This window comes from Macaca nemestrina, chromosome 9 (assembly GCF_043159975.1).
Source record: "Macaca nemestrina isolate mMacNem1 chromosome 9, mMacNem.hap1, whole genome shotgun sequence".
Taxonomy (NCBI): Eukaryota; Metazoa; Chordata; class Mammalia; order Primates; family Cercopithecidae; genus Macaca; species Macaca nemestrina.
In genome coordinates, this window is record NC_092133.1 from 84,376,300 (window position 1) to 84,664,019 (window position 287,720).

The 287,720-nt window shown below is 48.3% G+C and overlaps 4 protein-coding genes, 2 long non-coding RNA genes and 2 pseudogenes across 18 annotated transcripts; 5 read left to right on the top strand and 3 right to left on the bottom strand.

Moving 5' to 3' along the window:
• The first annotated feature begins 17,194 nt into the window (after window positions 1-17,194).
• On the top strand, window positions 17,195-19,332 carry LOC105486679 (adenosylhomocysteinase-like; annotated as a pseudogene).
• A 12,771-nt stretch (window positions 19,333-32,103) lies between these two features.
• On the bottom strand, window positions 32,104-84,892 carry LOC105486680 (ANTXR like). The gene is given in 19 exon segments (XM_011749693.3): window positions 32,104-32,812; window positions 56,007-56,087; window positions 57,646-57,813; window positions 58,818-58,856; window positions 60,112-60,201; window positions 61,903-61,981; window positions 62,516-62,585; window positions 66,594-66,692; window positions 71,360-71,420; window positions 71,511-71,554; window positions 71,557-71,578; window positions 71,939-72,007; window positions 72,085-72,161; window positions 73,161-73,194; window positions 73,325-73,406; window positions 75,419-75,490; window positions 76,931-77,002; window positions 81,810-83,948; window positions 84,519-84,892. Coding segments are annotated over 18 exon segments (1,887 nt in total). The 5' UTR covers window positions 82,052-83,948; window positions 84,519-84,892; the 3' UTR covers window positions 32,104-32,326.
• A 40-nt stretch (window positions 84,893-84,932) lies between these two features.
• Window positions 84,933-169,644, top strand: LOC105486681 (anthrax toxin receptor-like). 11 transcript variants are annotated; one of them, XR_011607885.1, is made up of 9 exons: window positions 84,933-85,056; window positions 86,540-94,848; window positions 102,493-102,582; window positions 103,861-103,894; window positions 105,420-105,453; window positions 106,731-106,810; window positions 112,564-112,662; window positions 121,730-121,808; window positions 154,704-155,004. XR_011607885.1 is itself a non-coding variant. In XM_071069895.1 (7 exons), the coding sequence occupies exons 4-7, from the start codon at window positions 105,432-105,434 to the stop codon at window positions 169,090-169,092; spliced, it is 327 nt and encodes a 108-aa protein (XP_070925996.1). In that variant the 5' UTR covers window positions 90,413-94,848; window positions 102,493-102,582; window positions 103,861-103,894; window positions 105,420-105,431; the 3' UTR covers window positions 169,093-169,644. The 11 variants fall into 11 exon arrangements, 2 of the variants coding, with proteins under 2 accessions (XP_070925996.1, XP_070925997.1); XR_011607887.1 differs by having other exon boundaries at window positions 84,976-85,056; window positions 93,786-94,848; XR_011607888.1 differs by lacking the exon at window positions 84,933-85,056 and having other exon boundaries at window positions 90,413-93,882; window positions 94,752-94,848.
• On the bottom strand, window positions 164,646-165,938 carry LOC105486715 (adenosylhomocysteinase pseudogene; annotated as a pseudogene).
• Window positions 169,645-201,471: 31,827 nt separating the features above from the next.
• On the top strand, window positions 201,472-208,798 carry LOC105486678 (uncharacterized). Of its 2 annotated transcripts, XR_011607895.1 has the most exons (4): window positions 201,472-202,691; window positions 203,394-203,741; window positions 207,141-208,431; window positions 208,624-208,798. It is a non-coding gene; the product is annotated as an uncharacterized lncRNA (long non-coding RNA). The 2 variants fall into 2 exon arrangements; XR_011607894.1 differs by having other exon boundaries at window positions 201,472-203,741.
• Window positions 208,799-220,169: 11,371 nt separating this feature from the next.
• On the top strand, window positions 220,170-222,711 carry LOC105486677 (uncharacterized). Its single transcript, XR_011607468.1, has 3 exons — window positions 220,170-220,241; window positions 221,567-221,695; window positions 222,641-222,711. It is a non-coding gene; the product is annotated as an uncharacterized lncRNA (long non-coding RNA).
• Window positions 222,712-241,167: 18,456 nt separating this feature from the next.
• Window positions 241,168-262,198, top strand: LOC105486676 (zinc finger protein 488). Of its 2 annotated transcripts, XM_011749692.3 has the most exons (3): window positions 241,173-241,306; window positions 244,680-244,862; window positions 255,818-262,198. In XM_011749692.3, exon 3 carries the CDS (start codon window positions 255,978-255,980, stop codon window positions 256,944-256,946), a length of 969 nt encoding a protein of 322 aa, XP_011747994.1. In that variant the 5' UTR covers window positions 241,173-241,306; window positions 244,680-244,862; window positions 255,818-255,977; the 3' UTR covers window positions 256,947-262,198. The 2 variants fall into 2 exon arrangements, with proteins under 2 accessions (XP_011747993.1, XP_011747994.1); XM_011749691.3 differs by lacking the exon at window positions 244,680-244,862 and having other exon boundaries at window positions 241,168-241,306.
• Window positions 262,199-267,222: 5,024 nt separating this feature from the next.
• LOC105486675 (retinol binding protein 3) lies at window positions 267,223-276,791 on the bottom strand. Its single transcript, XM_011749690.3, has 4 exons — window positions 273,617-276,791; window positions 271,608-271,798; window positions 269,238-269,380; window positions 267,223-267,666 (listed from the first exon to the last, which is right to left on the bottom strand). The coding sequence occupies exons 1-4, from the start codon at window positions 276,668-276,670 to the stop codon at window positions 267,311-267,313; spliced, it is 3,744 nt and encodes a 1,247-aa protein (XP_011747992.2). The 5' UTR covers window positions 276,671-276,791; the 3' UTR covers window positions 267,223-267,310.
• Window positions 276,792-287,720: the final 10,929 nt, after the last annotated feature.

The following is a 287,720-nucleotide window of genomic DNA, read 5'->3' on the forward strand; positions in this document are numbered from 1 at the left end:
CTCCATCTTGTTCACCTTCCTCCATCTTGTCCCTTTTCCTTCACCCAAACATAAACAAGTGCCTGAAGGCAGCTTGCTGGTTAAAGGTCATCACCATTCTCTTAATCTCAAGTACCCAGGGACACGTACATGGCCAAAGGTTGCAGGGACCTCTGCCTAGGAAAGCTAGGTATTGTCAAAGGTTTCTCCCCATGTGATAGTCTGAAATAGGGCCTCGTGGGAGGAGAAGGACCTGATCGTCCCCCAACCCGACACCCGTGAAGGGTCTGTGCTGAGGAGACTAGTACAAGAAGAAAGAAGACCTTTTGGTGGATGTTGGCAGTTAAGGTAGAGAAAAGCATTTGTCTTCTGCCCGTCCCTGGGCAATGGAACATCTCGGTGTGAGACCCAATTGTATGCTTTGTTTACTGAGAAAGGAGAAAAACCGCCTTAGGGCAAAAGGTGGGACTTGCTGAAACAATGCTGCTAAAAGGTTTATGGAGATGTTTGCATATGCATATCAAGGCACAGCATTTTCCTTTGAACTTATTCATGTCACAGAGATCTTTATCCATATGTCTTACTGCTAATTTTCTCCCTACAATGATCCTATTGTCTTGCCACTCCCTTATCTTTAAGTTGGTAAAGATAATTATCAATAAATACTAAGGGAACTCAGAGACCGGTGCCAGCGTGGGTCCTCTGTATGCTGAGCGCCGGTCCCCTGGGCCTTCTTTTTCTTTCTCTATACTTTGTCTCTGTGTCTCATTTCTTTTCTCAAGTCTCTGGTTCCACCTAACGAGAAACTCCCACAGGTGTGGAGGGGTAGGCCACCCTTTCATACAAGAATTTCATTAATAGCAGAATAGACCAAGTAGAAGAAAGTATCTCAGGGGTTGAAGACTGGCTTTCTGAAAGAAGACAGGCAGACAAGAAAGAAGAAAATAAAATACAAAGGAAGGAACAAAACCTCTGAGAAATATGGGATTATGTAAAGAGACCAGATCTATGACTCATTGGTGTCCCTGAAAGAGATGGAGAGCGTATAAGCAACTTGGGAGATATATTCCAGGATATCATTTATGAGAACTTCCCTGACCTAGCTAGAGAGACTGACATTCAAATTCAGGAAATGCAGAGAACCCTAGTAAGATACTTCACAAGAAGATCATTCCCCAGACACAAACTCATTAGATTCTCCAAGGTAAAAATGAAAAAAAAAAAAAGTTAAAGGCAGCTAGAGAGAAAGGTCAGGTCACCTACAAAAGGAACCCCGTCAGGCTAACGGTAGACCTTTCAGTAGAACCTCTACAAGCCAGGGGAGATGGGCAGCCTATCTTCAACATTATTAATAAAAAGAAATTCCCACAAAGAATTTCATATCCAGCCAAATTAAGGTGCATAAGTGAAGGAAGAATAAGATCCTTTCAGACAAGCAAATGCTGAGAGAATTTGTTATGACAAGACCTGCCTTACAAAAGCTCCTGAAGAAAGCACTAAATGTGAAAGGGAAAGATCATACCAGCCACTATAAAAACATACTGAAGTACGCAGACCAGTGATAGTACAAAGCAACCACACAAACAAGACTGCATAATAACCAGCTAACATCATGATGACAAGAAAAAATTCCACACATATCAATACTAACCTTGAATGTAAATGGCTAAATGCCCCAATTAAAAGGCACAGCATGGCAATCTGGATAAAGAATTAAGACTCATTGGTATGCTTTCTTCAAGAGACTCATCTCACATGCAATTATACTCATAGGATCAAAATAAAGGGATGGAGAAAAATCTACCAAGCAAATGGAAAACAAAAAAAAATCAGGGGTTGCAATCCTAACTTCAGACAAAGCAAACTTTACAAACCAACAAAGATCAAAAAAAACACAAAGAAGGGCATTACATAATGGTAAAGTGTTCAATTCAACAAGAAAACTTAACTATTCTAAATATTAATATTTATGCACCCAAAACAGGAGCACCCAGATTCATAAAGCAAGTTCTTAGAGACCTTTAAAGAGACTTAGACTCCCACACAATAGTAGTGGGAGATTTTCACATCTCACTGACAGTATTAGATAGATCACTGGGGCAGAAAATTAACAATGATTTTCAGGACTTGAACTCAGCACTGGATCAAATGGGCTTGATAGACATCTACAGAACTCTCCTCACAGAAATAACAGAATATACATTCTCATCACCACATGGCACATACTCCAAAATTGGTCACAGAATCATACACAAAACAGTCCTCAGCAAATGCAAAAGAACTGAAATCATAACAACCAACGTCTCAGCCCATAGTGCAATCAAATTAGAAATCAAGACTAAGAAATTCACTCAAAATCATACGATTACATGGAAATTGAATAACCTGCTCCTAAATGACATTTGGAACAATAATGAACTTAAGGCCAAAATTAAGAAGTTCTTTGAAACTAATGAGAAAAAAGATACAACATACCAGAATCTTTGGGACACAACCAAGGCGGTATTAAGATGGAAATTTACAGCACTAAATACCCACATCAAAAAGTTAGAAATATCTCAATTTAGCAACCTAACATCACAACTAAAATAACAAAAGAACCAAGAGAAAACCAGCCCCAAAGCCAGCAGAAGACAATAAATAACCAAAATCAGAACTGAACTGAAGGAGATTGAAACAGAAAAGTACTTGAAAGATCAATGAATCCAGGAATTGGTTTTTTGAAAAAAATCAATAAAATAGAAAAACTGCTAGCTAGACTAATAAGAGAGAAAATCCATATAAACACAATCAGAAATGATGGAGGATATATTACCACTGACTCCAAAGAAATACAAATAAACATCAGAGAATATTATGAATACCCCTATGCACACACAAGAAAATCTAGAAGAAATGTATAAATTCCTGGACACATACATCCTCCCAAGACCGAGCCAGGAAAAAATTGAATCCCTGAATGACCAATAATGAATGAGCTCTGAAACTGAATCAGTAATAAATAGCCTAACAAAAAAAAAAAAAAAAAAAAAAAAAAGCCCAAGACTGGACAGATTCACAGCTGAATTTTACCAGATGTACAAAGAAGAGCTAGTACCATTCCTGCTGAAACTGTCCAAAAAATTGAGGAGACGGGACTCCTTCTCCTTCATAACTCATTCTGTGATGGCAGCATCATCCTGATACCAAAACCTGGCAGAGACACAACAAAGAAAGGAAACTTCAGGCAAATATCCTTGGTGAACATTGATGCAAAAATTCTCAACGAAACACAGCAAACTGAATCCAGCAGCACATCAAAAAGCTTATCCATCACAGTTAAGTAGGCTTTATCCCTGGGATGCAAGGTTGGTTCAACATATACAAATCAATAAATGTGATTTGTCACATAAAGAGAACTAAAGACAAAAACCACATGATTATCTCAATAGATGCAGAAAAGGCTTTTGATAAAAATCAACATCCATTCATGTTAAAAATTCTCAGTAAACTAGGTATTGAAGGAACATACCTCAAAATAATAGGAGCCATGTACGACAAACCCACAGCCAACATCATACTGAATGGGCAAAAGCTGGAAGCATTCCTGTTGAAAACTGGCACAGTCAAGCATGCCCTCTCTCACCAATTCTATTCAACAAAATATTGGAAGTGTTGGCCAGAGAAATCAAGTAAGAGAAAGAAAGAAAGGGCATAGAAATCCAACAAGAGGAAGTCAAACTATTCCTGTTGGCAGATCATCCTGTATCTGCAAAACCCCATAGTCTTGGCCCAAAAGCTCTTTAAGCTGATACGTTCAGCAGGCTCAGGATACAAAATCAATGTACAAAAATCACTAACATTCCTATACACCAACAACAGTGAAGCCAAGAGCCAAATCAGGAATGCAATTCCATTCACAATTGCCACAAAAGAATAAAATACCTAGGAATACGGTTAACGAGGGAAGTGAAAGATCTCTATAAGGAGAGCTACCAAACACTGCTCTAAGAAATCAGAGATGACACAAAAAATGGAAAAAATTCCATGCTCAAGGATAGGAAGAATCAATATTGTTAAAATGGTCATACTGCCCAAAGTAATTATAACTTTGATGCTATTCTTATTAAACTACCCATGACATTCTTCACAGAACTAGAAAAAAATTATCTTAAAATTCACATATAACAAAAACAAGAGCTTGAATAAACAAGGTAATCCTAAGCAAAAGCAATAAAGCTGGAGGTATTATGCTACCCTACTTCGAGCTATACTACAAGACTCCAGTACCTAAAACAGTATGGTACTGGTACAAAAACAGACACCAGTGAAACAGAATAGAGAGCCCAGAAATAAGGCCACATACCTACAACTATCTGATCTTTGGCAAAGCTGACAAAGACAAGCAATGGAGAAAGAACTCCCTATTCAATAACTGGTACCGGGATAACTGGCTAGCCATATGCAGGAGACTGAAGCTGAACCCTTTCTTCATACCATATACAAAAATTAACTCAAGATGTATTAAAGACTTGGCCTGATGCAGTGGCTCATGCCTGTAATCCCAGCACTTTGGGAGGCCCAAGCAGGCAGATCACCTGAAGTCAGGAGTTCAAGATCAGCTTGAGAAACATGGTGAAACCCCAGTCTCTACTAAAAATACAAAAATTAGCTAGGCATGGTGGTGCACATCTGTAGTCCCAGCTACTTGGGAGGCTGGGGCAGGAGAAACAGTTGAACCTAGGAGGCAGAGGTGGCAGTGAGCTGAGACTGAGCCACTGCTCTCCAGCCTGGGTGACAGAGTGAGACTCCGTTAAAAAAAAAAAAAGAGAGAGAAAGAAAAAAAGAAAAAGGGGTGGATTAAAGACTTAAATGTAAAAGCTCTGGAAGATGGCTGGGGATGGTGGCTCATGCCTGTAATCCCAGCAATTTGGGAGGCCAAGGCAGGTGGATCACCTGAGGTCAGGATTTCAAGACCAGCCTGGCCAACATGGTGAAACCGAATCTCTACTAAAAATACAAAAAATTAGCCAGGCATGGTGGCGGGTGCCTGTAATCCCAGTTATTCAGGAGGCTGGGGCAGGAGAATCACTTGAACTCAGGAGGCAGAGGTTGCAGTGAGCCCAGGTCGCACCACTGCACTCCAGCCTGGGTGATGGAACAAAACTCTGTCTCAAAAAAACAAACAAAAACCAAAAAACCCCTGGAAGACAACCTAGGCAATACCACTCTGGACATAGGAATGAGCCAAGATTTTATGACAAAGACACCAAAAGCAATTGCAACAAAAGCAAAAATTGACAAATGAGACCTAATTAAACTAAGAATTTCTGAACAGTGAAAAAAATCTATCAATAGAATAAACAGAAAACAACAGAACAGGAGAAAATTTTTGCAAACTATCCATCCAACAAAGGTCTAATATCTAGCATCTATAAGGAATGTACACAAATTTACAAGAAAAAAATAATCCCATTAAAAAGTAAGCAAAGGACACAAACAGACACTTTTCAAAAGAAGATATAGGTGATGGTTAATATTCAGTGTCAACTTAATTGGATTGAAGGATGCAAAGTATTTTTCCTGGGTGTATCTGTGAGGATGTTGCCAAAGGAGATTAACACTTGAGTCAGTGGACTGGGAGAGGCAGACCCACCCTCAATCTGGGTGGGCACCATCTAAATAGCTGCCAGCATGGCAAGAATAAAACAGGCAGAAGAACGTGGAAGGATTTAACTTGCTGAGTCTTCCAGCCTTCATGTTTCTCCCATACTAGATGCTTCCTGCCCTCGAACATCAGACTCCAAGTTCTTCAGCTTTTGGACTCTTGGACTTACATCAGTGTTATGCCAGTGTCTCTCAGGCCTTTGGACACTGCAGACTGAAGGCTGTGCTATGAGGTTCCCTACTTTTGAGGTTTTGGGACTCGGACTGATTCTCCACTGCCTTCCTTGCTCCTCAGCTTGCTGACAGCCTATCGTGGGACTTCACCTTGTAATCGTGTGATTCAATTCTCCTAAAACCTCCCTTTCATATATACATATATCCTGTTAGTTCTGTCCCTCTAGAGTACCCTAATACAACATACATGTGGCCAACAAGTATGTAAGAAAAGGGTCAACATCCTTGATCATTAGAGAAATGCAAATCAAAACCACAATGAGATGCCATCTCACACCAATCAGAATGGCTATTACGAAAAATAACAGATGAAGAAAAAATAACAGATGCTGACGAGGTTGTGGAGAAAAGCGAACACTTATGCACCAGGTTTTTTGTTTGTTTGTTTGTTTGTTTGAGACTCAGTCTTGTTCTGTCACCCAGGTCGGGGTGTAGTGGCACAATCTCGGCTCACTGCCACCTCTGCCTCCCTTGTTTAAGCAATTCTTTTGCCCCAGCCTACCTAGTAGCTGGGATTACAGGTGTCTGCCACCATGTTTGTGTTTTTAGTAGAGACTGGGTTTTGCCACATTGGCCAGGCTGGTCTTGACCTTGGTAACTCCTGACCTCAGTGATCTGCCTGCCCCGGTCTTCCAAAGTGCTGGGATTACAGGTGTGAACCACTGTGCCCAGCCAGGAAAACTTAACACACTGTTGATGGGAGTGTAAATTAGTTCATCGCAACCTTTTTGGCACTAGGGACCAGTTTCATGGAAGACAATTTTTTCATGGACCAGAGGTGTAGGGGAGATGGTTTTGGATGATTCAAGGACATTACATTTATGTATTTATTTATATTATTATTATTTTTTGAGGCAAAATCTAACTCTTGTCACCCAGGCTGGTGTGCAGTGGTGTGATCTAGGCTCGCTGCAATCTCTGCCTCCCAGGTTCAAGCAATTCTCCTGCCTCAACCTCTCAAGTAACTAGGATTACAGGCACACGCCACCACACCTGGCTAAGTTTTGTCTTTTTAGTAGAGATAGGGTTTCACTATGTTGGCCAGGCTGGTCTCAAACTCCTGACCTCAGGTGATCCACCTGCCTCTGCCTCCCAAAGTGCTAGAATTATGAGTGTGAGCAACTGCGCCAAGAGCAGGCACATTACATTTATTGTGCCCTTTATTTCTATTATTATTACATTGTAATATATAATAATTATACACCTCACCATAATGAAGAATCAGTGGGAGCCCTGAGCTTGTTTTCCTGCAACTAGATGGTCCCATCTGGGAATGATGGGAGACAGTGACAGATGCACACACTGCAGGGGAAGTGCATTAGATCATCAGGCATCAGATTCTCATAAGGAGCATGCAACCTAGACCTCTCACACGTTCAGTTCATGATAAGGTTGGTGCTCCTATGAGAATCTAATGCCACCATTGATCTGACAGCAGGCAAAGCTTAGGCAGTAATGCGAGTGATGGGGAATAGCTGTAAATACGGATGAAGCTTCGCTTGCTTGCTCACTGCTCCTACTGCTGTGTGGCCCAGTTCCTCACCAGGTCATGGACCTAGTCCATGGCCCATGGGGTTGGGGACCCCTGATCTAATGTAACAACTCTGGAAATCAGATTCTATACCCCCTATTTGTTGTTGCTGTTGTTGCTGCTGTTTGTTATTGTTGTCCAGTGTTTAATGAGCTTTCTGAAATAATTTTGTAGTCTGGGGCTACTCTTCAACACTCAGCCAGGCACTTTACATCTCTGCCTTAGCCTTCACTTCCTGCTTGCCCAGAGCCTCAAGGTCAGTCAGAGGTGAGAGCTTTGAGCCTTTCCAGGTCTTTACTGAACATGTACACAGCCCTACACTTGGGAGTAGCCTCACAGATTCCCAGGAATCATTCAGTTGGAATTTTCAGAGCTCTTATGGACATCTCATTCTCCTGTTTTTCTTTTAAAGCTTTTTGGTTAGCCTATTGTCTGCCCAAAATGTTATGTACAACCTCATACAGGCACCAACTTGAATAAAGGCCTTCAAATGTTTTTGACAAATGCCCTCAAGGAAAAGGCTTTTGCGTTAAGTGAGCTCTTAGAACAAATAAAGACATCCTGGCAGTGGGATGTTTCTGAAAACCACCAGCCAATTCAAATGACAGTTCTCTGGGAATGAGGCTTTGAAGGAAATCCAGCCCCGTTCTGTCTTTCCAGTGGTTGCTGGGCTATTGGTCTTCACTGTAATTATGGGCTGTTAATTTTCAAAGCTGCAGTGGAGCCAGTGAGGAGGGGATGAGAATAGAATAGGGCAAGTTAAAAATACCATATGACTTGCTGTACTTAATGAGATTTTTCAATTTGTTTGTTTGTGTGTGTTTATGTATATACACACATACACATACACACACACACAGTGAATGGAAAATAAATCTTGGGGCCCCAAAATCACTAAGCTAAAGGGAAAAGTCAAGCTGGGACCTGCTTAGGGCAAACCTGCCTCCCATTCTATTCAAAGTCATCCCTCTGTTCACTGAGATAAATGCATATCTGATTGCCTCCTTTGCAAAGGCTAATCAGAAACTCAGAAGAATGCAACCATTTGTCTCTCACCTACCTGTGACCTGGAAGCCTTCTGGCTGCTTGAGCTGTCTGACCTTTCTTGACAGAACCAATGTATATCTTATATATATAGATTGATGTCTCATGTCTCCCTAAAATGTATAAAACCAAGCTGTGCCCTGACTACCTTGGGCACATGTCATCAGGACCTCCTGAGGCTGTGTCACAGGTGTGCATCCTCAATCTTGGCAAAATAAGCTTTCCAAATTAAACAAGACCTTTCTCAGATATTCAGGGCTCACATTTTGGCAACCATGAAGAGATTCTGGGCAGAGGCATCCCTGACCTTTGACAAATCTCCTATCAGTGCTCGGTACCAGCTTGAACTATCTTTACGGCTCAAACCAATAGGACAATTTGCTGAGGCCTGGAGGCACCCCCTCCAATCACTGATCTTCCAAAATTTGATCAAGATCTAAAGTTTATTTTGCTGTACAACTCCTTTTGTTGGAGTTTTACTAGCTTCCAACACAAGAAAGGCAAGTTTTTCCTGCTGTGATGACGATGAAATGCAGGTAACTCCTTTATGGAGTTTGACCTTGCTTCCAATGGGGAAGACAAATTTGAGTTTTTTCCTGCTTCTAGGATGGTAGAGAGCGGCCTTCAGCCTGAGACCCATCCCTTACCTAAGGATGGGTAACTGAATTGGAGTTTGTATTGGCTAAAGTTAACAACCAGTTGGTTGTAATTTCTCTTTACCATTAGAGCACTCAGTAGTTGGATAAGTTGTACCATATTTGTTTTGCTTAATTGTTTTTGTTGTTGTTTGTTTGTTTCTGTTTTTGTTGTTGTTTCAGTCTTTTTCCCATTGGGATTGATCAGCTCTATCCGACTCCATCAAATCCAAAGGAAACTTCCAAATTATGGGGAACAAGACCTCTGAAGTGGCTAAATTCCCACACTGTGGTGGGGGACAAAAATGGCCAACAACAGGAAAAAAAAAAAACAAAAAAAAAAACAGGAGAGATTTTTTATTTTGATTACTTAAGGGGCTTTATTTACATATCAAGGCCACCTTTTTGCTAGCCAGGCCAAACTGAAAGGGCAATGGCTGTCACCCCACACTGCAGTTCCATAGCTAAGGGCTCTGGCTTCTTTTTTTCCACCAGGACAGCTTGGGTGTGGTTGCTAAACTAAGCCATTTCTGGTTTGATACTTGATACCTCTGAAATAGCAGCAATTTGTTCTAGCTGAATTATGGTAATGAGATTTAAAAATATTTTTTAAAAGGAGCTCAATGATTGAAAGCTTAACTAAAAGCTAACATCCAAGATGTGTGCGTGTGTGTTTGTGCATGTGTGTGTGTATGTGTGTGTGTTTGTGCATGTGTATGTGCATGTGTGTGTGCATGTGTGTGTGTGCATATGTGTGTGTGTATGTGTGTGCATGTGTGTGTGTGTGTTTGTATTGAAAAGGCCTTCACATTTTTTCTTTTTCTCCTGGGACCTTGTCTTTCTCTTTTTTTTTTAGCTAAAGATTTTTTTCTCAGTTGACTGAATTCTGTTTTTTTCATTTACTTCTGCTGTCTCTCCTTTCTTTTGCACCCTCTGCTGCATGAGGGACCTACAATATTATAGTTTATAATAGCCTGACTTTCCTTCAAGAAAGCGGAGAAGGTGCCAGACTCCCTTTTGGGGAGAAACCTGTTTTTCCTTATGAAACCCCAAGAGTGTAAGCAGACAAGTTCATCTCAGCTCTTACGCTGCTTGCTTTTGTATTGTGTTACCTGACTTATTGACTAAAAGAGTTATTGCACCAAAGGCTTTTTCAAGGAAGAGTGTAGTTTAGACATTAGAAGTGTCTTCGTTTAAAAAAACTTTTTAAGTACACTGTGAAAGCATCACATGGTCTAGCCTCATAATAATTCTCCCTTTTTGGAGACCCAGGATTCAGTGTGGGCTCTGCCCGGAGCTCAGAGATCTAGTCAAAAGATAGGTAGTTCCTATATAAATAAAACTGGTCTCCTCATATAATCCTATGATAGATTTCTCTCTTTTTTTTCCTGAGACAGAGTTTTTGTTCTTGTTGCCCAGGCTGGAGTGCAGTGGTGCGATCTCGGCTCACTGTAACCTCTGCCTCCCGGGTTCAAGTGATTCTCCTGCCTTAGTCTCTCGAGCAGTTGGGACTACAGGCACCCACCACCACGCCTGGCTAATTTTTGTATTTTTAGTAGAGACAGGTTTTCACCATATTGGGCAGGATGGTCTTGATCTCCTGACCTCATGATCCACCTGCCTCGGCCTCCCAAAGTGCTGGGATTACAGACCTGAGCCACTGTGCCTGGCTATCCTATGATAGATTTCTATAATTTTTGTTTGATTTGGCATACCACCTTTTTTTTTCCTATCTATAATTTTTGTTTGATTTGGCATACCACCTTTTTTTTTTTTTTTTTTTTTTTTGAGGCAGAGACTCTCTGTCACCCAGCCTGGAGTGCAGTGATATAATCTCGGCTCACTGAAACCTCTGCCTCCCAGGTTCAAGCAATTCTCCCACCTCAGCCTCCCAAGCAGCCGGAATTACAGGCATGTGCAACCACACCTGGCTAACTTTTGTATTTTTAGTAGAAACAGTTTTTCACCATGTTGGCCAGGCTGTTCTCAAACTTCTGACCTCAGGTGATCCACCCACCTTGACCTCCCAAAGTCCTGGGATTATAGGCCTGAGCCACTGCACCTGGCATGGTAAGTGGTTTTACTGCATGTGACTAATTTACGTGCAACTAGTCATGCAAGTTCAGTAACCCAAGGCGGTCTATACCCTGTTCAACAAGAACCATCTACTGATGACACTTCTGGAAGTCTGGGCAATGTCAACTTGCTGTAAGAGTTCCCAAATGCTCTCAATTATCATGTGATAACAAAGTTTTCAAACCAGTAAATTTTGATTAGCCCTTTACTAGGAATAATCTTGAATAAGCTAGTACTGCCCTCCACAACCACAATTAAAAAAATCAGTGTTGGTTTTCTGTTAAATTCAAGCATCATGTAAATATGTAATGTCGAAAATGAGTATTTCCCATATTCCCATAGAATCACAAAGATGATCACTGGTAATATGCTTGCTACATATATTTTACCAGGTTTTTTCTATTCTTTTTTTTTTTTTTTTTTTTTTTTTGAGACAGAGTCTCACTCTGTCACCCAGTCTAAAGTCCAGTGGCACGATCTTGGCTCATTGCATCCTCTGCCTCCCGGGTTTAAGCAATTCTCCCATCTCAGCCTCCCAAGTAGCTGGAATTACGGGGGCCTACCACCACGCCCATCCAGCTAATTTTTTTGTATTTTCAGTAGAGATGAGGTTTCACCAAGTTGACCAAGCTAGTTTCAAACTCCTGACCTCTGGTGATTCACCCACCTCTGTTGATCCGCCCAAAATGCTGTGATTACAAGCATGAGCCACCATGCCTGGCCATTTTTTTGTATTCTTATACAATTATATGCTTGCTTTATAAAAATGAACTTATTCTACACACACACACATATATATATATAAAATTTTATATATATATATAAAATTATATATATATATAAAAAATCACATTATTAGGACATGTTCCCAAATGACAGTATAACATTTTCATCATTCTTTTTAAAAATTTTTTTCCTGAGACAGCATCTTGCTCCTTTGCCCAGGCTGGAGTACAGTGGCCTAATGACAGATTACTGCAGCCTCAAGCTCCTGGGTTCAAGGGATCCTCCCATCCCGGCCTCCTGAGTAGCCCAGCTAAGTTTAAAAAATGCTTTTTGGCCTGGCACGGTGGCTCATGCCTGTAATCTCAGCACTTTGGAAGGCCGAGGCAGGCAGATCACTTAGGGTCAGGAGTTTGAGACCATCCTGGTCAACATGGTGAAACCTCGTCTCTACTAAAAATGCAAAAATTAGCTGGGCATGGTGGCAGGTGCCTGTAATCCCAGTTACTCGAGAGTCTGAAGCAGGAGAATCGCTTGAGCCCAGGAGGCGGAGGGTGCAGTGAATCGAGATCATGCCACTGCACTCCAGCCTGGGTGACAGAGAAAGACCCTGTCTCAAACATATATAAATAAATAAATAATTATATATGTGTGTGTGTGTGTGTGTGTGTGTGTGTGTGTGTGTGTATATAGGAGAGATAGGTGATAGGTCTCACTATGCTGCCCAGGCTGATTTTGAACTCTTGGACTCAAGCAATCCTCCTATCTCAGCTTCCCAAAGTGCTAGGATTACAGGTGTGAGCCACCATGCACAGACATTTTCATCATTCTTTTTTTTTGAGACGAAGTTTTGCTTTTGTTGCCCAGGCTGGAGTGCAATGTCACGATCCCGGCTCACTGCAACATCCGCCTCCCAGGTTCAGGTGACTCTCCTGCCTCAGCTGGGATTACAGGCATGAGCCACCAAGACCAGCTAATTTTGTATTTTTAGAGGACATGGGGTTTCTCCCCTGCTTTTACTAGACCTTGATCACATCAAAAAGATTGTGTCTCTTCCATTTATTGTGTACACAGTTGACACAATGGGGAACTCAGCAAAGGACGCAGAGTGACAGCAGCCTCCCTTCACTGGAATAGTCATGTCTAGACACCTCTTAACCTCTCCTGAGAAGTAAGGATGGGTTTGGTGTATGAGAATAAGAAACAGAGGATCCAGGGTTGAGACAATTTGCCCAAAACACCTCTTGTGGGAAGCACAGTTGCGACCCCCCAGGTCTCTTGGGCTTGCGGATTCCTGCTCTCCCGTGGGCCCCCAGGAGACGTTGGCTGCCAAGAGAAGGAGGAATCCTCCTGGGCAGAGGTTAACTTTTGCCACTCCAGGATTTGCCCACCCTGGGGTCCTGCCAGAAATGTTTCCCCAGTACCACCCTCCCCATGCCACCTCCTGACCGGCTGTCTCCTTCCCACCGTTCAGCAAACACATCCTACCTCCAGGACCAGCCCCTTCATCTCAGGAAGGCTCCCATGGGACTCCCAGAACCCCCCATGGCTCCTGGAGCCCTGAGGGAATAACACCCTGGGTGGGCAGTGATTTGTTTTCCCATCCAGTGCAACCTTGGAGGTAATAGACAAAAACGTCCTGTGATGCGAAGCACTTGTTGTCCTGACCCCCGGTCCAGTGCCCTTCATTCTAAGCACATAGCATCCCCAGGCTGTTCCTGGAGGTGTGGGTTGGTAAGAATAAGCTGGACCAGCTGGGCCAGGGGAGGCAGCCGTGCCCGGGGCACATAGCCACTGCCCAGAGCTGCCCCCAGAGCTGGGAGCCGTGCTGCTCATGGCGCTGTGAGACGTCCTGCTCATGGCGCTGTGAGACGCCCTCCAGAGAGGAAGATGGAAGCTGTCTCCGTGCCCCGGGACTGATGAAGGGCCCATTCCAGGCCTTTGCGCACCCAGGCTCGCTACCCTTCTGGGAGCCCTGTCTTGTGGGCCAGGACCAAGGCGCCCTCACTGGTGACATTCTCAGAAGCTCAGCCACTCCCCACACATGTGCACATAGAGGCGTGCCCACACCAAGCCACGTGTGGGTGTCTGGGGACCATGAGTATGGGGGAGGAGTTGGGTCCCTTCCAGAAAAGTCTGGCCAAAGTCCAGTTATGAAGGTGAGCTGAGATGGGCTCCCTCAAAGGAGCCACAGTGTGGGGAGCCCCTGGCAGAGCCCAGAGAGGAATGCCAGCCCCGAGACTGAGACATGATCCAGGGAGTGCTGCCAAGAGCGGTAGACACAGCCGCTGAGGCCCACAGGGCACAGTGAGGCTGTGGGAGAGGGTGGCCCCTCTGTGGCCATTTCCCCGCCTGTGCTCACATCCCCTCCTCAGGCCTGTCTTACTAGCTCTTGCAGCCCATGACCCACATCTTTTCTGAATCTCTTTACTCTCCTGGCTACTGGGATCCCCAGTGCCCCTCACCATTCCTTCTGATCTCCCCTCTGCCTCCCGGAACTGTTCCCCAGGACTCTCTCCTGGGCCAGCCCTTCCTCCCCCTCCACATCAGCGGTTCCAAACCCTGGATGCCTTTGGGATCAGCTGGGTGCCCTTTAAATCCTTCCAGCCCAGAGCCCTGAGCCCCAAGTCACCCCTGCCTGCTCCTGTGGGACCCCTTGGATCAGCCAACCATTTTATCATCATCCATCACATCCCCTGTCACCAAGGGCCTCTGTCATGTTCTGTTGTCCCCATACCCACCCTGGCACCCCTCACCCACCAACCTGTGCCCACCTCCTGCCTTGAGCCTGTTTCCCCTCCTGAGTGGTGTTTCCTCACTCCAGGTGGGCACTGGGGCAGCTGGCAGACCTGGCTGTGAGCTTCTGTTCCCTCCAGAGGGATCCTCCCTTCCAGATTACCTAGTCAAGCTTGACCCCATGGTGTCACCGAGACAGGCCAGAAGAGGGTGATGAAGCCACCAGTGCCCCAAGCCCCACTGAGCTGCAGCAGCTCTGGAGCCAGAGACAGCCTGGGAGACTGAGCACTGAGCGCTGGGTCCCCATGGAGAAATCGTCATAACTTTCCTTTCATCCCACTCTTGAGGGCCCTGGGGGGACACAGGGCACAAGGAGGGTGGCGGAAGAGGCGTGTGCCTGGGTGCTTGGCACCTAGCCAGGGTTCATTTCTGTGGGTTCCCAAGATCCCCAGCCACATGTCGCACTCCTGCCTCACGAAGTGACAGGTACTCCCTGTTCTGGACCCTGAGCTGAGTGTCAGATGCTGACCATAGAGACCCCGGCTATGGGGAGCACAGACTATCAACACAGTCCTGTGAACACAGAGAGAAGAGTACAGGAGGATGCTGTTTGGAGCACACAGGGTGTGGTGTAGTCTAGTTTGGGACCTGGGTGTTGGAGGAGGCTGCTGTGAAGAAGGAACCTTCCACTGGGTCCTGGATAATCACAAGTGTCGCAGGAGTTCGCCATGTGGAGGTTGGGGTGGGGGCATGGAGCTGGACATGGGAGGAAGTGAAAGTGAGGTAAACTTGAGAGCACTTCTGCACTGACAGAGTGAGTGCACGGGACAGGGTGAGTGTGCACTGGAATGGAGCATGGGTGCAAGGGGCAAAGCATGTGTGCACAGGAGGGGGCATGTGTGCACGAGGGTGGAGTGTGTGCACAAGGATGCTGTAGTGTACATGAGGATGGAGTATGTGCAGAAGGATGAAGCATGCACACGCAGGGCCAGGGCATATGTGCATGGGGTGTGTGCCTGTTCCTCCTAAGTAGTGGGCACCAGTTGATTCCTCAATGAATAAATGTCAGCCAGAAGGAGAAGGGATGCACCTACAGGCTCATAGCAGGAGAAGCATAGTGCATTGGTGAGCGTGTTTCCACAGGGGACAAGGAGGGTGGTGGAAGAGGCGTGTGGGTGGGGTGCTGGGTACCTAGCCAGGCTGTATTCTGGTAAGTGAGCCCAAAGGGTCTGAGATCAGCCTGAGCACGTTGAGGAGGTGTCGACGGGTGTGCAGAGAAAGGCATGATCCAATGCAGGCCCTAGAATCCCACAGCTGTGCACAGCTGGTATGGACGTGGGAGACCAGGGAAAGAATGAGGAGAGGATGGGATCGGCTTCTGCTCGGCAACGGTGTGGATGGAGGGATGCTCTCCTCAGAAAAGGCCAGTGGGCCAGTGTTGGCATGCTGAGTCTTTTCTCTGTGCTGGTTGCTGGCAGCACTCTGCCAGGGTCCCACCCTTCCTCCTCAGCGTCTGAGCTTTGCTCATAAAGGGCAGGCTCTGTGACCTTTCTCTGAGGAATGCCCTGGGGATCCAGGAGCCCAGGCAGTGCCTGGAGACTACATCCCCCACTGCCCAGCTCAAAGACTGGAGAGCACCGGCGTGGTCTCATTGCCCCTGCCTCGGCTGAACAGATGCCGGGGCCTCACTGTGTGACTTCCTGGGCCCCACTGGCTCCCTGTCCTCCTTCCCTTGATCCTCCCTGGCCTCCTAAGAGCATTTCCTGAGGGGATGATGGCAGGCATCCTCATCTCTGCATCTGGACCACTGGACCTCAGACATCTTAGGGAGCTGTTAAGTAGGCAATTGGAGAGGAACTTCTGGGACTCAAGAAGAGGATGGGGGTGGAGCCATGGCCTCGGGCACCATCCCATGGGTAATAGTGAAGCCATAGATGTGCCTGAGAGCTGCCCAGAGAGAAGCCAAGGCCATCCAAGGCAGAGAGCAGATACTCAGAGAACCAGGGTAGCGCCCTGCTGGGAAAGGCAGGGCCAGGGGTTTGCAGACACAGTAGAGCGAAGGCTACGTCCGACCAGTGGCTGATAAGATTCACAGACAGGGGCCACTTGGGGCCACTTTGGTCCACTGCAGGGTGTGGAGGGTGCTGGGGGTCAGCGGGTTGCCCTGGAGGATAGGAGGGAGGCAAACAGCTCCTGTGGGCAACAGGGCGGGGGTTGGGGACAGGGGCGGTGGCTGTACTGGAAGGGGTGAGGGCCAGGGGACAAGGAGGGAGCGCTCTGGGAGTCCTGGAGAGGAAAGTGTGAAGACACAGGAGAAAGAGGGAAAGGAGACCAGGCAGGAAAGAAGGGGGGCGGGGCGTGGGAGCCAGGGGCTGACTGGAGACTTGACTTCCGACTTCCGTTTGGAAGGGAAACGAAGGCGAAGGCCGTCTGTGTCAGGGTACTCAGAGGAAAGGTCAGGGAACCAGGGCATGTGGGAGAAGAGTGGGCTTCCTCCCACTGTCGGGGGGAGGGTGTCTGTTTAGCTGGAGGTGAGATTCTAGGTCGGGTGTGGGGGAGGTGGTGAGGGTGGAGGCTGGGAGATTAGATTTAGTCATTGTGGTACAAAACGGAAGTTAAGCTACAGAAGCTGTCCAGCGGGAGTATCAGCCAGAGGCTTTGAGCAACCCAGTGCTCCAGAGCAGGTAAAGTGAAGGCTTCCCTGGTCTCTGACATGAACTTGTTCTGACTCCCCTTGTACACGCCCAGGAATGCGTCCTGCCTTGTCCACAGGGGAAGGCCTCCACCCTGCTCAGCCTGCCTGGCAGAAATGTCCCGCAGCCCTCCTGGAGCCTCAGCCCCCTGAATGTGCCCCACAGCAGACAGCTATCAGATTCCTCCACCGGTGTTCGCTCTGTGGCTGGGCAAGTCAGCCAATTTAAACTGTATATGTGTGCGTGTGTTTGCCTGTGTGTCAATGTGCATGTGTGTGCGTATTATGTATGTTTGTGTGTTTGCCAGTGTATGTTTGTGTGTTTGTGTTTGCATGTGTTTGTGTGTGTGTGTGAGCGTGCACGTGTCAGCTCTGCCATCCTTCCTTCAACCTCTGGCTGCTGTGGATGGTGGAGTGAGCTGAGGATGGTGGGGTGAGCTGAGGACGGTGGAGTGAGCTGAGCATGGTGGAGTGAGCTGAGGACGGTGGAGTGAGCTGAGGACGGTGGAGTGAGCTGAGGACGGTGGGGTGAGCTGAGGACGGTGGGGTGAGCTGAGGACGGTGGGGTGAGCTGAGGCTGGTGGGGTGAGCTGAGGCTGGTGGGGTGAGCTGAGGATGGTGGAGTGAGCTGAGGATGGTGGAGTGAGCTGAGGATGGTGGAGTGAGCTGAGGATGGTGGGGTGAGCTGAGGATGGTCAATGGGATCCTGAAGGTGCCTGCCATCAATGACAATGACTCCATCACCAAGAGCGAGTTCGACAAGCTCTATGGCTGCTGGGAGTCCCTCATAGATGGCATCAAGTGGGCCACAGAGGTGATGATTGCCGGCAAGGTAGCAGAGGTAGCAGGCTATAGCAATGTGGGCAAGGGCTGTGCCCAGGCCTCGTGGGGTTTTGGGGTCCACATCATCATCACCAAGATTGGCCCCATCAATGCACTGCAGGCTGCCATGGAGGGCTACGAGGCGACCACCATGGACGAAGCCTGTCAGGAGGGCAACATCTTTATCACCACTGCAGGCTATGTCAACATCGTCCTTGGCCAGCACTTTGAACAGGTGAAGGATGATGCCATCATGTGTAACACTGGACGCTTTGATGTGGAGATCGATGTCAAGTGGCTCAGCGAGAACACTTGGAGAAGGTGACTATCAAGCACCAGGTGACCAGGTACTCGCTGAAGAATGGGCGCCACACCATCCTGCTGGCTGAAGGTCAGCTGGTCAGCCTAGGTTGTGCCATGGGCCACCCTGGCTTTGTGACGAGTGACTCCTTCATCAACTAGGTGACTGCACAGATTGAGCTGTGAACCCACCCAGAGAAGTACCCCATTGGGGTTCACGTCCTGCCCAAGAAGCTGGATGAGGCAGTGGCTGAAGCCCACCTGGGCAAGCTGAACATGAAACTGACTGAGAAGCAGGCCCAGTACCTGGGGAATCTCCTCTGATGGCCCCTTCAAGGCTGATCATTACCGCTACTGAGAGCCAGGCCTGAGTTTCATCTTCCAGCTGCCGTTCTTGCCCAGGCCCTGCCTCTCCTTCTTAAGAGGAAATAGCACCGACTTTGTGATTGGTTGGTCAGCATCCCCCACCGACTCCCCAGGGCTTGTCATTCAGTTTTTGGCTTCTGCTGCACCCCTCATACTATTCCAAGTGTGTCCGGGGAACTGAGAGGCCCCTCCTCAAGCCCTGGTCATGGCAGAGGTATGAGGGAGACAGCCACAGGGAACCGTGAGCTCAGTGGTCTTGGAACTGCTCATTAAGTCAGTCCTTCCTTAGCCTGGATGTCAGCAGTGAAGTCACAAAGCCCATGTACTTTACCATCTAGGCCTTCCCCTGGTCTGTGGACTTACACTGTGTGCTTGGTTTACAGGTTCAGTGGTTCCTCAGCCCCTGACAGAAGGAGCTGTACTGAAGGGCAAGGAGGAACAGTTTCAATTTTCCTGAGAGCTTGGCTTAGTGCTGGGCCTTCTCTTAAACCTCATAACAATGAGGTTGGTACTTTCAGTCCCTGTTTCACAGGGATTAGAATACACTCTTAAGGGACAACTGAGAAAGAACAGGGAAGTGACCGCCAGAGGTTGAGAGGGGCCAGAAAAGCATAAAGGCAGGCACAGATCGGCCACCACTTTGTAACAAGAGGATTCCTATCACAACCCTGGGTCAAAAAGAGAATAATTTGGCTTATAATATTTATAATGTTAAAAGAAAGCAAGAAGGTAGGTTAATAAAAATCTCAATGCCATTAAAAAAAAAAGAAAGAAACAGAGAGGGAGGACACAAAACAGAATGAATGTTTCAATAGATACCTGACCGGGTATGCAAATTACCCAGCACGGCACAGGCAGAAACACTAGGCAGTGCTTGAGACACAGAGTTCCCTTCTGCCCCTCTGTCTCCCTCTACATGCTGGGCCTACTCAGGGAATCCTGGTGAGACATGGAGTTCCCTTCTGCCACGCTGTCTCCCTCTACATGCTGGGCCTACTCAGGGAATCCTGGTGTTCACAAAAAGGGTCAGGGGAACTGCATGAAGACCACAGCTTTGTGTAGGCCCACAAGCTTCAACACAGGCTTATGGATGTGTGGTTGTGTATGTGTGCATGCAGAGGAATCCTGCAGCCACGCCTGGTGGGAGTCTAGGGGAGGCTCCTGGCTCCAAAGAGCCCAAGCCACTAGCCCAGGCTTGGAGACCTGAGCTGAGGGATTGGAGGGAGGGGCTGAGCAGCAAGCTCAGGAATAGCCCAGGCCAGCCAGGAGGACAGTCCACCCAACCAGCAGTGGTGAGGGAGCCTCGCCCCAGCCCAGAGCTGGGTCCACTGGCCAGCCAGGTGGAGGGGTTCCTTCAGGCTCCAGTGATGACCTGGCAGGAGGCTGGGGACATGCTCTAGGCTGTGAGCCTCTGTGAGAGGTGGGTGGATACTTCCCCCATATCCCCACTCCTGGCTGCAGGTTCCACACTTATGGACAGGAACCGTAGACCTCTGCAGAGTGCCCAGTACACCTCTGCAGACAGCTGCTCTGCATTGACTCCTGGTTCTTCCACTTAAAAGTTGTGGGATGTTAAGCAAGTTGCTTTACACTCTCAGACCTGTAGTTTCCTAATCTATCCAATGTGAAGAAAGCAAGCCAAGCTCACAAAATGTTAGTGAGTCTAAAACAATTCACCCGTGGCGATCAGCGCACATCCCCAAGGAGCATAAAACAAAGTTGACAAAACTCCCCAGTGTTCTGATGTGACGTCCCCACCTCCTAGGACCAAGGGTCTAGCACAGAGTAGACGCTTAGGATGTATCAAGGCCCCTTTGAACTCTGGGAGTTCTGGCTGTGCCCACTTTAATGATAAATGATCAGAGTGCTGCACTAAGGCAGCTTCACCGTGAAGCAGCCGTCTGGGAGGGCCTGGTGGTTCAGCTCCCGACTGAGGAAGGGGGCAACCTGGGGAAGTGCGCAGGGCTCTGGGCTAGAGTCAGAGGACTCAGCTGCTAAAGCCCAGCCCAGCCCTCCTACACTTTCCTACACTTCAACCCACCTGATGCCTCCTCTCACGGAGGCTCGAGCCCCTGGTGGTGGGTGCGGGGTGGGGGATCTAAGGGCTCACCTTGTCGCTAGGCAATCCCTGTCCCAATCACCTCCATGCCTCTTTGCTAGGGCTTGTGGGTTGACAGTTGGAGTTTCAGGACCTCAGGAAAGGTGCCTTAAAATACACTTTCCTGCAAATGAATAGCCATTTATTTTCCCATTGATTGGAGATGTTCGCTGTAGCACATCCTATGTGGTTCTGGTTCCTGCCTTTATTCTCTCCCTCACTGTGGTGCTCCCCAGAGGACTCCCTAACAAAATAAACCTTCTACATGTACATTTTCCTCTCCAGTCTGTTTCTAAGCCTCTGTAAGAGGTTCAGCTAATACAGGTGTGCAGACCAGGTGTGCACATTTGCCTCCAAAAGTCCCACCAGGGTCTTGCCATCAAGGGAGCCTTCCCTAGTAGGCTGGGGAAACCAGTAAGAGAGCTAAAGCTCCAGGGTCCTTGCCCTCAGTGATTGGCACCCTAGCAGGGACTGGGCACTGTCCACAAATCTATCCCCAACTCTTTCTTCAATGCACAGCTACTAAATTGTAGCCTCCCCTGCAGCTCAGCAGGCTGTGTCTGAGCTCATGGCAGTGGCAGGTGCACATGCCTGTCACCCAGCCTAGCCCTGCTGCTTCTGTCTGGCTGACTAGAAGCTGATCTCAAAAGAATGCTCTTGCCTGGCAGAGCTTCCCCTTCATATTGAGGTCCCTGAATGACCAATGGAGGCCTGCAGTGCCCCTGGAGGCCTGGACCTTCTCTGTGCCATCCCAGGGGTGAGAAGTGCCCTGGCTTCGTGTGAGCTTTGTTGTTCCATGTGGGGCTACTCATAGCCTCACCTGCTCTGGCTCATTCCAGCTCTACAGGGGTGCTTTACGTGACATCCATTGGACTCTCAGAAATGTGTGTTCTTATAGTTCTGGTCTAAAATAAGGAATAAAAGTTGCCTACCGTGTTCCCTTTTGTGCACTTCTGTTTTGGGCAGCTCTGATGTGAGACTTGTTTTCTAAAAGTATCCTGCTCCTCCGGAGGAGGAGGCAGTGGAATAAAGAAAGCCTAGGCTAGAAGCAGCTAGTGGGTGCCTCTCAGGCATCAAAAGAGTTAGTAAATACCAGCACTTCAAAGGGATCCTCTAAGAGAGCACGCTGAAATTCACCAGAAACGTGATGAGAATCACAGACAGCAGAGGAGAGGGAAGCCTGTCGAGCTGGGAACCCCAAGGAGCCACAAAGGGCTCCGTAACACAGGGAAGAGGTGAGCGAGTGAGAGAACCCTGAAATTTCACACCTCCACCATGGACCTTTGCAATCCTAGCCACAGGGAGCCCCATCATCGCCCCCAGGCCTCCAGATGAACACAGGGAGCCTGCTGGAGATGGTGCAGAGGCACTGTTCAAGCCTACATGGATCCCACAGGCTTTTCATCCCTGATCTGCCTGGTGCAGCCACTGCTGCCCGCCATGGAGGGGAACTGGGCACTTTCATGTGCCCCAAAGACAGATATTGCAGCTGTGGTAAGGAGGAGTGGGTAGACGATGCTCTGCATGGCTTCCCTCTGCTGCTCCTCTCTGCCAAACGGGACTTGCCTGCTTTGGTGACAGGCTGCCAGTGCCACCGCCCACCCCTGCCTGAGCATGACAGCCACAGCTCAGTGTTCCTCTGAGAGCCCAACCCCCAGAGGCTGCCCATTAACCCTTTCCACCACAGGCTTGCCTCTGCTGCCCCAGGCCAGGGAGGGAGCAGGAAGTTCAGGTACCTTCCTGAGCTCCTAACAGCAAAATCCAGCTTTGGGAGAGAAGTGCGAGTGGGCCATGAGCCCAACAACTGCCATTGCTCATTGCCCCAGCTGAAGGGTCCTGCCTTCCTGAGTGAAAAGTGCACAGCACAGCCACCCTGCTACGCCTGAAGATTGCAGCTGTGACCTGGAGCCCTGGGGAATGCCCAGCCCCCACAGTCCTGTGATCTGTTCTCAGGCTCCAGGGGACCAGCCCACCCCTCCCTATCACAGCCAGCACCTGAACTCTGGGCTGATTGGATCCTGGTCCAGTCACATCAGGACTCCTACATGCCATCTAGTGGGTCACTGAGACGTGTGGGAGTTTGGGAATTACCTAGCCCAGTCCAACATCGCTGGCACCTGACTCCTCCTTGGGCCTGAGTTTGGGCCCACCCAAGCAGCCAACACCACCATGATGACTCCCACCCACATGGCTGATAGGCAGAGCCGTTCCCCGTCTCCCCATGAGGCAGCGGCATTACCACATGGAGAACATCACCACATTGGAGAACAGGCGTGCCATACAACTGCCTGCATTGGGCTGAATGAAGAATTTACACCCTGAAGCCACTCCTGCGGAGAGGCACACAGGACAGGCATTTTTCATGTCTCTCAGCCACACTGTGGCCTGGAGATAGACCACAGTGTGCATCTGTACTGAGAAACACCAGCCCCAGAACAGGGGTGTGATAGGGAAGCTGATTGCGTTCCTGCCTATCTAGGACATGGAGCCAGTGCAGCCCCCTCATCCCACCACAGAGACCTCTATGCATTTCATCAGGAGCTCCCCCAGACACCCCCATCAGGGCTGGTGCTTGTGCTTATCACTAGGGGGTGTTTGTGGGAAAGCCAGGGGGTCCAGCTCTGTCCAGCTGCATCCTCTCTTCCACTCCCCCAAGCCATTCTGAACAGGAAGCTCAGGGCACCTGACATTCCGCTGTCCAGCTTGTCACCTGAAACTATAGAGAGCACCTCAGTGAACAAAGATGAAGTACACACCCATGGACATATGCCACAGCCAGCTCTTATTTGTAAGTACCACCTACTGACCTGCAGGTTGAACTGCACAGCCCAGTAAAAGAAGTGTACAAGGCTGCAGGAGAAAAGCCAAAGCCCCTACCAACATATTCTACAGTGACACCCTCAAGGGGAGGGGGGATAACAGAGAAAATATCACACATAAATGAAAATACATTAAAAAATAAGAAGTGTCAAGTCCTCCAGATGAGAAGTAACCAGTGTAAAAATTCTGGCACCATGAAAGATCGAATGTTGTGACAACATCAAATAATCACACTAGCTCTCTAGCAATAAGCTCCAACTGAAATGAAAACTAAAATATTACAGATAAAGAATTAGAAGTATGGATTTCAGGGAAGGTCAACGAAAGCCAAAAGAAAGTTGAAAACTAACACAAAGAAACCATGAAAACAAACCAGGAAATTAAGGAAGAGATAAATACCTTTAAAAAACGCAACAGAACTTCTGGAAATAAAAAATACCCTTAAAGAATTTCAAAATACAGTTAAAAACTTTAACAATCCAAGTAGAAGAAAAAATTTTCAGATCTTGAAGACTGATCTTTTGAATTAACACAGTCAGACAAAAATAAAGAAAAAAGCTTTAAAAAAAACAAAGAAATATGAGATTATGTAAAATCACCAAACCTACAATTTATAGACATTCCTGAGACAGAAGAAGAAAGAGTAAGCAAACTGGAAAACATCCAGGGGAATAATTCAGGGAAATTTCCTTAATCTTGCTAGAGAGGTAGACTTCAAGATATAAGAAACTCAGAATACACCTACAAGATATTGTAGAAGATGGACATCATGAAGATATACAGTTATCAGACTATCCAAGGTCCGCAATAAGAAAAAAATCTTAAATGCAGCTAGACAAAATGATCAAATTACCTATAAAAGAAAACCCATTAGACTAACAGCAGACTTCTCAGCAGAAACCCTACAAATTGGAAGAAACTGGGGGCCTATTTTTAGCCTCCTGAAGGGAAAAACTGCCAGCCAATAATTTCATATCTCACCATACTAAGTTTCACAAATGTAGGAGAAATAAAGTGTTTCCCAGACAAACAGGTGCTAAGAGAATTTGTCACCACTAGATTGGTCCTACCAGAAATGTTCAAAGGAATTCAAAACGTGGAAATTAAAGGGCACTACTCACCATCATGGAAGGATACATAAGTACAAAGCTCACAGATCCTATAAAGCAATTACAAATTTGAAACTCCAGAAGAACTAGCTGACAACATTATAACGTGATTCACATATCAATATTAAGCTTGAATGTAAATGGCCTAAATCAGGGGTCCCCAATCCCCAGGCCATAGACTGATACCCATCCTTGGCCTGTTAGGAATTCGGCCACACAGCAGGAGTTGAGCAGTGGGCATGCAAGCATTATCGCCTGAGCTCTGCCTCCTGTCAGATCAATGGCAATATCAGATTCTCAAAGGAGTGTGAACCCTATTGTGAACTGCACATGCAAGGGATCTAGGTGGCATGCCCCTTATGAGAATCTAATGCCTGATGATCTGAGGTCAATCAGTTTCATCCTGAAACCATTCCCTGCTACCATCTGTGAAAAAATTGTCTTTCGTGAAACTGGTCCCTGATGCCGAAAAGGTTGGGGACTGCTGGCCTAAATGATCTACTTAAAAGATCAGAGAGGCAAGTTGGATATAAAGACCCAACCACTGGCTGCATACAAGAGACCAATCTACTGGCTAAAGTCAATTTCAGATTCAAAGTAAAATGGTGAAAAAGATATATTGTGCAAATAGAAAACAAAAGTAAGCAGGAGTAGCCATTCTCATATTGGATAACACAGACTTTAAACCAACAACATTTAAAAAGACAAAAATACCATTATATAATTATAAAGCATTCAATACAACACTATTTTACTAAATATATATGCACCCAACAATGGTGCATTCAGATTCATAAAGCAAATAGTGTCAGACCTAAGAAAACAGATTGATAGCAATATGATGATAGTGGGGGACTTCAATATCCCAATGACATCACTGGACAGACCGAGGTAGAAAATAACAAAGAAACTCTGGACTTAAACTGGACTACAGACCAAATGGACCTAAAAACATTTATAGAGCATTCTACCAACAACCACAGAATATACATTCTTTTCACCTGCACACGACATATTCTCCAAAATTGACCATATCCTTTCCTTGGCCATAATGCAAAGCTCAATAAAATAAAATAAAAACTGAAATAATATCAAGTGTCTTCTCAAACCACTGTGGAATGAAATTAGAAATCAATACCAAGAGGAACACTCAAAACTGCAAAAGTACATGGAAACTAAACAACTTCCTCCTGAATGACTCTTGGGTAAACAATGAAATTAAGGCAGGAATAAAAAAATTATTTGAAATGAATGAAAATAGAGACATAAAATACCAAGACGTCTGGGAAACAGCAAAAGCAGTATTAAGAGTAAAGCTTATAGCACTAAATCCCTACATGAAAAAGACAGAAATATTTCAAATTAACAACCTAACATCACAGTTGAAGGAACTAGAAAAAACATAACAAACCAAACTCAAAACTAGGAGAAGAAAGGAAATAACGAAGAGCAGAACTAAATGGGATTGATTCCATAAAAAGATACAAAGGATCAATAAAACAAAAAGTTGTTTCATTGAGGGGATAAACAAAATTGACAGACTGCTAGCTAGAGTAAACAAGAAAAAACAAGAGAAGATTCAAATAAGCACAATCAGAAATGACAAAGGTGACATTATAAATGATGCTGCAGAAATATTGTAAGTCATTAGAGACTACTATGAACACCTCTATGCACACAAACTAGAAAACCCAGAGGAAATTGATAAATTCCTGGAAACATAAACTCTCCCAAGATTGAACCAGGAAGAAATAGAAATCCTGAACTGACCAATAATGAGTAAGAAAATTGAATTAGTAATAAGAAACTTTCCAAAACACACACACACAAAATGTCCCAGGACCAGATAAATTCACAGCTTTGTACATCTACCAGATGTACAAAGAAGAGCTAGTATCAATCTTACTTAAATTATTCCAAAATAATGATGAGGATCCAGTATCATCCTGATACCAAAATCAGGCAAGGACACAACAAAAAATAAAACCACAGGCCAATATGAATGTACATTCAAAAATGTATGAATGTACATTCAAAACTTGTCAAAAATACTAGTAAAACAAATCCAGCAGTACATCAAAAAGATTCATCACAGTCAAGTAGGCTTTATTCCAGGGATGCAAAGATGGTTAAAGACAGCAAATTAAGAAACATGATTCACCACATAAACAGAACTAAAACAAAAATCATATGATCATCTCAATAGATGCAGAAGAAGCATTCAATAAAATTCAACATCCTTTCATGATAAAAATCCCCAATAAACTAGACATCAAAAGAACATACCTCAAAATAATAGGAGCCATATAAGACAAACCCATAGCCAACATCATACTGAATGAGGAAAAGTTAAAAGCATTCTCCTTAAGATCTGAAACAAGACAAGAATGTCCACTCTTGCCAGTCCTATTTGACATAGTATTGGAAGTCCTGGCTAGAGCAATCAGGTAAGAGAAAGAAATAGAAGGTATCCAAATTGGAAAGGAGGAAGTCAAATTATCTCTGCTGATGACATGATTGTATACCTAGAAAACCCTAAAGACTCTTCCAATAGACTCCTAGACTTGATAAACAACTTTGGTAAAGTTTCATCAGATAAAAACCAATGTACAAAGATCAGTAGCATTTGTATACACCAATAACATGGAAGCTGAGAATCAAATCAAGAACTCAATCTCATCTACAATAGCCACACTAAAAAAAATTACCTACTAGGAATACATTTAATGAAGGATGTGAAAGATCCCTACAAGGGTAACTATGAAACACTGATGAAAGAAACCATAGATGATACAAATGGAAAAACATCTCATGCTCATGGATTGGAATAATCGATATTGTTAAAATGACCATATTCCCTAAAGCAATCTACAGATATGACACAATTCCTGTCAAATTTTCAACATCATTATTCACAGAACTAGAAAAAAAAATTCTAAAGTTTATATGAAACAAAATAAAGCCTAACTAGCTAAAGTAATTGTAAGAGAAAAAAAAAAAAAATCCAGAGGCATCATATTGCCTGACTTCAAACTATACTACAAGGCTGTAGTAACTAAAACAGCATGGTACTAGTACAAAAAATGGATATGTAGATCAATGGAACAGAATAGAGAGCCCCAAAATTAAGCTACATACCTACAATTAGTAGATGTTTGACAAAGTTAACAAAAATAAACAGTGGGGAAAGAACAGACACCCTATTCAATAAATGGTGCTGGAAACATTGGCTAGCCACATGCAGAAGAATGAAACTGGACTCCTATCTCATTATAAATAAAAATTAATTCAAGATGGATTAAAACAAGACCTGAAACTATAAAAATCCTAGAAAAAAACCTAGGAAAAGCATGGATATCAGCCTAGGAAAATAATTTATGACAAAGACCCCAAAAGCAAATGCAACAAAAACAAAAATAGGCAAATGGAACTTAATTAAACTGGAAAGCTTCTGCACAGCTAAAGAAATGATCAACAGAGTAAACAGACAATTTACAGAATGGGAGAAAATATTTGCAAATTATGCTTCCAACAAAGAACAAATATCCAGAATATATAAGGAAATCAAACAACTAAACAGAAAAAACAAGCAACCTTATTAAAAATTGAGCAAAGGATATGAACAGACATTTCTCAAAAGAAGAAATATAAGCAGCAAACACGTGAAAAAATTCTAAACATTGCTAATTATCAGATAAATGCAAATTAGTACCACATTGAAATATCATTTTACACCAGTCAGAATGGCTATTTTTTTTTTTTTTTTTTTGAGACTGAGTCTGGCTCTGTCGCCCAGGCTGGAGTGCAGTGGCCGGATCTCAGCTCACTGCAAGCTCCACCTCCCGGGTTTACGCCATTCTCCTGCCTCAGCCTCCAGAGTAGCTGGGACCACAGGCGCCCGCCACTTCGCCCGGCTAGTTTTTTGTATTTTTTAGTAGAGATGGGGTTTCACCGTGTTAGCCAGGATGGTCTCGATCTCCTGACCTCGTGATCCGCCCGTCTCGGCCTCCCAAAGTGCTGGGATTACAGACTTGAGCCACCGCGCCCGGCTGGAATGGCTATTTTTAAAAAGTCAAAAAACAACAGATGTTGTTGTGGATGTAGACAAAAGGAAACGTTCATATACTGATGGTGGAAATGTAAATTGGTTCAACATCTATGAAAATCAGCATGGGGATTTCTCAAAGAACTAAAAATAGAACTACCGTATGATTCAGTAGTCCAACTACTAGGTATCTATCCAAAGGAAAAGAAATCCTTATATAAAAAAGACACCTGTACTAGTATGTTTATCTCAGTAGTATTCACAATAGCAAAGTCATGGAACCAATGGTCGACCAGATAAATAAAATGTGGTATATATACACTATGAAATACTATGCATCCATAAAAAATGAAATCATGTTCTTTGCAGCAACGTGATGGAGGTGGAGGCCATTATCCTAAGTGAACTAACTCAGAAACAGAAAATCAAATACTGCACGTTCTCACTTATAAGTGGGAACTAAACAATGGGTACACATAGACATACGGATGGAAATAAGAGATGCTGTGGACTCCAAAAGGGGAGAGGGTGGGAGGGGGATGAGGGTTGAAAGACTACCTATTGGAAACAACATTCAGTATCTGGGTGATTGGTACACTAGAAGCCCAATCTCCACCAGTACACAATACACCCATGTAACGATCATGCACATGTACCCCCTGAATCTAAAATTTAAAAAGGCAGCCCAGCTGCAACTCAGCCCACCTGCATGATCAAGGGCTGTGTCCCTTTTCTCCCTTCACTAGGGTGAGGAGCCCCTGACTGATGCCAAACCTGGGGGGTCAACTCAGCCGGAGAGGAGGAGGCAGGGCAGGAGTGGCCCATGGAAGCATGGCTGGCAAAGTTCCCTCTGCCTGCCCCTACTGTCACTGTTCAACACAGAAAGCCTGGGAGGGTCCCTGTGGGTGGCCAGAGTGGAGGGGCCCTCCCCTCTGATGTATTCTGAGCTCACCTTCTTAACATATGACTTCCTCCCTTGAGGGATGAGGAAGGATGACAGGCCCTAGCTTGAGTTCACATTGGCTAAACTCCAAAGGCTCTCAATCCCCATTAACAAACAGTTATGTTGATTTCACCAGGATCACATAAAGCTCTTCATGAAATTGCACATACATTTCTTCCTACGGGGTCTCAGAGTTGCAGGGATGGGAAGCAACATCTTTATGTTTCCACGTGGGTAACACAGAAGAAATAAAGTCTCTCTACACTTTCATGTTATTTAAACTCCCTTTCTGCCTAATGAAACCTTTCCCACACTTTTCCTGGTGTCATGAGTACAGTGAACATTTTCTCCCTTAGTGTTGAGAGATACACAGTCCCAGGCACCTTGTAAAGTTACTTTGGCTGTTCTGGGCACATTTGTATATGGCTGTAGGCATTAGGCAGCTGGGCCAGGCAGTCTAGCGCCAGAGGGTGTACTGTCCAGCTGGCTGTCCCTTCTCACACCTGCAAGGGCATGCATCCTACCTCTCTGGACCGTGTCTCATTGTGCTGCACACAGGCCATGCACCTGCTCACCAGGTACCAGGTGCCCTTATCATAAATATCTCCACCTATCTTAGCAATGAGGTGGGAACGCTCAATTCTTTGTGAAAATCTCTGTATTTACAGGACCAGAGGTGTTTTGTTTTGTGAAAGAAAAACTCTCTAAAAAACAAAGCAAGACAAAAAATTGATGAAGCCAGGCCTCCCATTGCAGGAAGAATGCTGAGAAGTGAAGTGTGGAGGGGCAGCATATTCTAGAGTACCCACAGTTGTTCAGGGAATGAGCCTCCAAATGGGGAGAAACCAAATGACTGGGTCCCGTCCACTCCCAGGGGCTCTAGCACCCTCTTCCATTTCCTCAACATTGACCTGGCTTATTTCTCTGGACGCCTTGTGCAGGGCGTTGTGCGCCTGGAAAAGCCTCTCATAGCCAGCTTGGGAGACAGATCTGCAGACACAGAGGGGAGGGGCTGGGGAAGGGTGGGAGAGACTTGCTTCCCAACATGGCAGCTGGCAGGACCCAGATGCAGACTCCAGGCTGCGGCAGGACAGGAGGGTGCAAGACGGAGAAGGGGGACAAGAAAGAGTAACTCCTCGGGATGATGGCACTGAAGGTCAAAGTCATGCGACCTAGAGAAAGCCCCCAAAGCCCTACACACATAAGCAAGCCATTGCGTTGAAGCCTAAAAACAAACAAACAAACAAACAAACATGGGAGGGGGGACAGCGTGGTTATCACTGTCAAATTAGTCAATACTGTTTAAAATCCAAACCTGGTATATTTTTAAGTTGTACTTGTCTTTCAGAATTTCTATGGAAAAGCACAAATATTTCATTCCAGTAGATGGGGGAGATGGAGAGCTGTTTATTTACTCTCAAAGATGGATTAGGGATGACTGGAAAACGTCAGCCCTAACCCCCCAGGGGGTCCCCTTCTGACGTGCTCAGGAGCCCCATGTGGGGTGCCCATGGCCTGTGTGGGTGGCACCTTGGGCAGTCATGCAGCCACCATGTGCACAGGGTGGGCGGTAGGACACTGCCTGTTGACACTTATCTCTGTTGGGGCTGTGGTTTCTTCTATGGGGACAAATGATTAAGGAGGGAAGTTTATCTTTTCTAGTGAAATGAGGAGGATTACCTGAAATTTGCCTGGTCTTGGGGATGGTATGGGGTATCTGGGAAGATAATTAGCATTTCCAGAAAGGGCCTCACTGCCTTCTGGGAAACATTCAGAATTTGAGTAGCCAAAAAATGGAAACCAGGGACAAGAAGATGAGGAGTACAGGAAATGAGATATGCAAGTATTTGTCCTTTCAAAAAGCTAGGGAGGGGCCAGGTGTGGTGGCTCACGTCTGTAATCCCAAAGCTTTGGGAGGCCGAGGTGGGTGGATCACCTGAGGTCAGGAGTTTGAGACCAGCCTGACCAACATGGTGATACCCCATTTCTACTAAAAATACAAAAATTAGCCAGGCGTAGTGGCAGGCTCCTGTGATCCCAACTACTCGGGAAACTGAGGCAGGAGGAGAATCACTTGAACCTGGGAGGCGGAAGTTGCAATGAGTTGAGATCACACCATTGCACTTAGCCTGGGTGACAGAGTGAGACTCTGTTTCAAACAACAACAACAAAGAGAAAAAAAAAAAGCTAGGGAGGGAGACACAGTATTGAATTCATATTTCAAGACTTTTTGGACTTTTTAAATGGAGAATTTGGCCTAAGGCCTCATGTGTCCTAGCTGTTGATGATAGATGAAGTCGGGGATGTTGGGAGTGGAATGCATCTATGCCTGGCATCCCCACGGCACCAGGGCGCTGTGTTGTGGCAGGTGGAGTATAAATCCAGGTCACTCGTAGGACAAGCTCCCTGGTGACAAACGCAATCAATTTTGATCAGCAAGAATTCAACTCCTTTGACCATAAGAAAAGACTCAATGTGTATGTCCAGTTCAGCAACAAAAACCTGTTAATCTTGGGTATTTGGCGCATTAGAAGTTGGGCTCCGAGGGAGGGAGGGACAGAGGGGGTTCTGCAGTGTGCCTGAGCAGTGGGGACAACAGCGGCAGGATCCTGGAGGGAGGCCTTGAGCACCTAGCAGGGAGGAGGTGGCACCTGGAGGAGCAGGTGACGGGGAGGCACTGCCGGCCAGGTTGAAGGCAGCTCTTTGGACTGCACAGAGTCTGTGCTTGGGAAAAGTACTCCGGGCTGTGTCTCAGGCAGATCCTAGGGCTGCAGGGAGCCTGTTTGAGGGCAAGGCACTCCCTGCTGTGTTGGTTGTGTCTCAGGCACATCCTTGGGCTGCAGGGAGCCTGTTTGAGGGCGAGGCACTCCGGGCTGTGTCTCAGGCACATCTTTGGGCGGCAGGGAGCCTGTGGTAGGGAAAGGGACTCCTGGCTGTGTGGAAAGCAGATCCTTGGGCAGCATGGAGCCTGTGCGTATTGGGACTGTGCAAGGGCTAAGCTGAGGTACCTCCCCTGTAGGGAAGAGAAGAGAGAGAAGTTCACCATAATGGCATTGGAATTGTGCTCAGAAGGCTGTGGTTGCCTGGCTCAAGGGGTGAAGCCAGGACCCATCGGGACCTACACGGAGGGCCTTGATGAGCTCCTCCTCTCTCCCCTAGGTGCTGTCTCCAGCCTGGACTCCTCCTTCCAGACTTGGCTCTAGCGTTAAAAGTCCCCTCTGCCTCTCCAGGCAGCCCTGGGTCTCTGACTCTGGACTCCCTCAGCCCTTGGTTGAAATTGTTTGCTTCCCCCTGGCAGCTAGGAGGAGGGTTACCCAGTTACCTCTGTGCCCCAGCATGGCCTGGAAGGCTCTAGTGAGCATGTGGAAGGGATGAGCGCTCACCACAGCCCTCAAGGCTGGTTCCAGGGTCCCTTGGGTGCGTGATGAGCTGAGAAGGCAGCAGCTCCACGGTTCCCTTGGTTTGGAAAGAGGATGATCCAGACCCGTAGGAATAGCTAATTCTGTCTTGCAGAAGCAGCTGCTTTGCTTTCATCCTGGGCACACACCAGTGCAGCCAACCCACCACCCACACAGCTGCAAGCCACACAGAGATTGTCTTTGGGTTCGTCTGCGATGCCTGTCTCTCTGCTGGCTTCTTAGGCCAACGATCGGGGCAAGCCTGTCTGAAGACTTGATCTGGGCCTTTCTAAAAAGCCCTCAGGGTTACTCTAAGTAAGGTCAAAGGGACTGGGGTTCAATCTAGCCTCCGACCTCAGGCAAGTCACTCAACCTCTTGGGAATGGCTTTCCTATCTCTCAAATGGGCCCAGCAATACCAAACACGGATTGGTCACCCCAAGTCCATTCTTCCTGTCTTCCTTACTAACGAGACCTGATTTTGTTAAGAGAGGCAATGTGCACAACAAACCACCATGGCACATATTTACCTATGTAACAAACCTGCACATCTGCACATGTATTCCAGAACTTAAAATTAAAAAAAACAAAAACAAAAAAAGAGAGAGAGGCAAGGTGCTCAGCTGTAAAATGACCTTTTCCCAGTCTCCCTTGCTGAGCAATGTGGCCACGTGAATGCATTCTGGCAATGGAGTATAAACAGGAATTGTTGGGCATTGCTTTAAAGAAGGCTGCTTTCCCTTTTTCCTTCTTCTTCCTGCCTGGAGTATGAGTGTGATGCCTGGAGCTCCAGAAACCATCTTGTAAGCACGAAAACAAATTGAAAGCCTGGCCTTTTCAAGGAGAATTGTTAGGTTTCCCCAAAGCTGTTCTCTTGGGGCTTAGCAGGCAGGCAATGAGATTACAGTCTTTCTCAGAGCCCCTCAGCTCTCCCATTTCTCAATTTGTATAGGCTGTCCTCTGTTTCTGGAATGTTCTTCCTAATGTTGTCTGCCCAGTGAACTGCCGCTCCCCTTTTCAGACTCAGCTCCCGAGTGGCCTCCTCCAGGAAGCTCCTTATCCTTGCTCCCAGCTAAAGTGACCACCCTGCTTGGTCTTTCTGGTCATGTGCTGGCAGAAGGCTGAGCCCGTTGTGGGAATCGCCCTGTCCCTCTAGATGTGCCTGTCCCTGCTCTGCATGCATGAGGACTGTAACTGCATCCCCTTCCGCATCTGTGGCTGAAAGGCTGCAGCAGGCTCCCAGGATGTCGGTGGGCATATGCCACTTCGCCTTGACCTCCCCATCTGTGATGTGGCGCTGATGATACCCACAGACCACGGCAGGAGCAGCAGCCCATCAACGCTTGTGGCTTCCCTGGCGTGGGGCCTGCTCAGCTCCTTCTCCACTCAAGGCCACCCTTCCCAGGCTGTCTGGAATCCCAGGGGTCCCCTGCCAGGCCAGTCTCAGCCTAATGGTCCCCAGGAAACCCTCCATTCCGCACAGGTATTCCCCAGAGCGTGCAGACTTTGAGCTTGCTTGAACCTGTCATTCATGCATAAAGCCTCCCCTTGGGCATGTGAGTGACAAGTGCCTCAAATGCTGGATTCCCTTATGGAGACGGTCCCTCTCTTACTGAGAGGGGCCCTTCTCCCCTCTAGGCCCCATCCTGGGACCTGCCCTCTCCTGCCCCTGCCCTCCTAATCCCCATCCAGGATGATGCTCACTTTCCTCTTGTGCCCCCTCAGACCCTGTCCTGAGCCACCTGTGTCTGCAGCTGCCTGTCCACCCTCCTCCATGCCTGATTGGGCTCCTGCCACCTGTTCAGGGATTCAGGCTTCCTTCTTAGTACAGTCCAAGTGTGTCAGCCTGCTCTCCCTGGCTCCGCCCATCCCCAAATCTAGTCCTCCCAGGACCATCTTCCCTCCCAGCTCACATCCTCCAGAGATGCTCTGCACTGCTGGCAGGATCCAGTCCCTCCACCCAGCCTGCATGCCAGACCTTCCCCTGCCAGGCTCTTGGGGTCTCCACACCCTGCCTTCAGGCAATCAAATCCCAGCTACTAGAAGAGCTGGCTGTGCCCTGGCACCCTCCCTCGCTTCTCTGCCTTGAGGGCTCTGCTCCTTACCTCTCCATGTTGCACATCTAAGCCCAGCCATCCTGAGCCTCAGCCTCAGCTCTGATGCTGCCTCTGACAAGCTGCCTTCCTTGAAGGGGAGCACTCTGGTCCCAAAGCCCCAGAGCACTAGAGCTGAGTCTCTTTCTCTTTCTCCAGCTTCTCTCTCTCCTTGCAGCACAGAGTTGGGGTCCCTTCACATAACAGCACCCTCACCCTGCCTGCCCCAGGTCACACACAAAGCTCAAGGCCGAACCCAGAGCAAGAGCGACCAGAGAGTCTATGGGCTTGGCCCAGACCTCCGCCTGGAGGCACACAGATGATTTCTCCACCTTTCCTTGGGGCTCAGGAAGGTTCAGCACTGTATTGCACCCACCACTGCCCTCCTGCCCACAAGCCGACTGATCTCAGAGCATAGGTCACTTCATCAGTGCTGGGCCATAGTCCAGGCCTCACAGAGGTGGCTTTGTCATGGGGGCTCAAAACCCCACCTCACTCCTCCTGGGCACCACGCACACTATACGGCCCAGGCAAGATCTTGGCATCTGCTCAGTGCTCTCCTCTGTCCACTCAGGCCTCAGCCCCAACCATTTTTCCTCTGAGCAATCCCTGGGGGCAGCCAAGGCCATTGTGCTCACACCCTCTTCTGGCATGGTTAGAAGGCATGGCGGAACCAGAAAGGATAATGCCACTCCCAGAAGGAGGTGGCCCCTCCTCCTGGCACTGCCCACCCAGCCTGGGGGACCTGTGATGATGTTGTGAGGGGCTGCCTCTGTTCATCTTTGTGGGAGGGGGAAGTGCCAGCTATGGGGTTCCAGGGGCCTGCTAACTGCTGTCCACTCGTTTCTCCCTGCCTTCCATCAACCCTGACACCAGCGCTGGGTGAGGGCAGGGGTGAGTCACCCTGCCCAGCCCCTGTTCCTTCCTTTTATTCATCTCTACTCACAGCTATTCCTTCTTTTTATCCATCTCTACTCACAGATTGTGAGTCCACTAACATTTTTAATAAGTTACCCTTTTACCATGAAGATGAAACAAAACAAAACAAAACAAAACACCCAGATGCTTACAAAGAAAGACCTTCTGATTAGCCAGGTCTTCCTGCGATAAACACCTTTACTCCATGGCCTAAAACTGAGCTTCGAGCCACTGTAAAGGGCTTCCCTGACCCAAGGATGAAGCCTCAAGGGTTTACTGAGGAATTTAGAATGGCTCCCTGACCTTAGCCAATTTATTCACATAATATTGGGGCCTGGAGAAGCTAAGAAATGGATGGCAGCAGCAGAATGGGGTGGACCTGAGGAGGATATTAAAGACCCCCGAAAACCCCTGCATGAGAAGGGTAAAATGAGCTAGAAAAAATGCTGAAAACATTTTACATTCAGGTCCTAAGATCATTCCAGAAAAGATTGACTGGTGCATCATCCAACCCTGCAGACCAAAGCAGGAGGAACCAGTTTCAGATTACAGAACTTGTTAGAAGCACTGTTTCTGAAACATTTTATGCTCAAAATATAGCACAGAGTATTTCCTTCAGGGACTGGAATGGCATTAACTGCTGTATTTACAAATGAACTCCGTCCTGAACTTGGCAGTTCAATTAAAACACATAAGCCAGGATGGAAAGTTACAGACATGACTGAATTGGTGGCCTTAGCTGAACATTTTGAGACTCTAGAGCAAGAAAAAACCCAAAAGGCTAACGATCTTATGCCTCTCCAATTACAACAGTTACAGGGGCCAAGACCAAAGGGTCCTTCCCATTTTTATTTTAAATCACAAGCAAGAGGTCCAGAATAAGGAATTCCTTATCCCAAGGTGGATGACTTAATCGCAAACACCCAGGACACTGAGAAAGGAGATGGTTGACTTTTGTCTCAGTCCACCACCAAGCCTTCTCCCTTTAGGCTGAACTGGTTCACCACTAGAGGGGACCCAAGAGATTTTAATGCTCAGGATAATAAAAATAGACAAGGCTCAGGGATTCTCTGGTAAACTGCTCCCCAAAATACCTTTAAATAAACATAGAAAAACAAGACTTAAGCTGGGAATCCTGTGCAATGCTGGTGTATACCAGGGTCGCCTTATCCAGCATAAACCCTACTTTAATAAGCCAACGAATCTCTTGGAGTGAAAAGATCATCTCTGTGGTGAGCGTTTCAAATCAAGTTCAAGAGGCTTCTGTATCTGAACCCGTCTAATCAACTTGGGGCTATTTGCAGGAAAATGTACCTTTCTACTATGTAATACTGATCCAGTAAACTTGCCAGGGCAGGACTTTCAAAGTTGAAAGGGCACATACAATTCTCCTCAGAGGGAGAAGCAATCGTAGAGATTCCTGAGTCTCCTGAACCAGAACGGTTGTGCTCTCTACAGACAGATCGATAAGATCAAAACTCAGGCCCATAACGAAACACCTTTCTAAAACCCCGGAATATTTATGGGTCTCTACCTCAAATGATAAAGAATTAAAAGTGTGGAGTCTATAAAGGTCCAAACTGGTCATTCTAAGTCTTTCCTTAAATTACTCCAATATACACTAAAACCTAATGACATTAAAGGGCTCTCACAATTGCAGGAGACTTAACTAAGCTAGGATTTAGAGTTCCACGTATCAGTCTTTGTTAACACTTCCATCCTTCCAGTTAAAAAACCAAATGAATGAGATTGAAGATTTGTTCAAGATCTATAGCTAATTAATACAATTATAATACCAAGATTTCCCATAGTCCCAAATTTGAATACTTTATTATCTAATGTACCCACTGATTTAAAGTGGTTCATGGTAACAGACCTCCACTCAACCTTCTTTAGCATTCCAGTTCATAAAGAGAGTCAACATTTATTTGCTTTCACTAGGAAAAATCAGCAGTACACCCGGCCTTTTCTATTTTTCCCAGGCATTGCCTCAGTACTTAATAACCCTACAGTCTTCTGGACATTCTACTGTTACTCAGTATGTAGATGACCTTTTATGCTCTCCCGCTCAACAGTGCTCTGAAATTGACTCAATTTACCTTTTATAGCAACTCACACATAAAGGTCACAAGGCCTTGATGGAAAAACTTCAATTTTCAAGAGAAAAAGTTCACTATTTGGGACATGACTTGACTGCTGAAGGGATTTCCCTCTCGCCTGGGAGAATTAAAAACTATTCAACATTTTCCTCGGCCTGGAACCGAAAGACATTTAAGAGGTTTTCTTGTACTCACAGGACATTGAGGATCCTGGGTTCCAAATTTTCCCTGAATCGCCTCACCATTGTTTTAGCTCACTAGAAATGCAGTATGGGAATCTTTACCTTGGAAAGACAGTCCAGGCTTTTAACCATGAAATTGGCCTTATGACAGCCTCCGGCTTCAGGACTTCCAGACTACGCTAAACCTTTTACCTTGGTTGTTCATGAACACAACAATCAGGTACTGGAAGTTCCTACTCAAGAACACGGGGGAAACATAGGCCCACTGCATATTCCAGCCTGCAGTTAGACCCAGTAGTTAGGGCATATTCAAATCATTTAAAAGCAGTAGTAGCAGCAGCCAAGTTGGAAGCTTCATCTGAGCTGGTTTTAGGGAATGAACTCAATTCACAAGTTCAACATACTGTGAAAAGTCTATTAAATTTCAACAAAACACAACATTTTTCAGCAAGCCAGCTAACATCTTATGAAATTCTTCCTCCTATCTTCTAATCTCCATCTAAAATGCTGCAACCTACTTAACCCTGCTATTGTATTAACTCCACCTGACTCTGGTGATGACCACATTGTGTAAGTGCAGTATTGGAAGTAGTGGCCTCTTGTGTTGATTTACGAGACAGTACGTTAGCTAATCCTGAGTTATTATTTCTTTTGTTCATAGGTCCTATGCCAAAAACTCAAAAGAAAATATCAGGCAGGATATGCCATTACCACCCAAAATGAGCTAATAGAGGAGGGAACTCTTCCTCAACTGAAGTCAGCTCAACCCACAGGCTTTTTGCTCTCACCCAAGTCTGTCCTACAGCTAAGGACAAATCAGTAAATATTTAGACAAATAGAAGACATACTTTTGGAGTAGTACACAATTTTGGCATGTTATGGAAACAACAAGGGTTTCTTACTTCTACTGGGATCCCCATTAAAAAAACGGACTTCAAGTAGATAAACTCCTTTCTGCTACCTGGTTACCATCAGAGATTGCCATTATTAAGATTGAAGCTCATACCTGTAAAACTGAACCTGAATATAAAAGGGGGCCGGGCGCGGTGGCTCACGCCTGTAATCCCAGCACTTTGGGAGGCCGAGGCGGGCGGATCACAAGGTCAGGAGATCGAGACCACGGTGAAACCCCGTCTCTACTAAAAATACAAAAAATTAGCCGGGCGCGGTTGTGGGCGCCTGTAGTCCCAGCTACTCGGGAGGCTGAGGCAGGAGAATGGCGTGAACCCGGGAGGCGGAGCTTGCAGTGAGCCGAGATCGCGCCACTGCACTCCAGCCTGGGCGACAGAGCAAGACTCCGTCTCAAAAAAAAAAAAAAAAAAAAAAAAAAGAATATAAAAGGGATGCTCTTGAAGATATGTATGCCAAATCAGCTAGTGCTGAAACTGTTAGGATATACAATTTAAATTAACTCTGTAAGATTGATCCAAGTCAATTCCCTCATGATGACCTACTCAATAAACACTGCAGTGCACTTGATTTGGAAAAATAAATTTGGTATCTAAAGGATATAAATTCAATGTTAAGCATAGACTCACAGAGGGCTCAGCTGGCTGCTTGGCCCTTCCTGAGTCTTGGAAGCTTCTATTATTAAAAGCTCTGCATTCCACAGCTCGTCCTGGAACAGAATCCACGTTACAAAGAAATATTGGTGGGATGACTGTTCCAGAATTGCTAAAATGGTTTATAATCAATGTTTGGTTTGTCAAACTCATAATCCTGGGAAAACAATAAAAACTTCAGGTAGTATATTTTCACCACTTGATGGGAAAGTTTTTTTTTTTTTTTTTTTTTTTGAGACAGAGTCTCACTCTGTCACCCAGGCTGGAGTGCAGTGGCACGATCTTGGCTCACTGCAACCTCTGCCTCCCAGGTTCAAGTGATTCTCCTGCCTCAGCCTCCCAAGTAGCTGGGATTACAGGCACATGCCATCACACCTGGCTAATTTTTTATATTTTTAATAGAGATGGGGTTTCACCATATTGGCCAGGCTGGTCTCAAACTCTTGACCTTGTGATCTGCCTGCCTTTTGAACACTTACAGATGGACTTCATTCAGTTGCCAACCTCAACAGGGTATCAGTATGTCCTTGTAGTAGTTTGTATGTTTTCTGGTTAAGTAAAGGCTTTCCCATGTGGGAAAGCTGATGCAATGACAATAGACAAGAAACTATCAGAAAATGTGTTTCCTTCTGGCGACTCACCGGAGAAATCTCCAGCAATAAGGAAACTCATTTTACTGGGCAAATTATAAAGCACTTAAATAAGATATTATGGACATGATGGCACTATCATTGTCCTTAGCCCTCTGTCTTCTGGAAAAGTTAAAAGAACAAATGACATCTTAAAACTCAAATTGACAAAGTTAACTGAGTCAATTGGGTTGCCTTAGCCAAAGGTACTGTCATTGGCTTTGATGATATTCAGATATGCTCCTACTGGAAAACATAAGTTGATACCTTATGAAATAGTCACTGGAAGGCATATGCCCCTAGGAATAGAACCGCATGCCTCTCCCACTCTCCTAAACTCTGATATGCCTGAAGTTGGAAGGCTTTAATGCATTATGTCAAAGTGTATTCTCACTATGTAAAGGAAGCTTTTTATGGTGCACTAACTGAGGATAATCAAACTCTTCATGGTCTGGAATCTGTAGCTTGGGTCTTCTGGAAATGACGTCAGAGGAAAATTGCTTTGAACCTCATTGGAAGGGACCATACCAAGTCCTTGTCACCACCCACACTGCAGTGAGGCTTCAGGGACTTGGACCTCGGGTCCACATTTCACAACTCAGAAAGGCCCCTTCAAACTCTTGGGACTGTATATCTCTTGGAGACTTTAAGTTAAACCTGATGAGAGAAATTTCTCCCCAGAAGCAGACAACATCCTAGAAATGGACAACTTTTCAAAGATTATAAATTAAGATTTCTCTGACATCATGGAAACCTTAAGCTTTTGTCTTTCCCCCTCATTTCCTGCTGTCCTAATCCTTTACTTTTCTCTACAAGAAAATTCATGGGACCATAATCAGTGGATGGCTTTAGCTCAAGCTTCTGCTCTAGCATAAAACCCGAGTAATTGGGTTTGTGGGCTAAAACCAAAAAAATGAAGAAACAATTCCATTAATACCAGTGTCACTCTATGTTCCCAAAGAGAATCACCCTGAAACTCCAAAGGAAGAGTGGAAAGTTATCCTTGATACACTAAACATCACTGCTACTTGCTTTTCTGCACTTGCTAGAAACAACACTCTAACATTTCCAACTACTAATGATTGTTACCAAATATAGAAAATCTATTCAAGTGATACCTGCAAAAGGTATATTTGGCTTCCAGGCACTAGTCCCTCAAGACCTGGGAATTACCTGTGTGGGTACAAATAATTACTTGTATAATGTCACCAGATTAAATTCAGTAGGGTACTTTTTAAAAACTAAATGTGGTTATATACCTTTACAACTATTATAAGGGAAGTACAAAAAAGCAAACTTCCTTTTATGCAGACTAATGGGAAAACAATTTTTTTTGAGACAAAGTCTCCCTCTGTACCCCATGCTGGAGTGCAGTGGCATGATCTTGGTTCACTACAACCTGTGCCTTCTGGGTTCAAGCAATTCTCATGCCTCAGTCTCCCAAGAACCTGGAATTACAGGCATGTGCCACCACACCCAGCTAATTTTTGGATTTTTGGTAGAGATGGGGTTTTGCCATGTTGGCCAGGCTGGTCTTGAACTCCTGGCCTCAAGCAATCTGCCCACCTCGGCCTCCCAAAGTGCTGGGATTACAGGAGTGAGCCACCATGCCGGGCCATGGGTGAACAAATTTAACAAACCCTTGCTCAAAGACAACTAAATGGCCCACTCTTCCAACCCCTAAGGGCCTATATTGAGTCAGCAGAGAATCTGCTTATTCCATTCTGCTGAACCCCTGGGAGGTCTGCCTGGCTATAAAATTTAAGAATTTCCCCAATTTAATGATTAGCTCTAAATTTCATACAGTGGGTTCCCCACTACCAGCAAGAATGAGGCCCCAGGAAACCAACTGAAATCTTTCCTCAGTAGAAACTATCTCCTCTTTGTCTGTTTCAAAGTTGGTGCTAACTTCAGTTATTGACTGTTTTTGCTTCTGATCACAGGAGCTATCATGGGAAATTCCGTGGCAAAGTATTTGAAAGGCAGGAGTTAGTCATATCAAATAGCCAGATGTGAACCATGGGTAAAAGTCATACTCCAAAAGAGAGATGATGACACATGCATTCACATGGAACATCATGCAGCTTCAGATCTCCTTTTTGCTACAGTTGAAGGCTTGTGTTCGGTACTGAACACAAGTGAATGTTGTACCTATCTCTCCTCTGATCTTGTTACTACAGAAAGTTTAATTTACAAGGTGGCTGGTATTACTGTTTTCTTAGACTCTACCACCAAATACATTAAGAAAATCTCTCAAGAGAAATGAGCACATAATGTGTTCATGGGAGCAACTGACAGTTGATTTGCAGGCATCCTAAATGGTGGATGACAAACTTGGGTTTTCTAATCTTTATATTTATTCTAGTGACGTTCCAGGCTACCATGCTTGTGTTACCAGGCTAACAACAAAGTTGAATGCCTCTATAAATCAGGCCATTTTACAGTGAATTATGGCCTGTACACCCTGAACAAAGACTATGACCAATCGACTGAAATACTGTTGAGATGCCTGTACTGCCTGAACCGTGACTTGATTGATTTGGGACAGTTTGCTTCATAAGAAATATTGTTAAGGAGTTCACTTTGGTCTTTGGATATCATCCTCTTTGTAGTCATCCTAATAGTCTCTGTGGTCCACTCCACCCTCTGAAACTTTCTATGTTTTGTATGCAACCATCCATTGAGCATAAGTGGTCTCACTTCCACTAAGTCAGCAACAGCAGACAAAAGTATTGAACTGGCATGATGTTGTGACTTGTGAATTCCATGCTGAGATCAAATAACTCATTTATGATGGTGACAGAGAGTGGCATCAATGCCCAAAGTTTTGGTCAACCTCTCCAAATTGAGAGGCCTCTCAAAAGAGTGAAATTGTTAAATGAAACTAAAATTTGGCCTGAGAAAGCCTCCATACTCCCATATTTGAGTTCTCACATATGAACACAACCTAACTCAGTACCTAAAAACTGAAAACCCAACTGTGGAGTGTGCTTCTATAACAGGAGCTGAGCCTCGACCATTCACAGCAGCCACACTTCAGCCACTCACAGCAGCCAACTGTTCAAATGAGGAGGACACACAGAGCTGTCGCCAGTTCCGCTGTTTCCGTACCTCAGTTCCGTTTTCTCTACGCTGTTTTGCCTTCTCTGTTCAGAAATCTTATTTGACCCTGTGGTAGCCCTGGAACCTCTCTGAGTCCGTCCTGACTCTGGGGGCTGCCCTATTTGGAATCATGTTTTGTTTTTTTCTGCTCAACTAAACTCTGTTGCATTTAATTTGTCTGACGTTTTTCTTTTGACATATGTCAAACAATCCTTAAACACCCGTAAGTGCACTTGAGCTCACCTGCATACACACTGTCAGTACCAGGGGCTACTACCACAGTCACACACTCTATTTATTCCAGGGAGTGTATGCGCGATTCGGGTCCATTATTTTATCAGCCTCTTGTTTTTCATTATTTTTGTTTTGTTTGGTGTTTTGAGACGGAGTCTTGCTCTGTTGCCCAGGCTGAAGTGCAGTGGCGCAGTCTCAGCTCACTGCAACCTCTGCCTCCTGGGTTCACGCCATTCTCCTGCCTCAGCCTCCCGAGTAGCTGGGCCTATAGGTGCCCGCCACCACATCTGGCTAATTTTTTGTATTCTTTAGTAGAGATGGGATTTCACTGTGTTAGCCAGGATGATCTCGATCTCCTGACCTCGTAATCCGCCTGCCTCCACCTCCTAAAGTGCTGGGATTACAGGCATGAGCCACTGCGTCCAGCCGTTTTTCATCATTTTAATTTTTGGAGCTTAATGTTTAACATTGGATAAGGCAAATCTTCTCTCACTGCTTTTCTGTATTAAAAATTCCTTAATGATTCTTGACTGTCTTTTTTTTTCAAGTGAACTTGCCATTTTGATAAAATTCCCTAAAAATGTTTCATTACAATTTTCACTAAAATAACATATTAAGCTCATGAAATCCTCTGGGGAAAGTTGACATTGTGCTCTAGATTTTTATATTTTCAAATTTGTCTTGTACCAATAAGTAAAGTTTTATGGTTTCTTTTCATCATGGTCAGCACATTTGTGTTACACTTACACATAGGTATTACATTTTTTGTGGCTGTTGTAAAGAGAAAGGAATCTTTCATGTTTATTTCCACCTCCTTTGTTTCTACTTATTTATTGCAAAACATTCCAGTAAAAACTTAACCACAATAATTCCAGACCTAGTGTTTACCCACTGCTGAGGGATCCCCTTGATTTCCTCCGGAGCAGGACCCAGGGCACTAACACTGAGGCCACCTCCTCTCCTCTGCCCCAGCCTATCCCAGGAGATACAGGGAGCGCTAAGGTATGGGTCTGTACTTGCACTGATGGAGAGGAGCAGGGTTGGGTGCCTCACAGTAGAGGAGACCTCCAGGTAGCTGCCCCCTGAATCCGTGGGGTAAGTGTAAGGCGATGAGGAGGTTCCTGGAGTTTGAGAGGGTCTCCTTCCTCACTGCCTCTCTACTGATTGCAGATATCTAAGCCAGCAACTGATCACTTCTCACATCAGCTCAACCACTCTAAGGTGAAGGGACATTTCCTGAAGTGATTGGCAAACAATTAGAAACCTTAATTGCCAGTGCTTTGGAGTTTTGGCTCAATCTTTGGATTTCCTGATTATGTTACAGAAGTGTGTGTGTGTGTGTCTGTGTGTGTGGGTGTGTGTGTGTGTGTGTTGGGGTGGAGGGGTGGAGGGGTGGTGCTGAGGAGTCGAAGGAAAGCTTGCTATAATTGCAATACCAAAGTTATGATCTGAAACTTTCCCAAAAAGTGCTGGCTTCAAGAACGACTGCAAGCTGGGATTCCTGGACAGTTGGAGGCCACAGCCAGCCTGGCTTTGCCACGCCTGTCCCTTGGTCTAGCACCCTCCATGGGTACATGATCAGGAGGAGAACTCAGAAGCTCCATGGTCATGAATGGATCCTAAGGCCCGTCTGCATTAAGCTCCAATTGTTACCCAGAACAACTCTCCCAGCAAACGTGAGCACGAATTTAGAAGGAGGTCTGCAGGTGACAGTGTGAAATCAAGATAATAATATTCACAAGGGGCGGAGCAAGATGGCCGAATAGGAGCAGCTCCAGTCTCCAACTCCCAGCGTGAGCGACACAGAAGACCGGTGATTTCTGCATTTTCAACTGAGGTACTGGGTTCATCTCACTGGGGAGTGCCGGACGATCGGTGCTGGTCAGCTGCTACAGCCCGACCAGCGAGAGCTGAAGCAGGGCGAGGCATCGCCTCACCTGGGAAGCGCAAGGGGGAAGGGAATCCCTTTTCCTAGCCAGGTGAACTGAGATACACAACACCTGGAAAATCAGGTAACTCCCACCCCAATACTGTGCTTTAAGCAAACAGGCACACCAGGAGATCATATCCCACACCTGGCCGGGAGGGTCCCACACCCACGGAGCCTCCCTCATTGCTAGCACAGCAGTCTGTGATCTACCGGCAAGGCAGCAGCGAGGCTGGGGGAGGGGCGCCCGCCATTGCTGAGGCTTAAGTAGGTAAACAAAGCTGCTGGGAAGCTCGAACTGGGTGGAGCTCACAGCAGCTCAAGGAAACCTGCCTGTCTCTGTAGACTCCACCTCTGGGGACAGGGCACAGTAAACAATAACAAAAACAGCAGAAACCTCTGCAGACGCAAACGACTCTGTCTGACAGCTTTGAAGAGAGCAGTGGATCTCCCAACACGGAGGTTGAGATCTGAGAAGGGACAGACTCCCTGCTCAAGTGGGTCCCTGACCCCTGAGTAGCCTAACTGGGAGATATCCCCCACTAGGGGCAGTCTGACACCCCACACCTCACAGGGTGGAGTACACCCCTGAGAGGAAGCTTCCAAAGCAAGAATCAGACAGGTACACTCACTGTTCAGAAATATTCTATCTTCTGCAGCCTCTGCTGCTGATACCCAGGCAAACAGGGTCTGGAGTGGACCTCAAGCAATCTCCAACAGACCTACAGCTGAGGGTCCTGACTGTTAGAAGGAAAACTATCAAACAGGAAGGGCACCTACACCAAAACCCCATCAGTACATCACCATCATCAAAGACCAGAGGCAGATAAAACCACAAAGATGGGGAAAAAGCAGGGCAGAAAAGCTGGAAATTCAAAAAATAAGAGTGCATTTCCCCCGAGATGCGATGAGCACAGCTCATCGCCAGCAACGGATCAAAGCTGGATGGAGAATGACTTTGATGAGATGAGAGAAGAAGGCTTCAGTCCATCAAATTTCTCAGAGCTAAAGGAGGAATTACGTACCCAGCACAAAGAAACTAAAAATCTTGAAAAAAAAGTGGAAGAATTGATGGCTAGAGTAATTAATGCAGAGAAGGTCCTAAACGAAATGAAAGAGATGAAAACCATGACACGAGAAATACGTGACAAATGCACAAGCTTCAGTAACCGACTCGATCAACTGGAAGAAAGAGTATCAGCGATTGAGGATCAAATGAATGAAATGAAGCGAGAAGAGAAACCAAAAGAAAAAAGAAGAAAAAGAAATGAACAAAGCCTGCAAGAAGTATGGGATTATGTAAAAAGACCAAATCTACATCTGATTGGGGTGCCTGAAAGTGAGGGGGAAGATGGAACCAAGTTGGAAAACACTCTTCAGGATATCATCCAGGAGAACTTCCCCAACCTAGTAGGGCAGGCCAACATTCAAATCCAGGAAATACAGAGAACGCCACAAAGATACTCCTCGAGAAGAGCAACTCCAAGACACATAATTGCCAGATTCACCAAAGTTGAAATGAAGGAAAAAATCTTAAGGGCAGCCAGAGAGAAAGGTCGGGTTACCCACAAAGGGAAGCCCATCAGACTAACAGCAGATCTCTCGGCAGAAACTCTCCAAGCCAGAAGAGAGTGGGGGCCAATATTCAACATTCTTAAAGAAAAGAATTTTAAACCCAGAATTTCATATCCAGCCAAACTAAGTTTCATAAGTGAAGGAGAAATAAAATCCTTTACAGATAAGCAAATGCTTAGAGATTTTGCCACCACTAGGCCTGCCTTACAAGAGACCCTGAAGGAAGCACTAAACATGGAAAGGAACAACCGGTACCAGCCATTGCAAAAACATGCCAAAATGTAAAGACCATCGAGGCTAGGAAGAAACTGCATCAACTAACGAGCAAAATAACCAGTTAATATCATAATGGCAGGATCAAGTTCACACATAACAATATTAACCTTAAATGTAAATGGACTAAATGCTCCAATTAAAAGACACAGACTGGCAAACTGGATAAAGAGTCAAGACCCATCAGTCTGCTGTATTCAGGAGACCCATCTCACACGCAGAGACATACATAGGCTCAAAATAAAGGGATGGAGGAAGATTTACCAAGCAAATGGAGAACCAAAAAAAACGGGGGTTGCAATACTAGTCTCTGATAAAACAGACTTTAAACCATCAAAGATCAAAAGAGACAAAGAAGGCCGTTACATAATGGTAAAGGGATCAATTCAACAGGAAGAGCTAACTATCCTAAATATATATGCACCCAATACAGGAGCACCCAGATTCATAAAGCAAGTCCTTAGAGACTTACAAAGAGACTTAGACTCCCATACAATAATAATGGGAGACTTCAACACTCCACTGTCAACATTAGACAGATCAACGAGACAGAAAGTTAACAAGGATATCCAGGAATTGAACTCATCTCTGCAGCAGGCAGACGTAATAGACATCTATAGAACTCTCCACCCCAAATCAACAGAATATACATTCTTCTCAGCACCACATCATACTTACTCCAAAATTGACCACGTAATTGGAAGTAAAGCACTCCTCAGCAAATGTACAAGAACAGAAATTATAACAAACTGTCTCTCAGACCACAGTGCAATCAAACTAGAACTCAGGACTAAGAAACTCAATCAAAACCGCTCAACTACATGGAAACTGAACAACCTGCTCCTGAATGACTACTGGGTACATAACGAAATGAAGGCAGAAATAAAGATGTTCTTTGAAACCAATGAGAACAAAGATACAACATACCAGAATCTCTGAGACACATTTAAAGCAGTGTGTAGAGGGAAATTTATAGCACTAAATGCCCACAAGAGAAAGCAGGAAAGATCTAAAATTGACACTCTAACATCGCAATTAAAAGGACTAGAGAAGCAAGAGCAAACACATTCGAAAGCTAGCAGAAGGCAAGAAATAACTAAGATCAGAGCAGAACTGAAGGAGATAGAGACACAAAAAACCCTCCAAAAAATCAATGAATCCAGGAGTTGGTTTTTTGAAAAGATCAACAAAATTGACAGACCACTAGCAAGACTAATAAAGAAGAAAAGAGAGAAGAATCAAATCGACGCAATTAAAAATGATAAGGGGATATCACCACCGACCCCACAGAAATACAAACTACCATCAGAGAATACTATAAACACCTCTACGCAAATAAACTGGAAAATCTAGAAGAAATAGATAATTTCCTGGACACTTACACTCTTCCAAGACTAAATCAGGAAGAAGTTGAATCCCTGAATAGACCAATAGCAGGCTCTGAAATTGAGGCAATAATTAATAGCCTACCAACCAAAAAAAGTCCAGGACCAGATGGATTCACAGCTGAATTCTACCAGAGGTACAAGGAGGAGTTGGTACCATTCCTTCTGAAACTATTCCAATCCATAGAAAAAGAGGGAATCCTCCCTAACTCATTTTATGAGGCCAACATCATCCTGATACCAAAGCCTGGCAGAGACACAACAAAAAAAGAGAATTTTAGACCAATATCCCTGATGAACATTGATGCAAAAATCCTCAATAAAATACTGGAAAACCGGATTCAGCAACACATCAAAAAGCTTATCCACCATGATCAAGTGGGCTTCATCCCTGGGATGCAAGGCTGGTTCAACATTCGCAAATCAATAAACATAATCCAGCATATAAACAGAACCAAAGACAAGAACCACATGATTATCTCAATAGATGCAGAAAAGGCTTTTGACAAAATTCAACAGCCCTTCATGCTAAAAACGCTCAATAAATTCGGTATTGATGGAACGTACCTCAAAATAATAAGAGCTATTTATGACAAACCCACAGCCAATATCATACTGAACGGGCAAAAACTGGAAAAATTCCCTTTGAAAACTGGCACAAGACAGGGATGCCCTCTCTCACCACTCCTATTCAACATAGTGTTGGAAGTTCTGGCTAGGGCAATTAGGCAAGAGAAAGAAATCAAGGGCATTCAGTGAGGAAAAGAAGAAGTCAAATTGTCCCTGTTTGCAGATGACATGATTGTATATTTAGAAAACCCCATTCTCTCAGCCCAAAATCTCCTTAAGCTGATAAGCAACTTCAGCAAAGTCTCAGGATACAAAATTAATGTGCAAAAATCACAAGCATTCTTATACACCAGTATCAGACAAACAGAGAGCCAAATCAGGAATGAACTTCCATTCACAATTGCTTCAAAGAGAATCAAATACCTAGGAATCCAACTTACAAGGGATGTAAAGGACCTCTTCAAGGAGAACTACAAACCACTGCTCAGTGAAATAAAAGAGGACACAAACAAATGGAAGAACATACCATGCTCATGGATAGGAAGAATCAATATCGTGAAAATGGCCATACTGCCCAAGGTAATTTATAGATTCAATGCCATCCCCATCAAGCTACCAATGAGTTTCTTCACAGAATTGGAAAAAACTGCTTTAAAGTTCATATGGAACCAAAAAAGAGCCCGCATCTCCAAGACAATCCTAAGTCAAAAGAACAAAGCTGGAGGCATCACGCTACCTGACTTCAAACTATACTACAAGGCTACAGTAACCAAAACAGCATGGTACTGGTACCAAAACAGAGATATAGACCAATGGAACAAAACAGAGTCCTCAGAAATAATGCCACACATCTACGGCCATCTGATCTTTGACAAACCTGAGAGAAACAAGAAATGGGGAAAGGATTCCCTATTTAATGAATGGTGCTGGGAAAATTGGCTAGCCATAAGTAGAAAGCTGAAACTGGATCCTTTCCTTACTCCTTATACGAAAATTAATTCAAGATGGATTAGAGACTTAAATGTTAGACCTAATACCATAAAAATCCTAGAGGAAAACCTAGGTAGTACCATTCAGGACATAGGCATGGGCAAAGACTTCATGTCTAAAACACCAAAAGCAACGGCAGCAAAAGCCAAAATTGACAAATGGGATCTCATTAAACTAAAGAGCTTCTGCACAGCAAAAGAAACTACCATCAGAGTGAACAGGCAACCTACAGAATGGGAGAAAATTTTTGCAATCTACTCATCTGACAAAGGGCTAATATCCAGAACCTACAAAGAACTCAAACAAATTTACAAGAAAAAAACAAACAACCCATCAAAAAGTGGGCAAAGGATATGAACAGACATTTCTCAAAAGAAGACATTCATACAGCCAACAGACACATGAAAAAATGCTCATCATCACTGGCCATCAGAGAAATGCAAATCAAAACCACAATGAGATACCATCTCACACCAGTTAGAATGGCGATCATTAAAAAGTCAGGAAACAACAGGTGCTGGAGAGGATGTGGAGAAATAGGAACGCTTTTACACTGTTGGTGGGATTGTAAACTAGTTCAACCATTATGGAAAACAGTATGGCGATTCCTCAAGGATCTAGAACTAGATATACCATATGACCCAGCCATCCCATTACTGGGTATATACCCAAAGGATTATAAATTATGCTGCTATAAAGACACATGCACACGTATGTTTATTGCGGCACTATTCACAATAGCAAAGACTTGGAATCAACCCAAATGTCCATCAGTGACAGATTGGATTAAGAAAATGTGGCACATATACACCATGGAATACTATGCAGCCATAAAAAAGGATGAGTTTGTGTCCTTTGTAGGGACATGGATGCAGCTGGAAACCATCATTCTTAGCAAACTATCACAAGAACAGAAAACCAAACACCGCATGTTCTCACTCATAGGTGGGAACTGAACAATGAGATCACTTGGACTCAGGAAGGGGAACATCACACACCGGGGCCTATCATGGGGAGTGGGGAGGGGGGAGGGATTGCACTGGGAGTTATACTTGATGTAAATGACGAGTTGATGGGTGCTGACGAGTTGATTGGTGCAGCACACCAACATGGCACAAGTATACATATGTAACAAACCTGCACGTTATGCACATGTACCCTAGAACTTAAAGTATAATAATAATAAATTAAAAAAAATAAAAATAAAAATAAATGTACTAGGAAAACTGGAAAAAAAAATATTCACAAATGTATCTTGTGTAAATTTCAGTGAATCCTCATTAGAAGCTGTCGATAGTTTCTTGGAAATCATGACTTCCAGTGAAACAGGGTACAAGAAAACCAACTGGATCATAGATTAATTGATACTAGAAATTTAAGGTCCTGTGGCATATATCTAGTCATGAAGACATCACCAAACTTCTAAATAAAAACCAAAATGCTTCTAATATTAATCATTGACAGAAATGTGAGCTATACATACCCTTAAGAAAAGTTAATAAAAGCAAATAACATAATTATATACTCAGTTATTCTAGCTTAGGGTTGCAGGAGGCTGGAGCCTGTCCCATCAGCTCAGGGTGCAAGGTGGGAACTAACCCTGGACAGGATGTCATATCCTTGCACGTGCACTCACACACTCACACACTCACACTGAGCCCATAGAGACAGGTCAGTCCACCTGATGTGCACATCTGTGGGATGTAAGCAGAAACTGAAGTACCCAGAAAAATTCCCTGCAGCCATGGGAACCACATGCAAACTCCACACAGACATTGACGTCAGCCGGGAATGGATTTTTTTCTCATCAGCATCATCATTTCTCACTCAGTGTTCAGATGACGTTGAATGAAATGTTATTTGAGGACCTGCTGTGTGACATTTTACACTGAAGGGAGATGCACTTGCAGGTGTTTCCACAGATCACTCTGACAGCAGGACATGGGGTGGAACCTGACTCAGACATGAGCCTCCCCTCGGGTCAGTTCATAGCCCGGCTCTACCACTCAACGATCCTGCCATGTTGAGCCTATCACTAAACATCAGAGCCTCGGTGTCCACAGCTGTGAAATGCAGACAGTCGTGACTACCTTGCAGGACAGAGAGGTGGCCATGCACACAGTAAGGACCTGGAGCCAGGCTGTTGGATGCTGGTCCTATTGCTTCCTGGCTGTGTGACCCTGGGTAGGTTACCTAACTTTGTAGGGCTTCTAGCTTCCTCCCTACAATAGAGTTATGACATATGTTAGTTTGTGGAATATACTTGCAACAGTGTCTGGCCCACCTTAAGATTGGGTATGAATGGCAGCTATGAGTCCTCTGGGTATTGTGAGAATGAAATGAGATCCGGTTTCTAAAGGGCTTCCTGCTGTGGCGCGCACATGAATTAAACTCAATGGAAAGGCTGTTATATCATTGTGGGCACTACGTTTGGTGACAGAGGGTAAGGTTTCACATTATTAGCGTGACTTTCCTGATGGATCTAGCAATACTGTTTCCCATTAACATAATGAGCATCTACAGGATAAGGTGAAGGAGGATCGTCAGCATGGATGGGAGGTAGAGTTTGACTCAAGAGCCTCAGAGTCTTGCTGCTGCATTTTGTATGAGTGTGTAGTGGGGATGGCCTGGAAGAGGACACTATCAAAAAATTTATTCAGAGAACTTGAAGGTGGTGGAGCAGGGAGACACACTCAATTTAAAACAAAAATTGAAAGTAAACAAGACTGACTGCTTTTGCCACAAAAATGTTGAGGTTTTTGGTAAACCAAGCCTTCGAGAATTTCCTGCATTATCATGTGCTGAAATGCAAAAATGTTTGGGTTTGCCGAAACCAGCAACTAAACAAGGTTTTAAAAGGCAGCAGCTCCTCTAAATTCGACAACACACTCCAGTTGAACAGACTCATCAATGTCCCGAGCTCATCACACCCTCAGGTCAGCCCACAATGCCAAGTCAGGAAGAGGAGTTTGGAAACAGCCTCCCCACAAGGCCGGGGCATGGACGGAGAAAGAGGCATGCACTGGTTCTCTCAGGATCCGCCACACTGCTGAGGGCCTGAGTGAGTCTCTGTCTGAGGGGAGATCCTGGAAGAGGGGTGCGCAGCACACAGGTGGCCTCTTCACTCTGCCGTGAAGGGACAGACAGCCTACGCCTGTCCTGGGCAGGACGTCTCACCGATGCCTCCACAGCCCCGCAGTTGCAGTTGGGCTGCCTGGCTGGGGCCGAGTTGCCCTCCCAAGTCTGGTCTCCAGTGGTTTCTCCCTGAGATGCACTCTCTCTCCTCCAGCCTCAGGGCTCCTTCTCACTCAGGGACCCCCTGGCTCAGGCAGGAAGGTCACATTCCCAGTGTCTCCAAGCAGGAAGCTGCTGAGCTCGGCAGCAGCCTGGCTGGAGTCTGGCTCTGTACACTCAGGACTAGACTTACAGGCCGACCCTGTGGCTCTGAAACGGGCTGCAGGTCTCAGGGGGACGCATCCTCTTTAGTGCATGACTCACGTTAGACCCTGGGGCCAGCACACCGAAGGCTTAAAGAGGAGAACCGGGAACTCCTGCCAGATTGTCTGAATTCTTGGGTACCCGACAGAAATCTTGCAAGACACTCAGTTGGGTGTTCAGGACTACAGTTGGGAAGGACAAGGTCGAATTAGGTTGTGGCAGAGAAGCTAGAAGGAGCCCAGGTCCACAAGGCATAGCTATGGGCTTCCCTGGGTTAGGGACAGATATGGGGTTGGTTTCTGATAGTGCTGGAGGCAGCCACTTACTATCTGGGTGGCCTTAGGCAACTCTCTGGGCCACTCTGGGCCTCTATTTTGCCATTAGTAAAACAGGGATTGTCTCTCCTTTTCCAAGAATTGCAAGGTGGATGTCACACGATGACAGTGGCAGCCTGGCAGAGCCCTGAGCAGTGGTTAAGTGCCCTCTGTGATGCAATTACTCTGCCCCCCACCACCCCACCCCCAAACCTTAGCTTCAAAGAGCTGCCCTCGGGAATGAGACAATTTCAGAGACGCGCTCCATCCCCTGTGTCACCACACTGGACAGTAAGGCCATTTCTGGCCCTTTCCCATGCCCACCCTCCCATCTCTTGCCTTCCCTCTGCTTGAGGTGCCTGTTTTCACACTCAGCCATCAAGCTCTATCCCTCCCACCTAAGTGTCTCACCTGTTCAGTGCATAAGGCTGGACTAGTGCTGTGTGACTGGAACTGGACTGTGGCAATGTGGAGAGGCCTCATGGGACCTCGGATGGAAAATGGGCTTCTGTGCAAGCATGGCTGAGATTGAGAGCCCTGTGCAGAGGCACAGAGCCGGGAGCCCAGTGGCTGGAGGAGCCCTGCATGCCTCTGACACCGGCGATGCCCTGCCAGGTGTCAGCACGCTTCCCGGGGGCTCCCAGCCCGTTTCTCATTAGCAGTGTCCAGAGGCTTGTAGCCTGCAAGGCCTTCTCAGTGCGCAGCCACCTGGCCACTGAGAGCCTGTGCTGGCCTGATGCAGGAGGTCTGGCCAGTGCAGGTCCCTCTCTAAACCCTGGGGATGAGATCATCTTCCGGGTGCAAAGGGCCGGACTGTGGAGGCACAGGCAGATGAGCCCCAGGCCGAGCCAGGAGCAGGGCTCGCCAGGGCCCCGGGGCCTGAGCAGAGAAACCCCTTGGTGCTGATCCAAAGGAGAGCAGTGCAGAGTAAGGGCAGGAGCCAGGCCCAGTGCACATCCAGCCCTATCACTCGTGGGCTTTAGGAGCAGGGACATACCACTTAATCTCTCAGCACTTCCGTCCCCTTCAGTAAACTGGATAATAATAGCACGTAGGTACAGTTACTAGGAGAATGAAAACAGTGAAAGCATGGCCTAGGCTAGGAAATGGCCCATGGGAGGACTCTGTACATTACTGAGGCCTCATTAATAATTAATAGTCCTCATTCATAATAAGTTACAAAGAGAAAATCTTGACAATATTTTCCTCCCCATGGCCCCAAGGCAATGACCCAAGGAAGGAATCCTTATTGCCTGTTAGAACTAGTCAGTGTTGCCCAACAACCCTGTCAGCCATCCTAGCCAGCACTCCTGGCCCCAGGTGACGAACAAAGGAAGTGCTTGGGTCCCATGTCCAGAAACTGGCTGGGATGCCCACGGGCACCGTTTCTGTGTATCTTGTGCTGTCCTCTTTGGCAGACACCTGATATGGCTCTCTGAGCCACAATCCCAGAGGACAGCAGTCAGGGGAAAAGCAGTGGCCTTTTGTCCATCAAGTGTGTCCCTGCACCCCTGCTCACCTGGTCCCTGCGCTGACACCACATCCATGGCACCTGGTGGCAGCTTGGGTGAGAGAGGTCACGGAAGATATCCAGATTGCCCTGAAAAGCAAAGTGGCCACGAGGAAGCCATGCAGCTGGACACTACCTCCAGAAGGCATCAGGACTCCCCAGCCCCCCATGATCTGTCCCCAGGAACACACCCAGACAAAGCTTCCATCTCCCCTTGGGGAGGGGCCTGGCAGCCTTGTGTGTTGGGGACATGGTCACTGTGGCCACAGAGAGTTTTGGAATCTAGAACAAAACAGTATTTTGGTGAAGGAAGAGAAAACAACAGGGGCAGATTCAGACAAAAAGTCCAAAGGCAGGAGGAGCCTGTGGTTCCGAGCAGAGGTCCTGAAGGAGAGCATGAGTTGGGTACGGGGCCTGGGCAGGAGCTCATGGAAGGGAGGAGTCTTGCTGCTGGGGGCACACAGGGGAAGGCAGGTGAGAGGACCATGCCCTGCTCAGGGAGTAGGTACCTGACACCAGGAAAGAGAGAAGAGGAAGGCAGAGAAAAAACAGGCCAGAAAGCAGCCCAGGACCCATAGTGGGCAGCCCCTTGGCCACTTGGCACTGTAGTCAGGCCTTTCTGGGCCCTGGTGGGGATGGGATGAGGGCTGTGAGTTGCAAGGCAGTGACTTCCTCTCCCTGGAGGCTGTGTTTCGGCTTCTCTGTGCCCCACTCTCCGGGGAGAGACAGGCCTGGCTTCCCCAGATACCCACTGAGGCGGCAGAGGAGCCTGACACTCCCAAGAGGAAGCAAGAGATCCGACCACAGACAGAGCCAGGACCAAGGGGGAGAGGGGCAGACCAGGCGGGAACTCTGGGGTCCTTCTCCCTCAACACCAGCCACCCAGGCGCCCTCTCTACCCCTGTGCAGGGCCCCTGCTGCTGCCTGGCTGGGTTCCCCTCAGCAAGATGGGCCTGTACCTGCCCGGGAAGGAGGTTTCCTCAGGGAGACTGGTTGTCGTGTTGGCTCCGGGGCTCGAGCTCCTGCACAGGTGTCTTGTGAGGGCGCTTTCGGGTCTCCACCTCCTCCCCTCCCTGCAGTGCCTGTCAGCCCATCTCAGCAGGCGACAAGCCCACTCAGGGAGAGCTTTTCCTCACTGCCTGAAGATCCTGCTGCCCAGGCTGGCAGTTGCCTTTGGCATCCTTGCAGTGTTCGTGGTGGTGAGAACATGTGTCAGGACTGGTCATTTCTATTTTTTTTTTCTGATCTACATGACCTTTTGTGACTCAGGTTGCTTGACCCATGCACCTGCAGGCAGGTGGTTTAAAGCCAAGGCCACTGCCAGAGCTGAGGCACCCCTGTGGGAACCAGGGACTGGTCAGACATCAAAAGTTGCCACTGTACAGAAACATGGATCCTTCTAGAGAGGGAGTTCAATGTGTGGGGACAGACCTGGTCGTGCAGGGGACAGGAGCCCTCATATATGCCTGCCACTGGGGCGTGAAGGTGAGGTGGGCATCTGGTTGCTCTTGACATCAAGTGACCAAAGTCCGGCCCCCATAGAGCCTGCCTTCCTCCAGGGCCCAGGCTTCTGCAGTGGGACCCAGCTGCCCCCTCCTCCTGCAGTCCCAGCCTGGGTCACAGCCCCTCTCCACTGTGCCCTTCTCACCTCTGTCCCTCTCATCCCGCACACTCCTTGGCATGCACAGCAACAAACAATCACGGTGGGGCAGGTGTTTACAGGAGCTGGGGGCGGAGGTGAGGGCGGAGGTGGTGGAGGCAGAGGCGGTGGTGGTGATGGTGGTGGTGGAGGTGGTGGTTTCTCCTGCTCTGGCTCCTAAAAAAAGAAAAACTGTCTGCTGATAGGGCTGGCGGGGCACAGTGCTGGCCACTCGCAGATGTGTGTCTGGGGAATGAAAGGACCAGAGAGAAACCCACACCACAGGGGAGGGTCCTTCACATGAGAAACACGCAAACTCCTCCTAGTTGGCAGACAATGTTCTTCTTGTAAATGCCAACAACTTCGACTCTGTCCCCTTGGTTCTCCTGTGGCCGCCCTTGTTGAAAGAGGTCTGCTCTGGGGTCTGTGCAATGGTCCCAGCATTTGCAGGTGACTGTCCGAATCCATCTGGCTGCAGATGCAGCCTCCCCGAGCCCACTCTGCAGCACCGCAGAGGCCACCCTTGGCCAGGGAGGTCTGTTCCCACCCTATCCCAGGCCCAGGGCCTCCTGCCTCAATTACTTATCACTGCCCATGGGCCCTGGGGTGGGTCCCTGACCCAGGTGAGCCACAACCTGCTTCCGGACTCCTGGCCCCTATGCTCACTGGGCTGGTGTCCCTCCCAGCTTGGTGCCCGCCAGGACTCCCCCATCCCTCAGCCCTGCAGTCCTGAGAGGCTAACTCCAGGCACCCCTTGTCCCTGCCAGGAGACACGGATCCAGAGAGGCCAAACAGAGCCACAGCCGCCTCTAGAGCCTGGGGACAGGGCCAGGTCCCTGAAACGCAGGGCTCCTTTTCCAGAGTGCCTCCATCCTTAGCATCTTACAAAAGGTCCTTGGGGCATTAACAGAAGAGACCCATTCATTCATCACAGTTGCTGAAACTGGCCCAGGCTGTGAATTGGTGACAAGGCTCATGTTAAGGGGTGCAGGGAGCGGGAAGGGTGTGCTGGGGACATCACTGTGAGTTCCCCATCTTCTCAGGCTCCACTCTGCTCCTCTGTCACCTTCTTCTCTGCCCAGGCAGGTGGAGGTCATGGGGCGCATGCTTCATGGCACTCTTGGTGAAGGTCGGTGGGCTCCTTGGGATGTGACGATATCGAGACCAAAACTGTGACTTACCTTTTCTGGCTTCTGCACAGGTGGTGGCTCCTTGACAGTCTAGAATGTTCAAAAGAGACAAACCCAAGCTGGATGGGGGTGGGCGGGCTCTGCCTTGGTCCTGCACATAGCTGGGACCCTGGTCTGGAGCACCAGGAGAGAGCACTGCCTTTGGGGTGTCACTCTGGCCACACTGAGCCTGTGAAGTTGTACCCGGCAGGCTCCTCTTCCCGGGCCTCAGCCTCCAACCTTACCCAAGGGGAACTCCGTACCGCCACTGTGGGGTTCCTAGGGGTCAGCCGGGCCGGGAACCAGATCCCTAGAGAGGCCCAGCCCCTACAAGTGTCCTTCTCTGCCCACAGCCACATGGAGAAGAGAGTGCCCGCCCTACTTCCCTTCCTCAGGGAGAGCCTGTCTGTCCCCAGGAGCCCTCCCTGACTTCCCAGCCTCATGGTGGAGTTCCTGGCTTCCTCCCCTTGTGGCTCCCTATGCAGACATGAGCCCTGCATGTTCCCTGGGCTGAGCTCTGTCCTCTCCTCCCTTTGCTCTGTCCTCTGCAGCTCTCGGAGCTGGGTCCGTCCACTCCAGCTCCCAGCACCCCTTCCATCCTCCCTGCCCCAGGCTCCATCTCTGCTTCTGGGTCCTGCTCTGCCTTACAGGGAGCCCTTCCCACTCCTGTGGGGTGGACATTTCACCTTCAGCCCTGACAGGACAGGACTGTGAGCTGCCTGTGGGGAACGGTGGCTGCTTCATTTCTGTCCCTTCCCAGCCCAGCATGGGGCCCAGGGGAAGCTGCAGCTCAGTAAAGACAGATGAAGGAATGGGGAAGGCACCAGACATGTGCCAAGATCCATGCCGGTTCCTCAAGGCACAGACAGCTGGGAGTTACAGCACCGTCCTCCATTTGGGCCATCAGGACTTCATGGGGGACCCTCTCTTCCTCCCTCCACACAGAGGCCACCTCCTGGCCCTGTCCATCTGAGGCTTCCAGAAGTCCAGATTGTTGAGGTAGCCCTGGTTTCAGGGATTCTGGGGTCACTTCTCTCTAGGAGCCAGGGCAGGCCTTAGCCCCACGTCCAGGGCATCCCAGGCCAGCTCTCTGTGGCCAGACCAGGGCAGGAGACACTGCAGAAGCCCAGGCTTGCTAGGCTCTGGGAACGTGTAGACAGGTCTGCCACTCCCTGGGCTCACGTGATGAGCTGGGAGCTGAGGGAAACTTCCCACAGGTGGGATCACGGGGCAGTCACATGTTAGAGTCCCTCAGAGGGCGGGCCTGTGCTTGGGCCCCAAGGCTGGGCAGGCAGGGAGCACTTGCCTTCTTGCGGCACAGCCGCCAGAGACAACACAGCAGCAGTGGAAGAAGCAGCAGAGGCAGCAAAAAATAGAGCCAGTTGCTGAAAATGCCCTGGTGGAGAAAGAGAGCACCATGAACCATGCCTAAGGGATAGAGGAATGCCAGGCCTGGGAGGGCCTGGGTGGCCTCTTCCCGGTGCCCACCACTTGGCAGCCATCTGCCCACTCCTTGCTGTCCCTAGCTGGCCCCACATCTGGGCACCACAGTGCGGCCAGCGGCCAGGGCTGGGCCCCAGAGAGCTACAGACCCTCTCTCTGGCCCTGCTGAAAGTCTTTGCCCCAGAGCCCTGACAAGAAAGTCCTGGAAGCTTCTGTGGTCTGATGAACCCTCACTGCACACCTCACCTGCAGCATAGGTTCTGTGAGGACCACAAAATCTACTGGTACAAAGACGGGTGAGGGTGGAGGTGCAGGCACAGAAGCAGGGGCAGGGGACCCAGGTCCCTCCCCAACAGTCTCTCTCCCCACTTCCAGGCTCTGCACCGTGGGCACATCCACGCACCGCTCTGAGCCTCAGCCTCCACACCTGTGCAGAGGGAATGAGCCGCCCTCCCTGGGGGCACTTGTGAGGTTTAGAGAGCTCAGACAAAGTCCTGGCTCAGAACCAGGGCCACACGGGGTGTAAGCAACGGGAACACTTCTCTGGGTGTTCTTCACAATAAAGGAACCTCGGGCTGCATCGTGGGAACGCAGGCTGCTCAGGCCTTCCCCAGATCCAGAGCTCTACTTAAGAGAAGGCTGGGGGGGGGAGGGAGGGGAGTGGAGAGAAGGGGAGGGAAGGGGAAGGGAGGAGAGAGGAGGGGAGGGGAGGGGAGGAGAGGGGGCCTGTGCTGGGAACCCAGCTGTCTGAAGGAGAGGAACCACTGAAGCTGAGCATGAAGGCCACTGGCGAGGTGGGAGCCCCTGGGCTGCTCTTGATGTGCCTGTCACAGTCGGGCCATCAGTGAGTAGATTCCTGATGGGGAATGCATGCATTCAGCCTGCAGATCCATGCGTGGATGTGCAGGGACAGGCAAGGGGAGACCCAGAGGGAGGGCTCTCAACACTGGTGTGTCCTCACAAGTGAGACAGGATACAAGGCGGTGGAGTGGGCTCTGGCCTCTCGCCCGTCCCTCCAGCACATCCTCCTGCCTATGCTGCCCTGGGCCAAGCTGCCCAAAGACACGGAGCTCTGAGGAGCAGGCACCTGGGGCACAGCACCTCCATTCCCAGGGGCTTCTTGGAGCTGAGCCCAGGTCCCAGTGCCTGAGAGCCTTCCCTTCAGCAGTAGGAAGGGACATACTGCAGGGCTTGTCGAGGGAGCAGAGAGGGACATCTCAGGGGCCTGAGCAAGGAGGAGAGGCAGAAAGGGGCCTGAAGGCATCTGGGAAATGACAGCAAGCGACCACCAGGCAGGCTTGGGGGCCAGGGTCATGAGCAGGTTCAGGACCAGATCAGCAGCTGGGGCACCAGTTCAGCGGCACACACACACCCTGACGGCAGTGTGTGGAATCCTTCAGAGCTCCTGGGCCTGAGGTCCTGGCCTAGAGGTGCTGGACTCTGGCTCCTGGCAGACAGCCTCCCAGCCTCACCCACCTGCACCATCTGGAAGCCTGGTTGGAGCAGCCTCAGGTGCCTGCTGCACACACTACTTTCTGGGACTGACTGCCTGGGAACTGCCTGCCCTTTCTGTCCTCCCCAGGGTATATCTCCTTCTAGTGCAGAGGCTCTGGACAGTCCTCATACGTGTTTGCAACCCCATCCTGGTACTCACACATGTGCTGCTGGTGACGCTGACATTGCTCTTGAAGAATGTTTTGCCGTTGTTCAAGCTGACTTCAATAAAGTACTCCCTAAAGCACAGAAAACACGGATGGCGAGACCCAGCCCGGAGAGATGCAGTTCTTGCCCTTGGCCAGTGGACAGCATGGGTCATGAGAGGTCATTCCCCAAACACTTGCAGGTCAACTCAGCAATGATGACCAAAGGGTAAGCGGGTCAGGCAGTGAGGGGCCCTGCATGGGGTCTCATGCCATTGTGACCTTGTCCTAAATGACCAGGGACCACTGCTTGGTGTCACCATCCCGGCTCTTCTGTATTTACAGAGTCTGTTGGCTTAACTCTGAGAAGCAACCTGGAGCAAAGGTACCATTCCTCGGGCAATCATCTCCTGCACCCTGCCCTCCTCACAGACCCTAGAACACTGCAGATCCCCGACTACCTTGGGGGTCACCAACAAGGGATGTCGGGAGGAGGCTGCTCTTTGCCCAGCCACAGACATGGGCTGCCCCAGCAAGGGGTGGCATCCACATTCTGTACACCTCACGGTGACCAACCCTGACTCCCTGGCCTCTTGCCCTCTAGGGCCTCCTGCCAGGGGCACCTACTCTCCAGGTTTTTCTAGTTTTGGCCCAGGGCAATTCATGGAATGACTGTCGATACTGGTTGGCTTTTCATCTAAAAGAAAATGACATGAGAAGAATGTCAATGCACCTGTCTGTCCACTGTTCCTCCCCATGTGTGTCCTCAGCATGCAGAGCTGACCCTGTGGCCCAGGACCGGCATGTGGGCTCTGCCTTCCTATTGCATAGATCCCTGCAAGCACCCGCCACACCCAGGCCCTGTGCAGCACTCTGCTGTGTAACAGGAACAGGCAGGCAGAGCCCCTGCTCTCAAGGACTCGCCTTTAGGGACTGCATGGGACACAGAAAACAAAATAAAAAACAGGACAAAACAGATGACAGACAGTGCAACGTGCTGTGATGTCCACCAGAGGGAAGGGACAGCTACTTCATTATGCCTGACTTCTCCTATCTTGTAGAGCCATAATTTCTGGTCTAGAAGAGCATGAAATGATGCAAGGCCAGGGATTTGCTTCAAAATACTCTGTGATAAGGGTACCAAGGAAAGCAGGTGGGGGCAGGTTAAGAATGATTGAAAGTAGGTGATGGCTTCTTCAAGTTCATGGTACAATTCTTGCTACTTTGTATAGTGTTGTAAACTTCCATGAAAAGTAAATTATCTCTGAAGAGGTGACAATCCAGCCGAGATTTAAAAGATGAGGAGCCAGCCAGGCAAAGATCCCAGACAAGGGTGCTTGGGGCTGAGAGACTGGCCTGTGCCAATGCTCCGGGCAGTGACTCACTGACCTTGTCAAGGAGGGAAAGAGGTGACCCAGGACAGGGGGCAGGGCCTCATGGGCCCTAGAAAGGGGTTGGGGTTTTATTTCTTGTGCAGTGAATCTGTCCAGGTTGGGCAGATCCAGGATATATTTTGCACATGGAGGCAACAGGACTTGCTGGTGGGATGGATATAAAGAGGAAGCTCAGAGTAGTTGAAGATGACATTTGAGAGTTTGACCAGAACAACCAGGTGGTTGTTCATGTTGCAGGGCAGGAAACACCATTTACCAGGATAGGGAAGCCTGAGGAGGGGATTGGGGTTTTTTTTGTTAAGTGTGTAATTTTGTTTTCCAATTTTTGTTTATTTATGTATTTATTTATTCATTTTTGTGGGAGCATGGTGGGCTCAGGAGAGTTCGGTAATGTGTAGTCACGGAACCATCTGACTCCTGAGCCCACGCCCTCTTCACACCTCCTGAACTGTGGGGGAGGGCATGGGCCCTGCTGCATCTGCCTGCTGGCCTTGCTCCTGCTCTCTACCCACTGGGCTCGGCTCCCAGGACCCCAGCTTCCCAGGGCCCATCAACTGCATGGCCAACCTAGGACTGGCAGAACCCATGGTATTGACCTTTTTGCCAAGGATGATTTCAAAACAATTATGGCATCCTCCTCATTTTCCTTTAAAAACCATTCTCTGTTTTTTTTTTTTTTTTTTTTTTTTTTTCACCTCTCTAAATAGGTACATAGTTTACTCTGGTATGTGTTTTCCATTGCAATGTCCTGTTCCCGAATAAATAGCATTTCTGTTTAGAGACACTCTCTCTGTTTGTTATTTAGGTTGTCAAAAATTGCATCCAGGCGCTTCCAGAAGCCAGAACCAGGCTCTGCCCCTGCTTCCCCACAGGGACAGATGCAGGACAGAGGGAAGTCTCTCCCTGACCTGCACCTCCAGGCTGGCATCAGTCGCCAGGGAAGGCACGCTGCCGTCTAGTGGGGGGTGCAGGGGAGGCGTGTTCAGTGGTGGCCAACACTCCAGGGACATTTTCAGGGGATATCTTCCTAATAGTGAAAATAGGTTTAAAGGTTGTTCTCAATTATTTTTAAAAATAAGCTTCTTTTTACTCCTGGACAAGCCATCAACCAGGAGCAGAATGGCCATCTACACAGGTGCCCAGAGCTGTGGCAGGGGATCCCCGCCGCGAGACGTCAGTGCTGGCCTGTGTATGGAGAGGTAGACGGTAACCTCCAGGGTGGGAAGCCAGTGCAGCCACAGGCCCACAGAGGAGGCAGCTGAATGCCCTTCATGGAGGTAGGCTGGGTACCCCCTTTCCCAGCAGCTGCCATCACAGGGAGGCAGAAGGCCCTGACAGGGCAGGCAGATCGCCTGGGTCTGCTTTCCTGCCCTGCAACATGAACTGTATGGCCCTGGGCAGTCTCTTCCATCATGCTTCTCTCTAGTTCTCCATCCATATGGGAAAGTTGTCAAAACTAAAATGAAGTCATTTGTACTAAAAAATAAAATAAAATCCATGACAAACAGGGCTAAGAAAGGCTACAAAGAGAGGGTTTTATGCCTATATGCCTGGTAATAAAAATATCACAAATGACTTTGCAAAAACCACAACCTTGCACAAAAGCCATTGCAAACTTAACACAAAAAATACTTCCACAGGAACATGTGCCCAAGAACTGCCTGTCCAGCCTTGGACTAGTGTCACCCCTGCTATTAATCTGTTTAGACAAGGGTAATGATCTCAAAACAATTCCCTAATCCTCATTTCTCCTTTAAAAGCCTTTGTCTTCTGTTACCTCCCCGATTATGCACATTACTATGGCATACATATTCCCAGTGCCGGGCACTGTTCCTGAATAAGTACTGTTTTCTTTTAGAGAGAAACTCTCTGTTGTTCTGGTTGACACATACAAAGGAATTTCTGTCCGGCTGCTTTGAGGATTCAGGGAGATACTGTGCGTAAGGCATGTGGCACAATATCTGACATAAGTGCGCAATAAGCGTTAGCTTTCCTTAGAAAGGGGCTGCTCAGTTCCTAAGACACTCCTGAGAAAGCATAACCCAGTGAAAACCGAATTTCCTGAGACCATCCACACAATGCTGATGAGTGAGAACATGGGGATGACAGGCCCAGCCCTTCCTATGTACTCATGGAAAGGAGGAAAATGGCCAAGAAGCCTCTTGGGGGAAGAGAAGTCATCCTGGGATTAGCACATGGCCCTGGAATTAGATGTCAGTGAACATACTATCATCAGATCAAATGAATGTATCAAAGGGCCACCTGGGAAGATCAAGGAGGATGCAAAAATCCAACTGTACCCCAGTCACTCAGTGGGGAAGAGCACACCCCCCTCCCCAGCACCCAGGGCACAGCGTCTGCCTGGACTCTGCACTTCCTCAGGCCACTCCACCATCACAGAGGTCCCCTGATGCCTAACTATTGTCAAATAACAGGAGATTTTTAAAAATGCTATAGCCCTTCCATGAACCAACTGCTCTACACCTGTGATTTTGCTTAGCTAAATGCAACTGTGGTTGACCATCTGTAATATGAAAATCCACACCCAAAATGCTTCAAAATCTGACATTTCTTGAGCACCAACATGATGTTCAAAAGAAATGCTCTTTAGAGAATTTCAGATTTCAAATTTGCGGTTTGGGATGCTGAAACATAAGCATAATGCACACATTCCAAAACCTCAAAAAATTTAAAAACTAAAATATTTGTGGTCCCAAGCATCTCAGTTAAAGAATACACAACCAGCACCATATTGGCTCCATGTTAAACTGAGAAAATAGAGGCTCAGAGTAGAACACTCATCTGGTCAAGGTGACATAGGCAACGTTTGCCTGAGCCAGGATTCCAGGGCCCAGGCCTACAGGCTGGCATCCTCCCTCAATGCAAGGTAAACACACCCCTCTGGGCAAGCTACTGGTGCATCTGGCCAGCCAGGCTCAGACCTCCGGGGCTGCCACCATTTCCCAGGAGTAGCCTTGTGGGCTTCGGGTCCTGGGCTCTTAAGGGAAGGGGAAACTGAGGCTAAGATGGGCAGATGCAGCTGTGATGGCAGAACCAGTCCTAAACCCAGCCTCACTGAGGGGGAAGCCCTGATCTGAGATGCTGTTTTGGGATTTGTTACTTCCCCACTTGGCAGATGAAAGGAGGGGTGGCCAGGCTTCCCAGTGCCTCCTTCCACTTGTCCTCATGGCCTCTAACCCCACCGGGTCCAAGGGAATGGTTGGCAAGGGCTGGGAGGCTTGGCTGGCTGTGGGGAAAGGCAGTATTGTATGGGAAATACGTGACTCAGAGGCACCGAGGAGATAACTCACCAACGATAGTGCTTTCATTGAAGATAAATCTGCAAATAACTTCATCCTGTTTCTTTAGATTCTGAAAGCCATTTCCATGAACAACCACATGGTAGGGTTCTGCAAGGACAACGCTCAAAAGTCTGAGTGAGGAAGGGTAGGGGGCTGCCTCCCCTCTGACCTCCCTGTTCCTGGAGATCCTCCCCCAAAACTGAATTCCCAGAGGCTGCTGTAAGGAAAGAGCTGCGTCTGAACCAACATCTATGTGTCCACTGGGTCAAATCTTCACCTGGTGTCACTGAGGGTCCAGGAGGAGGCGTCTGGGCCTTGAACACTCAAGGGCCCTCTCCCTACCATTCCTGAACCAACACGCTCAGGAAAGGCCTTGGTCCCGGCACAGGTAGGCTCAGAGAGCTATTCCTGCCCTGAAATTTGTGGTGCTCCCTTGGGCCCCAAGTGCGCAGGCCGTGCACTCAGCCAGGCCCTCCCTGATGTAAGGTGTAAGCGGAGCCATAATGCTGCCTGAAGACACTATGTCTCACGCACCCAGCTGGGCATCCAGGCCTCCTTCAGGGCTGCTGAACACTTGGGGTCTCTCCTCCCTGTCTTTCTGTGTGCCTGTGGCAGGCAGGACACCCACAGTGACAGGGCCAGGACTCGGGTGTGGCAGGCAAGCCACCTAGGACCCTGCTCAGGGGAATCCATCACAGAAGCCCTGTTTTAGCTGTGATTCCAGAGACCTACAGGTGATTCCTCATCTCCTGCTCTTCCTGAACTGGTAAGGACCACAGGGCACCCACCCTGAGGCTCAGGGAGTGTGTCCTTCCACCACTGTGGCTACTGCCATCAGCCAAAGACCACAGGGGACACATGCAGGTGAGGGCTGGCCCCAGGAGCCAGCCAAGGTTCCCGCAGGTCTGAAGCTGCCAAGGGCATTGGCCTCCACCCCTGCCTCCTGACCCAGGCCCCGTGCATTCCAATCCCTGCTGATGCCTGGGATGCCCCCGGTTCATGCACCCAAGGAAAGCTTCCTGTGAACCCTGCTTCCTGCCTTCCTGCAGCGTCACAGCTTCAAGGCAGGCTGTGGGTGAAGCTGGCCTGCTGACATGCTTTCTGAGGCTTTCAGAATGGGAGCCTGCAGTTGAAAGCCTGAACATTTCCCAGAAATATCTAGATTTCTAGCTTTCTTGGAAAATGGGAAATGCAGGCCTCAGTGGGTTTGTGTTTCTCCATGTGAGCTCCTGGCTGGGACCTAGGGAACCATGCTCCTCAGGTAAGGAGCTCTGAGGCCTGCCTCACTTCAAGGCCCTCAACGCTGACTGCTGACATCAGCTGGCTGAGCCTGGCCTACTCTTCCTGCTTAAGGTGCCAGCCCGGCCCTTGTAGGCACCCACATGATGCATACTATGCTGCCCTTGGAAGAGCCTGGGCCTGGTGGGGGCACTGAGGCTGTGAGAGACAGCAGGAAATGCCAATTTGGTGCCCTGTTCTTAGAAACTAGATACGGGCCCCCGCAGGGCAAGCATGGGGTTCTCTCCCACCGCTAAGGCTGACAGCAGCTGCTTCCAAATCTGATGCTGCCAGATACTCTCAATGTCTTCCCAACTCAGGCTTCCAAAAAGCCCTGGCCAGCCGGACACTGGGCTCAGTGTGTGCCTGGGAGGGAGCAACTGGGCCTGTGGCCTGCACCCCTTTGTCAGCCCAACTTGGCCACTCTTAGCAGGACTGAGGGCTGCCCCAAAGCTCCATGGACGGGGTAGTTGCAAATTACATCCTGGGCTGCGTTAAGACTATGTATTCTATGTATTGCAAGCAAGCATTCTTTTTTCAAGGTGGATGGATAAAAAGAGAGAGAAAGAGAGAAAGGAACGTGGCCAAACATTCATTGTAAAGTCCCAATGGTGGTTGTAGGTGTGTTTGTGTTCATTGCACAATCCTTTCCACTCACCTATAGGTTTGAAAATTTCAACAACAAAAGGGTGGAAGAAAACCAAAGAACTAAATAAGAAAATTATGCTTAGACATAGACAACCAGAAGTCACGATACATCCTGGGTGACAAGTGACTGGTGAGAGGGACAGACCAAGCCCTTGGGCTTCAGGGAGTCAGAGGGCTGGTCATCAGGGAAGGCTTCCAGGATGAGGTGCCCTTTGAACAGGGCTGTGAGAGGCAGGTGGGCTCGGCCCTTCAAGTTGAGGCAGGGCTTGCAGAGTGCCTATGCCCCACCTGGTCCCACCTCTGCACAGGACGCCCAGAACAGGTAGTGGCCCCTGGAGGGCCTGGGGTTCCTGCTAAGAGCCTCAGACACCTGCCAGGCTGGAGAGGGAGGTGCCTGTCAAAATCCTCCAGCCATGTGTAGGGGATGGGCTCAGGATTGGCCTGGAGCAGTGAGGCCACCAGAGGCCTCTCCCAGGCTATGAGGCCGAGGGCTAAACAGGGGAGTCTGGGCTGCGTGCCTTCCTCCCTGGACTCCTTCCTGGGCTCCCTGGAGCCCTCCTGGCTTCTTGGTGGCAGCCTGCTGACAGGGCTCATTCTGATGCATTTGGGTTTCAGGCTCCTGCCTTGGCCTTTCCCTGCTGTGACTGTCACCCTCCATGTGGGGCAGCTTTGCCCAAGTTGGCCAACAGCTGACAGTTCGGGGCTATGACTGCCAGGCCACACGGGCAGAGGCAGAGGGCCGAGCTGGTGGGCAGAGGGCACCTGTCACCTCAACTCTGCTGCCTCCAGGGAGGAGTGACGACTCACATCCTCACCTGGGGTTGACAGGGCTGCTCAGATGCCACAGCCTGTGCATGTCCAGGGAACATCATCAGAGGAGCACAGCTGTCACAACTGCTGCACGGCTGAGCGACTTTAAACCAGGAGCAGCAGAAAGAGACCCCAAGGGGGAAGGGAGCTTTCTCTACTCATCCCTCCCCTCAGCTCTGCATGGGGGAGAGGCAGGCTCGGAGACAGAGCCCAGGACCAGTCATGGAAATGTCAGCCCAGCTCCTGTTTCAGGAACCTACCAGCTCCCAGCCCTGTGCCAGTCCCTGCACAGCCCAGTGCCTTGGGACTCACGACAGACCTCATAGCATCCTTTCTGTTCATGGGAGGCACCTCACTGACAAAGGGCAATTTGCTCCTGGTCGTGTGCCCATAGAGACCAGAGCTCAGACATGGACGGTGTGTCTGTCCCCACAGCCTACTGCCGGGGCACCCTGCAGTGAGGAACAGGAAGGCCAGAGCCCAGCTGCTGGAGGGCCTGGTGGTCTTGTGAAGGGCCTCGTGCTGTCCCCATGGAGGGAGGACACCCAGGGCTCCCTTCATCTCCAGCCGCCGCAGTTGTGCAGCTGCCGGCCATGCAGAGCCCCAGCCTGCACAGAAAGATCTCAGCACAGACAGAGGCATCACAGAGGCCCTCACAGGGCTGTCACCACCATGCTGGGAGCCCGGCTGGCAACAGGGCATCCTCACTACATCCCAGACAGCATGGACAGGCACTGGGATTGATCCTGTGGGATTGAGGTGAGCCAAGGGTGTTTGGGTATATGTGTAGATGCCTTTGTCGGGCTATGGAGGTTTCCTTCTGCTTACAGGGTGCATTGGGATGTTGACTCCCCCACTTCTTGTTCTTCATCCCCTGAGATAACTGCTTGGTTCCTGTTTCCCATTTTGCTGATGTGGTAAATTACACAGATATTTCAGCTCCTGCACCTACCTGGCCTTCCTGGGAGGAGCCCTGGCTGCTCCTGGCCTGTGGTCTGGGTTACCTGCGGCTCCATGCCATTTGCTGGTGTTTCCCTGAGAGCTTCTCACACATGTCTTTTCTTGCTTTAAACTTATTGTTGTGAGGTAACAGCACACTAATTGTGCACAGGTACTCACATCCCCACCGCTGCATATTCCCCCCACACCAATAGACACTCACGTTCACACGCATGTCGGCTATACATCCACACCCACCCACCCATGCACACTACACCACAAACACACTCAACCCACCCCATACCACACACATCACACCACACACCACACACCCGAAGCACACACACCCACACACCACACACACATAAATAGCAAACACACATACACCAGAAATACCAAAGACACACCACACATCCCATACACACACCACACATATCAGCAACACACTCCCAACTCCCCATATGACACAAACACACACTGGACTCCACATACCTGCATACCAGACAGCCTTCCCACACACCAGCAGCCTTCCACACACCAGGCAACCTTCCCACACACTCCCACAAGACCCCCACTCATGCCACACACACACACTGCACATACACCACACACACATGCATATATGCCCCCTACATACACTCACACCCCCACATACACTCACACCCCCACATACATATTACACAGCACCTCAGCTCCCACACAACATACACCCCACAATACAACACACACAGATGCATCACTCATGCATACCCCACTCACCACACTCACAGCACATCTACACACCCCACACAATCACACACATTTCCACAACACACAGACCACGTATTACCCTCTCCCGCAGACTTCACACACATCAAGCCTCCCACAGCACACCTTCCCACACATACTACACACACTGCACCCACACAAACTACACACACACACCACACACACCAAACACACACACACACCACATACACACACCACACTCACACTCCCCACACACATCCTCCCCCACACACATCCTCCCCCACACATACCAAGCAAATGCACACACTGCATACACGATTGCACTCATGCACACCACCCTGTGGCTACCGCGGGGCCTCCTCAGCTCTCACCTCCTACACACACAGTGGGAGGCTCCACCGATGTCACGTCAAGACAGACCTTTGACGTGAGCTGGAACACAGGAGGGGTGGGGCAGGGCAGGGAGAGTGAGCTTCGGGCCACAGGAGCCAGGCCCCCAGCCCCTCACCTCCGCCCACTCACAGCATCAACGGTGTCTCTCATGGCCTTGAAGCCATTCTCCGCTCCGGGCTGTCTGCAATTGCTGTTATCTACGGAGAGCAGAGCTAGCTTGGATCCCCGCCAGGAAGTGAGGATGCAGCAGACTCCAGGCCCAGGGGACAGTGTCTTGCCCCCATGCTTTGGGGGCAGCAGAATGTCAGGCTCTGAATGTTGCAGGCTTCTCCAGCCAGCAGCCCACTCTTGGGGAGCGGGGAGCTCTTCCACCCTCCCCTCTGGCATGGTGGGATTTGTACAACACGCTGTCAATCACTTCTCCAGTGGCCATGGGTTGGCCCATCTCACTTGGGGCAGCTTAGACAACCGTCCTCAGGGTGGCCCTGGGAAAGCCACCTGGGACGCCTTTCCCCACTAGGCTCGAAAGAGGCGCCTGGTCACCTGTTTGGAATTACCTGGTCCAGCTTATAATCAGCCACACCCACGGTGTAAACGTTGGCCCCCAGTTTCCGAGCTTTTTGAGCCTAAGGGAAAGAAGGCATTGAGTATTAGTCATCAAAATTCATGGAGCAAAATGCTGGTAAGTATGAACTAGACTCACTTCTCTGAGAGTGTCCTGAAATGCACGTGCCACCAGTTTTCCATCAGTCATAGCAATAATCATGCTGGGAACCTTGTCTGTAGAAGAAGCAAAGAGTGGCCTGCTCAGCAAAGGCACCAGGAGTGACCTCCAGAAGCTCCGGAGCCCCTGCAGGTGGCTGGGCCCACAGCACTGCCCACTCCAGGGCATGGCCAGGTGCCCCCACCTCATCCTCCAGAGGAGAGGCTGCCAAGACCGAAGCACCTGCCACCCAGAAACCCCCTAGAGTAAGGGAGGTCTCAGCCCAGCACCCATTCTACAGAGGAGGGGCTGAAAGGGGCACAGTCTTTCCCACCAGGCTGCCTGAACCCTCACCCACTAGCAGCCTGCACCACCTCTGCCTGAGGGCAGCTCCAGCCAGGACTCAACAACCACAGGCCTGTCCCACGGGCAGGAGGAGGAGCTGCTGGGCCCTCCTGTAACAGACAGGCTCAGGGAGGCTCCCAGGGGGCTGGGTCTTGCTGTGAGCAGAGCCTGCAGGCAGTCCTGCCAGCATCTCTGGGCCCAGGAGTTCAGGACTCCAGGTCAGTGGCACCTGGGCAGGGGACCCCACAGCCACCTCAATGCCTTTCCTCACCAGCCCTGCCTTTTCCTGACAAGAGCTGCAGTGACACGTTGGGGAGGGGAGTTGGGGGCCCCGGACAGCCTTCTGTACCACATGAGACAGGTCAGGGAACGCAAGTCACTCGGAGGGGAGACATAGAAGGGAGCAGGAAGACTAAGGTGCATGCAAGGGGGCAAACCCCTCGGCTCTTCCCTTTTCCTTTTCACACAGCCCAGCTGGAGGGCAAGCACCTCAGGGTTATGAGCACCAGGGGTGCACACACAGGGTCCCACACAGTTCTCAGAACTCCATGGGGCGGGGGCTTACTATGCTCACTGCACCAGGGAGGGACCTGGAGCTCAGAGAGGGTGAGCAACTTGCTCCAAGATGCAGGGCAGGGGTGGTCTTGCAGAATCTGCACACAGAGCTCTCTGAGGCTCTTGCCCAGCTCTGTTCCTCCTATGGGACCACCATGGGGACGGCAGGTGCTTACTTCCGGAGTTGAACGTTTCAATCTGTTGAATTGCCTTCAAGAAAATGAAGAAATATTGAGCCTGGACAGTGAGATGATCCCACTGATGCTCTAAGATTTTGTAGGTTAGAGTTAGGGTTAGAGTTAGGGTTAGAGTTAGAGTTAGGAGATCAAGGGGTCTATACCTTTCTAAATCCCGCCTGCATGAATGTGTGTCCGTCAGGTACAATTTTCCGAAGCTGGTCAAGACTATTTTTTATTCTATTCCTGAAAAAATTTAAAAAGGTGGTTGACCTGGAAAGACACTGACTGTTAAAAATCAGCTCCCAAGCTCTCTGGGAGCCACTGTTCTTTGTGCAAGGCCTCCCGGACGAAGGAGGGGGCCAGGCAAGGGCTTTGTCCTGCTCATTCCTCATCGTGGTTTTGACCAGAGATTTCAAGCCCTTCTGAGCTCATCGCAGTTACAGAAAATGCAGGCCTGGGGAACTTCACCAGGGCCCTGCTTGGACCATCTCTGGTGACAGTGGGAACTTCCAGAGTTCCCATGGATGAGCAACTGTGAGTCAGAAACTGCACTGGGGCCGACATTCCTAACCCAAACCCTAACCCTAACCCTAACCCTGAACCGGGGATGGGCAACTGAGAGTCTGCCACTGAAAATGGGGCTGACATTCCTAACTCTAACTCTAACTCTAACTCTAACTCTAACTCTAACTCTAACTCTAACTCTAACCCTAGCCCTAGCCCTAGTCCTGAACCAGGGATGGGCAACTGAGAGTCAGTCACTGACAATGGGGTTGACATTCCTAACTCTAACTCTAATCCAAACCCTAACCCTAACAAGGACTCTCTTGTGTTGGGCACTCCATCCTTTGACAGGTAGGGCTGCATTTGGGAAAAGTCATCCTGCCAAACCCCCAGCCCTACACCCAGCCCCAACGGCCCCAGACCCCTGACCCTCACTCAGTTTACTGCTCTATCTTTACCCTGACACAGGAAGTACCAAATCTGCTTAGTTAGACTGCCTGGCCTCCTTGACTTTCTGTGCCCCTGAAACAAAAAGACCAAAGGCTGGAGAGGCAGCCCCGATGGCTGTGCATGCAGGGACTGAACACTGATCTGCCGGCTGGCTGGGGGATGTGGCCTGTCAGCTGCTGTTAAAACAGACAGAATGGGCTGGGGCAGCCAGGACTGGCTCTGGTGGCAGGGACTTAGGGTCAGGCTAATCCAATGTGACAGGCTGAGCCTGCACAGCAAGGCTGGGCAGAGCATGGACCCCGAAGGATGGCTTCCCACTGTGGGCAGAGCATCCCTGCCATGGCCGGAGCTCTAAGAGCCGAGCCCTGCCCTGCCCAGCCCAGGAGGGGAGGAGGCCAGGCCCATCCATACCCAGAAGAGACCACAGCCTGGCCTTTCTCTGGCCATGCCCAAACCCCGCTCCCTGTCTGGGTCACCCACCACAGTCCTCCCCCATAGACTTGCTTTTTACCACCTCACACCCACTCCAGTCTCTCTGACAAACCCACAGCGCAGGACACACAAACTCAAGCTCCCCTACCCTGTATTCCCTCGAAGCTGCAAGTGGGGCCAGTCCCCCATTCAGTCCTCAGTGTCCTCACCTCTCTTCTGTACTTCACCTCCCCTGGGCCCAGTTCCAGGCATGTGCATTGGAAGGGCCCTCAGCTCCCACCAAACAGGAACTCTGCAGTGCCCCCTGCTGGGCCTGGGCTCCAGCCGTCTGAGCTTGTTCCTCCTGCCTCCCTCCATTTTCCCAGCCTGCCCTGGATCTCAGAACCCCACCCAGGGACTCCCCAGTCTGGGCCTGCCAGCATCCCTGCACTAAAGCCCCATGACTCCCACCACCAGCTCTGACCCTGTCTCCCTCCCGCACTGGCCAGGGCAGGGGGAACAGGCGCAGAGCAGCCGCCTGCACAGGTGTGTGTTCACAGGACACCCCCACCCCTCCGCCAGCCCCTGCACCCTGGGAATCCTCACAGCCACCTTTCAGGGAAGGAGGCAGGGCAGAGAGAGGGCAGGGGAGCGTGAAGTGGGGGAGGCTGAGAACTGGAGCACAGGGGCCTGCAGGTAACCTTGCAGCCATGGGTAGGAGGGTGCAGGGGAGCCGGGGCTAAGGTCAGGTGGGTACTGTGAGTTGCCCTGACCGGCCTGCCCTGGGTGCTGTCAGGCTCCCAACCAAGGTCTCCGGGAGCCCCTCAGTTCCCTGGAGCTCCCTCTGGCCAAGCTCACCAGACCCCTTGGGGGATCCAAGCAGCACTCACTTGTCTGAGGTGAGTGGCAAGACAGTCTGGCCGTCTGTGGAGTAGGTGATGAAGCACATCCGAATATCTGAGCTGTGAAGGAATCATGTGCTGGTGAGAAGCCAGAGGCACTGGCTCAGAAGCCAGGGTGGTGAGGCCAATTCCGCACCTCCCGCCCCAACCCTTCCGCTTTGGAGTCCCTTGCTGGACACAAGGAGGTGAGATAAATGTAGTGAAGGACCCTGAGGCCTGTGGAGACAAGGGCTCCATAGAAGAGAGAGTCAAGATGGCAACTCACTGCATCCCCACACTCCCAACACCCCAAAGACACTTGCACACACACACATGCACACACAGGCACACACACAAATGCACATACAGGCACACACACAGGCACACACACCACACACACACACCACACACACCACACACACACGCACACACTTACACACACATGCACCCACACACATGCACCCACACATGCACACATTCACATGAACACACACACACAAGGCACCCACACACAGGCACATGCACACACACACAGACACATATACCTTATAATGAACAGGCAGGGAGATGCACACACAGCCCTCCCAGCTGGCCTCCCTTCTACTGGAAAATTCTTTGCCTCTTCACCCCATTCCCTCCTCCCCCTCCTCTCCCTCATTTCTCCTTCATTTCAGAGGAGTGACTCCCTATTGGCAGCCATGCACACGGCCTCCCTTTCCTCTCTCTGACCCTCCTTCCTGCTGGCTGACCCTCAGTAGCCCTCAGTGACAGTGCTGTCATATGTCCCCAGCGGAGCTCCTAACGGCTCCTGCCCTATTGCCCATTCATTTTACCCACAGTCATCAGACTTTTCTTCCTTAAGTGCCATCTTGATCACGCCACTCCTCTGCTCAAGAGCCTTCTCTGGCTCTCCATGGCTCACAGCAGGAAATCTCAGCTCCTTGGCCTGGCACAATGAGCCCCTGTGGCTTTGGCCTCAAGCTGACCTGCCCAGTCCTCTCCCAGCCCTCCGTGAGCTAACCTCATTCCCAGCCAAGCAAGACCACTCACTCCACCACAGGTCCCTGTCTTTTCCATCCTACAAGACCCAGTTCAAAGACCCACATCCTTGGAAGCCACTGTTGACTTTGTCCTTAGGAGTTCCTGCTTTTTCCTTCAACCTTCCAGGTGAGTTCTTTGTCCCCTACTTGAGCCCTCAGCACTGTGTAACCCGGGGTTCCAGGACTGAGTCACTGGTTTCCCTGTCTATTGTCCCTTCCCAGCGTGTGATGTCCCCAAGGGCAAACTGCCTCTCCTGCAATATGCCCGGGCTCACAGGCAGGAGCCAGCCAAGTCTGCTGAGACCCGATGGAACCAGTGAGCGCTGGCCTCATTCCTGCTTCAGAATGCCACCTTGTGCTCTGTGTCCCCCACTGAGGGACTCCCACGCCCACCCCATCTGATGGGATGTGCCCTCTTCCTGCCTTCCAGAGGAAAAGCTCTCTGCAGCTCAGGGGAGGCTGCCATGTGGGAGATCTGTACTTTTGGAACCTCGCCACTGTTTCCTCCACCCACATATAAAGGTCAATCCAGTTGTTGTTCACGCTGCCAGACCTAAAACAAAAGGAGACAGGAGACGTGGGTCAGGCATCTGTCAGGTGGGCAAGTGTCTGCCCCACCCCCAGCCTCCCAGCAGGCTCTTAACAAGCTCGCCTGACCTCAGCACAGCTGAGGCTGGGGTACACCCCTCAGTGGCCACTGGATCATCCGAGGTCCTGAGTTTCACCAGTTGAGTGGTCAGCATAAGGTGACCACCCAGCCCCATCTGCCTGGGACTGAAAATCTTCCTGGGATGTGGGGCTTTTGCTGGCCATCCAGGTGGCTGATGAGGTTAGGTGGGGCACTGTGTAGAGTGGAAATGGGAGAGAATGTATTGGTTGGAAAAGGCCCCAATGAACAATCCAAATATGGAAAATCAACCAAAAAAGTTTCATGTACGAGAGCATCAAACAGAACAGAATACTTAAGAATAAATTTAAACAAGGAAGCAAAAGAAATGTATACTGAAAACTGTAAAACATTGCTGAAAGAATTTAAAGACACAATAAATGGATAGATATTGCATGCTTATGAATCAGAAGGTAATCTGTATCAAAATCTCTACAGCATTTTTTTGCAGAAATAAAAAATTTGCACTAAATTACATATGGAATTTCAAGGGACATTAGTCATATAACAAAAGAAATCTGAGAAAGAAGAACAAAATTGAGGATACACATTTCCTGATTTCAGAATTTATTACAAAGCTACAGTAATCAAACTGTTATGGCACTGACATAAGGACTGACATGTAGAGCAATGAACAGAATAGAGAGCTCAGAAATAACCTGTCATGTCTGTGGTCAAATGATTTCCAACCAGTGTGCTAAGAACACTCAATGTGGGAAAGAACAGTAGTTTCAAAAAATGGTGCAGGGAAAATTGGATGTCTACATGCAAAAGAATGAAGTTGGACCCTTCTATAAACCATTACAGAAATTAATTCAAAATGAGTCAAAGACCTAAATGTAAAGGCTAAAACTTTTAAACTCTTAGTAGAAAACATAACTTTTATGACATTAGATTTGGGGATTTTTTTGGATATGGCACCAAAAACACAGGCAACTAAATTAAAAATAGAAAAGTCGAGAGTGTATCCAGATTAAAAATTTTGTGCATCAAAGACGCTACCAAGGGAGTGAAAAGATAACCTGCAGAATGGAAGGAAATATTTGCAACTCATATACCTGATAAGGGATTAATATCCAGAATATACAAAGAACTCCTACAACAACAACGAAAAAGAAACAACAAAAAAATGCAACAACAAAAAAATGGGCAAAGAATTTGAACAGACATTTCCTCAAAGAAGATATGCAGATGGCCAATAAGCACATGAAAAGATGCTCCACACCACTAGTCACTAGGGAAATGCCAGTGAAAGCGGCGAGGAGATACAACTTCACACCCATTGGGTGGCTATTATCAAAAACCAAAAAATAACAAATGTTGGACTTTTGTTGGTGGGAAAGAAAAATGGTACAATCCCTGTGGGAAATAGCTTGGCATTTCCTCAGAAAGCTAAACATAGAATTACCACAGGATCCATCAATTCCATGCCCAGGTATATACCAAAAAGAAGTGAGAGCGGGGACTCAAAGAGATACGGGTACACCGGTGTTCATAGCAGCATTATTCACAATAGCCAAATGGCAGAAGCAACCCAAGTGTCCATCAACAGATGAAAAGATAAACAGGCCGGGTGCGGTGGCTCACGCTTGTAATCCCAGTGCTTTGGAAGGCCGAGGCGGGGGGATCACAAGGTCAGGAGTTCAAGACCAGCCTGTCCAATATGGTGAAATCCTGTCTCTACTAAAAACTACAAAAATTAGCCTGGCCTGGTGGCACGCCTCTGTAGTCCCAGCTACTCAGGAGGCTGAGGCAGGAAGAATCGCTTGAAACCGGGAGGCAGAGGTCGCAGTGAGACAAGATTGCGCCACTGAACTCCAGTCTGGCAGCAGAATGAGACTACAACTCAAAAAAAAAAAAAAGCCGGGCGCGGTGGCTCACGCCTGTAATCCCAGCACTTTGGGAGGCCGAGGCGGGCGGATCACAAGGTCAGGAGATCGAGACCACGGTGAAACCACGTCTCTACTAAAAATACAAAAAATTAGCCGGGCGCGGTGGCGGGCGCCTGTAGTCCCAGCTACTCAGGAGGCTGAGGCAGGAGAATGGCGTAAACCCAGGAGGCGGAGCTTGCAGTGAGCCGAGATCGCGCCACTGCACTCCAGCCTGGGCGACAGAGCGAGACTCCGTCTCAAAAAAAAAAAAAAAAAAAAAAAAAAAAGATAAACAAAATGTGGTACATATACATACAGAGAAATATTATTCAGCCATAAAAGGGATGAAATTCTGATGGATGCTACAACATGGAATAACCTCGAAAACATTATGTTAAGTGAAAAAGGTCAGACAGAAAAGGCCAAATATTATATGGTTGTATAATTATATTGTGTGACTCCACTTACATGAGGTACCTACAATAGGCAAACTCATAGATAGAGAAAATACACTAAAGGTCACTAGGGCTTGGGGAAAGGGAGGAATGGGGAGTTATTGTTCAATGGGAATAGAGGTGTTTTGGGTTTTGGTGTGGATGGGGTTTGAGACAGGGTCTCACTCTGTCACCCAGGTTGGAGTGCAGTGGTGTGATCTTGACACACTGCAGTCTTGACCTCCCAGGCTCAAGCAATCCTCCTGCCTCAGCTCAGCCTGAGTAGCTGGGAGTAGAGGCACACATCACCATGCCTGGCTAATTTTTATATGTTTTGTATAGACAGGATTTTGCATGTTTCCCAGGCTGATCTTGAACTCCTAGACTCAAGCAATCCTCTCACCTTGACTCCCAAATTGCTGGGATTACAGGAGTGAGCTACTGCTCCCGGCTGAGAATAGGGTTTCAATAAGCAATGATGAAACATTTCTGGAGATGGATGGTGGTGGCTGCACAACGCTGTGAATGTACTTAATGCCGCTGAATTGCACACTTAAAAATGGTAAATTTTTGTTATGTATGTTTTCCCACAATTAAAAAAATTACTCAAAAAAATACAATAGGTCACTTCCACTTAGAGGCCTAAAAGGTCACCTGGCCAAGAATAGAAGCACATGGGAGGCTGATTCATTTTCTTCCAGCTCAATCCAATGAATGAACCAATGAATAAGGAGTCTCATGAATAAGCTGGACATGAATGACCAAAGAGCCTCCCTGCAGGCAGTAGATGTTGTTCTGCCAGGAGGACTACTGCAAGACTCTCAGGGTCCCGCCCAGCTGCATGGTCTTTGGATGGGCTTTGGAGTCACACAATCCAGAGTTTCAATTCAGCGCCGTGGATGCCTATCTGGAGGCTGTGGTGGGCCATTTCCTGGCTATGGCCTGCCTCATTGCCTCCTCCTTACAATGGGGCAATACCCTTTACCCCTAGCCTTGTTAGGAAGAATCATTAAGGTTGCTTTTGTCTGCTCCCTTTACATCCATTCTAGGCACTCCCTCTGCATTCCCCCTCATCCAGTCTGTCTGGGATTGCATCAGGGCCTCTGCATTTCCTATGAGCTTCCAGCCTGTGACTCTGCCTTTCCTGGCAGGTCCCTTCATCCCCATCCTCTGTCATTGCCTCTGACCTGCAAATTCTCCCTTCATCCTCATCACACTTGGCAAGGTGAAAATGAAGATACCCTTTTTACAGATGGGAGACACAAAGGCACAGAATGACGAAGCAACTCACCCAAGACTATGGGCTAGTGAGTGGAGTCTGCCTGTCTCCAGAACGGAGTTGCTCCTTCCCCAAGAGTAGCAGAGCAGTTACAAACCATAGGAATTGGTGGGCTGGGGTGTACGTCCCCTAAGCATCAGTATCTGGGGGAATGAGAAAATTCAGAGGAACTTCAACCTGCGATGCTGGAAAGAGTGCGGCACAGGAAGCCGGAGTCTTGTCACACCAGCTGTCTCTGGATGCTTCCCCAACCTCCAAGAGCTGCCCTTGTCCAGGAACCAGATAGAAAAATACCTGCACTACTCACAGCCCAGGATTGTGGTGAGGTGCCAGGAGTGCAGGGAAAGGGCTTTGGAGACCAGAAAGCGCTTGGTCTCCTGAAGACTGCACCACTGCTGCTACTGAATAAGCACAGAGAGTATTCCCACCTAGCAGGAGGAGTGGGAAAGGGAACCAAGGCAATCTCTCCAAAGCTGAACATTGCCTCTTTCCTTCCTGGTGAGCCAGAAGGTGCCTAATACACAGTCCACTTTCCCCAGGGCCACCCTGAAACAGACCCAACTGTTCCTGAAAGTGCAGGAACTATCACGTGGCTCTCCAAGTTGTAGAAGAAGCACTTAGAAGCAGCCAACCAAAGGCCTTCTCTAAGCAGTGACATTAGAATGACCAACACAGGCAACAAAGCAATCTCTCTGGGGCCCAGTAAAATAGAAGTTATTTGCATGAAAAACAAACAAGCAAAACAACACAAAACCCCCAAACATCCACAGTGCGCTTCTGAGAACTGCTGAGAAGCAGGTCCGAGCAGTCAGCTGTTGCAGCAGCCTGAGGATGAGGATGCTGACCCAGCTGATGGGGGGAGAGGGGATCATCCAGAACCCCTTTGGTGACTTATTTCCTCATCCAGGAGATGAAGCATCAGGGAAAAGACAGCCATGGCATTCTTTGTGCCTCAGAAAATCAGGAGGCCTAGGTCTGGTCTGACCAAAGGGCTGGCCCTGCTTCTGTGACGGAAGCTTGCATCTCTTTGAGTGGCGTCCTGTCCCTAGTGAAAAAGAGGTGGTGGCTCCTGAGGGTGACCCAGAGCCAGAGCTGGAAGGGACACTCACTTGTCCAAGATGAAGTAGAGGTCAAATGAGCCCTGGCATCTGTGACCTGCTTGCCCCTGGCGCAAGTGCTGCCTCCATCCTGGGCCATGGCGGTGGTGGGCCCTCCTGGAGCCCAGGGCCAGGCGTTGAAACATTCTCCAGCCAGGTCCATGGTACCGAAGGCTTCCTGCTCTAAAAAGCGGTGGAGGAAGCAGCAGCAGGAAGAGCAGGAAGCAGGGCCCCCAGCGGCCATGGCTCCTCATTATCTGGCCGTCCCTGTGACCCCACCTCACTCTTGGGTGCCTGTGCCAGGGCCCAGATAGGCTGAGCACAGGCCACCTCTGGCCACCTTCTCTGGCGCCTCCCCTTATGCCCAAGGGCCACACCCTTCCTCCTGCCCTTTCACCAGTGCACACTGCGGCCCTTCACCAGGTACCTCCCCAGATCGCAGGAACTAGGGTCAGCAGCTGGCTCTGGGAGACTTGCCTCCAGCTACCTGCCTGGCCCTTCCCCTACCCTGGGGACAGAATTCCTTTATGGTTGACAGGAAGGTTGACATGGTGACTTTGTGACCTGCAGCTCTTCCCAATATCCTGCATATTGACACCACCAGAGGGGAGGCACAGGACCTTTGGAGGGGCTACAAGAGGAAGCCTCCATTTCCCTTATAACAGCCCTCACAGTGTCCCTTAAAACCACTAGACCCTGCCATTTGTTCACTGGAAGAGTTAGCCCAGGTGACAGGTGAGGACATTGCTGTGGGTGAGGAGGTCAAGGACTGGGAGGCCAGAGTGTTGGCAATGGGAGGTTATTTGTATGACACTTAAGTCCCCCAGGAGATGGCAGATCTGGAAGAAGATGGAAACGGCGGTGTTGCCAGAGTCCTTGTGAGTGAGGGACATTCCAGTTCTCTACTGCTGTGTACCAGACCACCTACATTTAGAGACACACAACAGGCGCATTTTATTACGCTCACAGGTTCTGAGGATCAGGCACTCAGGGCAGAGTAGGGAGGGCTTCCTTATGTCTGGGGCCCCAGATGGGAAGGCTTGAGCAGCCCGCATGACTTGAAGGATTGGGCACTGGAATTATCTGGAGGCTGCTCCACTCACAAGTGTGGCTCCTGGGCAGGAGGGCTCAAAAGCTGGGCTCAGCTGGAACTGTGAATGGAGACCCTGCATGTAACCTCCCCGTGTGACCTGGGCTTCTTCCCAGCATGGCAGCTTCAGGATGCTTGGGCTTTTACAGGTGGCCCAGAGTTCCAAGAGTGTTTTCAGTGAGCACGGCAGAAATTGTAGAACTTGTTATAACCTCACTTTGGAAGTCACACAGTGTCACTTCCACTGTACTCTATTGGTCCAAGCAGTCACAGCTGCCAAGAGTCAATGGGAGGAACACAGGCCCCCTCTCTAGGGCAGGAGTGTGGACGAGTTCACATCCCAGTGTCAAAACTGCAGTAGGGGCTAGGCGTGGTGGCTCACGCCTATAATCCCAGCACTTTGGGAGGCCAAGGCAGGCGGATCACCTGAGGTTGGGCGTTCGAGACCAGCCTGGCCAACATGGGGAAACCCTGTCTCTACTAAAAATCCAAAAATTAGCCAGGCATGGTGGTGCGTGCCTGTAATCCCAGCTACTAGGGAGGCTGAGGCAGGAGAATCGCTTGAACCTGGGAGGCAGAGGTTGCGGTGAGCCAAGATCACGCCATTGCACTCCAGCCTGGGCAACAAGAGCAAAACTCTGTCTCAAAAAACAAAAAACAAACCAACAAAAAAACAAAAAACTGTACAACCAATGCTTTGAGTGTGTGGAAAAACGTGGGCACTGATGAATGAGATTCAAACAGACTCAGAAAAGTTAGACTGTGACTGTTAGAAACACCTTAATTGGCTGGGCGCGGTGGCCCAAGCCTGTAATCCCAGCACTTTGGGAGGCCCAGGCGGGCAGATCATGAGGTTAGGAGATCTAGACCATACTGGCTAACACGGTGAAACCCCGTCTCTACTAAAAATACAAAAAAATTAGCGAGCATGGTGGCGGGCGCCTGTAGTCCCAGCTACTCAGGAGGCTGCGGCAGGAGAATGGCCCCCGGGGAGGCGGTGCTTGCAGTGAGCCGAGATTGCGCTGCTGCACTCCAGCCTGGGCGACAGAGCGAAACTCCGTCTGAAAAAATAAATGAATAAATAAAATAAAATAAGAAACATCTTAATTTTATTTTGTATGCACAAGAGTGATATACGATTAAAAATCCTTCTCTAATGAATCTAAAACATATCCTTCAATATGTGTAACATACAAATTACCAGTGATAAAAAGTATTGGGTTAGTTTGGTTTTTTGTTATTTGATTTTTTTGTTTTGGAATTGTATTTAATATAACGGAGTATCTTAAATAAGGGGCATTTCGGAATGAATGAAGCCTGGTATGTTTCCTTCAAAAGCGTATTTGAGCTATCTTGCTTCATATTCCTCTTGACAGTTGATATTAGCATACTTTAACATTTTTGCCTGGTGGTTAGTCATCTCCTTGTGATTTACTTTTTTATTTTTATTTTTTGTAGAGACAGGGTCTTGCTATGTTTCCCAGACTAGTCTCCAACTCCTGGCCTCAAGGGATCCTCTGGCCTTGGACTCCCAAACGCTGAGATGAGAGGTGTGAGCCACCCTCACTACTCTCTTTGTGGTCTTAATTTGCGATTTCCTAATTACTAATGGGAACTGGTCACCTACTCACTTGATTTTGGTCGTTCATGGTTCCTCTTTGAAGTGCCTAATGACGGCTTTAGATGTCTTGGCTTTAGATGTCTTTGCTTTAGGTGTTTTTCTCTTTCACATTGATTCAGTAACAGTCTTCATATATTCTGGATATTAATCCTTTATCACTCGCTGCAAATATCTTCTTTTACGGTGTGGCTTGATTTTTTCACTCCATTTATTGTTTTTTAAACAACGCCTAAATTCTTAATTTTAAGGCACTTGAACTGTCATTTTCTACCCTGGGCCCCTCCCACCGTACTCCGGGAACAGCTAACTTCCCAAACACCTCTACGTTCTGGGGTCGCCGAGCCCGCCTTCCTGCGGGTCACAGCTGGGGCCTGGGAAGCGAAGGCCGCGGGTGCTCCTGGGAAGAGCTGAGCGTTTCGGATGCGGGGGAGGTGCCGCTAGCGGGGCCGCCAGGCCTCTCTTGTTGCCCAGGCTGGAGTGCAATGGCGCGTCTCGGCTCACCGCAACCTCTGCCTCCCGGGTTCAAGCGATTCTCCCGCCTCAGTGAGGTAAGGAGGGCCGGCAGGCCGCGGGGGTCCACGGCGCTGAGGGAGCCGCAGGCACCGGGCGCAGCCCTCGCCTATCGCTGAGGTCCGGCAGGCCCAGGAGCCAGAGGTCCGGGCGCCCAGGGTCAGAGGGCGGCAGCGAGAGCGGGCACCGCTTCCAAAGGACGCCCTCGCCCTCCTGCAGGGCCGGTCCTGGTCCGAGCCAGCTGGGGGCGGCTCCAGGGAGCTGAGCCGGGGTAGGGCCGGGCCGCCCGGCAGATCAGCAGGGAGCTTGCTCCTGGGTTGCGGTTACTCTGGCCCGCGGCGCCCCACCCGCCGGGGCCGCCCAACTGCAAGCCCCGCCCCGAAGGCGGGTGCAGCCAGGAAGGCGGGGCTTGGTGTCCTCAGGGCGCTGGCGCCAAGTTCAGAGCAGCGCGCTGGGCTGGGCGGTGGGGGCGGCGTCTGCACCTCCTCCCTGTGCGCCGCCTGAGAGCCCGGGAGAGACGCGCGCTCAGGTCGGCCAAGACTGAGAGCAAGCGGGCGCAGGCAGCGGGCCCCATCTCACTTCCACGAAGGGCAGCGTTCTTGAGTCCTGCCTTTGACGGCGGCGGGGCGTGTTCTTCCCTTCCCTCTGTCAGCTTCCTCCAGCTCTCTCCCATGTCCTCTCTGAATTCCATTGCTGCCCCTGTCCCTTGCCTCTCTGCTTCTTGTCTCCTTGTCCTCTCCTGTTTCTCTCTCATCTCTCCCTTTTTCTCGTGTCTGCTTTATTGGCTATTTCCCTGTCCTCCTTTGTCCTTTTTCCCTCTGTCTCTCTTTCAGCCTCTCCCCTCACGCCCACTTCCACTCTCTCTATAGGCTTCCTTCTCTTTTGCAAGACAAAATTCTTCTTAGGTTTTTCCCCTAAGGTGACTTCTTGGCCATAATTGTTTGCATCCCTTCCCTCCCCCCACCGCCAATCCCTCTCTCTGTTCATCTTGTAGTGCCCCATTATTCTCATCCAGGGCTTGTGCTAGGTGCTGGCATCATCAGCCAGATCCTTTCTCCAATAGATTATATCCAAAGATCTGCACATGTAACCCGTTCAGTGCCTTTCCTGGGAAAAAATACATAGATGATCAAATTATGAATCTCTGAATTTTCAGGGTCACCTGAAAGAAAATACCTGGTTTTAGATACAAGACAATTGAATCCTTTTCTTGACATTTTGCCTTTACTCACAGAGGTACAGACGGCACAGCAGGAAGCTAAGCCTTGCAAAAGCTTTTAGGGGACATTGCCACCCACACCTTCTGTGCAATGCCAGGTGCAGGGGAGGGAAGGGACAGGATACAGACCTGGGTTATGGGAAGACGGTGGAAGGCCAGGGCTTTGCACTTGAAATCTTTGGGTGAGACTGACTGGAAATGAGAAATAAACAGTAAATTTCTAAAATATGTAGTTGCTTTGCCTCCTTAGAAATAATGGAACCTGATGTGGTGGTGTATTGTGATCTTTAATGATATTCCAGCTTTTGACCAGCTTCTGTGGAACATCTCTACCCTGCCCTGCAGACTACCCTGTGACTGCTGGAAGTCCAGGCCCTTTGTTGCATGGAGAGGATGCAAACCACGTGCTGCAGCTCCCATGCCCTTTCTGAGCAGATTCCTCAGAGGGGGTGCCTCATATCAGAGATGAATTTCAGCCACTGTCTCCCAAAGAGGCAGATACAGAAACGTCACTCCTCTCAATGACCCTGAACAAAGCACTCAACCTCTCTGAGCCTCAGCTTTCCATCTGTAAAATGGGCTCTGGCTAAATTGTCTCTCCAGTCCATCCCAGACCTACACATGTACGACTAGTTGGATGAAGCCAGTTCTCCCTCTTTCTTCAAGAAAAACTGGTCTGCTTGAAGCCCCATTGCTGAGCTTCCATGAGCTCCCACAGAGAGACATACACACTCACACACATACACTCACACATACAGTCACATATACAGACACACACACAGTGACACACATGCACTCACACATACAGACACGTATACATATACTCAGAGACACATAAACTCACCCGCACACACACAAATTTACACACATATGCATATACATTCACACACATGCAATCACACATACACAAATACACACATGCACTCCCTTACACAGGCTTGCAAACTCATGCTCACTCTTTTTCTCACACACACACACACACACACACACGCACACACATCTCCCCAGTATAGCTAGTATTGTTCCTAGGTACAGCAGCCTGCCTGTGTCATCCTTCTGGTTCTGCTGCACCCGGTACCACCTCTGCAGGCGCCCCGCTGGGCTGTCTTCATGGCTGAGACAAAGTTTGCCAACCACAGCCATGCCGCCCTGAACAGGAGAACTGTCCAGCATGCCCAGAGTTAGGATGTGACAACCCTCTTCTCAGCACTAAAAATGGGGACACAAGGTGTCACAGCAGGACAGAACATTTGCTGTCAGGATGCTTCACCGTATAACATTAAGACTTAACATTTTTTGACTACGTAAGTGTCTACACGACAGATGCTCCTACAGCTTATTTTATTTAATTTTCACAACCACATGAGGTCTTGATCCAAGTGAATTTATCTTCAACCTGACAAATGTCATCCTGATAAACTCAGGGCAGCATCCCAGCTTTTAGAGACCATAGTGGATTTGGTCACTGCCAACTGCTGATTTAGATACCCCACCCAGCTTCACACTCCAATGCTAACATCCAGATCTGAGTAAGAAGAATGAGGAGGAGGAGGAGAGAGCAAAGGAGAAGACGAATATGTAATGATGAGAAAGCGAGGGAAGATGAAAAAAGGAAGGGGAGACATAATAATAGCAACGAGGAAGAAAAGGAGGAGAGAAAATGAGGAACTATCTGGGGACCTTTCATCCCACCCAGGACCCGCGAGGGTCACTGCTGTTGCTGCATCAGCACCATATGGAGTAAGGTCAGAGAGGCCAGGGCACAGGATGTCCTCCAGAACCCCAACAGAACAAGGGCCAGATCAAAGTCCCTCAAGGTGGAAAATGACATGAGTCTGGCTTCCCCTCATGTCCGTCTCTCCCTTGCCTACAGACTCACAGCCTTCCGCTTACTCTAGGATCATTCCCAGGGTCAACATCAGATTTGAGTCTCACCCACCTCCAGGCTTCATCCCCAATGCCTCTCCCACAGCACCTCAGATCTCATTCCAGGTCACACCATGCCCTGGCCAGGGCGTTCTCTGGGTCAGGGCCCTGAGCACACACAGCAGCCCAGCGCTGCCTGGCTCCTGCTTTCCTCCAGGGACCCGCCTGCGCCCTTTGCACCTGCAGATCCTCCTCTGTCCAGACCACTGTGGGCACAGTGCAGCTGCACCTTCCTCCCCTTCAAAGACACCAGCTGCCCTAGACGGCGATGGATCTATGAAGCCCTTGTTCTCCTTGCTCTGAACATGATATGAAAAGATGCTTTGTGGTTGTCAGCTCTCCTCATTAGGCTCAGCTCATGCCTGGGCTCTTGCCCCCTGACACTCTTTACTGACCCTCGTCACTCTGTCATTGTGAGTGTCCTGGGAAGGGCTCCTCTTGGCTCTCGTCCCTCTGACCTCAGCAAGACCTCCCTCTGAACCACACAGACATCTCTCATTACCACCCCACATCCTTCCTACTTGGAAGAACCAGATTAATTCCAGGTCTCCCCCACTGCTTTGAGAGCCCCCAGATCACAGGAAATCAAGTGATGATCTTTGAAACTTTCTGAAACTGAGCTCCCCAAGTCTACAGGGGATCTAACCATGCCTCGCCTTCTCCACCAACACAGAGCACACCTCCCCAAGGCTCCCAACCCACATGGGCCACAAATCGGGGTCCGCTATTACCCAACTCAGCAGGTGTTGCAGCCTGGGAGATGAAGTCTCACCAGCCCCACCATGTTAAAAGCTTGTGGTTCTTGGTTTATCACCCATCCCCTGGGCCCTGACTGCGTACTGATCATTCACTCATCTGGGAACCACTGGCCACATTCTCCCACATTATACCTTAACCAGGTTGTTCCAGGTAACCGAGACTCCAATCCAGCTCTGCTGTATCCAACCTGTGACCTTGGGCAAAGTGTGGATCATCGCCATGCCTCTGCTGTCTCACCTGTAAAGAGGGTCACCTTGGCTCTCTCTTCACTGGATTGTTGGAAAGATTAGATTGATTAGTATAGTCAAAGTGCTAAGGAGCCTGGCTCAGTAAATGTTAGGGGGATCAGTTCTTATCACACTGAGTGCAAAGGGATAGAGTCTACTCCATGGAGGCTTTCCCATCACTCCTGAGCTCTCAGGGACCAGTGACCAACAATGTTTAATGAATGACCAAATGGCCTGGGCATTTTTCTTCTTCCCGCTCCAACTACAGAAGAAAGAACTCTTGGCAAACAGCTGGATAACCTCTTTTTCCTGAGATGTCTGAAGGCACCCGCCCCAAGCCAACTGGCCAGCCTCCAGCTGTTCTGAGCTGCAGGTCAGGCACCAGATCTTATTCAAAGACGCCATATACCCCCGACCCCCCACCGAGTGCTTTGCTGCATCTACCTTTCTCTTCAGCTAAAACAAGAGCAGAGAATACCTCCTGTCTTCCAATCCTTTGGTGTCCCCAGTCTCTGGAGAAGCTTCCCAGACTCTTTTGGAAGATTCCAGAGGACAATCATCTATGGGTCTCTTCTGCCTATGGATTATAAGGTCCTGGGGTTTCCTAAGAAAGGGAATACACCTGTTATCCTCCTGGCTCTGGCATATTGAAGAAACTAAACACTGAAGGTGATCCAGGCTTTTCCAGAGGCTGGCTGGTGGTGCTGGGGAGATGAGCACTTCCTGGCCAGCCCCTGTAGGCTCTGTGGCCAGCTATGCCTGGACCCTTCTAGCAGCAATGCTTGCTGTATTCCAGCAAAGCCAAGTGCAGGAGTCCCAGGATAAGGCAGCCCCCAGTCCTGCAGTGAGGGCGGCCCTAGTACAACACAGCTTGGCCACATGGACCCTCATAGGGGTGGATGCGATCCCATCACCCACTCAGATGCCCAAGACTGTGCAGAAGCAGGGCCAGTGAAAGCAGAAGGCAGATCCGGTGCTTCAAGGGGCCCTGCTGTGCGGATTGAGAGTCTGCCATGTACATGGCTGAAGATGGCCAGGACACAGAACAGGGAGCAACAGCAAGTACTCATTGCCTATGGCCCAACAACGCCAACAGGCAATGAGTTGTGCAGTGTGGAGTGATATATCAGACATAATATGTGCTGAGGCTGAAGCAACATGGAAGTCACATAATGGGACTGAGTTAGCCCTCGGTGCTCTGCCTCCAGGGCATAACTTGTGTTCTAAGTCAGCCCTGCAACTCGCTACCTGCCTGACCTCAGGCAACCACTCTAGGCCTCCATCTCCTGATAAGTAAAACAGGAACGGTGATCTTCACTTCAGGGGCTCACTGACAGGACTCAGCAGGGCTCTGCGCATGCCAGGCAGCAAGAGCACAGGAACAGCAGCTATCTTCCTAATACAACTAGAGAATAAAGGTGGAGCCCAAGATGGTGGTCCCAATTCCACTGGCAGCCTTCAAGGAAAAAGTCCGTGATTTTACTTCAGTTACACCTTCCGACCTTCCCAGGTTCCTACGATAGCATCACCCTAGGATAAAAGTACTGAAGCCCAAGACTTAACCTTGTAGTTTAAAAAAAAAAAAAAAAAAAGATGTGATTAAATCTTTACCAAATGTGCCACCCACTGAATTTCTGAAAAGAAATCTGCTAAGCCAAGCAGATACGATGATTAAAATTATTTGAAAAGTATACCCCTTTCCCTAAAATTTTGATATGTTGGAGGTCAGCGATTAGATGATTTAAAAGGGAATTTAACTCTTTATTCCAGAAAAAGTCTCATAAATCAAAGTTCCATGCACAGACCTATGATTTTGTCCAACACTCTTTGATCTAAAGTGAGCAAATTCTTTCATTAAACACACTTTAATCTACTTCCATAATATTTAATCTCTGTTCATTTCTGTGTGATTTCTCTATGACCATATTTCCTTTTCTGCATCAACTGAAAAGTTAAATTAGCTCAACGATCACAATAAACTCCATCATCAGGTTAAATTATTTCTAAGAATCCCAACTTCAAGCTTTAGCTGGTTATTAACAAGATACACACACACACACACACACACATATACACACACATAAATATATGTATGGTATGTGTTTGAATATACAGACACATATATCATAAAAACTCATTAAAAATGAAACCACATCTCTCTGACAAGATTACATTTTTTAACAAGCAGCAGCAAAAAATGCCTTGATGTATAATTCTTCTCTTTTATCCCTCATAAATGAATCTGACTTGGTTTTCTAGATTTTTTTCATTTAGTATGCATCTAAGACAAGTTTTCATATTAATGTAAAATATTTTTATCTTGGTCCTCCTGATGTACACAAAAACATTAATTTCTTTTTTTTTTTTTTTTTTTTTTTTTTGAGACAGAGTCTCGCTGTGTCTCCCAGGTTGGAGTGCAGTGGCGTGATCTCGGCTCACTGCAAGCTCCGCCTCCCGGGTTCACGCCATTCTCCCGCCTCAGCCTCCCAAGTAGCTGAGACTACAGGCGCCCGCCACCACGCCCGGCTAGTTTTTTGTATTTTTAGTAGAGACGGGGTTTCACCATGTTAGCCAGGATAGTCTCGATCTCCTGACCTCGTGATCCACCCGCCTCGGCCTCCCAAAGTGCTGGGATTACAGGCTTGAGCCACCGCGCCCGGCCAAAAAACATTAATTTCAAATGCCAAAATTATTGTTATAAAATGTCTAATGTCTCTCTCAGGAGTAATTAGGTAACTTCATTTCTGTACATCAGTGACATTGGCAACTACATATTTTAGAAATTTACTGTTATTTTCTTATTTCCAGGCTCCCTCAAATGTTTCAGGTTGAAAGCCCTGGACTCCCACTGTCTTGCCACAACCCAGCTCTGTATCCTGTCCTCTCCCTCCCCTGCACCTGGCATTGCACAGAAGGTGTGAGTCTCCTTTAAATGCTTCTGCAAGGCTTAGCTTACTCCTGCGATGTCTGTGCCTATTAGTGAAAGGCAAAAGGTCAAGGAAAGAATGCAATCAAGCTGTGACTCTAAAACCAGATGTTTTCTTTCGGGTAACTCTGAAAAGTCAGAGATTTATAATTTGATCATCTGTGTATTTTCCCCCTGAACAAGTTACATGTCCAGATCTTTGGATATAATCTATTGGAGAAAGGATCTGGGTCTGATGCATGGTTCTTACCCTAGCAGCAAGCCCAAGAAGATAATGGAGCAGCATGTCATGAACGGAGGGATGGGTGGATGAAGAGAAACGCAGCCCAACATGTCTCCCTAGAAGAAAAAATAAATCAAAAGGAGAATTCTTGCTTGCAAAAAATGAGCGTTGGATAGGGAGAATGAAAGAGAGAGTGAGGGGGAGAGAGAGGGAAGAGACAAGACAAGGAAATAGCCAATAAAGCAGACACAAGAAAAAGGGAGAGATGAGAGGAGAAAGAAACGGGATGGGACAAGGAGACAAGAGGTAGAAAGGCAGGGGACAGGAACAGGAATAGGACTCAGAGAGGACCTGGGAGAATGCGGGAGGAAGCTGGCGACAGAGGGAAGGGAAGGACCCCACAGTCAAGGTCAGGACTCAAGGGCGCTACCCTGGGGAAAGGCAGGGGAAATGAGATGGACCCCGCTGACCGCTCCCGCTTGCTCCAGGTCTTGGCCCACCTGAGGGCGCTTCTCTCCCAGGCTGTCAGGCGGCGCGCAGGGAGGGAGATGCCTACGCGGCCGCCACCGCCAAGGGCCCAGCTCGCGGCTCTGAACTTGGCGCCAGAGCCCTGAGGGCACCAGGCCCCGCCTTCCTGGCTGCACACTCCTTCCGGGCAGGGCTTGTGGGTGGGTGGCCCCGGCGCGGGAGGGTGCTGCAGGCCAGAGAACCCGCAACCCGGGAGAATGCCTCTGATCAGCTAGGCAGCCCAGCCCTCCCCGGGCTCAGCTCCGCGGACCGCCCTCTGCTGGCTCTGACTGGACCGGGCGCCGGCGCCTGCGGGAGGGCGAGGGCGTCCTTTGAAGGCGGCTCCAGCTCTCGCTGCCGCCCTCTGGCTCTAGGCTCCCCGACCTCTCACTCCTGGGCCAGGGGGGCCGCGGCGACGCGCCCCGTGTCTGTGGCTCCCTCTTCGCCGAGGACCCCCGTGGCCTCCCGGCCCTCCCTTCCCGCGCGACCTGGAGGCCCCGCGAGCGGCACCTCCCCAGCGCCCAAGTAGCCCAGCTCCTCCGGGAGCGTCCTGACGCCTCTGCTTCCCTGGCCCCTGCTGTGACCGCTCAGCACTTTGCCAGGAAGGGGGGCTCTGCGACCCTTAGAACATAGAGATGTCGGGGGACTTAACTGCCCCTGGAGGGTGGGAGGGGGCCAGGGCAGAAGGGCATGGTCTGGACGGAATGACCGTGGGTGGGTGGAGACTGCGCTGGGAGTTGGAGGACCTGGGGTTTCCCCTGCAGTGGGGCGTGAGGGTAGATGGGGTAGAGTCTCAGGTAATTGCAGTTCTTGGTGCTGTTGCAGGCAAGTGTGCATGGGTTACCTTGCTTGAGCCCAGGGTGCAAAGCAGCTTCGTTTGGAGAAGGGAGAATTCTTGAAGTTCTGAAAGGGAAACCACCCCGAGTCCCTGCTCCCTCATTCATTAATTCCGTCACTCAGTGGGTGTTCTGACGTCGTAGGGGTGAGTGGGTGCGCGGAGATACCGTGAGGAAGCGCCAAGTTTCTCTCCGAGGCTTTGGAGGGTCTGTTGCAAAGATGAGATCCTCAAGAACAAAGGTAAGTCTGAGGAGGGGGAAGTTGGGTTCAGAACATACATCGAAACCTTAGAGATGGTCCTGTTACAGGAAAGGGGTCCCCATCTAAACCCCAAGAGAGGGTTCTTGAATCTTACACAAAAAATAATTCAGGGTGAGTCTGCAGTGCAAAGCAAAAGCAAGTTTATTAAGAAAGTAAAAGCTACTCCATAGAGTGGGACGTTCCTGAAAGCAAAAGGTGGAAAGCCCCCATCCTAGGTATAATGCTTGTGTAGGTGGGTAGATGTGCTCTGCAAAAGAGTTTGTGATAAAGGATTAATTTTCTTAATTACTATATTTTGCAAGAATCAATATTATCTTTAAAGCAAAATTAGGAATGCCTTTGTTCTCCAGATATTGGGATATCTGGACACTCCCAAGTCTGGATCTGTTTAGTAAACTTTGTTAATTTGTTCCCTTAACTGTGAACATCTAGAGGCTAGGAATGCCTAGCTTTCTGAGAATGCAGCCCAGCAAGTCCCAGACTCATTTTCCTAGCCCTCACTCAAAATGGAGTCACTCTGGTTTGACTACCTCTGACAGTGCTAAAGCAAAACTTTACTTTTATGGAAGAGATAACATTGAGGAATAGAGAGAGACATCAAATCCGAAATGCAGAACATCAAAGACAAATTAAACAATTTGAAAGTCACCAAGCTCAAAACACAGATTTCCCAGGAAAGACTGGCAGTGAAACAGATGATAAAGTTGCCACGGCCACCAGTGATATGTCCTTGGGTGTCTCAAAAATAGAATTCTGTATCTATCTGGAATACAAAGTGTGAGCACAAAATGAAGGTATTGTCAGATGTGCAGAGTGTGAGTTTCTAACCTGTACAACCTTGATGAAAGGAGCAAGAATGTATATTTCAGAAAGAAGGAAACAACTTGGAAGAGTGGAGTTCAAGAAACGATGGTGAGCAAAGAAGCTGGGAACACGCTGATTAAGGTGAGTGGCTAGATACGGAAAATAATGACCATCACCAATATGGGGAGTTTTCTGAAAATAAAAGGAAAGAATAATTTCAGAGTGGAGACCAGTTTCAGGAAAGTTTATCCAAGCAGCTGGGGAGACCTTGAGCCATCTGAGGAGTCTGAGATTTCCTAGGCATGGGCCTACCTTCATATCCCTGCTGGCCTCTGGCTGGAAGAAGCCTGTGAGGGGTGTGGTCTTTCTGTGAATGTGGTGGTCCACTGATAGAGAGTGGATTTCCAAAACACTCCCTTCCCCCAGTCATACTCCCCAGAGTCAGAGATCTGATTGGTGCAGTTTTGTGCTCCCCACAATGTACTCAACTTGCCATTTAAAGTCAGAATTTGTCTGCTAAAATCCAATCCAGCACCGTGGCTTATGCCTGTAATCCCATAGCTCTGGGAGGCAGATGTGGGAGGATTGCTTGAGGCCAGTCTTTGCAACATAGCAAGAACCTTTCTCTCAAAAACAAACAAGCAAACAAACAAAACAAAACAGAAAAACAAAAAAACCACAGAAAACAAAATTAGTCGGGTGTGGTGGCGCACACTATACCTACTTACCAGACTATGGGAGGCAGGAGGATCACTTGAGCCTAGAAGTTCCAGGTTATAGTGAGCTATGAGTGCACCACTGCACTCTAGCTTGGGCAACAGAGTGAGACCCTGACTCTTAAACAGAAATTGGCTGGGCACTGTGGGATCATGCCTGTAATCCCAGGACTTTGGGAGGCCAAGGTAGGCGGATCATTCGAGGTCAAGAGTTCGAGACCAGCCTAGCCAACATGGTGAATCCCTGTCTCCACCAAAAAAAAAAAAAAATACAGAAACCGGATGTGTTGGTGCACACCTGTAGTCCCAGGTACTTGGGAGGCTGAGGCACGAGAATGTCTTGAACCCAGGAGGCGGAGGTTGCAGTAACCCAAGATCGCACCACTGCGCTCCAGCCCGGGCAACAGAGTGAAACCATGTCTCAACAACAACAACAACAGCAACAGCAACAACAACAACAAAAACAAAAACAAAACTAGCTATATATTTTCAAAAAGAGACATATCTAATACATAAGGACATTAAAAAGTTTAACATAAAAGGATGGGAAAAGATACAGAGATATGGTCGGGATGCTGGGGAAACCAAAAGGAAGTGGGAGTCTTCAGCACAGAGAAAGCGTGACCAGGGTTTGAGAGGATCAGTTCCCAATCAGCTGCGTTTTACAGACAGCCGTAACAATTCTAAACTTGCATGTGCCTAATAAAATAAAACAAAAAACATAAACTATAAGGAGAAATTGTGAAACCCACTATGCATTTGAGAAATTTCAACACGCATGTGTCGAGTAGACACAATGTTTCTAAAAATTTAGAAGATTTGAACAACACAATTAATAAACTTGGTTTTAATGGTCTTCTAAAGAATCCTCCCCCAAATCATGTATTGAAACAAATCTCAATAAAATTCAAAGAAATAGTGTCATACAGACCATGTTCTCTGATTATAATGTGATTAGGTTGGAAATCAATGACAAAAAGAATTTTTTAAAACCACATAAAATTGGAAGTTGAAAATGGAATGTATCAAAGTAGAAATCAACACTGAAATTAAAATATTAAAATCAACTTATAATAAAATATTACATATGAAAACTTATGAGATTCAGTGAAAGAGAAACTTAGAGGGAAATTTGAGGCCTATTAGGTTTATTTTGCAGCAAAGAGGGGTGAAAATAAAGAGCTAATAATCCAAATGAAAATACGAGAAAAAGAGTAGCAAAATGAACCCAAAGAAAGTGAAAGGTAGAGAATATTAAGTAAATAACTATAAATAGAAAACAAAAATACAATAGAGAGTAATAACAAAGCTAAAGGTTATTTGAAAGCTTTGCTAACATAGACAATACTCTAGTGAAATTGATCAGAAAACAAGACAGTGCTTCCTATCCTTTTTTGTTTTTCATTGTAATCTCCCCATCCTGGGAAATGTTTTAGGCTTTATTTTTCTTAATAACCTCTCCCCACTAACGCCCAAGAAATTTTGATTCCACATATATACTAGATTGCCCTTTATGTACTGTATACATATCTGTGCTTTATATTTTAGAAGAGTAAGACCCACCCAAGGCTAATTTTCACTCCTTTAGGAACAATATCCTCCCTGCTTGGAATGCCTAGAAAAAGAGAAGGCACAACTAAGCAATAATAGGAATTAAAAGGATGTATCTGTAGATAGAGCAGAAATATAAGAATTAAACATTCTGAACAATCTTATAACAAGGCATACTAATAAATGTTCAAATTCCTAGAAAAATATGTCATATGAATTGGCAGAAATAGAAACACTAAATAAGTGTTAGGGCTGGGCATGATGGCTCATGGCTGTAATCCCAGAACTTTGGGATCCAAGGTGGGCTTATCACTTGAGGTCAGGAGTTTAAGACCAGCCTGGACAACATAGTGAAACCCTGTCTCTACTAAAAATACAAAAATTAACCAGGCCTGGTGGTGTGCCCCTGTAATCTCAGCTACTCTGGGGGCTGAGGCAGGAGAATCTCTTGAGCCTGGGAAGCAGAGGTTGTAGTGAGCCAGCATCATGCCACTGCACTCCAATCTGGGCGACAAAGTGAGTCTCCATCTCAAAAATAATAATAATAACAATAAAATACATAGATGTTAGTCTGCTCTGGATGTCATAAGAAAATACCACAGGCTGGGGGGCCTAAACAATAAAAATTTATTTACTACCAATCCTGGAGGCTGAAAGTATGGTCAAGGTGCCACCAGGATTGGTCTCTGGTGAGACTCCTCTTCTTGGCTTGCAAATAGAGACCTTCTCATGGAGTTTTCACATGGCCTTTGTTCTGTGCATGCTTGAAGAGAAAACTCTGGTGTCTCTTTCTCTTCTTGTAAGTACATCAGTCCTATTTGATTAAGGCCTTACTCTTATGACCTCATTTAACCTTAATTACCTCCTTAAGGCCCCTATGTCCTAATACAGTCACATCAACTGGTTAGGGCTTCAACATACACATTTTGGGGGAGACCGAATTCATAACATCCAGGAAGTATTAAATTATATCATTTAAAAGTCTTCCCAAAAGAAAACACAAGGATGATATCATATCAGATATTCAAAGAGCAGATTATATTTATCATGTTCGAAGTCTTTCCTAGGAGAAAGAGCTAACCTCCAGGTGCATTTTATGTCTCCTATGACCTAATACCAAAAACAGATAAGGACAGCACAGAAATCGGAAAGTATGGACCCATCTCTCTCATGATCATAAATAAACAAAAAGTTCTAAATTATGACTAAACTCTAGCATGTTTTAAAATATCATGGCCAAGTGAGGTTTATTTATAACATTTTAAAATTGGTTTTGCATGCATTAATGTATCTAAACATACTAAATTCAGATTGCTGGACAGAAACACATGTTCATCACAAAATACCAGAAAAAGCATTTAGATAAAATTCAACACTTGTTTGTGACTTGTAGCAAACCAAGATTAGTAGAGAAACTTTCTAATCTGATAAAGAATTTCTACCAAAAGCTTTCAATGAATATCATTGTTAATTGTGATGTTAGAAACATTCTATTTAAAATCAAGAGTGCCTCCATCACTAGTCAACATTGGATTGGAGAACTAGTCAGCACAATGCTTATTCTTTTTTTAAAAAAAATTATATTTTACAAGAAATCAAAATGAATCTACAGATAAATTCATAGAAGACAGTTTAGCAAGGTGGGTCAATATATAAACATGTAAGTACATTTCTGTATATGATACACAGTTTAAAAACTTTTAAATTATCATTTACAATAGTAGTAAAATGTAGCGTATTTTGGGAATGCACTGGACCAATGAGGTCAAGATCTTTGTAGGGGAATTTATATGAAAGGCATTGGAAGAGACCTGTGTAAACGGACATGTGCCATGTGTCATATTCACTGATAGGACAACTCTTACTGCAGACCTGTTTCTTCCAAATGAATCCATACATTTAATGTTATTGTAATCAAACATTAAGAAGTTTTTGGGAGAGAGGAGGCTTGATGAGCTGATTCTAAAATTTATGTCAAAGAGCAAATAGCCAACAATTACCAGAAGTAAAAATGGTGGATGATTGACCGTATTGTGTGAAGACTTGCTGTAGAACTTTGTGTATGTGTCAGATGAGTCTAGGTTATCTTCTGGTTACCCCCTTCCCTCTCCCCATTTAATCATCTGAAAGGCACAAACTATATTTCTCATGTGTATATGTCATTCTCCCATGTATCCACGCCACGTTCCCAAGGGAACGCTGCACATCCTAGTTGCTCAGGCACCAGGCTGTTGGGGCCACCTGAGTCATACCTAGACTCTTAAACATTTTCTGTCCAGAAGTGGCACACATTACTTCTGTTAACTTTCCACTGGTCAATCAAAACCTGCCACGAACATGGCAGGGAGCACAGTACTTCCCTTAAATGGAAAGGGACAGTGATGGATGGTAATACAGTCTTCCCCCACATAGTCATTAAGATAGTGTGGTATGGATGCTGTCAATACAAGTCAATAGATAAAGAGGTTGGCAGTCTGGCCAACATGGAGAAACCTAGTCTGTAATAAAAATACAAAAATTAGCCAGGCACAGTGTGTATGTGAAGAACTGTGTGTATGTGTTAGATGAGTCTAGGTTATCTTCCGGTTACCCCCTTCCCTCTCCCCATTTAATCATCTGAAAAGCACAAACTATATTTCTCATGTGTATATATCATTCTCCCACGTATCCATCCCAGGTTCCCAAGGGAACACTGCACATCCTAGTGCCTATAATCCCAGCTACTTGGGACACTGAGGCATTATAATCACTTGAACCTGGGAAGCAGAGGTTGCAGTGAGCTGAGATGGTGCCACTGCACTACACAGCCTGGGCAACAGAGAGAGACTCCATCTCAAAATAAATTAATAAAAACAGATTCAAATATATATGGAACTTGAAACACAAGTAGTGACAAGATCAATGGGGAAAAAATAGAATTGTTGGGACAATTTGTTATCTACATGGCAAAAAATGAAATCAAATATCTGGCACAAATCACACTTATAAATTAATTCTAGGTAGAATCAAGACTTCAATGTGAAAGGCAAATCTTTAAAACTTGTAAAATAAAATGTATTTCACCTGTAACAGGGAAGAAATTCTTAAGATTCAAAATAGAGCAAATCTTAAAGTTTAAGAAAATGACAAGCACTTTGGGAGGCCGAGGTGGGTTGATCACGAGGTCAGGAGTTCAAGACAAGCCTGGCCAAGATGGTAAACCCCATCTCTACTAAAAATACAAAAATTAGCTGGGCTTGTAATTCCAGTTACTTGGGAGTCTGAGGCAGAGAATTGCTTGAACCTGGGAGGCAGAGGTTGCAGTAAGCTGAGATCACACCACTGCACTCTAGCCTGGGCAGCAGAGTGAGACTCTGTCTCAAAACAAAACAAAGCAAACAAACAAACAAGCAACCCACCACCACCACCACCACCAACAACAACAAAAAAAAAACAAAAGAAAAAGAAAATGACAAACAACTGGATTAAAATGAACAGCTTTTGCTTTACTAAGAGACAACAAATAGAGTGAAAAAACAAGCCACACCATGCAAGAAGATATTTGCAACAATTGATAAAGGATTAGTATTCAGAATTTAAAGAATGTGAATGAATCAATAGGCAAAAGACAAACACCCAAATCAAGAATGGACACACAGGCATGAGTGGGCACTTCGCAAAGGAGGGAACATGAATCACCCAAAATCATGTGAACAGATGAACAACCCTTTAGTAATTAGGAAACTGCAAATTAAGACAATACTTTTGTCTATTGATTAGACATCAAAAAATAATTAGAAATAAAAAATCTAAAATATGGCACTACGAAGAGTCATGAAGGATGTGAAGCAAGAAAACCTAATATGCTTTCGGAGGAATTACACCAACTTTACCCATTTTAAAATACCACTTATTTAAAATAATCCATTATTTTAAACACCACTCCAAAGCAAGACAAAACCCCCCAAAGTCCACTAACCCAGAGCTTTTTATCACTTGTAATTTTTTTTTTTTTTTTTTTTTTTGAGGAAGAGTCTCACTCAGGAATGCTGGCATGCAATGATGCAATCTCGCAATCTACAGCCTCCGCCTTCCAGATTCAAGTGATTCTTCTGCCTCAGCCTCCTGAGTAGTTGAGACTACAGATGTGCACCACCACGCCTGGCTAATTTTTGTATTTTTAGTAGAGATGGGTTTCACCATGCTGGCCAGGCAGCTCTCAAAATCCTGACCTCAAGTCATCTGCTGGCCTCAGCCTCCCAAGTGCTGAGATTACAGGCATGAGCCACCCTGCTTGGCTGTCACTTGTAATTTTTGTGTTAAATATGTTGAAAGATCTATTTTAGACTTATTGAAGAAGAATTTTAAATCATATATCACTTCTGCATACAAAAATGAAGAAAATAAAATTAAGGTGTTTCTATCACAGTCTAACTTTTCTGAGTCCAACTTGAATCCCATCATCAGTGTCCACATTTTTCCACACACTAATGTCTCTGCCATTCAAAGCATTGGTCATATAGCAGTTTTGACACTGGGATGTGAACTCGTCCACACTCCTGCCCTAGAGAGGGGGCCTGTGTTCCTCCCACTGACTCTGGGCAGCTGTGACTGCTTGGACCAATAGAGTACAGTGGAAGTGACACTGTGTGACTTCCAAAGTGATATCATAAAAGGCTCTACAATTACTGCCTTGCTCACTGGAAATACTCACTCTTGGAACTCTGGGCCATCTGTAAAAGCCCAAGTATCCTGAAGCTGCCATGCTGGGAGGAAGCCCAGGTCACACGGAGAGGCTCCATGCAGGGTCTCCATTCACAGTTCCAGCTGAGCCCAGCTTTTGAGCCCTCCTGCCCAGGAGCCACACTTGTGAGTGGAGCAGCCTTCAGATAATTCTAATGCCCAATCCTTCAAGTCTTGTCGGGCTGCTCAAGCCTTCCCATCTGGGGCCCCAGACATGAGGAAGCCCTCCCTACTCTGCCCTGAGTGCCTGATCCTCAGAACCTGTGAGCGTAATAAAATGGGCCTGTTCCGTGTCCCTAAATGAGGGGGGTCTGGTGCACAGCAGTAAAGAACCAGAATGCCCCTCATTCACAAAGACTCTGGCAACACTGCAGTTTCCATCTCCTTCCAGATCGGCTATCCCCTGGGAGACTTCAGTGTCACACAAATGACCTCTCACTGCCAACACTCTGACCTCCCAGTCCTTGACCTCCTCACCCACAGCAATGTCCTCACCTAAGTCACCTGGGCTAACTCTTCCAGTGAACAAACGGCAGGGTCTGGGAGTTTTAAGGGACACTGCGAGGGCTGTTATAAGGTAAATGGAGGCTTCCTCTTGTAGCCCCTCCAAAGGTCCTGTGCCTCCCCCTAGCGTTGTCATCATGCAGGATATTGGGAAGAGCAGCAGGTCACAAAGTCACCGTGTCAGGCCTCCTGTCAATCATAACAGGGAATTCATAACAGAGTTGGGGTGGGAGGTGGGGAATTGGCATCATTCGCTCCAGCTTCTGAGCCGGTGCCTCCGGCTTTTCACCAGCACTTGATTCCGTCTCAGACCAAATATGCGGATGTCCTTTGTCACCTACTCCATGGACTGTGACACCGTCTTGCTGCTCACCTCAGACAAGTGAGTGCTGCTTTGAGCCCCAAAGGGAGGCCTGATGAGCTGAGCCAGAGGGAGCTCCAGGGAGCTGAGGGATCCCTGGAGACCTTGATTGGGAGCCTGACAGCACACAGGGCAGGCCGGACAGGGCAACTCACAGTACCCACCCTGACCTTAGCCCTGGCTCCCCTGCATCCTTCTACCCATGGCTGCAAGGTTACCTGCAGGCCCCTGTGCTCCAGTTCTCGGCCTCCCCCACTTCACACTCCCCTGCCCTCTCTCTGCCCTGCCTCCTTCTCTGGGAGGTGGCTGTGAGGATTCCCAGGGTGCAGGGGCTGGCGGAGGGGTGGGGGCGTCCTGTGAACACACACCTGTGCGGGCTGCTGCTCTGTGCCTGTTCCCCCTGCCCTGGCCAGTGCGGGAGGGAGACAGGGTCAGAGCCGGTGGTGAGATTCCTGGGGCTTTAGTGCAGGGATGCTGGCAGGACCAGACAGGGGAGTCCCTGAGTGGGGTTCTGAGCTCCAGGCCAGGCTGGGAAACTGGAGAGAGGTAGGAGGAGCAAGCTCAGGTGGCTTGAGGTGGCCTAGCAAGGTGCCCAGGCCCAGCAGGGGGCACTGCAGACTTCCTGTTTGGCGGGAGGTGAGGGCACTTCCAATGCACATGCCCAGAACTTGGCCCAGATAAGGTGAAGCACAGGAGAGGTGAGGACACTGAGGACTGGATGGGGGCCTGGACTACACTTGCAGCTTCGAGGGAATACAGGGTGGGCTGCCACATCTTGAGCTGGGGGGAGGCTTGGATCTGTGTGCCCTGCGCTGTGGGTTTGGCAGAGAGACTGGAGTGGGTGTGAGGTGGTAAAAAGCAAGTCTATTGGGGAGGACTGTGGCAGATGACCCAGACGGGGAGCAGGGTTTGGGCATGGCCAGAGGAAGGCCAGGGCATGGCCTTTTCTGGGTATGGATGGGCCTGGCCTCCTCCCCTCCTGGGTTGGGCAGGGCAGGGCTCTCAGAGCTCTGGCCATGGCAGGGACTCTGCCCGGAGTGGGAAGCCATCCTTCAGGGTCCATGCTCTGCCCAGCCTTGCTGTGCAGGCTCAGCCTGTCACATTGGATTAGCCTGACCCTAAGTCCCTGGCCCGTCCCAGTCCTGCCACCAGAGCCAGTCCTGGCTGCCCTAGCCCATTCTGTCTGTTTTAACAGCAGCTGACAGGCCACATCCCCCAGCCAGTCTGCAGATCAGTGTTCAGTCCCTGCATGCACAGCCATCGGGGCTGCCTCTCCAGCGTTTGGTCTTCTTGTTTCAGGGGCACAGAAAGTCAAGGAGGCCAGGCAATCTAAGTAAGTAGATTTGGTATTTCCTGTAGCAGGGTAAAGACAGAGCAGGAAACTGAGTCAGGGTCAGGGGTCTGGGGCTGTCGGGTCTGGGTGTAGGGCTGGGGGCTTAGCAGGATGACTTTTCCCAAATGCAGCCCTACCTGTTAAAGGATGGAGTGCCCAACACAAGAGAGTCCTTCTTGGGTTAGGGTTTGGATTAGAGTAAGAGTTAGAGTTAGGAATGTCAACCCCATTGTCAGTGACTGACTCTCAGTTGCCCATCCCTGGTTCAGGGCTAGGGCTAGGGTTAGGGTTAGGGTTAGGGTTAGGATTAGGATTAGGGTTAGAGTTAGAGTTAGAGTTAGAGTTAGAGTTAGAGTTAGAGTTAGAGTTAGAGTTAGAGTTAGGAATGTCAACCTCATTGTCAGTGGCTGACTCTCAGTTGCCCATCCCTGGTTCAGGGCTAGGGTTAGGGTTAGGGTTAGGGTGAGAGTTAGAGTTAGAGTTAGGAATGTCAACCCCATTGTCAGTGGCTGACTCTCAGTTGCCAATCTTTGGTTCAGGGTTAGGGTTAGGGTTTGGGTTAGAGTTAGAGTTACGAATGTCAGCCCCATTGTCAGTTGCCCTCAGTTGACCATCCCTGGTTCAGGGTTAGGGTTAAGGTTAGAGTTAGGAATGTCAACCCTATTGTTGGGCGCTAACTCTCAATTGCCCATCCTCCTTCAGGGTTAGGGTTAGGGTTAGGAATGTCAGCCCCATTGCAGTTCCTGACTCACATTTGCTCATCCATGGGAAGCTCCCACTTTCACCAAAGATGGTCTAAGCGGGGCCCTAGTGAGATTCCTCAGGCCTGCATTCTCTAGAACTGGGATGAGATCAGAAGTCCTGAAATCTATGGTCAACATCACAATGAGGAATGAGCAGGACAGAGCCCTTGCTTGGCCCCTTCTCCATCCAGGAGGCTTTGCATGGTGAACAGTGTCTCCCGGAGACCTTGGGAACTTTTTTTTTTTTTTTGAAACGGAGTCTCACTGTGTCACCCAGGCTGGAGTGCAGTGGCGCGATCTTGGCTCACTGCAAGCTCTGCCTCTCAGGTTCACGCCATTCTCAGCCTCCTGAGTAGCTGGGATTACAGGTGCCCGCCACCACACCCGGCTGATTTTTTGTATTTTTAGTAGAGACGGGGTTTCACCATGTTAGCCGGATGGTCTCGATCTCCTGACCTCGTGATCCGCCCTCCTCGGCCTCCCAAAGTGCTGGGATTACAGGCCTGAGCCACCGCGCCCGGCCAGGGAGCTAATTTTTAACAGTCCATGTGTTTCCATGTCAACCACCTTTTTGGAGTTTTTTTCAGGAAGAAAATAAAAGAGAGTCTCGACCAACTTCAGAAAATGGTGCCTGAAGGACACACATCCATGCAGGCAGGATTTAGAAATGTATACACCCCTTGAGCTCTAAGAATCGATTCTAGTTTACAAGGTCTTAGAGTATCCATGTCCAGGTTCGCTATTTCACTGTCCAAGTTCGCTATTTCTTCATTTTCTTGCAGGCAATTCGGCAGATGGAAAATTTCAACTCCACATGTAAGCACCTGGGGAAACAGAGCTGGGCGAGAGCCTCAGAGAGCTCTGTGTGCAGATTCTGCAAGGCCACCCCTGCCCTGCCTCTTGGAGCAAGTTACTCACCTGCTCTGAGCTCCAGGTCCCTCCCTGGTGCAGTGAGCATAGTAAGCCCCCGCCCCATGGAGTTCCGAGAACTGTGTGGGATCCTGCGTGTGCACCCCTGGTGCTCATAACCCTGAGGTGCTTGCCCTCCAGCTGGGCTGTGTGAAAAGGAAAAGGGAAGAGCCAAGGGGTTTGCCCCCTTGCACGCACCTTAGTCTTCCTCCTCCCTTCCTCGTTTCCCCTCTGAGTGACTTGCATTCCCTGAATGTGTCTCATGCAGAAGGCTGTCCACAGCCGCCGACTCCCCTCCCCACTGTGTGGCTGCAGCTCTTGTCAGGAAAAGGCAGGGCTGGTGGGGAAAGGCATTGAGGTGGCCGTGGGGTCCCCTGCCCAGGTGCCACTGACCTGGATTCCTGTATTCCTGGGCCCACAGATACCGGCAGGGCTGCCCACAGGCTCTGCCCACAGGAGAGCCCGGCTGCTCCTCCCCCTGCCTGTGCCACAGGCCTGTGCTCGTGGAGTCCTGGCTGGAGCTGCCCTCAGGCAGAGGTGGTGCTGCTGCTAGTGGGTGAGAGTTCGGGCAGCCTGGTGAGAAGGGGTCTGCCCATCTCAGCTCCTCCTTTTTAAATGGGTGCTGGGCTGAGACCTTCCTCACTCTAGGGGTCTCTGGATAGCAGGTGCTTGGCTCTTGGCAGCCTCTCCCTTGGAGGATGAGGCGGGGGCACCTGGCCATGCCCTGGAGTGATCAGTGCTGTGGGCCTGGCGGCCCACAGGGGTCCTGGAGTATTGGGGTGATCAAACCCAGCACCAGATCATGGGAGTGATGAAGTCTGGCGGAGTCAAAGGAATGAGAAAAAGACAGTTTGAGAGAGAAAGTGGGATCAGGGGGCCATCATGAGTGTGGAGGCTGCAAAGGCCCCCGGCTCTGGGAGCCCATGCTATTTATTGGTGCTCAAACAAAGAAACAGGGGGTGAGGATGCAGAGGTTGAAAAGAAACAATGTATCAAGTGAATGAGAAACATATAGCTGCTTGAGATAATGGGAGTGCTAGAAGCAAGGAGCCAGCAAGTCTAGCAGACATGCAAGCCCTGCCTTAGCTTCTCTCCCAACACTCAGCTTTTCTCCCAACACCAGAGCTTTTGGAGGTCACTTCTAGGGCCTTTGCTGAGCAGGCCACTCCTTGCTTCTCCTGCAGACAACAAGGTTTCCAGCATGATTATTGCTATGACCGATGGAACAATGATGAAACATCCATTTTTGGACACTCTCAAAGAAGTGAGTTCAGTTCGTATTTATCAGCATTTTGCTCCTTGTATTTTGGTAATTAATTCTGAATGCCTTCTTTCCCTTAAGCTGAAAGGACTTGGAACCTGGGGGCCACTATTTATACCCTGGGTGTGGCTGATTATAGGAAAGACCTGATAATTCCAAACAGCTTAACCAGGTACCAATATGGAGCCTTGTGGTCAGGTTAGGGTTAGAGTAGGGAAGGGCGTCTCAGGTGGCTTTCCCAGGGCCACCCTAAGAAGGGTCATCTAATCTGCCTCAAGTGAGTTGGGCCAACCCATGACTACTGCAGAAATGACAGCATGTCGTATAAATCCCACCACACCAGAGGGGAGGGCGGAAGAGCTCCCCCCACACTCCCTGAGAGTGGGCTGCTGGCTGGAGAAGGCTGTGGCTCTCAGAGCCTGGCATTCTGCTGCCCCCAAAGCATGGGGGCAGGACACTGTCCCCTGGGCCAGGGGTCTGCTGCATCCTCACCCCTGGGCTGGGGATCCAGCTCTGCTTTCTGTAGATAACAGCAATTGCAGATAGCCCTGACCATGTGTTTGCAGTGGAGAATGGCTTCAAGGCCCTGAGAAGCAACTGTTGATACTGTGAGTGGGTGGAGGTGAGGGGCTAGGGGCCTGGCTTCTGTGACCGGAATCTCACTCTCCCTGCCCTGTCCCACCCCTACTCATGTGTTCCAGCTCACATCAAAGACCTGTCTTGAAGCTATGTTGGTGGAGCCTTCCTCTGTGTGTGTAGGAGGTGAGGGTTGCGGAGGCCCTGTGGTAGCCAAACGGTGGTGTGCGTGAGTGCATGCATGTATGGAGTGTGCGTTTGTTTGGTATGTGTTGGGGACGATGTGTGTGGGGAGTGTGTGAGTGTGGTGTGTGTATGTGGTGTGAGTGTGTTTGGTGTGTGTATGTAGTTTGTGTGGGTGCAGTGTGTGTAGTGTGTGTGGGAAGGTGTGCTGTGGGAAGCTTGATGTGTGTGAAGTCTGCGGGGGAGGGTAATATGTGGTCTGTGTGTTGTGTAAATGTGTGTGTGATCTGTGTGTGGGGTGTGTATATGGGCTGTGAGTATAGTATGTGGGGGGTGTGCATGAGTGACACATCTGTGTGTGTTGTGTTATGGGTGTATGTGGTGTGGGAGCTGAGGAGGTATGTGTTGTGTGTGTGTGGGGGTGTGAGTGTGTGTACGGGGCATATATGTATGTGTGTGTGGTGTATGTGAGGAGTGTGTGGCGTAAGTTGGGGTGCTATGGAAGTGTGTGGGAAGGGTACCTGGTGCGTGGTGTCTAGTGTGTGAGTTTGTTGTGTGGAGGAGTCGGGAGTGTACTGCTTGTGTGTGTGGTGTGTGTGCATGGGATGTGTGCTGTGTGTTTGCTGTTTGTGGTGTATGTGTGTTTACTATTTATGTGTGTCTGTGGTGTGGGTATGTACAGTAGGACTAGAGTGTTTGGATGTGTTGTGTGTGTCATACGTGGGTGTCTACATGGGTATATCTTGTGTGTGTGGCATGAGGGGAAGGAAATGGTGTGATGGCATGTGTGTATACTTTGTGTGTGCATTCAGTGGGTGGTGGGTGTGTGTGCCGTGGCTGTGTGTGTATGGTATGGGATGTGTAGGTGTGTGCTTGGTATTTTTGGTGTATACGTGTTTGCTGTTTATGTTGTGTGTGTGGGGTGTGCTGGGTGTGTGTTAGGAGAGTGGGGAGTGTGTGGTGCGTGTATGATGTGTGATGTGTGTGTTGTGTGTATGAGATGTGTGGTGTGTCTTTGGTATTTTTGGTGTACGTGTGTTTGCTATTTATGTGTGTGTGTGGTGTGTGGGTGTGTGTGCTTTGGGTGTGTGGTGTGTGGTGTGATGTGTGTGGTATGGGGTGGGTTGAGTGTGTTTGTGGTGCAGTGTGCATGGGTGGGTGGGTGTGGATGTATAGCCTACATGGGTGTGAATGTGAGTGTTGGTGTGGGGGGAATATGCGGGCGTGGGAGTGTGAGTACCTGTGCACAATTAGTGTGTTGTTACCTCACAACAATAAGTTTAACTCTAAAGCAAGAAAAGACATGTGTGAGAAGCTCTCAGGGAAACACCAGCAAATGGCATGGAGCAGCAGGTAACCCAGACCACAGGCCAGGAGCAGCCACGGCTCCTCTCAGGAAGGCCAGGCAGGTGCAGAAGGTGAAATATCTGTGAAATTTACCACATCAACAAAAGGGGAAACAGGAACCAAGAGGTTATTTCAGGGGATGAAGAACAAGAAGTGGGGGCGTCAATATGCCACATCACCCTGTAAGCAGAAGGAAACCTCCATAGCCCGACAAAGGCGTCCCAACACCCTCGGCTCACTTCAATTCCACAGGAAAAATCCCAGCATCTGTCCCTACTGTCTGGAATGTGGCAAGGGTGAGTCCCGGCATGGGTGGTGACAGCCTCGTGTGGTCCTCTGTGATGACCCCTGTCTGTCCCGACCTCCGCCTGTGCGTGCTGGGACTCTGCCTGGCCGGCATTTACGCAACTGCGGCTGCTGGAGAGGAAGGGAGCCTTGGTTGTCCTCCATCCATGGGGACGGCATGAGGCTGGGTGCTGCTGGCCCCAGAGCAGCAGCTGGGCTCTGGCCTCCTGGTTCCTAACTGCAGTGTGCCCTGGCAGTAGGCTGTGGGAATAGACACACTGTCCATGTCTGCGTTCTGCTCTCCATGGGCACACGACCAGGAGCAAATTGTCCAATGTCAGCCAGCTCCAGAGGTGCCTCCCATGAACAGAAAGGACGCTGTCAGGCCTGTCGTGAGTCCCAAGGTACTGGGCTGTGCGGGGACTGGCACAGGGCTGGGAGCTGGTGGGACCCAGGAACAGGAGCTGGGCTGACACTTCCATGATTGGTCCTGGGCTGTGGCCCCTACTCGCCGCTCCCTGATGCAGAGTTGAGGGTGGGGGTGGAGTAGAGAGCTCCCTTCCCCCTCCGGGTCTCTCTGCTGCTCCTGATTTAAAGCTGCTCAGCCATTCAGCCAGTGTGACAGCTGTGCTCCTCTGATGATGTCCCCTGGACATGCACAGGCTGTGGCATCTGAGCAGCCCTGTCAACCCCAGGTGAGGATGTGAGTCGTCACTCCTCCCTGGAGGCAGCAGAGTTGAGGTGACAGGTGCCCTCTGCCCACCAGCTCGGCCCTCTGCCTCTGCCCATGTGGCCTGGCAGTCATAGCCCCGAACTGTCAGCTGTTGGCCAACTTGGGCAAAGCTGCCCCACATGGAGGGTGACAGTCACAGCAGGGAAAGGCCAAGGCAGGAGCCTGAAACCCAAATGCATCAGAATGAGCCCTGTCAGCAGGCTGCCGCCGAGAAGCCAGGAGGGCTCCAGGGAGCCCAGGAAGGAGTCCAGGGAGGGAGGCACGCAGCCCAGACTCACCACCCCCATTTAGCCCTGGGCCTCATATCCAGCCTGGGAGAGGCCTCTGCTGGCCTCACTGCTCCAGGCCATTCCTGAGCCCATCCCCCACACATGCTGGAGGGTTTTGGCAGGCACCTCCCTTCCAAGCCAGGCAGGTATCTGAGGCTCTTAGCAGGACCCCCAGGCTGTCCAGCAGCCACTCCCTATCCTGGATGCCCTGTGCAGAGGTGGGACCAGGTGGAACATAGGCACTCTGCAAACCCTGCCTCACCTTGAAGGGCCGAGTCCACCTTCCTTTGCAGCCCTGCTCATAGGGCACCTCCTCCTGGAAGCCTTCCCTGATGACCAGCCCCTCTGACTCCCTGCAGCTAAGGGCTTGGTCTGTGCCTCTCATCAGTCACTTGTCACCCAGGATGTATCATGAGTTCTGGTTGTCTATGTCCAAGTATAATTTTCTTCTTTAGTTCTTTGGTTTTCTTCCACCCTTTATTGTTGAAATTTTCAAACCTATAGGTGAGTGGAAAGGATTGTGCAATGAACACAAACACACCTCTGTCCACCACTGGGATTTTACACTGAATGTTCGCCCATGCTCCTTTATCTCTCCCTCTCTCTCTCTTCATCCATCCACCTTGCAATACATAGAATACATGTTTGCAATGTATGTATGTTTGCAATACATAGAATACATAGCCCTAGCACAGCCTAGAATGTAATTTGCAACCACCCCGACTGAAGCTTTGGGGCAGCCCTCAGTCCTGCTCAGGGTGGCCGAGTTGGGCTAACCAAGGGGCACAGGCTGACCAAGGGGCTGACGAAGGGCCCAGTTGCTCCCTCCCGGGCACACACTGAGCCCAGGTCCGGCTGGCCAGGGCCCTTTGGACATCTGAGCGAGGAAGATATTGAAAATGCTACCTGATGGCATGAGCTTTGGAAGCAGCTGCTGTCAGTCTTAGTGGTGGGAGAGGACCCGATACTTGCCCTGAGGCGGGGCCAGGTCTGCTTGCTCAGCACAGGGCACCAAGCTGGCCTTTCCTGCTCTCTCACAGCCTCAGTGCCCCCACCAGGCCCAGGGTCTTCCGAGGACAGCATAGTATCCATCAAGTGGGTGCCCACAAGGGCTGGGCTGGCACCTTGAGCGGGAAGAGCAGGCCAGGCCTAGCTGGCTGATGTCAGCAGTCAGTGTGTGGGTCTTTGGAGTGAGGCAGGCCTCGGAGCTCCTCATCTGAGGAGCATGGTTCCCTAGGTCCCAGCCAGGAGCTGACATGGAGAAACACAAACCCACTGAGGCCTGCATTTCCCATTTTCCAAGAAAGCTAGAAATCTAGATATTTAGGGGAAATGTTCAGGCTTTTAACTGTGGGCCCCCATTTTTGAAAGTACTTGAAAGCATCAGAAAGCATGTCAGCAGGCCAGCTTCACCCACAGCCCGCCTTGAAGGTGTGACACTGCAGGAAGGCAAGAAGCAGGGTTCACAGGAAGCTTTCCTTGGGTGCATGGACCAGGGGCACCCCAGGCATCCACAGGGATTGGAATGAGCGGGGCCTAGGCCAGGAGGCAGGCGTGGAGGCCAATGCCCTTGGCAGCTTCAGACCTGCGGGAACCCCAGCTGGTTCCTGGGGCCAGCCCCCCCGTCCTGTGTCCCCTGTGGTATTTGTCTCAGGGTGGGAGTCACAATGGTGGAAGGACACACTTCCTGAACCTCAGGGTGGGTGCCCTGTGGTCCTTGCTGGGTCAGGAAGAGCAGGAGGTGAGGAATCACCTGTAGGTCTCTGGAATAGCAGCTAAAACTGGGCCTCTGTGATAGATTCCCCTGAGCAGTCCTGGCCCTGCCCCTGCCCCTGTGGGTGTCCTCCCTGCCACAGGCGCACAGAAAGACAGGGAGGAGAGACCCCGAGTGTTCAGCAGCCCTGAAGGAGGCATCTAGGCTTGGGCACCCAGCTGAGTCATGAGACATGGTGTCTTCAGGCAGCATTATGGCTCCACTTACACCTTACATCAGGGAGGGCCTGGCTGAGTGCATGGCCAGTACCCCTGGGGCTTGAGGGAGCACTACAGATTTCAGGGCAGGAATAGCACTTTGAGCCTGCACCGTGCAGGGACCAAGGCCTTTCCTGAGCGTGTTGGTTCAGGGATGGTAGGGAGAGAGTCCTTGAGTGTGCTCAAGGCCCAGCTGCCTCCTCCTGGACCCTCAGTGACACCAGATGAAGATTTGACCCAGTGGACACATAGATGTTGGTCAAACACTGCTCCTTCCTTACAGGAGCCTCTGCAAATTCAGTTTTGGAGGAGGATCTCCAGGATCAGGGAGGTCAGAGGGGAGGCAGCCCTCCACTCTTCCACACTCAGACTTTTGAATGTTGTCCTTGCAGATCCTACCATGTGGTTATTCATGGAAATGGCTTTCAGACTCTAAAGAAACAAGACGAAGTTATTTGCAGATTTATCTTCAAACGAAAGCACTATCATTGGTAAGTTGTCTCCTCGGTGCCTCTGAGTCACGTATTTCCCATACAATACTGCCTTTCCCCACAGCCAGCCAAGCCTCCCAGCCCTTGCCAGCTGTTCCCTGTGGACCCTGTGGGGTTAGAGGCCATGAGGACAAGTGGAAGGAGGTACTGGGAAGCCCGGCCACCCCTCCCTTCATCTGCCAAGTGGGGAAGTAACAAATCCCAAAACAGCATCTCAGATCAGGGCTTCCCCCTCAGTGAGGCTGGGTTTAGGACTGGTTCTGCCATCACAGCTGCATCTGCCCACCTTAGCCTCAGTTTCCCCTTCCCTTGAGAGCCCAGGACCCGAAGCCCACAAGGCTACTCCTGGGAAATGGTGGCAGCCCCGGAGGTCTGAGCCTGGCTGGCCAGGTGCACCAGTAGCTTGCCCAGAGGGGTGTGTTTACCTTGCATTGAGGGAGGATGCCAGCCTGTAGGCCTGGGCCCTGGAATCCTGGCTCAGGCACACATTGCCTGTGTCACCTTGACCAGATGAGTGTTCTACTCTGAGCCTCTATTTTCTCAGTTTAACATGGAGCCATATGGTGCTGCTTGTGTGTTCTTTAACCAAAATGCTTGGGACCACAAATATTTTAGTTTTTAGATTTTTTTTACGTTTTGGAATGTGTGCATTATGCTTATGTTTCAGCATCCCTAATCCTAAAATTTGAAATCTGAAATTCTCTGAGCATTTCTTTTGAACACCATGTTGGTGCTCAAAAAGTTTCAGATTTTGAAGCATTTTGGGTGTGGATTTTCATATTACAGATGGTCAGCCACAGTTGCACTTAGCTAAGCAAATTCACATGTGTAGAGCAGTTGGTTCGTGGAAGGGCTATAGCATTTTTTAAAAATCTCCTATTATTTGGCTATAGGCATCAGAGGACCTCTGTGATGGTGGAGTGGCCTGAGGAAGTGCAGAGTCCAGGCAGACGCTGTGCCCTGGGTGCTGGGGAGGGGCGTGTGCTCTTCCCCACTGAGCGCCTGGGGTGCAGTTGGATTTTTGCATCCTCCTTGATCTTCCCAGGTGGCCCCTTGATACATTCATTTGATGTGATGATAGTATGTTCACTGACATCTAATTCTAGGGCCATGTGCTAATCCCAGGATGACTTCTCTTCCCCCAAGAGGCTTCTTGGCCATTTTCCTCCTTTCCATGAGTACATAAGAAGGGCTGGGCCTGTCATCCCCACATTCCCACTCATCAGCATTTTGTGGATGGTCTCAGGAAATTCGGTTTTCACTGGGTTATACTTTCCAGGAGTGTCTTAGGAACTGAGCAGCCCCTTTCTAAGGAAAGGTAACGCTTATTGAGCACTTACATCAGATATTGTGCCAAGTGCCTTACGCACAGTATTTCCCTGAATCCTCAAAGCAGCCTAACAGAAATTCCTTTGTATGTGTCAACCTAAATAACAGACAGACAAGGGCTCTTTACAAGAAAATGATGTTCATCTGAGAATGGGCATCACAGTGGGAATGCGCATGCCATAGGAAACTACATGCATATTCAGTAAAGGTAGATTTGACAGGAGATGTGAGGAGGATTACATAATTATTTGAGTTAATTCTTCTTGGCTACTAAGGTCAATAATAATAGAGGTGACCCCAATGTGAGGTTGCATGGGCAGTTGCTGGGCAGATGTCCTGGCAGAAGTATTTTTTGTGTAGGTTTGCAATGGTCTTTGTACAATGTTGTAGTTTTTACAGATTTGTGGTAGTTTTTGTTATCAGGTATACAAGCTTGTGAATCTTCTCTTCATAAACTTCCCCAATTCAGCTTGCCAGGATTTTTTGTTGTTGTTTTTTAACATGTTAATTCTATTTTGATTCTGACAACTTTCACAGTTTCTACCTTTTGATCAAGATCTTTCTGCAAATGCCCCGCAAATCAATCATTCTGTAATCAGGTTTTGACTGTCCCTGGATAATGAGATGGGCCTGTCCTGGTTGCAGGTCTTGGTCCATTTTGGAGGGGGCAACTGGTAACTAGGAATAAGTGTCAAACCCTTTTAGTCGCATTTGACCTTTCAAGGATGTTTGAAAGGAGTGACTCTCAAGTTAAGTCTATCTTGAGTCCATTATTAAGTTCAATTTTGTGGGTTCCACAGTCTTGCTATTATCTCAAAATGATGGGCTAGCATTATGGTTACAAGTTGTACTTCTGCAAAAATTTAGCAAGTAGCATATAGAAAGTTTAAAAATGGAAAATATGGTTTGCATAATAGTTTTGATCCATGAACCTAGACTTAAAGACAACTGTATTCGTTTGTTCTCATGCTCCTAACAAAGACATACTTGAGCCTGGGTAAGTTATGAAGGAAGGAGGTTTAATTGACTCATAGTGTCACTTGGCTGGGGAGGTCTCACAATGACGCTGGAAGAGCAAGAGACATCTTACATGGTGGTAGGCAAGACAGAATGAGAGCCAAACCAAAGGAGAAACCCCTTATAAAACCATCAGCTCTCCTAAGACTTCTTCACTACCACAAAAACAGCATGGGAGAAACCGCCCCCATGATTCAATTATCTCCCACCGGGTCCTTCCCATAACAAGTGGGAATTGTGGGAACTACAATTCAAGATGAGATTTGGGTAGGGACACAGCCAAACCACATCAGTAACCCATCGAATGAATCAAATGACCATAAGGAATTAGGTGAGATCTGTTTTAACCATGTGGCCTGTTTTCTTACTTTGTGTATATTGGTATTGACTTTCCCAGCGGAATTTATCCAGGTATGGCATGTAGTATCAGCAATAGTACAGACATTTGCTTATTTAACCAATGTATACCAAAAGATCTCTTAGGTCAGGTTCTGGCAAGTTACAAGCAAAAGGTACTAACTGTGAAATTTCAATTACTCCATTATCTTGCCAAGTGAGCAAGGTAGCCTTAAGGAGCGTAAGAGTCTCATTATACTATGGAGTCTTTGCCAATGTCTTGAAAAAAAGCTGTCTACAGTATGCAAAGGTCAACTTCTCATCCTGATTTGCAGTTTGTCTCTGGTCATGGCATCAAATGGTTTGGTAAACTTTTTATGTGGTCCATACATCAGGCACAAGGCTGGTTTCTTAAAATTCATCTAGTTTCAGCTTATAGGGCTTTTGGAACAGAACAGTTCTCCATTCATAGTAATTCCATGGAAGAAGGTTGGATTGGAGGAACATAGAATAATTCGGGATGTGGTCTAGCTACAGACAGATAACAAGAACTTGGACAACAACTGAGTGCAAATGCTTTTTGAGTAGAATCCAAAAAACTTAGAATAGCCGTGGTTAAAAATCTGATAAAAGTTCACAATCGACAAGAAAATTTAGTTGTTTCCATTACCTGCAGGAATTTAAGATATCAACCATAATCATGACTGATAGCATCATATCACAAGTATCGGACTTATAAATTTCATATAATGTTTAGAATACTCACATCAATAACATAGCCATATAAGTAAAACTTTAAAGAAGTTTTAACATAACAACCCAAATTATGACTGATAGTATATTAGATTTTGTTATATAATTTTTAGAACATTCCTATCAATAGCCTACCCACAAATGTGACTAAAAGAAGATGTAGCCTCACTTCTCATTTGACAATCCTCGTCATATAATTTGCCAAATAAGCCTAATCATTTAATATCTCTATAAATTAAAAGATATCTTCTTTGATATTCTCCAGGGGCCCAACTAGAAAATCTCAAAGTTAATTGCAGTTCAAAAAGACTTAATTTAGAATTTTGATCCAAGAGAAGCCCACCAAAAATGTCAAGAGATTCAAAGCCCTAGATCAAAATAGAATCATAGGTCACTGTTAAATAATAGTCATTCATTTAACTCGAGTGATTATCAGGAAACTTCAAAAGCAATACAGAAAGTTACAAAGATTTTAAAACCTTAACCTGTTCAAAGCTCAGTTTTCTTAAGTAATCGAAAATTTAATAAAGACAACACAGAAAATTATCTTGGTAAAATATAAATATATAAACTGTTTGTCTTTTAGGTCAATTACCAAAAGGTAAAAAAAGAAATCTCCTGCAATGTAATTGCTTCTTCTCATGGGAAGCCCGTTCAGTATGGAAACTGAACCTGATGAAAGGGTGCTGAAATTCAATTAGAGATAAAATAATATATCCAAGGGTTATGAGTGTACACTCATAGAAGAGTATAAACAAGAAGACTAGTACCTTGAGCAGAGGAATACAGAGCTCTTAGATAAAGTAAAAACGCGTGAAGTTTCTTGGTAGCATGGAACAATTCACACATATCAAGAAAAGCCAAGAATACGTAATCTAGTTATATTGGAGGAAAACATTGCTTTTCTTGGCCTTCAAGATAAACATTATAGTGCCAGGCCATAAAAACCGAGTTAGAACTGGAGGAAAATGTTAGAGCAGCTGATGAAAAAGTTGGAGAAGAGAGTTATCACCTCAGCCAACCAAAAAGCTGCAACTTTTCGAAGGAAGAGAGTAGGAGCGCTGCAGGCTATGGTGTATGGCCTGCAAACCATGTGCAGTGGGACGCAGCAGAAACTGAACTTCTGAAATAAGAATCTGAGGAAGACCCTACCTTAATAAATAAAATTACCATTCTTCATGAAAAAGATTACATTCCTTACCTGAAACTGGGGAAATTAAATGGATCTCAGGAAAAAATGTGCCAGAAATAGAAACTGACTGCAGTTTAGAAGATGGCTGTTAAAGAAAACAGAAGTCAGAATTAAAGATCACAACCTCTTGCAATGTTACTAATAGCAAATCAATATTTCAAGAAAACTTTGGTATTCTAACATAGAAGACCAATTTTTTAGTTTAGTATTACTGTATTTTTAATACCAGAGCTCAATCTTTATGAAGACTTATACATAATTTTATTCTGATTATTACCAAGTCAATTACATGCAAAAATTTTTTCATCAATTTACCTGCCATGAATATTTTTGTTTTTATTGCATTTGGTTTTGGGTTCTTGGTCATGAAGTCTTTGCCTAAACCAGTATCTAGAAGGGTTTTTCTGATGTTATCTGCTAGAATTTTTACAGTTTCAGGTCTTAGATTTAAGTCTTTGACTCATCTTGAGTTGATTTTTGTATAAGGTGAGAGATGAGGATCCAGTTTTATTCTTCCACATGGTGGCTTGCCAGTTATCCTAGCACCATTTGTTGAATAGGTTGTCCTTTCCCCACTTTATGCTTTCGTTTGCTTTGTCAAAGATCAGATGGCTATATGTAAGTATTCATGTTTATTTCTGGATTCTCTATTCTGTTCCATTGGTCTATGTGCCTACTTTTATACCAGTACCATGCTATTTTGATGACTATAGCCATGTGTATAGTTTGAAGTTGGGTAATGTGATGCCTCCAGATTTGTTCTTTTTCCTTAGTCTTGCTTTGGCTATGTGGGCTTTTTAGGTTCCGTATGAATTACAGACACACGGAACCAAACCGAAATCATTGTTCACAGGGATTTTAACCCAGGTGTGCAGATCAAACAAATATTTAATTAGGCATGCAGAACTAAAAGTGAATTTGCCAGAAAAGACATGCCTCACAAACAAATGTAAATTATGTAGAAACAAGGGTGCTCAAATCAGAAAAACATTTGTCATTATACCAGAAAGAATTTACCAGAAAAGACAAAAAATTGTTATTTCAGGAGGGATGTAAGGTCTTTGACTTATCCAAATCAGATGCTGAATGAAGTCAAGAGCTTCTACCCAAAAGTAGGAGGCTCAGCCTGAAAGAAGACCCTCCAGGACAGAAAAGGCAAGCACAGAAACAGAGAGCTCCAGGGGCTCAAGTGAGGACTGCACACCAGTTCCAAGAATGGCTGATTTCTTCCAATAGTGGTCCTACTCCAGGTCCTACGTCTGGACACCATTTATGTCAACCTGAACAACAGAGTTTCTCTCTAAAAGAAAACAGTATTTATTCAGGAATAGTGCCTGGCACTAGGAATATGTGTGCCATGGTAATGTGCATAATCAGGGAGGTAACAGAAGACAAAGGCTTTTAAAGGAGAAATGAGGATTAGGGAATTGTTTTGAGAGCATTACCCTTGTCTAAACAGACCAATAGCAAGGGTGACACTAGTCCAAGGCTGGACAGGTAGTTCTTGGGAACATGTTCCTGTGGAAGTATTTTTTGTGTTAAGTTTGCAATGGCTTTTGTGCAAGGTTGTGGTTTTTGCAAAGTCTTTTGTGATAGTTTTTGCTACCAGACATATAGGCATAAAAACCCTCTATTTGCAGCCTTTCTTAGCCCTGTTTGTCATGGACTTTAATTTTTTTTTTTTAAACACAAATGACTCCATTTTTAGTTCTGACAACGTTCCTGTATGGATGGAGAACTAGAGAGAAGCATGATGGAAGAGCCTGCCCAGGGCCATACAGTTCATGTTGCAGCTCAGGAAAGCAGACCCAGGAGATCTGCCTGCCCTGTCAGGGCCTTCTGCCTCCCTGTGATGGCAGCTGCTGGGAAAGGGGGTACCCAGCCTACCTCCATGAAGGGCATTCAGCTGCCTCCTCTGTGGGCCTGTGGCTGCACTGGCTTCCCAGACTGGAGGTTACCGTCTACCTCTCCATACACAGGCCAGCACTGACGTCTCGCAGCGGGGAGCCCTTGCCACAGCTCTGGGCACCTGTGTAGATGGCCATGCTGCTCCTGGTTGATGGCTTGTCCAGGAGTAAAAAGCTTGTTTTTAAAAATAATTGAGAACAACCTTTAAACCTATTTTCACTATTAGGAAGATATCCCCTGAAAATGTCCCTGGAGTGTTGGCCACCACTGAACACGCCTCCCCTGCACCCCCCACTAGATGGCAGCGTGCCTTCCCTGGCCACTGATGCCAGCCTGGAGGTGCAGGTCAGGGAGAGACTTCCCTCTGTCCTGCGTCTGTCCCTGTGGGGAAGCAGGGGCAGAGCCTGGTTCTGGCTTCTGGGAAGCACCTGGATACGATTTTTGTCAACCAAAATAACAAACAGTGTCTCTAAACAGAAATGCTCTTTATTCAGGAACAGGGCATGGAAAACACATGCCAGAGTAAACTATGTGCATATTTAGGGAGGTGAAAAAAAAACAGAGAAAGGTTTTTAAAGGAAAATGAGGAGGATGCCATAATTGTTTTGAAATCATCCTTGGCAAAAAGGTCAATACCATGGGTTCTGCCAGTCCTAGGTTGCCAGGCAGTTGCTGAGCCCTGGGAAGCCGAGGTCCTGGCAGCCAAACCCAGTGGGTAGAGAGGTGGATCAAGGCCAGCAGGCAGATGCCCACGCCCTCCCCCACAGTTCAGGAGGCTTGAAAAGGGTGTGGGCTCAGGAGTGAGAAGGTTCCATGTCTACACGTTACTGAACTCTCCTGAGTCCACCACGCTCCCACAAAAATGAATAAGTAAATATATAAATAAATAAACATTGGGAAAGAAAATTACAGACTTAAAACAAACAAACAAAACCAGTCCCCTCTTCAGGCTTCCCCCTTTTGGTAAATGGTGTCACTGTCCAGCCGGTTGTTCTGGTCAAACACTCAAATGTCATCTTTGACTCCTCCGAGCTTCCTCTTCACCTCCATCCCACCAGCAAGTCCTGTTGCCTCCATGTGCAAAATATATCCTGGATCTGCCCAACCTGGACAGATTCACTGCACAAGAAATAAAACCCCAACCCCTTCCCAGGGCCCAGGAGGCCCTGCCCCCTGTCCTGGGTCACCTCTTTCCCTCCTTGACAAGGTCAGCGAGTCACTGCCCAGAGCATTGGCACAGGCCACTCTCTCAGCCCCAAGCACCCTTGCCTGGGATCTTTGCCTGGCTGGCTCCTCATCTTTTAAATCTCAGCTGGATTGTCACCTCTTCAGAGAGAATTTATTTTTCATGGAAGTTTACAACACTATACAAAGTAGCAAGAATTGTGCCATGAACTTGAAGAAGCCATCACCTACTTTCAATCATTCTTAACCTGCCCCCACCTGCTTTCCTTGGTACCCTTACCACAGAGTATTTTGAAGCAAATCCCTGGTCTTGCATCATTTCATGATCCTCTAGACCAGAAATTGTGGCTCTACAAGATAGGAGAAGTCACGCATAATGAAGTGACTGTCCCTTCCCCTCTGGTCCCCTCACGTCCTCTGGTCATGGACATCACAGCACGTTGCACTCTTTATCATCTGTTTTGTCCTGTTTACTTTATTTTATTTTTTTACAATTTTGTTTTCTGTGTCCCATGCAATCTCTAAATGTGAGTCCCTTGAGAGCAGGGACTCTGCCTGCCTGTTCCTGTTACACAGCAGAGCACTGCACAGGGCCTGGGTGTGGTGGGTACTCACAGGGGTCTCTGTAAGAGGAAGGCAGAGCCCAGATGCTGGTCCTGGGCCACAGGGTCAGCTCTGCATGCTGAGGACAGGCATGGGGAGAGACAGTGGTCAGATGTGTGCATCGACATTCTTCCCATGTCATTTCCTTTTAAATGAACATCCAATTAGTATGGACAAGACTTCCAAAACTTGCCCTGGACCAAAGAGAGAAAAACCTGGCAGGAGGCCCTATAGGATAGGAGGCCAGGGAGTCGGGGTTGGGCACAGTGAGGTATACACAATGTGGATGCCCCCCCCCGCCCCCCGCTGGGGCTGCACGTGTCTGACACTGGGCTAAGGGCACTTTCCCCACCTTTTATCATTGGTGGCCCCAAAGGTATTCAGGGATCTGCAGTGTTCTAGGGTCTGTGAGGAGGGCAGGATGCAGGAGATAATTGCCCGAGGAATGGTACCTTTGCTCCAGGTTGCCTCTCAGAGTTAAGCCAACAGACTCTGTAAATACAGAAGAGCCAGGATGGTGACACCAAGCAGTGGTCCCTGGTCATTTAGGACACGGTCACAATGGCATGAGACCCCATGCAGGGCCCCTCACTGCCTGACCCGCTTACCCTTTGGTCATCATTGCTGAGTTGAACTGCAAGTGTTTGGGGAATGACCTCTCATGACCCATGCTGTCCACTGGCCAAGGGCAAGAACTGCATCTCTCCGGGCTGGGTCTCGCCATCTGCGTTTTCTGTGCTTTAGGGAGTACTTTATTGAAGTCAGCTTGAACAACGGCAAAACATTCTTCAAGAGCAATGTCAGCGTCACCAGCAGCACATGTGTGAGTACCAGGATGGGGCTGCAAACACGTATGAGGACTGTCCAGAGTCTCTGCACTAGAAGGAGATATACCCTGGGGAGGACAGAAAGGGCAGGCAGTTCCCAGGCAGTCCCAGAAAGCAGTGTGTGCAGCAGGCACCTGAGGCTGCTCCAACCAGGCTTCCAGATGGTGCAGGTGGGTGAAGCTAGGAGGCTGTCTGCCAGGAGCCAGAGTCCAGCACCTCCTGGGTGTCCAGCTTCTCCACATGGACCTCCCAGGCCCAGGAGTTCTGGAGGATTCCACACACTGCTGTCAGGGTGTGTGTGTGCTACTGAACTGGTGCCCCAGCTGCTGATCTGGTCCTAAACCCACTCATGACCCTGGCCCCCGAGCCTGCCTGGTTGTAACCTGCTGTCATTGCCCAGATGCCTTGAACCTTTCTGCCTCTGCTCCTTGCTTGAGTCCCTGAGATGTCCCTCTCCGCTCCCTCGCTGAGTTCTGCATTTCGTCCCCTCCTGTTGGATGAAGGGGAGGCTCTAGGGCACTGGGACCTGGGCTCAGCTCCAAGAGGCCCCTGGGAATGGAGATGCTGTATCCTAAGAGTCTGCCCTTCAGAGCTCCACATCTTTGGGCAGCTTGGCCCAGGGCCACATAGGCAGGAGGATGTGCTGGAGGGACGCGTGGGAGGCCTGAGCCCACTCCACTGCCTTGTACCCAGTCTTATATGTGAGGACTCACCAGTGTTGACATTCCTCCCTCTGGGTCTCCCCTTGCCTGTCCCTGCATATCCACGCATGGATTAGCAGGCTGAACACACACATTCCCCATCAGGAATCCACCCACTAAAGGCTCCACGGTGACAGGCATATCAGGAGCAGCCCTGGGGCTCCAGCCTCACCAGCGGCCTTCATGCTCAGCCTCAGTGGTTCCTCTCCTTCAGCCAGCTGGGTTCTCAGCACAGGCCCCCCTCTCCTCCTCTCCCCTTCCCTCCCTGCCCTCCCCTGCCCTCCCCATCTTTCTCTCTAAACAGAGCTCTGGGTTTGGGGAAGGCCTGGGCAGCTTGTATTCGCATGGATGTCGCCCAAGTTCCCTTCATTGTGAAGAACACCCAGAGAAGAGTTCCTGTTGCTTACACCCCATGTGGCCTGGTTCTGAGCCAGGACTTTGTCTGAGCTCTCTAAACCTCACAAGTGCCCCCAGGGAGGGAGGCCCATTCTCTTCACAGAGGTGTGGAGGCTGAGGCTCAGAGCGGTGTGTGGATGTGCCCACGGTGCAGAGCCTGGAAGTGGGGATATAGGCTGTTGGGGATGGACCTGGGTTTCCTGTCCTTGCTCCTGCACCTGCACCTCTCTTGGCCACAGCACCCCCACCCTTGCCCATCATTGTACCTGGAGATTTTGGGGTCCTCCCAGAAGCCTTGTGCTGCAGGCAAGGTGTGCAGTGAGGGGGGGTTTGTCAGACAGTGTGAGCTTCCAGGACTTTCTTGACAGGGCTCTTGGGCAGAGACTTTCAGCGGGTCCAGAGGAGGGGTTTGTAGTTCCCTTGGGAGCATCCCTTATCCCCAACCCCACTATTGTGCCTTGAGGTGGGACCACCTGTAGAGAAGGGGGAGTGGGCAGATGGGCCCCCAATTGGTGGGCACCAGGATGAGGCTACCCAGGCCCTCCCAGGCCTGGCATTCCTCTGTCCCTTAGACGTGGTTCATGGTGCTGTCTTTCTCCACCAGGGCATTTTTCACAACTGGCTCTATTTTGTGCCACCCCTGCTGCTTGCACCACTGCTACTGTGTTGTGTCTGTTGGCTGTGCTGCAAGAAGGCAAGTGATTTTTCCCCACCCAGCCCTGGGGCCCAGGTACAGGCCCGTCCTCTGAGGGACTCTAACATGTGACTGCCCCATGATCCAGCCTGTGGGAAGTTTCCCTCAGCTCCTGGCTCATCACATGAGCCCAGGGAATGGCAGACCTGTCCACACATTCCCAGAGCCTAGCAAGCCTGGGCTTCTGCAGGACCTCCTGCCCCGGGCTGGCCACATAGAGCTGGCCTGGGATGCCGTGGACAAGGGGGTGAGGCCTGCCCTGGCTCCTAAAGAAAAGTGACCCCAGAACCCCTGAAACCAGGGCTGCCTCAACAATCGGGACTTCTGGAAGCCTCAGATGGACAAGGGCCAGGAGGCAGCCTCTGTGTGAAGGGAGGAAGAGAGGGTCCCCCCTGAGGTCCTGATGGCCCAAATGGAGGATGGTGCTGTAACTCCCAGCTGTCTGTGACTTGGGAAACCAGCATGGATCTCGGTACATGTCTGGTGCCTTCCCCATTCCTTCATCTGTCTTTACTGAGCTCCAGCTTCCCCTGGGCCCCATGCTGGGCTGGGGAGGGACAGAAATGAAGCTCCCCACGGGCAGCTCACAGTCCTGGTTTGTCGGGGCTGAGAGTGAAATGTCAACCCCACAGAAGTGGGAAGGGCCCCCTATAAGGCAGAGCAGGAGACAAAAGCAGAGATGGAGCCCAGGGCAGGGAGAGTGTCAGGGGCGCTGGGAGCTGGGGCAGAAAAAGCCAGCCCAGAGAGCTGCAGACAGAGGACAGAGCAGAGGGAGGAGAGGACACAGCTCAGCCCCGTCCCCAGGCTCCAGATGCGGATGTGGCTCCGTTTGGCTTCTCTGGATCCCTGTCTCCTGGCAGGGATGAGGGGTTGGCTGGGGTTAGCTTCTAGGGACTGCAGGGCTGAGGGGTGAAGGAGTCCTGGCGGGCACCAAGCTGGGAGGGACACCAGCCCAGTGAACACAGGGACCAGGAGTCTGGGAGCAGGCTGTGGCTCACCTGGGCTGGGGACCCACCCCAGGGGCCATATGCAGTGGTGAGTAACTGAGGCAGGAGGCCCTGGGCCTGAGACAGGGTGGGAACAGGCCTCCCTGGTCAAGGATGGCCTCTGCGGTGCTATGTAGTGGGCCCAGGGTGGCTGCATCTGCAACCAGGTGGATGCAGACAGTCATCTGCAAATGCTGGAACCATTGCACAGCCCCCAGGACAGGCTTCCTCCAACAAGGCTGGCCTCGGGAGAACCAAGGCGACTGGGACGAAGTTGTTAGTATTTAGGGGAAGAGGCATGTCTGCAAACCAGGAAGTTTGCGTGTTTCTTACGTGAAGGACGGTCCCCTGTGGTGTGGGCTCCTCACTAGTCCTTTCACTTCCCAGACACACATCTGGGAGTGGCCAGCACTATGCCCGGTGCTGAGGCAATGACACCATACCCTTGCTCTTAAGAGTTGTCTGAAAAGTCAGCAAACCATTGTTGTTGTTTTTTTTTTTTTGGTGCTAGAGCAGGAGATACCACCATTTCCACCACCACAACTTCCGCATCCACTGCCTCCGCCCCCGGCTCCTGTAAACACCTGCCCCACTGTGATTGTTGCTGTGGGTGTCAAGGAGTGTGCGGGATGAGAGGGGTAGAGGTGAGAAGCACAGTGGAGAGGGGCTGCAATCCCCAGGCTAGGACTATGGGAGGAGGAGCAGCTGGGTCCCACTGCAGAGACCAGGCCCTTCCTGGAGGAAGGCAGAATCTATGGAGGATGGACTTTGGTCACCTGGTGCCCAGAGAAACCAGAGGTCCACCTCATGCTAGTGCCCCAGTGGCAGGCATATGTGAGGGATCCTGTCCCCTGCACTACCAGGTCTGTCCCCACACATTGAACTCCCTCCCTAGAAGGATCCGTTTCTGTACAGTGGCAGCTTTTGATGTCTGACTGGTTCCTGGTTCCCACAGGGGTACCTCAGCTCTGGCAGTGGCCTCGGCTTTAAACCACCTGTCTGCAGGTGCATGGGTCAAGCAACCTGAGTCACAAAAGGTCATGTAGATCAGAAAAAAAAAAATAGAATTGACCAGTCCTGACACGCATTCTCACCACAACAAACACTGCAAGGATGCCAGGGGCACCTGCCAGCCCAGGCAGCAGGATCTTCAGGCAGTGAGAAAAAGCTGTCCCTGAGTGGGCTTGTCGCCTGCTGAGATGGGCTGACAGGCACTGCAGGGAGGGGAGGAGGTGGAGACCCAAAAGCGCCCTCACAAGACACCTGTGCAGGAGCTCGAGCCCCGGAGCCAACACAACAACCACTCTCCCTGAGGAAACCTCCTTCCCGGGCAGGTACAGGCCCATCTTGCTGAGGGGAACCCAGCCAGGCAGCAGCAGGGGCCCTGCACAGGGGTAGAGAGGGCGCCTGGGTGGCTGGTGTTGAGGGAGAAGGACCCCAGAGTTCCTGCCTGGTCTGCCCCTCTCCCCCTTGGTCCTGGCTCTGTCTGTGGTCAGATCTCTTGCTTCCTCCTGGGAGTGTCAGGTTCCTCTGCAGCCTCAGTGGGTATCTGGGGAAGCCAGGCCTGTCTCTCCCCAGAGTGTGGGGCACAGAGAAGCCGAAACACAGCCTCTAGGGGCAGGAGGTCACCTGCCAGCGGCCTGCACTGCCTTGCAATGCACAGCCCTCATCCCATCCCCACCAGGGCCCAGAAAGGCCTGACTGCAGCAACCAGTGGCCAAGGGGCTGCCCGCCGTGGGTCCTGGGCTGCTTTCTGGCCTGTTTTTCTCTGCCTTCCTCTTCTCTCTTCCCTGGGGTCAGGTACCTACCCCCTGAGCAGGGCATGGTCTTCTCACCTGCCTTCCCCTTGTGTGACCCAGCAGCAAGGCTCCTCCTCCCTCCTGCCCAGGCCCCCATGCTGGGCCCCCAGGCCTAACTCATGCTCCCCTTCAGGACCTCTGCTTGGAACCACAGGCTCCTCCCACCTTTAGACTTTTCCTATGTATCTGCCCCTGGCTTTTCTTCTTTCTACAACCAAAGTACTTTTTGGTCCAGATTCCAAAACTCTCTGTGGCCACAGTGACCACGTCTCCAACATGCAACCCTGCCAGGCCCCTCCTCCAGGGGGAAATGGGAGCTTTCTCTGGGTGTGTTCCTTGGAACAGAGCCATGGAGGGCTGGGGAGTCCTGAGAAGGCATCCAGGCTGCATGGCTTCATCGTGGCCACGCTGCTTTTCAGGGCAATCTGGATACCTTTTGTGACCTCTTTCACCCAAGCTGCCGCCAGGTGCCATGGATGTGGTGTCAGCACAGGGCCCAGGTGAGCCAGGCCTGTCTCTCGCCTTTTAAAACCTTGTTTAGTTGCTGGTTTCGGCAAACCCAAACATTTTTGCATTTCAGCACATGATAATGCAGGAAATTCTCAAAGGCTTAGTTTACCAAAAACCTCAACATTTTTGTGGCAAAAGCAGTCAGTCTTGTTTACTTTCAATTTTTGTTTTAAATTGAGTGTGTCTCCCTGCTCCATCACCTTCAGTTCCCTGAATAAATTTTTTGATAGTGTCTTCTTCCAGGCCATCCCCACTACACACTCATACAAAATGCAGCAGCAAGACTCTGAGGCTCTTGAGTCAAACTCTACCTCCCATCCATGCTGACGATCCTCCTTCACCTTATCCTGTGGATGCTCATTATGTTAATGGAAACAGTATTGCTGGATCCATCAGGAAAGTCAGGCTAATAACGTGAAACCTTACCCTCTGTCACCAAATGTAGTGCCCACAATGATATAACAGCCTCTCCAGTGAGTTTAATTCGTGTGTGCACCACAGCAGGAAGCCCTTTAGAAATTGGATCTCATTTCATTCTCACAACACCCAGGAAGGCTCATAGCTGCCATTCATATAGACCTTAAGGTGCGCAGACACTGTTGCAAGTACATTCCACAAACTAACATATGTCATAACTCTATTGCGGGGAGGAAGCTAGAAGCCCTACAAAGTTAGGTAACCTACCCAGGGTCACACAACCAGGAAGCAATAGGACAAGCATCCAACAGCCTGGCTCCAGGTCCTTATTGTGTTCATGGCCACCTCTCTGTCCTGCAAGGCAGTCACTACTGTCTGCATTTCACAGCTGTGGACACCGAGGCTCTGATGTTTAGTGATAGGCTCAACATGGCAGGATCGTTGAGTGGTAGAGCCGGGCTATGAACTGACCCGAGGGGAGGCTCATGTCTGAGTCAGGTTCCACCCCATGTCCTGCTGTCAGAGTGATCTATGGAAACACCTGCAAGTGCATCTCCCTTCAGTGCAAAATGTCACACAGCAGGTCCTCAAATAACGTTTCATTCAACGTCTTCTGAATACTGAGTGAGAAATGATGATGCTGATTAGAAAAAAATCCATTCCTGGCTAAGGTCACTGCCTGTGTGGAGTTGGCGTGTGAAAAATGACATTGGTATTTTGTTAGTAATTGCATCGAATCTGCAGATGGCTTTGGGTAGTACAATCATTTTAGTAATATTAACTTGTCCAATTTGTGTAAATGGGATGTCTTTCCATTTGTTTGTGTCCTCTTCAATTTCTTTCATCAGTGTTTTGTAGTTTTCCTTATTGAAATCTTTCACCTCCTTGGATAAATTTATTTCTAGTTGTTTTTTTTTTGTAGTTATTGTTTTTTTTCTTTTAATTTATTTATTATTATTATACTTTAAGTTGTAGGGTACATGTGCATAACGTGCAGGTTTGTTACATATGTATACTTGTGCCATGTTGCTGTGCTGCACCCATCAACTCGTCATTTACATCAGGTATAACTCCCAATGCAATCCCTCCCCCGTCCCCCCTCCCCATGATAGGCCCCGGTGTGTGATGTTCCCCTTCCTGAGTCCGAGTGATCTCATTGTTCAGTTCCCACCTATGAGTGAGAACATGCGGTGTTTGGTTTTCTGTTCTTGTGATAGTTTGCTAAGAATGATGGATTCCAGCTGCATCCAAGTCCCTACAAAGGACTCAAACTCATCCTTTTTTATGGCTGCATAGTATTCCATGGTGTATATGTGCCACATTTTCTTAATCCAATCTGTCACTGATGGACATTTGGGTTGATTCCAAGTCTTTGCTATTGTGAATAGTGCCGCAATAAACATACGTGTGCATGTGTCTTTATAGCAGCATAATTTATAATCCTCTGGGTATATACCCAGTAATGGGATGGCTGGGTCATATGGTACATCTAGTTCTAGATCCTTGAGGAATCGCCATACTGTTTTCCATAATGGTTGAACTAGTTTACAATCCCACCAACAGTGTAAAAGTGTTCCTATTTCTCCACATCCTCTCCAGCACCTGTTGTTTCCTGACTTTTTAATGATTGCCATTCTAACTGGTGTGAGATGGTATCTCATTGTGGTTTTGATTTGCATTTCTCTGATGGCCAGTGATGATGAGCATTTTTTCATGTGTCTGTTGGCTGTATGAATGTCTTCTTTTGAGAAATGTCTGTTCATATCCTTTGCCCACTTTTTGATGGGGTTGTTTGTTTTTTTCTTGTAAATTTGTTTGAGTTCTTTGTAGGTTCTGGATATTAGCCCTTTGTCAGATGAGTAGATTGCAAAAATTTTCTCCCATTCTGTAGGTTGCCTGTTCACTCTGATAGTAGTGTCTTTTGCTGTGCAGAAGCTCTTTAGTTTAATGAGATCCCATTTGTCAATTTTGGCTTTTGCTGCCGTTGCTTTTGGTGTTTTAGACATGAAATCTTTGCCCATGCCTATGTCCTGAATGGTACTACCTAGGTTTTCCTCTAGGATTTTTATGGTATTAGGTCTAACATTTAAGTCTCTAATCCATCTTGAATTAATTTTCGTATAAGGAGTAAGGAAAGGATCCAGTTTCAGCTTTCTACTTATGGCTAGCCAATTTTCCCAGCACCATTTATTAAATAGGGAATCCTTTCCCCATTTCTTGTTTCTCTCAGGTTTGTCAAAGATCAGATGGCTGTAGATGTGTGGTATTATTTCTGAGGACTCTGTTCTGTTCCATTGGTCTATATCTCTGTTTTGGTACCAGTACCATGCTGTTTTGGTTACTGTTGCCTTGTAGTATAGTTTGAAGTCAGGTAGCGTGATGCCTCCAGCTTTGTTCTTTTGACTTAGGATTGTCTTGGAGATGCGGGCTCTTTTTTGGTTCCATATGAACTTTAAAGCAGTTTTTTCCAATTCTGTGAAGAAACTCATTGGTAGCTTGATGGGGATGGCATTGAATCTATAAATTACCTTGGGCAGTATGGCCATTTTCACGATATTGATTCTTCCTATCCATGAGCATGGTATGTTCTTCCATTTGTTTGTGTCCTCTTTTATTTCACTGAGCAGTGGTTTGTAGTTCTCCTTGAAGAGGTCCTTTACATCCCTTGTAAGTTGGATTCCTAGGTATTTTATTCTCTTTGAAGCAATTGTGAATGGAAAGTTCATTCCTGATTTGGCTCTCTGTTTGTCTGTTACTGGTGTATAAGAATGCTTGTGATTTTTGCACATTAATTTTGTATCCTGAGACTTTGCTGAAGTTGCTTATCAGCTTAAGGAGATTTTGGGCTGAGACAATGGGGTTTTCTAAATATACAATCATGTCATCTGCAAACAGGGACAATTTGACTTCTTCTTTTCCTAACTGAATACCCTTGATTTCTTTCTCTTGCCTGATTGCCCTAGCCAGAACTTCCAACACTATGTTGAATAGGAGTGGTGAGAGAGGGCATCCCTGTCTTGTGCCAGTTTTCAAAGGGAATTTTTCCAGTTTTTGCCCATTCAATATGATATTGGCTGTGGGTTTGTCATAAATAGCTCTTATTATTTTGAGGTACGTTCCATCAATACCGAATTTATTGAGCGTTTTTAGCATGAAGGGCTGTTGAATTTTGTCAAAAGCCTTTTCTGCATCTATTGAGATAATCATGTGGTTCTTGTCTTTGGTTCTGTTTATATGCTGGATTATGTTTATTGATTTGCGAATGTTGAACCAGCCTTGCATCCCAGGGATGAAGCCCACTTGATCATGGTGGATAAGCTTTTTGATGTGTTGCTGAATCCGGTTTGCCAGTATTTTATTGAGGATTTTTGCATCGATGTTCATCAGGGATATTGGTCTAAAATTCTCTTTTTTTGTTGTGTCCTTGCCAGGCTTTGGTATCAGGATGATGTTGGCCTCATAAAATGAGTTAGGGAGGATTCCCTCTTTTTCTATTGATTGGAATAGTTTCAGAAGGAATGGTACCAACTCCTCCTTGTACCTCTGGTAGAATTCAGCTGTGAATCCATCTGGTCCTGGACTTTTTTTGGTTGGTAGGCTATTAATTGTTGCCTCAATTTCAGAGCCTGCTATTGGTCTATTCAGGGATTCAACTTCTTCCTGGTTTAGTCTTGGAAGAGTGTAAGTGTCCAGGAAATTATCCATTTCTTCTAGGTTTTCCAGTTTATTTGCGTAGAGGTGTTTATAGTATTCTCTGATGGTAGTTTGTATTTCTGTGGGGTTGGTGGTGATATCCCCTTTATCATTTTTAATTGCGTCGATTTGATTCTTCTCTCTTTTCTTCTTTATTAGTCTGGCTAGTGGTCTGTCAATTTTGTTGATCTTTTCAAAAAACCAACTCCTGGATTCATTGATTTTTTGGAGGGTTTTTTGTGTCTCTATCTCCTTCAGTTCTGCTCTGATCTTAGTTATTTCTTGCCTTCTGCTAGCTTTCCAATGTGTTTGCTCTTGCTTCTCTAGTTCTTTTAATTGCGATATTAGAGTGTCAATTTTAGATCTTTCCTGCTTTCTCTTGTGGGCATTTAGCGCTATAAATTTCCCTCTACACACTGCTTTAAATGTGTCCCAGAGATTCTGGTATGTTGTATCTTTGTTCTCATTGGTTTCAAAGAACATCTTTATTTCTGCCTTCATTTCGTTATGTACCCAGTAGTCATTCAGGAGCAGGTTGTTCAGTTTCCATGTAGTTGAGCGGTTTTGATTGAGTTTCTTAGTCCTGAGTTCTAGTTTGATTGCACTGTGGTCTGAGAGACAGTTTGTTATAATTTCTGTTCTTGTACATTTGCTGAGGAGTGCTTTACTTCCAATTACATGGTCAATTTTGGAGTAAGTATGATGTGGTGTTGAGAAGAATGTATATTCTGTTGATTTGGGGTGGAGAGTTCTATAGATGTCTATTAGGTCTGCTTGCTGCAGAGATGAGTTCAATTCCTGGATATCCTTGTTAACTTTCTGTCTCGTTGATCTGTCTAATGTTGACAGTGGAGTGTTGAAGTCTCCCATTATTATTGTATGGGAGTCTAAGTCTCTTTGTAAGTCTCTAAGGACTTGCTTGATGAATCTGGGTGCTCCTGTATTGGGTGCATATATATTTAGGATAGTTAGCTCTTCCTGTTGAATTGATCCCTTTACCATTATGTAATGGCCTTCTTTGTCTCTTTTGATCTTTGATGGTTTAAAGTCTGTTTTATCAGAGACTAGTATTGCAACCCCTGCTTTTTTTTGTTCTCCATTTGCTTGGTAAATCTTCCTCCATCCCTTTATTTTGAGCCTATGTATGTCTCTGCGTGTGAGATGGGTCTCCTGAATACAGCAGACTGATGGGTCTTGACTCTTTATCCAGTTTGCCAGTCTGTGTCTTTTAATTGGAGCATTTAGTCCATTTCATTTAAGGTTAATATTGTTATGTGTGAACTTGATCCTGCCATTATGATATTAACTGGTTATTTTGCTCGTTAGTTGATGCAGTTTCTTCCTAGCCTCGATGGTCTTTACATTTTGGCATGTTTTTGCAATGGCTGGTACCGGTTGTTTCTTTCCATGTTTAGTGCTTCCTTCAGGGTCTCTTGTAAGGCAGGCCTAGTGGTGACAAAATCTCTAAGCATTTGCTTATCTGTAAAGGATTTTATTTCTCCTTCACTTATGAAACTTAGTTTGGCTGGATATGAAATTCTGGGTTTAAAATTCTTTTCTTTAAGAATGTTGAATATTGGCCCCCACTCTCTTCTGGCTTGTAGAGTTTCTGCTGAGAGATCTGCTGTTAGTCTGATGGGCTTCCCTTTGTGGGTAACCCGACCTTTCTCTCTGGCTGCCCTTAAGATTTTTTCCTTCATTTCAACTTTGGTGAATCTGGCAATTATGTGTCTTGGAGTTGCTCTTCTCGAGGAGTATCTTTGTGGCATTCTCTGTATTTCCTGGATTTGAATGTTGGCCTGCCCTACTAGGTTGGGGAAGTTCTCCTGGATGATATCCTGAAGAGTGTTTTCCAACTTGGTTCCATTTTCCCCCTCACTTTCAGGCACCCCAATCAGATGTAGATTTGGTCTTTTTACATAATCCCATACTTCTTGCAGGCTTTGTTCATTTCTTTTTCTTCTTTTTTCTTTTGGTTTCTCTTCTCGCTTCATTTCATTCATTTGATCCTCAATCGCTGATACTCTTTCTTCCAGTTGATCGAGTCGGTTACTGAAGCTTGTGCATTTGTCACGTATTTCTCGTGTCATGGTTTTCATCTCTTTCATTTCGTTTAGGACCTTCTCTGCATTAATCACTCTAGCCATCAATTCTTCCACTTTTTTTTCAAGATTTTTAGTTTCTTTGCGCTGGGTACGTAATTCCTCCTTTAGCTCTGAGAAATTTGATGGACTGAAGCCTTCTTCTCTCATCTCGTCGAAGTCATTCTCCGTCCAGCTTTGATCCGTTGCTGGCGATGAGCTGCGCTCCTTTGCCGGGGGAGATGCGCTCTTATTTTTTGAATTTCCAGCTTTTCTGCCCTGCTTTTTCCCCATCTTTGTGGTTTTATCTGCCTCTGGTCTTTGATGATGGTGACGTACTGTGGGTTTCCTTCCTGTTTGTTATTTCCTTCTAACAGTCAGGACCCTCAGCTGTAGGTCTGTTGGAGATTGCTTGAGGTCCACTCCAGACCCTGTTTGCCTGGGTATCAGCAACAGAGGCTGCAGAAGATAGAATATTTCTGAACAGCGAGTGTACCTGTCTGATTCTTGCTTTGGAAGCTTCCTCTCAGGGGTGTACTCCTCCCTGTGAGGTGTGGGGTGTCAGACTGCCCCTAGTGGGGGATGTCTCCCAGTTAGGCTACTCAGGGGTCAGGGACCCACTTGAGCAGGGAGTCTGTCCCTTCTCAGATCTCAACCTCCGTGTTGGGAGATCCACTGCTCTCTTCAAAGCTGTCAGACAGAGTCGTTTGCGTCTGCAGAGGTGTCTGCTGCATTTGTTTAGTTTACTGTGCCCTGTCCCCAGAGGTGGAGTCTACAGATACAGGCAGGTTTCCTTGAGCTGCTGTGAGCTCCACCCAGTTCAAGCTTCCCAGCAGCTTTGTTTACCTACTTAAGCCTCAGCAATGGCGGGTGCCCCTCCCCCAGCCTCGCTGCTGCTTTGCCGGTAGATCACAGACTGCTGCGCTAGCAATGAGGGAGGCTCCGTGAGTGTGGGACCCTCCCGGCCAGGTGTGGGATATGATCTCCTGGTGTGTCTGTTTGCTTAAAGCGCAGTATTGGGGTGGGAGTTACCCGATTTTCCAGGTGTTGTGTGTCTCAGTTCCCCTGGCTAGGAAAAGGGACTCCCTTCCCCCTTGCGCTTCCCAGGTGAGGCAATGCCTCGCCCTGCTTCAGCTCTCGCTGGTCGGGCTGCAGCAGCTGACCAGCACCGATCGTCCGGCACTCCCCAGTGAGATGAACCCAGTACCTCAGTTGAAAATGCAGAAATCACCGGTCTTCTGTGTCGCTCACACTGGGAGTTGGAGACTGGAGCTGCTCCTATTCGGCCATCTTGCTCCGCCCCCTACCTGTAGTTATTGTTAATGGGATTGCCTTCTTGATTTCTTTTCCAGCTCTGTTATTATTGGTGCTACTGAATTTTGTATGTTTATTTGATAATTTTTTACAATGATAATAGAGATGAGTGTCTCACTATGTTGTCCAGGCTGGTCTTGAAATCCTGGGCTCAAGCAATCCTTCCACCAAAATGCTGGGATTACCTATGTGAGTCTCTGCACCCAGCCTATATGTTGATTTTGTATCCTGAAACTTTACTGAATTTGTTTGTCAGATCTAGAAGTTTTTTGGTGGAGTCTTTAGGTTTTTCTAAGTATAAAATCATGTCATTTGCCAAGAAGGAAAATTTGACTTCCTCTTTTCCAGTTTGGGTGCCTTTTATTTCTTTCACTTGCCTGATTGCTGTGGCTAAGATATTCAGTACTATTTTGAATAGGAGGGGTGGAAGTGGGCATCCCCGCCTTGTTCCACTTCTTAGAGGGAAAGCTTTCAGCTTTTCCCCATTTCATGTGATGTTAGCTGTGAGTTTGTCATATGAGGCCTTTATTATATTGAGGTATATTCCTTCTATGCCTAATTTGTTAAGAGTTTTTGTCATCTTATGCCCAGACCCTCTGTTCCCCAAAGAAGACCACCAGAGTCCAGAGTCAAAGCCAAGCGGCAAGGATCTTTACGACAAGTTCTAACTTGGTCCCTCCATTACACAGCATACAAGAGGGCCCCGAACAATGCGAGTGTTTGCTTTTTATAGCCCGAAAGTTACAGGGGAACAAAGGAATTCTTTTGGTTCCCGCGCTTTCAGTAAAACTTTGAACGGCTGCCTCCTTATCGGAGACTTTTCCAGGTGGTGTTTGTACTGGGCTCAGGAAGTTTGAGAGATATATGGCGATATGTGGTGGGATGGGAGGATGGGATGTGTTTGTACTGGGCTCAGGAAGTTTGAGAGATATGTGGCGATATGTGGTGGGATGGGAGGATGGGATGTGTTTGTACTGGGCTCAGGAAGTTTGAGAGATATATGGCGATATGTGGTGGGATGGGAGGATGGGATGTGTTTGTATTGGGCTTGTTTGTTTTGAGCCCGGGGCTGAGGAATGTGCCCGGCTCCTCTCATTCCCCCCTTCTTTTCAGGTATCTCTAGAGCCAATCTTGGGTCTTACAAGTCTGATTCTGTTTCAGCGTCTACAGGTTGGTATTGGGCTCTGAGGACCATGAGTTGTACAGTGTCAAATCTTTCTCTAACGAACCGCAAAATTCTGTTAACAACACAAGGTCCTACGGTAAGCAGAAATAGAAGACTCAGCAGGGGTCCAAGGAAGGGGGCTAACAGAGAAAACATAGATGAGTTCCACCATTGGTCTGCAGCTGAAGCAAACTGCCATGTTCTTACTTCTGTGCTTAACTTGCGTAACTGTTGGACCCGGTCCTCCACAAGTCCTGATTCATTTATGTAGAAACAACAGTCTTCCTTTAGGAACATACACGTACCCCCTTTTTCAGCAGTGAGTAGGTCTAAGGCCCTCCGGTTCTGCAAGGTTACCTGTGCTAGGGACGTGAGCTGCCGCTGGAGGGAGGCAAGGGACTCAGCTGACTCCTCCATAGCAATGGCAAATTGTTGGTACAGCTTGTTACTTTCTATGAGGGTGTGACCTAAGGCTCCCCCCGCCAGTCCGGCTGCCATGAAGGATGCGGTGAGGGAGATTCCTGCAATGAGGAGGAGAAATATGGCTCGTGCAGGTCTCGGTCTAGGGACTGGGTGAATAACAGCACTAGTCCAGTTACCGGTATACTCTAGGAACTCTCTGGCAGTAAGTAGAGTCAACCGGGGAACTAATGTGACAGGAAGACACAGTAGGTTGGTAACAGGGGCTTGATAGGTTTTTAGATAATGTTCCATTACACCAGAAGAATATGCCTGACGGAGCCCTTAAGGTGATATTAGGGGGCATTGCAGTGATGCTGCAGAGGCTGGAATTAGTTTCTGAGAAACAGTAGGGAAACTTTTCTTGACTGGGGTTTAGGTATAGTGGCACGTTAGGGATAGGGGCATATGAGGGGTTTCGGTGGTTGTTAGCTTGGGCAGAGGTAGAGGATCCCCACGGCAGGGGGACAGCGGTTAGCGGTGGACGCCCTAGAGTGGCACACAGAAAGCCGCCAGACAGGCTGTGAAGTCCTGTAAGGTTAGCAAGTTCTAATCCTTCTTGCAATAATTTTAACCAGGAAAAAGGACGTAAATCTTATGTCAGGCAGTTTTCTTGTCACTGGATATTTCCATGGACCAGGGGCCGTACCTGCACTAGACCCCGCCACAGATAGAGGTGACTGCTAGGCCATGTGGAGGCGGAGGAGTAGTATACAGCCCCGTGTTGAGGCGTGGTCCAGCGGGAGTTCCAGGGGTCTCTAACTATCCATGTATATGAAAGGTCTCCATCTCGTCTACGATGGAAGGGCCATCTGGGATCTATCTGTTCTTTTCCACCCCACCATTGGTATTTATGGACGATACAATAGTTATAAGGGCAGCCGGCACTTTGGTGCCACCAATAGTGCTTACAATTGTATTGAGTCTGATCATACTCGAAGCATATCATTGGTGCCACTGGTTTGGCTATTGGGAAATTGGTAAAATTTAGTAAAATTGGGCTATTGCACCCTGAGGAGGGGCAATCTGCACTGGCCACTAATTTCCCGGGCTTATGAGGTTGCCCAGGGTGGGTTTGGTTTTCATAAAGCCAGAATCTCCAGACAAAGGGATTAGGAGCTGGCTTTATGTTTTCCCCAGTGGCCACTAGGGCGACCAACGTTAGAGTCAGACTACCTAACTGCATGTTTGCAGTGAGCTATGCTGTCAGCGCAGGGTGAGTTTTAAGGGGTTGTGCTTAGCTCTGTCCACAGTCCACGTGTCCGGTGCTTCAGCCACCGCCATGATTGGTCCCAGGAGGTCGGAGGTTGGGTCCACCAGCTTGACGTGGGTGTAGTGGATCCACGACGCGATGCCTTCTACCTTTAGGGCAGTGGGTGTGGTTAGGAGTACCTGGAGTGGTCCTTTCCACCTGGGTTCTAGGGTCTCTTGTCGGTGTCGCTTGACCAGGACCCAGTCTCCTGGCTGGTATGGATGGGGTGTCGGCGGGGGACTGGTCTCATATAGTTCCTTCAGCTTGGGCCAGATTTCTTGATGAATTTTCTGCAAGGCTTGTAGGGAAAATAAGAGTTCAGAGACATTTTCTGTTTCAGACTTGAGCAGATCATCTTTTAGGCTGGGAACTAGGGGTGGGGGTCTACCATACATGATTTCATAAGGGGTAAGGCCCAGTCTGTAAGGGGTATTACGGGCCCGGAACAGAGCGTAGGGGAGAAGGACTACCCAATTAGCGCCAGTCTCCATAGTCAATTTAGTTAAGGTCTCTTTTAAGGTCCGATTCATCCTTTCTACCTGTCCTGAACTCTGGGGCCTGTAAGCGCAATGGAGTTTCCAATTTGCCCCAAGGATGGAAGCCAAATCCTGACTTACCTTAGCGACGAAAGCGGGCCCATTATCTGACCCTATCTGGACGGGGAAGCCATACCTGGGAAGGATATCTTCCAGAATTTTCTTTGCTACGACCTGAGCAGTTTCTCTTTTGGTTGGGAATGCTTCCGTCCACCCTGAAAAAGTATCTACAAAGACAAGTAAGTACCGGTACCCGTACTTTCCTGGCTTTATTTCAGTAAAATCTACTTCCCAGTAGATACCGGGCCTGGTTCCCCTGAGCCTTGTTCCTGTTGCAGCTTGAGATTGAGGGTATGCGTTGTTAAGCTGGCAGACTTTGCAACTTGTCACGATACTGCTGGCCGTCTCAGCTATATGTCTGATTTTGAGCCTGGAGCGTCTGATCAGGTCTATCATCCGCCGGGCCCCCAGGTGGGTGGTTCGGTGGATGTGTTCTAACACCTGTTGTCCTAATTTTTCTGGTAGGATGGTTTGGTCATTAGTATCAGTCCACCACCCATTCTGGACTTGTTTCAGGGGAAGTTTGTCAATCCACTGGAGATCTTGTTCTGAATATTCAGGGAAATTTGGCAAGTCCCGGGGGCCCGGGTCAGGGAGCTGGAGTGTAAGGAGTTGGCTGGGAGCCTTTGCCACATTCCTTGCAGTTTGGTCTGCCAGAAAGTTGCCTTGAGCAGTTGGAGTAGTTGGTTTCTGATGCCCTGGGCAATGCACAATGGCTAACTTTTCTGGCCTCCATAGGGCTGTTAGCAGGGCTAGGATCTCTTGCTTGTTTTTTATCTCTTTTCCTTCAGCCGTCAGTAACCCTCGCTCCCTGTAAATGGCCCCATGTATATGCGCCGTTGCAAAAGCATATCGGCTGTCTGTATATACTGTCAGCTTCTTCCCCGCCCCTAAGGTAAGAGCTTGGGTGAGCGCAATCAGTTCGGCCTTCTGGGCCGATGTCCCCGGGGGCAGGGGTTCCGCCCAGATTACCTCAGTCTCTGAAGTCACTGCCGCTCCAGCGTATCTCTGGCCTTGATGCATGAAGCTGCTCCCATCAGTGAACCAGACGAGGTCGGCATCAGGAAGTGGGCGGTCCTGCAGGTCTTCTCGAACTCCGTGCACCTGAGCTAGTATCTCGGTGCAGTCATGGAGTGGGGCGTCCAGGTCCGGGTTGGGCAGCAGCGAGGCAGGGTTTAAGGTCGTTGGGGGCAGGAAAGTTATCCTGAGAGGATTTAGTAGTAGTCCTTGGTAGTGGGTGAGCCGGGCGTTACTCATCCATCGATTAGGTGGCTGTTTGAGTACACCTTCGATGGCATGTGGAGTAACGACCCGCAATTCTTGTCCCATGACAAGTTTATCAGCATCTTGCACCATCAGAGCCGTGGCCGCAATCATTCGGAGACAAGGGGGCCACCCGGCAGCCACTGAGTCTAACTTATTTGACAGGTAGGCAACTGGCCTCCGCCAGGGGCCTAAGTTCTGAGTTATTACCGCCTTGGCGACACCCGTATTCTCGTCCACATATAGGTGGAAGGGCTTGGTAACATCAGGTAGGCCCAGTGCAGGCGCAGAGAGTAAGGCGGTTTTAATCTGTTGGAAAGCCGACTCGGCTTCGTCTGTCCAATTAAATGGCTGCTGCCCCCGTGTTGCCTGATACAAGGGTTTAGCCAGTTCTGCGAACCCAGGTATCCATAGTCTGCAAAATCCCGCTGACCCCAGGAATTCCCTCACTTGTCGGGTGGATTGTGGCCTGGGGATCTGCAGAACAATTTGTTTCCGGGCGTCTGTTAACCAGCACTGCCCTTCTTTAAGCAGGTACCCTAGATATGTTACCTCTGGCTTACAGATTTGAGCTTTCTTTGCCGAGGCTCAGTAGCCCAGATTCCCCAGAGCTTGTAAGAGACCCTTGGTCCCTTGGGTGCAAGCTTCTTGGGTCTCAGCAGCAATTAGGAGGTCATCAACATACTGTAGTAAAGTTATTTCAGGGTGTTTGCATCGGTATTCACCCAGGTCTTCATGGAGGGCCTCATCGAACAGGGTAGGAGAGTTTTTAAATCCCTGCGGCAGCCCGGTCCATGTCAATTGGCCACTTATGCCCCTATCAGGGTCATTCCACTTGAAGGCGAAGAGCTTTTGGCTCTGAGGGGCTAAAGGCAAACTGAAGAAAGCATCTTTCAAATCTAAAACAGTGTACCATTGATGTTTAGGGTTTAAGGTACTCAGGAGGGTATACGGGTTAGGCACAGTTGGATGTATGTCCACAACCCTCTTATTGATTTCTCTTAAGTCTTGTACAGGTCTGTATTCTCCACTATTAGGTTTTCGTACCGGCAACAATGGAGTATTCCAGGGCGAGTGACATGGGCGAAGGACCCCTTGGTCAAGGAGCCGGCGGATATGCGGGGCAATTCCTTTCTTGGCCTCTAGGGGCATCGGGTATTGGCGTACCCGCACGGGGTCTGTCCCAGGCTTAAGTTCAACAAACAAGGCAGGATGGTGTTTTGCTAGTCCTAAGCCCCCCGTTTCCGCCCAAGCTTCTGGATATTGCTGGAGCCAGGTTGCTATGTCCTGGTCAGGGGCCGCTCGCTCCTGGTGGAGCCGGTACTCATCTTCTAGGGTTATAGTCAGGACGGACACGGGCCGATTGTGGGAGTTGGTAACGACCGGCCCTTCAGGGAGGAAATGGATCTGTGCTCCCATTTTAGTTAGCAGGTCTCTCCCTAATAGGGGAAGGGGCTCTCAGGGATGACCAGGAAAGAATGGGTTACATTCTTGGCTCCGAGGTTTACTGTCCTTTGTGTTGTCCATGGGTATTTTTTAACTCCTGTGGCCCCTTGTACCCACGAGGACTTGGAGGACAATTTCCCATTAGTTTTAACTAAGACTGAGTGCTGTGCTCCTGTATCGACCAAGAACTGGACTGGGGACCCCTCCACTTGCAAAGTTACCCTAGGTTTGGGGAGGGGATCCGAACCCCGTCTTCCCTAGTCTTCATCTTGAGTGACTAGTACGGGTGTAGACCTAGGGGTTCCCTGTCCTCGTTGTTTCTTTTTGGGGCAGTCTCTTACCCAGTGGCCAGCCTCCTTGCAGTAGGCACATTGGCCTTTTCTCAGGTTATCATGCCTTGGGGGCCGCCTAGGTTGGGTGTACTCTAGCTGTAGATGCTCTTTCTGTACCACTGCTGCCAGGACCTTGGTCATTTTTTCAGTGACCTTAAATTGCCTTTCCTCTGGAGTATCTCTGTTATTGTAAACCCGCTGGGCTATCTGAAGGAGGTCTTGAATCCACTTTCCTTCCAAGTCTTCTAATTTCTGGAGTTTTTTTTTAATATCTGGGGCTGCCTGATTTACGAAAGACATTACAACAGCTGCCTGACTTCCTGGAGCCTCTGGATCTATGGGGGTGTACTGTCTAAAAGCTTCCATTAATCTTTCTAAGTAGGTGGCTGGGCTCTCTGTCTTTCTCTGCAGAATAGAATATACTTTAGCCAAATTAGTGGGCTTGCGAGCAGCTGCCCGGAGACCTGCCATTAGAGTCTGGCGATAAAGGTGTAGCCGTCCCCTACCTTCTGCCGTGTTGTAGTTCCACGCTGGCCTGGTCAGAGGAAAGGTCGCGTTTATGAGGTCGGGGTTGGCAGTCGGTTGACCGTCGTCCCCCGGGACCAGCTTTCTAGCTTCTACCTGTATTCTCTCTCGCTCTTCCGTGGTAAACAAGATTCAGAGGAGCTGCTGGCAATCATCCCAAGTGGGCTGGTAGGTGAACATGACACTATCCAGTAAAACCAGTAAATCTTTGGGGTTGTCTGAAAACCGAGCACTCTGAGTCTTCCAGTTATACAGATCACTGGTGGAGAATGGCCAGTACTGGAGCCTGGGGATTCCTGTGTCATCTGGGGGTCCTATTTCCCGAAGGGGTAAAGCCACCATGGAGTCAGGCGACTGGGGGGGGCTAGCCTGCGAAGTGCACCCTCGCGTCCGCCCCGCTGGCCCTTCAAAGTTACCTTCCCTGTCAGTGGGCCCGTGTGTGCCGGCCGCCTCCCCTCCGCCTGCTCCCTCCCGCAACTCAGTCCGGGGGGTCAGGGCCTGGGGCCTGGAGGGGTACGGAGGGGGTTCTGTGAACAGTGGGTCCCCGCTATCAGGTAGAACAGGATGGGGGGGGCAGTTGGTTGCTTGGATTTTAGTGGTCGAGCAACCAGTGTCTTACAGGGTTCAGAGGCTAATTGGAAAGGGGACAGCCAAGGAGGCGGGTTCTCAACAAGGTCCTGCCATATGAGGATATATGGGATTTGATCTAAGTGGCCCGCACGCCCAGGTAGGAAAATCTTGGACTTTACCCTAGTGATGACCGCAAGTCGGAAGGTCCCTTCGGGTGGCCACCCTACATCAAAGGCAGGCCATTCAGAGCGACACAGAGTAATTAGCTTTCCTTTCCTGATTTCCATACCAAGATCATGGCCCCTTGCTCTTACTTCTTTGAAATTATTTGTAAAGAGAGATAGAGGGGTGCTCTGGGTATTACCCATCCTGTAATAATTTGTAGTCCCTTCCTGTAAAGGAATGTGGGTTTGAATCCCTGCAAAGAAAATCTGATCTGACTTATTAATGATATTTAGTCGCGATCATGCTCCGACAGCCCAGATCAGAGACAGTTACTGCCCAAACCGCAAACGCGCTCGGGGCAGTTCAGATCAGAGACAGCTACTGCCCAAACCCCAAACTGGCGGTCGGGGCAGTTCAGATCAGAAACAGCTACTGCCCAAACCCCAAACCGGCAGTCGGGGCAGTTCAGATCAGAGACAGCTACTGCCCAAACCCCAAACCGGCGGTCGGGGCAGTTCAGATCAGAAACAGCTACTGCCCAAACCCCAAACCGGCAGTCGGGGCAGTTCAGATCGTAAGCTAGATCAGACGAGCGCCAGGGGACGTCTCCCACCGGTCTCCACTGGCCGTCCTATAGCGCGTCTGCCAGGACTGTGCCAGCTCCAGTTTCAGACCTCGCGAGTCACAGATTCAGATTCAGAACAGACACAGACAGACAAACGGAGACGAGCCGGCTCACCTATCAGTAGATCGATCCTAGTAGATCCGTTGACCAGGGGTCTGGTGGGCTTGGGGGAATCCCGGACGAGCCCCCAGATGTTATGCCCAGACCCTCTGTTCCCCAAAGAAGACCACCAGAGTCCAGAGTCAAAGCCAAGCGGCAAGGATCTTTACAACAAGTTCGAACTTGGTCTCTCCATTACACAGCATACAAGAGGGCCCCGAACAATGCGAGTGTTTGCTTTTTATAGCCGAAAGTTACAGGGGAACAAAGGAATTCTTTTGGTTCCCGCGCTTTCAGTAAAACTTTGAACGGCTGCCTCCTTATCGGAGACTTTTCCAGGTGGTGTTTGTACTGGGCTCAGGAAGTTTGAGAGATATATGGCGATATGTGGTGGGATGGGAGGATGGGATGTGTTTGTACTGGGCTCAGGAAGTTTGAGAGATATGTGGCGATATGTGGTGGGATGGGAGGATGGGATGTGTTTGTACTGGGCTCAGGAAGTTTGAGAGATATATGGCGATATGTGGTGGGATGGGAGGATGGGATGTGTTTGTATTGGGCTTGTTTGTTTTGAGCCCGGGGCTGAGGAATGTGCCCGGCTCCTCTCAGTCAAAAAGCATTTTTTTGGGTTTTATCAAATGCTTTTTCAGCATCTATTGAGATGATCATATGGTTTTTATCCTTCATTCTGTTGATGTGATATATCATGTTTATCGATTCGTGTATGTTAAATCATCCTTGCATCCCCAGAGTAAATCCCACTTGATCATGGCAGGATTATCTTTTTGATGTGCTGTTTCATTCAATTTGCTAGCATTTTGTTGAGGATATTTTGTGTCTGTGTTCATCAGGGTTATTGGCTTGTAGTTTTCCTTTTTTGGTGCATTCTTGTTTCGTTTTGGTATCAGGATAATGCCTCATTCTATGAGGTCTCTTCTATTTTTTTAGAATAACTTGAGGAGAATTTGCATTAGTTCTTCAAAAGTTTGGTAGAATTTGGCAGTGAAGCCATACAGTCCTGGGCTTTTTTTTGTTGGTAGATTTTTACATTATTGATTCAATCTTGTTACTCCTTATTGGTCCGTTCAGGTTTTCTGATTCTTCTTGTTTCAACCTTGGTAGGTTGTAAGTGTGCAGGAATTTATCCATTTTCTATAGGTTTTCCAGTTTTTTGGCAAATAGTTGTTCACAATAGTTTTTGATGTGTTTTGTATTTCTGTACTATTAGTTATTGTGTCTCCTTTTTCATTTCTGATTTCGTTTATTTGGGTCTTATCTCTTTTTTTCTTGGGTAGTCTAACTAGCAGTTTATCCACTTTATCTTTCCAAAAAACCAACTTCACCTTTCATTGATTCTTTGTATTTTTAGCCAATTTCGTTTAGTTCTACTCTGATCTGATTTTCATTGTTTCTTTCCTTACACTAATTTTGGGTTTGGTTTGTTCTTGCTTTTCTAATTCCTTGAGGTGCATCATTAGATTGCTTACTTGAAATGTTTCTACTTCTTTGATGTAGGCCTTTTTTGCTATAAACTTCTCTCTTAGCATTGCTTTTGCTGTATACCATATGTTTGGGTATGTTGTGTTTCCATTTTCATTTACTTCAAGAAATGTTTTGATTTCCTTTTTAATTTCCTCATTGTGTTCAGAATAACATCAATTCATTTCCTTGTACTTGTACATTTTCCAAGTTCCTCTTGTTATTGATTTCTAGCTTTGTTCCATGATGGTCTGAGAAGATATTTGGTATGATTTTGATATTTTTAAAATTTGTTGAGACTTGTTTTGTGACCTGATTTATGGTCTATCTTGGATGATGTTCTATTTGCTGATTAGAAGAACATGTATTCTGAAGTTGTTGGAAGAAATGTTCTGTAGATGTCTCCTAGGTCCATTTGTTCTAAGCTGTAGCTTAAATTTATTTTTTCCTTGTTGGTTTTCTTTCTAGATGACGTGTCTAATGCTGAGAGTGAAGTGTTGAAGTCCCCAACAACTACTGTATTGAAGTATATTAGGTTTAATAATATTTGTATTATGTATATGGGGGCTCCGGTGTTGGGTGCATATATATTTAAAATTGTATTTTCTTGCTGAATTGATCCCTTTATCATTATATAGCATGACCTTCTTTGTCACTTTGTAATGCTTTTGTCTTAAAGTCTGTTTTATCTGATATAATTATAGCTACTTCTGCTCACTTTTGGTTTCTATTTGTGTGATATATCTTTTTTCATTCCTTTCCTTTTAGTCTATATGTGTTTACATGTGAAGTGAGTTTCTTGTAGGCAGCATATAGTTGGGGTATTTTCAAACTTCCTTCAGCCAGACTTTATCTTTTAAGTGGAAAATTTAATCCATTTACATTCAAGGTTATTATTGATATGTGAAGACTTATTTCTGTCATTTTGTTAAATTTTTTTCTGATTGTTTTGTATATTTTTCCTTCCTTTCTCTCATAGTTTATCATTGTGTTGTGGTAGTTTTCTATAGTGGTAACATTTGAGTTCTTTTTGTTATTTCTGTGTTAGCTCTAACAGCAAGTTTTAGACTTTTGTATGTTTTCATGATGGTAGATATCATTCGTTCATTTCCAGGCATAGGACTCCCTCTGGTCTAGTGATGATGAATAAACATTTATTTCACATTTTTTAATAAAGAATAATGTTGTTAGGGATAGTATTATTGGCTGACAGGTTTTTCCCCCCCTTTTAGCACTTTAGATGTATTATGCCATTCTCTCCTGGCCTATACGGTTACTGCTAAGAAATTGTTAGTCTGATCTGACTTCCCATACATGTGACCAGAGCTTTTTCCTTTCTCTTGCTCTTTTTAGAATTCTGTTTGACTTTTGACAGTTTACTATAATGTGCTGTAAAATAGACCTTTTGAGGTTTTAATTAGTTGTGAATTTCTAAACTTCCTGTATCTGAATGTTAAATCTCTTACCAAATTTGGGAAGTTTTCAGCTACTATTTTGTTAATTAGGTTTTCTATACCTTTGGCATCTTCACCTTTTGGAACACCCTAAATTTCTGTTTTTGGTTGTTTTATAGTGTCCCATATGTTATGTAGGTTTAGTTCATTTTTTAAAATTCTTTTATGTGAGTGGGGCATGGGGAGGGGGGCTCTGGCTGGGTTATTTCAAAAGGCCTGCCTTCAAGTTCTGAGACGCTTTCTTCTTTTTGTTCCACTCTACTGTGGAAGCTCTTGAATAAATTTTTATTTTATGCATTGAATTCTTCACTTTAAGGATTTCTGTTTGATTCTTTTTTCTATTATATCTATTTCTCTGGTGAATTTTTTATTCATATCTGTCAGGCCTCTGAGCCCAAACCAAGCCATCGCATCCCCTGTGACTTGCAGGAATACACCCAGATGGCCTGAAGTAACCTAAGAATCACAAAAGAAGTGAAAATGCCCTGCCCCCACCTTAACTGATGACATGCCACCACAAAAGAGGTGAAAATGGCAGGTTCTTGCCTTAACTGATGACATTCCTCCACAAAAGAAGTGAAAATGGCCGATCCTTGCCTTAAGTGATGACGTTATCTTGTGAAATTCCTTTTCCTGGCTCATTCTGGCTCAAAAACCTCCCCCACTGAGCACTTTGCGACCCCCACTCCTGCGCGCCAGAGAACAAACCCCCTTTAACTGTAATTTTCCTTTATCTACTCAAATCCTATAAAATGGCCCCACCCTTATCTCCCTTCGCTGACTCTCTTTTCGGACTCAGCCCGCCTTGCACCCAGGTGATTAAAAAGCTTTACTGCTCACACAGAGTCTGTTTGGTGGTCTCTTCACATGGACGCGCATGACAATATCCTCAGTTGATTTCTAACGTTTTATATTTGTTTATATCCTCTTGTATCTTACTGAGCTTTTATAATATCATTTTAAAAAATTATTTTCCCCACATTTCATACTTTTTTTCCAGTGGAATTTGTTGCTAAAGAATTATTGTAATCTTTTGAAAGTGCCATATTTCCTTGTTTAGTCATGTTTCTTATGTTTTACATTGATATCTGCACATCTTTTGTAACAGTTGCTTCTTCGTATATTTTGGATTGGCTTTTTCCTGAAGATGTATATATGGTTTTTATTGGGTCAGAAACTTTAGCTTTGCTTCTGAGTGTGTGAAGCAATGTAGTCTCTCTATGATTTCTTCAACTCTAAGCAGCATCAGTGGTGTGTGATTTCCCCAGTGGCTCAGGCTGTGGTTGTTGGTGGAGGCTGTGGTGATGTTTTGCTGGGGTTGGGGATGTTAGGTGGGTGTGCCCTCAAACCCTGATGGTGGTGAGGAAAGAGAGAGACCCTCTCATACTGTTTTATATTGTTTTATGCTCGGTAGCTGTTTTAAGAAAAAAACAAGGAAGTAAAACCAAAGACAGGCAGCCCGGCGCCAGGCCCAAAACCAGGCCTGGGCCTGCCTGGCCTAAACCCAGTAGTTAAAAATCAACTCATAACTTAGAAACCGATATTATTCATAGATTCCAGGCATTGTATAAGAGAACGTAGTGAAACTCCCTGCCCTGTTCTGTTTCTCTCTGACCACCGGTGCATGCAGCCCCTGTCATGTACCCCCTGCTTGCTCAAATCAATCATGACACTTTCATGTGAAATCTTTAGTGTCGTGAGCCCTTAAAAGGGACAGAAATTATGCACTCAGAGAGCTCAGATTTTAAGGCAGTAGCTTGCTGATGTTCCCAGGTGAATAAAGCCCTTCCTTCTATAACTCGGTGTCTGAGAGGTTTTGTCTGCGGCTCGTCCTGCTACAGTGGCAGTGGCAGGGTAAGTTTACCTGTCCTTGGGACCCCAGGTAGTGTACACAGGCACTAGTGTCAGCAGGTAGAAATGGGCAGTTCTCAGGCCTCCATGTGGCTGGCTTGGGTGCTGACAGTCATAGTGGTAGGCCTGGCTGGGGCAGGTCCTTCCCTTGGCAGCATGTGTGGAGCGAGTGTTGACAATAGCAATAACACAGCAACCCTAAGGCTCTAAAGGAACACACGTCAGTGTTAGTGATGGCTGGGTAGGTCAGTTCCCTAAACCCAAAGTGGTACATGCAAATGGATGCTGGCTATGGTGGTAGTGGTAGGCTGGGTGGGTCCGTCATCAGGCCCCTAGGAGGAGTACATAGAGGCGAGCAATGGTGAACAGAGTGGGGGCAATCCCTAGGCCCCCAGGCAGTGTGCTTGGGCACTGAGGTAAGCAGTGTCAGGGTGGGTGGGAGTATCCTCAGGCCCCCCAGTGGAACACTCAGGTGATGGCTGTGGTTGGCAAAATGGAGGGATCCTCAGGCCCGCTGGCAGAGTGCTCAAGTGACTGTGGCAGTGGCAGCAGTGGGCCAGGGGAAACTGTCCTCAGGGTATGTGCAAATGGCTGGGCCATTATGGGCAGGTTGCTTACAGTGGCTCCAGCCATAAGTAGGAGTTCTTAGGCTCTGGGTAGTGTGAGATTTGGCCGCCAGCTGGGGTGGCAGCAGCAGTGGTAGCAGCAGCAACAGAGAAAACCAGTAGTAAGGGGCATGCAAGTATGCAGTGGTTCTGCTGCTGAAAAGGGCAAAGTCACTGTCAAGTGGCATGTGCTTTGGCCCCAGTGACGGCAATAACAGATGCAGTGAGCAGCAGCAGACCCTGCCCTCAAGGCATGTGCATGGCAGTCTTACTGCTGGGGTGGGAACAAGGTTGCTGTCCATGATAACTGCCCCAGGTAGACAGTTTTCAAGCTCTAAGCAACCCACACCTTGGCTCCTTTTTCTCTGAGGGCAGCTTCTCAGCACACTGGGGAGGCAGCCTCCCTATTGTGCTGCACTGTCCATTCCCCAAGATGCAGTACACTGTGTGTGCTAGACTGCTGGGGAGGCTCTGCTGGGTCCAGTTGGCATTGCACTACTGAAGCCCTACAGGTGAACACAGGGAGATGTCAGTGGAGCTCTAGGGATGTGGAAATGCAGGGGCTGTTGGTTTCCAGGGCAGGATGCAGTCTGGTGGTGGCTGGGCTCTCCAAATGGCAGAAAGCTACAGTTGCCCAGGACCTGGGGGGTGGGACCCACATGAGCTCCCACTGAAGCAATGCTGTTTGATAGTCTCTAGGCATCTTCCTACGCTAGTCTCAGGGTCTAGAGGGTTGAGGGATTTTCCTTTGGCTATGGTTACAAAATCCATGGTCAGAATGTCAACCACTGTGGATCTCTCACTTACCTTTTTGTTGCACTAAGGAGCCACTCTGCGTTCCCAGCCAAACCCAGCCAAGCTTGCTGCCTCACTATCTTCCATTTTCATGCCTCATATGTTTCCCATCATTTTTCTATTGAATTTCAGCATTCACTCTTAGATGTTCTTCTTGAAGTGTGATTACTTGCTGTTTTTATTTCTCTTTGTGGAGGAGGTGAGTTCTTGATGCCTCTAGTCAGTCATCTTGAAGCCTCTCCAGTCTTTTGCAGTTTTACTTTTTATCTTCTGACACCAAATCTGTTAAAAGAAAAATTTAAACAGATTAAATTTAACAGAGTTTAACTGATCAAGAAAAAAATGTGAATCAGGCAACATCAGAATCAGAAAAGATTCAGAGAGCGTCTGTGGCTACCATATGGTCAGATATGATGTATGGTCAGAAAAAGAAATGACATACAGAAAATGAAAGTGAACTACAAACATCTGGATTAGTTACACCTTGGCATTTGCCTTATTTGTACATGGTTTGAACAATTGGCTCCCTATGAGTGGCTGAAGCACGGCTGCTGTGATTGGCTAAGACTCAGCTATTGTGACGGAAGCCGACTTCTCAGTTAGGGTTTCAGTTTGTTAGGTTGCAGTTCATGTGTGAGAACTCAAGTATGCGATTACAGAAGTTTTCTTAGATCAAATTTAGTTTGATTTAACACAAATGTTTTTGTAAACTTTGGCAAGCTATTGGGGAAAAGCTAAGATAAAAGCCATATTTCACGATACACTAAAATATATACAAAATAATTTAAATGTATAAGAGAGATATATATGTATACGTATATAATTACCAATAATAACTAGAATAAAGATAAGTTTGATTTCATTATCCATGAATTCTTATTCTAGAGGTCTAGGTAAGCATAAAAGCAGTGGAAAATTTTTATTTTTTTCTTAATTTTAAGACCAGCTTTGTCACAAGGAAAAAATGTTCAAAGGAAAATATTCCCAGATTTATTCATATTCATTAATTCAGCAAAAATGTATTCCACAGCAGGTGCTGGGAAGACAAAATGAACCAGACGAAGAATGTCTCACTTTCATGGCAGGGTTTGCATTTTCTTAGGGAGAGTCGGATGGTGACAGAAACTGTCCAGAGGATTAAAAGTCATTAATGTGTCAACAAATGCCTGGTTGGCCAGAGAAGACTCTCTTGGGAGAAAAGGAGAGGAAGAGGGAGGGAGTGACAGTTAAACTGAGAAAAAATGATAAGAAGTCAGTGGAGTAAAAATCTGGGGGATTCCTTTCAAGTAGAAGACACAGCCAGTGTGAATATTTTGGGGCAGCTTGGAGTTGGTGAACCAAAGGTAGGAAATCAAATATTGTCCTTGTCAATCTGTTCATGATGACAGTCAGTGTCACATGGATGCAGGGTGTGGAAGACAGACACGTCCCAGCCCTGCAGGTCAGTGTTGACAGGAGTATATTTTCCACAAGTAGCCGTTGTCTTGCATCTGGGTTCACAGATACAGGGCTCTCTGTTGAATAAATGAATGAGTATTTCTAGTGAGACACGGTCCTGTGAATATACTTTTGGTTGTTTCTCAGCTTCACAAGGAAACACTTCAGATCTGACATGTATGAACAGGAACCTGTTTTGGGCATAACTGTAGAGAAGTGAGAAGCCCCTTTGGTATTTTCAAGGGTGACCATAGAAGAACATGGCTCAACCAAGTTGAGTGGTTTAGCTTCTCCAACTTTCACCTTTCTTGTCTCAAAAATAAGGATAAAATGAAATGCATACATAAAGAATGCTAGGCTATGCTATGGCAAGGCCAAGGGAATGGCAAGGCTAAGGGAATGGCAAGGTGAGCCTGTATAGCCAGATCCAGTCCAGGCCTGTCTGCCAGTGGTCTGCACCTGGTGGCAGTTGCCCACTGCAGCATCAGCATGAATGTGGACGGTTCTGGCTCATCAGCTGTCCAGGACACCAGGAGAGCACCAGCACATCTAAGAACCTCCGGTGCAATTGCATGCCAGACTCCTTTTAGTGCTTGACAGGGAGAATACTGGGAGGGGAACCTACCCTTTGTCCCTCATCCTGTTGTGGAGAAGAGGTGGCCTGCTGTGTCCCCACCTTGCCTCACCCTCTCTCCTCACATCCGGAAAGATGTCCACCTTAGCCCCCAACCCAGGAGAAGCATGGATCACCCATTATTTGTGTCTCAGTGTTTCTGCAGGGCTTTACTCTGAGAAGTGAAGAATAGGTGCGTAAAGCGCCTAGCATAGAAAAAGAAAGAGGAGCTCTGGAAATAAAGAAAGAGAAACATTAAGGAGGAGAAAGGAAGATAATACGGGGTCTGATGTTGGAATGTCCCTGGGAGGACTTCTGTCTTGCCTAGGGACCCAGCACTTGTGTCAAAATTGAGGGAAGGCAGGGAGAAATGAGTGGCTGGCAGTCAGCAGGCCCCTGGTGCCCTGGAGCCTCATAGCTGGCACCTCCTCCTCCCACAAAAACGAGCACAGGCAGCCCCTCACAATGCCACCACAGATCCCCCAGGCTGGGTTGGCAGTGCCAGGAGGAGGGTCCGTCTCCTTCTGGGAGTGGCATTATCCTTTCTGGTTCCCACCATGCCTCCTAACCATGCCAGAAGAGGGTGTGAACACAATGGCCCTGCTGCACACAGGGATTGCTTAGAGGCAAGAAGGTTGAAGCTGAGGCCTGAGTGGACAGAGGAGAGCACTGACCAGCAGGTGAGATCTTGCCTGGGCCTTATAGTCTGGGTGGTGCCAGGAGGAGTGAGGTGGGGCTTTGAGCCCCCCTGACAGAGCCACCTCTGAGGCCAGGACTGTGGCCCAGACGTCCTGATGAAGTGTCCTGTGTCCTGAGTCCAGTTGGCCTGTAGTCAGGGGGTAGTGGTGGGTGGAATACGGTGCTGAGACTTCTTGGGCCCAAAGGAGAAGTGGAAAGAAATTGTCCCTGTGCCTCCAGGCTGAGGTCTGGGCCAAGTCCATGGAGTCTCTGGTCGCTCTTGCTCTGTGCTCAGCCTTGAACTTGGTGTGTGACCTGGGGCAGGGAAGTTGAGGGTTTCGTGATGTGAAGGAGCCCCCAGTTCTGTGCTGCAAGGAGAGAGAGAGGCTGTCTGGAGAAAGAGAAAGAGGCTCAACTCTAGTGCTCTGGAGCTTTGGGACCAGGGTATTCGCCTTCAGGGAAGGCAGCTTGTCAGAGGCAGCATCAGAGCTGAGGCTGAGGCTCAGGATGGCTGGACTTGGACATGCAACTTGGAGAGTTGAGGAGCAGAGTACTTAAGGCAGAGGAGCAGAGCCCGCAAGGCAGAGGAGCAAGGGAGGGTGCCAGGGCATGGCCAGCTCTTCTAGTAGCCGGGCTATGATTGCCTGAAAGCAGGATGTGGAGACCCCAAGAGCCTGGCAGGGGAAGGTCTGGCGTGCAGGCTGGGTGGAGGGACTGGATCCTGCCAGCAGTGCAGAGCTTCTCTGGAGGGTGTGAGCTGGGAGGGAAGATGATCCTGGGAGGACTAAATTTGGGGATAGGTGGAGCCAGGGAGAGCAGGCTGACACACTTGGGTTGTACTAAGAAGGAAGCCTAAATCCCTGAACAGGTGGCGGGAGCCCAATCAGGCACGGAGGAGGGTGGACAGGCAGCTGCAGACACAGGTGGCTCAGGACAGGGTCTGAGAGGGCACAAGGGGAAAGTGAGCATCATCCTGGATGGGGACTAGCAGGGCAGGTGCAGGAGAGGGCAGGTCCCAGGACGGGGTCTAGAGGGGAGAAGGGTCTCTGTCAGTAAGAGAGGGACCATCTCCATAAGGGAATCCAGCATTTGAGGCACTTGTCACTCACATGCCCAAGGGGAGGCTTTATGCATGAATGACAGGTTCAAGCAAGCTCAAAGTCTGCACGCTCTGGGGAACACCTGTGAGGAATGGAGGGTTTCCTGGGGACCATCAGGCTGAGATTGGCCTGGCAGGGAACCCCTGGGATTCCAGACAGCCTGGGAAGGGTGGGCTTGAGTGGAGAAGGAGCTGAGCAGGCCCCACGCCAGGGAAACCACAGGCGTCGATGGGCTGCTGCTCCTGCCGTGGTCTGTGGGTATCATCAGCGCCACATCACAGATGGGGAGGTCGAGGCGAAGTGGCATATGCCCACCGGCATCCTGGAAGCCTGCTGCAGCCCTCCAGCCACAGATGCGGAAGGGGATGCAGTTACAGTCCTCATGCATGCAGAGCAGGGACAGGCACATCTAGAGGGACAGGGCAATTCCCACAACGGGCTCAGCCTTCTGCCAGCACATGACCAGAAAGACCAAGCAGGGTGGTCACTTTAGCTGGGAGCAAGGATAAGGAGCTTCCTGGAGGAGGCCACTCGGGAGCTGAGTCTGAAAAGGTGAGCGGCAGTTCACTGGGCAGACAACATTAGGAAGAACATTCCAGAAACAGAGGACAGCCTATACAAATTGAGAAATGGGAGAGCTGAGGGGCTCTGAGAAAGACTGTTATCTGATTGCCTGCCTGCTAAGCCCCAAGAGAACAGCTTTGGGGAAACCGAACAATTATCCTTGAAAAGGCCAGGCTTTCAATTTGCTTTCATGCTTACAAGATGGTTTCTGCAGCTCCAGGCATCACACTCATACTCCAGGCAGGAAGAAGAAGGAAAAAGGGAAAGCAGGCTTCTTTAAAGCAATGCCCAACAGTTCCTATTTATACTCCATTGCCAGAATGCATTCACGTGGCCATGCTGCTCAGCAAGGGAGACTGGAAAAAGGTCATTTTACATTGCCTCTCTTAACAAAATCAGGTCTCATTAGTAAGGAAGACAGGAAGAATAGACTTGGGGTGACCAATCAGTGTTTAGTATTGCTGGACCCATGTGAGAGATGGAAAAGCCATTCCCAAGAGGCTGAGTGGCTTGCCTGTGGTTAGAGGCTGGAATGAACCCCAGTCCCTTTGACCTTACTTAAAGTGACCCTGAGGGCCTTTTTGAAAGGCCCTGATCAAGTCTTCAGACAGGGTTGCCCAATCATGAGCATAAGAAACCAGCAGAGAGAAAGGCATCACAGACTTGCAGCTGTGTGGGTGGTGGGTTGGCTACACTGGTGTGTGCCCAGGATGAAAGCAAAGCAACTGGTCCTGCAAGACAGAACTAGCTATTCCTACGGGTCTGGATCATCCTCTTCCCAAACCAAGGGAATCATGGAGCTGCTGCCTTCTCAGCTCGTCACCCACCCAAGGGTCCCTGGAGCCAGCCTTGAGGGCTGTGGTGAGCGCTCATCCCTTCCACATGCTCACTAGAGCCTTCCAGGCCATGCTGGGGCACAGAGGTAATTGGGGCCTCCTCCTGACCCCCAGGGGGAAGAAGACAAGTTCAACCCCAAGTGAGGGAGTCCAGAGTCAGAGACCCAGGGCTGCCCAGAGAGGAAGGGGGTACTTTTGACACTTGAGCTAGGTCTGGACGGAGGAGTCCAGGCTGGAGGCAGCACCTAGGGGAGAAACGAGGAGCACAGCAAGGCCCACCCTGTGGGTCCCGATGGGTCCTGACCCCACCCCTTTAGCAAGGCAACTGCAGCCTTCTGAGTCCAATTCCAATGCTGTCACAGTGACCTTCTCTCTCTTCTCTTCCCTACAGGGGAGGTACCTCAGCTTAGCCCTTGCACAGTCCCAATGCACACATGGTCCCTGCTGCCCAAGGATCTGCTTTCCACACAGTCAGGAGTGCCTTTCCCTACCACAGGCTCCCTGCCGCCCAAGGATGTGCCTGAGACACAGCCTGGAGTACTTTTCCCAAGCAGACTCTGCAACGCGAAGAGCTGCCTTCAACCCAGCTGGGAGTGCCTCCCCATCACCTGCTCCTCCAGGTGCCACCTCCTCCCCACTAGGTGCCCAAGGCCTCCCTCCAGGATGCTGCCACTGCTCCCTGCTCTTCTCGGGCACCCTGCAGAACCCCCTTTGTCACTGCCTCCCCCAGAGCCCAACTTCTAAGGCACCAAACACCCAAGATTAACAGGCCTTTGTTGCTGAACTGGACATACACATTGAGGCTTTGTTTGTGGTCAAAGGTGTTGAATTCTTGCTAATCAACCAAAGGGTTTGTCACCAGGGAGCTTGTCCTCTGAATGAGCTGGATTTATACTGCACCTGCCAGAATAAAGCTCCCTGGTGCCGTGGGGATGCCAGGCATGGATGCATTCCACTCCTAACCGCCCCAACTTCATCTGTCACCAAGGGGTGGGACCATGAGGTCTTAGGCCAAATTCCTCTCTAAAAAAAGCCCCAAAGTCTTTGAAACATGAATTCAATGCTGTATCTCCCTCCCTAGCTTTTTTGCAATGAAAAATATTTGTGTATCTTATTTGCTATACTCTTCACATCCTTGTCCCTGCTTTCCATTTTTTTGGCTATTCAAATTCTGAATGTGTCCCAGAAGGCAATGAGGGTCTTTCTGGAAATGTGAGTTCTCTTTCTAGATACCCCACACTGTCCCCCAAACCAGGCAAATTTCAGCAGATTTTCCTCATTTCATTAGAGAAGATAAACTTCCCCTCTTAGTCATTTGTCCCCAAAGAAGGAAGCACAGCCCCAACAGAGATGAGTGTCAACAGACAGGATCCTACCATCCAGCATGTGCAGACAGTGGCTGCAGGATGGCCCAAGGTGCCACCCACACAGACCAAGGGCTGTGGCTGAGGTTGTCCAGTCATACCTAATCTATCTTGAGAGTAAATCAACTGCTCTCCACCTCCCCCATCTAGTAGAATGCAATATCTATACTTTTCCATAGAATTTTTGAAAGGTAAGTACAAGTTAAAAATATATCAGGTTTAGGTTTTAAACAGTATTGACTAATTTGGATGGCAATGTCCCCGCTCCATGTTTTTTTTTTTTTCTTTTAAGGCTTCAATGCAATGGCTTGCCTCTGTGTATAGGGCTTTGGGGCTTTCTCTAAGTCACATGACTTTGACCTTCAATGCCATCATCCCGAGGAGTTACTCTTTCTTGTCCCCCTTCTCCATCTTGCACCCTCCTGTCCTGCTGCAGCCTGGACTCCGCATCTGGGTCCTGCCAGCTGCGATGTTGGAAAGTGGGCCTCTCCCACCCTTCCCCAGACTCTCCCCTCTGTGTCTGCACATCTGTTTCCCTAGCTGGTTATGAGAGAGTTTTCCAAGCACACAACACCCTGCACAAGGCGTCCAGAGAAATAAGCCAGGTCAATGTTGAGGAAATGGAAAAGGGTGATAGAGCCCCTGGGGGTGGACGGGACCCAGTCATTTGGTTTTTCTCCATTTGGAAGCTCATTCCCTGAACAACCGTGGGTGCTAAAGAGAACATGCCACCCCTCCACACTTTACTTCTCAACATTCTTCCTGCAGTGGGAGGCCTGGCTTCATCAATTTTTTTGTCTTGCTTTGTTTTTTAGACAGTTTTTGTTTCACAAAATGCACACACTTCTGGTACTGTAAATACAGAGATTTTCACAAAGAATTGAGTGTTCCCACCTCATTGCTGGACAGGTGGAGTTATTTATGACCAGGGTGCCTGGTGCCTGGCGAGCAGGTGCATGGCCTGTGTGCAGCCCCATGGGCAGGGTGCCGAGAGGTGGGTCACATGTCCGTGCAGGTGTGGGAATGGATGGACAGCCAGACAGTGCACCCTCTGGTGCTAGACTGCCTGGCCCAGCTGCCTAATGCCTACAGCCATATACGAATGTGCCCAGAGCAGCCAAGGCAACTTTATAAGGTGCCTGGAATTGTGTGTCTCTCAAGACTCAGGGAGAAAATGTTCACTGTACTCATGACACCAGGAAAAGTGTGGGGAAGCTTTCATTAGGCAGAAAGGGAGGTCAGGCATGGTGGCTCACGGGAGGCCTGTGGGAGGCCAAGGCAGGTGGATTGCTTGAGTCCAGGAGTTCAAGACCAACTTGGACAACATAGCAAAACCCCATCTCTACCCAAAATATGAAAATTAGCCAGGCAGGATGGCCTGCCTGTAGTCCCAGCTACTCAAGAGGTTGGGTGGAGGATTGATTGAGCCCAGGAGGTGGAGGTTGCAGCTAGCTGAGATTTTGCCACTGCACTCCAGCCTGGGCAACAGAGCGAGACCCTATCTCAAAATAAATAAATAAATAAATAAATAAATAAAAAGATAGATAGATAGATAGATAGATAGATAGATAGATAGATAGATAGATAGGGTAAAAGAAGGGAATTAAAATAACCTGAAAGTGTAGAGAGATTTTATTTCTTCCTCAGATTGGGTTGTCTCTAACTAATGACAATTATGTTTCTGCCCTGGGAGGTTCAAGCCCACTCCTCTGCAGCTGGTCTGTGCTCCTGTGTTAACCCATGTATAAACATGAAGAGGCTGCTTTCCGTCTCTGTGGCTCTGAGACCCCATAAGGAGAAATGCATGTGCAATTTAATGAAGAGTTGTATGTGATCCTGGTGAAATCAACATATGTTTGTTAATGGGGTTTGAGAGCCTTTGGAATTTAGCCAATGTGAACTCAGGTTAGGGCCTGTCATCCTTCCTCATCCCTCAAGGGAGGAAGTCATAGATTAAGAAGGCGAGCTTAGAGGACATCATAGGAGAGAACCTCTCCCCCCTGGTCACCCACAGGGACCCTCCCAGGCTTTCTGTGTTGAACAGTGATAGCAGGGGCAGGCAGAGGGAACTTTGCCAGCCACCCTTCTGTGGGCCACTCCAGCCCTGCCTCCTCCTCTCCAGCTGAGTTGATCCCCCAGGTTTGGTATCAGTCAGGGGCTCCTCACCCTGGTGAAGGGGGAAAAGCGGCACAACCCTTGGTCATGCAGGTGGACTGAGTTGCAAGTGGGCTGCCTTTCTAAATTTTAGATTCGGGGGCACATGTGCATATTTGTTTCATGGATATATTGTGTACTGGTGGGGATTGGGCTTCTAGTGTACCCATCACCCAGATACTGAAAATTGTTTCCAATAGGTAGTGTTTCAGCCCTCATCCCCCTCTCACCCCTTCCTGTTTCGGAGTCCACAGCCTCTCTTATTTCCATCCTTATGTCGATAAATACGTATTGTTTAGTTCCCACTTATAAGCGAGAACATGCAGTATTTGTTTTTTTGTTTCTGAGTTAGTTCACTTAGGATAATGGCCTCCACCTCCATCATGTTGCTGCAAAGAACATAATTTCAATTTTTATGGTTGCATAATATTCCATAGTGCATATATACCATATTTTATTTATCTGGTCAACCAATGATGGACACTTAGATTGGTTCTATGACTTTGCTATTGTGAATAGTGCTGAGATAAATGTAAAAGTATAGGTGTCTTTTTTATATAATGGCTTCTTTTCCTTTGGCTCGATACCCAGTAATTGGATTACTGAGTAACATGGTAGTTCTATTTTTAGTTCTTTGAAAAATCTCCAAGCTGATTTCCATAGACATTGAATTAATTTACATTCCCACCATCAGAGTATGAATGTTTCATTTTCTCTACATCCACACCTACATCTGTTGTTTTTTAACTTTTTAAAAATAGTCATTCTGACTGGTGTAAGATGATATTTCAGTGTGGTGTTAATTTGCCTTTCTCTAATAATTAGTGATGTTGAGAATTTTTTCATGTGTTTGCTGCTTTTGAGAAATGTGTGTTCATATCCTTTGCTCAGTTTTTAATGGAGTTGCTTGCTTTTTTCTGTTTAGTTGTTTGACTTCCTTATATACTCTAGATATTACTCCTTTGTTGGCAGCATAATTTGCAAATATTTTCTCCCATTCTGTAATTGTAAGTGTATTCTGAGTTTCTTATATTTTGAAGTCTACTTCTCTAGCAAGATTAAGGAAATTTTCCTGAATTATTCCCCTAGATATGTTTTCCAGTTTGCTTACTTTTTCTTCTTCTCTCTCAGGAATGTCTATAAGTTATAGCTTTGGTGAAAATCCCATATTTCTTTGTTCTTTTTTAAAATTCATTTTTCTATATTTTTTGTCTGTGTTAGCAAAAGACCAATCTTCAAGATCTGAAAATTTTTTCTTCTGCTTGGATCATTAAAGCTTTTAACTGTATTTTGGAATTAAGTGTATTTTTTATTTCCAGAAGTTCTGTTGTTGTTGTTGTTGTTGTTGTTTTAAAGGTATTTATCTCTTCCTTCATTTCCCGGTTTTCATGGTTTCTTTGTGTTAGTTTTCAATTTTCTCTAGGTTCTCATTGACCTTCCCTGCAATCCGTACTTTTAGTTCTTTATCTGTAATTTTGGGGTTTTCTTTTTTGTTGGGGTTCTTTGCTAGAGACCTAGTGTCATTATTGAATGTTGTTGCAACATTCAGATCTTTCATGGTGCTGGAATTTTTACACTGGTTCCTTCTCATCTGGAGGAGCTGACACTTCTTATATTCAAATTTATTTTCATTTATGTGGGATATTTTCTCTGTTATCTCCCCCTTCCCCCACCTTGAGGGTGTCACTGTAGAGTTTGTTGGTAGGGGTTTTGGACTTCCTCCTGCAGCCCTGTGCACTTCTGTTTTATATTGGGCCATGCAGTTCAACCTGCAGGCCAGTAGGTGGCACTTACAAATAAGAGCTGGCTTACTTGACTTATATATCACTCACCTCTTTCCTGTGTTAGGGAGCCCCTTTTCGGTCCATAGGGGTCCCAGCTCGGCAGACTTTACTCTCCTCTCCTGTCTGTGATTCCTGTCATGTCTCTGGTGAATTTCAGCGTGCTCTCTTAAAGGATCTATTTGAAGTGTTAGTATTTATTCACTGTTTTGATGCCTGAGAGGTGCTCACTAACTACTGGCTGGGGCATAAGCCCATGGGTATATTTGACCTTTGCTCACTGAGGTGCTCTCTATTGTTTCAGATGATGGACTGGACAGTGGAATGCCAGGTGCCCTGAGCTTCCTGCTCAGAGTAGATTGGGAGGGTGGAAGAGAGGATGCAGCTGGGCAGAGCTGGAACCCTGGCATTCCCACGAATACCCCCAGTGATAAGCACAGGCACCAGCCCTGATGGGGGTGGCTGGGGGAGCGCCTGATGAAATGCACAGAGGTCTCTGTGGTGGGATGAGGGGGCTGCACTGGCTCCATGTCCTAGATAGGCAGGAATGCAATCAGCTTCCCTATCACACCCCTGTTCTGGGGCTGGTGTGTCTCAGTTCAGATGCACACTGTGGTCTATCTCCAGGCCACAGTGTGGCTGAGAGAGATGAAAAATGCCTGTCCTGTGTGCTCTCTGCAGGAATGGCTTCAGGGTAGAAGATCTTCACTCAGCCCAATGCAGGCAGTTGTATGGCGCGCCTGTTCTCCAATGTGGTGATGTTCTCCATGTGGTAATGCCGCTGCCTCATGGGGAGACGGGGAACGGCTCTGCCTATCAGCCATGTGGGTGGGAGTCATCATGGTGGTGTTGGCTGCTTGGGTGGGCCCAAACTCAGGCCCAAGGAGGAGTCAGGTGCCAGCGATGTTGGACTGGGCTAGGTAATTCCCAAACTCCCACACTTCTCAACGACCCACTAGATGGCATGTAGGAGTCCTGATGTGGCTGGACCAGGATCCAGCCAGCCCAGAGTTCAGGTGCTGGCTGTGATAGGGAGGGGTGGGCTGGTCCCCTGGAGCCTGAGAACAGATCACAGGACTGTGGGGGCTGGGCATTCCCAAGGGCTCCAGGCCACAGCTGCAATGTTCAGGCATAGCAGGGTGGCTGTGCTGTGCACTTTTCACTCAGGAAGGCAGGACCCTTCAGCTGGGGCAATGAGCGATGGCAGTTGTTGGGCTCATGGCCCACTCACACTTTTCGCCCAAAGCTGGATTTTGCTGTTAGGAGCTCAGGAAGGTACTTGAACTTCCTGTTCCCTCCCTCGCCTGGGGCAGCAGAGGCAAGCCTGTGGTGGAAAGGGTTAATGGGCAGCCTCTGGGGGTTGGGCTCTCAGAAGAACACTGAGCTGTGGCTGTCATGCTCAGGCAGGGGTGGGCGGTGGCACTGGCAGCCTGTCACCAAAGCAGGCAAGTCCCGTTTGGCAGAGAGGAGCAGCAGTGGGAAGCCATGCAGAGCATCGTCTACCCACTCCTCCTTACCACAGCTGCGGTATCTGTCTTTGGGGCACACAAAAGTGCCCAGTTCCCCTCCATGGCGGGCAGCAGTGGCTGCACCAGGCAGATCAGGGATGAAAAGCCTGTGGGATCCATGTAGGCTTGAACAGTGCCTCTGCACCATCTCCAGCAGGCTCCCTGTGTTCATCTGGAGGCCCGGGGGCTCCCTGTGGCTAGGATTGCAAAGGTCCATGGTGGAGGTGTGAAATTTCAGGGTTCTCTCACTCACTCACCTCTTCCCTGTGTTACGGAGACCTTTGTGGCTCCTTGGGGGTCCCAGCTCGGCAGGCTTCCCTCTCCTCTGCTGTCTGATTCCTGTCATGTTTCTGGTGAATTTCAGTGTGCTCTCCTAGAGGATCTATTTGAAGTGTTAGTATTTACTCACTATTTTGATGCCTGAGAGGTGCCAACTAACTACTTCTACTCCTGGGCTGCCATTGTTCCATTGCCCCTCCTCGGAGGGGTGCAGCATACTTTCAGAAAACAAGTCTCACATCAGAGCTCCTTATTCCTTACTTTTGACTATAAGAACACACATTTCTGAGAGTCTACTGGATGTCACGTAAAGCACCCCTGTAGAGCTGGAATGAGCCAGAGCAGGTGAGGCTATGAGTAGCCCCACGTGGAACAACAAAGCTCACACGAAGCCAGGGCACTTCTCACCCCTGGGATGGCACAGAGAAGGTCCAGGCCTTCAGGGACACTGCAGGCCTCCATTGGTCATTCAGGGACCTCAATATGCAGGGGAAGCTCTGCCAGGCAAGAGCATTCTTTTGAGATCAGCTTCCAGTCAGCCAGACAGAAGCAGCAGGGCTAGGCTGGGTGACAGGCACGTGCACCTGCCACTGCCATGAGCTCAGACACAGCCTGCTGAGCTGCAGGGGAGGCTGTAATTTAGTAGCCGTGCATCCAAGAAGGAGTTGGGGATAGATTTGTGGACAGTGCCCAGTCCCTGCTAGCATGCCAATCACTGAGGGCAAGGACCCTGGAGCTTTAGCTCTCTCACTGGTTTCCCCAGCCTACTAGGGAAGGCTCCCTTGATGGCAAGACTCTGGTGGGACTTTTGGAGGCAAATGTGCACACCTGGTCTGCACACCTGTATTAGCTGAACCTCTTATAGAGGCTTGGAAACAGACTGGAGAGGAAAATGTACATGTAGAAGGTTTATTTTGTTAGGGAGTCCTCTGGGGAGCACCACGGTGAGGGAGAGAATAAAGGCAGGAACCAGACCCACATAGGATGTGCTACAGCGAACATCTCCAATCAATGGGAAAATAAATGGCTATTTATTTGTAGGAAAGTGTTATTTAAGGCACTTTTCTTGCGGTCCTGAAACTCCAACTGTCAACCCACAAGCCCTAGCAAAGAGGCATGGAGGTGATTGGGACAGGGATTGCCTAGTGACAAGGTGAGCCCTTAGATCCCCCACCCCGCACCCACCACCAGGGGCTCGAGCCTCCGTGAGAGGAGGCATCAGGTGGGTCGAAGTGTAGGAAAGTGTAGGAGGCCTGGGCTTGGCTTTAGCAGCTGAGTCTTCTGACTCTAGCCCAGAGCCCTGCGCACTTCCCCAGGGTGCCTCCTTCCGCAGTCGGGAGCTGAACCACCAGGCCCTCCCAGACGGCTGCTTCACGGTGAAGCTGCCTTAGTGCAGCACTCTGATCATTTATCATTAAAGTGGGCACAGCCAGAACTCCCAGAGTTCAATGGGGCCTTGATACATCCTAAGCGTCTACTCTGTGCTAGACCCTTGGTCCTAGGAGGTGGGGACGTCACATCAGAACACTGGGGAGTTTTGTCAACTTTGTTTTATGCTCCTTGGGGATGTGCGCTGATCGCCACGGGTGAATTGTTTTAGACTCACTAACATTTTGTGAGCTTGGCTTGCTTTCTTCACATTGGATAGATTAGGAAATTACAGGTCTGAGAATTTATAGCAACTTGCTTAACATCCCACAACTTTTAAGTGGAAGAACCAGGAGTCAATGCAGAGCAGCTGTCTGCAGAGGTGTACTGGGCACTCGGTTCCTGGCCCCAAATGCAGAACCTGCAGCCAGGAGTGGGGATATGGGGGAAGTATCCACCCACCTCTCACAGAGGCTCACAGCCTAGAGCATGTCCCCAGCCTCCTGCCAGGTCATCACTGGAGCCTGAATGAACCCCTCCACCTGGCTGGCCAGTGGACCCAGCTCTGGGCTGGGGCGAGGCCCCCTCACCACTGCTGGTTGGGTGGACTGTCCTCCTGGCTGGCCTGGGCTATTCCTGAGCTTGCTGCTCAGCCCCTCCCTCCAATCCCTCAGCTCAGGTCTCCAAGCCTGGGCTAGTGGCTTGGACTCTTTGAAGCCAGGAGCCTCCCCCAGACTCCCACCAGGCATGGCTGCAGGACTCCTCTGCATGCACACATACACAACCACACATCCATAAGCCTGTGTTGAAGCTTTTGGGCCTACACAAAGCTGTGGTCTTCATGCAGTTCCCCTGACCCCTTTTGTGAACACCAGAATTCCCTGAGTAGGCCCAGCAGGTAGAGGGAGACAGCGTGGCAGAAGGGAACTCCATGTCTCACCAGGATTCCCTGAGTAGGCCCAGCATGTAGAGGGAGACAGAGGGGCAGAAGGGAACTCTGTGTCTCAAGCACTGCCTAGTGTTTCTGCCTGTGCCGTGCTGGGTAATTTGCATACCTGGTCAGGTATCTATTGAAGTATTCATTCTGTTTTGTGTTCTCCCTGTTTTTTTTTTTTTTTTTTTTTTTATGGTATTGAGATTTTTTATTTACCTACCTTCCTACTTTCTTTTAACATTATAAACCAAATTACTCTCTTTTTGACCGAGGGTTGTGATAGGAACCATCTCGTTACAAAGTAGTGGCCAATCTATGCCTGCTTTTATGCTTTTCTGGCCCTTCTCAACCTCTGGCTGTCACTTCTCTGTTCTTTCTCAGTTGTCCTTAACAGTATATTCTAACCCCTGTAAAACAGGGACTGAAAGTACCAACCTCATTGTTATGAGGTTTAAGAGAAGGCCCAGCACTAAGCCAAGCTCTCAGGAAAATTGAAACAGTTCCTCCTTGCCCTTCAGTACAGCTCCTTCTGTCAGGGGCTGAGGAACCACTGAACCTGTAAACCGAGCACACGGTGTAAGTCCACAGGCCAGGGGAAGGCCTAGATGGTAAAGTATGTGGGCTTTGTGACTCCACTACCAACTTCAGGCTAAGGGAGGACTGACTTAATGAGCAGTTCCAAGACCACTGAGCTCACAGTTCCCTGTGGCTGTCTCCCTTACACCTCCACTGTGACCAGGGCTTGAGGAGGGGCCTCACAGTTCCCCTGACACACTTGGAATAGTATGAGGGTGCAAGTGAAGCCAAAAACCGAGTGACCAGCCCTGAGGAGTCGATGGGGGATGCTGACAAACCAGTCACAAAATTGGTGCTATTTGCTCTTAAGAAGGAGAGGCAGGGCCTGGGCAAGAACAGCAGCTGGAAGGTGAAACACAGGTCTGACTCTCAGTAGTGGTAGTGATCACACATGAAGGGGCCATCAGGGGAGATGCTCCAGGTACTGGGCCTGCTTCTCAGTCAGCTTGGTCAGTTTCATGCTCAGCTTGCCCAGGTGGGCTTCAGCCACTGCCTCATCCAGCTTCTTGGGCAGGACGTGAACCCCGATGGGGTACTTCTCTGGGTGGGTTCACAGCTCAATCTGTGCAGTCACCTGGTTGATGAAGGAGTCACTCGTCACAAAGCCAGGGTGGCCCATGGCACAACCCAGGCTGACCAGCTGACCCTCAGCCAGCAGGATGGTGCGGCGCCCATTCTTCAGCCAGTACCCGGCCACCTGGTGCTTGATGGTCACCTTCTCCAAGTGTTCTCGCTGAGCCACTTGACATCGATCTCCACATCAAAGCGTCCAGTGTTACACATGATGGCATCATCCTTCACCTGTTCAAAGTGCTGGCCAAGGACGATGTTGACACAGCCTGTGGTGGTGATAAAGGTGTTGCCCTCCTGACACGCTTCGTCCATGGTGGTCGCCTCATAGCCCTCCATGGCAGCCTGCAGTGCATTGACAGGGTCGATCTTGGTGATGATGACGTGGGCCCCAAAACCCCACAGGCCTGGACACAGCCCTGGCCAATGTTGCTGTAGCCTGCTACCACTGCTACCTTGCTGGCAATCATCACCTCTGTGGTCCACTTGATGCCATCTATGAGGGACTCCCAGCAGCCACAGAGCTTGTCAGACTTGCTCTTGGTGATGGAGTCATTGACATTGATGGCAGGCACCTTCAGGATCCCACTGACCAGCATCCTGTGTGGGTTGTGGACCCCAGTCTTGGTCTCCTTGGAAGTGCCTCAGATGCCCAGCAAGAGCTGTGAGTACTTCATGTGGAAGAGGTTGGTGAGGTCGTTGCCATCCTCCAGAATAATGTTGAGGGCCCGTCCTTGAATTACAGTGACTGCTCGATGCACCAGAGGTACTCCTTATCCTTTCGCCCTTCCAGGCATGTACTGGAATGCCAGCCTTGGCAATGGCAGTCAACACATGGTCCTGGGTGAGGAAGATGTTGCTGCTGGGGCACCCAGGATGATGAGGGTCTCAATGTGGATGACGGTCTCCATGGTCGTGTGCAGGCAGCTGGCGATGCCTGCTGCCTGCGATGCGGGTGCCCTCTAGTGGCTTGGAGGCTGAGCACAGCTCTGGCATGTGCATCAGGCCTGGCATCTCATTCTCCACAATGTTCAGGGCCTTGTGTATCCAGGAGGCCAGGCCAATGTCAGTAACTTTGTAGGGCAGTTTGTCAGACAGGCTGGCGACGCTTGTGATGGAGACGGGTGAAGGGGCCTGGGCCTTGGTTTGAGGACAGGCACTTGGCAGGTGGCTTTGGGCAGGGTCTCTGTGTGTGTGTGTGTGTGTGTGCGCGCGCGCGCGTGCGTGCGTGCACACGTTTGTTTTCTATTTTACATTTCAAGCAGATAGCCAGGCCCTTGATATTGCACAGGTACTTGCAGTGCGTATTAGCCAGAGTTATCCAGAGAAATAGATCCAACAGGATATATACAGGTATATGTAAGAGGAGATTTATTATAGGAATTGCCCCATGTGGTTATGGAGACCGAGAAGTCCCGCAGTTTGCTATCTGCAAGCTACAGAAACAAGAATGTCAGTGGTGTGACTCAGTCTGAGTCTGAAGGCCCAAGAATTAGAGGGGCGGGGGTGTGGCAATGGTGTAAGTCCAATGCTATGACCTGAAAGTTAGTGTCCCCTAAAGATTCCTATGTTGAAATCCTAAACCCCAAGGGATGGTATGAGGAAGTGGGGGTATGGGGAGGTGATTAGGTCACCAGGGCGGAGCCTCATGGATGGAATTAGTGCCTTTATAAAAGAGGCCCCAGGGGGCTGCCTCCCTCCTTCCACGGTGGGAGGACACAGGAGACATTGTTGGCCAAAAGATGCTAACGATGAACCAGAGAGCTGACTCTCACCAGAAACCCAATCTGCCTTGACTTAACTATCAAGAATTCCATTTTTAAATTATGAATCTTTTAGATGAACCACAAACCTTGCAAAAATTTTACAGACCACTTGAGAATATGGCCCCAGCTTGGGGAGTTCACTTCTATCAGCTGGAGAATTTCCGTGGAAAGTGTAAGAAAGCCTGCCTTAGGGTCCATATGGGAGATCCCAGCCTGAGCCTGGCTACAGGCTGTGCAGAGGCAGGACCCAAGAGGAGACAACAGAAGGACAGGGCTGTAGTGACTGTAGGTTGCCAGCTCATGATCACAAGAGCAGCCAGGTCTTAGCAGGACCAGACATTGGAAAACCCACAGGACCCCTGCTTGGGGTCTCCTTCAGGTTGCCCTGCTCCCTGGGCCATGTGGCCTCAGCTCTGCTCCCTTCTCCTCACCTCTGCCTCTCTGTGTACTTGGCTGTTGCGAGTAGCCCTGCAGTCTGCGGTTGCTCGTCCTCTCTTCAGAGACCCCATGGCCACGTTGCTGGGGAGAGATTCTGATCCCATAGTCTGGGTCAAGCTGTGCATGCATGCCTGATCTGACCACCAAGGTCATATCATACAATCAGGGCTACTGCTGGACCATGCACAGGGTATGGGGAAGTTTGAGGGTGTGGCAGTGGGTGGAGCAGGTGCCCTCAAAGTTGTCTCCAGCATGTAGAGGAGCCTGCCCATCTGTCTCCCCATGAGTGGCCCCTGTCACCTTGCTTCCTTCACACCTGCTCCTGATGCTTCCACGAAGCTGAGCCACATGAGCAAGTGAGCATCCCTCTGCAGCCCTCACTGCCTCAGCACCGCCCCTTCCATCAGGCCCCACTCCCGCCTGCTGCCCGCAGCCTACCCGGTGAGCTCAGCTCGGAGACGAGGGCTGGACCTGGGCAGAGGGGATGAGGGAGTCCCATGCCTTATGTGCAGGAAACATAGGTCTGGGCTGTTAACAGCAAAGCCTTTGCATTTGTCCACTAGGCTGTTAACAGCAAAGCCATTGTATTTGTCCACTAGGGGCCAGAACAAAGTTCCACACACTGAGTGACAAAAAACAGACACTTTTCCTGAGAATTCTGCAGGCTGCAAGTCCAAGGTCAAGGTGTGGGGGTCGTTTCCTCTGGGTCTCATGGAGCCGGGTTTGCTGACGGCTGCCTTCCTCCTGTGTCCTCCCATGCTGTTCCCTCCACGCATGTCTGTTTCCTAAACTGTTCCTGTAAGGACACCAGTCGTACTGGATTAGGGCGCACCCTAATGACCTCGTTTAACCTTTACAAATCCTCTCCAAACACAGTACAGCTGCATCCTGAGGAACCAGGGGTTGGGACTTTAATATATAAATTTTGGGGAGGACACAATTCAGTGCATGCCAGGCTTTATCAGCAGCACTACCCTCCCTAAGTGGTAATTTCTAAAAGACAATGGGCTCTGGGGAAAGACTCCAACACGTTTTGAAGCCAAAAGGCTCCAGTTCTGGCTGGACTGCATCGTTGAGGGTAGTTTGGGGGCCACAGACCCCTGGCCTCTGCAGAGACCACAGCTGTCCAGAGTGAATGAGATTCCGTACAGCCCCCCTACCCAGCACACCCAGGGGCTCCTCCGTGGCTGCTCCTGCAGGATGAGCTCCAGGCATTTGATGCCATGCTGGGTCAGGACCCTATGGCTCAGGCCAGCCTGTGACACTGGAGGGGACCTTGGAATCTCGTCATTTCTTCTGATGAGTGAGGAACTAGGGTAGACCATGTGGGTGTGGGTGTCCTCGTTGTTCTGGGGCAGTGACCCCCTGCTCATGATCCCTGTGGAGGTTCTGGGGCTCCAGGGACATCCAGGCCAGAATGCCCAGCAGTTCAGCTCATGAGTCCAAAGGTAACCTGGGGGTCTCAAACTCATGGATACAATCATTGCAACCAGAAATCCTGGTCCTTTCTTCCCTATATCCCTGTTTCTGTGAGTGGGTGGGGGCATCCCAGGAGGAAACTCTTGTTCAGAGAGCAGATGGCCCTGGAGGTGTTTGTTTGACAGCTGGGACTCCATGAAGGGGAGGGTGGCCCAAGTTCAGGCTGTCTCAGAAACGGGAAGGAACAAAGTCCGCAGAAGCTCTACCCTGAGGCCCAGGGACAGCAGGAACAGGGGCTGAGAGGCATCTCTCATTGACCCTCCCCCCAGGGTCTTCCTGCCTTGGTGGCCTCAGACTTCAGTGACCAGGGGCCTCCCTGAGGACTGGGATGAAGATGAGAAGGGGGTGGTGTGCCAGTCCATTGTTCCAGGAGGCACATGTGTTACATTTGTTTACTAGGCCGATGTTACAAACTGATTTTAAAACAATGTTTGCAGAGTCACGGAACAAATACCACGGAGCAGCACCTAGCACAGAAGAAGGCCCCTGCCCTGGGCATCTGTGGGAAACCAGGACCCCAGGTCTGCAGTGACTGGTACAGAAACTCTGAGCTGAGGAGCTAACACTATACCCATCTGCACCTGAGGGAACCCGCCAGGCTCCAGCAAAACCAAACAGGAAACTCTCCCCGGGAGACACCGTCCTCATCCAGGGGAACCAGGATTCTCGTGGAAAATCATTTCCTACTGAAGAGGCGCTCAGAGGAAAAACTCCCAGGTATCTCCCCAAAGAGAGGCAGCAGATACAAGAAACAAGGAGATTCAAAGCCCAGAGAGTAAAGAGAATAGAGTGATCTAAAAGGAATATTAAAATAAGGGTGTATAAAGTGTTCAAAAAAGATAAAGGAATAAAACTATATGACCAGAACAGCTAATTAAGACAAATGCAGAGTTTTAAAAGAGCCAAAGTTCTAAAATTCATTAATAAGAAATGAAACACAAACACAGAGTTTAAGACAAAAAGTGGAATAACTCCAAAGACAGACCTGAGCAACACCCGTGCTGCGGCACTGCTGACCAAGGTGGAAACCAGAAACGGGACGCTGTGCGCAAGGAGCAGATAGGGAGTGTCTAGCAGGACTGCTCACTCCACCATCCTCAGCTCACTACTTTGGGGGAGGCAACCACTGAACTCCCTCTGATTTTTCTCATTCCTACTGGATGCTGATGCTTAGGGAATGCAGACCCCAGCCCACCAACTTCTAAGCAAAGCCAGCAATGAGGGGAGCTCCCTGCTTGCTGGAAGGGGAGTCCCTCCCCCCTGCCCAGACTAGGGACTTCCAAGATGCACTGGCCAGGTCTTGTGCCCTTGATCCTTAGCACAGCCCTGAGGGTGGTGATTCCCCACTTAGGCATCTGGTTGGACAATGGATGGGCTTCGCTGAAGGCTGGCAGCCTTGTTGAACGCGTTCTTCCAGAGAGCGGGAGTAAGGGTCCAAACGGTCCTCTCAGTCACCCCCTGCTACGTGCACCTGCCCGCTCTCCTAGGGTTCTGCTGGGGACCCCAGTGGGGGCAAAGCTCAAGCCCAGGATGGATGGGGGAAGGTCTCTGGGCACAGGTGGAGAATGTGAAATAACATGAATCCAGAACTTGCCATGTGCCAAGCAGGATGCTGAGCACATCTAAACCCTGAAGGACCTAACCATACTTATATGCTGGGAGGGGAGGCACAGAGCATTCCAGTGTGTGCACATGGTCAGGACTGGATGGGCCGCTGGGTCCTGGCTGAGCCCTGCAGTCCTTCCATTCTCCAGTGCTCCTGGCTTCCAGCACTGGGCGGCAGGTGCTGGCAGGCTGCCCCACACATCGGCCTGCCCCAGGCTGCCCTTGCACTAGATGTTTCTGCTTACGGGACTCTAGGGGCCTCTCCCCAAACTACTCAGGACCCCAGCAGCTCACTGGACCCTCTAGCTAGGTGGTGGCCCCAGAGGGCTTTTGTGGTCTGACCTCAGTAAACACAGGTGATGGGAAGATGGTGTGGGGAAGTTGTGGGTTTGGCCTGAATTGTACTCCCTCTGCTCTGCCTTGTTGCTTGGTTTCTAAGGTGGATGAGGGATGAGGAAGAGGAGAGAGGAATGGGGTGAGGAGGCAAAGTATTTTCCAATAGAGAGAGACCAGCTGTGAGAGCTGTGTGTCCATCTTCCTGCATGTTCAGCGTGGGGTGTGTGAATGCGTGTGTGTGCATGTGTGTGTGGTGTGTGTGCACATGTGTGTGGTGTGTGTGCATGTGTGTGCTTGTGTGTGCATGTGTGTGGTGTGTGTGCCTATGTGCGTATGTGTGTCTGTGTGATGTGTGTTTGTGTGTGTTTGTGTGTGTGTGGCGGTGCATATGTGGGGGGGTGTGTGTGTGTGGTGAGTGCGAGTGTCTCTGGGAGGTGCTGGGATCGTGGGGATGCAGCGAGTTGCCATTCTGACTCTCCTTTGTGGGCCCCTCATCTCCACAGGCCTCAGAGTGCTTCACTACATTTATCTCACCTCCCTATATCTAGCAAGGGGCCCCAAAGAGGAAGAGTTAGGGTGGGAGGTGGCGAATGGGTGTCACCCGCTCTGGCTGTTTCTCTGGCTTCTCAGGGCCACGTGCTTCCTCTCCAGCCCGAGAACTCGACTGTCCTTCATCACCTACTGCACGGAGGGCAGCATCCTGCAGCTCACACTCACACCAGTCAGGGGAGTGCTGCTTTGAGCCCCCAAGGGAGGCCTGAGGGGCTGGGCCAGAGGGAACTCCAGGGAGCTGAGGGGCGCCCTGCGACCTTGGTTGGGAGCCTGACAGCACACATGGCAGGGTGGTCAGGACACCACTCGTGCTGTGTCTCGACCGATGTCTGTGTGTCACTGGGCCAAATCTTCACCTGGTGTCACTGAGGGTCCAAGAGGAGGCGGCTGGGCCTTGAGTACTCAAGGGCCCTCTCCCTACCATGCCTAAAGCAAGGAGTCCAGGAAAGGTCTCACTTAGCCCCTGCACAGGGTGGGGTCAGCGTGATGTTCCCGCCCTGAAATCTGTGGTGCTCCCTCGGGCCCCAGGTGTGCAGGCCGTGCACTCAGCCAGGCCCTCCCTGATGTAAGGTGTAAGCGGAGCCACAAGGCTGCCTGAAGACACCCTGTCTTGTGCCTGAGCTGGGCACCCAGGCCTGGATGCCTCCTTCAGGGCTGCTCAACCCTCTGGGTCTCTCCCCTCTGTCTTCTGTGTGCCTGTGGCAGGCAGGACACCCACAGGGGCAGGGCCAGGACTCGGGTGCGGCAGGCGAGTCACCAAGGACCCTGCTCAGGGGAATCCATCACAGAAGCCCTGTTTTAACTGTGATTCCAGAGACCTACAAGTGATTCCTCATCTCCTGCTCTTCCTGAACCAGTAAGGACCACAGGGCACCCACCCTGAGGCTCAGGGAGTGTGTCCTTCCACCACTGTGGCTCCTGCCCTGAGTCAAACACCACAGGGGACACAGGGCAGGTGGGGCTGGCCCCAGGAGCCAGCCGGGCTTCCCGCAGGTCTGAAGCTGCCAAGGGCATTGGCCTCCATCCCTGCCTCTTGGCCCAGGCCCCGCTCATTCCAATCCCTGCGGATGCCTGGGGTGCCCCTGGTCCATGCACCCAAAGAAAGCTTCCTGTGATCCCTGCTTCCTGCCTTCCTGCAGCGTCACACCTTCAAGGTGGGCTGTGGGTGAAGCTGGCCTGCTGACATGCTTTCTGAGCCTTTCAAGTATTTTCAAAAACGGGGGCCCACAGTGAAAAGCCTGAACATTGACAGGCACGGTGGCTTATGCCTGTAATCCCAGCACACTGGGAGGCTGAGGTGGGAGGATCGCTTTAGCCCAGCAATTAACCAGCCTGGACAATATAATGAGACCCTGTCTCTACGAAAATTTTTAAAATTTAGCTGCAGTGAGCCATGATCATGCCACTGCATGCTGGCCTGGGCAACAGAGTGAGACCCTGTCTCAAAGGACAAAAAAAGCAAGAAAACTTGAACATTCTTTCTAAAAATGCAAATGTCTAGATTTTTTGTAAAATGGGAATGGCAGGAATAGTGGGTTTGTGTCCCTCTATGTCAGCCCCTGACTGGGGCCTGGGGCTCCACCCTCCTCACATGGGGAGCTCCAGGGCCCACCTTCATTCCAAGGCCTTCCGACTGCCAACGTCAGCTGGCTCGTCCTGGCCTGTTCCTCCTCATGGTATCTCCTGTTTGGCCTCTGAGGTCACCTGTCCAATGGCCATGACGCTTCCTTAGGAAGAACCTTGTGGGGGCACTGAGGCTGTGATAGAGACAACAGGAAAGGCCAGCTTGGTGCCCTGTGCTGAGCTCCCAGGCCTGGGCACCCTCAGTGCAAGCATGGGGTCCTCTCCCACTGCGGAGCTGCTTCCAAATCTGATGCTCCCGGGCTGCACTCTCAATATCTTCCCTGCTCAGGCTTCCAAAGGGCCCTGACCAGCTGGACACTGGAAGGTACATCTGAGCCTGGGTAGTGCATACCTTGGCCAGCCCAACTCTGCCACCCTGAGCAGGGCTGGGGACTGCTCTGGACCTTCATGGAACGAGTGGTTCCAAGTTACATTCTGCCTCCCTCCCTGGCCTCCTTCCTGGGCTCCCTAGAACCCTCCTGGCTTCTCAGTGGCAGCCTGCTGAGAGGGCATATTCTGTTGCATTTGGGTTTCACGCTCCTGCCTTGGGCTTTCCCTGCTGTGACCGTCACTCTCCATGTGGGGCAGCTTTGCACAAGTTAGCCAACAGCTGACAGGTCAGGGCTGTGACTGCCAGGCCACATGGGCAGACGTAGAGGGCCGAGCTGGTGGGCAGAGGGCACCTGTCGCCTCGACTCAGCTGCCTCCAGCTGAGGAGTGACGACTCACATCCTCACCTGGGGTTGACAGGGCTGCTCAGACGCCACAGCCTGTGCATGTCCGGGGACATCATCAGAGGAGCACAGCTGTCACAACTGCTGCACGGCTGAGCGGCTTTAAACCAGGAGCAGCAGAAAGAGACCCTGAGGGGAAGGGGAGCTCTTTCTACTCCACCCCCATCCTCAGCTCTGCATTGGGGAGAGGCAGGGTTGGGGACAGAGCCCAGACCAATCATGGAAGTGTCAGCACAGCTCCTATTTCTGGGACCTACCAGCTCCCAGCCCGTGCCAGTCCCTGCACAGCCCAGTGCCCTGGGACTCAAGACAGGCCTGACAGCGTCCTTTCTGTTCATAGGAGGCACCGCGGGAGCTTGCCGACACTGGACAATTTGCTCCTGGTCGTGTGCCCATGGAGAGCAGAGCTCAGACATGGATGGTGTGTCTGTCCCCACAGCCTACTGCCAGGGCACCCTGCAGTGAGGAACAGGGAGGACAGAGCCCATCTGCTGCTCTGGGGCCAGCGGCACCCAGCCTCATGCTGTCCCCATGGAGGGAGGATGCCCAGGGCTCCCCTCCTCTCCAGCAGCTGCAGTTGTGTAAATACCAGCCGTGCAGAGTCCCAGCACTCACAGGCGGAGGTCAGGACAGACAGGGGTCATCACAGAGGACCACACAAGGCTGTCACCACCCATACCAGGACCCTGGATGGCAAGAGAGCATCCTCACCATGTCTCAGACAGCAGGGACAGATGCTGTGATTGATCCTGTGGGATTGAGGTGAGCCGAGGGTGTTTGTGTGGATGCCTTTGTCGGGCTGTGGAGGTTTCCTTCTGCTCACAGGGTGCTGTGGGATGTTGACGCCCCCACTTCTTGTTCTTCATCCCCTGAGATAACCGCTTGGTGCCTGGTTCCTGTATCCCATTTTGCTGATGTGGTAAATTACACAGATATTTCAGCTCTTGCACCCTCCTGGTCTTCCTGGGAGGAGCCCTGGCTGTTCCTGGCCTGTGGACCGAGTTAGCTGCTGCTCCATGCCACTTGCTAGTGTTTCCCTGAGAGGTTCTCACACATGTCTTTTCTTGCTTCAGAGTTAAACTTATTGTTGTGAGGTAACAACACACTAATTGTACACAAGTACTCACACCCCCACCCCCGCATATTCCCCCCGCACCAATGGACACTCACATTCACACCCATGGGGCCACACATCCACACCCACCCACCCATGCACACTGCACCACACACTCAACCCACCCCATACCACACACATCACACCACGCACCCAGAGCACACACACCCACACACCACACACACACACAAATAGAAAACACACATGCACCAAAAATACCAAAGACACACCACACATACACACACCACACACATCACACATCATACACACACCACACAAAGGGCACAAATTCCCCACTCTGCCACACAACACACACACCCAGCACGCACCCAACACCATACACAGCATGCACACATCATACACACACCCCACACACACTACACACCCAACACATACACATACCCACACACCATAGACACATATACTTGATACACACAGAACGTACCACACACCACACACAACACACCACAAGATATGTATACACAGTGACACTGCCACACACACCCCATATCACATACACAGCAAATACACACACATCGCACATAGCCCTATACATGTACACAAGCACCACACTCACCACACACTATACACACATACCACATGCACATTACCTATCACACGCACCCACTACACACACACACACACGCAATGCCACACACATGCCGCACACCAAACACCCACACATCACACATGACCCTCTACACACAGAGCCACCACACACACTACAAACCATGTGCACATATGACACACATACCACTTATCACACACCCCCAAAACACACATGACCACAAACACACAACACATTACACAAAAATAGCACACACACAGTACACCACACACCACAGAAAAACACACACTAGACATGAAACACACACACATTGACACTCACACACACCACACGACAAATACACCAAACTCACATACTGCACACCCCTATGCACACACACAGATGTCCAACCATACTACATATATATCACCTACACACCACACACACACATCATACGCAGCACATGCACACCATCACAACACACACATACTACACACCACAAATGCACACTACTTACACATGTGCCACACCACACAGAAAATACACACACATATGCCCACCACATACCACACACATATAGTACACATACACCCACACACCACAAACACACATACACCACATACACAGGCAACACACACAAACTGCACCCTTTTTCTCACCGCCAGACACAGGCACAGACATTTCTGCCCTCAGCAGGGCCTCCTCAGCTCTCACCTCCTGCACACATGGTGGGGGATCCACAGACCTAACTGCAGTGCAGGCCTTTGACGTGAGCTGGAACACAGGAGGGGTGGAGCAGGGCAGGGAGAGTGAGCCTCTGGCCATAGGAGCCGGATGCCTCAGCCCCTCACCATCAGCTCACTCCTGGCATCAGTGGTGTTTCTCAGGGCCTTGAAGCCATTCTCCACCACAAACACGTGGTCCGGGCTGTCTGCTATTGCTGTTATCTACAGAGATGGGAGGTGCCTTGGACTCTCAGCCAGGGGTGAGGATGCAGCAGATCCCAGGGTCAAGGGACAATGTCTGCCTGCTTTGGGGGCAGCAGAATGTCAGGCTCTGAGGGTCACAGGCTTCTCCAGCCAGCAGCCCACTCTTGGGGAGCAGGGGAGCTCTTCAGCCCTCCCCTCTGGTGTGGTGGTATTTATACAACCTGCTGTCAATCACTTCTGTAGTGGCCATGGGTTGGCCCAAGTCACTTGTAGCAGGTTAGATGATGGGGTGGCCCCCGGAAAGCCGCTTGGGGTGCCTTTCCCCAGTACCTGTTCTGAGTCACCTGCTCCTACTCACATTGGCTCATACCCATGATGTAAATGGTGGCCCCCAGGCTGAGATTATCAGCCCAGGAGAAAGAAGGTGCTGCATAGAAATCACCCAGGGACTCTGGTATTCCCCCTACCTGACCACCATGGGGACAGCAGGTGCTTACATCCAGAGTTGAAATATTCCATCCTCTGAATTGCCTGCAAGGGAACAAAGAAATATTGAGCCTGGACAGTGAGGTGACCCAAGCAATGTTCTAAGAACTTAAGAAACTTGAATACATTATCTGTGCTCTAGTGGTCTGTGCCCTTTCAAATCCTCTCGGCATGAACGTTTCTCCTGCTGGCAAATGTACAAGGAGCCCTACATATTTCTTTTTGAAAAAAAAAAAAAAGTAAAAAGAGGGTTGACATGGAGTGGGTTGACTGTTAAAAATCAGCTCCCAAGTTCTCCAGGAGTCACTGTTCATTGTGCAGGGCTTCCTGGATGGAGGAGGGGGCCAGGCAAGGTCTCTGTCCTACTCATTCCTCACTGTGACATTGACCAGGGATTTCACGGCCTTCTGAGCTCATCCCAGTCTCAGGGAATACAGGCCTGAGTGACCTTACCGAAGGTCCCACCTGGACCATTGATGGTGAGAGGGGAAGCTTCCCATGGATGTGCAAAGGCAACTCAGGCCCTCCCAGTGGACCGGCATTCCTAGTCCTAAGCCTAACTGCAACACAGGGATATGCAGCTGAGGTCAGGGACAGGCAATACGATAGGACTTCAATAGGGCAACCCTAGCCCTGTGGGCTCTCTTATATTGGGCACACTATCCTTCAAAAGGCAAGGCTGAGTTCAGGAAAACCCAACCCTCACAGCCCCATATTCCTGACCCTGACTCAGTCTCCCTTTTTCTCTTTACCCTGCTATAGAAAGCAGCAAACCACTCAATTAGAGTGCCAGGGCTCCCTGACTTTCTGTGCCCCTGAAACAAAGACCAAAGGACTTTGTTCCTTACTTCTCTCCTTATTGCTTATATTTGTGATTGGGTTGTTTTATCTAATGATTTTCCTTTCTCTTTCTCCTTTGCGTATAAGTTATACCAGTGAGTTTTATAGTTTTGCATTTTTTTCATCATGGTGGTTATTATCTGTTCATTTCCAGATGTAAGACTTCCCTGAGCATTTCTTGGAAGTCAGGTGTAGTTGTGATAAATGTCCTTAGTTTTTGCTTCTCTGTGAAAGACTTTATTTCTCCTTCATTCCTCAAGAGTAACTTTGCTGGGTATAATATTCTTGGTTGTTAGTGGTTTTCTTTCAGTACTTTGAATTTATCATCCCACTCTCTCCTGGCCTCTAAGGTTTCTGCTGAGAAATCTGCTGTTAGTCTAATGGGTATTTCCTTATATATAACTTGACTCTTTTCTCTTGCTGCTTTTAGAATTCTTTGTCTTTACTATTGACATTTTGACAGTAATGTGCCTTGGAGAGGATCTGTTTGAGTCGAATCTGTTTGGGGTTCTTTGAACTTCCTGGACCTGGATATATCTTTCTCCTAAGACTTGGGAAGCCTTCTAATATTATTTCACTAAATGTATTTTCCTCATCTTTCCCCTTCTGCTTTTCTTCTGGAATTCTCATAATATTAATATTTGTTCACTTAAGGGTGTCCTATACATCCTGTAGATCTTTGTCAATCTCTTTCATTCTTTGTTGTGTGTATCCTGTGGATATGTAACAGTACTATTTGTCAGTGTAATAGGCCATTCTTGCATTGCCACAAAGGAATGTCTGAGACAGGGTAATTTATAGAGAAAAGAAAGTTAGTTGACTCGTGGTTCTGTAGCCTTTAGAAGAAGCATGGTGCTGATGTCTACCCAGTTTCTGTGGAGACTTCAGGAAGCTTCCATTCATGGCAGAAGATGAAGGGGAAGGAGGCATGTCACATGACACAAGCAGGAGCAAGAGAGAGACAGCAAGGTGACACACACTTTTAAACAGCCAGATCTTGTGAGAAGTCACTCACTATTGCGAGGACAATGCCAAGAGGATGGTACTAAACCATTCATGTGAAATCCACTCCCATGATCCAATCACCTCCTACCAGGCCTCACCTCCAATACTGGAGATTCCAATTCACCATGAGATTTGTGTGGGGACACATATCCAAACTACATCAGTTGGTTAAAAAACAAAGTATATAGTACAGTGTCTATAAAAAAGACTGGAATGGGAAACCAAGTCAAAAAACAGGACTTGTATAGATGATGTTGTCCCAAATCTGGAAGGACCCCCAGGACTGAGGTGGGTCCTGAGGTGTTGGGACCACAGGGCTGCTGGTTCATGCTGCTCTGCACATTTATAAGATGAATCTATCCTGTACTAGATTTGAAGGGGGATGCTCTACCTGGCTCTGGGGACATATCTCTAAATGGATGGCATTATATGAAATTTTTTTCCCCCAAGTGCTGGTTCCAAACTTGTCCACACCATTAAGGTGACTAATGTACTGGATAAGTGTGATGATGAGACTCGATGGCAAGGATCTTGTTTTCCACCCAATATAGGCTGCAGGGCAAACCATTTACATAACATAAAAGAGGTTTATGGGAAAGACAGTATCAAAAAGGGTGGAGGAAGGGGAGATAGATGGTTCCAAATACACCAGCTACCCATCTCCAGAGGTCACCCTACTGCGTTCACACCCTTTAAAAATGATTCCCCACTGCCTGCAGGATCCAGTCCCCGTGCCCAGCCAGGAAGCAGCAGGGGGCTTCAGCACAGGGATGAAGGGCGTGCTTGAGTGGCCAGTGTTGAGGGGGAAAAGATCCCAGAGTTCTTGCCTGGCTCTGCCCTCCTCCTCCTTGGTCTTGGCTCTGTGGTCAGGTCTTTTTCTTTCTCCTGGGAGTATCAGGCTCCTATGCAGCCTCAGTGGGCATCTGGGGGAAGCCAGGCCTGTGTCTCCCTGGAGTGTGGGGCACAGAGAAGCCAAAACACAGGCTCCAGGGGGGAGGAAGTCACCTGCCAGCGGCCTGCACTGCCTTGCAACACACGGCCCTCATCCCATCCCCACCAGGGCCCAGAAAGGCCTCACTGCAGCCCTGAGTGGCCAAGGGATGCCCACTATGGGTCCTGGGCTGCTTTCTGGCCTGTTCTTGCCTTCCTATTCTCTATTCCCTGGTCTCAGGCACCTTCCCTCAATGAGCAGGGCATGGTCCTCTCACCTGCCTTACCCTTGTGTGCCCCCATAAAGCAGGGCTCCTTTCCCATTCCACCAGCTCCTGCCTAGGCTCCATTCCCACCTCACATTTCAATTCAGGACCTGTACTCAGCCAGCACATGTCCCTCCAACTTTTGTACTTTTCCTCTAAAACTGTCCCTGGCTTCTCCTCCTCCCACACCAAAAATACTCTTATTTCCAGATTCCAAACTCTCTGTGGCCCACAGTGGCCATCCCCTAACCCATAAGGCTGCCAGGACCCCTCCCCCAGGAGGAGACTGAAGTCTTATCTGGGTGTGTTTCTAGGGACAGAGCTGAGGCGAGCTAAAGGGTCCTGATGCCTTCTAGAGGCAGCGTCTAAGCTGCATTGCTTCCTCATGACCACATTGCTTTTCAGGGCAGTCAGGATACTTTGTGCAACCTCATTCACCAAGCTGCAACCAGGTGCCATTGATGTGTTCCCAGTGTAGGGGCTGGGTGAGCTGGGGCACAGGGACCTTCCCAGTGGGCTGAAGGCCACAGCTTTTGCCCTTGACAATTGCCCTCTGGGATCATGGAACAGAGAGCCATGTCAGGCATCTGCTGAGGAGGGCAGCACAAGGCATAGCAAAATGGTGCCCATGGGGTCCCCAGACTGTCTGGACCTGGAACCCATGCACTCCCTTTGCAGGCCACTTGAGGCCAGGAATGCTGCTGGGTGTGTTTGACAAGGTGTGGGCAACCCTGACTTGTTCTAATAGGGAATAAAGATACCCTCCTTGGTCGTCACCTTGGAACCATCAGAAAGCAAATTGTTAAGATCGCTCTCCTCCTTGTAACATAATGAGGACTAATACATATTGAGTCTTTCTGTGGGCCAGTTGCTAGACTAAGAACTTTCCATGTTTTCACTATTTTAATCCTCCCAGTAACTGTACAAGTAAGTGCTACTATTATCCCAGTTTACTGAAGAAAACTGAAGCACAGAGAATTTGAGTTACTTGTTCCAGGTTACAAAGGATGAGAGTCATAAAGCTGGATGTGAACTGGGCCTGGAGCCTGCTCTTCACACTGCCCTGCCCCGCTTTGGACCAGCATTCAAGACCTGGTGATGGTTACTCCCAAACCCCCGGAGAGCTTCCTTGCTCAGCCCCTGGGGCCCTGGAGAACCCTGCTCCTGGGTTTGCCTGGAGCTCATCTTCCTGTGCTTCCTGTGGTCAGATCCTTGGCCCAGATTAAGCCAGGAGCCTGAAGGACAATCTGATCCCCAGGGTCTGTGGTGAGGGCTGGACACATTCCCTGGATCAGCCCAATAAAGAACAGAGGAGAGCACTAACCAGGAAGGAAGGCCCTCCTTGGGCCTAGGTAGGGTGCCGCCCCTGGAGTGTGAAGGGGCTTCAGGCTCCCCGTGATTGAGCCACTCCAGGAAGGCATAGACTGTGTCCTGATACATCCTGGTGGTTATATTCTGGGCTCTGGGTTCAGCTGGCTCGTAGTTAGGAGTGGTGGTGGAGGTGGAATGTGCTTTTGAGCCTTCCTGAGCCCTGAAAAGAGGTGGAGAGAGGCTGTTCTTGTACCTGAAGGCTGAAGTCTGGGCCAAGTCTGTAGACGCTCTGGTCATTCTTGCTTTGAATTCAGCTCTGAGCTTGGTGTGTGACCTGGGGCAGGGAAGACATTATTGCTCTGAATTCAGTTCTGAGCTTGGTGTGACCTGGGGCAGGGAAGACAATGGTTCTGTGAGGTGAAAGAGCTCCCAAACCTGTGTCAGAAGAGGAGAGAGAAAGAAAAAGACAGAAAATGTCTATCTTTAATGCTGGAGAAAGAGACTCAGCCAGTGTCCATGCTCTGGGGCTTTGAGACCAGGGTGCTCCCTCCCTCAGAGCTTCAGGGAAGGAAGCTTATCAGAGGCAGAATCAGAGCTGAGACTCAGGCTCAGAAGACAGCTGAGCCTTGGCTTGCAAAATTAGTAGATGCAGAGAGGAGCCCTCAAAGGGCAGGAGTGAGGGAGGGTGCCTGAGACATGGTCGGGTCTTCTAGGGTCTGGGATGTGGGTTCCCGGAGCTCCTGCTTTCAGATCTCCATCTCAGCCCCTGCTCTCTGCAGCTCTTGTGAGCTCATCTCAGTTACAAGGCCCACTTGGTGAACGCTTTTCCTCATTCTGCACAAAGAGCTTGCTTCCAGGGCTTCAGGTGCCACCAGCATTTCCCCAGAGTTTTCATGGTGGTAAGAATGTGGCTCATGACTGTTCCTTTTTGTTTTTGTAAAAAAATAAAATAAAATTTTAGGACCTTCTAAATGTATATGCCAAGGGGATGCTAAGCCCTGGAAACTGAGTCATGTAGCATGTTTGCAATTCTGCTTCTTAGATTATAGCTTAACTCTCTTCCTCATTGTTCTAGTTCTGTAAACGACTAGGAGAGACCAGAGATCAGACATCCCCCTGTCCAATCACTGATCTTTGTTATCAATTACCTGCCTCCCTTATTGTCCTGTTTCTGAAACCAGACGGTAACCACAATCCCTTGATATTTACATCTTCACTGTGGAATGTTAAATCTACCTTTCCCAAAGAGAAAGACCACCTCAACTAATCAGACCATTGTAAATATGCAGTACACCTTTTTAAGATTCTGTTAAACTTCCTTGAAATTTGTCGATAGGAATGATCCCAAACTTCTACCCTTTGGAATACTGACCTCCATTCTTTGGACTCTGTGCTTCCTGGTCAACCTATCCTTAAACTTTAAACTATATTTTTACCCTTTGATTATTTTAGATTGACATTCAGCTACCTTGAAGGGACTCAATGTGAGCCTCAAGAGATCACTCCTGTTGTGTCATCGACCAAGGCCTTGGTGCCAACATGAATGTCTTTTCATTCACCCAACTTTGCCAGGACTGACAGGGATCTCTGCCATGGCTCCTCTTGGGTTTCGAATCTGTCTAATTTTGGTTTGAGATTCAGACTTTATTTGAGTGATCCAGTTCCACATTTGATGCAGCTAGAATTGAAGCTCTGCTTTTAAGGTAGGAGTTTCACACACACACACCCCCACACAACATTAGATTATATATAATATTAGAATATTTCTATATATATAAACAATTTTGCTGTTCATGGATTTGTGATTTTTACTTTTGTCTAAGGTTGCAGGTTGCTCGTTGAACTACCCTTTAGAGTTTGTACGTCCTTTCCTTTCATTACAGTTTTGGTCAGGGAAGGAAATAGTTTCCTTCTCTGAAAAGAGGAGGTGAATGTTTCATAGCATAAGAAATATTTAAGAAGTATTTAAGGAATAAATACTTTTTATTTAAAAACTGGCTGAACTCTGAAGCTTCATTCAACTCTGAAGGGACTTCATTCACTCTAAAGTCCCTTTAAGAGTGAGCAAAACCAATGAGAAACTTTCTTTGAGGATGAAGATGAGTCCTGGGATAAGGGAAACTTTCCTTCTTTGCCAAAAGGCACCTCAAGCAATTAAGGTCTTGCGGAAGTGTTTGACCTCATTGCTTGTAACATGCAATTGAGTTCATGGCTTGTAACATGTGATTGTCCCCCAGGGAATCTCCAAGAAGAACATGCAGGGAAGCTTGTTTACCCTGGTGGGCACATGAGAAGGGTTGTTCTTCTAGTGCCGTAACTGCTCGTGATTCCTGGATTTAGTGAGCCATGTAAAAGGGAAGAAGTGACACAAGAGTGACACCTTGAGGAGTAAACCCCCTTAAGCAGCACACCAGATCTAAAACATCTTTCTCTTTCAGTCTTTGGTCACTTGAAAAGATAATCCGTTTTTTTTTCAAGATGGCGGACTAGGGACGTTGGATGCCAGATCTCCTTAGGAAGAAGGTCTAAGTTACTGTTAAATGAACAAGTTCTGAACTGAAAACAGAGGGAAAAGAGCCAGGGCCTGTCATCATGCCCACAGAAAGAAGCTGAGGCATGGAAAAGGAAAGCAGCAAGAGTCTGGCTGAGATCAACCCCCAAGGAACTCAGAGCCCTGTGGAAAGTGTAGGTGGGAGTGCTTCTCTGCTCTTCTCTCCCCTGTGACAATCTACTGAACACCCAACTTTTGGAGAGCACCTCTTCGCTCTTGACCCAGGGAAACACTATTCGTAGCTATTTGAGAACTCACCAGGGACAGCAAACTGGTTGGCCAGTTTGTGCAGGCATGCCTACATTGCCCTCAGAAGCAAACTGAGATTGTGGGCACTATACTGAGTGTGCATCGATGGTGCTACTGCCCTGCCTGAGGATTTTCTGCCCTTACAGTCACTGTACCACCATGTCCCCCCTGCTCTCACTTTGGCTAGCATGGCAGGTCCCCCTGTTGTTCTAACCCTTGGGGTGGACTGCCCTTAAAGGAAGAGGAAAGGAAGCACATCCTGCCAAAGCGCCTGTTAAGATAAAGAGAATGTGGGTGTGGGGCCCACTGCTGCAGGGGGCATCATTGATGACTGGGAACAAATGTTAGGAAGGGGGTCATCTCCCACTTCCCCCACCATACACTGTTGTAGATGCAAAGGTGGTCCTTCCTGCTAGGGATGGTGAGCATGAAGTCAAGGAAAGTGCTTTTCGTGGTGGCACCACCCCTGCTGAAATTGAGCCTTTACCTGCTTCCAGCTTTCATGAAGGCAAGGACCTAACTCCTTCATCTTACACAGAGCAGCATTATCCTGGCAATGGAGGACAGACCATGGAATTGCCTGCCATGGACTAGGGGAAGAGGCTCTGCTTCAGGCCCCATTTTAGTGATATTCATCAGAGACACATATCCACAGCCCCCAGCCGGGAACCAAAGGATGAAGTCTTTATAAACAGAAGGTCATGGGTCCTGTGACAGGGGCATCACAGGAGAGTGGATTGCATTCCTGTTGGCTCAGGATGGAGATTTGCAGCACCCACCTCTTCTTTGCCTCAGGACCTCAATACACCCCATCTAATCTCTTCCTGATGTATTCAGGGTGAATGCATCCATTCAGCACCAGCCACCTTGCCGGCTCTTACTCTTAAGTGCCATCTACTGGACGGCAGCTTGAATTGCATGAGCAAACAAAAATCTGCCACCACAAGGGCTTAATGCTAGTCCATGAAATAAGCCTGAAAGCAGGAACTCCAGGCACCCACATCCCAGACCCTAGAAGACCCAACCATGTCTCAGGCACCATCCCTCGTTCCTCTGCTTTGAGGGCTCTTCTCTGCACCTACTAATATTGCAAGCCAAGGCTCAGTTGTCTTCTGAGCCTGAGTCTCAGCTCTGATCTTGCCTCTGATAAGCTGCCTTCCCTGAAGCTCTGAGGCAGGGAGCACCCTGCTCTCAAAGCCCCAGAGCACTAAAGATAGACATTTTCCGAGGCAAACTGGATAGAAAAACATGAGACCCAACATTCTGCTGCCTTCAGGAGACCAGCCTCACATGCAGTGACACCCGTAGGCTCAAAGTAAAGGCATGGAGAAAAATCTGTCACATAAGTGGAAACCAAAGAAAAGCAGGGGTGGCTATTCCTGTATCAGATAAAACAGATTTTAAACCAATAGTAAAAAAAAAAAAAAAAAGACAAAGAAGGGCATTATGTAATAATGATGGGTTCAATTCAACAAGATTTAAGTAATTTAAATATATATGCACCCAACATCAGAGCACCCGGATTTATAAAACAAATACTACTAGACCTAAGAAAAGAGATAGATGTCCATACAGTATTAGTGGGGGACTTTAACACCACCCTGACAGCATTAGACAGATCATCAAGGCAGAAAACTAATAAAGAAACTCTGGACTTAAATTTGACACTTCACCAAATAGACTTAAGGGATATCTGCAGAATACTTCACCCACAACCACAGAATAGATATTCTCTGTTCATGAAATTCTCTCATATTAATCACATGCGAGGTCATAAAGCAAGTCTCAATACATTTTTTAAAAAATGACATCATATCAAGCATCTTCTTGGACCACAGTGCCCCAAAATTTGAGATTAATATAAGAAAGATCTTCAAGACAACACAAATGCAGGGAAATGAAATAACTTGCTTTTGATAACTTTTAGGTAAACAACAAAATTAAGTCAGAACTCAAACAAGTGGAAACAGAGATATGACATACCAAATCTCTGGGATACAGCAAAATGTTAAGAGGAAAGCTCATAGCACTACATCCTTACATCAAGAAGGTATAAAGAGCTCAATTTAATAATCTAGTATCACACCTAAATGAACTAGAAAAATAAGAACAAAGTAGACCCTAAGCTGGCAGAAGAAACAAAACAACTAAGATCAGAGCAGAACTAAATAAAATTGAGTCCAAAAAACCCATACAAAGGATCAGTGAAGGGAAGAGTTGGGCCATTAGACCCATTGAAAAACTGTTAGCTAAATTAGCCAAGAAAAAAAGACAGAAGATCTGAATAAACACAATCAGAAATGACAAAGATGATATTACAATTGATACCACAGAAATACAAAGATCTTCAGAGACTACTATAAACACCTCTATGTGCACAAACTAGAAAACCTAGAGGAAATGAATAAATTCCTGGAAACACAGCCTCCCAAGATTGACCTAGGAAGTACTTGAAATCCTAAACAGATTAATAATGAGTTAAGAAATTGAATCAGTAATAAAAATCTACCAACCAAAAGTGTCCTGGGCTACAGGGATTCACAGCCAAATTTTACCAGATATACAAAGAAGAACTGGTACCAATCTTACTGAAACTATTCCAAAAAATCAAGAAGGAGGGATTCCTCCCTAACTCATTCTATGAAACCAGTGTCATCCTGATATCAAAGTCTGGCAAGGAAACAACAACAAAAAAGAAAACTGCAGGCCAGTACCCCTGATGAACATAGATGCAAAAATCTTCCACAAAATACTAGCAAACCAAATCTAGCGGCACACCAGAAAGATAATTCTTCACAATCAAGTGGGCTTTATACCTGTGTTGCAAAATGATTCAACACATGCAAATCAATAAATATAATTCACCACACAAACAGAATTAAAAACCATATTATCATCTCAATAGACCCAGGAAAAGCATTTGATAAAATTCAACATCCGTTCATGTTAAGAACCCTCAACAAAGTAGGCATCAAAGTAACATACTTCAATTTAAGATGACCCATGTATGGCAAACCACAGTGAACATTATACTGAATGGGCAAAAGTTGGATGCATTTCTCCTAAGAACTGGAACAAGGCTAGGATGTATACTCTCACCACTCCTACTCAACATAGTACAGGAAGTCCTAGCCAGAGCAGTCAGGCAAGAGAGAAAAATAAAAGGCATTCAAGTAGGAAAAGAGGGAGTCAAATGATCTGTTCCCTGATGATATAATTCTATACCTGGAAAACACTTAGGGTTCCTCCAAAACACTCCTTGACCTGATAAACAACTTCAGTAAAGTTTGAGATACAAAATCAATGTACAGAAATCAGTAGCATTTCTATATGTAATAATGTTCAACCTGAGAACCAAATCAAGAATGCAGTCTCACTTATAATAGACACACACACACACACACACACACACACACACACACACACACACAATATCAGGGAATACATTTAACCAGGAAGGTGAAAGATATCTATGAAGAGAACCACAAACACTGATTAAAGAAATCATGCATGACACAAACAAATGGGAAAACATTCCATGTTCATGAACTGGAACAATCAAAATTGTTAAAATTACCATGCTTCCCAAAACAGTCTACAGATTCAATGCAATTCCTATCTGATTCCCAACACGTTTTTTCATGGAATTAGAGAGACTAATTCTAAAATTCAGGTGGAATTAAAAAGCCTAAATAGCCAAAGCAATCCTAAGCAGAACAAACAAACAAACAAAGCAAAGCCTGAGGCTTTTTTCTTATTACCCAACTTCAAACTATACTACAAGGCTATAATAACCAAAACAGCATGGTACTGGTACAAAAATAGATGCATAGATCAATGGAACAGATTACAGATCCTGGAAGTAAAGCCGCATACTGACAACTAACTGATCTTTGACAAAGTTAACAAAATAAACAATTGGGAAAGAACATCTTATTCACTAAATAGTGCTGGGAAAACTGGCTAGCCATATGCAGAAGAATAAAACTGAATCCCTACCTCTCATCATATATAAAAGTTAACTCGAGATGGATTAAAGACTTAAATGTTAGACCTCACATTGTAAAAACCCTAGAAGAAAATATAATAAAAACTCTTCTGGACATTGGTCTAGGTGAAGATTTATGATTAAGACCTTAAAGGCAAATGCAACAAAACCAAAAACTGACACATGGGACCTAATTAAACTAAAGAGCTGGAGGATTGCTGGCAAGATGGCCAAATAGGAACAGCTGTGGTCTATAGCTCCCAGCAAGATAGACCCAGAAGGTGGGTGATTTCTGCATTTCCAACTGAGTTACCCAGTTCATCTCATTGGGACTGGTTGGACAGTTGGTGCAGCCCACGGAGGGTGTTCCAAAGCAGGGTGGGGTATCATCTCATCCAGGAAGTGCAAGGGATCAGGGAATTTTCTCCCCTCCCCAGGGAAGCTGTGAGGGACTGAGCCTGAGGAACTCTGGCACAGATACTGTGCTCGTCCCATGGTCTTTGCAACCTGAAAACTAGGAGATTCCCTCTGGTGCCTACCCCTCCAATGCCCTGGGTTTCAAGCACAAAACTGGGTGGCCATTTGGGCAGACACTGAACTAGCTGCAGGAGTTCTTTTTTTCCTATACATCAGTGGCACCTGAAATGCCAGTGAGACAGAACCCTTCACTCCCCTGGAAAGGGGTGCTGAAGCCAAGAAACCAAGTGGTCTGGCTCGGTGGGTCCCACCCCCAGAAAGCCTGGCAAACTAAGATCCACTGGCTTGAAATTCTCACTGCCAGCACAGCAGCTGTCTGAGATGGACCTGGGACGTGCAAGCTTGGTTGGGGGAGGGGCGTCCGCCATTGTTGAGGCTTGAGTAGGTGGTTTTATGCTCACAGTGTAAACAAAGCCACTGGGAAGTTCAAACTGGGCAGTGACCACTGCAGCTCAGCAAGGCTGCTGTGCCCAGACTGCCAGCTTTCTCTTCTGTGGGCAGGGCATCTTTGAAAAAGGGGCAGCAGCCCCAGTCAGGGACTTATAGATAAAACCCCAATCTCCCTGGGACAGAGCACCTGGGGAAAGGGGCGGCTGTGGGTGCAGCTTCAGCAGAGTTAAATGTCATTGCCTGACAGCTCTGAAGACAGAAGTGGACCTCGCAGTACAGTGTTCGAACTCTACTAAGGGTCAGACTGCCTCCTCAAGTGGGTCCCTGATCCCCGTGTATCCTGACTGGGAGACACCTCCCAGTAGTGGCCGACAGACACATCATACAGAGAACTCTGGTTGTTATCTGACAGGTGCCCCTTTGCGACGAAGTTTCCAGAGGAAAACTCAGGCAGCAATCTTTGCTGTTCTGCAGCCTCCACTGGTGATACCAGGCAAACAGGGTCAGGAGTGGACCTCCAGCAAACTCCAGCAGATGGGCAGGAGAGGGGCCAGACTGTCAGAGGGAAAACAAACAAACAGAAAGGAATAGCATGTCCACTCAAAGACCCCATCTGAAGGTCACCAACAATGAAGACCAAAGGCAGATAAATCCACAAAGATAGGGAGAAACCAGCACGAAAAGGCTGAAAATTCCAAAAGCCAGAACGCCTCTTTTCCTCCAAAGGATCATGTTCTAACCCAATGCAAGGAAGCTAAGAACCCTGAAAAAAGGTTAGACGAATTGCTAACTAGAATAACCAGTGTAGAGAAGCACATAAATGACCTGATGGAGCTGAAAAACACAGCATGAGAACTTCTTGAAGCATACACAAGTATTAATAGCCAAATTGATCAAGTGGAAGAAAGGATATCAATAAGATTAGAGAAAAAAGAATAAAAAGGAATGAACAAAGCCTCCAAGAAATATGGGACTACGTGAAAAGACCAAATATATGTTTGATTGGTGAACTTGAAAGTGATGAGGAGAATGGAACCAAGTTGGAAAACAGTTTTCAGGATATTATCCAAGAGGACTTCCCCAATCTAGCAAGACAAGTCAACATTCAAATTCAGGAAATACAGAGAACACCACAAAGATACTCCTTGAGAAGAGCAAGGAGTATGAAGCTGACAGCTCTGAAGACAGAAGTGGACCTCCCAGCACAGAGTTCGAACTCTACTAAGGGTCAGACTGCCAAGACACATAATTGTCAGATTTACCGAGGTTGAAAGGAAGGAAAAAATGTTAAGGGCAGCCAGAGAGAAAGATTGGATTACCCACAAAGGGAAGCCCATCAGACTATCAGCGGATCTCTCTTGCAGAAATCCTACAAGCCAGAAGAGAGTGGGGGCCAATATGCAACTTTTTTTTTTTTTTTTTGAGATGGAGTCTCGCTCTGTCACCCAGGCTGGAGTACAGTGGCCGGATCTCAGCTCACTGCAAGCTCCGCCTCCCAGGTTTATGCCATTCTCCTGCCTCAGCCTCCGGAGTAGCTGGGACTACAGGTGCCCGCCACCTTGCCCGGCTAGTTTTTTGTATTTTTTTAGTAGAGACGGGGTTTCACTGTGTTAGCCAGGATGGTCTTGATCTCCTGACCTCGTGATCCGCCCGTCTCAGCCTCCCAAAGTGCTGGGATTACAGGCTTGAGCCACCGTGCCTGGCCCCAATATTCAACATTTTTAAAGAAAAGAATTTTCAACCCAGAATTTCATATCCAGCCAAACTTTGTAAGTGAAGGAGAAATAAAATCCTTTACAGACAAGCAAATGCTGAGAGATTTTGTCACCACCAGGCCTGCCTTACAAGAACTCCTGAAGGAAGCACTAAACATGGAAAGGAACAACTGGTTCCAGCCACTGCAAAAACATACCGAATTGTAAAGAAAGCCTAAATAGCCGAAGCTATTTACAATTTATGAAGAAACTGCATCAACTAACTGGCAAAACAACCAGCTAGCATCATAATGACAGGATCACATTCACACATAACAATATTAACCTTAAATGTAAATAGGCTAAATGCCCCAATTAGAGGACAGACTGGCAAGTTGGATAAAGAGTAAAGACCCATCAGTGTGCTGTATTCAGGAGACCCATCTCACGTGCAAAGACACACATAGGCTCAAAATAAAGGGATGGAGGAATATTTACCAAGCAAATGGAAAGCAAAAAAGCAGGAGTTGCAATCCTAATCTCTGATAAAACAGACTTTAAACCAACAAAGATCAAAAGAGACAAAGAAGGGCATTACGTAATGGTAAAGGGATCAATGCATCAAGAAGACCTAACTATCCTAAATATATATGCACCCAAAATGGGAGCACCCAGATTCATAAAGCAAGTTCTTAGAGACCTACAAAGAGACTTAGACTCCCACACAATAATAGTGGGAGACTTTAACACCCCACTGTCAATATTAAGACAGATCAACAAGACAGAAAATTAACAAGGATATTCAGGACTTGTACTCAGCTCTGGACCAAACAGGACAAAAAGATATCTACAGAACTCTCCACCCCAAATCAACAGAATATACATTCTTCTCAGCACGTCATTGCACTTATTCTAAAATTGACCACTTAATTGGAAGCAAAACACCCCTCAGCAAATGCAAAAAAATGGAAATCATAACAAACAGTCTCTCAGACCACAGTGCAATCAAATTAGAACCCAGGATTAAGAAACTCACTCAAAACCACACAACTACACGGAAACTGAACAACCTGCTCCTGAATGACTACTGGGTAAATAATGAAACGAAGGCAGAAATAAAGGTGTTTTTTGAAACCAGTGAGAATGAAGACACAACATACCAGAATCTCTGGGACACATTTAAAGCAATGTGTAGAGGGAAAGTTATAGCACTAAATGCCCACAAGAGAAAGCAGGAAAGATCTAAAATTGACACCCTAACATCAAAATTAAAAGAACTAGAAAAGCAACAGCAAACAAATTAAAAAGCTAGTGGAAGACAAGAAATAACTAAGATCAGAGCAGAACTGAAGGAGATAGAGACATGCAAAACCCTTCAAAAAATCAATGAATCCAGGATCTGGTTTTCTGAAAAGATTGACAAAATAGGTAGACTGCTAGCCAGGCTAATAAAGAAGAAAAGAGAGAAGAATCAAATAGATGCAATAAAAAATGATATAGGGTATATCACCACTGATCCCTCAGAAATACTAACCACCATCAGAGAATATTATAAACACCTCTACACAAATAAACTAGAAAATCTAGAAGAAATGGATAAATTCCTGGACACATATACCCTCCTGTCTAAACCAGGAAGAAGTCGAATCCCTGAATAAACCAATAACACGTTCTGAAATTGAGGCAGTAATTAATAGACTGCCAACCAAAAAAAAGTCCAGGACCAGATGGATTCACATCCAAATTCTACCAGAGGTGCAAAGAGGAGCTGATACCATTCCTTCTGAAACTACTCCAAACAATAGGAAAAAAGAGAATCCTCCCCAACTCATTTTATGAGGCCAGCATCATCCTGATACCAAAACCTGGCAGAGATGCAACAAAAAAAAGAAAATTTCAGGCCAATATCCCTGAGGAATATCAATGCAAAAATCCCTAATAAAATACTGGCAAACCAAATCCAGCAGCACATCCAAAAGCTTATCCACCACAATCAAGTTGGCTTCATACCTGGGATGCAAGGCTGGTTCAACATATGCAAATCGATAAATGTAATTCATCACATAAGCAGAACCAATGACAAAAACCACGTGATTATCTCAATAGATGCAGAAAAGGCCTTTGACAAAATTCAACATCCCTTCATGCTAAAAACTCTCAATAAACTAGATATCAATGGAACATATCTCAAAATAATAGGAGCTATTTATGACAAACCCACAGCCAATATCATACTGAATGGGCAAAAACTGGAAGCATTCCCTTTGAAAACCGGCACAAGGCAAGGATGCCCTCTCTTACCCCTCCTATTCAACATAGTATTGGAAGTTCTGGCCAGGGCAATCAGGCAAGAGAAAGACATAAAGGTATTCAAATAGGAAGAGAGGAAGTCAAATTGTCTCTGTTTGCGGATGATGTGATTGTATATTTAGAAAACCCCATCATCTCAGCCCAAAATCACCTTAAGCTGATAAGCAACTTCAGCAAAGTCTCAGGATACAAAATCAATGTACAAAAATAACAAGCATTCCTATGCACCCATAACAGACTAGCAGAAAGCCAAATCATGAGTGAACTCCCATTCACCATTGCTACTAAGAGAATAAAATACCTATGAATACAACTTACAAGGGATGTGAGGGACCTCTTCAAGGAGAACTACAAACCACTGCTCAAGGAAATAAGAGAGGACACAAACAAATGGAAAAAATATTCCATGCTCACAGATAGGAAGAATCAATATTGTGAAAATGGCCATACTGCCCAAAGTAATTTATAGATTCAATGCTATCCACATCAAGCAACCACTGACTTTCTGCATAGAATTGGAAAAAACTACTTTAAAGTTCATATGGAACCAAAACAGGGCCTACATAGCCAAGACAATCATGAGCAAGAAGAACAAAGCTGGAGGCATCATGCTACCTGACTTCAAACTATACTACAAGGCTACAGTAACCAAAACAGCATGGTACTGGTACCAAAACAGATATATAGACCAATGGAACACAAGAAAGGCCTCAGAAATAACACCACACATCTACAACCATCTGATCTTTGACAAATCTGACACAACTGAAACTGGACCCCTTCCTTACACCTTATACAAAAGTCAACTCAAGATGGGTCAAAGACTTAAACATAAGACCTAGGACCATACAAATCATAGAAGAAAACCTGGGCAATACCATTCAGTACATAGGCATGGGCAAACACTTCATGTCTAAAACACCAAAAGCAATGGAAACAAAAGCCAAAATTGACAAATGGGATCTAATTAAACTAAAGAGCTGCTGCACAGCAGAAGAAACTATCATTAGAGTGAACAGGCAACCTACAGAATGGGAGAAAACTTTTGCAATCTATCCATCTGACAAAGGGCTCACATCCAGAATCTACAAAGAACTTAAACAAATTTACAAGAAAAAGACCAGGTGTGGTAGCTCATACCTGTAATTCCAGCACTTTGGGAGGCTGAGGTGGGAGAATTGCTTGAAGTCGGGAGTTTGAGACCAGCCTGACCAACATGGAGAAACCCTGTCTCTGCTAAAAATACAAAATTAGCCGGGCCTGGTGATGCATGCCTGTAATCTCAGCTACTTGGGAGGTTGAGGCAGGAGAATCGCTTGAACCTGGGAGACAGAGGTTGTGGTGAGCCAAGATCACGCCATTGCACTCCAGCCTGGGCAACAAGAGTGAAACTCCATCTCAAAAACCAAAAACCAAAACAAAACAAATTTACAAGAAAAAACAAACAACCCCATCAAAAAGTGGGCAAAGGATATGAACAGACACTTTTCAAAAGAAGGCATTTATGCAGCCAATAGTCATATCAAAAAAATGCCCATCATCACTGGTCATCAGATAAGTGCAAATCAAAACCACAATGAGATACCATCTCACACCAGTTAGAATGGCAATCATTAAAAAGTCAGGAAACAACAGGTGCTGGAGAGGATGTGGAGAAATAGGAACGCTTTTACACTGTTGGTGGGAGTGTAAATTAGTTCAACCATTGTGGAAGACAGTGTGGTGATTCCTCAAGGATCTGGAACTAGAAATACTATTCCACCCAGCAATCCCATTACTGGGTATATACTCAAAGGATTATAAATCATTCTACTATAAAGACACGCGCACACATATGTTTATTGCGGCATTATTCACAATAGCAAATACTTAGAACCAACCCAAATATCCATCAATAATAGACTGGGTAAATAAAATGTGGCACATATACACCATGGAATACTATGCAGCCATAAAAAGGGTGAATTTATGTCCTTTGCAGGGACATGGGTGAAGCTGGAAACCATCATTCTCAGCAAACTATCACATGAACAGGAAACCAAACACTGCATGTTCTCACTTATAAGTGGGAGTTGAACAGCAAGAACACACGGACATAGGGAGGGGAACATCACACACCGGGGTCTGTTTGGGGGTGGGGGGTGCTAGGGGAAGGATAACGTTAGGAGAAATACCTGATGTAGGTGATGGGTTGATGGGTGCAGCAAACCACCATGGCACGTGTGTACCTATGTAACAAACCTGCATGTTCTACACATGTACCCCAGAACTTAAAGTATAGTAAAAAAAGAAAAAAAACACACAAAAACTAAAGAGCTTCTGCACACACACACACACACACACACACTAACACACACATAGAAAACACCATCAACAGAATAAGCAGACAACCTAAAAAATGGGAGAAAATATTTGCAAACTAAGCATCCTTCAAGGTACTAATATATAGAATCTATAAAGATCTTAAACAAATCAACAACAAAAACCCCCAAATGACTCCCTTATCAAACAGACAAAGGACATGAACAGATGCTTCTCAAGACATACAAGTGTCCAACAAACATATGAAAAAATACTCAACATCGCTAATTATCAGAGAGATGCAAATCAAAACCACAATGAGATACCACCTCACACGAGTCAGAATAGCTATCTTTAAACATTTTTTAAATAACAGATATTGGTGAGGGTGCAGAGAAAAGAGAATGTTTATACACTCTTGGTGAGAATGTATATTAGTTCAACTCCTATAGAAACAGTATGAAGATTTCTTTTAAAGAAATTTTTTTCTTTGTTATACAGGTTTGTTATACAGGTAAAGTCGTAACATGAGGGTTTGTTGTACAGATTATTTCATCACCCAGGTATTAAGCTTCATACCCAGTAGTTATTTTTTTCTGCTCATCTCCTTCCTTTCACCTTCCATCCTCTAGCAGATTCCACTGTCTGTCATTCCCTTCTTTTTGTTAATGAGTTCTCATCATTTAGCTCCCACTTATAAGTGAAAACCTGCAGTATTTTGTTTTCTCTTCCTGCATTATTTTGCTAAAAATAATAGCCTCTAGCTCCATCCATGTTCTTGCAAAAGATAGCATCCTGTTTTTTATGGCTGCATAGTATTTCATGGTGTATATGTACCACTTTTTAAAAAAAATCTAATCTGTCATTGATAGGCATTTAGGTTAATTCCATGTCTTTTCTATTGTGAACACTGCTGCAACGAACATTCGCATGCATATGTCTTTATGGTATAATGATTTATATCTTCCCCAAATTAAGGGCATCTGGAATATAACTGTTACTGTGGAAGTGGCAGAAGGTCTGTTAGACACCTCTGGGACCCTCTTCCCAGGAAAACTCTGGGTTACTACAGTGGTATTCACTCAGCTGTGGGTGCAGTGACTGTTCTGTATTCATGAACCAGGAGTCTTGCCTTCTGGAGTGGGGATGGGGGTTCCCAGAAAAGAGGGGCTGGACTCCTGTCTGTATGGTGGCTGCAGTGTGCTGGAAGTGCCAGCATAATGACTAGGCCCTTTGCTCCTTCCCAGTTCTAGGGCTGTTAGGGCTGCGCCACTGCAACTGTAGTGGCAGAGGGGTTGTGGCTTGACTCTGGGATTTCCTCCTTGGGGAATGCTGGGCTCCCTCTGATTGTGGTGATCAGGCAGAGGCAGGGTGGTTGTACTGGAATCTAGGTCGGGTGGCCCTGCCCAGTGAGGAGAAGTAAGAACTGGAATCTGCATGGAGAATAATCTGGCCACTTTTCTGAGAGAAGGTTGTTCTCTGCTGGGGGTCTGGACCAGCCCCTGGTCCCCACAGACTCTTCCACACCTGGAGACAGCAAGGGCAAGGGTTGCAAGACAGCAAAGATGGCAACCCACCCCTCCCACTAGGAGCTCCATCCAGGGAGTTGCAGAGCTGCTCCTGGCTCCCTAGCCCTGGTAGGGGGTGGCTGGAGGCCTGGGCCTTAAGCATCTTCCCAGTGAGGCGATATTGGAATGGGCATCCATGTAACAGTCTGTCCACTTTTCCTTAGGGCTGCTGCAGTATGCTGGGGGTCCACTCTAGTCCCTAGTTACCTCTGATTTTCCAGTACTGTCTTCCTGGATGGGGGAGGTTTCCCTGGCTCCATGTGTCTTCCTGGTGGGCTGTATCTTGCCTGACTTTTCTCCATTTTCTGTGGGTAGAGTTGTTTTCTTGATTAGTCCCAATGTGTGTACCCAGATGTTTCAGTTGAAGGTGCTGCATTTACTCGCCCTTCCCGTTCCTCTCTGTGAGAGTGGTACACATTAGCTGCTTCTAGTCAGCCATCTTGACCACTTCAGAATTGGAGATTTCTTAAAGAATGAAAAAAATACCACTACTGGGTATCTATCAAAAGCAAAATAATTTTTTTCTGTCAAAAAGAAACCTGCAATCATATGTTTATTGCAGCACTATTCACAATAGCAAAGTCATTGAATCAACCTAAGTGCCAATTAGGATTGAATAAAGAAAGTGTGGCACATATATGCCATGGAATATTATGTGGCCAACAAAAAGATTGAAATGTCCTTTGCAGCAACAGGGATGCTGCTGGAGGCCCATTACCCTAAACAAATTAAAACAGAAACAGAAAGTCAAATACTGCATGTTCTCACTTGTAAGTGGGCACTAAACATTGGATAGTCATGGACATAAAGATGGAAAAAATAGACAACCAGGGACCCCGTAAGTGGGGAAAAAAGGAAAGCAAGGTGTAAAAACTACCTATTGGATACTATGTTCACTATCTGGGTGATGAGTTCAATAGAAACCTAAACCCCAGCATTATGCAATATACCTGTGTGACAAACATGCTCATACATCCCATGAATCTTAAAAAAAAAAGAGAGAGAAAGAGAGCTCAGATTATAGGCAATAATCCCTTTAAGTCCAAGTTATTCTTCTTGATGAGAGATTCCCCTTTAGAAACTCCAGTTTGATTCATGTACAGTATTTATGGCACCATCTCCTGTCAGTATCTATAAAAATGTTCTTACTTAACCTATGAAGACTTAAAACTAAAAAGGTCTAAATGGGATACCTTTGAAATACCTAAATTATTTTATTTATGTGCAGTGATATGCACCTCCATATCTTGTTAAAATAAAATAATTTATATTTTGATTTGGAGGTGATAATATATCATTGCACATAAATAAAAATTATTAAATAATTAAATAAATTAATTACTAATTATTAAATAAAATAATTTTTATTAATGTGCAGTGATGTTTTGTCACTTCCAAATCTCATGTTGAAATGTGATCCCCAGTATTGGAAGTGGGGCCTGGTGGGAGGAGTTTCTGTCATGGGGATGGGTCCTGCGTGAATGGCTTAGTGTCACCTCACAGTAATGAGTTCTTGCTCCGAGTTCATGCGAGATCTGGTTGTTTAAAAGAATGTGGCACCTGCCTCCTCTCTCTCTTGCTCCCACTCATGCCATGTGATATGCTAGCTTTCTCTTTGTGTTCTGCCATGATTGTAAGATTCCTGAGGCCTTCCCAGAAGCTGAGCAAATGCTGGCACCATGCATCTTGTACAGCCTGCAGAACCATGAGCCAATAAATCTCTTTTCTTTAAAAATTACTCAGTTTCACATATTTCTCCATAATGATGCCAAAATGGGCTGATATGAGTCTTATGCCCCTTCCAGTAGTTCTGGTATTTCATGATGAGTATCTCCTCTCTAAGGACAAGATTGGGTATAATATCAGAAATGTATTCATGCTTTGGCAGGGCACGGTGGCTCATGCCTGTGATCCCAGCACTTTGGGAGGCTGAGGTGGGCAGATCATGAGAGCAGGAGATCAAGACCATCCAGGATAATACAGTGAAGCCCCATCTCTACTAAAAGTACAAAAATTAGCTGGGCATGGTAGCACGCACCTGTAGTCCCAGCTATCCGGGAGGCTGAGGCAGGAGAATTGCTTGAACCTGGGAGGTGGAGGTTGCAGTGAGCTGAGATCGTGCCACTGCACTCCAGCCTGGGCAGTGAGACTCCATCTCAAAAAAAAAAAAAAAGAAGAAGAAGAAGAGAAGAGAAAGAGGAGGAGGAGGAGGAAGGAGGAAGAGGAGGAGGAAGAGGGAGGAGGATGAAGAAGAAGAAGAAGAAGAAGAAGAAGAAGAAGAAGAAGAAGAAGAAGAAGAAGAAGAAGAAGAAGAAGAAGAAGAAGAAGAGGAGGAGGAGGAGGAGGAAGGTGGAGGAGGAGGAGGAGGAGAAGAAGAAGAAGAAAAAGAAGAAGAAGAGGAAGAAGAAGAAAGAAGGAGGAGGAGGAGGAGGAGGAGGAGGAATGTATTCATGTTTCTGTAAACAGTCATTGATGCTTGACACTAGCATGACTAAGGATAAAGTATGCCACTGGCCTATTAATAATACTTTACAGAGTAAAGAGCATGGGAAGAGCTTCTCAGTATAAGAAACTAGTTCATTACCTGATATGGTTTGGATTTGTGTCCCTGCCCAAGTCTCATGTTGAATTGGAATCTCCAGTGTTGGAGGAGGATCCTATTGGGAGGTGATTGGATCATGGGGGCGGATTTCTCCCTTGCTCTTCTCATGTTAGAGAGTGAGTTATCATGAGATCTGATTGTTTATAAGTGTGTGGCACCTCCCCATTCTCTCTATTCCTTTACTCTGGCCATGTAAGACATCCCTGCTTCCCCTTCGCCTTCCACCATGATTGCAAGTTTCTGGAGGTCTTCTCAGCCATGCTTCCTGTACAGCCTGCAGAACCATGAGCCAATTAAACCTCTTTTCCTTATAAATTACCCAGTTTTAGGTATTTATAGCAGTGTGAGAATGGACTAATACATTACCTTTAACACTGATGGTGCCCCGACAGAGGGATGAAACAGCACTGCCTCATTTGAGAGACAAGACAACTCAATTTCAGGTTAGTATAACACAAATCTGGGACTGTTTTATCTGGCTTACCCTCTGCTGTGGTCAGCTCAGTCAGCTTGCCCGTTTGTTTTGTGAACAGATAAATTATACCAAAGATACCTTACTCAAATAACGCTGAAGATGTGGGATGGATATCCAAAGAATGATATATCCACGCTATTACATTACAAAGTACTGATTGGCATGATGGTGAACAGGCACAATGAGCAAGTATTTATTGGTTAGCTCCAAATGGAATGTCTTGGCTATGTAGTACTAACTTGTGGCCATGGTTACCCCCAGGATAGGCTAAGACCGTGTTCCTTGGCTTATGCTTGGGCACAGGGCTAAGTAGTTCATACCCTGTCAAAATCTGCAAGTTTTTCTCATTCACAATCTCATTGTGTTCATCCTGCGTTTCATCGGTATGATCATTTAACTTTCATCTTTGTACCACAAATCAGGTATTGAGAATATCATTTGTCATGAAGAGATCCTAACCAATTATACACAAAAGGCCTTAAATAATAGCTCCATGGGTATGGCATTGCTAAACAAGTAAGTTGCTTTTATGAGAACTGCTACATTACAGAAGAGTATGGCTTTAGATACACTCAGTGCAGCCTGAGGAGGAACTTGTACATCAGAAAAATCTCAGTGTTGTGTCTCTACTCCAGATGACTTGAACAACATCATGAAATTAATCACGGGTATACAAATTCAAATAACTAACTTTTCAGATTCAGTACTCTGATTAGTTATGCAGCTGGTTTGTATCTTGCAGAACTTGGTGTAAAAAAACTGTTACTAATTCTGGGAATTGTAATCATTTGTTGTGTTTTGTCCTGTTTTTGTCTACACTGCTGTTATGGCACATGTTTGCAATCGAGTCAATGCACAACCAAAAAGGCTAGAATAATGGTTGCTCAAAGAACTGCTTTGAATGAAGAGGCAGTCATGTGGCCTGAATCAGATTTGAGGACCACTTCTCCCTTGTTTACCTCATACATTGGCTTTACGTCTTTCTAATTCTTCCCCTATTGGACCTGACTTCCTAGGAACGAGCCTTCCTAGTAGGATGAGATTTTGACTTAAATACATGATTCTTCTGCCACGTTTTCTCTGAAATAATTTGAAGAAAAGGAAGAAATGTAAGAGAAGTAAAATGTCCTGACCTTCTAAATTTATTATGCTAAGGGGGAAGTTAAGCCCTGAAGACTCAGTCACATACCATGTTTGCAATTTGGCTTCATAGATTATAGCTTAACTCTCTCTCATTGTTCTAGTTCTGTAAATGACTAGGAGAGACCAGAGACCAGAAAGCCTCCCTTCCCATCATTGATCCTTGTTATAGATTACTTGCCTCCTTTTGTTGTCCTGTTCTTAACTGAGAACAGAGGGTGCCCAAGACCTCATGATAGTTACATCTTTAGTGTGGAATGTTAAATATACCTTTCCCAAAAGAGAAAGACTATCTCCACTAATCAGATCATTGTAACTATGCATTAAACTTCACGTGGACAGATGTTAAAATTCAGTTTAACTTTCCTAAACTTTGTCTGTATAAATGGTCCCTAACTTCTCCACTTTGTAATATTGACTTGTTTTTTGGAATCTATGCTTCCCAGTTGGTCCATCCTCAATCTTTTCAAGTGAATAAATTATCTTTAATCTACATTCTGACCCTTTGATTATTTTACGTTGATATTTTACTGACCTGTGGGAGACTTTGTGATTCAGTTTGTTTGACTCATCAACCCTCAGGCCACTGATTTGAAACCTAAGCCACTACCAGAGCTGATTATAACCCCTGGGAGAGCCAGGACTGCTCAGACGTCACTAGCTGCTATGTCCAGAAATCTGGATCCTTCAAAGAGGAAACTCCTTGTGCTGGGACAGGCCTGGTGGTGCAGGGGACAGGAGCCCTCATACTTGCCCTCCACTGGGACACTAGGGTGAGGTGGGCATCTGGTTGCCCCTGGCATCAAGTGACCCAAGGCCAACACCCATAAAGCCTGCCTTCCTCCAGGGCCCAGGCCTCTGCAGCAGGACCCAGCTGCACCCTCCTCCTGCAGTCCCAGCCTGGGGGTCACAGCCCCTCTGTGCTTCTCACCTCTATCCCTCTTATCCTGTACACTCCTCGGCACCCACAGCAATAAAAAATCACAGTGGGGCAGGTGTTCACAGGAGGCGGGGGCAGTGGTGATGAAGGAAGAGGAGGTAGTTTCTCCTATTCTGGCTTCTAAACTAAGAAAAACAACTGTTTGCTTCCTTTACGGGCAGATCCTGAGTGCAAGGCCATGGTGTCATTGCCCCAGCACCAGGCACAGTGCTGACCGCTCCCAGATGTGCGTCTGTGGAATGAAAGGACCAGTGAGGAGCCCACACAACAGGGGAGCATCTTTCGCGTGAGAAACATGCAAACTCCTCCTGGTTTGCAGACATGGTTTTTCCCCTAAATGCCAACGACTTCATCTCTGTCCCTTTGGTTCTCCCGTGACCACCCTTGTTGAAAGAGGCCTGCTCTGGGGGCTGTGCAATGGTCCCAGAATTTGCAAGTGGCTGTCCGCATCCACCTGGTTGCAGATGCATCCTCCCCGAGCCCACTCTGCAGCACCGCAGTGGACAGACTTGGCCAGGGAGGTCTGTTCCCCCCCCCATCTCAGGTCCAGGGCCTCCTGCCTCAGCTACTGCCCTCACCACTGCCCATGGCCCTTGGGGTGGGTCCCTGTCCCAGGAGCCTGCTTCCGGACTCCTGGCCCCTGTGTTCACTGGGCTGGGTGTCTCTCCCAGCTCGGTGCCTGCCAGGACTCCTGCATCCTTCAGCCCTGCAGTCCCTTGAAGCTAACGTTAGCCAGCCCCTCATCCCTACCAGGAGACAGGGATCCAGGGAGGCCAAATGGAGCCACACCCGCATCCGGAGGCTGGGGATGGGGCCAGATCCCTAAAACATGGGGCTTCTTTTCCAGAGCGCTCCATCCTCAGCATCTTGTACATGCTCCGTGGGTATTGTCAGAAGAGCCCCATTTACTCAGGAGAGATCATCACAGTTGCTGAAACTGGCCACCCCAGGCTGTGAATTGGTGAGAAGGCTCATGTTGAGGGGTGCAGGGAGCAAGAAGGGTGTGCTGGGGACATCACTGTGAGTCCCCACCCTTCTCAGGCTCCACTCTGCCCCTCTGTCACCTTCTTCTCTTCCCAAGTAGGTGGAGGTCATGGGGCTCAGGCTTCATGGCACTCTTGGTGAAGGTCAGTGGACTCCTTGGGATGTGACAATATCGGGACTGGAACTGCGACTTACCTTTTCTGGTTTCTGCAGAGGTGGTGGATCCTTGACAGTCTAGAATGTTCAAAAGAGACAAACATGGGCTGGATGGGGGTGGGCAGGCTCTGCCTTGGCCCTGTACACAGCTGGAACCCTGGTCTGGAGTAGAGCTGGATGGGAGTGGGCTGGCTCTGCCTTGGCCTTGTACCCAGCTGGGACCCTGGTATGGAGCAGAGCTGGATGGGGGTGGGGCAGCAGGACAGAGCACGGTCTTTAGGGTGTCACCTGGGCACTCTGAGCCTGTGCTGTACCCAGCAGGCTCCCTCTTCTAGGCCTCAGCCTCCAACCTTATCCAAGGGGAACCCCTGTACTGCTGCTGTGGGGTTCCTAGGGGTCAGCCAGGCCAGGGATCAGGTCCCTAGAGAGGCCCAGCCCCTGCAAGTGTCCTTCTCTGCCCACAGCCATATGGAAAAGAGAGCGCCCGCCCCTCTTCCCTTCCTCAGGGAGAGCCTATCTGTCCCTGGGAGCCTTCCCTGACCTCCCAGCCTCATGGCTGAGTCCCCGGTTTCCTCCCCTCGTGGCTCCCTGGGCAGAGATGAGACCTGCGTGTTCCCTGGGCTGGGATCTGTCCTCTCCTCCCCCTGCTCTGTCTGTCTGCAGCTCTCTGGGCTGAGTCCGTCCACCTCAACTCCAAGGCCTCTATTGCCCTCCCCGCCCTGGGCTCCATCTCTGCTTTTGGGTCCTGCTCTGCCTTAGAGGTAGCCATTCCCACTCCTGTGGGGTGGACGTTTCATCCTCAGCCCTGACCAGACAGGACTGTGAGCTCCCCATGGGGAACAGTGGCTGCTTCATTTCTGTCCTTCCCCAGCCCAGCGTGGGGCCCAGAGGAAGCTGGAGCTCAGTAAAGACAGATGAAGGAATGGAGAAGGCACCAGACATATGCCAAGATCCACGCTGGTTTCTCAAGGCACAGACAGCTGGGGGTTATAGCACTGTCTTCCATTTGGGCCAGCAGAGCCTCATGGGGGACCCTCTCTTCCTCCCTCCACACAGAGGACGCCTCCTGGCCTGTCCATCTGAGGCTTCCGGAAGTCCGGATTGTTGAGGTAGCCCTGGTTTCAGGGATTCTGGGGTCACTTTTCTCTAGGAGCCAGGGCAGGCCTCAGCCCCATGTCCAGGGCATCCCAGGCCAGCTCTCTGTGACCAGCCGGGGCAGGAGGTCCTACAGAAGTCTAGGATTCCTAGACTCTGTGAACGTGTGGACAGCTTCCCTTGGCTCATGTGATGACCTGGGAACTGATGGGAAACTTCCCACAGGTGGGATCATGCGGCAGTCACATGCTGAAGTCCCTTGGAGGTTGGACCTGTGTCTGAGCCCCAGGGCTGGGCGGGCAGGGAGCACTTATTCTCCTGTCACACACCTGCCAGAAACCACAAAGCAGCAGCAGGGTCAGGAGCAGGGCCAGCAGGACCTGGATGATTAGTGGGTTGCTTGTCCAGCCCTCTGGTTGACTTGCCTCCTGTGATGGACCAGTGTCCTATGATGGACGAGTGCTCTGTGGCAGATGGGTACTCTCTGATGAACAAGTGGGCTGTGATGGATGGGCGCTCTGTGATGGATGGGCAGTGTGTGATTAACGGGTGCTTTGTGGTGGATGGGTGGTCTGTGGTGGATGGGTGGTGTGTGATGGATGGGTGGTTTGCAGTGAATGAATGGTCTGTGATAAATGAATGGTCTATGATGGACGGGTGGTCTGTGGTGGATGGGTGGTATGTGATAGATGGCTGGTTTGGGGTGGAAGGGTGCTCTGTGATAGATGGATATTCTGTGGTGAATGGGTGGACTGTGGTGGACGGGTGGCCTGTGATGGATGGGTGGCCTGTGATGGAAGGTTGGCCTGTGATGGATGGGGACTCTGTGGTGGGCGAGTGGCCTGTGATGGATGGCTGGCCTGTGATAGATGGATGCTCTGTGGTAAATGGGTGGCCTGTGGTGAATGGCTGGCCTGTGATGGATGGCTGGCCTGTGATGGATGGGTGCTCTGTGGTGAATGGGTGGCCTGTGGTGGATGGTTGGCCTGTGATGGATGGGGGCTCTGTGGTGAATGCATGGCCTGTGATGGATGGGGGCTTTGTGGTGAATGCGTGGCCTGTGGTGAATGGCTGGCCTGTGATGGATGGGGGCTCTGTGGTGAATGGGTGGCCTGTGGTGGATGGTTGGCCTGTGATGGATGGGGGTTCTGTGGTGAATGCGTGGCCTGTGATGGATGGGGGCTCTGTGGTGAATGGGTGGCCTGTGGTGAATGGCTGGCCTGTGATGGATGGGGGCTCTGTGGTGAATGCATGGCCTGTGATGGATGGGGGCTCTGTGGTGAATGCGTGGCCTGTGGTGAATGGCTGGCCTGTGATGGATGGAGGCTCTGTGGTGAATGCATGGCCTGTGATGGATGGGGGCTCTGTGGTGAATGGCTGGCCTGTGATGGATGGAGGCTCTGTGGTGAATGCATGGCCTGTGATGGATGGGGGCTCTGTGGTGAATGCGTGGCCTGTGATGGATGGGGGCTTTGTGGTGAATGGGTGGCCTGTGGCGAATGGCTGGCCTGTGATGGATGGAGGCTCTGTGGTGAATGCATGGCCTGTGATGGATGGGGGCTCTGTGGCGAATGGCTGGCCTGTGATGGATGGAGGCTCTGTGGTGAATGCATGGCCTGTGATGGATGGGGGCTCTGTGGTGAATGCGTGGCCTGTGATGGATGGGGGCTCTGTGGTGAATGCATGGCCTGTGATGGATGGGGGCTCTGTGGTGAATGCGTGGCCTGTGGTGAATGGCTGGCCTGTGATGGATGGAGGCTCTGTGGTGAATGGCTGGCCTGTGATGGATGGAGGCTCTGTGGTGAATGCATGGCCTGTGATGGATGGGGGCTCTGTGGTGAATGCGTGGCCTGTGATGGATGGGGGCTCTGTGGTGAATGGGTGGCCTGTGGTGAATGGCTGGCCTGTGATGGATGGGGGCTCTGTGGTGAATGCATGGCCTGTGATGGATGGGGGCTCTGTGGTGAATGCGTGGCCTGTGGTGAATGGCTGGCCTGTGATGGATGGAGGCTCTGTGGTGAATGCATGGCCTGTGATGGATGGGGGCTCTGTGGTGAATGGCTGGCCTGTGATGGATGGAGGCTCTGTGGTGAATGCATGGCCTGTGATGGATGGGGGCTCTGTGGTGAATGGCTGGCCTGTGATGGATGGAGGCTCTGTGGTGAATGCATGGCCTGTGATGGATGGGGGCTCTGTGGTGAATGCGTGGCCTGTGATGGATGGGGGCTTTGTGGTGAATGGGTGGCCTGTGGCGAATGGCTGGCCTGTGATGGATGGGGGCTCTATGGTAAATGGGTGGCCTGTGGTGAATGGCTGGCCTGTGATGGATGGGAGTTCTGTGGTGAATGCGTGGCCTGTGGTGGATGGAGGCTCTGTGGTGAATGGGTGGCCTGTGGTGAATGGCTGGCCTGTGATGGATGGGGGCTCTGTGGTGAATGCGTGGCCTGTGGTGGATGGAGGCTCTGTGGTGAATGCGTGGCCTGTGGTGGATGGAGGCTCTGTGGTGAATGCGTGGCCTGTGGTGGATGGAGGCTCTGTGGTGAATGGGTGGCCTGTGGTGAATGGCTGGCCTGTGGTGGATGGAGGCTCTGTGGTGAATGGGTGGCCTGTGGTGAATGGCTGGCCTGTGGTGGATGGGTGCTCTGTGGTGAATGGGTGGCCTGTGGCAGACGGGTGTTCTGTGATGGATGGGGGCTCTGTGGTGAATGGCTGGCCTGTGGTGGATGTAGGGGCTGTAATGGATGGGTGCTTTGTGGTGAATGGGTGCCCTGGGATGAATGGGTGTTCTGTGGTGAATGGGGGCTCTATGGTGAAAAGGTGGCCTATGGGGAATGGGTGGCCTGTGGGGAATGGTTGGCCTGTGGTGGATGGGTGGCCTGTGATGAATGGGTGCCCTGTAGTGGACAGGTAGTCTGTGGTGGACACATGTTCTCTGATGGATGGGTGTTCTATGGTAAATGGGTGCTCTGTGGCGATTGGGTGGCCTGTGGTGGATGAATGTTCTGTGGTGGATGGGTGCTGTGTGGTGAACGGGTGGCCTGTAGTGGATGGGTGTTCTGTGTTGGGTGGGTGATCTGTGGTGAATGGGTGCTGTGTGGTGGATGGGTGCTCTGTGGTAAATGGGTGGCCTGTGATGGATGGGTGGCCTGTGGTGGACGGGTGTTCTATAATGAATGGGTGCTCTGGGGTGGATGAGTGGCCTGTGATGGACAGGTAGTCCGTGATGGATGCGTGTTCTGTGATGGACGGGTTGCCTGTGGCGAATGGTGGTCTGTGGTGGACTGGCACCCTGTAGGAGAAAGGTATTAACGTGCACTACGCCTGGTAGACAATCCAAATGTCAGTGGCCTGGGTGGCCTCTTCCCGGTGCCCACCATTTGGTGACCCATCTGCCCACTCCTCGCTCTCCCTAGCTGGTCCCTCCTCCATGTACCAAAGTGAGGCTAGTGGCCAGGGCTGGTCACCAGAGAGCTACAGACTCCTCCTTCGGTCCTGCTCAAAGGCTCTGCCCTAGAGCGTTGCCAAGAAAGTCCCAGAAGTTTCTGTGATCTGATGAACCTAGCCTCACTGAACACCTCGCTTGCAGCACAGGGCTTCTTTGAGGACAACTAAATCTACAGGTACAAAGATAAGTGAGGGTGGGGGTACCGTGGCCGAGAGAGGTACAGGTGCAGGAGCAGGGGCAGGAGACCCTGGTCCATCCCCCACAGCCGCTCTCCCCACTTCCAGGCTCTGCACCATGGGCACATCCACGCACCGCTCTGAGCCTCAGCCTCCACACTTGTGGAAAGGGAATAAGCCTCCCTCCCTGGGGGCACTTGTGAGGTTTACAGAGCTCGGAGAAAGGCCTGGCTCAGAACCAGGGATACATGGGGTGTAAGCAACGGGAACTCTTCTCTGGCTGTTCTTCACAGTAAAGGGACTTTGGGCGGCATCCATGGGAATGCAGGCTGCCCAGGCCTTCCACCTCTGCTTAGAAAGAAGGCTAGGGAGGGGAGAGGAGAGAACCTGTGCTGGCCTGAGCTGGGCCTGAGCCTGGCCTGGGCGCCTGACAGCCTCCCCATCAGCAGCGGGAGGGGACATACTGCAGGGCTCGGGGAGGGAGCAGAGAGGGGCAGCTCCGGGGCCCGAGCAGGGAGGAGAGGCAGAAAGGAGGCTGACAGCATCTGGGAAATGACAGCAGATGACTACCAGGCAGGCTGCGGGGATGGGGTTGTAAGTGGGTTTAGGATCAGATTAGCAGCTGGGGCACCGGTTCAGCGGCACGCGCATCCTGAAGGTAGTGCGTGGAATTCTCCAGATCCCCTGGACCTGGGAGGCCCATGTGGAGAAGCTGGAGACTCTAGAGGTCCTGGATTCTGGCTCCTGGCACACAGCCTCCAAGCCTAACCCCCCTGTGCCAGCTGGAACAGGATCAAGCAGGCTCAGGTGTCTGCTGCACATGCTACTTTTCTGGGACTGCCTAGGAACTGTGTGCTCTTCCTGTCCTCCCCAGGGTGTACCTCATTCCAGTGCAGGGGCTCTGGACAGCCCAGGTTGGTGGCATCCCCACCCTGGTACTCACACAGGTGGTGCTCTTCAAAGTGATGTCATTAGAAAAGACATTTCTGCCATTGTTCAGGCTGGCTTCAACAAAGACCTCCCTAAAGCACAGAAAGCGAAGATGGTGACAGCCAGCCCAGGGAGATGCAGTTCTTGCCCTCGGTGAGTGGACAGCATGGGCAATGCTCTCATTCCCCAAAGCACTATGAGGTCTACCTCAGCAATGATGGCCAAGGGGGATGTGGGTCCAGCAGCGAGGGGCCTTGCATGAGATCTCATGTCATTGTGACTGTGTCCTAAATGACCACAAATGGCTGCTTGGTGTCAACCATTCTGGCTCTTCTGTATTTACAGAGTCCGTTGGCTTAACTCTGAAAGGTGACCTGGAGCAACGGTACCATTCCTCGGGCAATCATCTCCGGCATCTTGCCCTCCTCACAGACCCTAGGACACTGCAGATCTCTAGGACACTGCAGATCCCTAGGACACTGCGGATCCCTGAACACCTTGGGGGCCACCAACAAGGGAGGTGAGCACTGTGTCCTTAGACCAGCCGCAGACACGTGCTGCCCCAGCAGGGGGGCATCCACATTCTGTACACCTCACGGTGCCCAACCGTGACCCTTGGCCTCCTGCCCTCTAGGGCCTCCTGCCAGAGATTCTTACTGTCCAGGTTGTTTTTAATCTTTGGTCCAGGGCAAGTCATGAAAGTCTTGTCCATACTGATTTTTTTTTTTTTTTTCTAAAAGGAAATGACGTGGGAAGAATGTCGATGCACATGTTTGTCCACTGTCCCTCCCACCTCCGGTCCTCATCACGCAGAGCTGACCCCGTGGTCCACGACCGGCATCTGGGCTCTGCTTTCCTATTGCAGAGATCCCTATGAGCACCCGCCACACCCAGGCCCTGTGCAGCGCTCTGCTGTGTAACAGGAACAGGCAGGCAGAGTCCCTGCTCTCAAGAACTCACCTTTAAGGACTGCGTGGGAGACAGACAACAAAATTAAAAATAGAGAACAAAATAGATGGCAGAGTGTGATGTGCTGTGATGTCCATGAGCAGAGGGAAGGAGAGGCATGGAGGGAAAGGGACAGCCACTTCGTCACAGGCGACCAGAAGCATTCGTGTGATGCTCCACAGTTTCTTCAATCCCATTTCATTTTCTTTTTCTTCCGTCATATTTAAGCAAAATTAAATTTATTATGCTGTAGTTGAAAATGTTAATAGCACTTGTCTTTGGGTTTGGGATTTGGGGTAATGTTTTTATTCATTATGTTTTGTCTATGTTTCTTTTTTCTACATTGTATGATTGTTATAATAAAATATAATTAACACTGTAAAATAATTGTACAAATGTATAGCAAAATATAATATAATTTTATAAATTAAAATTTCATGTATACATAAAAGTAATTTCTATTGTTTTTCTCTTTTTCATGTAGGTCAGTGTTACTGTAGGCAAAATGATTCATTTCCACATGGAACAATTTGTTGGCCTGAACCCAACTGTCAGATTAGCCATGAATTTCTAAACTGTTGACCTCTTCCTTGGTGCTGATAAAGATAACGATCAGGAAAACATGGTTAGGAAACAGATTTACTTTGAGAGATGGAAAGATTGGGATTACTGGGTTAAAAATCCCCAAGAGGTGTGATCTGACTGCAGTATGGCATTTGGGACAGCTCAGGGAGCTCCAGGGGAGGGCGGGTGGCACTGGCACCCTGAGGCCATGGTTCAGGGCCAAGATGGGCAGAAGGCCCAGCAACACCGGGCTGCTGGAAAAAGAGTTTTCAAACAGATTAACTGATTAAACCCATACTTCAGTCACCATATTAAAAAATTTCTTAAATTACAAAAATGTAGCCTATAAAGACAGAAAACATGAAGCAGATAGAAACATCAAGCTTTGAATATGTCTTCTTGCTTCCCTATTTCTAAAATGTTTCATGAATGTTTTCTTCAGAGGAAAATGTAATCAATGACAAAGTCACTCCTCAGTGCATCCTAGCTCCCTGCGATACACAGCCATGCCCAGTCACTTCTGCACAGTCACCAACCAGGAGCAGTGTGGCCGTCTGCAGAGGCACCCAGGACTGTGGCATGGGCTTTCCTATGTGAGACCTGGTGCTGGCCCACCTTGGAGAAAAAACTAGTGCCCTCCAGGAAACCAGTGCACCCACAGGCGGGCAGAGGAGGCGTCTGATTGGACTTCCTGGGGATAGGCAGGGCCATGCCTTCCCCAAAAACCATCATCTCAGGGACACGGAAGGCCCCCACTGGGCAGACAGATCTCCTGGGTCTACTCTCCAGGTGTGTGGTGCTGGGAAAGCTCTTCCGTCACCCCTGCCCTAGTTATCCACCCATGCAAAGGAAATGCAGTAAGGCTGCTTGGAGAATTCATGGAGACAGTGAGTGTAAGGCACTTGGCACAATACCTGATATAAGAAGCAGTCAATACCCAGTAGCTCTCCTTAGGAAGGGGCTGCTCCGTCCCTAAGTCACTCCCATGAAAGTATACGTCAGTGGAATCTTAATGGCCTGAGACCACCTACACAACTCTGCCACATGAGACTGTGACAATGACAGCCTCTGCCCCACTCTATATACGCAGGGACAGGAGGAGAGATGGCCGAGAAGCATCCTGCAGGGAGAGGAGTCATTCCAAGTTTGCCAGATGACCCTGAATAAGAGCCCATTGAACATAACATGATCAGATGGAATGAATGCATCAAGGGGTCAAGAGGGAGAATTGAGGGGGATGCAGAAAATCCAAAAGCACCTCAGGCACTCAGCAGGGAAGAGCACACTCCCCCGCTACCCAGGGCACAGTGTCTGCCTAGACTGGGCGCTTCCTCAGGCCACTCTCCAATTGCAGAGGTTCCCCGATGCTTGAGTGTTGCCAAACGATAGGAGAGTTTAAAATATTATAAAGTCCATACTTGTGCCAGCTGCTCTTCACAGGTGACCTTGCTTAGTTAGGTTGAGTATCCCTAATCTGAAAATTCAAAATCCAAAATGCTCTGAAATCTGAAATCGTTTGAATGTCACCGTAATGCTCAAAGGAAAACCTCATTGGATCATTGCAGATTTCAGGGGAGGCTACTTACCAATGACTTTTGTTTTGCTAAACTTGAATCTGCAAATAACTTGGTCCTGGCTCTTTGCATTATTAAAGTCATATCCATGAATAATCTCTTGCTTGGATTATGTAAGAACAACACTCAAAAGTCCAAGTGAGGAAGAGTGGAGGGCAGTCTCCACTCTGACCTCCCTGCTCCTGTGATCCATCCCCAAAACTGAATTCCCAGGGGGCTTCCCTACAAGGAAGTGGCTGTGTCTGAATGAATATCTGTGTGTCCACTGGACCAAATCCTCATCTGGTGTCACTGAGGGTCCACGAGGAGGGAGTTGGGCCTTGAGGACACAGGAGGACTCCCACACCCTTCCCAATCCAAGGAAGCCAGGAAAGGCACCCTGCCTCAGCCTCTGCACAGGGGCAGTTCAGCTGGAGCTCTCCACCCTGAAATCCTACAGTGCTCCCTCAGGCCACAGGGGTCAAGTCCTTGCAGTCCTGAGCAGTGTTGTAGGGCTGACGACTTACCAGAAGGGCAACAGGACACAGATGGAAGTCACCTGTGCTGGGGGAGGGGGGCAGTGGGGCCTAGGACTCCCGCACACTGCTTGGTGTGGCCTGGACAGATAAGCAACACTACTGAAGAACGTTTCACAAGTGTGTGCCCTTAATGCAACAATTCCACTTCTTGTCTCAATCCCAGGGAACTACTGAGCCACATGCACAGAGAGGTCTGAGGGGATTTTCTGGGGCCGTGGTAACATTCCACATCTTCACAGGGTCTGCGGTTACACGGATGTGGTGTGCTCTCGTCAAAACTCATACAGATGATGCACTTAAGATTTGTGCGCTGCAAAAAGAGAACTTAACAAATACTGTTCCCTAGTGAAAGATATACGAACTGAAGGGTTTAGGGGTAAAGTACCCTGAGGACTATAAAATACTTTGAATGCATCCAAAAATAAGATGCATTGGTGGAGAGAAAGATAGACAGAGAGAGGAAGAAACACACAGAAACACGATAAAGCAAGCATGGTCAAGCATGAATTAAAAATCTCCACGACACAAACAGGCATGTACATTGCACAATCATTTCCACTTGGCTGTAAAGTTTGAAAAATTTAATAATGAAAGATTAGAAGAAAGACAGAACTAAATAAGAAAATTATACTTGGACATAGACAACCAGAAGTCATAGTACATCCTGAGTGACAAGTGACTGACGAGAGGGACAGACCAAGCCCTTGGGCTGCAGGGAGTCAGAGGGGCTGGTCATCAGGGAAGGCTTCCAGGACGAGGTGTCCTTCGAGCAGGACTGCCAAGGGCAGGTGGGCTCGGCCCTTCACGTTGAGGCAGGGCTTGCAGAGTGCCTATGCCCCACCTGGTCCCACCTCTGCACAGGGTGCCCAGAGCAGGGAGTGGCCCCTGGAGAGCCTCACTGCTCCAGGCTGGTCCTGAGCCCAGCAGAGGTCTCTGCCAGGCTGGATATGAGGCCCAGGGATAAACGGGAGAGTCTGGGCTGCGTGCCTCCCTCCTTGGCCTCCTCCCTGGGCTCCCCGGAGCCCTTGTGGCTTATTGGTGGCAGCCTGCTGACAGGGCTCATTCTGTTGCATTTGGGTTCCAGTCTCCTGCCTTCGTCTTTCCCTACTGTGACTGTCACCCTCCATGTGGGGTGGCTTTGTACAAGTCGGCCAACAGCTGACAGGTCAGGGCTGTGACTGCCAGGTCACGTGGGCAGAGGCAGAGGGCCAAGCTGGAAGCTGGTGGGCAGAGGGCACCTGTCATCTCCACTCAGCTGCCTCCAGGGAGGATGACGACTCACATCCTCACCTGGGGTTGACAGGGCTGCTCAGATGCCACAGCCTGTGCATGTCCAGGGGACATCATCAGAGGAGCACAGCTGTCACAACTGCTGCACAGCTGAACGGCTTTAAACCAGGAGCAGCAGAAAGAGACCCTGAGGGGAAGGGGAGCTCTCTACTCCACCCCCACCCTCAGCTCTGCGTGACGGAGAGGCGTGGTGGGGGACCAGAGCTCAGGACCAATCATGGAAGTGTCAGCGTAGTTCTTGCTTTGGGGTCCTACCAGCTCCCAGCCTTGTGCCAGGCCCAGCACAGCCCAGTGCCTTGGGACTCACGACGGGCCTGACAGCGTCCTTTCTGTTCATGGGAGGCACCTCTGGAGCTCGCTGGAATTGGACTATTTGCTCCTGGTTGTGTGCTCATGGAGAGCAGAGCTCAGATATGGACCATATGTCTGTCCCCACAGCATAGTGCCAGGGTGCTCTGCAGTGAGGAACAGGCAGGCCAGAGTGCAACTGCTGGAGGTCCTGGTGGTCTTGCTAAGGGCCTCGTGCTGTCCTCCCGGAGGGAGTACGCCCAGGGCTCTCTTCCTCTGCCCAGCAGCTGCAGTTGTACAAATGTCAGCCATGCCCAGCCCCAGCCCACGTCCTCCAGCTCAGGACAGACAGGGGTCATCAACGAGGCCCTCACAGGGCTGTCACCACCGATGCTGGGACCCTGGCTGGCAAGAAGACATTCTCTCCACATCCCAGACAGCATGGATGTGTGCTGGGATTTATCCTTTGGGGCCTAGGAGAATCAAGGGTGTTTGTGTGGACGACTTTTTCAGGCTATGGAGGTTTCCTTCGGCTCCCAGGGTGCTGTGGGATGTTGACACCCCCACTTCTTGTTCCTCATCCCCTATTACCTGGTTCCTCTTTCCCGTTTTGTTTATGTGGTAAATTACACAGATATTTCAGCTCCCACACCCACCTGGCATTCCTGAGATGAACCCTGGCTGCTCCTGGTCTATGGGCCAGGTTAGCTGTTGTGCATGCCCACACCACATACACACAGATACAACACCCACACCACAAACACACTATACCGCATACAACTAGCACACATATACCACAGACACAACATAAACACACTGTACCAGAAACATGCATGATCTACACACCATGTGCATACCACACACACCACACACCATACATGATGCGCAACACACACTCACACAGCACATACACACACACAAACCCCACATGCAACCAAACACAACTTCTACAGCACACACCACACCACGCACACTCACATACCATATACCCACTATGGCCAACACACACACACACACACACATCACAAAACACACCCCACACACCATATACCCACTATAGCCAACACACACACATCACAAAACACACCACACACATCACATACCGCACACGCAGCACACACCCTTCTTACTACAGCGGGGCCTCCTCAGCGCTCACCTCCTGTACACACAACGGAGGGCTCCACACAGACTTCACCTCAAGACACCTGTGTTCTGATCTGGAATAGAGAGTAGGGTACTAAGGGGCAGGGAGTGTGAGCCCCAGGGCACGGCAGCCAGGCCCCCACCACCTCTCAAATCCACCCCACTCACTCTGTCCACTAGGTCATGCTGTTCCGAAACTCCATCGCTCACTGCAAACACGTGGTCCCGGCTGTGTGCAATTACTGTTATCAATTGCTGGGGGTGGCTTGGACCCCCGCCCAGGAGGTGAGGATGCAGCAGGTCACAGGCCCAGGGGACAGTGTCTTGCCCCCATGCTTTGGGGGCAGCAGAATGTCAGGCTCTGAGGGCCACAGCCTTCTCTAGCCTGCAGCCCACTATCAGGGAATGGGGAACTCTTCCACCCTCCCGTTTGGTGTGGTGGGATTTATACAACACGCTGTCAATCACTTTTGCAGTGGCCATGGGTTGGGCCAAATCACTGGGGGCAAGTTAGATGACTCTCCTCTGGGTGGCCCTGGGAAAGCCGCCTGGGACGCCTTTCTCCACTCAGCTCCAGAGTGGTGCTTGGTTACCAGTTCAGAATGACCTGGTCTATCTTATAATCAGCCACACCCAGGGTGTAAATGATGGCCCCCAGGCTCCAAGCCTTTCAGCCTAAGGCAAAGAGGCATTGAGTATTAGTCATCAAAATAGATGGAGCAAAATGCTGGTAACTGTGAACCCAGCTGGCTTCTTTGAGAGTCTCCTGAAACGCATTTGAAGGCATTAAGTATTAGTCATCAAAATAGGTGGAGCAAAATGCTGGTAACTGTGAACCTGACTAGCTTCTTTGAGAATGTCCTGAAATGCATTTAGCACCAGTGCTCCATCGGTCATAGCAATAATCATGCTGGTAACCTTGTTGTCTGCAGAAGCAGCAAGGAGTGACCTGCTCAGCAAAGGCACCAGGAGTGACCTCCAGAAGCTCCGGGACCCCTGCAGTTGGCTGGGCCCGCAGCACAGCTCATTCCAAGGCATGACCAGGTACCCCCACTTCATCTTCCAGGGCAGAGGTTACCAAGACCCAAGCACCTGCCACCCAGAGACCCCTAGAGTGATGGGGGGCCTCGGCCTGGTACCCGTTTTACAGAGGAGGGATGGAGAGGGGTAGGGTCCTTCCCATCACTCCACCTGAACCCTCACCCACTAGCAGCCTGCACCACCTCTGCCTGAGGGCAGCTCCAGCCAGGACTCCACAAGCACAGGCCTGTCCCACAGGCGGGGGGAGGAGCAGTAGGGCTGTCCTGTGGGCAGAGCCTGCTGGCAGCTCTGCTGGCATCTCTGGGCCCAGGAGTTCAGGACTCCAGGTCAGTGGCACCTGGGCAGGGAACCCCATGGCCACCTCAATGCTTTCCCCATGAGCCCCGCCTTTTCCTGACCAGAGCTGCAGTCCTGCAGTGGGGAGGGGAGTCGGGGGCCATGGACAGCCTTCTGTACCATCTGAGATACTGTCAGGGGATGAAAGTCACTCGGAGGGGAGACATAGAAAGGAGCAGGAAGACTAAGGTGTGTGCAAGGGGGCAAACCCCTTGGCTCTTCTCTTTTCCTTTTCACACAGCCCAGCTGGAGGGCAAGCACCTCAGGGTTATGAGCACCAGCGGTGCACACGCAGGATCCCACACAGTTCTCGGAACTCCATGGGGCGGGGGCTTACTATGCTCACTGCACCGGGGAGGGACCTGGAGTTCAGAGCAGGCTGAGCAACTTGCTGGAAGAAGCAGGGCAGGAATCTGCACACAGAGCTCTCTGAGGCCCACGCCCAGCTCTGTTCCCGCTACGGGACCACCATGGGAATAGCAGGAGCGCTTACCTCTGGAGTTGACACATTGAATCTGCTAATTTGCTTGTAAAGAAATGAAGGTAATGCACAGTGAGCGACCCCAGTAATACCCTAAGAGCCTGAGGAACTAGAACACATTCTGTGAGCTCTAGTGGTCTGTACCATTTTACCTCCTTCCTGCATGACTGTGTGCCCGTGAGACTCAAGCTCCTCTGTTAAGGTAAGATGTTCATGGATTGTTTTTCTGAGAAAACTTTAAAAAGGTGATTGAGGCGGAGGGGATGGAATGTTACAAAACAGCTCCCGAGCTCTCCTGGAGCCACTGTCCACTGTGAAGACCTCCCTGAATGGAGGAGGGTGCCAGGCACATACAGTGTCGTGCTCATTCATTGCTGTGACTTTGACTAGAGATATTTTTGTTTTCTCTGCCTCTGATCTGGTAAGCATAGAGGGAGGAAGGGTGTGGGGTTAGGAGCTGCTTAGCTGGTACTCTGGGTATGGCCAGGCTTTCCCTGAGCTCATGCCTGTCTCAGGGCACTTAGGCTTTGGAGAGCTCATAAAGGCCCAGCATGAACCCTTCATGGTGAAGTGGGAGCATCCCATAGATGTGCAACTACAAATCAGGCCCTTCCAATGGGACCAACTTTCTTAACCCAAACTCTAACCCTAACCCTAACCCTAACCCCTAACCCTAATCCTAACCCCTAACCCTAACCCCTAACCCTAACCCTAACCCAAGGGCATGCAACTGAGATTCAAGGACAGGCAATGGGACTGGCATTCCTGATCTTAACTCTTATCCTAATCCTAAACCTAACCCTATGGGCTTCCCTCGTGTTGGACACTGTATCCTTCAATATGCAGGGCTGAGTTTGGAAAAGGTCATCCTGCTAAGCCCTCAGCCCTGCGCCCAGCACCCACAGCTCCAGATCCCTGACCCTGACTCAATCTCCCCCACTCTCTTTATCCTACCAAAGCAGCAAATCTGCTTAATAAGAGTGCTACGGCTCCTTGACTTCCTGTGCTCCTGAAACAAAAAGACCAAAGGCTGAGAGAAGCGGCCCCAAAGGGTGTGCAGGCAGCTGAGCACTGCAGGCTGGCTCAGGGATTTGGCCTGTCAGCCTCTGTTAAAGCAGACAGGACTGGTTGGGCCAGGCAGAGCTGGCTCTGGTGGCAGGACTGGGACAGGCTAATCCAATGTGATGGGCTGAGCCAGCAAGGCTGGGCCGAGCATGGACCCTGAAGGCTGACTTCACACTGCGGGCGAAGAGTCCCTGCCATGTGGGGGAGCTCTAAGAGCCCCGGCTCAGGAGGGAGGGTGGCCAGGCCCTGCACAGCCCCTGCTGCCCCTCTCGGCCAACACCCAGAGTCCTTCTTCGTGAACTTGCTTTCTTCGCCCTCATGCCCACCTAGGTCTCCCTCTCCCAAACCCACAGCACACGATGCACAAACTCAAGCCTCCCCCCAGCTCAGGGAGCAGCTCTTCATCAAAGCTATAAGTGGGGCGCAGACCCCCATCCAGTCCTCAGGATCCTTGCCTCTCTGTCCGGAGCTGCGCGCCCCGGCCATAGCGAGTAATAATTGACGATTGACGCCTGAGCTAAATACATTTCCTCTCTATACCTCCTCCCTAGTTTTACCTTCTTCCCTGTACTATTATCTCATAAAAGATGGCGCTCTTCCTGCTTCTTCTTCACCCATTTTTCCCGCGCCCGCGAAAATCACTCTCTGACGGCGCAGGCGCAACATGACGTCCGACCAAAGAAACCGAAACCTACCTAGCCACGCCCACTGCGGAGAGATCATCACCGCCTTAGCCCAACCCCTGCCCCTCCTAACGTATATAAGGCATTGTATTGCCGCCAATAAACGAGACTTGATCAGGACACTGTCTTGTCTCCATTTCTCGTGTCTCTTGCTCCCCAAATTCCCACCCCCTCTTCCAGGGCCTACATTGACGATCCCGCGGGACGGGACACCTCTCTTCTGCGCTTCACCCTCTCGGTGCCCAGTTCCAGGCATTTGCGTCGGAAGTGTTCTTACCTCCCGCCAATCAGGAGCTGTGCAGTGCCTCCTGCTGGGCCTGGGCTCCCCTCTAGGCCAACTCCAGCTGCCTGAGCTTTCTCCTCCTGCCTCCCTCCAGCTCCCCAGCCTGGCCTGGGGCTCAGGACCCCACCCATAGGCTCCTCTGTCTGAGACCCACCTGGGGACCAAGCTCTTCTGCACTAAACTCTTCAGCACTCCCCCTGACCCTGACCCTGTCTCCCTCCCATAGAGAGGGCCAGAGCAGAGAGGGGCACACAGACAGCAGCGGCCAGCACAGGCAGATGTCTACAGGACTCACACACCTGCCCACTGGCCCCTGCACTCCGGGAAGGAGGCAGGGCAGAGGAAGGGCAGGGGACAGAGAAGGTCCAGGAGACCAAGAAATTCGGGAGCACAGGGAATACAGGTAACAGTGCAACCAGTGGTCAGAGGCTTCAGGGGAACAGGCATTGGGGTCAGGGTGGGTACTGTGAGATGCCCTGACCAGCCTGTCCTATGTGCTGTCAGGCTCCCAACCAAGGTCTCAGGGAGCCCCTCAGCTCCCTGGAGCTCCCTCTGGCCCAACCTCTCAGGCCTCCCTTGGGGGCTCAAAGCAGCACTCCCCTGCCTGGGATGAATGTGAGCTGTGGGACGATGCTGCCCTGTGTGGAGTAGGCAATGAAGGACAGCTGCATTCTCAGGCTGGGGAGGAAGCACGTGGCCCTGAGAAGCCAGAGGCACCTGCTGAACAGGACCCAAGCGCAGCCAGGGTGGTGAGGCAAACTCCCCGCCTCCCACCCCAACTCTTCTGTCTTGGGGCCCCTTGCTGGACACAGTGAGGTGAGATAAATGCAGTGAAGGACTCTGAGGCCCATGGAGATGAGGGATCCACAAAAGAAAGTCAGGACGGCAACTTGCTGCATCCTCACAATCCCAACACCCCCCAAAGAAACTCGAACTCACACACACGCACTCACACACACACACACACACCACATACTCATACAGACACATGCACGTACACATATGCGCACACATGCATGCATACTACACACACACAGTTACACATGCACACACACACACCCCCCCCATGCTGAACAAGTGGGGAGATGCACACACAGCCCTCCCAGCTGGCCTCCCTTCTACTGGAAAATTCTTTGCCTCTTCACCCCATTCCCTCCTCCCCCTCCTCTCCCTCATCCCTCCTTCATCTCAGAGGAGTGACTGTCCCTATTGGCAGCCATGCACACAGCCTCCCTTTCCTCTCCCTGACCCTCCTTCCTGCCGGCTGACCCTCAGTAGCCCTCAGTGACAGTGCTACCATACGCCCCCAACGGAGCTCCCCGTGACTCCTGCCCTTGTTGCCCATTCATTTTACCTACAGTCGTCAGACTTTTCTTCCTTAAGTGCCATCTTGATCATCCCACTCCCCTGCTCAAGAGCCTTCTCTGGCTCTCCATGGCTCACAGCAGGAAATCTCAGCTCCTTGGCCTGGCACAATGAGCCCCTGTGGCTTTGTCCTCAAGCTGACCTGCCCAGTCCTCTCCCAGCCCTCCGTGAGCTAACCTCATTCCCAGCCAAGCAAGACCACTCACTCCACCACAGGTCCCCTGTGGTGGGAAATATTTCAGGTTTTGCAGGGAAAATGTGAGGCTTGTGAATTAAGTGTTTTGTCTTTTCCATCCTGCAAGACCCAGTTCAAAGACCCACGTCCCTGGAAGCCACCCATGACTTTGTCTTTAGGAGTTCCTGCTTCTTCCTTTAACCTTCCATGTGAGTTCTTTGTCCCTTTCCTTGAGCCCTCAGCACTGTGTAACCCGGGGTTCTGAGACTGAGTCAGTGATTTACCTGCCTAATGTCCCTTCCCAGCCTGTGATGTCCCCAAGGGCAAACTGCAATCTTCCTGGGGCTCACAGGCAGGAGCCAGCCAAGCCTGCAGAGACCCAATGGAACCAGTGAGCGCTGGCCTCATTCCTGCTTCAGAATGCCACCTTGTGCTCTGTGTCCCCCACCGAGGGACTCCCGCGCCCACCGCATCTGACAGGATGTGCTTTCTGCCTGCCAGAGGAAAAGCTTCCTGCAGTGCAGGGGAGGCTGTAGCTTTACTTTACATATTTCTCTGCAGTCTCTACTGTATTGCAGAGCCATAAAGGTCACGGCAGGAATTCAGGCTGCTGGGCCTGAAAACAAAGGAGACATGTGTCAAGGAGTTGAGGCACATCTGTCCGGTGGGCAGGAGTCTGCCCACTCCAGCCTCCTAGCAGTCTCTTAACAAGCTCCTCCTACCGCAGCACAGCTTTGGCTGGGGTACACCCCCAGCAACCATAGTGGCTCATCTGGGTGGTGACTTTCATTAGGGTGACCACCCAGACCTGTCTGTCTGGGACCAACCGGCTTTCAGGGATGAGGTGCATTTTTTGGCTAATAGTTGACTATTACCCTAGTCAGCTGACTAGGAGGATAGTTGACTGGTTACCCCAGCTGAGGGCCGTGTAGATAAGAACTGTGGGAGGATGTCCCAGCTGAAAAGCCCTGAGCAATTCTGATATGCTGGCTCTCCTTATTCCCACTTACCCGGGGGTTTATCCATCCCCTGCTGTCTGTGGTTGGATGGGGCAGAGCTCTTGGGAATCACCGTCCATCAGAATCCCCTTGAGAACAACAGACCCAGACCTGGTCTGTCACTCCTCTGTTGGACTCTTGGATTCTTGGGCATCAGACCTGCCTCTTGGGTTGGGGATCCTCTGGCAGCCTGTGTGTGACCTGCTAACCTTATTCATGACACCTCCAGATCCTGCTCACTGCCCCACATTTCCCAGCACCCACATAAGCAGGTAGTGATGTTCCCTGTGGGAGCCCGGGACTCAGGCAAGGGAAGATGTGCACTTTAGGTCATTTTACTTCCCAGATTTCTTATCAGCCTGCAAAGCCAAGCCACTCTGGGCATGGAGAGCCTTCTCCAGCAGACACCACTGGAGAGGGAAGAAGCACACCTGGCCACTGCTGTCCTGGCTTCATCATCTCCCCAGCAGCAGGGAGAGCCAGACGCCCTTATTGTCCCGACTTTCAGATCTTACTGCTAATATTCTCCCACTTAGTCCCCAGACAGAGAGTAAGCAACCTGAAGGGGGCTGGAGCCTTGTGAGACTTCCATCTAGGTGGGGTTCAATCACATCTGCCCTAGCCGCCCAAGATGCAAAGGTCTTTGCAATCCCACAGCTCCGTCGGTAAGTACAGCTTTGCAGAAATGGGAAATATTTCAAGTTTTGTAGGGAAAATGTGAGGCCTGTGGATTAAGTGTTTTGTCCAAGGTCTTGGAGATGGCATCAGTTAAAACTAAGGCTAGTGCCCTCATCTGAGTCCTTTCTCTGTATCTGCGTTGCTTTATGGTCTTTTGTGTATTATGTGCTCAGGGGAGCCTACCAGGAGGCTCTTCACCCCTCCAGCAAAGACCATGTCTATAAATGTTTACCTCCTCAACATCATGCTTATATGTGGTGGTTCTAATGCATCCAAGAGCAGCCTTCTCCCCTCCACTCTTCTACTGCTTCCTCTAGCCCGCATCTAAATCCACATACTGTATTTTCATTTTACTGATGAAAAACTTGAGGCTCTGACCGGTCAAGCAATTTGTCACAATTTCCATAGCTGGGAGGCGCGTCTGTCTGCTAGGCAGATGTCTGTTCTTCCTCACCTACTCCACTGGGAAGGGGATCAGGGTGGGCACTGACCCCATCATGGAGGATCTAGGCAGGGCCTTTCATAAGCTCTCCAAAGCCTGAGTGCCCTGAGACAGGCATGAACTCAGACAAAGCCTGGCCATACCCAGAGTACCAGCTAAGCAGTCCCTAGCCCCACACCTTCCCTCCCACTGTGCTCACCAAATGTGGGATCTGCACATGCAGCTCGCTGAGGCCCACACCCAGAGGTAGATGCACCAACAGAGGGAGGTAGTGACATTCCCTTGTGGGAGCCTGGTCCTCCCTTGCCTGAGGATCTAGCTCCACAGGGAATGTCACTGCCTGCCTCCACTGGGGCAAAAGTAACTACGGTTTCAGACTGAATTTTAAATCATTATAACTAGGCTCAAAGACATCTTTATTATTTAAAATGGAAACCGTTACAATCAACACATTTTTGCCAATGAGAAATAAGTTTGTTTATTCCTGCAGTGTAAAAATCCATGCTTTGGGATTGGACAAACTCTTGAAAAGCATTTTCTGCATCCTGCTGGTTGTGAAATCATTCTCCCTGCAAAAAGTTATCGAGATGCTCGAATAAGTGGTAGTCAGAGGTCAGGTGAATATGGCAGATGAGGCAAAATTCTGTAGCCCAATTCCTTCAACTTTTGAAGAGTTGGTTGTGCGATGTGCAGTCCAGCATTGTCATGGAGAATTGGGCCCTTTCTGTTGATCAATGCCGGCTGCAGGCATTGCAGTTTTTGGTGCATCACAACCATGAGCTGAGCATACTTCTTAGATGTAGTGGTTTTGCCAGAATTCAGAAAGCTATAGTGTATCAGACCAGCAGCAGACCACCAAACTATGACCATGACTTTTTTTGGGTGCAAGTTTGGATTTGGAAGTGCTTTGGAGATTTTCCTTGGTCCAGCCACTGAGGTAGTCATTGCTGGTTGTCATATAAATTCCACTTTTTGTCACACGTCACAAGCAGATCGAGAAATGATTCATTATTGTGTAGAATAAGAGAAGATGACACTTCAAAACGACCATTTTTAAAATTTTTGCTCAGCTCATGAGGCACCCACTTACCCAGCTTTTTCACCACTCCAATTTGCGTCAAATGCCGAATGACTGCAGAACAGTTGACGCTGAATTCTTTGGCAACTTCTCGCATCATTGTAAGAAGATCAGCTTTGATGACTGCTCTCAGTTGGTTGTTGTCTGCTTCCAATGGCCAGCCTCTATGCTCCTCATCTTCAAGGCTCTTGTCTCCTTTGCAAAATTACTTGAACCACCACTACACTGTACATTCCTTAGCAGTCCCTGGGCCAAATACATTGCTGATGTTGCAAGTTGTCTTGGCTGCTTTATGACCCATTTTGAACTCAAATAAGAAAATCACCCGAATTCACTTTTTGTCTAACATCAGTTCCACAGTCTAAAATAAATATAAAATAAACAGCAAGTAATAAGTCATTAGCAAAAAACATAAAGTGAGAAATGCACATTAAAATGATGTATAACATAACCACATTTATTTAAGAATGTATTCCAACATCAAACAGCAAATTTTAAAATGCAAAAATCAGAATTACTTTTGCACCAACTTAATAGCATGGATCTGAACCCAGGTCTAGCTGCAAAATCATACTTTACCCATTGCACTTAGGGTGTCTAGGTGACACTGTAGTATCCAACAATACTGGAAAACAAAGCACTGGACTCTCAAGACTCATCCACAACACAGACTTTGCCCTTGGCAGTTCCCACACTAACATGCAAGACAATCCCTTTTCCTGACTAATGATAACAGTTTCCAATTTCCTTCTCTTTACACTCTCCTCTCTTTTTCCTTCAGCAAAAAGGATCTTCCAATGAAGGTTTATGGGGAGTGAGAATCTTCATCCCATTCACCGACTCTGGTAAAATTTCCAGTTTGAGATGATTTTGAAGAGGGGTCTACATTTTAGACCACAGAGGAAGCCAGTGCTCTTGGGTGGTGAAGGGCCACATGAACACATGAACTGACAGGTCCCTAGAAGGAGGTGACATGGGCTCCTGTCACACAGAACTCTACTTATGGTTTAGTGCCCCAGTCTTTCATGAGAACAGAGAGACTGGGATCACCAAACATTTGAGAACACCTCTACCATTACAACGTGAGACCAAAACATCATAGTGATATAACCACACCACAGAGATGGAAGTGGGTAGGATTGAATCCTGTAGGAAAACTCAGCTATGAGAAAGCTAAATACTCTTAGCCCATAGGAAGAAGTCAACAGAGAATACATAAGCTGCCAGCAGCAAGAAACAGCAGTCAGTACAAGCATATTTTAAAAAACAAGGATGTAAAATCAGAAGTAAAATCTAAAATACTCGCAAGTGGCTGCTTCTGGGGAGTGGGATCAGAAGTGGGAAAGAGTCGAATCGAGCAGGAGCCTTGGGTTTTTCTTTTTTTTCCCTGAGCCTTCATAGAGTATTTGATATTTACACTTATCTTCAAGCTTTTCCTTAATTAATGTAAAAATGAAATTACAAGCAAAAACTAGCAGCGTGGAATGATGTCAGCAAAATGGTGGCTTGAATGCTCCAAGCCCTTGCTCCCCCATAGAAACATTGAAAGAAAAAAATCAGAATCTGTGTGTGCCAACTTTTCAGGGACTCAGGAAACCACTAATCAAAGATTTACTGCAATATACCAGGTGCCCAACTGAGAAAAAGCTACCTTCAAAATCACAGGAAAATTTTGTGGTGTTTTTGTTGGGGAAAGGAAGAGAGATCAGACTGTTACTGTACCCTAGAACTTAAAGTATATATATACACATATATAAAAGAATAACAATAAAACAGAAACAGAAGAAAAAAAAAGAAAAAGGAAGACATAAGAAACTCCATTTTGTTCCATACTAAGAAAAATTGTTCTGCTTTGAGATGCTGTTAATCTGTAACCTTAGCCCCAACCCCGTGCTCACAGAAACATGTGCTGTATTGAATCAAGATTTAATGGATTTAGGGCTGTGCAGGATGTACCTTGTTAACAATTTGTTTGCAGGCAGTATGCTTGGTAAAAGTAATCGCTATTCTCCATTCTTGATTAACCAGGGATACAATGCACTGCGGAAAGCCTCAGGGACCTCTGCCCAAGAAAGCCTGGGTATTGTCCAGGTTTCCCCCAACCGAGACAGCCTGAGATATGGTCTTGTGGGAAAGGAAAGACCCAGCCCGACACCGTAAAGGGTCTGTGTTGAGGAGGATTAGTGAAAGAGAAAGGCCTCTTAGCAGTTGAGATAAAAGGAAAGTATCTGTCTCCTGCTCATCCCTGGGAATGGAATGTCTTGGTGTAAAACCCGACCACACATTCTACTTACTGAGATAGGAGAAAACTTCCCTATGGCTGGAGGTGAGACATGCTGGCAGCAATACTGCTGTGCTACTCTTTACTGCACTGAGATGTTTGTGTAAAGTTAAACATATATCTGGTTTATGTGCACATCCAGCCACAGTACATTTCCTTAAACTTATTTATGACACAGATTCCTTTGCTCACATGTTTTCCTGCTGACCCTCTCCCTACCATTACCCTATAGTCCTGCCACATCCCCCTCACCAAGATAGTAAAGACAGTGATCAATAAATACTGAGGAAACTCAGAGACCAGTGCTGGTGCAGGTCCTCACTTGCTTAGTGCTGGTCCCCTGGGCCCACTTTTCTTCCTCTGTACTTTGTCTCTGTGCCTTATTTCTTTTCTCAGTCTCTCATCTCCACCTTGTGAGAAATACCCTCAGGTGTGTAGAGGCACCCCCTTCAGTTTTCACATATCCTTTCCGCAAGGCTTTCACAGCATATTGACCGTTTTGGTCTTGAGTAGTGACCCAGTTCCAAGTGGTTGTCTATGAACTAGAGGGAGCAGGGTAGCTCTTACTTGCACATTTCTGTGTATATCTGTTCTAACCTGGCTGGAGGACACTCAAAAGACTAGCTCCTTCTACTCTATCTCATATAGCTCAGTGAGAACACAACTAGAAAACGTGGTAGGCACTTCTTGTAAAAGTGATGACAAATCTACAGAGGACAAAAAACCCCATAGAAACCTGAGGAAAGAGTTTGGGTGAATACACAACAGACCATCGAAGACCCCCAGGAGAAGCTAGGTGTGACTCTTTGGGAAGTAGGATGTTTAGGATAAGTTGTGTACACAGGGGAATTTAGAAAGTCATGGACATGCCCAGGCAAAATGTGTGCTTAGAGAAGTCCACACTTGAAGCTTTCCATAGACTTAGAGCAAATCTAGTTAAGTTGTGAAGGAGTGCCCAGAACAAAACCAATCTGCAGAGACAGGGAAACGTGGCTGTTCTTTCTGTTAAATTTTTTAGTGGTTTTCCTTTTGTCTTAGCTCCTGGCATTCAAATAAATCTATCAAAACATCACCTGAACATGAACTACAGAAGAAAAAATTTCAGTGATCCTACACAACCAGGAATGGTCTTTGTAAAAATAGTTTGAAAAATTTTCAAAATAAACAAACTACTACAGCATTCTAAAATTAAAAAACAAAAAATAAAAACAAAAACAATCCATTAACTCATGGGGAAGTGGGAGGGATATAATTTTTAGAGTTACTACTTTATAATAATCAAACACCCAACTTTCAACAACAACAAAAACAAAATAAAAAACACAAGACTTAAAAAGAAATAGGAAAACATAGTTCATTCAAAGGAACTAAATAAATGGACAAAACCTGTCCCCAAAGAAGCCAATACTTTAGACATACTGGACAAAAACTTGAAACATCTATCTTAGATATGCTCAAAGAGGTGAGGAAAAACAAGAAGAAAGAAAGAAAGAGGCTAGCCATGGTGGCTCATACCTATAATCCTAGCACTTTGGAAGATCAAGATGGTAGAATTGTTAATTGCAGGAGTTTGAGATCAGCCTGGGCAACATAGTGAGACCCCATCTCTAATTAAAAAAAATAAATAACTGGGTTTGGTGGTGCATCCCTCTAGCCCCAGCCACTTGGGAGGCTGAGGTGGGAGGATCGCTTGAGCCTGGGATGTTGAGGCTGCAGTGAACCATGATCATGCCACTGCACTTCAGCCTGGGAGACAGAATGAGACTTTCTCCAAACAAACAAACAAACAAAAAAGAAAGAAAAGAGAAATAAAGGAAATCAGGAATTATTGATTTGTTTAAAGAACTGAGATAAAAAAGCTATTAATAAAGAATTCCATGCTCTGCAATACTGTCTTCTAAAAATAAGGAATACATTTGACACATTAACAAATAAAAGCTGAGGGACTTCATTACCACTTGTCTTATAAGAAATGCTAAAGGGAATCTTTTAGGTGAAAATTCAAGGGCACTAGACAATAGCTAGAAGCCATATGAACATAGGTTTCTGGTAAGAATAAATACATGAGAAAATATAAAAGTCAGTAATATTGTAATCTTGGCTTGTAACTCTATTATTTTTCCATAGAATTTAAAAGGCAAATGCACAAAAATCATTATAAATTGGTTATTGGGCACATAAAGCATTGATAAAGAGGGGCACAAAGCTATCCTCAAGTCTGCTGTTTACAATTAAAGTGAAGTTGAAGTTGGTAGCAACTCAAATTAGATAGTTGTAACTTTAGGATGTTACATGTAATCACATGTAATAAAAAAGGAAATATCTATAATATGATATAATACAATATACACAAAAAGGAATAAGCAAGGTATCAAAATGTGTCATTGCAAAAAATTACCTAAACACAACTGAAGACAGAAATGGAGAAAATGAGGAACAGAAAATCTAGAACATATACAGAGAACAAATATAAAATGACAGAAGTAAGTTCTTCCCTAGCAGTAACTCATGCTCTAACTACATGCTGTCCAGAGACTCATTTCAGATCTAAAAGCACAAATATGTTGAAAATTAAAGGATGGAAAAAGACATTACATTCAAATGAAGACCAAAAGAGAGTAAGGATGGTCACACTAATATTAGACAAAATGGAATTTAAGTTAAAAAAAAAACTGGCAAAAGAGACAAAGCAGGACTTATATTAATAAAAGGGTCAATTCACTAAGAAGATAAAACATACAAACAGATATGTAGCAAAAATCAGAGCTCTGAAATTTATTAAACAAACATTGACAGAATTAAAGGGAGAAATAGAAAGACTTACATTAATAGTTGGAGACTTCAGTACCCTACTTTAATCAGGTATAGAATCAGACAGAATGTAAGAAAATATAGAAGTAAGAAAATATAGAAATATGAAAATAGAGGACTTGAACATCTCTTTTAACTAAGTGTACATAACACACATATACAAAACTCTCTGCTCAAAGATAGCAGAACACATGCTTTTCTCAAGTGCACATAGGATATTCTCCCAGATCACATGTACAAGTCTTTAAAAGTCTAGAAAATTTTAAATCATACAGAACATCTTTTCCAATCACAATAGAATAAACTAGAAATCAATATCAGAGGGACAACTAAAAAATTCATCAATATGTAGAAATTAAACAAAATATTCTCAAATAAACAATAGGACAAAGAAGAAATCACAAAGAATATTAGAAAATACAAATGCTTCTTGGCGTGCCATGGGCTATATCCCATTAAACCCACTGCTAAGTCGAAAAGTCGTTATTGGAACAATCATAAGTCAGGGACGGTCTGTACCTTGAGATTAATGACTATGAAAACACAACATACTAAAACTTATGAGATGCAAGGAAAGCAGTGCTAAGAGGGCAATTTAAAGCTATAAATGAATAAGTTAGGAAAGCTCTTCAATCAATAAACTGACTTTACATCTTATGTAACTAGAAAACCAAAAGAAAATTATATCCAAAGATAGCAAAGGAAAGAAAAAAAGATTATAGCAGAGATAAATAAAAAAGAGAACAGAAAAATAGAGAATATCAATGAAATCAAAAGTTGGTGTGTTTTTCTGGAAAGGTCAACAAAATTGGCAAACTTCTATCTTGGATGACTTAGAATAAAAGAAGGATTACTCAAATTACTAAAATCAGAAAACAAGAGTGGGACTATAACTACCAATTTAACAGAAGTAAAAAAGACTATAAGCACATATAATAAACATCTGTACACCAACAAATGGAATTAAATAGATAAAATATCTTTTATGAATTTGGGTGTTCTTTTGAATCTGGGTGCTCATGAAGAATATGTTGCTCTTTTTGAATATGGGTACTCATGAATAATATTTTGCTCTTTATGAATCTGGGTGCTCATAAAGAACATGATTTAATTTTGATAGACTGTGTGTTTCTAGGAATTATCCCATTTCATCTATTTAATTCTATTTGTTGGTGTACAGATGTTCATAGCATGTCATTATAATCTTTTTTATTACTGTTAAATTGGTAGTCATTTTACCACTCTCATTTTCAGAAATAAGACTGCACACCTACAACCATCTGATCTTTGACAAAACTGTCAAAAACAAGCAAAGAGGAATAAATTCGCTATTTAATAAATGTTACTGGGATAGCTGGCTAACCATATGCACAAAATTGAAACTGGACCCCTTTCTTACACCTTATACAAATATTAATTCAAGATGGACTAAATACTTAAATGTAAAACCCAAAACTCTAGAAGAAAATCTAGGTGATACCATTTGGACATAGGCACGGGCAAATATTTCATGATGAAAACACCAAAAATAATTGCAACAGAAGAAAAACTTGACAAAAGAAACTATCATCAGAGTAAACAGACAACCTGCAGAATGGGAGAAAATTTTTACAACCTATCCGTCTGACAAAGGTTAAATATCCAGAGTCTACAAGGAACTTAAACAAATTCACAAGAAAAAAACAACCCTATTAAAAAGTGGGCAAAGGACATGAACAGACACTTCTCAGGAGAAGATATTCATGCAACCAACAAACATATGAAAAAAAGCTCAACATCACTGATCATTAGAGAAATGCAAATCAAAACCACAATGAGATACCATCTCATGCCAGTCAGAATGGTGATTATTTAAAAGTCAAAAAACAATAGATGCTGGTGAGGTTGCAGAGAAAAAGAAATGTTTTTACACTGTCCATGGGAGTGTAAATTAGTTCAACCATTGTGGAAGACAGTGTGGTGATTCCTCAAAGACCTAGAGGCAGAAATACCATTTGACCCAGCCGGTATTCCATTACCGGCTGTATGCCCAAAGGTATATACATCATTTTACTTTAAAATGTCTACTTTAAATGTGTCTACTTTAAAGACACATGCATGTGTATGTCCATTGCAGCACTATTCACAATAACAAAGACATGAAATCAACCTAAATGCTTATCAATGATAGACTGGAAAAAGAAAATGTGGTACATATACACTATGGAATAATATGTTGCTATAAAAACGAATGAGATCATGTCTTTGCAGGGACATGGATGGAGTTGGAAACTATTATCCTTAGCAAACTAATGCAGGAACAGAAAATCAAACACCACATGTTCTCACTTATAAGTGGGAGCTGAATGATAAGAACATATGGACACATGAGGGTGAACAACACACGCTGGGACCTGTCGGTGGGGTGAGGGAGGGAGAGGATCAGGAATAATAGCTCATGGATGCTGGAGTTCCTACCTAGGTGATGGGATGATCTGTGCAGCAAACTACCACGGCACACATTTACCTACGTAACAAACCTGCACATCCTGCACGTGTACCCCAGAACTTAAAATAAAAGTTGATGAAAAATGAAAAATAAAAAATTTAAAAAAATTGTGAAGAAATAGAAAATCAGAACAGACCTATAATAGTAAGGAGACTGAATTAGTAATAAAAACCTCTCAACAAAAAAAAAGTCCAGGACCGGATGACTTCACTGGTAAATTCAGCCAAATATGTAGAGAAAAATCCTTTGCAAACTCTTTCAAAAATCTGTAGGTGGTGGAACACTTCTAAACAAAATCTATAAAGGCCAGCACTGCACTGATACAAAAGCCAGACAAAGACACTGTACGAAAACTATACACCCAAATCCCTTATCAATATTAGTGCAAAAATCCTCAACAAAATACTGCAAACTGAATTCCATAGTTTATTAAAAGATTTGTATATCCCCAACAATGAGATTTATTTCCATAATTCAAAAATGATTCAACATTAAAAATAAGTATTATATACTTCATTAGTAGAATGAAGAAAACTACATGATCTCCATTGATAAAGAAAAATATTTGATACAATTCAATACCTGTTTTGATTAAAACACTCAAATTAAGGGCATAGAAAAGTTCTTCAACATGAAAAAGGCCATATATGAAAACACACAGCTAAAATACTCAAGGTGAAAGATAAAAAATGTTTCCCTAAGATCAAGAGCAATACAAGGATGTCCATTTGCATTGTGTTCATTCAACATAGTATGGGAATTCAAGCCAGAGCAATTAGGCAGGAAACAAAAATAAAAGGCATCCAAAGTGTAAAGAAGAGACAAAATTGTCCCTGTTTATGAATGATATGATCTTACATGTAAAAACCCTAAAGATTCCACAAAAAACTGTTAGAGCCAGTAAATAAATTTAGTAAAGTAGCAAGATACAAAATTGGCATGCAAAAATTAGCTGCATTTCTATAGACTAAAAATAAAAAATCAAGTGAAATTAAGATAATAATTCTATTTACAATAGCACCACACAAATAAAATACTTAGGAATAAATTCAGTGAAGGAAGCAAAAATAGGTATATTGAGAACTACGAAACATTGTTAAAAGAATTTAAAGATAGAAATAAATTGAAAGACATTTTATGTTTAAAGATTAGAAGACTTAATGTTGTTAGATTGAGAATAATAGCCAAAGACATCTACAGATTCAATGTAATCTTTACCAAAATCCCAACAGCATTTTTGTTGCAGAAATAGAAAAATCTATATAAAATTCACATGGAATCTCAAGAGATTACAAATACTACCCCTTAGCCCCCCTAAAAATCTTTAAAAGGAGAAAGTAGAGTAATTGTATTTTCTGATTTCAGTATTTATTACAAAGCTACAGCAATCAAAACAGTGTGGTACTGGTCTAAAGACAGACATATAGACCAATGAACAGTATAGAAAGCATAGAAATAAATCTTTATGTATATGGTTGATTGATTCTTCAAAAATGTTGCCAAGACTATCTAATCTGGAAAAGCACAGTAGTTTCAACAAATGTTGCTGTGAAAACTGCCTGTCCACATGTAAAAGAATGAAATTGGGCCCTTACTATACACCATTACAGAAATTAATCCAAAATGAATCAAAATGTAAATATATGAGATAAAACTACTAAAATCTTAGTAGAGAACATAGGAGAACACCTTTATGACATTGGATTTGATAATAATTTTTTGGATATAACACCAAAAGCACAGATAACGAAAGAAAAAAGTCAAAAATTGAATTTGTCCATGGCAATTACATTTTTATGCATCAAAGGATAGTATCAAGAAAATGAAAAGACAGTCCACAGAATGGAAAAGAGCATTTGTAAATTAAGTATCTGATAAGAGATTGATATCCATAATATATAAAGAACTCCTACACATCAACAACAAAAATCAAACAAGTCCAACAAAAAATAAGCAAAAGACTTAAGTAGACATTTCTCCAAAGAAGATATACAAACGTCCAATAAGCACGTGAAAAGAGGCTCAACTTTACTAGTCATTAGGGAAATGCCAATGAAAACCACAATGAGAAGCAACTTCACATCCATTGGGATGGCTAATATCAAAAAAGAGAAAATAACAAGTGTTGGAAAGACCATAGAAAAATTGTATCCGTTGTGCATTATTGCTAGGAGCATAAAATGGTGCATCCACTGTGGTAAACAGCTTGGCAGTTCCTCAGAAAGTTAAACATAGAATTGCCATATGATCCATGAATTCCACTTGTAAATATGTGTATGCCCAAAAGAAGGGACAGCAGAAACTCAAACAGATATGTGTATGCCAGTTTTCATAGCAGCATTATTCACAATAGCCAGATGGTAGAAGCAACCCAAGTGTTCATCAACATATGAATGGGTAAACAAGAAGTGGTACATATACATACAGAGAAATATTATTCAGCCATAAAAACGGATGAAATTTGATAGATGGCATAACATGGCTATACCTTGAAAACCTTTTGCTAAGTGAAATAGGTCAGATAAAAGAAGTCAAATATTGTATGTTTGTATGTATGTATACAATTGTATATATGTATACAATTATATATTGTATAATTGTAGAATATATACAATAATATATACAATTATGTATGTATAATATTGTATGTATGTATACAATTATATATCTTATAATTCCACTTACGTGAGATACCTACAGTGGACAATTCATACATACAGGAAACAGAATAGAGATTACCAGGGGTCAGAGGAGGGAGAAATGGGTGGTAATTGTTTAGTGAGTACAGACTTTCAGTATGTGAGGATGAGAAATTCTGGAGATGCACGGTGGTGATGGGTGCAAAACTGTGAATATACTTAATGTGAAGGATTGTATACTTAAAACTAGTTAAAATGATCAATTTTATGTTGTATATATTTTATCACAATTAATAACTTTAAAAACCTAATAGCATGGATTGTGGATCAGGCAGACATAAGTTAGAAGACCCAAGTCTGAATCTACTGAATGTCTAGGGCATGCTACTTAACCTCTCTGAGCCAGTTTCCTCCTCTCCCCAGGGCTAAACATCTTCCCCAACCCTACTTCATGGCTGGTGGTAAAGATAAGCGGGAAACGTGGGCTGGTGCAGGGGACCCCACAGCGCAGGCCCCAGTGCACGGTCACTAGGTCAGCCCGAAATCAGAGACCCAGGCTGAAAGAAGTGAGCAAGGAAGCCAGTAGGTGAGCAAGGCGTGGAGACTGAGGACTTGTCAGCCTGGAGCAGGAAACATTCCTGGGGAACACAACAGTACTAAGCAGGAAAACAAAATGAAATGAAAAAGAAACTTCCTGCATTAATAAGAGGACAACAAAGTCTATTTATTCTAGATGAGGTCATTTTTGGGGAAGGATAAAAATGGTGCTTCGTGCAAGGAAGTATCTCTCCAAAAGAGTGGGCTGGCTCAGAAGGATGTGTGCCCCAGGTCACTGGGTTGCATGAGCAGAAATAAGGGGTCCCTGCCCCACGCAGGATGGGAAGAGATTGGGCTTGACCAGCTTTAAGGCCCTCACAGTCTCCAGGCCCTAAACATTCTCTGAACTGTTAATCTTGAAATCCAGCAAACAAGGCAGAGCAGAGGGAACACCATTCAGGCAAAACCCCAGTTTCCCCACCCCATCTTCCCATCACCTGCATTTATGGAGGTCGGACCATAAAAGCCCTCTGGGGCCACCACCTAGTTAGGGAGTCCAGTGAGCTGTCGGGGTCCTGAGCAGTTTGGGAAGAGGCCCCTGGAATCTTGTGGGCAGCAACACCTGGTGCAATGGCAGCCCGGGGCAGGCCAATGTGTGGGGCAGCCAGCCAGCACCTGCTGTCCAGTACCTGAGGTTGGGAGCACTGGAGAACAGAAGGACAACAGGGCTCAGCCAGGACCCAGGGGTCCATCCAGTCCTCACCCTGTGCACAGGCTGGAACACCTGGTGCCTCACTACCTAGCACATAAGCATGGCTAGCTCCTTGAGGGGTTGGATGTGCTCAGCACCCTGCTTGGCATGTGGCAAGTGCTGAATGTTATTTCACATTCCCCACCTGTGCCCAGAGACCTTCCCCATCCATCCCAGGCCTGAGCTGTACCCCCACTGAGGTCCCAGGCAGAACACTAGGGGAGTGGGTAGGGGACATGTAGCAGAGGGCAGCTGAGAGGACCCTTTGGACCCTTACCACCACTCTGGAAGGATGGACTCAACAAGGCTGCCAGCCCCCCATGAAGTCCATCTGCTGTCTAAGTCCAATCAGATGCCCAAGAGGGGAATCACCACCCCGAAGGATCAAGGGGCAAGGCCTGTCCAGGGCATCTGTGCTAAGGATCAAGGGGGCAAGACCTGTCCAAGGCATCTTGGAAGTCCCTAAGCTGAACAGGCAGGAGGGACTTCCAGAAAGCAGGAAGCCCCAGCCATTGTTGGCTTTCCTTAGGAGCTGGTGGGTTGGGGTTTGTGTTCCCCAAGCATCAGCATACAGGGGGAATTATAAAAATCAGAGGGAATTCGACCTGCGATGCTGGAAACAGCCAAGCACAGGAAGCCTGAGTCTTGTCCCACTACCTGCTTCTGGGGACTTCTCCAACCTCCAGGGGTCACCCCTGACCAGGAAGCCAGATAGAAAAATACCTGAGCTACTCATAGTCCAGGATTGTAGTGAGGTTGCCAGAAGGGCAGGGGAAGGGCTTTGGAGACCAGAAAGGGCTTCAACATTCTCCTGAAGATTACACCACTGCTACTAGTGAATAAGCACAGCGTGTATTCCCACCCAGCAGGAAGAGTGGGAAAGGGAACCAAGACAATTTCTCCAAGGCTTAACACTGGCCCCGTTTCCTACTTTGAGAGCCAGAAGGTGCCTAATGCACAGCCCAGCTTTCCCAAGGCCACCCCAAGACAGACCAAACTGTTCCTGAAAGTGCAGGGACTGTCACATGGCTCTCCAAGTTGTAGAAGGAGCGCTTTTATTGCAGTATTCCAGAATCTTCTCCTTGTGGCCTTAGCTATGGATTGCACTCCGATCTTGGTAGTCTTGGAAGTTTATGGAGACTGGGTGCGGGTGGTGGCAGAAGATTCTCCACCCAGGGCTGCAGTACTTGAAGCTCCCCAAACTAAGTGGCAGAGAAGGCAGCAGCAACAGCAAGAAGAGTGCCAAGAAGGGCTCACTATGGCAGTAGCTCCCCATTTTCTGGCTGCTCCTGTGACCCCACCTCACTCTTGGGTCCCTGTGCCAGGGCCCAGGTTGGCTAAGCACAGGCTACCTCTGGCCACCTTCTCTGCTGCCTCCCCTTGTGCCCAGGGGCTGCAACCCTCATGCTCTGTCACCAGTGCACACTGAGGTCCTCCACCTGGAAACTGCCCAGGTCACAGAGACTAGGGTCAGCAGCTGGCTCTGGGAGACTTGCCTCCAGCTACCTGCCTGGCTCTCCCCCTACCCTGGGGGCAGAATTCTCTATTATGATTGATAGGAAGGGTGACATGGTGACTGTGACCTGCAGCTCTGCCCAATGTTCTGCATGTTGACAACACCAGGGGGAGTCATAGGATCTATAGAGGGGGTGTAAGACGAAACCTCTATTTCCCTTACAATAGCCCTGACACTGTCCCTTAAACCCCTCCCCCCCACCCCAGATCCTGCCTTTTTGTTTACTGGAAGAGTTAGCCCAGGTGACGTAGGTGAGGACGTCACTGTGCGTGAGGAGGTCAAGGACTGGGAGGCCAGAATGTTGGCAGCGAGAGGTCATTTGCATGATACTGAGGTCCCCCAGGGGATGGCAGACCTGGAGGGAGATGGAAACTGCAGTGTTACCAGTGTCCTTTGAATGAAGGACATTCTGGTTCTATACTGCTGTGCACCAGACCACCCCACACTTAGGGACACAGAACAAGGCCCATTTTATTACACTCACAGGTTCTGAGGGTCAGGCACTCGGGCAGAGTGGGGAGGGCTCCAGACATGTAGAGCCCTCCACATGTCTGGAGCCCCCAGTGGGAAGGCTTGAGCAGCCTGACATGACTTGAAGGATTGGACACTGGAATTTCTGGAGGCTCCTCCACTCACAAGTGTGGGTTCTAGGGAGCAGAACTCAAAAGCTGGGCTCAGCTGGAACTGTGAATGGAGACTCTGCATGTGGCCTCCTTGTATGACCTGGGCTTCCTCTCAGCATGGTGGCTTAAGGATGTTTGGGCTTTAACAGGTGGCTCAGAGCTCCAAGAGTAAGTATTTTCAGTGAGCAAGTCAGAAATTGTAGTGCCTTTTATGGCACCACCTTGGGAATCACACAGTGTCACTTCCACTGTACTCTATTAATCCAAGCAGTCAATGGGATACAAGAGTCAATGGGAGGGAACACAGGCCCCATCTCTAGGGCAGGAGTGTGAATGAGTTCACATTCCAGTGTCAAAACTGCTGTATGACCAGGGCTTTGAATGGCAGAGAGGGTATAGTGGGTGGAAAAACACGAGCGCAACCAAGTGGGATTCAGAAGTCAAACTATTACTGTAAAACATTTGTAGAGATACCTTAATCAATTTTATTGTCTCCATTTTTGTATGCACAAGAGTGACATATAATTTTAGAAAATTTCTAGCAAGTCTGTATGTTCTGGCTCTGTGTTCCTACCCAAATCTCATCTTGAATTATAATTCAAATTGTAACTCACATGTGTTGGGGAAGGGACCTCATAGGAGGTGGTTGAATCATGGGGGTGGTGTGCTGTTCTCATGATAGTGAGTGAGTTCTCACAAGATCTGATGTTTTTGTGAGGGGCTTTCCTCCCTTCATTCTGCATTTCTCCCATTATTCTCCTTCCTGCCATCGTGTGAAGAAGGACGTGTTTGCCTCCCCTTTTGCCATGATTGTAAGTTTCCTGAGACCTCCCCAGCCATGCTGAACTGTGAGTCAATTAAATCTCTCTTTCTTTTATAAATTGCCCAGTCTTGAGCAGTTCTTTACAGCGGCATGAGAATGGACTAATGCAATAAATTGGTATCAGGTAGTGGGGTGCTGCTATAAAGATACCAAAAGATATGGAAGTGACTTTGGAACTGGGAAACAGGCAGAGGTTGGAACAGTTTGGAGTGCTCACAAAAAGACAGGCAGGATGATGTGGGAAAGTTTGGAACTTCCTAGAGACTAGTTGAATGACTTCAACCAAAACGCTGGTAGTGATATGTACGATGAAGTCCAGGCTCAGGTGGTCTCAGATGGAGATAAGTAACTTCTTGAGAACTAGGATAAAGTCTCTTGCTATGTTTTAACAAAAAGGCTGGTGGCATTTTGCCCCTGCCCTGGAGATCTGTGGAATTTGGAACTTGAGAGAGATGATTTAGGATATCTGGTGGAAGAAATTTCTAAACAACAAAGGGTTCAAGAGGAAGCAGAGCATAAAAGTTTAGAAAATTTGCAGCCTGAAGATGTGATAGAAATGCAAAACTCATTTTCTGGGGGAAATACAAGCCTGCTGCAGAAATTTGCATAAATAATGAGGAGATGAATGTTAACCATCAAGACAATGGGGAAAATGTCTCCAGATCATCTCAGAGACCTACAGCAGCTCCTCTCATCACAGGCCCAGAGACCTAGGAGGTAAAAATGGTTTTGTGGGCCAAGCTCATTGGCCCTCACCTCCGCTATGCAGCCTTGGGACACAGTGCTCTGCATCTCAGCTGCTTCAGCTCCTGCCATGGCTAAAAGGGGCCAAGGTAGAGCTTGGGCCATTGTTTCAGAGGGTTCAAGCCCCAAGACTTGGAAGTTTGCACATGGTGTTGGGCCTGTGGGTGCAGAGAAGTCAAGAATTGAGGTTTGGGGCCAGACGTGGTGGCTCGCACCTGTAATCCCAGCACTTTGAGAAGCCAAGGCTGGCAGATCACCTGAGGCCAGGAGTTCAAGACCAGCCTGGACAACATGGTGAAACTCTCTGAACTAAAAATACAAAAATTAGACTGGCATGGTGGCAGGGGCCTGTAATCCCAGCTACTTGGGAGGCTGAAGCAGAGAATCACTTAAACCCAGGAGGTGGAGGTCACGGTGAGCCAAGATCATGCCACTGCACTCCAGCCTGGGTGACACAGTGAGACTCTATGTCAGGAAAAGAAAAAAAAAAAAATAATTGAGGTTTGGGAATCTCTACCTAGATTTCAGAGGATGTGTGGAAACACCTGGATGACCAGGCAGAAGTTACTGTGAGGGCAGTGCCCTGATGGAACCTCTGTTAGGGCAGTGCAGAAGGGAAAAGTGGGGTTGGAACTCCTACACAGAGTCCCCATTTGGGCACTGCCTAGTGGAGCTGTGAGAAGAGGACAACTGCCCTTCAAATCCAAAAATGGTAGATCCACTGACAGCTTGCACCTTGTGCCTGGAAAAGCCACAGGCACTCAAAGGCAGCCCAAGAAAGCAGTTGAGAGGAGAGCTGCACCCTGCAAAGTCAAAGGGCCAGAGCTGCCCAAGGCCATGGGAGTCCACATCTTGCACCAGCATGACCTGGGTGTGAGACATGGAGTCAAAGGAGGTCATTTTGGAACTTTAAGGTTTAATGACTGCCTTGTTGGGTTTCAAACTTCAGGGGGCTTGTAGTCCCTTTGTCTTGGCCAATTTCTCCCATTTGGAATGGGTGTATTTACCCAATGCCTGTACTTGCATTGTATCTAGGAAATAACTTTCTTTTGAGTTTACAGGCTCATAAGTGAAGGGACTTGCCTTGTCTCAGATGAGACTTTGAACTTGGACTTTTGGGTTAATGCTGGAATGAGTTAAGATTTTGGCAGACTGTTGGAAAGGCATGACTGTGGTTTGAAATATGAGGAAATGAGATTTGGGAGGACCGGGGTGGCATAATATGGTCTGCCTCTGTTTCCCCACCCAAATCTCATCTTGAATTGTAGTCCTAATTGTAATACTCATATGTAGGGGGAGGGACTTAGTGGGAGGTGATCAAATCATGAGGGTGGTTGCCCTCTGCTGTTCTCATGATAGTATAAGTGAGTTCTTAGGCAATCGAATGAGTTTGTGAGGGGCTTTTACCCCCTTCACTGCACTTCACTCATTCTTCTCCTTCTTGCCACTCTGTGAAGAAGGACCTGTTTTGCTTCCCTTTCCACCACAATTGTAAGTTTCCCGAGGCCTCCCCAGCCATGCTGAACTGTGAATCAATTAAACCTCTTTCCTTTATAAATTACCCAGTCTCAGGCAGTTCTTTATAGCAGTGTGAGAATGGATTAATACAGTCTAAAATATATCTTTCTTTATATAAGTTAAAAATTACAAGTGATGAAAAGCATTGAGTTGGTTGGTTGTCAGTTTTTCCCCCCTCTTTTGGAGTTGTATTTAGTATAATAGAATATCTTAAATTAGTGTTGTTTTATAATCAATGAAATTGGGTGTACTTCTATGCTGTACTAATATGGGTGTTACTATATGCTGGGGGCATATTAGGTTTCTCTTGCTTCATGCCTTCCGTGACACTTGTTATTGTTATATTTTAACACTTATACCTAATGATTAAACATCTCCTTGTGGTTTTAATTTGCATTTTCTAATTACTCTAGAGACTTCCTTCGTTCACATGATTTTGGTCGCTAATGGTTCCTCCGAAGTGCCTATTCATGTCTGTATCCATTCTTTGCTTTGGGTGTTCCTCTCCTTCATTAAAAGTATATATCCTGGATACTAATCTTTTATCAATTGCTGCAAGTATCTTCTTTCAGTGTGTGGCTTGCTTTTTCACTCCGTTTGTTGTTTTTTTAATCAAAGTATAAGTTCTTAATTTTAACGCACTTGAACTGTCATTTTCCACCACGGCCCGAGTCGCGGAGCCCGCCTTCCTGGCAGAGCGCTGCGTGGTCACAGCTGGGGTCTGGGGAGCAGAGGCTGCGGGCGCTCCCGGGGGTTGGCGGGGAGAGCTGGGCGATTTCGGCGGGGGGAGGTGCCGCTCGAGGGGCCGCCAGGCTGCGCGGGGAAGGAGGGCCTGGAGGCCGCGGGGGTCCTCGGCGCAGACTGGAGCCGCAGGCGCCGCGCGCAGCACCCGTCCGCCTCGCCGAGGCCCCGCGGGCCCAGGAGCGCGAGGTCTGGCGCCCAGGACCAGAGGGGGTCGGCGGGAGCAGGCGCCGCCTCCAAAGGACGCCCTCGCCCTCCTGCAGGCGCTGGCTCCAGACCCTGACCAGCCAGCTGGGAGCTGAGCCGGGGTAGGGCCGGGCAGCCCAGAGGATCAGAAGGGGGTTTTCTCCCGGGGTTGGGGGTTCTTTGGCCAGCAGCGTCCTCCCCCTCCGGGGTCGCCCACCCGCAAGCCCCGCCCCGAAGGCTGGAGCTTCCCTGGGGATGGGCGAAGCCGAGGCCACGCCCTGAAGGCGGGAGCGGCTTTGGGGCGGGACCTGGCCGCCCTCAGGGCTCCAGAGCCAAGTTCAGAGCCACGCGCTGTGCTCTTGGCCGGGAGGAGGCTGTGCTGCCCCAGCACCTTTTGCTCCACATCTCCAGAGAGCCCAGGTGAGGCGCGCCCTCCTGTCTGCAGGGACAGAGCCGCGAGCGGGCGCGGGCGGCCGGGTCCATCTCACTTCCACTGCCTTTCCCCAGGACAGGGTTGTTGAGTCCTGCCTTTGACTGTGGGGTCCTTTCCTTCCCAATGTCGCCAGCTTCCTCTAGCTCTCTCATGTCGTCTCCGAGTCTCATCCCCGTTTCTGTTCCCTTTCTCCTCTCTCACTTTTTCTCCTCTATCTCTTCTTTATTGTCTTCCTGTTTTCATTTCCTTCCGTGTCAGTCTCTCTCCCTCTCCCTCTTTTCCTCTCTTTCTTTATCCTTCTCCCTCACCTTCCCCCTCTCCCCGCTGTTTTTTCAGCACTCAAGAATTCTGCCTATGATTTTTTTTTTTTCCTCCTAGGGTGACTTTCAGGCTGCAGTTGTTTTCATCCCTCCCTCTGCCCCTCCCGGGGTTTATCGTGTATTGCTCTGTTATTCTCAGCCCAGGCTTGCGCTGGGCAGTAGGGTAAGAACCATGCATCAGCCCCAGATCCCTTCTCCAACAGATTATATCCAAAGATCTGGACGTGTAACCTGTTCACTGCCTTTCCTGGGAAACAAAACAATGCTAAATGATCACATTATACTGAGTTTTTAGAATGAGCTGAAAGAACATACCTGGTTTTAGAGGCAAGGGGTTGATTGAATCCTTTCCTTGACATTTTGCCTTTACTAATAGACACAGACAGCACAGCAGGAAGCTAAGCCGTGCAGAAGCATTTAAGGGAAGTTCCCACCCACACCTGCCTTCTGGGCAGGTTATGCAATGCCAGGTGCAGGGGAGGGAGGGGACAGGATTCAGAGCAGGGTTGTGGGAAGACAGTGGGAGGCCAGAGCTTTGCACCTGAAACATCTGAGGGCCCCTGGAAATAAGAAATTAACAGTAAATTTCTAAAATATGTAGTTGCCAATGCCACTGATGTACAGAAATGAACTTACTTAATTACTCCTGAGGGAGACGTTAGGCATTTTATGGCAGTAATTATGGCATTTGAAATTAATGATTTTATGTACATTAAATAGGAGGGCCAAGGGGAAAATATTTCCTGTTAGTGTCAAAGATTGTCATAGATGCATAAAGGACGAACTCTAGAAAATCAAGCCTCATTCATTTTTGAGGGATAAAATAGAACTATATCGAGGCAATTTTTTGTTTCTTGGTTAAAATGTAATCTTATCAGAGATATGTGATTTAATTTTTAATGATATTTATGACACATAATATTTATGTGTTCAAACACACACAAATACATAATATATATGCACTAAGTTATAAAAGAGCCTTTGTTTGTTTGTAAAGATCTTAATTACCAATAAAGCTTGAAGCTTTTGCTTCTTGGAAATAATTTAACATGATATTGTAGTTTATTATGACCTTTAATGAAAATTCAACTCATTTACTTTTGATTGATACAGAAATGGAAATTTGGCCATAGATAAATCACACAGAATTAAACAGAAATTAAGTATGATGAAGGTACATTGCAGTGTGTTCAATGAAAGAATTTGCATGTGCTAGATATTTTGGACAAATTCATAGGTATGTGCATGGAACTGTGATTTGTGAGGCTCTTTTCTGGTTTAAAAAGTTAAATTGCCTTTTATATCTAATCCCTGATCCCCAATATGTGAGGATTCTCGGGGGAGGGGTAAAAGACTTTGCAAATGATTTAGAATCATCATGTCTGCTTTGCTTGGCAGATTTCTTTTCGGGTATCCAAGAAGTGGCAACTTTTGTTTGAAACATGTAATCACACCAATTTTTTTTTTTTTAAAAAGGATGAATTTCAATATTTTTAAACTGATCGTTCCTCATTAGTGGTCAGTGTCTCTGTAAGAACATCATTGTCTTTTTGTCCTTAGATGATGCTATTGTTGGAACCTGGGAATGTCAAAAGGAGTAGCTGAGGTAAAATCATGGACTTTTTCCCAGAAGGCTGCCAGTGGAATTGGGACCACCGTCTCAGGCTCCACCTTTATTCTCTAGTTGTATTAGGAAAAGAGCTGCTGTTCCTTGTGCTCTTGCTGCCTGGCATGTACAGAGCCCTGTTGAGTCCCGTCCGTGAGTGCCTGAAGTGAAGATCACTGTTCTTGTTTTACTTATGAAGAGATGGAGACCCAGAGTATTTGTCTGAGGTCAGGCAGGTAGTTGCAGGGCTGATTTGGAACACAAGTTGTGCCCTGGAGCCTGAGTGACCAGGGCTAATTCAGTCCCGTTATGTGACTTCCATGTTGCTGCAGCCCTGGCACATGTAACATCTAAAATATCACTCCACACAGCACCAGCCATTGCCTATTGGCATTGTTTGGCAGAACACTGCTCCCTGTTCTGTGTCCTGGCCATCCTCAGTCATATCCATGGTAGACTCTCCATCTGCACAGCAGGGCCCCATTGAAGCACTGGATTTGCCCTCTGCTTTCACTGGCCCTGCTTCTGCACAGTCTCAGGTATCTGAGTGGGTGATGAGATTGCATCCACCCCTATGAGGGTCCACATGGCCAAGTTATGTTGCACTAGGGCCACTCTCCCTGCTTCCATGGGTACTGGCTGTGTCCGCAGTCTCCTGCACTTAGCTTTCCTGGAATGCAGCAGGCATTGCTGCTAGAGGGGTCCAGGCATAGCTGGCCACAGAGCTTGTAGGGGCTGACCAGGAATTGCTCATCTCCCCAGTGCCACCAGTCAGCCTCTGGGAAAGCCTGGATCACCTTCCGTGTTTAATTTCTTCAGTGCGCCAGAGCCAGGAGAATTCCTGGAAACAGGTGTATTCCCTTTCTTAGGAAACCCCAGGACCTCACAATCCAAATGCAGAAAAGACCCATAGATGATTGTCCTCTGGAATCTTCCAAAAGGGTCTGGAGCTTCTCCAGAGACTAGGGACACCAAAGGATGGAAGACAGGAGGCATTTTCTGCTGTTGTGTGTTTTAGCTGAAGAGAAAGGCAGATGCAGCAAAGCACTGCATGGGGGAGTTGGGGGTACATGGTGTCTCTGAACAAGATCTGGTGCCTGACCTGCAGCTCAGAACAACTTGAGGCTGGCTAGTTGGCTTGGGTCAGGGAGTGACTTCAGACATCTCAGGAAAAAGAGGTTATCCAGCTGTTTGCCAAGAGTTCTTTCTTCTGTAGGTGTAGTGGGAAGGAGAAAAATGCCCAGGCTGTGTGGTCATTCATTAAACACTGTTGTGCGCTGGTCCCTGAGAGCTCAGGAGTAATGGGAAGGCCGCCATAGGATGGACTCTATCCCTTTGCACTCTGTGATAAGAAGTGATACCCCTAATGTTTACGGAGACAGGTTTCTTAGCACTTTCTCTATATTCATTCTTCTAATCTTTCCAACAACCCAGTGAAGAAAACACCAAGGTCACCCTCTTTATAGATCAGAAAACAGAGGCCTGGAGAGGACCCACACCTTGCCCAAGGTCACAGGTTGGAGAGAGCAGAGCTGACCCTGGAGCCCGTGCACTTAACATCTATGTGGATGGAAGACTCCAAGGTTACCTGAGACAACCTGGTTAAGGTATAGACAGGTAATGTGGGAGAATGTGGCCAGTGGTTCCTAGATGAGTGAATGATCAGTGTGCGGTCAGGGTCCAGAGGATGGGTGATAAACTGAGAACCACAAGCTCTTAACACCGTGGGGTATGTGAGGCTTCATCTCCCAGGATGCAGCACCTGCTGAGTTGGGCAATAGGGGATCCTGGTTGATGGCCCAGCTGGGTTGGGAGCCTTGGGGAGATGTGCTCTGTGTTGGTGGGGAAGGCCAGGCATGGTTAGATCCCCTGTAGAAATTGGGGAGCTCAGTTTCAGAAAGTTTCAAAGATCATCACTTGATTTCCGTGATTCACGTGATCTGAGGGCTCTGAAAGTGGTGGGTTAGTCCTGGAATGAAATCTGCTTTTTTTCAAGTAGGAAAGACATGGGGTGGCCATGAGAGACATCTGTGTGGCTCAGAAAGATGTCTTGCTGAGGTCAGAGGGACAAGAGCCAAGGAGGACAAGAGGAGCCCTTCCCAGGACACTCACAATGACAGAGTGACAAGGGCCAGTAAAGAGTGTCAGGGGGCGAGAGCCCGGGTGTGAACTGAGCCTACTGAGGAGAGCTGACGACCACAAAGCATCTTTTCATATCATGTTCAGAGCCAGGAGAATAGGGCTTCATAGATCCATCGCCGTCTAGGGCAGCTGGTGTCTGTGAAGGGGAGGAAGGTGCAGCTGCACTGTGCCCACAGTGGTCTGGACAGAGGAGGAACTGCAGGTGCAAAGGGTGCAGGCCGGTCCTCGGAGGAAAGCAGGAGCCTGGCAGCCCTGGGCTGCTGTGGGTGTGCCTCGGGGCCCTGACCCAGAGAACGCCCTGGCCAGGGCATGGTGTGACCTGGAATGGTATTCCCTCATCTGAGGTGCTGTCTGAGAGGTGTTGAAGTTGAAGCCTGGAGGTGGATGAGACTCAAATCTGATGTTGGCCCTGGGAAAGATCATAGAGTAAGAAAAAGGCTGTGAGTCTGTAGGCAAAGGAGAGACGGGCATGAGGAGCTGGCAGGGGCTCCCTGGGGACAAGTCATGCCAGACTCATGTCATTTTCCACCTTGCAGGTCTTCAGTCTGGCCCTTGTTCTGTCGGGGTTCTGGAGGACATCCTGTGCCCTGGCCTCTCTGACCTTACTCCATGCGGTGCTGATGCAGTGACAGCAGTGACCCTCACGGGTCCCGGGTGGGATGAAAGGTCCCCGGATAGTTCCCAGTTTCATCTCCTCATTTTCTCCATCCTCCTGCTCCTTCTTATTAAGATCTGGATGTTAACATTGATGGATTATGAAGCTGGGTGGGATATTTAATTCAGCAGTTGGCGGTGTCCAGATCCACAATGGTCTCTAAAAGCTGAGATGCTGCCCTGAGTTTATCAGGATGGCATTTGGCAGATTGGAGATAAGTGCACCTGAACTGAGACACATAGCTTCCCTCATATGGTTTTTATGAAAATGAAATGAACAAGGTGCCTTATTTCATTTATTAATACTATTGTTTGTCATGTCGACACTTACGTAGCCGATAAATGGTGACTCCTGTTCTCATACCCTGAAGCATCCTGATGGCAAATGTTCCATCCTGCTGTAAAGGAGATTGGCTTCATCCCATTAGTCATACATGGGAAGGTCTGGGATGGACTGGAGAGACAGCTTAGCCCGAGCCCATTTTACAGATGGAAACCTGAGGCTCAGAGAGGTTGAGCGCTTTGCTCGGGGTCACAGAGAGGAGTGATGTTTCTGCCTCTGCCTCTTTGGGAGACACTGGCTGACATTAATCTCTGACGTCAGGCACCACCTCTGAGGAATCCACTCAAAAAGGGCATCAGGAGTGGTGCAGGGCCTGCTGCAGCGTGTGGTTTGCATCCTCTCCATGCGACAAAGGACCTGGACTTCCAGAAGTCACACAGGGTGGTTTGCAGGGCAAGGCGGGGTGGCGATGTTCCACAGGAGCTGGGCAAAAGCTTGTGACAAAAGGGCACACTGAGGTTTTGTGTTCACTTTTCTTGCTTTCTCTCTGATTTATCCTGTGCTTTCACTCTGTGAGAGGGTTGGCCTCTCTGTCTCATCTCCTTGAGAGCTCCTGCAGGAAGTGACTGGACACAGGTACATCCTTTCATGGGTGGGCAGGAAGCAGGGAGAGGAAGAAGCTGATTTGGCCCAGGTTATATTTATGCATAGCAAGCCATGGAGGCCCCATTGAATAAGGCTCTCATCCACTCCTAGATTCTCCCTGAACCCTGGGATAAATATTTTCTAAGGATGAAAATTCTGGAATGCTGAGTGGGGTCTGGCTTTGCCAGTACCACTCACCAGCGATGGGGGCACTTGGAAGAACTTGAGTTCTGGTTTCCAGAACTTGAGGGTGGGGCTGGTGAGGGTGGGTAGGGATGGGATGAAGGCATCCCAGCTGGCTGATGCCACTTCCCCATGGGTGGCACCTTCACATGTGGTCACTGCATGTCTTCCCTTCCACACCATGGGCACTTCCAGGGTGAGGCTGAAAGCTGGTCCACCCATCGGTGTCCAGTTTGGCACAGGCAGACAGTTCACAAACCTCTGACAGGGGAGCAGAGGAGAAGCGAGTGGATTCATGTGTGGGGAGAACCAAGAGTGAGCACTTCTGGTGAGTGGAGATGAGGTTACACATGCTGTCTCTAGGGGCAGGGCCAGGTGGTCAGGTGACTGCCCCCTAGTGTGTGGGTGGGGGCCAGGCACAGCCAGACCCATCCTGCCAAACCTGCATGTGCATTGCTCCAACGTTTGTCCTTCTGTGCACCTATGCCTGCAGAGCCCCTGTCCCCAGGTGCCCGAAGTGGCCTGGCACTCCTGAGGGTCAGGAGAGAAAATGAGTATGGCAACTAGCAAGGAAGGAAAACTGCCCTCAACCAGGGTGCAAGCACAGTCGAATTAAGTCAGAGCTGGCAGGCGGAAGCCCTGTGTGCTCTGTGAATGTGGCAGCTGCTGCTAGATGCTGACAGGTGCAGGGGCAGGGCTGAGCCAGCGCCTCTGGGTGGCAGCCGTATGTGGTGTGTGTGTGTGTGTGTGTGTGTGTGTGTGTGTGTGTGTGTGTGTGTGTTCCGTGAGAGAGTCCTGGAGGCATAGCGCTCCAAGCTGAGGTGAGTTGTCACATTCATAGCAATCAGGATTCTTTGGATGCAAACCACAGCGACGGACTCTGGCCAACTTTGTCAAGAAGGAATTAATTAGAAGGTTATGGTGGCAAGTAGATCACAGTGTCAGAGGGAGAACTGGAGAAATAAGCTCAAAAAAGACCAGGATTGAGCTATTCAGAGAGTTCCAGTACCAGGCACACATAAGCAGCTTCTCAAACTGAAACTGCGTTTGGTTAGGAAGGATGCTGAGTAGCATAAAACAGAACCAAGCCATCTGACTGTTCTTGTCATAGAGATTGTGTATTCCTCCTTTCCTGACAGCTGGTTTAAAAACCTGGGCAAAGGGGGACCCTGCAGTCCACCCCACTCTTCCTGAGATGCCCTGTGGGGGCTGCAGAGATAGATCAGACACAGGCTGTCTCTTCCCCACGAACCAACAGAATAAATGAATGACTGTCTCCCCTAAGAGATATGGTCTGGCTCCCTGTGGCTAGACCATGTGGTCTTACCCGTAAACAGTCCTCACACTCTCGATTTACGTCTAACCCACTCTTGTCAATGCCTGGCATTGGTGTGTGCCGTTCTCTCTGCTCTCTCTTTTCTTTGTATCTGTCTGCCCTTTGGAGGCCTCCTGCCTCTTCCAGGAGGGCCTCTCATTATTCTGGTGCCCAGAATTAGAAAGTATATGGGGTACACGCTGTGGTGTGCTGGTAAGTGTTTAACAACTGGTTCTCAGCATGTAGCTCCAACATGAATTTTGGGTGATATTTTCATGTACAATAAAGTGTAAGATGAAAGTGGAACAATGAACATATGTCAGAACTTCACTTGTTTGTCAGTGATCTAAATAACTTCTTTCGTAAATCACATAATAGTTTCAGAATACTAGAAGAATAGTCCCTCAGCTTTTTGTGAGCTATTCACAATATAACAGCTATCGACAAGACAATAATTTCAGTTTAATCTGCATTATTGACAATTTTTTTCCCATTACTTTCTTAAGTCCAGACACTGAACAAAACAAGAAATCAAGCCTTGATTTATAGCATTTCCATAAATGATCCCATTCTGACTGATTTCCTGATTTATGGCCACTCACGATATCCCTGGATGTGGTGTGACGAGGAGTGGACAGTGGCAAGCTCCCGCACCGGCAGGCAGAGCGGCGTCCACAGCGTAGGCAACCGGAATGTGTAGTAGAATGCCTAGGAAGTGGTGGGTTCTGACTATGTATTACTTGTGTTTTTAATACAATTTCTATGACTGTAAGTTTGTATAATTTAGTTTTGAATAATGTCTGAGTTAAAACAGCTAACTCAAAACATTCCTGATCATCTCACAAGCCAATGTGAGCTGGCTCCAGCACACCACTGGCCACATGCCAAGAAAATCAAGTTGCAGGCAGAGAGGAAAATCTTCAGACAGAGTTGCATGACTGTGTCCTCTCAGTTTCCTCAGGGGGTGAGCTTTATTAAGTGCCACAGTAACAGATCCTGTCATTGGTTCAATCAACAACCATTTCTAACCCCATCTCACTTGGTTTTCCTGCACTGCAGAGGTTGGGAAGCTGAATCCATGTTTCCCAGACTCCTTTGCATCCAGGATGCAGGCCTTTGGCATAGATCCCCACAAGCAGCCAGGTACATCACCCAGCCCTGGATGTGCAGTCGAGTCCCATGAGCTGAAGTCTTTGGCAGGCAGGTGATGTCTGTCATTCACAGTGGCAGAGACATCTGGTCTTGTGGGGTGGCTGTGGTGGAGTTTGTAGGAGTTTGATCCCTTGTGATAGGTGCTGATACCAGCAGAGTTTCTACTAGACAGTGCCAGGGCATGGTTAGGCTTTTTTCTCTGGCTATCCTGACCCTTGGAGAGCACCCAAACTTGGTCTGTGTCTCTCACAGAGATTTAATGAGCTGCATGATACCCTTTAATAAGTTCCTTTCTGTTTAAACTACCTGGGTAGAGGTCGCTGTCTGCAGCTAGGAAGCCCTGATTGCTGGAACCTAAGGGATGTGAGAAATCACTGTGGAGTGTCAAGGTAACCAGGGATCTGCTCCTGGGACCTATTAATCCACCTCTTTTAGAAGGAGTCCGCAGTCCTGTTTGTGTTTGAATATTCATGAATGTTAGAAGAGCAGCTTAGTCTGGGTATGGCTATGGCTGACAGAAGTATCAGGCTATTGCACAGTTGATTATTAGATCTGCATTTTTTACCCTTTAGCTTGTCAAAATAATGTCTAAAAAACCAGATTGATCACAAGAGATGCATCATAATGCCACATAAACATATCACTTGGCGCCTTATGGTATTTAGGACCATAGAGGCCACCTGGTCCAGCCTCCTCATTTTGCAGCTGAGCAAGGTCTTTGAAGGACAGGGACCTGTCCAAGGCCCTCTCGAAACACTGAAGCTGAGACTCATACCCGAGTGTCTTAACTTTTGCCCACCCCACGCTGTTTCTCAGTCTTAACCAGCAAGCTTTCCTTGTTATTTTGGTTTGTCTTATGTCTAGGTTTGATTTGGCAGCACGTTTCAACATCTGGTGAAGGCGTGGGAATAAAACAGTGTAGGTGGGTGGAACACCTAAGAGCGGAATGTTTGGTGTTCTCTTAGGGTATACTGGGCAAGGCCTGCTGGGCCGTCCTTCCTCACCATGCTGCCTGCGTTTATTCAGTTAAGAAAGTGGCACATTTTGTGTCTTTGAGAATGCAAGTATTTTAGTTAGGAGAGTGATGTTCCGTCTATGGAAGACTTTGCCTGTCTCCATCATAGGCTTGGAGAGGGTGTCCCGTGTCCCAGCAGCATGGCTCTATATAGTCGTTGATTCTTTTGTTTACTTCTCCATGTCATTCATTTTGTTCCTGTCCCTTGACCACAAAGAAATAAATGAACATTCCTGAGGCACTGACATGGGCCGGGCGAGGTGGGAGCCTCCTTCTGGATATTATTATCCTGTTTAAATGCATTATTTTCCCACTCATTTCACGATTGCCCAATATTCAGAGAAGTTACATTACGCAGCTGAAGCTCCATAATAAGTGCATGGAGGTGAGATTCGAACCCACGTCTTTCCCATTCTACTTTTTGTGCCTTTCTGTTTTATTTTGCTTCTTGGTATTCCTGTGTATTATTAATAGTCTGAAGCTTGGTAATAGATGCAATAGTCATTAGAGTAAAGCAAATACGGTATCGTGCTCTCTGAAGGATAACAGGGACATTTTTGTTTAATTGCTATTTTGATTGTTCTTTTAAGAGTGTTCTCGAGGAAGGAAAACAGAGGGAAAGACCAGCAAAGCTCACTGTGTCTAACTTTTGCCATATGCATGGACCTAATTTCTCACTTGCCAAGCAATACAGGCTTTATTTTTGAGACTTCTTGAGGGTGGCTGAGTTCTGCATGCTTGCTGGGGTTGGAAAAATCTGGTGTGATGGGGGTCAGTGGCTCCATGACATGCCAAGGCGGAGTAAGCCACAGAGCTCAGTCTGCCATAGGTGTGGCCTCTTTCCTTCCTCACATCTGTGTCAACACCTGGCAGGAGGTGCCTGATTCCAGTGGGGAATGAAGCAGCCTCTGCCCATCCCTCCCACCCATCAAGAGCCTTGGACACACATGAGGTAGAACGCCCAGATGGTGGCTGCCAGGGGAGTGTGTCCACCTCTTACTTGGGCCAGGCGTGTGGCAGCTCACTGCAGCAGGCGTCCCGTGGGCGAGGTCGGTGCTCTGCTGATGTCTTTGATATTTTTCTTTATCTGGCCTAGTCTGAAACCAGTACTTTCCCCTGCCTGTGACCCCTGACTTCATTTGCAAAGTTTTGTCATGCACTTTCTGAAATTTTCATGACAGAGAGCGCTGGAGAAATTTGGGGCAGTGATAGAGATGGAACAAGGTTTTTAGCTGGGAATCTTTATGCATTTTCTCTGTTTTCTCCTTCTCTTTATTTTTTTTCTTGACCTATGCTTCACACTGGTCTCTGTCTTCTCCATGCTCAGAAAACAGAGGAGGCTTGAGCTTCCAGCAAAGACCTTGCCACATATTACTGGAGACAGGCCAGTGCACGGCAGGGGTGGGTGGGGAGGGCCAAGAGGAGAGTGTCCCTCCCCTGAGCGTCACTGGCTCTGTTCTCGGCCGGTTACTCTTTGTCTCCACATTTTAGGTTCTCTTCCTGCATTCAAGCATGGGCAAGGCCAGGGCTGCTATTTCAGGACTGCGTCCAGCCCTGAAGTTTTCTCTGGGCCTCCACGGGGGACCCTCCTGCTCTGAATTCCACATGCATCCTCCAGGCCACGCCGCAGGCCACACTGCACACTCACCCTACTCTCCAGCCGTTTCCAACTACTTAGAATTCAGTTTTGAGAGTCACCAGTCTTATGTAGTCTGGAGCCTGGCACATAGTAGGTGCTTTGTGCATGTTTACTGAGCGAATGAACAGAAAATGAAATGCACTTTGCCTAAAAGCTGATCTGATCTGATCTGAGTGCCCAGGCACCCTTCTTCCGAAGCTCTCCTTTTGTTCCTGTGGCCCAGGGAATGCTCAGTTCCAGGCTTGGCAGAGGTGAGGTCTCTCTAGGCGGCATGAAACAGACTGTGAAGCCCCTATGAGAAATAGCCCGCCCGCTGGGCAGGCCCCTCCGCTCCCAGGAGACTCCAGCCAGAGCACTCCAGTGTGGGGCCTAGGACTCCTCTTTTCCAAGGGAGAGTAGACAGCAGGGGGAATTCACCTCCGAATTATTTCCTGGAGCAGTTACGAAAGTAGCATCTCTGAAGTCACAGAGCCTTCAGCTCCACTGGGCTGTGAAAATCCCTTACAGAATTCTGACCCCAACCAAGCAGAAAAGGGCACTGCCCCCTTTAAAACAGTTGACTGCAGAACAAAACAAAATGCTAAAATAAGACTAGTTTGAAAATATTGGAAAGTTAAGAAAAAACTCCCCCAAATTCCAATACTAGCATCATCATAGTATATAGCATATTACATATATAGCATATTATATGGTGTATTATGTATACATTCTATGTATACTATATGTTATATAGTGTACGTACATAGTATAAATTATTTTTCACATACGTATTGCTTTGGTATGTTTTCTTTCATGTTTCTGTTTATTTGGTAGATAGGCTTTTTTCCTGTTTTGTTTTACAACATGTTTATATCTGACACTAACATTGTATTCTAAACGTTTTTTCCCATACTATTGCATAGTCTTTTTAGCCACACTTAAAACATGAATCATTTCTTTCTAAAAACAGTCAGGTCCATTTTATTTTGGCTTCTGGATCCTGCCCCTCCCTGAGCACTCTCCCACTGCAGAACTGTGTTAGGCTCAGTTCCCCAGAGAGCCCTCAGGTTCTCCACACCGCAGGCCCCATGCAAGCTTCTTGTGAACCCTGGGCAGCCCCTTCTGGGTCCTCAGAGCTCAGTTTAGATGCCACCATTGCCTGTTTGCAACACTGGCACATGTGCAGGTCCCTGTGTTCTGTACAGCTGAACTCAGGACTGCCTTATCACCACTGTCACTACCACACCTCGCACAGGACCTGCATGCTGGGTGCTCTCAGCGAATGCTTGCGGAATGAACGGAAGAGGGAATCAATGAACAAATGACCTGGTGGTCGTTTTCTCTGTTTCCTCCTGGGGTTTTTCCTTTGGTGTATGCATTTTGTGTGTGTGTGCATAGAATAGGTAACACCAAATCTATAATCTTTTTGTCCTTTTGCCTCCTCAGCATTTGATCATAAGCATAGTGAGCATCACTGTCCAAGGCTGCACGGTGCTTCGTTTTGCATATGCATCCTGCTTTGTTCACCATGTCTCTGGAGTTACTCATTTACTTGCTTGTTGCTTTCACCACTATAAACCACGATCAGCATTTGATCATAAGCATAGCGAGCATCACTGTCCAAGGCTGCACAGTGCTTCGTCTTGCATATGCATCCTGCTTTGTTCACCATGTCTCTGGAGTCACTCATTTACTTGCTTGTTGCTTTCACCACTATAAACCACCACTATAAACCATGATCAGCATTTGATCATAAGCATAGCGAGCATCACTGTCCAAGGCTGCACAGTGCTTCACATTGCGTATGCATCCTGCTTTGTTAACCATGTCTCTGGAGTTAGCATTTATTTGCTTGTTGCTTTCACTACTATAAACCATACTTCATTTCCTTCTCCTGTTAGGCAGATCTGACCCCTCAGCCTGCCTCTCCTAGCCATGGTCAGACTGTTGTTAGTCCAGCGCCTGAGGGAAGGTACTTTTGGAGTTCCAGGCCCTTGTGTGACCCCCACCCTTAAGGTGACTGTTGACGCCCACAGGCCAATCAGCTGTATTCTCAGAGAACTCTGAGAATACAGGCTGGTGGGCTATTCCCTAAGGAAAAACTGGGCGGATTCTCACTGGGGTTGGAACTAGGGTCAAGGGGAGATAAGGAAATGGGAAGAGGCTGGATGCCCTTGGTGGGGCTTCATAGTTTGATCTTACTTCAGAGTTGGAAAGCAAAGCACATCCTTCAGCCACAGCTAGTGGTTTCCCCACTTGCGCCTGAGCCGTGGACTGGGCAGGGCCAAGTGCCTGGCAGGGAGCACAGGGTAGGAGCAGGAGGTGGAGAAGCTAGGAGGCAGGCTGCAGTCGGCCCGTCACCCTTCTCACCATGCGGATGCCTCCTCCCTTGGCCCTGTGGGAATATGGAGGGCTCACATTCTCCTCTCTGTGCAGGAGCAGGTCATAGGCCACACTCTTTGGGAGGACAAAGTTGACTTCTTTCTAACAGTTGCTGTCCTGTCATTCATTCACTCATTCATTCAGCAAAGGCTTCCTGAGCTCCTGTCCTGTTGCATGCATGATTAAGTACTGCAGATGTGAAGGTGAATTGACATATTTGGGTTCTTAGAGTTTGCCTTCTAGCAGACCACAAACAAGTAAATACAACGTTGCACGTGGTGCATGCAGGCCTTTGGTGCCCAGGACAGTGGTGGCATGGAGGAGGGAGTGTTATCTGTGTCTGAGAGCACTGGGGAAGCCTCTAGGGGAGGCTGTGCCTGAGGTGCATTTTGGAATGAGTTCACAGGTATGGTGGGAATAAAGCCGTCCACATGTACTTGGGAGTTGGGGGAAGAGTGGGGACACATGACTCTCACAAGAAGCATGGCTCTGAGAAAATCGGAGACCATACAGAAGCTGACAGGCAATGTGATGTGGACAAAGGGGCCGCCAGGCCCGGAGGCAGGTCTGGTAACCCGAGGAGCAATGGGTTGACATTAGGGTCAGGACAGAGAGGGCTGCGTGAGGAGCAAAGACCATGAAGTCCATGATCCTCCAACACATCGGCCCTAATGCTGCAGCCTCCCTGTGCCCTCAACACTCAGCCAGGGCCAGAGGGAGCTTGAGCATGGAGCAGGGGCTGAGGGCACGTGGCTTCCTCATGATGGAGTCTACTTGTTGACAGATGACCCAGAAACTTCTGGAGGACCCCTAAGGCCCTAGCGCAGTCCCCAGAGCAGGCTCTTTCCATTCACCTCCAGACTGTCCATTTCATGCTGCTTAGTCCCCAGGAGCCACTTCTGACAGGGGAATCCTACATTTCTCTCTGCTGAGCTGTAGGGGCCGCTGCCCTTGGGCATTTTCAGCAGAGACCCCTGTCCCCACTCTGCCTCAGGGAGGTGGGCCCTGGAGGACGGTGCCATCCATGCTCCTTGTCTCCTCAGAGGTGGTGTGGTCAGCATACCCATCCCACAGACCGCGGAGGAGGCCTGAGCGTCAGGGTCCTGTCTGATGCCAGCTCATGATGCACTGTGCCTGAGTGATGGATGCCCATCTCACTGCCTGTCACTTCCTCTCTCTGCAGGGCCCTGTGGCCGAGTGTGTCCAGCCCAGTGTCACAGGGAGCTTCCACATCTCATGGCTCCTTGCTGGGCCAAGCCCTCCAGAACCCCAAACCCGCAAAGACTGATGGCTGCCAGAGTGGCCACCTTGCTTATCCTGTGGCCCCGGCCCTGGTGATCACCATGGCAGCTGGGAAGGGAGTCCCGTTGAGCCCATCGGCTGAAAACAGATGGCGACTTAGCGAACCTGAGCTGGGCCGGGGCTGCAAGCCAGTGCTGCTGGAGAAGACAAACCGCCTGGGCCCCGAGGCTGCTGTGGGCAGGGCAGGCCGGGATGTGGGCAGTGTGGAGCTGGCACTGTTGGCAGCCCCAGGCAAGCCCCTGCCTGGCAAGCCACTGCCCCTGAAGGCACGTGGGGAGCAGAGTCAGAGCGCCTTCACGGAGCTGCCGAGGATGAAGGACTGGCAGGTGGATCCTCAGGCCCGGGAGAGGGAGCACGATGACCCCACAGGCCAGCCTGGCGTCCTGCAGCTGACCCAGGACGTCCCTAGAGGCCCAGCCGGCAGCAAAGTCTTCTCTGTGTGGCCCAGCAGAGCACGAGGTGAGCAGAGAAGCGCCTTTAGCAAACCAACCAAGCGACCAGCAGAGAGGCCTGGCCCAACCTCAGTCTTCCCTGCAGGGGAATGTGCAGACACCCTGGGGGAGCTGTCTGGACTCAACACCGCAGACCTCGCTTGTTGGGGTCGACTTTCAACTCCCAAGCTTTTGGTTGGTGATTTCTGGAACTTGCAAGCATTGCCACAGAATGCTCCACTCTGCAGCACTTTCCTGGGTGCCCCCACACTGTGGCTGGAGCACACCCAGGCCCAGGTGCCCCCACCCTCATCATCCTCCACCACTTCCTGGGCCCTCCTGCCACCCACCCTCACGTCCCTGGGCTTGTCTACCCAGAACTGGTGTGCAAAGTGCAACCTGTCCTTCCGCCTGACGTCCGACCTGGTCTTCCACATGCGGTCCCACCACAAAAAGGAGCATGCAGGGCCTGATACACATTCTCAGAAGCAGAGAGAAGAGACCCTCGCCTGCCCTGTGTGCCAGGAGCACTTCCGGGAGCGCCACCACCTCTCCCGGCACATGACTTCTCACAGCTAGCAGGTGGGCGCAGAGTGACCTGCTGGGTGCGGCAGCCAGCCTTTGGCAGAAGGGGGCTCCCTGGGCCTGCCTTGAGGGGGATGTCATGGTCCTTTGCAGAGCTGCCACCTTTGACATTCATAGATAAATAGCTCAGGCATAATTTGAAAAAGCCACACCTACATGATGTGTTTTGAGGGAAATGAAGTCCTGAAATAAAGTGATGGGCTTTGCAAATCCAGGGTAAAGGCCCTAACAAGCACAGAAGCGGGGGCGACTCCTGGCACACATCATGGGCTTTGGAGGCACCCAAGCCTGGATTCAAATCTGGGCTCTTTCACATACCAGCTGTGACCCCGGACAAAGAGCTTTAACCTGCTGAGTCCCCATTTTCTCGTCTGTGAAGTGGAGATGATAACACTGTGTGTCAGGCTGGCATTCAGGTCACATGAAAGGCGTGCGGAAAGTGGCCAGCATTCTGCCTGCAGACCCTGAGCACTGAGTCAACGAGGTTTGTGATGATGTCTGTACTAGTCAGCTATTGTCATTAACAAGATCTCCATGGCATACAAGCTAAAGCATCTGTCTCAGTCATGAGTCTGTGGGTTGGCTCAGGTTAAGCTGAGCTTGGCTGGGCTTGGCAGCAAGTCTCAGATTTGATCAAGTCATGTTCGTTTTCTTCTTCGGCTGGTGGGCTACCCAGAGCGGGCATGCTTCTTTCGCGGTTATGCCAAGAACACAAGAGGGTGAGTCTAACAAGCACACTTGAAGCCTCTGCTTGGTTTGCATTGCCAACGTCCTCTCAGCCCATACAAGTGGCAGAACCAGGCCCAATACTGAGGAGTGGAAAAGCGTAGGCTGCCCTTGATGAAGCTGTGACACGGGAGTGAGCATCCATCCCCTCCACAGGAGGGTGAAGAATTGGAATAGGTAATTCCAGCCAACACCTGGTCCATAGTTCTTTACATTGTGAGTATATGAGTAGAGGGAAATAGAACCCCCTCCCCACCACCTACACACATGCCCTTTTACCTTCCAAGAATAGGACATGTGCAAAAACTAGGCTTCCAGATTGTGAAGCTGGGGAGCATTCTAGGTACCATTTATTATCTACTGCATTTCGGTCAGTAGCTATTGTAGGTACCCGCATCGGCCCTTGTTCCTAAGGATGTGTGGAGCCCAGGCTGTACTCTTTGACATTGCACAGGTCAGTCTGCGTGAAAGCCCTTTGTGGGGAGTTTCCAAGCCAGTGTCGTTTTTGCACTGGTTTCCACCTCACTGTCAGATACTGTTCTTTGGATGTGCAGTTTCCAGCCCCCCAGCACAGAGCTCAGGCTTGTGGCTGGGAATAAGCCAGGGTGAGCAGGTGGGGATCTCAGCCAGCCTCCCAGACTGCACCTCTTCTCTTGCTCTCCTCTGTCCACCCTTCCAGGCAGCAGCACTCCCACCTGGCTGCTCTGATGTCCTCGCTGCCTCCATTCCTGCCTCTCGCCATGCACCCATCCATTGCCCACATGCACACAACCAGATCATCTTCTGAACGTGTAACTCAGATGATGCCTCCAACCCTGTGGCTGCCCTTCACACTTACAGGCCTAAGGACCCAGCAGGCCCCAGCAGGACCTGCCAGCTGCTTCACAAACAAGTCCTTGCCTGTTGTTAATTGCAAACACTCATTTCACGTCCCTGTGTGCCACGCAATAGCATAAGCACTGGAAGAATACAGATGTTATAGTGAGTCCTATCATAGCCCTGGGAGGCAAGAGCTATTTCCTTTCCATTTCTACAATGAGTCAATTGCAGATGATGCTATAACACTTCCAGTGTTTCTGACACTCCCCTGAAGCTATGCCTGCTACCTTCATGGGCTGAGCTTGCCCTTATGAGGCCCACAGGTGGCAGTGGGCAGAGGGCACCCCACTATACCACCTCGCTGCTGTTCTGCTGTCTGCTCCCGTGTTCTGACCGCAGCTCTCATGCCGTTTTTCAAGCCTGGGCTTCATTCAGCATTTTCTCTCTAGCTCTTCGTGGTGCCGCTCCTGCTGTGGTTCCACAGGGCTTCTTCTCACAGGTCAGCTCCTTAGAGAAGTCTCCCAGATTCCCTGTAAAGCAGCCCTGCAGCCTCTGTCACTCCCAGCCGCATCACCCTGTTGCTTCCTTCACAGCACGTCTCACCATCTGCAACCATCTTTCTGTTTGTTGTCTTGTTGATTTGCTGCGGCCACACTGTCAGCTCCTTAGGGGTAGAGATTGGTTTGTTTACTGTGCATCCCTGGTGCCCAGAACAGGGCATGGCGTACTGTTGGTGCATAATAAATATTGTGGAAATAATTTCTGTGTGAGAAGCTGGGTCTGAATATGTGTGCAATCTTCCTTTGGCTGTGGAGGGTCGCAGGAGGCTGCCATGTAGCTGGAAGCCTCCATGTGTACTGAGCTTCCTTCACCTACGCTGTCTCCCTGGCCTGGCAAGGGATTGAGTGAGTGGATCCATTTCCATTCATTTATTCAGCAACCCTGGGCACTTTGAGCTGAGCCTCAAAGACAAGTATGTGCTGGTGATTTGGTGATGCAGGCAGGGGAGCAGTGGCTGAGGAGAAAGATCAGTCCAGAGTCTGCAATTGTGTCAGGGTGTGAGGAGGAGATGGCGGGGCAGGGTAGGAGGGCCTTACAGGAGAGCAGTTTGGACCAAGGGGGCTGAGGGCTTGGCTCGGAGAGGCACTTTGGGGGTGCTCTCCAGCTGCAGTGGGGAGTGTGGCCTGGAGGAGGGAGCCTGGACCCCCTCAGCTCATTGTCTTCCACATCTAGAAGAGGGAAGGGTGCTCCCTACAGATGCCAATAAAGCATCCACATTCCCATAGGGACACTGGGAGGTCCCTTGCTCACTAAGACAAGACAAGGAAAGTTCAGCCTTGCCAGCCCCTTTAGGTGCTGTGTGGGGGTATCATTTACACACAGAGAGGCTGAGCACAGAAGGCAGCTGAAGCTACGGGAGCCTCCCTGTGTGCTGTCTTGGGTGAGGCAGGAAAGGGCAACTCAAGGTCTCGGCATGAGGCCCCACACTATGCACTTGACACACAGCAGCCGGGAGGCAGATTGTTATTAATAATTCCCATCTACTGCAGATGACATTAAACTCCAAGAGGTCAAGGACGTTCCTAAGACCATGGGCTCAGGAGCATCAGTGCAAGAATAAGACTCCAGGACCCCAGATTGAGCTTTTTCATGTCCTTTTCAGCCTGCTACCTGTCTGCCCAGTCCAGTGTGGTCATGTGGCATTGTGGATGGTTCAGGAACTGGGACAGCAGCAGGTGTAGGCTCCCTGTCTCAAATTCCAACTCATACTTGCTACTTGTAAACACACACACTTTCCTATCGCCCTTCTCTCCAGCACTTTCACTATCTTGCATACTAACTCTTTCACTGATTTATCTTGCTTACCGTGTCCCCTATCACTAGAATGTAAGCTCTGTGAGGGATTTTTGGTGGTTTTTTTTTTTACCTGCAGCATTGCTGGCATCTAGATAATGTAGGCACATAGTAGGTGTTCAACAGACATTTGTCGAATGAATGAATGAATGAGATGCCTGGTTCTGGCCTGGCACTTGCCACATCTCAAATCAGCTTCTCGGGAGGGTTTTAGGATCTATCAAATGCTGTGCACAATTGTCCTTCTCTGGCTTAATTGATTGGTTTGTAATTTCTGTGAAATCTCTTTGAAAGGCAGAAATATGCCAAGACATGCAGACACTTAGAACTGAAGGGACTTTAGATTTCTAAACCACCCCCTCCCTGTACAACATTGGACTCTGAGGTCCACAGACATGAGCTGATGTGCTCAGTGTTGCAGGGCAAGTGGTGGTGAGGCCAAGGTTAGAACCACTGAGAGGTCTGGACCTTGCCCCATCCACAATCTATGAGGAACCTCAGCTACACCAAGCGACGGTTTACGTTGCACGTGAATAGAACGGCCTCACATGCAATTATTACTAACCTCGACTAGTTACACCATTCCCAAGCAGGATAGGCATTTAGGAAAACTTGAAGCTATAGAAAACAGCACACTATCTTCCCCCAACTCTGATTTTTAACTTGGAGTTAATTTTGGTAAAAATGGATGTAGATCCAAATTGCTCACAGCCATTTAAATGGACAAACTCAAAAGTGATTTGTGGAAGTGATGGGTTTACAGCTTGTTAATATTGTGGTCCCTAATTATCACCAGGCTGGGTTCCCAGAATCTGGGAGTCAAATTCTCTCTTAGCCCTTCTTCATTTCTGCCCTCCTGTATCTACTGGAGAGTAGACATGGTAAATCATGGTTTTGCCCAAGCTCTCTCTACCACTTCTATGGTCTGAATGTTTCTGTCTCCCAAAATTTATTTAAAGTCCTAACCCCCGAGGTAATGGTATTAGGAGGTGGGGCTTTTGGGAGGTTGGAATTAGTGCCCTTACAAAAGAGGCTGGGTGCAGTGGCTCACACCTGTAATCTCAGCACTTTGGGAGGCCGAGGCGGGCAGGTTATGAGGTCAGGAGTTCGAGACCAGGCTGGCCAATATGGTGAAACCCCCATCTCTACTAAAAATACCACTCCCCCCTGCCCACACACACAATTAGCTGGGTGTGGTGGCAGTCACCTGTAATCCTAGCTACTTGGGAGCCTGAGGCAGAAGAATTGCTTGAACCCGGAAAGTGGAGGTTGCAGTGCCAAGATTGCACCGCTGCACTCCAGCCTGGGTGACAGAGAAAGACTCCATCTTGGGAAAAAAAAAAAAAAAAGAAAGAAAGAAACCCCAGTGGGTGAGCACAGTGGCTCATGCCTGTAATCCTAGCACTTTGGGGGCTGAGATGGGAAGATTGCTCAAGGACGGAGTTTGAGACCAGCCTGGGCAACATAGTGAGACACCCCTCTCTACAAAAAATACAAGAATTAGCTGAATAAGGTGGTGTGTGTGCCTATAGTCCCAGCTACTCATAGAAGGCTGAGATGGGTGGGGTGGGTGGGGGAGTTACTTGAACTCAGAAGTTTAAGGCTGCAGTGAGCTATGATTGTGCCACTGCATTCCAGCCTGGGCAACATAGTGAGACCCTATTTCTAAAAAATAAAAATAAACTGCAGAGACCTAGTTCCCTGCTTCCACCTTGTGAGAATGCAGCTTAAAGTTGCCATCTCCCAACTAGGAAGATGGTACCAACCGCCAAAGCTGCTGGCACCTTGATCTGGGACTTCCGAGCCTCTAGAACTGTGAGCAATAAATTTCTGTTGTTAATAAGTCATCCGGTTTATGGTGTTTTGTTATAGCAGCCCGAATGGACTAGGCAGTCACCTTCTATATGCCAGTTAAGAGTTGGCATGAAATGTTGCCACAATATATCACATCAGCAGATATTAATTTTACAATCCTGGGTAAGAATTACTGCATTCCTTAAATTCTCTACGTCTAATTGAATCAGCTCAGCACCCCATCCTGTGGTCCTGGTGAGATACTCACCCTGTCACTGTTGAATTCCTAACCTGCCTCTCAAGCTCACAAAAGCTCCTCAATGCCCCACCTCAAGATCGTACCCTGTCCCTTGGTGCCCCAGGGTGTCCCCTTGCTGTTCTGGCCAGCTTTGCCTCTCTCCTCCACTCTCCTAGGATCTAGGGCCTTGGTGGCTTTCTGGCAAAGCTGTTGGTAGGCATGTGACCCAAAGACACTGAGTCGATGAGCAGAAAGTCTTGGCTGACCTCGCGGAACAGAGGAGGTTTTATCTACAGTAGCTGGAAACATGGCAAATTCTATCATAATAAATTATCTCCCAGTGGCAGCCATTCAATTCAGATTTACAAAAGTCCTCAAAATATGCTAATGAGGCTAAACTAAGACATTCTGAATTCAGATTCAGTTTGGTTCTCAATTTTAACAAAGGTCAGCTTTTCTTTCTGTTGTTACCTGGGAGAGAAGTAAAACCACTACAAAGTTGGGCTCCTAGAATTCAACTTCTTGCCAGTTCCTGCATCTCTAGGCCAGGGATCCTAAGCTCAAAAGTCTATTGAAGTAGGCTAATGAGTGGATGGACCTGCCTGTAAGTGGCAGTGGTGGGGAGCTCAGTGCCTGGGTGAAGACTGCACAGCCAGGCTGGATGCAGGCCTCAAGAAAGGCCAGAGTTCAGGTCTTTGTATGAAATTCATTGTCAACTGACTCAAGAGTTTTGCAAGCACTGATGGATAACCAAAGTGGCATGGATTCATGGAAGCATGTCAGTGGTGGTGATGGTTCAGGGTTGCCACCAGCCGGTGATCCGTTAACTCTGTTATGCTCCCAGCTTTGGAACAGGCCGGTGCTGGGCCTAGCGCTTCTAACCTCAGCCGTACCACCCTGTTCCTGTGAGCACGGAGACAGAGCCCTTATCAGGGGTGAAAGTCGACCACAGTAGCCCCCAGACCAGCCTTGCACTCCTCATACCCCTGGAAAATGATGGCACCATCTGGAGGCAGCAGGCCTTCCTACAGGCCTCTTCCCTTGAAAGAGGGAATCAGGCACCCTTGTCATTTGCCTAATTTTGTTGTGTTTTTAGAAGTCATGTGGTAGGTCTACAGATGGCATAGCAAGATCAGAACCTCATAGAATAAACCTTTTATTTGAAAAATAAGCTGTTCTCCAACATGTGTTGGGTTGTGATACTTCCTAGGAGAGAAGTTTCAGAAACCGTTTTGTTTGTTTGTTTTGTTCTGTTTTTGGAGACGGAGCCTTGCTCTGTTGCCCAGGCCAGAGTGCTCGATCTTAAATCACTGCAACCTCAGCCTCCCAGGTTCAAGTGATTCTCTCACCTCAGCTTTCTGAGTAGCTGGAATTAGAGGCACCCGCCATCACGCCCAGCTAATTTTTGTATTTTTGTAGAGACGGGATTTCACCATGTTGGCCAGGCTGGTCTTGAACTCCTGACCTCAGGTAATCTGCCCACCTCGGCCTCCCAAAGTACTGGGATTACAGGCCTGAGCCACCGCGCCCAGTTATGAAAGGGGTTAGGGGAGGCAGTGCCTGCAGGGAGAATGGGAGGGGTTCTCTGACGTTTTCTTTCCATTCATCTTGCCATCTCGTGTTTTCCTGGGGCAAGACGGAGGAAGCCACTGTCGTCTGATCCCATTGCTATTCTAAACTGCTTGGATTACGAGGCTATTTTTAGTGCTGGCCACCCCGGTCAGCAAAGCAGAGAGGGTACCTAGGCCAGGTGGCAGCTAAATCCCATAGGAACCAGGAGATGGGAGGTGGGTGCCCCCAGGCGGGGATCTTGGCGGTGGGTTTCCTGGCCTGGAGTGTGAACCGGCTGTGTTGCTTTTCTTTCTGAGTCACATCGTTTCACCAAACCACAGCTGTGTGGGTAACCAGGGCCCTCTGGCACACAGTCAGGGCCATCTACTGTGTGGGCCTGTGCGGGGCAGACATGGACGCAGGAAGAGGAAGCTCCTCCCTTATTGCTTCAGTCCAGCCTGAAAGCAGCAGGCCCACAAGGGTCCCCACGTGGCCCCTTTGCATTCCCTATGGATGAAGCATATCACTGCAATAGTCCCTGGTTTCTCCTTCCCTGGATGGGGGTCACCACGTCTCCAGCAAGGACTTGGAGGTGAAGGTCACCTTTTCCTTCCTCTCCTTACAGAGCCTGGCAGAGGCATGGCTTGTTGCTGACTAAGAGCACCTGGAAATGAGCCCCCAGTACCCAGAGTCACCACCCCCACCATGCCCCCCAGCTCTGTGCTGTCAGTCCCTGGTCAGACTGCAAAGATGCCCATGAGTGGACTGTGCCCATGCCCTGCCCCTGCTGCTAACATCTGGTCCCCCAAGTCTTCTCTGGCACTGGGGACCAGGTCTGAGACAGCTCTGTTTCCACCAGTTGCCCTGTGGCTAGCCTGGCATCCTCAGGATCTGCCCTGGAGGGGAAAGAAAGGCAGGGAGAGATGGACCCAGTATACCCTGAGTTCCTTTCTCTACCCAATGGCTCTGGCTTGGTTGCCCAGAGTGTGGCCTGGCCTTTGATGGTAAACAATAGGGAAACTCCTCGGCCTGTCTTGCCCCAGAGAGCCAGCTTTGAGTCCCTGCCAGGGCCTTTATAATCCATTTACTGTACATGCTGTCACAACAGGGCTGAGCTGACTCCGAGGGGCACTCCAGAACACCTGGATGCCAGTCAAATGAACCCCTGCTTGGTCCTGGTTGACTTACCTCTCCATCACATCTGCAAGAAAGACAGATAAAGATGACCTTCCAGAAGTGTCTGCATCACCTAACAATGCCCTTCCAGTGAAGATGAACCCCTAGCTGCAGGTCAGGCCACAGAGATGGGGCAGGAAGCTATGTCAGGGATTTAGGCACAAAACTGGGACCCCAAGACAAGGCAAAGAAGATGGCAGGCTGGGTGCAGAGCAGAGTGACATTAACTCAGGTATTAACTTACCTTGGGTCCTGATCACTGTGGACACTGGGTGAGAGGTGTGGGGGACAGAGAGGAGGGAATCCGAGTGTCTGGAAGGAGGTGTGGCTATGTGCAAGATGTGAGCTGGAGGTAAGTAGGATTTGGCAGGGTGCAGGCCATGAGCTCAGACCAGGGCATAGAGAGTTGAAGGGGCCCAGGGCTCATCTGAACAGAGACTTCTAGGCAGTTCTTGGCCATCTGGGTGTCCCACCAGAAAAGAGACCTGATGGGATTTTGTTTTCCTTTTCCTTTTCCTCCAGTCTTGTGCCTGCAAGCAGGTAGCAATGCAAGAAGGCTTGCATTTAGGAAGGCTGAACCTGTACTTTGCTATGCAGAGGACTTTCGCTCCTGTCTATCTCAAACCCCCTTTCCAGATCAGGCCCAGGGCCTCTTCATGATGTGGTGGAAACAGAAGGATCTTTGGAACTGTACAGAGATGGGTTCAAATCCCACCTACCCTTTAACCCGCTGCACCAGACTGTGCTGTTTATTACAGAAAAGTCTTTGGTGGATGGAAGCAGACAGGGATTTCATGAAAGACCCCGGATGGTGCCCAGTCCTAGATGGGTGGGCTGGGGGACCTGGCTGAGCAGTGGGTAGGGACAATGGGTCACTCCACCAGGACCACAGCCAAAGTCACACCGGGAAGTCTGGGAAGCACCTCTTGAGGGTGCTGCTGCTGTCCCCGCTAAGCATAGGGCATGGCTGTGCTGTCCTTATACACTAGGCTTCTGGCAGATGGTCACTGCCCAGGCTCCCTGGCCACTTGCTCCAGATTAAACGTTTTGCATAGGAGCTTCTGGTTGACCAAGGCAGGACCACATGCCCATGCCCTACTGCCAGGAGGGCTGGAACAGTGGGCTTCCAGGGTGTTCAGCTTTGTAGCGGAGAAATTATGACAACTAACATTGGCTGGGCACTAGATTGACTCACTTCATTCTCACAACTCCAAGTGTATTATTATTTCTCCCATTGAACAGATGAAGAAACTGAGGCCCAGAGAAGTGAAACAAATTGCCCAGAACCACTCAGCTGGGGAAGTGGCCGGGCTGGTTTCCCACCCAGGCAGGGCTGACATCACTGTTTCCTACTAGTTCCTATGGGCAGTGATTCTCTGATCACCCAAAGGTGCTGCAAATGCTGGGTGGCCCAAAGAAGGACACAGGTCCACCGTGCTGGCTGTGTGACCTTGGGTGAGCTGCAGAGTTTGTCTGTGTCTCAGCTGGCTCCTGGGTAGAAGATGAGAGTGGCCAGCTATGCAGCCAGCGTGAGGCTCAGAAGAGACACAGCCAGCATGTGTACATCACCAGCAGAAGGGCTGTTTCCTTATTTAAGATCCACAGGACCTTTGCCACCTGCTGACCCCATAGCATCTTGTGCCACATCTTAAACAAAGTCAGCTGTCCATAGAGGCCAGTAGGGCAGATCCGGAAGATCCAAATAATGTGAATGGAAAACCCATGAAAAAAAGAGATTTAACAACCACTGGTGATCACTAAATTGTGGTTAATGGCTCAGTTATATAATTTATTTTATCTTCTTTATTTTTTATATTTTGGAATAACGACAACTGCATCTGAAAATAATGATATATGCACATTATTGAGTATTTAAGAAAAAGAGCAAAGTATGAAGAAGAAAGGTAAAAATACCACCGCAAGTTCTACCACCTAGAAGGAACCTGTTTTAAAATTTAGGTTGTTATTGGAAAGCCATATATATATACATATACACACACACACACACACACACACATATATATGTGTATGTACGTGTGTGTGTGTGTGTGTATACACACCTCCAGCTCTAGCCTAACCAGAGCTCAGTAGGCCCCTCTGCTGCCCCTGGGAACCTCAGGCCGGGCCACCTGCAGGAGTGCCCTTGGTGTGTATCCCAGAGGTTCTGTTTGTCCTGGGGCTCTGCCTACGGGGCCCTTCCCTATGGGTGGTCCTGCAGGCCTGGGCTCCGCTTCACCCTCAGTTGGTTGTGCTGGAGCATCTCCTTGGCCCTGGTGAGAGCCTCTTCTGCAGGGACAACCATATGGGGTGTCACCCCCACCCCTTCCCAGGAGCTGCCATCCGAGGCCCCCACAGAACGGGCCGTGGGGATAGTGAGGTAGAGGTTGGTGTCATCCACGTGGTAGGTCTGTGGTGGCTGGCAACCCCCGCTGGTCACCTCCCCGATGACCAGGGCCCGGCCCAGCCTCTTCATGATGTAGGCGAACTCCTCCGCAGTGCCGGCCGTCACACTGCTGGTCAGAATGACCATGCTCTTCTTGGAGCCATAGCGTTCACCTGGAAGACATAAGGCCCTTCAGGATAGGGGTCATGTCAGGACCCTGGAGCACCTGTCTTCTCTATCCTGCCTGGGCCTGCAGTGATGGAGGAGGCCCTGGGGTTTCGGTCTGTGTCCTTGTGTCCACTTGTGAGCCACTTGACTTCTCTGAGCCTTGATTTCTGCATCCGTAAAATGGGGACAAGAATGCATGCCTAATCACGAGGATTTCAGTGCTTGACAACGCCCAATGAGGCCTTTTTATGCCAAGTGATAGGAAAGACTTGACTCTCCTGAGAAAGGGACGTCCTCTCTCTTCATGAATAATGAAAACACTTAAACTGACCTGACTTCCTTTTCACTTTGGACTCAGAAAAACCCAATTTGTGATGTCATAAGAACAACCCTCTAGGACAGCACTGTCCAACAGGAATGCAACGTGAGCCAGAATGCTGCCCATAGATATCATTTTAGGTTCCCTACTAGCCATGTTGAGCAAGCAAAAAGAAATCCCCGGTGTTAATTTTAATCATGTTTTGTTTAAGCCAATGTATCCAAAATACATCCATTTCAAAATGTAATCAAATAAAATTATTAATGAGGTTTTTTTTCGTAATGTCTTCAAAATCTGGTATGCACGTTACACCTCCAGCACATCTCCACTTGGGAGAGCCACATTTCAAATGCTCGGTGGCCACAGGTGGCTTGTGGCTCCCATATTGGACCTCACAGTTCTGGGACCTCACTACCTGTAGAATTGAGTCTATCTTTAACTTCCAGTCTTGAACATCTATTTGAATTTAGAATTCACCTGGTTCTGATTTGTATTTACACTTTGTAATATTATTGAATGTATGTCCTAGAAGCTACAGCAAAATGCCTGTGTATTACAGAAGCATGGACATGAAAATGATGGGGTGTTTCTCCGGTCACAGGCACACCCCCATTGATCTCTCCAGTCCTTTCTCGTTGGACAGGAGCACAAGTTCCTTGGTCTTACACGCTGGGCAGGGAAGATAGATGGAGGCCGTCCACCCTGGAATGGGGCTTTGAGAGTCATGGTTCTGTAAAGCTAGCTCAGGGCCTGCCTTTGCTCCTGTAGCCACAGCTCTGTGTCCAGGGCAGTGAACAGAAGCCTGATGAGCATCATGACCTTTCCAGGCAAGTTTGTGGCACTGCAGCTGAGAGCTCAAGTATGGTGAGCACTGGAAATGCCCATTGGGGTTGGTAAGGGGCGGGGAGAATCCTTCAAATTCTGCATTTGTCCCGCAGGCTGGTGATCATAGTGCTAAGCCTGGGGGAAATTTTGGTATTAGACAAACTAATATTCACATTTTGGGTTCCATTTATTAGCTGCATGACCCTAGAAAAGATACTTGATCTAGTCAATCCCCACTTTTTTTTCCTCTAGAAAACGGGTGTAGTGATACATGCTTTTCAGGGATTCGAGATCATGCACATCTAGTGCCTGGACTAGGACAGGGCTTTACAGTCTGGTTACTATGACTTTTACCTACACTCAAGCTGTCTTTCCCTGGTTTCCCAGAAGCTTCTAGAATGACAGTAGAAAGGGGAAAGCTTCTCCACGTACCTACAACCTGGGCGTGTGTCCAGAGTTCACTGATGGAGTCATCAGGCCGGCTGTAGATCTTATCCAGCAGAACTGGTGGGCCTTCATCAAAGAAGTAGGAGCACAAGATGGGAATGGAGGATGTGGGGCCGCCGATGTTGAACCTGAGGGACGGGAAGCGGAGCCTGTTCAGGGGCTGAACTCACAGTGAGGCCCTCTGTGCCCCTCGGGGAGGCCAGGATCTTTGTCCCATGAACGGTTCTAATTCTTGGCAGCCTCAATGTACTGCCTCTTCCTCCTTTAGAATACCATGGGTTGGCATTTTCCAGAGTATTTCCAAGAGTACTAGTCTCTTGAGAACAAGAAACTTTGTGGTCAAATATGTTATCCTTTCCTTCTGCTATATAATTAACACATGTTAATATATTAAAGGACCAGTCGGGTGCAGTGGCTCATGCCTGTAATCCCAGCACTTTGGGAGGCTGAGGTGGGTGGATCACAAGGTCAGGAGATCGAGACCATCCTGGCTAACACAGTGAAATCCCATCTCTACTAAAAATACAAAAAATTAGCTGGGCGTGGTGGCAGGCACCTGTAGTCCCAGCTACTTGGGAGGCTGAGGCAGGAGAATGGTGTGAACCTGGGAGGCGGAGCTTCCAGTAAACTGATATCGCGCCACTGCACTCCAGCCTGGGCGACAGAGTGAGACCCCATCTCAATAAAAAAAAAATATATATATATATATGTGTGTGTGTGTGTGTGTGTGTGTGTGTGTATAAAAGGCCCTGACAAGTCCTGCAGTCAGAAACTTGTTGATCAGTTTCCCCCATTTATTGACCATGGACTGCTCCCCTGCACCCATATCTGCCTATGAGTGGAACACATTTTGGGAAACATTGTTTTTCCCGGTTGCATTCTGTGACAATCTTATGACACCTACCGGCTGTCTTAGTTCAGGTGTCTTAACAGGGCACTTAGTGTGTTGAAATATTCAGGCTTGTGGAGCCACATTGGAAGAAAGGGAGCCTGCATTTCTCCCAGGCCATTTAGATTTGTCCCACTGTGTGACCTCATTGGGGCCCTGTCTCCCCACTGGGGCTAGTGACATGTTAAGCAGCCTCATCCAGTTGATGGCCTGGGATGACCTGGCTGGGTTCTGGGCCTGCGATGTCAGTGTCTGAACCTCCAAACAAACCTCAGGGGTGGAAGGGTCTTTAAGCAAAGTGCACTTGCAGGTTGGGGCCATCTCCTCTTTAAAAAGTGTAAATGGCATGTTCAGAAGAAAGGGACTTAACATGAGTGTCATTCGGGTGCTCAACAGAACTTCTAAAGAAAAAAATGATCAGAGAGACCACAGGAGCCTCAAGCTCAGGCTGTGAACACACACAGAACTGGAGCCAGGGCTAATGTTTTAGCCTTAATGTTCTTTCTTCTCCCAGGGAGGAGAAGCAGTGGGTGCAGGACTGAGAGCCACCTAGTGACCACTAAGAACCATGTGAGTGAGCACTGAGGGCTAGAGAACTGGAGCTGGGTGAATGCTCCTGCTCTGCCACCCCCTGCCACTTCTTTTAGACAACAGAGGAGCGTGCAAGGGTCCCGTCTGAGGAAGGCAGCCTGCCCATGGAGGGTGCCGGGGCATGTCCACCAATGGACCCCAGAGTCACGGGATGCCAGGTCTGGCCACTGCCTGAGGGTGCTCATCCACCTCCTACCCTGGTCCATGATGTAAACTCATGACATATGAGGCACAGTTTTACAGAAACAGAGGGGAGGTGGCTAGCTGAAGACATCCTTCTGACAATCATTTGGTGATGCAAAGAATTCTTTTGATAACAATAGTGATTAATTTCTAAATTCTCCCTGTGCGATTTCCAAATTCTGCCTGTATGACGATTCATGTGACCAGGGTTGTCATGAGTTGATTTTGTATGACGTGAGGCGCCTTCCCAGGTGGGAGGCCTGGCTGTCTCACACGCCACTGGCCATCAGAATCACCTGGGATGCCTGTCAAATAGAGATTATCGGGCCTGTCCGCTGGAGCTTCTGAGTCAGTAAAGGAGGAGTGGGGCCCAGGAATTAGTGTTTTTAACGTCTCCTTCCTCTCCTTCCCACTGAATCCTATGACCAGGCAAATTTGGGGTAATTCTCAATCTGGAATGCACATTGGAATTGGAGAAGTTTACAAAAATGACCAGTGCTGGGCCCCGCCGGCAATGAAACAAGAACCCCTGGGCTAACTGGCTGGAGCCCTGATAGGCAGGAGGCCTGGCCCCCCTCAGGCCCTCTGCTGTGTTGCAGGGTTCCTTTTCTTCCCTGCTGTGGCCCATAGCTTTGACTGTCCCCCGGCAGTCCTGTGTCCTGGCTGGGAAGCACCGACCCCTGGCCACTGACCTCATGTCGATGATCATGGCATCCGTGTGCATGATCTTCTTCCAGATATGCTCCACCAGCAGCTTGGAGACCTGGGTGAGTAGCTCACCGTCCCCAAACATGTCAAACCTCAAGTAGCCAATGTTGTCCTCAAACACATTAGTGTGGAAGGAAAACTTGATCAGCTCTTCAAAGACTTCAGGGGAAGGGATCTGTAAGAGTTGGAGGTCCTACTCAGTGTCAGGAGGAGCAGCCGGTTTTAGAGTCCAGGAAAGCAGGCACCACGGATCACCTTTATGTCATGGGAAATATTAAGGGCATGGGACAGGAACTGACATTTCTGAAGGAGTTAGTAGATACCAGGGACTTTCCCAGTGGCATGTCTGAGATGTGACATGCCATTGGGACATGTGTGATCCATGAGCAGCCTCCTTGCAGAGGATGCTCCTGTCTGCCACCCACATGCCCTGATGTCCTGAGCTAGAAGGCCCAGAAATGGTCTCCCCTCTGACCTCTCCAACCTCACCAGATACTTCCTAATGCCTCCAAGCTCACCTTCCCCTCCACTGGGGCAGGATTGGAAGATGTTAGTTACCTGTACCAGGCGCCTGGCCCTGTACTAAGCACTTTGTAGAGCTTATCATCATCCTCACAGCCACCTGTGCAGGAGATAACATGATCCCCATCTTTTCCACGGAAAAACTGAAGCACAGAGAGATTAAGTAACTAGTCTCAGGTCACACAGTCAGTAAGTGGTGGAGCCAGAATCTGAATCTACATCTGACCCCAAATCGTGAACCTTGGCTCTACTGGAAAGGAAGGAGCAGTTGATTTGGAAATCGGGGATCCTGCAAGCCTAGCACAGGCTACTCCCACGTGGATGCACTTCCTCCACCCTCTCTAAGGCTGCTGGAGGGAGGCAGGACTTGGTGAGCTCGACTGGGACCAGGAGCCTTCATTGACAGAGACACCGCCCTCCAGGCCCTGCCCCGCCCTCAGTCACAGCTCTCTGGCCCCAGGCCACTCTCCTCTGCTCCTCTCCGGGCCTCAGTTGTGAAAAATGGGGATGACAATTCTGTAGCAGATGCTTTTGGCACTCTCAGCCCCCTCTGCTTTCAGCTGCCCCCGGCCCCACTGACAGGCTCTCCTATAGCACAGCCTTGTCTTTTCACCCTCAGCTCAGGCCTTCTCCAAGAAGGGGGAGCCTGCCCCACCCTGAGTGATGTCCTCAGGGCAACTCTTGGCCAATGTGGGACAGGAGCCACTGGGCCCCACCTGCAGAGGACTGTGCCTGGGAGCATCCCCACACTCATCAGTGCCCTTGCTTCAGCAGAACAGCTTTGAGGCATCTGCTTGTCAGCTTCCCGTCTCACTCTCCCTGCTCCCTCCTTCACACCTGCTTCAGCAATGGCCTCCCAGACAAACTGCCTGCACTCAAGCCCTGGTCTCAGACCCTCCTCACAAGGGATCCCACGACAAATGCTGCCCTGTACAATCGTGATGATGCAGCAAAACCACAGGTAGAACAGCGTGGAGGTGTGAGTGCTGCCTAGGTGGAACTCTCGGCCAGCGGTGGGGCACTTGGTGAAGCCCACGGCCACCTCTGCCAGGTGTTGGCCTCTTCCCCAACACTGACAATGAGAAACCCTGCCATCACTCACCTTCCACCCAGCCAAGGCTGAAATGCCTTCTATCCCAGGGGCTTCCAAACTGGCTTCCTGTGAGTATTGGTTGGCTTTCAAACTGGCTTCCTGTGAGGTGGGTGCAAAAATAATTGCAGGCTTTGCCATTGAAAGTACTTTTGCACCAACCTAATATGCATGTTCAACAGAGGTGTTCAGCAACCCCAGGGTCACAGAGAGTGGATGGAACAGGTTGAGAAAGAGGAAAGGACTTGACTGGTCAAAACTTAAACATGAGAACAAATCTAAAAGCCATTGTCATGCACTGTGCACAGAGCCCGGCCTGTGCAGACAATGGGCCAACTCACTCCCGGGACTGGGCTCAACCAGGTCTCCCTTGGGTCTCACCTGCATAGGGACAATTCCAGGAATGCGGTCCTTGGCATTCTCAGGGATATGGGCTGCCTTCAGGTGTGGGTCTCCGGAGAGCATTTGCAGGTCGGCCCCCAGGATCTCGGCCAGGGCCACTTCTGAGGTCACCCTGGAGTAGCGGCTCTGCAGACCGCTCAGTTTGACGGCCATCTTGGCCCCCAGCTCGGCGGAGGCATAGTTATCAGCCACCAGCTTCCCGGCCGTCTGCAGCACCGTGGGCACCTTGGCACGCAGAGCCACTATGTCCTGGGCTGTGGAAAGGGCTTCGCTCATGGGCACAGTGATGTCGGGCTCCACGCCAGCCAGGTCCCAGGCCTTGCCTGTGGTGGCACTCAGGGCCATCTGGGTGGGCATGGATGCGTATAAGGGGCTGCTGCCCACCTGGTAGATGCCCACAGAGAGTGCCCCTCCAGCTGTGGGCTCCCCAATGACCGTGGCCCGCTGCAGGTCCTGCATGGTGTGTGCAAAGGCCTCGGCCGCAGAGCCACTGGTGTGGCTCATCAGGATGTAGAGATCCTTGTGTGAGCCATAGCGCTGGCCGGCGACCTGAGGCAGGGTCCACACCTCCATGACTTTCGAGGTGGCCCTGTCAAAGACAGAATACAGGTGCTGGCGGGGTTCTGCCTCAAAGAAGTAGGAACAGAGCAGCGGGATGGCCGTGGAGTAGCTGCCAGGGTTGTAGCGCAGGTCGATCACCAGCGCAGCGGTGTCCACCAGCTGTTGCCAGACCAGCCGCACAAGCTGTGGCCCGACGGCCTTCACTGTCTCCAGTTCAGCCATGGCGTCAAAACGCAGGTAGCCCAGCTGGCCGGGCAGCACCTCTGTCTTAAACAGGGCCTCAATAAGGTAGGTGAGCTCCTCTGGAGAGGGGACAGCAGGGGGTGGTGGGGGTGCTTCCTCTACCACCAGCTCACCAGGGCTGTGGAACACTAGCAGGCGGTGGTCCCCAGACACCTCCTGCAGGTCTGCTGTGAGCTGAGAGGCCAGAGACTCCAAGTCCACAGCTGTGCGGTAGGCGCCCTGGGCCAGCTTGGCCCGCAGCAGGGCACTGGTCTGGCCCAAGACTTCTGGGCGAGCATAGTGGGCCTCCAGCAGGTGCCCTGTGCCCTCCACCAAGGCCCCCAGGCTCTGGTGGAACTCCAGCACTTCCTGGGCTTTGTCCAGGGCCTCCTCCGCCAGCACGATGGCATCAGGCACCACTCCACCACCCAGCCAGGCCTCGCCGTGATTGTCGATGAAGGTGAGGACCGGCACGGTAAGCGCCAGGCTGCCTTCCGGCGTGTCTAGCAGCGGCACGGTGCGGGTGTGCAGCAGGTTGCCCGCGGTGATCTCACCTACCAGCGTGGCCCAGCCCAGCGACTGCATGAGGAAGGCGAACTCCTCGGCGGCCGTGGCGGTGCGGTGGCTGGTGAGCAGATACACCCCACGTTGGGTGCTGTAGCGTGGGCCCGGGAGCTCCATGTGGCTGAAGTGCTCCTGTGTGATGTTGGTGCGGCGATCATAGGTGGTGAAGAGGTGCACGGGGCCGGCCTCGGGGCCCTGGAAGTAGGACAGGAGCAGGGGCACAGCAGAGGATGGCCCTCCGGGGTTGTGGCGCAGGTCCATGATGAGGTGCTCCGTGTCCTGTAACGGCTCCCACACCTGGCGCAGGACATATGGGGCCAAAACACCCAGCACGGAGGCGTCAGCAAAACTATCGAAACGCAGGTAGCCCACGTTGCCCGGCAGCACCGACACCTGGAACACAGACTCCACCAGTGCTTGCCGGATAGCGTCGTCCTCAGGCAACTCTGGGGCTGCCCCTGGTGGGTCTTCAGCTGCAGCATCGGTCACGGGCCCAGAAGGGGTTTCTCTGGGCCTGATGGCTCGCACCAGGAGCCTGGGATCCTCGGATGCAGCCTGCAGGCCGGCATTGAGCTTGGTGACCAGATCGTCTTCGGAGACCACCGTGGAGAAGTCCATGCTGGCCAGGTGCTGCAGCAGGGGAGGCACACGGTCCACCAGCGTGTAGTAGTCCTTCAGTGCCTCCTGGAGGCAGTGGACCACCCCCGGAAGGGCGCTGCGAAGAGTGAGGATGTCCAGGGCTTTCTCCAGGGCCTGCTCGGCCGGTGTCCCCACACAGGGCAGCACTCCGCTGCCCTCCCACGTCTGGCTGCCTCCACCCAGGGGCCCCAGGGACCTGGACACGGGCACGGTGAAGAAGAAGTCAGACTCCCCTATCCTCAGCTTCCGGAGGTCCAGGGCCCCTCCTCCAGTCCGCTCGCCCACCACGATGGCCCTGCGCATCTGCTTGAGGATGTGCGCGATGTCCTCGGCCACGCCTCTGGTCTGGCTGCTGGTGAGGACCACCACATCCTTGTCGGCACCGTACCTTTCTCCCAGGACCTGGGGCAAGGTCCAGATCTCCGTGGTGGTGTTGGAGGGGCGGTTGTAGATAGTGTCCACGTGTAGTATGGTGTTCCCTGGGTGCAGGTAGGAGATGATGTAGGGAATGCCGGAGATCTGGCCTCCCGTGCAGTGCCGGAGATCCAGCACTAAGGCGGAGGTGCCCATGAGCTTCCCCCACACATGGGCCACCAGGAACTCCCCCATCATGCTCAGCACCTCCTGGCCCGGAACGCTGTCCACCCGCAGGTAGCCCACATTACCCTCCAGAACCTCATGGCGGAGGCCCCTTTGCAGCCAGGCAAGCAGTTCCTCTTCTGAGAGACTGGTGAGTGCTGGGACTTGTGGGGGAGGCTCGGGGGTGCTGGGCTCATAGGAGATGACCAGGCGAGGGTCGTTCAGGGAGCTCTGCACCCCAGCTGTCAGCACACTGGCCAGCGTCTGCGGGTCTGAGATGCTCAGAATCTCGTGGCTCTTGATGGCCTGCTGGATGGCTTCCTGCATGCCCAGCAGGTTCTCTGGGAAGCAGTAGTTATCCAAGAGGACCTTGGCCATGTCCAGCACCAGGCTTGGCTGGAACAGGTGTGTAGGGCCAGCCAGGCCACTGAGCAGCATAGACATGAGCAGAACCCATTCTCTCATCATGGGACCCAGGGGGAGGCCTGGCTCTTGCACAAAAGCCCCCTGGACTGTATGCAAGGCCGTGGCCCTGCTCTGTGCAGCTGCCTTCTGCCCTTGTCCTCCTCAGCTGGTGGACAGAAGGTCTGGGGCTAAACTCCTGAGTTGGAGCAAGGCTTCCAGCTCCAGTAAGCCTTTAATCCTGTCTAATTCAATCACATCAACCCTGGGTATCGGGGAGGAGTGGCCAGGGTGGTTTGACCCAGAAGGTACATTGCATCTTATCTTGCTGTGCTGCGTCTGCATATCACAACATTAATCGCTGCCATTATTTTAGCTCCTGCCACATGCCAGACACTGTGCTCCATCCTTTACAAGCTGACAGTTTCCACCAGAGCCTTGCAGAGTCCAGTTATTAACTTGCAAGTCCTCCTTGGAGAACTGGTTCTGCCACTGTCTCTCCCGTGGCCTCAGGGAAGTGTCTTAATTACTTTTTGTGTAGATTAAGTGACAAAATATGTGTAAAGCACTTCTTCCCAGTACCCAGCAAGTAGGAAGCACTCATTACTGGCAAGTTCTCTGTATTAGATATTATCTCTGTTTCATAGCTAAAAAAAAAAAAACAGGCCCGAGAGTTTTGTAACTAATAGAAGCCCATTGTTTTAGGTGGGGACAGATAGGGGTTGCAGCAAGAAGAAGCCCTTGGGGCTACAGTTGGCCCATATAGTACAGAGGCTGAGTCTGAGGCTGGCATCAGCCTCAGAGCCTGAGATTTATTTCTATGTATCATTAATGCCTCCAGGGAACAGAAGGGGTCCCCCTACAGCTTTCTAATGCTAGGAATGATGTGTCTGGACCATCACGTAAGGTGTGGAGTAAAGAGGCGCCCACCTTCCAGATATCACAGGACTAGTATTCCCATGCAGATGAGGTTAGCTCTGAGAGTTAATGGCTAGAGGTGACTCCTGATTCTCGAAGGCTCAACCCACAGCCCGCAGTTTGCAGGGAGAATCAAGCAGGAAGTCTTGGGTCTCTGTGGTCCCAGGCTTCACATGGAATCCAGATCATTCCTTCCAAATGCATAGAGCACAAGAAACAGGGAAAGGTAGATTGCTGGACTCTTCAGATCTCAGCTCCTGCCACTTCTCATAGAAATAATGTGGGTGCTGCTTGCAACTGACTGGCTGCAGAAATCCAAGAAGTCCTGCTATGGGGTCGGAACCTGGAAGCCCTGCTTTGCCACTGAATGCCCCTGGAAATGGGCACTTCCCTCACTTAACAGACAGACAACTACTGCCCAGACAGTGGTCACAAGGCCAGGGCAGAGTGTCGGGAGAGCTGTCCCAAGCTAGCTCCGGTAACACTGCCTTGGCTGAGCGGGCAGCAGGCAGGCACGCCTGTGTGCCTCAGCAGGCAGCTGGAGAAGGTGGTCTCAGGGACGTGGGCTTTCTCTGCACAGCTGAGATCCACAGTCTGCTCTTTGGAAATCATTATCTGAGGATGTTTACCAACTGCTTTATGAAGGCCAAAGAGGTCAATTAGCTAAAACAAACATATTTTTAGCTCATTAGGATTTGTGTAATGCTCAAGTGACATATGGTCACATCACTCCACCGTATGCAGCCAATGGAAGTGAGCCTGATTTACTATGAGAATGGGGCGGGGCTGGGATGCTGCCAACACCTCCGGATGAATGCACTCCTTGCATATCCTTAGACCTGCTGGGAAGGCTGGGCCTTTCTGCCTCCACTTGGAGAATCACAGTTCTGAGCATGCACTTCTGTGTCCTCAGAGGGCACTTGTCTGCCATTGCTTGAGTCCAGGCAAAGCTTCTGGCCCAGGAAGGGCTTGGGGGAGAACAGGAGTAAGACTGTCTTTGGGGAAAGGATTAACTGTAGTCTTACTAGATGTAGTTTCAGGATAGGATGTCTGGACCTATCACTGGGATTTGATTTGTGTGGCTAGCCCCGAGCCTTAAGAGGGACATGAGAAAAAATCAGCCTGTTGCAAGTCCCTGGGCTGCCTGAGTTGGAGGGGCATGGGTAGAGAGGCAGTGCATCTCCTGTGGGTAAGGCCCAAGCAGGTGGAAGGGCAAGTTCTGTCCTCAGAGTTCTCTGAGCTCCAGGGGTTGTGGGGGGATGTAAGCCGATGGCGGCCGGCCTCCTTAGCTCATGAGGAGAGTATGTTCTGGGTAAGTCCCCAGAGTGAAAGCCTAGAGCTCTACGTCTTCCCATCCAGTCCCCGACAACTGTAGGCCCAGGGCGGGTTCAGAGAGTCCATTTGATCTTGGGGGCTGAGTTTCGGAGTTGGAGGGGGCTGGAAGGCCCTGCACCCCCTCACTTATACAAATGTCCTGTGGGCAGAGCTGTGGAGGGCAGCTTAGAAGCCACCCTGAACTGAACTGGTGAGAACTGAATAGGTGAGTGGGTGAGACCTTGATAAGGTGACATGAGACCATGATTAGGTGACTCAACTGCTCTGAGCCTTGGCTTCTTCAAAAGGGAAAAACAGAACAAGGAGAAAAGCCTCAGTATTGCTGGAGGATTAGGTCTTACCATCCTAAAAGTTTTGAAAGGAAGTTGAGGACATAGGAGTTGGTGACGGGCAGCTTGGCTCTGCCTGGGATTAGAACACCCCTGTGGTATTAGGGAAAGTCATTCCAAGAGGCTGGGGCTGCCCTGGAGACCTGGAGTCCTAGGGCTTCTTAGGCTCCAAACCTTTCCTGGGCCTCTACATATCTAAGGAGAAATGCCCAGACCCAGGCTCCAGAGACCAGCCCTGCAGCATCCGCAGCGCAGGTTAAGAGGGGGACAATGACACATCAGGGCTGCTGCAGGGATGGTCAGGGAGCATGCGGAGCTGGGCAGTACAGGAAGGAGCCACTTGCCTACTGCATCACAGATGTTGTCTTTTCAGTGTATTGTTGTTTTATGTCTGTCTATTGTTTTATGTTAGTTTTCCCGTCAGTGTTTTATAATGGAAATGTTCAAGTGGTACAGCAAATATCTATATACTATCATTTAAAGAAACGCTTTGACATGTTCACATTTTAAAGAACTTATCTGAGCAGACAGCGATTCATGAATCCGGTAGCTCCCCGCAAGAGGTGGTTTGGGGCTCTGCAACGGAGCACAAGGGGAGACTTCCACAGGGTGAAGGCGAAAGTGGAATAAATATTACAGATGCTTTGGTTGCTTAGCGTTTCTGCCCTTGCATGATTTGGAACATCCTGGTGGAAAGTTCGAGACCATGTAACTGATGTCCAGTTGGCCGTCAGTGATTGACTGGGCTTAAGCTTCGGGTTCTTTTAAATTAGCTGTTTACAGGAAATGAGTCTGAGTTAGGTTTCAATTTGCTCTTGTAGAAAATCAGGGCATTAGAGTTACCTTAGTTTAATGGCTGCCTCCCTAGATTCCACCACTAACATTTTATTACCCCTTTCTCATCTCAGCTCTGCCTTACCAGCTTCCTCTACCCTGCAAGCCTCCTCTCCTCTGCAAGCCAACACATTTTTTAATGCACTTCAAAGCAAATTGAACCTTGACTTTTTATTCATTTTACTTTATTTTCATTTTACATTTTTCTTAAATCAGAGGAGTAAAACATACTCATTTTGTAGTAATGTGCAAACAAACCTTTCCCAAGTCTTTTAAAATCCAGCCTCCTTTAGTAACAAATAATCAGCATTGAATGTGTAGCCATTGTCACCTGTCTCTGCGTACACGCAGGGAGGTGCACGTATAGGAGAGATCCATCCACACATCTATAGGCAGACCATCCATTTGTCCATCCTATTGTCAGCCCTTTATTAGCATAGATGGTAATTTGCATTTTGTTTTACTCACTTAAACATACAACATAAATATCCTTCCCAGTTGAAGTATACTCATTAAATTCATCCTTTTAATGGCTACATATAGTCTGGGGATTCCTAATCCAAAAATCTGAAATCTGAAATGCTCCAAAACCTGAAACTTTTTGAGCACCGACACAACACCACAAGTGGAAAACTTCACACTTAAGTACTTAACACCAACTTTGTTTCATGCAAAAAATTATTTAAAATATTGATATAATTACCTTTAGGCTGTGCGTATAAGGCATACATGAGGCATAAATACTGTGTTTAGACTAGGGTCTCACTCCCAAGATATCTCATTATGTACATACAGATATTCCAAAATCCAAAGAGAATCTGAAATCTAAAACACTTCTTTCTCCAAAACTTTCAGATAAGGGATACTCATCCTACAGTAGTTCTTGATGATTTACTGATCTGTTCCCTTTGTGAGGCATATTTTAAGTTGTCTTTGTTTTTGCTTCAATATTGTTTCAGCGATATTGTGATAAATGTTTTTGAACACATGTTCTTAAGGGCCTAAGGTGCTTTTTCGTTTGTGGATAAATTCCCAAACCTGGTCTTGCTGAGCCAAAGGGCATACACACTTGTTTGTTTTCTTTATTGTGTTTTTTCGGTACCTTTTAAATTATCTAATAAGTGTGTCCTTTTTTTTTCACAACTTAATTGATGTATAATTAACATATAATGAACCTATTTGAAGTGTATCATTTAGTCAGTTTTGACATGTGCGTACCCCCACAAAACTCTCACCACCACCTGGGCGACTTATACTGCTGTCGCCCTCAAGTCTTCCTGGTGGCCCTTTGCTCCCCAGTCCCCTCTGCATTCCCATATCCAGACAAACATGGATTTACTTGCTGCCAACACTATAGATCAGCTTGCAGCTTCTAGAATTTGCTATAAATGAAATGATACCATGTGTATTGCTTTTTTATCTGTTTTATTTTGCCCAACATAATGATCGTGGGATTCACCCAGATTGCTGAATGTACCAATAGTTCATTTGTTTGCTGGGTAGCCTTCCATTGCACAGATGGACCCCAATTTGTTATCCATGCACCTGTCGAGAGCCCTTCAGGTTGCTTCCAGTGTATGAATATTACAAAGAAAGCTGATATGAGCCGGGCATGGTGGCTCACAGCTGTAATCCCAGCACTTTGGCTGATCACCTGAGTTCAGGAGTTCGAGACCAGCCTGGCTGACATGGTGAAATCTAGTCTCTACTAAAAATACAAAAATTAATTGGGCTTAGTGGCAGATGCTTGTAATCCCAGCTATTTGAGAGGCTGAAGCAGAATTGCTTGAACCCAGGAGGCAGAGGTTGCAGTGAGCCAAGATTGTGCCACTGCACTCCAGCCTGTACTACAGAGCAAGACTCTGTTTAAAAAAAAAAAAAGAAAGAAAGAAAGCTGATACAAATATTTGAGTGCAAGTCTTCGTGTGGATGTATGTCTTTTTTTTGGCTGGAGTAATACAATACCTAGGATAGGAATGTATATTTAACATTTTAAGAAACGACTCAACTGTTTTCCAAAATTTAAATTTCTACCAGCAGCAAGAGACTGCCAATTCCTCCACATCAATGGCAACAATTGGTAAGGGGAGACATTTACATTTTAGCGTTCAAATAAGTATGTTGTGGCATCTCATTGTGATTTTAATTTGCAATGACGTTGAGCATCTTATTATGTATTCATTTGCCACTTGTATGTCTTCTATGGTGAATTCGCTGTTCAAATCTTTTGCCCATTTGTTGGGAAAGGGAGGCAGTTGTTTGTCTTATTATTGATGAAGTAAAAGTTATTTTTATATTCTGGATGTAAATCTTTTACCTGATATATGTGTTGCAAATATTTTCTTCCAGTCTACGCCCTGTCTTTTCATGCTGTCAACAGTACCTTTTGAAGATTAAAATGATGAATCCAAATTTATCATTTTTTTCCCTTTATGATTCATGCTTTTAGTGACACAGCTAAGAAATATTTGCTGATCTCAAGGCCACAAAATCTTTCCTTTAGTATTTTGTTCTAGAATTTCCATAGCATTAGGTTTCACATGAGTCTATGATCTGTTTTTAGTTAATTAGATATCCAGTTGACCCCATGCTAGATGTTGAAAAGACTTTCCTTGTTCTAGTGAATTGTATTGGCATCTTGATAAAAAAGTGATTGATCGCATCTGTGTGGGCCGATTTCTACAGTCTATTCCACTGCGTTCATCTATTTGTCTGTTTTCTACCCACATCACACTCTCTTGTTTACTACAGTTTATAATATGTCTTGAAATTATGTAATCTGAGTCTACCAACTTTGTTTTTCTTTATCAAAATCATTTTGGTTATTCTAGTTCCTTTGATTATCCATATAAATTTTTGATTCAAATCATTGACTTTACAATCAGACTATTGATTGGGATTGAGTTGAATGTACAAATGAGTTTGACAGACAATTTATCTCTTAACAATACTGAGTCTTCCAACCCAAGCATATGTTATATCTCTTTACTTACTTAGGGCTCCTTTGATTTATTTATCAGTGTTGTGTGGTTTCACTATATAGATCATGCAAATATTTTGCTAGGTTTATACCCACGTAATTTGTGGGGATTTTTTTTGGTGCTATTGTAAATGGCATTTTTTTCTTTACATTTTAATGTCCAGCTATTTATTCTGTTTTGATATATTTTGCAACTTGCTAAACTTCTTTATTTATTCTAGTATACATTTGGAAGAATCCTTGGAATTTTCTAAAAGGGTGTTCATGTTGCATTTCTTGATTGACAACTTATGGATGCTATTTTTTATTCTTGTCTTATTGCCCTTGCTAGGGTCTCTAGTGCCTTGTTCATGATCTTAGGGGGAAAACATCCAGTTTACCATTAAGTATAAAGTTAACTGTAGATTTTTTTTGTAGATGCTCTTTATCAGTTAAAAAATTCTTTTCGGTTGCTAGTATTTTGAGAATTTTTAAAAAATCATGATGAGTTTTGAATATAGTCAGATGCATCTAGTAACATGATGTTTTTTCTTCTTTAGTTTGTTAACATAGTTAATCATATTGACTGGTTATCTAATCTCGAACCAGCCACTCATTTATGGGTTAAATCTCACTTGTTCATGATGTATTAGCCTTTGAATATGTTCCTGGATTTAATGTGCTGGTATTCTGTTGAGGGCTTTTGCATGGTTATAAGGAATATCGCTCTCAAGTTTTCTTTTCTTTTGGTTTTGATATCAAGGTAACGTCTACCTCATAAAAATGTTGGAAAGTAATTTTTTTCTCTTCCTATTCCTTCCTCTTTCTGTTTGCTGGGAAAAGTTTTTATGGAACTGATATTGTTTCAAGTACTTGAGAGTCTGAGAAGTATTGTGCCAAGCATGTAAGGAGGGCTGGTTGTGCTTATACCTTATTCCTGCTTTTCAACTGAGCATTTCACAGTTTCGTGCCATCAGAGGAAAAGATAACTGAAGTATCAGAACATAGATTATTCCAGCTGTTAATGATCTATATTAGAAAGTATTCACAGCCTCAAAGATGACATCACTTGCCTGATGTAAGGCAGGAGCTGGAGTCATGAGGGCGCATTACCCACTATTGCCTCCAGGGGGTGCTGTGTGTCAGGCAACGGAGCCCAGGGCCTTTGAACCTGGATAAGTTCTGAGGTGTGTAAGGGGCCCAGAATAGTGACCAAGGTCCCAACAGCCAGGGGCCCATCACCCACACAGTGGTTGGGTAGAAGGATGGAAGCCTGTTCTCTGCAGGATGGAAGCCCCTTGGAAGCACATGGCTGTCCTGCCCTCCCTGCGCCACACCTTTTCTGTGCAGTGAGGACAGAAATTCAAGTTTTCAGACAATTAGAGTAAATTTCGGCCAGAGATATCCTAGAGACTGAACACAGGAGGGCGGGGCCTTAGGGGGTTTGGAAGGCTTGATTTGCACAAAGAAATGAGGAAGCAATTTGCATCTGGAGAGAATGCATGAATGACATTGTTTAACAGGAAAGTAAGGCCACAAGGCTAGTGACCCAGGATCGGAGTCGGGTCCCTGCTGCCTGCATCTGCAGGGAATGTGCCATGTTTATGGATGATGCCTTAATCACTCCCCACCCAGGCCATTTCTCCTAAGCTACTGCTCCTTCTACTTTGGGGATGAGGAAGCTGGGGCTCAGGGAGAGCACAGAACTTTCTCAAGAGCACAGAGCTAAGGAGCCATGGACCTGCTGAAGGGAGAGAGGATTCCACACACACTCCTGTGAGCTTTGGTTACTGTTGGTGTCATAATCCCAGGCACAGACTCGTGGCAGGAGGTGGGGTTGGGTGGGGAGAGAGGCTCCAGCAGGGGCTAGGACCCCTGCGACTGTGGCAAGGCTGTGTCTCCAGTACCTGCAGGGCAATAGTCTAGAGAAGATGAAGGAGATGGACCCCGCACTGACAGATGCAGGGGTGAAGCCTGAATCCAACAGGCAGAGAACCCCGGGCGCCCTTCAGGAATCCAGGCCATTAGGTGGGATGACACAGGGGGCTTGGGAGTCGTTAGTGGAACACAGCCTTGGGAATCTGAGAGCAGGACATTGCACGGTTTGGGAAGCAGGGTTCGCCGGGGAGGGCTGAGAGCAGGGAGCGGAGCAGACCCCAGAGGGCTCAGGGCCCAGGACTGGCTTAAAGTCCAGGGAGCGAGGCTGGGTCCACTCATCGGGATGTGGGCTCAGCATGAGGACCGACTTCTGGGCAAGGCAGAGTATGTAGGGAGCAGGGTGTGCAAAGCATGGCCAGGCAACAGGAGGCAGCCTTCTGTCTCTCTTGCCTAAGGTGTCTGATGTGGAACTGATTCAAGGAAGTGGGGATGTTGGTCCAGGGGCTCAGGGTGGTCTAAGGCGAGGAGGTCCCTAGTAGGCACTTGCAGGAGTCATCCTCCCTGAGTGTCCTCCTTCATCAGCACCCTAGGCACTTTCTAGAAACTGAGTAGGGATGCTGAGGTAGGTATCTCACCAGAGCACCACATCCACGAAGCCCTGTGCCAGGTGCTCCCCTGACAGTCCTGTGCTTTGGAAACCTGGGCTTGTGTGTCCTGAGCCTTGCTGCAGGGAGGACTTGGTCTACAGGGGCATCTGGCTCCCCGCTGGTGGGTCTGTCTCTGAGAAGAAAAGCCTGGAGTCTTGCATTTGAGGACAGCCTAACCGTGAGGGATTGGAGGAGAGACTCTGATTCATAAAAGGGAAGGAGTAGCTGGGACAAAAGCAGAATGGCTTTGGAAAATACTTACCGCTTCTGTTTGTACCCTGTCATGAAGATTGTCTCGTTTAATCTTTTTTTTAAAAAAAGATTTTCTTGAGATACAATTCACCCATTTAAAGTATATAATTCAATGTTTTTTAGTATTCACAGAAATGTACGACCATTACCACAATCAATAATATTAGAACATTTTCATCACTTCAAAATAAAACCCTGTAACCTTCAGCTCTTACCCACTATCCACATCCACATCCCTGCCTCCCAGCTCTAAGAAACCACTCATTTACTTTTGATTTCTATAGATTTTCCTGTTCTGGAATTTTTCATGTGAGTAGGATCATATAATGTGTGTTTTTTTGTGACTGACTTATTTCATTTAGCAAAATGTGTTCAAGGTTCATCCATGTTGTAGCATGTTTCAGTACTTCATTCCTTTTTTTTTTTTTTTTGCAAGGTCTTCCTCTTGCCCTGTCACCCAGGCTACAGTACAGTGACATAATCATGCTCACTATAGTCTCGACCTCCTGGGCTCAAGCTCACTCCTTTTTATGGTTGAATAATATTCCGTTCTATGCATATTGCCACATTTTGTTATTCATTCACTAATTGATACAAATTTGGCTTTTTTCCACCTTTTGGCTATTATGAATAATTCTGCTATAAAGATGTCTGTGTAAGTTTTTGTGTGAACATACATTTTCATTTCTCTTGGATACATGCCTAGGCATGGGATTGTTGGGTCATATGGTAACTCTATGTTTAACATTTTGAGGAACTGCCAGTTTTCCAAAGAGACTGTATAATTTTGCACTCCCACCAGCAATGTGTGAGTTCTGATTTCTCCACAAACTTGCAAACAATTATTATCCAACTTTTTGATCATAGCCATTCCAGTGGGTGTGAAGTGGTATCTTATTACAGCATTGATCTGCACTGCCTGATGACTAATGATATTGGGCGTCTTTTCATGCGCTTATTGGCCATTTGTGTGTCTTCCTTGCAGAAATCTGTATTTAGATGATTTGCTTATTTTAAAAAATGGGTTATTTATCATTTTATTATTGAGTTGTAAGAGTTTTTTATATATGCTAGATTCAAGTCCCCTATCATATATGAAATTAGCAAGGATTCTCTCTCACTCTGTGGATTAATCTTTAACTTTCTTGATGATGTCCTTTGAAGCACAAAAGTTTTTCATTTTGATGAAGTCCAGTTTATCTAATTTTGCCTTCATCGCTCTTGCTTTTGATGTCATATCTAGGAATCTTTTTCCAAAGCCAGGCTCATGAAGACTTACCCTTATGTTTTCTTCTAAGGGTTTCATAGTTTTAGGTCTTATTTTTAGGTCCTTGATCCATTTTAAGTTAAGTTTTGTATATGTTATGAGGTAAGGAAGCAAATTTATTCTTTTGCATATGGAAATCCAGTTGTCTCACCATGTTCTCATTTAATCATTACAACCCAGAGATATCATAAGCCTATTCTTTAAAATAAACATCTCCATTTTACATCCCCCCTTTAAGGAGTCTTATGGGGATATGTAAAACGGAGATGTTTATTTTAAAGAATAGGTTCCTGTGATTGTGGGAGCTGGAAAGTCTGAAATCTGTTGTGCAAGCCCCAGCAGACTGCAAATTTAGGCAAGAGTCGATGCCGTAGTCTTTTTTTTTTTTGAGACAGAGTCTCGCTCTCTCACCCAGGCTGGAGTGCAGTGGCGTGATCTCCGCTCACTGCAAGCTCCGCTGCCTCCTGGGTTCACGCCATTCTCCTGCCTCAGCCTCCCTAGAAGCTGGGACTACAGGTGCCCGCCACCACGCCTGGCTAATTTTTTTGTATTTTTAGTAGAGATGGGGTTTCGCCATGTTTGCCAGGATGGTCTCGATCTCCTGACCTCATGATCCGCCCGCCTCGGCCTCCCAAAGTGCTGGGATTACAGGCGTGAGCCACTGCGCCCGGCCTGATGCTGTAGTCTTGAGACCAAA

What these genes read in the sequence shown, in the direction of transcription:
- LOC105486681 (XM_071069895.1), top strand. Translation starts at nt 105,432, where the DNA reads ATGGAAAATTTCAACTCCACAT. An exon ending in GGAAAATTTCAACTCCACAT is followed by an intron (nt 105,454 to 106,730) that starts GTAAGCACCTGG and finishes CTTCTCCTGCAG; the next exon opens with ACAACAAGGTTTCCAGCATG. An exon ending in TTTTGGACACTCTCAAAGAA is followed by an intron (nt 106,811 to 112,563) that starts GTGAGTTCAGTT and finishes TTGTCCTTGCAG; the next exon opens with ATCCTACCATGTGGTTATTC.
- LOC105486676 (XM_011749691.3), top strand. Translation starts at nt 255,978, where the DNA reads ATGGCAGCTGGGAAGGGAGTCCCGTTGAGCCCATCGGCTGAAAACAGA.
- LOC105486675 (XM_011749690.3), bottom strand. Translation starts at nt 276,670, where the DNA reads ATGATGAGAGAATGGGTTCTGCTCATGTCTATGCTGCTCAGTGGCCTG. An exon ending in CTGGAATTGTCCCTATGCAG is followed by an intron (nt 271,799 to 273,616) that starts GTGAGACCCAAG and finishes CAACTCTTACAG; the next exon opens with ATCCCTTCCCCTGAAGTCTT. An exon ending in GACACACGCCCAGGTTGTAG is followed by an intron (nt 267,667 to 269,237) that starts GTACGTGGAGAA and finishes TATGTCTTCCAG; the next exon opens with GTGAACGCTATGGCTCCAAG.